General features: G+C 36.7%; 3 protein-coding genes across 6 annotated transcripts; 1 reads left to right on the top strand and 2 right to left on the bottom strand.

The window, feature by feature from the left end:
• Window positions 1-2,328: 2,328 nt before the first annotated feature.
• LOC149943204 (uncharacterized) lies at window positions 2,329-2,946 on the top strand. The gene has a single exon (XM_090179583.1). The coding sequence runs from the start codon at window positions 2,329-2,331 to the stop codon at window positions 2,944-2,946; it is 618 nt and encodes a 205-aa protein (XP_090035709.1).
• Window positions 2,947-29,872: 26,926 nt separating this feature from the next.
• On the bottom strand, window positions 29,873-31,487 carry LOC149943203 (uncharacterized). The gene is made up of 5 exons (XM_090179582.1): window positions 31,160-31,487; window positions 30,575-31,103; window positions 30,372-30,519; window positions 30,235-30,321; window positions 29,873-29,887 (listed from the first exon to the last, which is right to left on the bottom strand). Exons 1-5 carry the CDS (start codon window positions 31,485-31,487, stop codon window positions 29,873-29,875), a joined length of 1,107 nt encoding a protein of 368 aa, XP_090035708.1.
• A 74,758-nt stretch (window positions 31,488-106,245) lies between these two features.
• Proc-R (Proctolin receptor) lies at window positions 106,246-252,158 on the bottom strand. 4 transcript variants are annotated; one of them, XM_090176986.1, is made up of 4 exons: window positions 251,919-252,158; window positions 163,848-163,928; window positions 128,724-128,826; window positions 106,246-108,603 (listed from the first exon to the last, which is right to left on the bottom strand). In XM_090176986.1, the coding sequence occupies exon 4, from the start codon at window positions 108,553-108,555 to the stop codon at window positions 106,981-106,983; it is 1,575 nt and encodes a 524-aa protein (XP_090033112.1). In that variant the 5' UTR covers window positions 108,556-108,603; window positions 128,724-128,826; window positions 163,848-163,928; window positions 251,919-252,158; the 3' UTR covers window positions 106,246-106,980. The 4 variants fall into 4 exon arrangements, with proteins under 4 accessions (XP_090033112.1, XP_090033114.1, XP_090033113.1 ...); XM_090176988.1 differs by lacking the exon at window positions 128,724-128,826; XM_090176987.1 differs by lacking the exon at window positions 163,848-163,928.
• Window positions 252,159-254,637: the final 2,479 nt, after the last annotated feature.

Raw genomic sequence — 254,637 nt, 5'->3', positions numbered from 1 at the left:
TAGGGAGGGGAGGGAGGATATCAAGTCATTTTTTTATTACATTAGATACTCTCCTTATAATCAGAGATAATTTTAAACGAGCAGACAACTTTCATATATTCAATTTAAAACGACGGTAGGCGGCGATATTTATGACCAAAATTTAAACTATGCACGAAGCCTATGCAAGTGCACGTGGGTGGTAGGGGTTTGTATTTAGTAAAGAATACTTGTTTATAATCAATTGCACAGGTTTTATTTATAATAATTACGATTTACACTTAACTTGAATTGAGAATAAGACCGAATGTCGCTCGGGTATTGCTTCGAAAATCGGAATAGACTGTCAAAACACGTGCCGGCCCGCTGGGTAGCTCTTAATATGCAGGATTTTTCCCGCCAAAACCAGGTAGGCATGTAGCGCTACACTGTGGCCAAAGATCCACGTGAAAATAACCCCGTGGAAAAAAAGCGGCGCTGCTTCGTTGCGAGTTGGTCGCAGTTTTTCGCTCTCCGTTTTGTAAGTTTTGTTTTTCGGTTCTTTTGTTTATTTAGCCCCAGTTTTTTTTTGTTCCTTGTCCCTTTGGTTTTCTGTCTCCCTCCCCTTTCCTTCCCTTTTGCATTGCCGTTTTTGTTTAAGTTGGCTACCGCCAAGTCCTTCGAAGTGGCCGGGCCGCGTGTGGACGAGGGGTCGGCCATGTTGATGAGCTCGGGCGAGGAGGATTTCCCAGAATTGGGCTTTACGACGGTAGAGAGAGAGGCAGAAAAAAGGCGCGCACACACGAACGGCAGGAGGGAGCGACTATCCCCCCACTTCGGACGAAGGACTTCCCGTTCAAATTGCGCCCCGCTGTGGGATCAAAAAAATTCCACGAACTTGGGACGAAGGCGTTGCATCGTTTGGTAGAGTCCACTTTCGGGAGGGGGGTGGAAGCGAAAGCACTGAAAAGCGGTGAATTAATCGTCTCCGCTGCCACGGAGGAGCAACGACAAAATATCCTGCAGACTCCCGCTCTCGGTGACGTCACCTACACGGTGGTGACGGGTAACTCCGCTACGTCAACGGTGTTCAAGAAGATTATCGGAGTACCGCAAGATATTACACGGGATGACATTTTGGAGGTTTTACGTGACACTGGTGTGGCGATCTCCAGTATCCGTCGCTTGGGGGGCCGTAGCTTGGCGTTTGTTTTGAGATTTCCTGGACATAAGTATATGTATTTGTACCCCGCTGCTCCGCCTTAAGCACTACAGCGGCCACCTTAAACAACCAGCCCTGGACAAAAGTGCGCTTTGCGAAACAACGTTCGGCCAGTGAGACAGCCATTTTGACCGCCTCACATATAGCAAACAAACGCCCTCATCACGGCCCAACAAAAGGCGACACCATGGGCTGCCCGAGACCCACCCTCGCACAGCTGAGGACTAGAGTGGCTTCCTCTTCCACTGCAAACTACCCTCCTTAGTAGGTCACAGAATGACGAGTGTGGAACACCCATGAGGTTCCAGTGACCCAGCGCCCCGATCACATGACCTTGAGAGCCGGGTATGGAGCCCCCCACAGGCTCCAGTGACCCCATCTCACCACTAGATAGGGACAGTGGGAAACTAGATAGGGACAGGCCCCCCACCGAGTTATGTTCTACAGCGCCTCTTACCGGCTGTTCGATTATGATGCGGGTCCTAGCCAATGTTACAGGTGTCGCCGTTTCAGCCATTTTGCCCGGGAGTGTAAAGCCTCGGTGCAATTCGAAATCTGTGCGCAATGTGGCCAGGACCATGTTTATGACAAAACGACCCCGTGTACGAATCCACCAAAATGCGTTAACTGCAAGAGTGCCCACAACTGCAAGGATGGTCGCTGCCCGAAGTTACGTTTGGAGAAAACGGTGGTCACCTTACAGCGCACGGAGCACCTTCCGTTTCCGGAGGCCCGCGAGTTGGCCAAATCACGGAGCTATGCTCAGGTCTCCCGTCGGACCAGGTCTCGAGCTCCCGGACCCCAGCTTGTCCAGCAACGGACGTCACCTCCCCAAATTACGCCGGCTCGCATTACTTCCTCGGAGAATTCGCAACAGCCGCCCTCCTCCCAGCCCCAGGGGGATAACACCACATACTTGGGCGTGGCGGAATTTCGCGACTTGCTGGAGACCCTTAACCGAGGGGTGGCGCAACTTCTCACGGGGGCACCAGCTATTCCTCAACAATTGGATGCTGCTCTCTCCGTCTTGGTGGATCAAGTTGTGGGCCGTTTTGGCAACTCTTCAGGCGTCACCGTTAGTCCTTAGAGCTATGTCGCTGTCTCCGCCCCCACCGATAGGCGTTCCGCTCCCCCTCCCGCACACCAAGATGGGGCTACATAACTTCGCCCTTCTTCAGTGGAACACGAAAAGCGTTAACGCCCGCTTTGGAGAACTGTTTAATCTCATCCGCATCCATCAGCCGTCCGTTATCGCGCTTCAAGAGACATGGCTTCAACCCCATGACCTTCTTCGTTTAGACTTTGGTATTTACGAGGTCTTCCGTGTTGCCCGTCCGCACCAACCGCTCGGGAGGGGCGGCGGAGTCGCAACTCTAGTTGATCGTCGTCTCAACCCTACCCAGATACCCCCACCCAGGGGTGGCGGGGTCGAAGCGTGCATGGTCTCATTCTCTCTCGATGGTCGACGTGTGACTCTCGCCAATGTCTACGATTCCAAGCGCTCGGTGGATCGGTCTTTTCTGGATCGCCTTTTACGGGTTGCTGGCCGCTCATGTATTCTTTTGGGTGACTTCAATGCGCATCATACGCTTTGGGGCTGTCAGGAGATAAACGCGCAGGGTACCCTCCTTGTAGACTGGCTAGAAGATGAAGATAGAATGGTCCTGCTTAATACGGGCGATATTACTCGTCATACCCGGTCCTCTGCCGATAGTGCGCTGGATCTGGCGTTCGTCACTTCTGACTTGGCGCCCACTCTGTCTTAGCGGACGCTCCAGGGAGGCTCAAGCGATTATCTCCCCATACTACTGGAGTCCGATGCTCTGCTTGCCACCCGCACCAAGAGTGGGACACGATGGCACTACCCGCTAGCAAATTGGAACGGCTTCCGTCGTATGTTGGAGGCTGGTGTGGCCGAACCGGCATTTGAAGCAACGGTGGCCTCCACTACGTCTCTTCTCCAGAGCGCGGCCAAGGCGCATATTCCGAAGAGGGCGGTTGGCCCCGCCTCACAGCCTCGATCTCCACAGTGGTGGGATGCTTCATGCGCTACGCGGGCTAACCTAGTGACGGCTCTGAGTAGGAGGGCTATTCGTAGCAAAGACACAGCAGTATACATCAAATTCCGTAAGGCTTCGGCCGAGTTTCGGCGCCACGTGAAATCGCTTAAGCGGAAAAGCTGGCAAGAGTACTGTCATAGGTTGAATGGTCACTCGTCCCTGACGCAAGTCTGGAACCAAGTAAAATGGTTCACGAAAGGATCCACCTCGCTTCGAGCCATTACGTTGGTTGATGGTGGGCACACCTACAACAATGCGGTTGATGTTGCGATAATTTTGGCCACCTCCGCCCAGGCCTCTGGTCATCTTCCACCAACTCGCCGTTTTTTTGCCGAGCCTTCGGTCGTTGACCCCCCTCAGGGGGCCCAGTATAACGTACCCTTTTCGTTTGCGGAACTTGCTACGGTCTTGTCGTCCCTAAAGAACACAGCTCCAGGCGCCGACGATATTTCCAATCTGATGTTGACGAACACACCCTCGCTCTTCCGTGAATCCCTCCTGAAGCTATTTAACTTCTTGTGGGAAGCGGGCTCCTACCCAAAGGCTTGGAAATACGCTATCTTGCACCCGATCTGCAAGCCGGGCAAAGATCCCCAAAAGGCGTCTTCCTACCGTGAAATTTCCTTACTTCCGACACTTGGCAAGGTCTTCGATAAACTGGGGCTAGGTCGTTTGACTTGGTTCTTGGACGACAACGCTGTCATCCCGGATTCCCAATCCGGCTTTCGTAAGGGCAGGCGGCCAACGGATAACTTCGTTCGCCTCGTGCAGGATACTCAATTGGTCCTTGCCAGGGAACACTCTTGTGTGGCTATCTTTTTGGATCTGAAAGACGCTTTTGGAAGCATTCACCATGATGCGACGGGTTTGTCTGGCTCCCTTTTTCATTGGCTGGCAGATTTTCTACTTGAACGGACGGCGGCGATACGAATTGGGGAGACGGTATCGGACACTTTCGAGGTCAAGCGAGGCGCGCCGCAGGGGAGTTCACTTAGCCCAACGCTTTTCAACGTCATCCTCGGGGCCATCACGGACTCGTGCCCAGTGGGCGTTTTACACGGTGAGCATGCCGATGATCTGGCGCTCTGGGTCACTGGTCTTCATGCCGTCACTCTGCAGGAGCACTTACAGATTGCACTTGACAATATGATGGAGTACTGTAGCGAATGGGGCCTCACTTTTCAACCGTCTAAGTGCAAATACATGGTCTTTTCCCGCAAACGAAGCGCGGCCTTTTACGATGACATCTACTTTTCACTCGGGACCTCTCCTTTGGCGAGGGTCGAACAATTTGTCTACCTCGCATCGTCTATAACTCCGCGGCTGCCACCCACTTACGACGCTTAGACCGTCTCCAAAATGCTGCGCTTCGTGTCATCTTGGGTGTTCCCAAGTCGACGAGTATTCAGTTAATGGAAGCTGAAGCGGCGATCATGTCGCTTTCCCACCGTAGAGATCTGCTGGGTATGCAGTTTGTCAACCTGGCCGCAGCCGCCGATGCTCCCGACTACTACAGGCGCTACATAACTGGCTCGGTGGCCACTCTCAGTCACTTTGAACACTTCTGGACGATACATAATACTCCAACGATCCTCAAATACTGGCGTCAACTTGTCACTCTTAATCTTGACTGGCTTCATGATTTGGTTCCTTCTCCCAGCCTTATTTCCCTTCCTTCTTGGACCCCTGTCCAGGCGGACGTCAACTGTCGCTGGCTGCGCTCCTCAAAGTCAGAGTTCTCGGATGTCGAGTTGCACCAGCTCTTCTTTTACGAACTCCATGCCATGGCCGGCGATTCCGTGGTCATATATACCGACGGCTCCCTCCAGGACGTATCCAGCTGTGCCGGCGCCAGCTTCTGCACCGATTAACACGGTGGAGCTCTTTGCCATTAATCAAGCGGTGGCTTTCGATCGCAGTTAAGGTCTCGGGAACTTTGTCGTATGCTCCGACTCCCAATCGGCCTTGACTATGATTTTGGGGGACGGCCCTGACCCTCAAGTGCTACGTTTCCGTAGCCTCTGTCACGGTTACCCCGGGCGTGTTAAACTATTGTGGTGTCCGGCTCATTCCGGTATCCCAGGGAACGAGATGGCGGACAAATGTGCCACAGTAGCGGCTATCGACCATCCTGCGCGGCCGATGGTTTTTTTGCCTCGCACCAAAAGCTACCTTAAAACACGGGTTTCGGTTCTGGTTACGGACTCTTGGCAGGTTTCATGGAACCACTTTGTTTCGGCTCGGGGCGTCGGGTGGTACAAGTCTGATCCGTCACGGGACTGTATTGCGGGTCTTCGGTTGCCACGTTGGCAAGACTCGTTAGTAGCACGTATTAACTGTGACCGGCTTCCAACTGCTGCGGTGCTTTTCCGTTTTCGCTTAAGAACGTCTTCGGTGTGTCGCTCCGGTCAGTGCGCGGCGATAGAGACGCTTCACCACATTCTTTTTTAATGTCGGGCGGCTAGCGGCACCGCCATTCGTTTTTGGCGTCGCTTACGGCAGGTGACTTTCTCCACTCTGTATCGGGTCTCCGTATGGCCTTTTCTCGAGGTGTACTACCGATTATTTCGGACGTGTGTAATCTGCTCCGCGCCGTTGGCATTCGTTAACTTTGCCGGGTACAATAGTTTTATTTTTGGTTTGTGTATTTATCTTCTTATCGCTGTTTGTATATACTTTAAATTTGTAGTCTAATTCTGTATGATGCACATGGTGTGAAGGCCTCCGCTGCCATATACACCAATAAAGTCTTTCTTATTTTTGAAAAAAAAAATAACCCCGTGGTTTTCCATAGCCAAGGCACCCCCTCCAGAAGCGAAATCTTCCGAACACTCGTGGGGATTCTTGAAGGTCATATGGACATCATTATATCTTACTCTTCTGCGACGTGCGGTACGTAGTCTAGATTATCTTTGGGTGCATTGACATTCTGATCGGTTTCCTTATTTTGTTTTTTGTTTTACTTTGTTTTTGGTGAAATTCTACCATTTGTACAGTATTCTTCGGGTTTTTGTTTTGTTTTGATTTTTTTTGTTCATTTTCAAATTGCCTGGTGTGAAGGCCCCGCTATACAGGGTCTTTTTTTTTGCTCGGAAAAGTGTTTTTTTTTTCAAAAACTATTTATAGTACCGATTTCAAATTTGGAAGGTCAATTCTCTATACCGGGGGACATAAGTTTGAGAAATTTGAGCGTTTTCGGTAATGTTTTTCACCAATTTTGAAAAATTATTTTTCGACCACTAGGTGCGAGATAAAAAATTTCTATTCTAAAATTGTAGGCCGTCATCGAAAACCCTTTAAAATTGTTCACTCGACGAAAAACAATTTATTTATCAGTGAAAATTCGAGCTTGAAAAATTTACAAGTTGGTGAAGCCAAATTACGATTGTTTGAAACGATACTATGGAGAAGCAGCGCAAAACCTTAGAAGAGTGACTGAAATCTTCGCAGAAAGACATCCAAATGGAGCACCATCTGTAAATACAGTAAGACGAGCAATTCACGATTTCAATCAATTTGGTAACTTGCAACCTAGGTTTCGCGGATTGGGTCAACCGGATTTAGACTTCGAGAACAATGTACTCGCGTACTTTGTGGCATATCCTCGTCACAGTTGCGCTTACGCCGCTGCTGATTTGGGTTGTTCTGCAAATCGTGTGTGGAAAATTCTTCGTAAGAATCGCTATCACCCATACAGAGCTACGCTCCACCAAGGACTAATTGACGGAGACCATCAAAGACGTTATGAATTTAGCAACTGGTTACTAAATGCTGTCCAAGAAGATAGACAATTTTTGTGCCATGTTTTGTTCTCCGACGAAGCGTCATTTTCTAGAGCCATCTTTGGTCTGACATCAACCCACATTGGGGTTTTGAATATCATCACCAGGTTCAATTTGAACGGGTCAATGTTTGGGTTGGACTTGTTGGAAACCGTTTGATTGGTCCCTTTTTCCTGCCGACGAACCTCAACGGCCAAAGGTATTTACATTTTCTACAGAACGAACTGAGTGACGCAATCGACGACCTTCCATTGGCTGAAAGACGTCAGTTGTGGTTTCAGCAAGATGGCGCCCCTCCGCATTTTTCCCGGCAAGTAACTGAGCACCTCAACAACGAGTTTCCTGAAAGGTGGATAGGGAGAAATGGTCCAGTGCATTGGCCAGCAAGGTCACCTGACCTAACACCGCTGGATTATTTTCTCTGGGGATTCGTTAAAGCAAAGGTATACGCCACGCCCATTGAAACTAGGGAGGAACTCATTAGATGAATAATCAGTGCTTGCCGAGACGTCACACCAGAAATGGTAGAGAAAGCGTTTGAGAACTTAATTGTCCGCGCACAAACCTGTGTTGCAGCCAATGGTGATATTATTGAAAATGTTTTGTAAAAATTAATGTGAATAAAATATCTGCATTTAAAAACCAAACGTGTAAATTTTTTCAAGTGTGAAAACTCTACTACGTTTGTATTAGACTTGTTCCCTTTTCAATTATCGTTTCAAACAATCGTAATTTGGCTTCACCAACTTGTAAATTTTTCAAGCTCGAATTTTCACTGATAAATAAGTTGTTTTTCGTCGAGTGAACAATTTTTAAGGGTTTTCGATGACGGCCTACAACTTTATAATATAATTTTTTTATCTCGCACCTAGTGGTCGAAAAATGATTTTTCAAAATTGGTGAAAAACATTACCGAAAACGCTCAAATTTCTCAAACAGATGTCCCCCGGTATAGAGAATTGACCTTCCAAATTTGAAATCGGCACTATAAATAGTTTTTGAAAAAAAACACTTTTCCGAGCAAAAAAAAAGACCCTGTATACACCAAAAACTTGTAAGCCTTTATTTCGACCCCGCCAAGGCACCCCATTACATAATGATCATTTGTCCGAATGCCGGAAATCAGGATCGTATGTTGTCCGAAAACGTATTTCATTTGAACGAAAAATTTATCACAACGTTTGTTGGTGATTTAGTCATTCAATTTATGTTAACTTTACTGGCGAATTTCATTTGTTCGAATAATCGTTTTTTCGAACATTAGGAATTGGTTGTTTTTTTTTAAATATTGATAATATAAGAAAATAGTAACATTAACGTGAACCTAACCTAACCTAAAATATCCACAACATTCAACGCAATTCCCACTTACTATATCGGCCAAAGGAAAAATGAACATAATAGCATATGTAACATAATTACTCATATGTATGCCACTAGTTCTATTTCTTCACTAACGGTTTGTTTCACAGATATTGCGTCATCCTTACCCTACGTAATATTTGACGTCATATTTGATGTCATATATGACGTCATCCAATCTCAAATGTCGATTAAGCCGTCGCCCAACTAGCTCTACGTCTGATAAACTGACGGCCATTATTTTAGTAAACAAACCGGTTTGAACAACCAAGGCTTCAGGAGCTAAAATGAACTACAATATATTGTCAAGTTCTGTTAATGTAATAAATTTGCAAATTAATTAATTTCTCGGAGACTCACGTTCTAAACTAAATTTGCATTGTGAAATAAAAGAAGCAGGCTTATTGGAAAAAATAGTTGAAATTCAGGTTGATCTTTTCTGGCGCATCTACAAGGTTGGTTTGCAGATTCTTTTGATCCTAGGCCTAGCTCTTCTAGGCTTGATATGGGTTTTAATAACGCTGGTGGAATATCCCACTTCGACGATTTGTTCCATTTTCGGAAAGCGATCACTTATTGGTCATTTTCCCCAACCTTTTATTTTTCTAAATTACTCATTATTTCATCCGCACAAACCGAGCGAGTTTATAAATTTCAATTAAGACAATGGGCTGACTAAAATTCCGACGCGAAAAATCCTTCTCAATTTAGAGGTTTTCCATTGGCTTAAATACATATGTTAGTAGCCAATAGTGTGACTCCCAAAATTACTAGGATTAATAAAAAGGTTAAAATCTAACGTAGTCCACCTTTTTACTGGTTCGTTGTGAAACAAACCGTTAGTTAAGATTTTTGAATGGAATAAAGGTACAGTGGCATACTTATGAGTAATTATGTTACATATGATAATAGGAAAAAACAGCAATAAGAAATACTAATTTAGCGATAGAATTCGGACAAGTGATGCTACCGATTCGGACGAATGAAACAAACAAGTTGTCCAATTCGAACAATTGAAACATTTGTTATTTCGGCGGTTCGGACGAATGAAATTCGAACATTTGTTCTACCATTCGGACTATGGAAATTCGAACAAATGTACCTACCCCGATTAAGTGCTTTACTGGCACGTGAGCTTCAGATTCCGAAGGATCTCGCGACTGCAGCGCATGCTTTCTACCTTCAAGAGCTACAGCTAAGTGACGTAGACGAAACATTGTGACGTGACCTCCCGTATTTTATTAAGTGTTTTTTTTCGCCTGTCCGAGGACCAAAAGTGTAAACTTTTTACCCTTAAAAGTTTTATTCGCCTGTTCTCGGGGATAGATTTACCCTGTCCCGAATTTTGTTCGCTTGTTCCAGAGCTCAAAGGTTACACTTTTTACTCCTCCTCGAAAGGAGGTGTAGAGGGAGTAATCTAGCTTATATAGAAAATTCGTCTGCTTAATAACGACAATCCAATTGTTAAATGCTATTTAATGACTTTAAAAGTCGCTTGATGACTTAGGCCTAAGGTGGTGCCTTGGGTATTAGCCTAGCTGATTATTATTATTATCAAATAAATGAGAAAAATGAGTCATATATTGATGACCTCACCACCGGTCGCCATCTTAAAACAAAACCACGGTTGCTACGGCAACTAAATAACCTTTAACCTTTAACTACTCCCTACTTACTCCAACTCGTTTTTTTCGTCGAGATATAATTGGAGTAAAATGACGTCATAGGGCTACACTTTGTAACCTGCTCAAAAAACACAGAACAGGCGAATAAAAACCACCTATAGAAACACCTATTGAGATTAAAAACATTAAATGGTTTATTAACAAAGCTAAGCCTGGTCAGGTTTTGGCTTTCAGTTAGCACTTACGTTAAACATTTAACGTGTATAATCATGAAATTCACTAATTATGATCATTTGGATAAATGAAACGTTTAATTATTCGCGACCGAAAACTATCGCTACGCCCCTTTGTTTCGCCATTTAAACCTAGATAGGTATCAAGGTTCGTAGAGAAAAATACAATAATCGGCCGTATTCTGCATGACCCCGCAAGTAAGAAGGGAACCGCCTACTTACTTCGGCGCTACCATTCGATGAGAGCTCACTGATTTCCCTCTTCTTCCCCTCTTGCCTTGCCAATTGAAGGGCTGCAGTGACGTCACTAGTGTGACGTGACTCTTGATGACCCATGTTCCGGAAATAACGTTAAAACGCCCCCTACACCAAAATTAAGCGGACAGTGTCATCTAGTGTTATTTTAGGGAAGATAATTTGCAATGCCATCTATTTTTCATTTTTTATTCAAAACTTTTGTAATGCCATCTTCTTACAAACCAAAAAGTAATAGCCCTAAAACAATGCCATCTACTTTAAATTTCATTAACTTTAGAACAATATCTTTTAGGATAATATTAATAATTAGAAATAGCCTTCCATAGTAATCTGAATCTTGTTTGAAATTAAAACAATATATAATTATTTTTTACAATATTTTTATTACATATTCAGCTTTAGTGTAAAATTTATTGAATAAAATTTACATAAAAGTACAGCCAACTTTGACCACTCAGTTGCGCGGGAAAAACGAAAGAAGAGCTTCGTGAAGTTACCAACAAGTGACGAATATTCTTTAGTTCGTTTACTTTATGTAATTAAATTCTAGCAAGAATTATGAACCTGTAGGCCATAAAAAATTATGCACCTATAAGCCATGTCGAAATAGGAACCTGAGGGAGTAGCGAACTAGCGATTGTATTATCAGTAGCTAGTAAGCGGCTGGATCATTACACCTTTTATGTTGCTGTAATTATTTGTATTCAAATAGGGATGGCTCTTAAATCCACTTATGGAAATAACTGCTCACCTATTCGCCATCCCTACAGGTTTTTTTTCCCAATCACCAAAATAAATAAAGTTTTTTAGTATTGTTTGGAATATGTGTAGAAATTTGTGAAATAAATATTTGACTCAATTCGGTTTTGTGAAATATTTTCGTAAGCACTAAGCAATTGTTTAAAAATGGGTGATGAAGACCCTTCATATACTGCGGAGGAAGTGGAAGCCTCTATTCCCCATCTTAAGGAACCCAAATGTGAAGAGCTTCAGCGCCAAAAAATCAGTGCTCATAACTATAAGCAGAATAATCGATGGAAAACAGTTGCACTCGTGGTTAATCTGCTTTTCTAGCCCCCAAAATTTCCTCATCTGATTTTAAAATAATGGAACATATTATTGCATAAGTGTCGTATGCAATATAAAGAGTGGTAATGATGCGAGGAGATATTAGTTAATTGTTACATTCAGCCTTCTGACTGCATCCAGAGAGAGTGAGACGTTCGGAAGATTAATGAAGCTTCTGGAGAAGGGAAATTTTTTAAGTAAAAAGCAATTGTGTAAAATAAATATTACCTTTAAGTATAATGCTAAGGAATTAACTGAGTTAAGTGCTATTGGTTGAAAAATATTCTTGCCAATTGTAACAGGACTTGGGGAAATTTTCAAAGTTCGAAAAATTATGCAAGAGACAGCAGGATAAAATTATATTCCATCGACACATCAGCCATAACAGTAAATAAAAAAACATTACAGTACATATCATTCGTATTGACGTATTTTTAAAGTAGAGGGAAAGTAAGGTCGACACGCCGATCCCGGGATCGGGATCGTCGGGATCGTCGGGATCCGGGATTTAAGGGGTGAAATGGGGGTAAAATCGTCGAAAAGTCAATGTATTTATGATATTTCTCGCGACGATTTGTTTTTTCGTATATCAACATATTGTGTCCAGGCCAACTTGTTCATTTATCTACGCTTATCTCGAAAGATACTTGAACGTATATCTTATCGAGTTTTATCGTACGGAATAAGTTGAAATGATGTAAAAATTGATAACCTAGGCGGCGCGCGTGCGCCGATTACCCGGGGGACGCGGTTAATTTGAATTTAAGAGTTTTTTTTGACGTCATGGAATATGGGACGCGGTTAACGTGCGCGGATTGGGGCGCGGTTAATTTGAATTTAAAACATGGATTTGCGTGTTTTGACGTCATGGAATATTCGTTGTTAAAATGACGTAGAATGGAAATATTTTTAAACTTCATTTTAATATCATTGTAGTACTTAAATATGCTTGACACTTGAACCTTTCTCACGAGTATTTCAAACGAATATAAGTATGAGAAACGTATCGTTCTCAAGTATTGTAATTGTACACGTGATTCCGTATGAGGACCGGGTAAATTCCTATATACGTAACGCGATACACTTCAAAATGCGTATACGTAGAATGGAATTAATTTTAAACTCCATTTTAATAAATAAGATATCGAAGATAAATAATTTCAGAGTATAAAAAGGGAAAACCGTATAATAGTAAGACCATATTTAGAAAGTTCACCATCTGAATTGTATTGGAAGTGACTCCGAGGAACCTTAAAATGTAAGTAGGAATACTCAGTGATAATTCTTAACTTTGTCTTAATGTATTTATTTTATAGGAATTGTTCATTTCCTGTGTCTGCTGACAAAGGGTTAATCGTTTATGCAGATGAAACCATCTACTGCGGTCTATTAGATTTAACAAAGGGTATCAAACTAAAAGAAGCGGAACTGCAAGAGCTATGGACAAAGAAAGATGCCATTGAAGCTTATTTCAATAACGAAGCTGAAACTTCGTGGGTTTTCACAGGTTCTGAAACCAAACGGTTTTCGGTTCATAGATTTGCCCAACAAAAGGTTTTAGATGTTAGACAAATGTACCATGGTTATGGAGTAAACTATGGAAAACTGTTACCGACTAAAGAGGGGGTAGCTTTCGCTCAATCTTCTTGGTTGAATTTCCTCGACCAGTACGAGTCTATTCAGAAGTGTTTAAAGAAAATCAAGGAAATAAAGGAGGCGATGACTAACGTTGTAATTAAACAATTACACGAAGCTCTTAAGAAAGCGTGCAATGGCTGTCAAATTGATCATCCATCTCAACTCCAGCATGATTGTATCATGACGGATTATTCTAAGCGTGTAGATTTGCATTTTTATGAAATAATTATGTCAGTAGATTGTGAAAATATTATTGAAATGTTTACTATTCGCTGTGAATTGTCGAAAGAAATTTTAAATAATATAATGTCACTAATAATATGCAATGCTAAAAACTTGTTAAAAAACTAATAAAATTGATTGCACTAATGTTCCGATTCTCATTTACCATTATGGATTTAAGCTTACAACATCCAATGAATGGGCTTGTAGCCGGGTCCACCCAATGCGGAAAGTCATTCCTGGTGGGACGGTTGATTCAATATAAGAAGACCTGCATATCCCCTCCTCCGGAGAGGATAATATGGTGTTATACCGAGTATCAGCCGAAACTATTTCAATCAATATTAGAACACACACCTTCAGTCGAGTTTCACGAAGGGTTACTCGATGTTAATATATTAAACCCGCAAATTAAGAATTTAGTTATTTTAGACGATTTATTATGCGAGATATCTAATAATAAAGATGTAACTAATTTATTTATTCGTGGATCTCATCACAGAAACACCTCCGTACTAATTTTAATGCAAAACCTTTATTATCCTGGAAAAGAAATAAGAACTTTAAATTTAAATGCTCATTATCTATTTATTTTTAAATCACCACGAGATAAATCAACAATTTATCATCTCGCGAGGCAGATATCTCCAACCAATAGCAAATACGTTATTGATGCGTTTCAACAAGCTACGTCACGGAAATTTGGGTATTTATTAGTTGACTTGAAACCTCACACCCCAGATCAGTATTTACTACGAACAGGTTTAATACCGGGTGTCTTTATTCCAAAATGAAGTGTATTATAGAAGGGAATTTTTTTAGGGTTAATCGAGAGTGGATTATTAAAGAATTAGCTTACGTAGTATTAGAAACTGAAGAATCGGAAGTGTTTACTTTCAAATCTCCATGCCCTTTCAAAGAGCTTTCAAACGAAGATAAAAGACAATGCAGATGGATATCTCATAACATTTGTCATCTTCGATGGGATGACGGCGAACGTCCTTACAGAACGAGACGTGACATTTGTAATCAGATAGCGGAGAGAGCGACTTCGTTTTTCACCAAAGGTTTAGAAAAAGCTGCAGTATTAACGACACTCCTCGGTGTTTCAGTAACTAACATCGAAGATACTGGTTGTCCTAAATTATCAGAACTAGAAGACGTTGAATTAAACTGTCCTTTTCATTCCGAAACTATTCATTGCGCTTTAAGAAAGGCTAAGAAAATCTGTAAATGGATGTCTCAAAACGAGTAAAGGAAAACCTAGACTTTCTACGTTTCCTGACATCCTGTAATCTAAATCAAAGAAAGACAGCTATTAAATACGCTAGCAAGGAAGCTATATTGGCTCTCGTTGAATGCTGTATAAATGTATTGCACGGAACAATTGAACTGTCAGAACGTCATCGTAAGCGGTTAAAGAAACATAGCGCGGTTATACGAAACGTGTCGAAGAAGAACCCTTTATCAAAACGACGAAAGATTCTGGTACAAAAGGGTGGTTTTCTTCCATTTTTATTAGCGCCACTGCTATCTATCGTTAGCTCAGTCGCCGGAAGTGCAATAAGCCGAGCTATAAACCGATGATGGCTCGGAAAATGCTTCTAGTACCTGAAGATGTAATGGAGAGATTAAAAAACGCTACACATTCCAAAACAGAAGAAACACCTGTACTTCAAAAAGAGAAGACACTCGATGATGAAATGAAATCTATTCTAGATAATCCAGATTTAAACGAATCAGAGAAATTAGCATTATACAATCAAACTCTCCAACGACGGTTAACTTACGTACGTAAAGAACAAATCTCTCCCGTTATTGAAAACTCTGAACGACCTAAAACCTGGTTCGCGCAAATATCTTATTCTCTACCTACAACTTATGTTAGTGACGCCATTTCATTATACCGAGCGACTACGGAAGATCCGAGATATATTAGATGGGCTAACTCAGGAGAGCTTTCTATTCGAGGACAAGTGATTGGAGGATCTAATATAATCGATCTTTTGTATGACGCTGTGAGAAAAACGCCTGGAACAGCGATTGATCCTATAGGAGTTACAGAGTTTTACGAGGGTATTCATAAGTCAAATATTTCAAAACGTTTAATTAAAAATCCTGTAAGATTGACACTGTTAAAAACATTCGCTGTATTTCATACACCACCAAATAGTTCAATGTTATCATCATCTTCACCTAGTCCTCTAAGACCTTGGTTGCATACTAAATAAAATATATTAACCTGATAATTTTGTTCTCATTTCATAGTATAAGCCTACAATGGAAGGTTGTACAGAAACGGTCTCTTTAGGACTTTTAGCCTATTTATCACAATCATTTTCAAAATCACCAAAAATTATCACAGCTGTATTAATTATCATAGTTATTATAATATTAGAATTATTTAACTTCCTTTTTTGGCGTTACATGCCATTACATCAAAATATTACCCGATATGGAGAAAGAACTTGAGAAAATCTATACTAATCCCGCAGACCCAGGGTCATTCGCCGGAGTTCGAGCGCTCTATAATTCAGCTCGACATAAAGGTTTAAAAGTTTCATTGGAAAAAGTAAAACAATTTCTAATAAAGCAGGATACATATACGCTGCATAAACCTGCTAGAAGACGATTCAAACGAAATCGAACTATTGTTTATGGAATTGACGAACAGTGGCAAGCGGACTTGGCAGATTTTCAGAAGCTGTCTAAATATAATTCAGGATCTCGCTATGTATTATGTATTATCGACATATTTAGCAAATACGCTATGGCTGTAGCGGTTAAAAATAAGAAAGGTGTAACAATTTTAGAAGCGTTACGTAACGTTTTTCAAAAAGGTCGTTAACCGAAAAGAATTCAAAGTGATCATGGAAACGAATTTGTCTGTCAAGAAGTGCAGAGTGAATTACAACGAAGGGGTATTAACTTTTTCGCTACTCGATCAGAAATGAAAGCGTCCATTATTGAAAGATTCATTAGAAGTTTTAAATCTCGTTTATATCGCTATTTCACGCAGAATAACACTCTTAAATATGTCGAAGTTTTAGATGATATTATAAACGCTTATAACAATAGTTATCACAGATCAATTAAATGTAAACCCGCGGAAGTTACTCTAGATAACTCTGCTAAAATATGGAAAAATCTTTACGGTTCGGTAAATTTTTCTCCTCCGTTAACATACGCGTTTGAAATTGGAGATATTTGTAGAATAAGTAGAAATTTATCAATTTTCGATAAGAAATATAACCCGAATTTTACTACAGAATTGTTTAAAATAGCTGAGAGACTACCACGTGACCCACCTGTATATAAGCTGTCGGATTTAAATAATAACCTCATTTTAGGAGTATTCTATCGCGAGGAGGTTCAGATTGTTGGTCGAGATTTAAAAGACTGTTACTTCATCATCGAAAAAGTAATAAAAAAGAGGAAAAAATCGGACGGAAGCGTAGAACTGTATGTCAAGTGGCAAGATTACGACCCTACATTTAATTCTTGGATACAAGAAGTGGATTTAAAATGAGTTTTTACGTCACGCTACCTTCAGATTCCTCGTCATTATATTACCAAGATAATAGCGTTGGTAAATTTCGAACGTATTTAGCTGAACCGTTAAGATTTGAGGAACAGTACGAAGTTGGGTTAGCGGAAATAAGCTATCCTCGGACATGGCATAACGTTCGAAAACCTAATCTATTGGTTATTAAAGACCCTCTCGAATATGATAAAATGACTGATAACCCTGTAGTTAAAGACCCTCTCGAATATGATAAAATAATTGAAGTTCCCGCGGGTTTTTATAAAACTCCGGAAGAACTATTACATGTTATGAACGTCCACAACCAAGAAGAACAAGTTACATTCGCTTATTTAAATTATTCTAATCGAATTAAAGTTAAATTGCAACCGAAAATCAGAGCTGTAATTGGTCCCGATCTATCGATTTTACTAGGTTTTAAGGATAGAAGAGATAATGATTTCACCATTTTAAATTCAATGATAACCCCCTACCCAGTTGATATGAACGCTGGGCTACATTCCTTATTCGTTTATTCAGATCTGGTTGAAAATAGCGTTGTTGGGGATAGTTTAGCACCTCTATTAAGAATCATAAGCGTCGAAGAGAAAGCCGAGTCTAATGGGAAAACAGCTACAAAAATATTTTCACAACCTCATTACCTACCAGTCGTGTGTAATAATATTAAGACTATAGAGATTAATATAACAGATGATTTAGGTGAGCCAATACAGTTTCATAGTGGAAAAGCTCACGTTGTATTACATTTTAAACCCCGTAAAATGTGGACTTCACTATAAACCTTTAATCATTCAGGACACACCCTCATTCTAGCTTAAGAGAGCGAACAGTTAACATCATGAGGTCTGAATATTCGCCTTCAAGAACTGATTATGAAAGTTACTATTTAAACCAGGTTGGTTTCGGTGGAATACCTGTATATAGAGGTTTAGCCGTGCAAAGAGGACATGGACTAGGAAATATATTATCTTCAGCGTTTAGATTCGCGGTACCTTTACTGAAGAAAGGCGCTTCTTACTTGGGAAAAAAACTTTTAAGTACCGGAGCGAAAGTAGCGACCGATGTTGTTAGCGGAGTCCCAATTAAAACAGCGCTTAAATCGCATTCTATTAACGCTGGAAGGGAAACTTTAGCTTCAGCAGCTGATGAAGCCATGAGACTAACATCTTCAGCTACGGATCATATTAAAAGAATGACGGGTTCCGGAAATAAAAGGAAACGAACTCAGTCGAAAAGCGCCATTTCAACAGCAGGCAGGATAGCGAAAGGACGGTTCCCTAAACGTTCCGATATATTCTCATAATGTCCCTTCTACACCCGCACTCAGTTGAGTGTATAAATTCCGAGCTAGATTTGTTTCAAGTACCTATGACACAATCTTCGATTATTGGTGGAGAATGGGTTGAGTATAATCCAATATCAAATATAGTTGATAACGCATCAATTACATTTTCTATCAACGGTAACTCTGAAACGTATATAGACCTTTCACAAACTTTGTTGCACGTTCGAGTTAAGGTAACTAAAGATAATGGTCAACTACCGCAACCCGCGGTTCCAGGTGTTGCGGGTGGGGCCGCCGGAACTCCAGCCGACAATATCGCCCCCGAGAATTTGTTTCTTCATTCGCTTTTTAGCGACGTCCACGTATTTCTTAATGAAAGATCAGTAACACCTTCCAGTCAAAATTACGCTTATAAAAGTATGATACAAACTTTATTAACGTTCGGAGATTCTGCGAAAAAAAGTTATTTAACGAGTTCACTTTTCTATCGGGATACACCTGGGAAGTTCGATTCATTTTTCGATAACGATGGTTTCTCTAAACGAGCGAGTTTAGCGCAAAAAGGAGCGATTGACTTGTTAGGCGTAGTCCATACTGATTTATGTCAACAACCACGCTTTTTATTAAATATGGTTGATTTGAAATTTAAATTCGATAAAAATAGAGCAGCTTTTTGCGTTCATTCCGACGTAAAATGTAAAGTGGAGATTTTATCAGCTTCCCTTTATCTGAGGAAAGTTAAAGTGATACCGGAACTATCGCTCGCTCAAGCCAAGGCGTTACAATATGGAACCGCTAAATATCCTGTAACTCGTTCGGAGTGCACCTCATTTTCTATACCCGCTGGTCTTATGGCTAGTGTGCAAGATCATTTATTTACCGGACAAGCACCCAAGAAAGTTGTTATCGGGTTTGTGGAACAAAAAGCGTTTCTAGGAGATTTGAAAAAATCCCCGTACAACTTTCAACATTTCGATTTATCAAGCATTGGATTGTACATTGACGGTAGCAGCGTCCCTCATAAGGCGTTATCTCTAAACTTTGAGGAGAATCAATATATTCAAGCGTATTGCAATCTTTTCATTCAAACTAATCAGTGGAACGTAGATGAAGGGAATCAGATGAGTCGGGAAGATTACCCTAACGGAAATTGTTTATTCGCGTACAATTTAACCTCGGATCTTAATAACAACGCTAATCACTTGCATCTTGTAAAAAACAGTAACCTGAGATTAGAATTAAAATTTGCAAAACCGTTACCGGAGACGATTTCCATTCTAATTTACGCCGAGTTTCAAAATTTGATTGAAATTGATAAAAATCGAACCGTGATTTTCGATTACAGTAATTAATGGATTCGCTACAGATAACTAAAATACTTGAAAAAGATTTAAGTACTAAAAGTATATTTCAAGGCGTGTTCGCGGCTGACAAGCTACCTAAATACGTAAAAATATTCCCTTCTCTATTTATTGTAAATACCGATACGAGTGCTGAACCTGGAGAACACTGGGTTCTAATATATTTTTCTAAACATAAAAATTGTGAATTCATGGATTCCTTTGGAAACCCGCCAGATTATTTTAAATTTAATGACTTTATTGAACGAAACAGTAAAACTGTAACTTTTAATTCTAATCAATTACAGAGTAATTCTAGTAATACGTGTGGAGCATTCTGTATCTATTTTGCTATAAACAGGTGTAAAGGAATAGAAATGTATAACATTGTGTCTAGGTGTAAGAAAGATAAATATGTAAACGATAAAATGATTAAAGAGTTTATATGCAAAATGTATTCAATAAAATAATTTTTTACAATTTATAGCAATGGGGAGGCTGAATAACGTGGAAACTGAATAACGTGCATCCTGAATAACGTGGAAAATGACAGCAACTTGAATAACGTGGAAACTGAAAAACGTGGAAACTGAATAACGTGGAAACTGAATAACGTGGAAACTGAATAACGTGGAAACTGAATAACGTGGAAACTGAATAACGTGGAAACTGAATAACGTGGAAACTGAATAGCGTGGAAACTGAATAACGTGGAAACTGAATAGCGTGGAAACTGAATAACGTGGAAACTGAATAGCGTGGAAACTGAATAACGTAGAAACTGAATAACGTGGAAACTGAATAGCGTGGAAACTGAATAACGTGGAAACTGAATAGCGTGGAAACTGAATAACGTGGAAACTGAATAACGTGGAAACTGAATAGCGTGGAAACTGAATAACGTGGAAACTGAATAACGTGGAAACTGAATAGCGTGGAAACTGAATAGCGTGGAAACTGAATAGCGTGGAAATGTTTCCCCTTGTCGTTGTTAGAAGTCGCCACTGACTGAATTTTAAAGGCGTCGTTTTCCATTTAAACAAGTTGGGCAAAATCGTACAAATAGTTTCACTTGCTGATTTATTTAGTGAAACATTTATTATTGCTTCTTCTCTTTTCTCGAAATTGTTTTTATTTGATAAAAATAGGGCCTAATTATGCATTAAGCTAGAATGGGAATATAGCCCCAGGGCGGTAATCGCTCAATGGTGGCTGTTGTTTCAATATTGCACAGAAAAGAATTACGATTTTGTATAAAAGGGTGGCAAATTTTTGGGCGGCAAAAGTATAAAGACGGCCCTGACTATAGTTTTAAAACAATAATAAATAAATTATATTAAATAGTCAGATTTTCTATAACGAAATTTTCTTAAAAAAAGGTTAATTAACTAAGAAATATAAATTAAATATTATTCTTATATCAATTGTCTAAGAACGAGTGACACTATCTTTAGAAAAGTAAATTTTAGACTAGAAATGAAGTTTATGAGTGGAACAATTTTTACCAAAGAAAATTGCGTTATAGCCAAAAACGTTTCTTTATTCACTATATGAGGTAAAATTTATGAAGTCGCAGATTTTCTTAATGAAATTTGAAGAATTATAGTAAAGTTGCACTTGGAAAATCCACGACTTGAGTTTTGGTCTACAAGTGAGCGGAAGTGATCTGCGAATGACCGGAAGTGGAAGTTTGTCTTCCCCTTATAGATGATTAGGGAAAAAAGGAAAAGTTTTCTTCCGTTAACGATTTTAACAGGCTACTTTGCACATATTGAAACGTTGAATTTATTAGAACTAAATTGAAGTGGTCGTTTATACATAAGAGGTTTATTTAAGGTTTATATCAGTGACGAAAAGTTCGAGGTCGGAAGTTATAGCGTCGTGGCTGGACGGCAACGGCTGCAGATGGAAAAGGAACGATTTGCGGCGGTTGCGGCTCGACGGGAACGGTTGACGGAGGCGGCGGATCGACGGGAATGGCTGGCGGTGGCCGAACGGCGGCGGTTGGGGATCGACGGGAATGGCTGGCGGCGGCCAGACGGGAACGGTTGACGGAGGCGGCGGATCGACGGGAACGGTTGACGGAGGCGGCGGATTGACGGGAATGGCTGGCGGTGGCCGAACGGCGGCGGTTGGGGATCGACGGGAATGGCTGGCGGCGCCTGGACGGGAAAGGCTGGCGGCGTCCGAACTCGTTGTAGAATCAGTTTATTAGACTCGGAGTCGGACTCGTTCTCCCTCCCAAATATATTTTTTTTATAAATGTGATCAGGAATTTGAGGAATAACGTGGAAACTGAATAACGTGGAATGTTTCCCCTGTTCGTAATGGAACTGCTAACGGCGGCTGCGGGTGAACGGAAATGGCTGGCTACGGCTGCGGATGGACAGGAATGGCTGGACGGGAACGGTTGGCTGCGTCCGAACTCGTTGTAGAATCGGTTTATTAGACTCGGAGTCGGACTCGTTCTCCCTCCCAAATATTTTTTTTTATAAATGTGATCAGGAATTTGAGGAATAACGTGGAAACTGAACAGCGTGGAAACTGAATAGCGTGGAAACTGAATATCGTGGAAACTGAACAGCGTGGAAATGTTTCCCATGGTCGTAAGGGAACGGCTAACGGCGGCTGCGGGTGGACGGAAATGGCTGGCTGCGGCTGGACAGGAATGGCTGCACGGGAACGGTTGGCTGCGGCTGCCACTGGACAGGAATGGCTGGCGGCGGCTGACTGCGGCTGCGGCTCGACGGGAATGGCTGGCGGCTCTGAGTCGTACTCGTTCTCCCTCCCAAACAATGGCCCTTAACGGGTCACGGTGTGCAATAATAGCTGGCTTTACGGGTGAGGCGAGGTCCGGCTCTTGTAAACCATAAGGGCGGTGGTGCACCGAGATAAGTAAGCCGTGATATCATGATCCTATCTCTACCTCCGACTAAGATTGGTAGGGGCTGGAAACTGAGCTACGGCTCAGGCTAGCGGAGAGGATCTGGTCAAACCGGCCGCCTCGGAAGTTTGGGTAACCTGCTGAGGGGTGGCGGGTCTCCGTATGAGGAGCTGTTGCCCGGTTTCCTGGTCTTTTGGGTCACACCCGGAACTCTGGTGCCAGCTGTGCCAAGTTATGTGTACCGCTGTGTGCCAGTCGTTCCCCTTTAGGAGCCCTTGATGAAGGGTATGGCTCTCTATCTATGTAGGTAGGGTGTCGGCTGGAGTTGCTATAGCATCAACTCTCTATCCCACAGCTGTAAGCGAAGTGTAAACTGGTCAAGCCATTGCTGCGACTTTGGTCCGTTGAATGGCTTGCGTCGAAAGTGAGACCATCAGTAGTAGGGTACTACTACCCATGCTAGGGTTGTTACCTGTCCGGGCTAGTTGATGCTGGCGTAGGGCATTTTAATGAGACCCCTATCTCAAATCCAATCCAAACTACGAAGAAAATTCGTGTAGGCTCTATAAGCTTTGGCGCATGTCAATATGGTTTAATTTAAAAGTCAATCGGATCCAAAATTATAAGACTGCGTATTTTTTTAAACGTGTTTAAGGGGTTCGGATAAGAGGGGCTAGCGCTTCCAACGGTCAACTGATCTGCTCATTCAGGTTAAATTTCCCCGTTAACTGTTATCCGAACAGTTATCTGACTAATATTTTTAGCATTATATCCTATGGAAACCAAATTAAAAATTATAATTTTGATGAAGTTATTTTTTAGCACTTCATCCTAACCTTGTTTTAAAATCAGATAATCAGATATCGATCTGATTTTTTTCTTATCCTCAGATCAGATATCGCAACTGATATCTGGGAGTCGGTTGGAAGCACTAAGAGGGGCTGAAGAATCACCGCTAACTACGTTTAACCAGCGGGTAGAGAAAGCCCTTTTAAGTATATCCTAAAAATATGGTATTGATGTTTAATGGATGAAAATGTTTACGGTCGACTCCACCCACCTCTGCCAAGGCCGTGTGAGGGGAGGGGGGGATTAAAAGCATGCTGCTTTTTCTTTTTTTTGCCACCGAAAAATAAAGCTAGAGAAAACGAGAGATAAAATTTTTAAGAAGAAAACTTAAATTTAAGAGTGGTAAAAGATGCGCTACATGTGATTTACTTTATAGTAAGAGGAAAAAGAACGATGAAGGATTAAAGTGCGATAATTGTTAGGACTGGATTTGTTTCACTTGTTTGAAACCATGTGAAGGAAACTGTGAATAATTCCCAAATGAAGTGTCAGAGTATTTCTTCGAAAACTGCGTAGCAGAAGAATAAATATTGAATTTAATAAAATATCACTATAAACACTTTTTAAAATTTTTCATATCTAATGATTTAGATTGTGTATTAAATTGATTCTATGATCTGTATAAATTATATTTAATTCTTAGGTTAAAGGTTAATTTTAACCACCGCCAGCAAACCCCGTCCGGCAGCAGCCTACACCAGCTGATGCCATCCAGCCGCCGCCAGCCATGACGCTATAACTTCCTATAAACCTTAAATAAACCTCTTATGTATAAACGTACACTGCAATAAAACCACTTAGAAAAGGTTTCTATTAACCTTAACTCATTCCTCAAATTCCGGATCAGATTTATAAAAAAAATATTTGGGAGGGAGAACGAGTCCGACTCCAAGTCTAATAAACCGCTTCTACAACGAGTTCTGACGCCGCCAGCCTTTGCCGTCCGGCCGCCGCCAGCCATTCCCGTCGAGCCGCAGCCGCAGCCAGCCGCCGCCAGCCATTCCTGTCCAGTCGCAGCCGCAGCCAACCGTTGCCGTCCAGCCATTCCTTTCCAGTCGCAGCCGCAGCCAGCCATTTCCGTCCACCCGCAGCCGCCGTTAGCCGTTCCCTTACGACCATGGGAAACATTTCCACGTTATTCAGTTACCACGTTATTCGGTTTCCACGCTGTTCAGTTTCCACGTTATTCCTCAAATTCCTGATCACATTTATAAAAAAAAAATATATATTTGGGAGGGAGAACGAGTCCGACTCCGAGTCTAATAAACCGATTCTACAACGAGTTCTGACGCCACCAGCCTTTCCTGTCCAGCCGCCGCCAGCCATTTCCGTCCACCCGCAGCCGCCGTTAGCAGTTCCATTACGAACAGGGGAAACATTCCACGTTATTCAGTTTCCACGTTATTCCTCAAATTCCTGATCACATTTATAAAAAAAATATATTTGGGAGGGAGAACGAGTCCGACTCCGAGTCTAATAAACCGATTCTACAACGAGTTCGGACGCAGCCAACCGTTCCCGTCCAGCCATTCCTGTCCATCCGCAGCCGTAGCCAGCCATTTCCGTCCACCCGCAGCCGCCGTTAGCAGTTCCATTACGAACAGGGGAAACATTCCACGTTATTCAGTTTCCACGTTATTCCTCAAATTCCTGATCACATTTATAAAAAAAATATATTTGGGAGGGAGAACGAGTCCGACTCCGAGTCTAATAAACCGATTCTACAACGAGTTCGGACGCCGCCAGCCTTTCCCGTCCAGGCGCCGCCAGCCATTCCCGTCGAGCCGCAGCCGCAGTCAGCCGCCGCCAGCCATTCCTGTCCAGTGGCAGCCGCAGCCAACCGTTCCCGTGCAGCCATTCCTGTCCAGCCGCAGCCAGCCATTTCCGTCCACCCGCAGCCGCCGTTAGCCGTTCCCTTACGACCATGGGAAACATTTCCACGCTGTTCAGTTTCCACGATATTCAGTTTCCACGCTATTCAGTTTCCACGCGGTTCAGTTTCCACGTTATTCCTCAAATTCCTGATCACATTTATAAAAAAAAATATTTGGGAGGGAGAACGAGTCCGACTCCGAGTCTAATAAACCGATTCTACAACGAGTTCGGACGCAGCCAACCGTTCCCGTCAATCCGCCGCCTCCGTCAACCGTTCCCGTCGATCCGCCGCCTCCGTCAACCGTTCCCGTCTGGCCGCCGCCAGCCATTCCCGTCGATCCCCAACCGCCGCCGTTCGGCCACCGCCAGCCATTCCCGTCGATCCGCCGCCTCCGTCAACCGTTCCCGTCTGGCCGCCGCCAGCCATTCCCGTCGATCCCCAACCGCCGCCGTTCGGCCACCGCCAGCCATTCCCGTCAATCCGCCGCCTCCGTCAACCGTTCCCGTCCGGCCGCCGCCAGCCATTCCCGTCGATCCGCCGCCTCCGTCAACCGTTCCCGTCGAGCCGCAACCGCCGCAAATCGTTCCTTTTCCATCTGCAGCCGTTGCCGTCCAGCCACGACGCTATAACTTCCGACCTCGAACTTTTCGTCACTGATATAAACCTTAAATAAACCTCTTATGTATAAACGACCACTTCAATTTAGTTCTAATAAATTCAACGTTTCAATATGTGCAAAGTAGCCTGTTAAAATCGTTAACGGAAGAAAACTTTTCCTTTTTTCCCTAATCATCTATAAGGGGAAGACAAACTTCCACTTCCGGTCATTCGCAGATCACTTCCGCTCACTTGTAGACCAAAACTCAAGTCGTGGATTTTCCAAGTGCAACTTTACTATAATTCTTCAAATTTCATTAAGAAAATCTGCGACTTCATAAATTTTACCTCATATAGTGAATAAAGAAACGTTTTTGGCTATAACGCAATTTTCTTTGGTAAAAATTGTTCCACTCATAAACTTCATTTCTAGTCTAAAATTTACTTTTCTAAAGATAGTGTCACTCGTTCTTAGACAATTGATATAAGAATAATATTTAATTTATATTTCTTAGTTAATTAACCTTTTTTTAAGAAAATTTCGTTATAGAAAATCTGACTATTTAATATAATTTATTTATTATTGTTTTAAAACTATAGTCAGGGCCGTCTTTATACTTTTGCCGCCCAAAAATTTGCCACCCTTTTATACAAAATCGTAATTCTTTTCTGTGCAATATTGAAACAACAGCCACCATTGAGCGATTACCGCCCTGGGGCTATATTCCCATTCTAGCTTAATGCATAATTAGGCCCTATTTTTATCAAATAAAAACAATTTCGAGAAAAGAGAAGAAGCAATAATAAATGTTTCACTAAATAAATCAGCAAGTGAAACTATTTGTACGATTTTGCCCAACTTGTTTAAATGGAAAACGACGCCTTTAAAATTCAGTCAGTGGCGACTTCTAACAACGACAAGGGGAAACATTTCCACGCTATTCAGTTTCCACGCTATTCAGTTTCCACGCTATTCAGTTTCCACGTTATTCAGTTTCCACGTTATTCAGTTTCCACGCTATTCAGTTTCCACGTTATTCAGTTTCCACGTTATTCAGTTTCCACGCTATTCAGTTTCCACGTTATTCAGTTTCCACGCTATTCAGTTTCCACGTTATTCAGTTTCCACGTTATTCAGTTTCCACGCTATTCAGTTTCCACGTTATTCAGTTTCCACGCTATTCAGTTTCCACGTTATTCAGTTTCCACGCTATTCAGTTTCCACGTTATTCAGTTTCCACGTTATTCAGTTTCCACGTTATTCAGTTTCCACGTTATTCAGTTTCCACGTTATTCAGTTTCCACGTTATTCAGTTTCCACGTTATTCAGTTTCCACGTTATTCAGGTTTTACTAACTTTTCCACGTAAATCAGGATGCGCGTTATTCAGTTTCCACGTTATTCAGTCGGTCCATAGCAATAGCAGTTTTTTTTTATATATACATAAATACAAGCATTCATTATAATTTTTCAATATCTTTATGACCGTGCGCTAATGTACGAACCCCGCAGGGTAGAATGTATCTCTTATCATCATTTGGTGATAAACAAAGTTTTCTAGTATTTAAAGTAAATAGTTCATGCTTGAAACTAGCTATACGCATCATCTCGGCTGACATGGTTTCTTGATTAAAAAGACAACGTTCATAGTCTTCGTGGCGGATGACGTTTCTAATAACGTTCATGGCAACGCCCTTACAAACCTTTTTATGGTTTAAAATTGACTCTAAAGATTTCCCCAATCGCAACTCCTTTTCTATCTCTTCAGCGGTCTTAGACTCCCCGTACAATTTAATAGAATAAAGCTTTGGACGAAGTCCTACAAAGCTTTGAATTAACTGCGAATTTGTCTCGTCTTTAAAATAACCGAGAGCTTTTTTATTCTGATTAGAATGAAGGAAATGCGAAGGTGGATAATCAGAGAAGTCAAAGCGGTTTTTATGAACTTCAAAGTCTTTATAAACATCATCTGTCTTAATGTTGTACGTTAGACTGTCTGTAAATATTTTATATATTAGTACTATTTAAATAAAAAATGCATATTAAATTAAATTACCAGTGTCTGTAAATAATAGTGATGCTTTGTCCCCGTACGTATTTTTTATGAATCCATAATGGAACCGATACATGAGCTCCTTAGATAAATCTAGAATGGTGAATCCGGTAAATATAGGCCGGTTAAGAACAATTTTAGCTCTCTTCTTATGAGCGCCGGCTAACTCTTCATTAAAGATGGTAAAGTGTTCAAACTGCGGGGAACTTGTAACTTTTAACATTCTTTCTGGTTTATGAATCAACTCGAAATTTATATGCTTCCGTAAATTTTCCATTGTTTTTCTAAAGAATTAAATGAAGTAAGGGAAAAAACAGCAATAAATTATTTAAATTGATTTACCCGAAAACAGAGTTAACCATTAGTTTCCAGAAATTCTTTTCAAATGAACTCTTGGATAATTTCCTCTGTTCAGTGTTGAATCTAACATATTTTTCTAACCATTTTCCTTGAGTGAAGGTTAGAGCTCGATGAACCTTGGTTATTTTCAAACCTAATTCTACATAATATTTTAAATTGCGGTAATGTACTATGTATTTCTCTTTATTATTTAAATTAGGAAGAAGTTTTGGTAGACTTTGATTCTCCTTAATATTTAATTTTCCTAAGAGATCTTTGGAGTATGGAGATAGCATATCATGTGTAATAACTTTAGATTCCGCCGCTACTGGGAGATCGTTATGTAAGTCATGCAACTCTGGAGGATATTCAAGATCCACCTGCAAAGGAAACAATTCTTTAAAAATATAATTCAATAATTATAACACTTGTTATTTACCTCTAAAATGTATCCGTTTTCAACGTTATTGGGAATACTCAGAATATTTTCACAGAGTGTTTGTAAATCATCCTCCTGAACCCACTGGAAGTCGCCTAGCGGTAGTGGTTCACACATAACAGCACCGTACAAATTATTAGCATCTTCAATTAAGTTAAATTAAGTTAATTAATATAATTAAAATTAAAATAATTAAAAAAAAAAAAAATTTAAAAAATGTAAATTACCTAAATAGCATATATAACTGCTCTCTATAGACGAATCATATGTGTCGGGCATATATTTGTTATTCGCTTCAGAATAACGAGTTGAGATCATTGAAACACCGCCTCGAATCCCTAAAAATTCAATGTAAATACAATAATATTTAAAATATCACAAAAGCGTTACCCTTTTCAATAAATAAGTGTTGATCTATATCAAGTATGAGATCGAGGCGAACATCGGTCATCTTCAAAGCTGCTTGCCAGGCTAAACCTGGTGCGGTGTAAGCGTGAGCGGGATCTAGTTTATAATGAGTTATAGATAATGTTCTAAAATTTTCAAAAACGTCGGCTAAGAGCAACGCATCGCTTTTCACATAGAGGTCGGTGTATTCTCCTACGAAAACCGAGGTTAAGAGATTTGAAATATTTATACTATAGTAATTTTACCTAATGTTTGAATATTAAACGCTGTCCAAACATTTTGGGCGTGTAAATAATCAGATTCTAAAATATTTTGATTTTTTAATGAACTGAAAAACGCTTCTCTAGGTGGCAGCATCGTCTCGTCAAATTTCTTTTCATCGTCCATATACTCGTACGGGTAGACTCCCTTCCGCAAAAGCAGTTGAACTTTCTCACTTTCAAAATATTTCTTAACAATCTGAAATTTACTGGCTCCTTCCAAAACGAGATTAGATACTAGAGCATCGAGGCTATCGCTTAGAAATCGATAAGAGTCTAAAAACCGAAATCTCCCTAAAAATAATAAAATTAATGTTAAGGTTAAATTCATAATTAAATATATTTTACCTAGTTTCAGCGAAATATAATTTTCGCTAGTGGAAGGAATACAGTCAAGTGTCTGTTCCTTAAAATGACCAATCTCCTGACATATAAGATGTAAATCGTATCTATGAAGATTTATTATTATTAGGTTTATTTCCTGGTTAATTAACTTAATAAATTCACCTGCTAAGGTTATGAAGGAAAATAGGGATAAATTCTGGAACTTTCTTTTGAAGATTACAGAGGTTATGCGCTGGCCCACTGTATTTCCCAGTGAAATGACAATGATCTCGAACAGCGGGCATATTTCCCTGATTTAGCTGTTTCTGACAAATGTAGCAATGCGTAGCAGCTTGAAACTGTTCCTCCTCCTCCAGGGTAATAATCATCGGTACATTGGTCTCAATGAGTTCCATCAACTCCTTCTCTAATTCCAGAATAGACTCCAGAAATCTTCGAGTTGCATCTTGACCTCGATAGCAATCGGTTCGAACAGGTACACCTATAAGTCTTCTCTTATAATATATCTAAAAGGGAATTTTGCCAAATAACTTACCGTTGGGCCCAACAAGCACCCACGAATACGCGCAGCTGATGTGCATGTTTACTTTGCTGGTATTTAAATCGGGATCTAGATCACATCCTTGAACTCTCGGTAGGATTGCTTCAAAATCGGCGTAAAATACATACTGCACCTAATAATTTCATTTCATTAAGAGTTAAATTAAATAATTTTTATTTTTACTTTTTCCGTCCACTCATATTTATCAAAATAAAGCGTCTTCTTCTTGGTAGGGAAAACTGTTTTTTGGACGCCGTGGGTGGCGCATTCTTCGATATGCGCATCACGTCGCTGTTCAGCGTTATTACCGCTGAATCGGTGAAGACACATTCTAATACAGAAAATAATTAGTAGATTGCAAACTAATATATTGGAAACTAAATTACCTGCAATAATAACTTGTACTTCTGTTTTTTGTTAGATGCTGTAACAGTTTTCCTAGGTCTCGTATAAGACAGTAATGTCTATTCCCATCGTCAATATCCTTAGTTTCATCGGTGATGTATAGTAAATCAACCTCCCTTTCCTTACCACACTTGTTAGCGCTTACGTAAAGGGGGAATATATCTCCCGAGAAGCCAAACACAGATATTGATAAATTATTCATTAATTCAAATTTTTTAAGTTCCGTAGCGTTTAATTTGAAAGGGAAAGATATATCACTGGTATCAAGTTCATTTTCATAAGGTGTATATTTGGAAACCCTGTTAGAGTGATGAAGCCAAGAAACTGGGTGAAGTTTAGCTAGAATTGACCAGAGAAAACATTTCTCATCATTTTCGTTTCTAATATTAAGAATCGCACGATGTTGAGAGAGTTTTTTAGGTAGTTCCATATACGATGACCCCCGTAGCGGCTGGTAAGATGCTACATTTAATTCTACATACAGAATACGATCAATTACCCAACCCGATCCTGTTAAAAATATAATGTTTTAGTTGAAAATATAACTTATAAATTTTAGTACATACCTGTCGCTTCAAAGTTTTCCGCTGCTGACTGTATTGTTTCAATGCAGTCATTCAGCTGGTTTTCAATGACGTCGAGCGTTAATGTTGTTTGCATAGTGCTCCGGAAATAGGGTCGTACTTCCGCTCTTTGTTCCGCACCTCCTAATGGTCTCATATAAACAGATCTTACGAGTAGGAACCATTTAATTCCACGTTTACTGGCGAGTCTTTCCATTAGAAATTTACTGAAAGCGGCTCGGTAACGTTCAATAAACATCCCCGCATCAATATCATAGTCTTCGGCATTATAACGAATAGATGCTAACGTATCATTCAAGGCCTGGACCATACTTGGAGATGCTGGTGGTGTTTCATCAAGTATTGGTGAGGCGGGAACAGGTGATGGTGTTAGGTTGTTGGGTAAAGCTGATGTAGATGGCTGTGTACGGGTAGATTCCAGTTGAATGTCTTGTAGCAAACTAGGTGATGGTGTACGGGAAGATGCTGGCGAACGTTGCATTGGTGATGGTGTGCGAGACAGGTCCATGGGTTCGGAAGGGCCGGGTGCGTTCAAGTCATGAGTTCGTTGATGGCTCTTAAAATGCTCTAATCTAGCAACATTCTTACCACATACTTCACAGATAAACTTATGTCTATCACCGTGTACTTCTCTAACATGCCGATTTAAATTTGATTTGATAGAAAAACTTTTCGCGCACGTAGGACATGTATACTGAGCTTTAGGCATATTGAATATAGCTACCGCAGTTAACTGTGGAATGACCTCCCACAACGCTATACAACCCCTTTTATAGTATATTCAAGTATCATTTGAGAACGATACGTTTCTCATACTTAAAATATTCGTTTTAAGAAATACTTGTGAGATAGATTCAAGTGCCAAGCATATTTAAGTACCACTTACGTGATAATGTTATTAAAATGAAGTTTAAAAATATTTCCATTCTACTTTAACAACGAATATTCCATGACGTCAAAACACTCTTAAATTCAAATTAACCGCGTCCCCCGGGGTAATCCGCGCACGCGCCGTCTAGGTTATCAATTTTTACATAATTTCAACTTATTCCGTACGATAAAACTCGATAAGATATACGTTCAAGTATCTTTCGAGATAAGCGTAGATAAATGAACAAGTTGGCCTGGACACAATATGTTGATATACGGGAAAACAAATAGTCGCGAGAAATACCCTAAATACATTGACTTTTCGATGATTTTACCCCCATTTCACCCCTTAAATCCCGGATCCCGACGATCCCGACGATCCCGATCCCGGGATCGGCGTGTCGACCTTACTTTCCCTCTACTTTTTAAGCCCCAGCCCTTGTGGGTTAGGACACTAAGCCAAAGATATCACCCAAATATACATGCGAATGTGTATTATTGATGTGCGCAGAGTTCATTCGGTAGTATGCATCTGCAAATAAAAATATTTGTATTTGCGAATGTGTATTATTGATGTGCGCAGAGTTCATTCGGTAGTATGCATCTGCAAATAAAAATATTTGTATTTCCAAATTAATAAGGTAATCATAATTTACAAAGAGTATTGTACCATTGGCTCTCCAATTGTATAATTTTGTACTGGAAAGCCGCATGTGTTGATGAGCGTTACTGAACATAGCCCAGTTTCGTGGTTACTAGAGAAAACACGTTGAGAAGAGCCATAGCTGTAAAAAATAACGCCAATTAATACCTTATGTTCAATGATTGTAACGTACATATTAAATACCTGCTTCTCCAATGATGCGCTTAGCTAAACATTCTCAATTCCATGCTCCCTTCGGTAAGATTTTACTATGAGTGTTAACACCAGTAGAGGGCGCAATTTGGTCATATTAATACATTTTGATATTCCGTAGGGTACAAATATTATATGTAGACAAAACTAATGAGTTTTTTTATTATATTATAGAGTGTTTAAAATTTAAACGGATTTTTCATGTGTTTTTTATAGCATTTTTTAGATTTTAGACCAAAGTAGACGAATATTGGGATATATCGTAGGTTTCATAGGTTATTGACCTACAAAATCGATTTCGACTATGGTGCTTTATCGTTCTGCGGCTTGTTCTCTTTTATATATAACACATTATCCTACGAAATCATGCACCGTCTCTGGGCCAAGAGGACATGTTGGATCTGTTACGCTCTCGAGCGCTTCGACGGCTGTTCTGCTCAGCGGTAAATGTAGTATCTGTCACGTTGCAAAACGCCCCCACAGCCGTTTTGTTAAAGATTACTTCTCTAAGTTAAGCTTATATCAGTTTACTATTGGGTAGATTTTAGCTGGTTAGGTTGGGTTGGGTTGGGGTAGCGCCGCGCGCCCCCAGCGCGCCAGAGGGGGCAATTGAAAACATTATTTTAAATTACTATACTTATATTATATTAGAGATACAAATTTATCTGCAAATATCTTATGATATAGGCGAAAATATCTCCAACTGGAAGCCATTTGCAATCTTGGTTTTTGCCAAACAAGGACAAGTAACAATACTCTGATTAGTATTGTGCCACAAATTTACTATCTTTGGATGAGTTAATATTGGATATTGCCCAGCGATTGTTAATTTCCGCAGAACAAGCCGCAGAACGATAAGGCACCATAGTTGAAATCGATTTTGTAGGTCAAAAACCTATGAAACCTACGATATATCCCAATATTCGTCTACTTTGGCCTAAAATCTAGCAAATGATCAAACAATTGCACCTGCATCACGTGCTCTACGTGCTCAAAACGCCAAAAACCAAATTATTGAGGTACTAATAATATAAATATTAACAAAATCAAGTCTAAAATATTGGTACTCTCGTCAAGTACCCGTTTGTACCCTGAATTTTCTTTACAGGAAATTGAGAAACAAAAACGCCATCTAGGGGGGGGGGGCGACACTCATAGTAAAATCATACCCTACCTTCGTTAAAAATTTCTACTTCTTCCGCTTCAATCCTCACGACAGCAGCAATAACTCCCATTGCAGTTTCGGCAAAATTCACTTTACAAATGATATTAAAAATGTCGGAAAATTTTAACCAGAAGTTGGGAATTCAAAACAAGTAATACGTCACACTAAAGCAGCCCTTCAATTGGCCAAGCAAGAGGGGAAAGAAGAGGGAAATCGGTGAGCTCTCGTCGAATGGTAGGGCTGAAGCAAGTAGGCGTTTCCCTTCTTACTTACGGGGTCATGCAGAATACGGCCGACTATTAGGTTGGAGCATTCCCGCTTGTCTAACACCCGTATTCTGCGCTTAAGGTAAGTTGAACGTCATCTTGACTAAGAGCTTTCATTGGGCGAAACGCTGACGGCCCCCGCGTTTCAACCCTCTTGACTAAGAGACCTGATTAGCGTGATCAGATAGAGTTCGAATGACGTAAATTGCAACTTCCGTCATGTTTTCCATAGACTCTCAACAGTACTCAAAAGATTGAAATTTATTTAGTCTTTGCTATTTTCCCCATTATTTGCCAAAAAGCCTCGTGCTGGAGCTGTTGCTGTTCTAGATGCAGCTGTAGCGGAATTAGGCTTAGCGGATAACGAAATTTATACGAGGCAGCAACGAGATCCGTTTGAACTTCCAAATAGAGTTTTTAACACAATATCGAGTGCCGAAAGACGATGTAAGTAACTTGTGCGAAATATTAAAGAATTGGACAAGCAGTATGTTGAACAGGATGTTCTAGCTGCTCTGATGTTTTATGGCTCTGGTTTGTTTCAACGAGTATTAGCAAGTAGCTACGAAAAAGTGATGAGCCAACCATCTGTCAGTGTGGCAACAGGAAGAGTAAGTGAAGCCATTATAGCTAGAATGTGTGCATTTCCCACACAACCAGAGTACGTTGAAGAAACCAAGGTACGTGCAAATGACTTTATTCAACATATAATACACTAATTCTGAGTTTTACTTTTCAGAGGTAATTCTTGAGTATGTGCGTTGAACTGTACACATGTCAATTATTCCATCAGTGTACAAATAGGCTGCGATAATCATCTGAAAATTATTAACCTTTTTGCTGGCTGGCCAGGCTGCATCCATGACTCATTTATTTGGTGTCACTCGGGTATGTTCTGAGATTTCGTGCATAATAGAATGCCTGTGGGATATCTGCTGGGTGATGTGACCCTGTGTTATGACTCCATTTCTAAACCCTAACACTCCAAACGAGATTGAATTTAACATACGCGACAAGCGAGGTATTCCATAACTTTCGCCAAAATAGTTCCCAAACGTTTATACATTTATTAAAGGGAGGTGTATGCCATCGTAGCAAGCAAATCCTGGATTTCTCCAACATCTCGACAAATATGCTTCTCAACTTCCACGAAGTCGTCCATCACACTGCCCAGCATTTGTTTCAGAGGAAGTTTCTTTGATGGTGGCTCTAGAAGTAGGAAATGGTTAAGAGTCAAGTGGAAGTTTCCCTACCTCCAACTGATGAAGGCCAAACGGCCAGTTCTCAAATCAGTCTTGTAGTGGTTATCAATGTCGTTCATCTTAGCAGGTAGTTCTCATGAACCAATGCTGCCCCCGGATAAAGATGTTTTGTCAATTAAGTGCCTTACATTCGAAGTGCAGGGAAAAATTTCAACTCCCCAAACTGCGCAGGGACAGTGGTACTCCTTTGAAAGACATTCTAATATTACAAGGTGTTCAGATCTTTTGGAGAAAGATATTTCTAGTCATTGCTGTGCGTTATTCATTGAAAGAATGGGTTTTAGGGGGGTATGTGTTAAAAAAAAATTCTATTAATTTCTCGCATGCTTGTTATTTTCTTTAATTTATTCAATTTTATTTTTACTTGGAATTTTATCATATTTTGATTCTGGAATATTGTGCATGTACACTGTTTTTTTTGACATCTGATATGTTTTTGGTTGGCCTTTTCAATGACTTAACCTATTGGTTTTTTTACATATGTTTTAATTTCGGTACTCATTTTTGTTACATTTTGGGCTACCTAAGTAGCTAGCTATTTCTTTGGAACTATGAATTGCTAAGTATGATTTGCATGTTGGTAACCTATTGTTAATTAGTATATTAGATTTTTAATGGTCGTACTCGTTACTTCCAGAAGGAACTGGTGTCTCTTGGGGAAGAGTGGAAACGATACTCCCTGGTATCCCTTAATTTATATGTGACGTTAGTTACGAAAGGGCTAATGCTCTCCTCCGTTGGAGTTAATTCAGGCACATCCGATGAAGATCGTCCATCTGTTTCTCGCAACTTCACAGTAACATTAGCAGCTTTGTCCTATTTTTTTCAGGCTGTCTGTTGTTTCGTCCAACTTAATTATCACAGTTGGTGATGATGTCCCATAATTCAGATTAAGCGGATGTTATAGCCCCTCCATTATGGCTTCTCAATGCAGCAAACCCATCATCCTCCATCTTCGATACAAGCAGGGTCGTGCAGAGGTTTGCTGGGCCCCCGGGGCTAAAGATACTGGTGGGCCCTTTGATTTGCATCCCCTTCGACCCTGGATTTTTTTCCCTAGATCTCTAAATTTATTTTCGCAGGTCTTCCCCCTTGATGTTTTTCAGTGGGCCCCCTTTCTGTACATCATGGGCCCTTTTCAGTTGGGCCCCGGGGATTTCCCCCCTCTGTACGGCCCTAGGTGCAAGTACTTCGATTTCTTCATGATTGTTTTCTTTCTTGACTTAGGCCCCATAGGAAACAGTAACAAAACAAGATTTTTTTATTATCATAGCAAAATTTATTAAAGAAGAAATTTGTATGTCATACTGGCTTTAAATACCAAGTGTTATACCATAAATAGAAAGAAGAATCATTGTTTCATTTTAATATTGTATTTTATGCCTATGATTTCATTGAATTAAATTAATGGTAATTGGATGAATATTAGCACCATTATTATATGTAAATTCTAAATCCTATGAAAATTGCAATTAAACATTAGTCATGCCGGCTGCAGCATCTGAAATTTCATGTGTTTAGAGACTTACGTAACAGGTGGCGGAAAATATTAAAGTTCGAGATGATTTGCATAGATGGCAGTAAAATTACGTTTGTAGGTCACGCTATAGATGGCAGTCAAATTACGTTTGTAGGTCAAGCTGTAGATGGCAGTCAAATCAAGGTCAAATTACGTTTGGCGGTCACGCTGTAGATGGCAGTATTTGTTTTTGGGTTTTTTCTCCAAATAGATGGCACTTTAAGTAGAGAAGGACTAAATATGAACCATTTTTTCCAAGATGGCCGCCAAGATGGCCGCCATAACCCCCCAAGACACCCCCAAAATATTGTCCAAAAACAAAATTTTTGTCCTTGGAAAAATCGAAAAACATATTTTTGTTTTCAATCTCAAATTTCACCTTGAAGATGATCCTTGACCTCGAAGCCTGACACCTGTTCATTAACCCTAAGCCTCGGTCTATCACCCCAAGCAACTAATTATCAAATACGTAAGACAAGAGGCACCAGGTTTCGATTTCCTCAGATTTGCAATTCAATCGGAAAATTTAGAACATTCAATTAACATTAAATTTATTAAAATTGATCAGTTAACTGTTTCTCGAATATTTAACCATATAGCTAGCATTGCTCAATCGAAAAAAGATTTCTTACTAGATGGAGAAATTAAATTTAGTATAATTCTTTTGAAATCCCCACAGAAAATGGGGGAAAAAATTTATCTCTAAAAAACAGAGACATTATCGATCTTGATGCTTTTTTAAAAACTAAAACCAATTTTTACTATATAAACAACATCGATAATTTATGCGTAGCGAGAGCCCTCACAGTCGGAATAAAGCTCTGTGAAATTGCCGAGTACAAAAAGAAAACACTTCCATTAACAAGTGTTCTTAAAGAATATAGAGCCTTAACATTATTTCGTAGTAAATTACAAACTAAAGCCGCTAAGAAATTGCATGATGATGTAGGAATTGCACAAGGAGCTGTAGAAATTGGTGATATAGCTAAATTTCAGACATTTTTAGCCCCAAAGTATCAGATAATAATATTTAACGCCACGGAAAATTTTCAAATTTATTTCAAGGGTTTTCCCCCTGCCGAAAACAAAATTCTACTTGTAAAAATTGGCACGCACGTTCATTTAGCTAAAAATCTACATTCCATTTGGGGCGGAGTAGCTTCGTGCTTAGACTGTGAAATTTTTTTTTATTCAACCGCTCGTAGGAACAAACACCACTGCTTTGACACTAGAAATATTAAATGTAAAAGGTGTTAAGGTCGAGATTTTCACGAAATTTTAGAAATTCCTTTAATTCGTTGTAAACTTTGTAATAGGTATTTAAAACAAGGTGAATGTTACAGTTTTCACCTAAAAAATGAAACTTGCAAGCTTTTCCACAGATGTGAAAAATGCTGTGTTCAATTTGAAACTTTAAAAACTCACAAATGTGAAACAGCTTGCAACTCTTGTAAAATTGAACATCCTCCTAACCAACATTATGTTAAACAGTCGACCTTTAAAAAAAACCACGATCCTATGTATATTTCGATATTGAAACTATAATCGAGAATAATATGCATAAACCTGTTCTGTTAGTGGCACAAAGTGAAATTTTAAATCAGCCTGTGGAAACCACGGTTTTTGAAGGACAATATTGTGTAAATAACTTTCTCAATTTTTTGTTTCAACATGAAACTATTTTACTTACGGATGGGAAACGGAAGAGAAAAACAATTAGACTGAAATTTACCAACCTCATCGTAATGGCTCATAATCTAAGATCTTTCGACGGAATGTTTATTATTTCTAAATTAATTAATCATGTCATTCCCGAGGTTATTTACGATGGAGCCAAAATTCTTACTATTTATATTAAAGGGGTAGACATTCGTTTTGTAGATTCTTTAAACTATATTAATGCACCCCTAAGGCATTTTCCTAAAATGTTTTCTTTGCCTCAATCTAAAGGATATTTTCCCTATATTTTTTGGACGAAAAACACTTTGAATTATTCAGGACCAATTCCGGACGAAAAATATTTTGAAGCCAATAAAATGAAAGAATTGGAATACCGAGAATTTAAAAATTGGTATTCACACAAACAGCTCGAACCGGTATATTGTATTAAATCAGAATCCAGAGCGTATTGTCTTTTAGATTGTAATTTATTACGCTTAGCTATGCAGAAATTTCGCATCTTATATAAAGAACTAATTGAAATTGATATCAGTAATTATGGTGGTATTTCTCTTTCTGGGGCACTTAATAATGTATTTATCGACAAGTTTTTAGAACCATATACACTATGTACTATACCGGCTATCGGTTTGGCAAGTAGACAGAATCAAAGCGAGATTGCATTAAAATATTTATCTTGGTATGAGAAGGAAAATAATTTAATTTTGCAAACGGTCAGATCCGCGGCTGGGGAACAGTCTGTAGGTCCGTATTTCGTAGATGGTTACTGTGAAAATCCACCCATAGTAATTGATGTAATGGGTGATTTCTGGCACGGTTGTCCAAAACATTTTTCTGGCTCGAGCTTTAATTCAATTGTCGGAAAAACATTCAAAGAAATTAGAGAAAGATAATTAGATCGAAAAGAATTTATTGAACAAAATTTACCAAACCACACATATATTCAAATTTTTGAATGTGAAATATTAGACTTGTTGAGAAAAAATGCCGAGGCGAAAGCTTTTTTTAATACCATTAAAATTATTCCTAAAATTAACCCTAGAGATTCTTTAGTTGGAGGGCGTGTAGAAACAATTAAGCTGTACCATGAAATAGACTCCTTAATTGGAGAACAAATCAGATATTTTGACTTTTGTAGTCTGTATGCGTATTGCTTACAAAAAATGGAATACGGTTGTAAAAATGTTAAAGTTATCACACACAGTTTTGATTATGAACCTGGCGCCTATTTTGGAATAATTAGTTGTAGAATCCTCCCCCCCAGAGACCTCTACTTACCCGTTCTTCCCTACCGATTTAATAAAAAACTTTATTATCCTTTATGTGGTAGTTGTGTGATAAATAATGATGAAAAATGTACCCACAGTATTGACGAACGAGCTATAACGGTAGTCTTACCCTCGGTGGAAATCTACTACTCAATAAAAGAGTATAATTATCAGCTGTTAGAAATTTTCGAAGTGTATCACTATAGTATTACAACCAATTTTTTCAAACCATATATTGACATTTTTTTAGAGCAAAAGTTAAAAATTCAGGATTTCCACCCAATATTAAAACATATCAAGAACAAAAAGAGTATTTAGACGCGATATACGAAGCTGATGGAGTAAGGTTAGAGCCTGAGGAAATTGTTGATAACCCATCCTTAAGAACTTCCGCGAAGTTGGCGCAAAATTCGTTATATGGAAGAATGGCCTTAAGAATGGATAAATCATCAACTAAAATTATCCATCGCTACTCCCAATTAACCGAGATTATAGCAGACACAACGAATAAATTAACAGACTTTCATCTAATCAACAACGATGTTGCCATGGTAAGCTATAAAAAAAAGTGAGCTAGCCCCAACATTTTCAAAAGGTAATGTAATAATCGCCGCCTTTGTCATCAGTTACGGTCGTATTCATCTGCATAAGTTAATTAATAAGTTGGGAAAGCGTGTAATTTATTTTGACACTGACAGAGTGAAATTTACACATCTACCACACGATTGGCTACCCCCCCTAGGTGGTAATTTAGGTGAGCTTACGTGCGAGACTCCGAATTCATATATCACAAAATTCGTATCAACTGGACCAAAAAGCTACAGTTTTCAACTTAAAAATAATCAGACAATTATAAAACTAAAAGGAATAACTCTTACCAGGGAAAATTCAGAAATCATACATTTCGATTCTTTTAAACAGATGATTTTTGTGCCAAATACCGAGTTTAAGGTGAAAATTCCCTTTAACGTAATAAAAGATAAGTACAAAATGCTTTTACGCGTTGGCAACTTAAGTAAAACTTTCAAAAAAACATTTTGTAAACGTGTTCTAAAAGAGAATATTTCTAGTGTCCCCTACGGCTATTTAGAATGTGAAAATGGCGAATTGTAAAATAAAGTTGTCTTTTAATTATAAATCTAAAAAACATGTAACAAAAAAACTTGCAAAACATGTTTCATTTAACAACATAGTTATTGTAAATGAAATCTCTTCCGAAAATCGAGTAAATACTTTATTTTTAAATAACCTAAGATTTAAACTTTTAACTTCCAAAATTGAATTTTTACTAAAAAACGGGAATTAATAATTTTTTTGGTGAAGCAGATATTATGATTTTATTTTTTATTCAAAATGTTATTTTTGTATGTTATTTTGAAACTTTATATAACTGGTGAAGGGATAGTTTTGATAAGAAACATATTATACTTTTAATAAAATAATTTTTTAAATTTAAAAATGTGTTTGTTTATTTTTACATATATTCTATAAAACAGTCAATGTACTAACAAAATACGTAGTATGTTGTCTTTGTTTAAACAGTAATGTCTTATATAAAATTTCTTTCACCATTTCGAATGATGGTGTCAGGACCTACCATGTCGGGCAAATCAGCATGGGCGAACTCACTAATTAGATGGAGTAATGAATTAATTGATAAACCTCCAATTAAAATTATTTATTGTTATTCGGTTTGGCAATCAGGTTACCACGATTTATCTCAGTTTTTAACCGATATAGAGTTTATTCAAGGACTTCCTCCAATGGACAGCGAGTTTTGGGAATCAAATAGAAATTCCTTACTTATTATCGATGATCTAGCAGACGAACTTTACAAAAATGATCAAATTGCTAAATTGGTTACCGTAGACAGTCATCATTATGAAATTTCAGTCGTATTAATCTCACAAAACCTATTTCCTCGAGGCAAACAATCTCGTTTAATCTCTCTTAATATGTCATATATAAATCTGTTTAAATCTCCTCGAGATCTAAGTCAAATTCAATATCTGGCCAATCAAATATCTCCAAATAATACAAAAATAATTAAAATGGCCTACGATATGGCTACTAGAGAACCTTACAATTCCCTATTTATAGACACATCTGTCACCACTCCAGATAGCTTACGATTAAGATCGTACACATTTAATCGAAACGGACCACAAATGGTAGTTTTTTCCAATAATAAATAATTTACTATATTATTATCAAGTTCATTAAAGACAATGGATCCAAAAAAGACAGTACGTAAAAAAACGACTCCTATTGCAAATCCCTCTGACAGGTTTAAAACACACTATCCATATTTAAATTTATTGTATAAATCTAAAGGAGGGATACGTAAAAATTTATTAGCTAACAGTTCTCCAACGCAATTAAAAGCCTTACAGACCGTTTGCAAAAACTTGAAAGGGGGTGGAATTATATTATCTAAAGCCAAAAAAAAACAACTTTCTAAATATAAAAAAGCAATACGGTTTTTAGCCAGTCCGAAAATTTCGCAAAAAAGGAAGCGTGCTCTAATAATTCAGAAAGGTACGGGATTCTTCATACCGGCACTCCTAGGATCTATTGTTCCTTTAATTGCCAATTTATTCAATAAAAGATAAAATGAAAAAAAAAATGATTTTAGTTCCCGCATCGAGTGTCGGACAAATATCTCAAGAAAATAAACAGCTTGTTTCTCCCCAGGAAACATATTATAACTTATTAGATAATGAGCTGCAAAATATATTAACTTCTAATTTAAACAGCCGCTCCAAATTACGAGAATTTCTAAAAATACTGAGCGAGGCCAGAGAAATGAGGAAAGCGATACCGGTACCTAAAGTTGAAATTACAAACTTTCAAGCACCCGTACCTGTTGCCCCATTACATTCCCCGTTCACCTCGCAAATTTATTCACCCTTCAAAACGCCCGAGGGAGTTAACGCTGGCGACGCTGCAGAGCTGCGTTTAAATACTATGACACGCAAAATGAAAGACTATCTCAGCGAGAGAGAAAACGAACAGACTAGGGGAGAGGTCAAATTCCCGAGTCTCTTAAAGACTGTAGATTCTTGGAAAAGGAAATCATCTACGCCGATTGTTAAGCAACAAAAGACAATTACTGATGATAGAATGCATAAACGATTAAATCAAGAAAATGAAATATTTGAAGAATACTTAGAAAATACCGATATTGGAAGTCAATTAAGCAAGGAAGATGATTGGGATCGAGAGCTTTCTTTGGAGGAGGGTGCTGTTGGTGGCGTTCCAATATCACCGCAAAAAAAATTAAATTACCATCCCCTAAAAAATCTCCCAGGCCCAAAAGACAGACCCGGCCTCCTTCCCGCTGGCAAGAATAATAAAAATGTGTAAAAATAATTATGTGTAAAATAAATAAACATTTTTTTATTCTAAACAAATTGATTTATTTTGTTTCCACTCTTTCATCAAATGAATACATATATTCAACAACGCTAAACTATCATTTCTTTTTAAATCGAAATTATACAATACGTTAATTATTTTACTGTAAGAAATCCCCATACATCTCGAGGTTAGAAAATAAATCACATGAGGTTTGGCTTTTATTTGTTTGAAATTTATGAGTATTGTGTCGAATACGCTTGCTATATCGTTCTAGCAAAAATCCATAGTCACGATGTGATCTTCCTAGAGAACAAAAAAGTCCAGAGTGTCGCCCGATTTGTAAACAGCCGTCCAATGAGAGCCTGGAAGCGTATCAGGATCGGTGTTGATTACGAATCAATATGATTTTTTTTTAATTGGAACTTTTGGTAATCTATTAGCGGGAAACACTCTCGAGCGGGGGTCACACTTAAGTATAGATTGGATTTGATTAGTGTTCATCTTTCACGTCACTGTCAAAATGCATAATTTATCATATTGTTCTTTTGTAAAGTTGATTCCCCTGATAGATGGCTTCAAACTCCCGTCTTCTTTCTTGAAATGTCGCACGTCGAAAGTCTCGTTACATTTTACGAGGTACGTGTCTCTTCCTAGATCGTATGCTTTGTCACAAACTCCAATATCTAAGCTGTATTCGGGACTTCTTTTTTTAAATTTCATCGCTGATGAGACTATTGTGGCACTAACACCAAATATTACAATCGCGAGACCCAGGAGAATGTGTACTTAACCCATGGTTAACAAAATGTTGAATAAAGACTGTAGCGCTCTACACTTGAATTTTAACTATTTCTTGAGCGTAAAACGCCCCTTTAATTATATTGCCGGTCAAATCTTTCACAATATACATACAGGGATCTCTCGTAATTAATCTATGAATTTCAAATATTTCGGCTGTAAACGTTCCCCTATATGCTTTATCAAATGTTGATTTTGCAACGGCTAATCGAATTTTATCCCCAATTTTTAATGTTGGCTTTCCAATCATACTAAGGTTGCCATAGTTTTTTTCCAAATTGCCGATTCATTGTTTTTATTGACATCTTTAGGGGCGATTCCTGTTGTAGAATGTTTTCGAGCGTTATAAGATTTTGCAATTAATGGTAGTTTATTAAGATAATGTAAATCGCCGGTCTTGGTAATTATTTTAAAAAATTTAGATTTTACCGTACGAACGAGTCTCTCAACCATAGAGGCCTTTTTCTCGGAGTATGTGAGGTAATGTTGGATGTTATAACGCTTTAAGAGAGCGCGAAATGGGGCGTTTCGAAATTCTGACCCTGCGTCGGTACATAAATTAAGGGGTACCCATTTTTTGAAAATATCTCTAAAAGCCTTCACAATCTCGCTCGAGGTTTTATTTTTAATTGGCAGAATAAAAATGAATTTGCTTATGATATCATGAACTAATAACGTATAACGGTAATTTTTATTAAAAGTTTGTAAAATAGGGAGGTCTAATAAATCGGCCATAAATGTCTCATCAATAGTTGTTACGTATAATTTGTTACGTTTAAAATTTAACCTCCTAGCTCTGTGTTGTGTGTAAGTTGGTTGTTTGCTGAGAAAATTTTTAATTTCTTTTTCCGAAATTTTGGGAAAATGTTTTCTTAAAGTAACACTGTCAGAATAACTGTATGGGTTTTCAACATCGTAATAAACTTTACTTAATTGTTTCTCTGTTTTTGACACCACCATCTTTAAATGTATGAATAGAAATAATAAAAACAGATTATAGTAAAAGTTTTTATTTTAATAAATTAAATCACATTTTAAGTTTGACACATTTTGAACAATATAAAAATATAATTGACTTTCTACTAATAAGGGGTCAAGACCAAATTCCTTTTGGAATCTAACAACAATATGATCAAAATTTAGTTGGGGAATAGCTAATAATATCATATTTTCCACTCGGTCTTCAAAATTTGTGCTAAATCCTAGTTTACAAGAGAGATCGTGAGTAATCGAAGATATACAATGTGGATTCTCACAATTTTCGGTAATTTCAAGCATTTTATCCGTGAGCTCATGTACAATTATGTCACGCATAATATTTTTTGCCGACAAAATTAAATTAATCTCCTGATCGATTGTATGTTTACAATGCTTCAATCCTTTCCACCCTGCTTGGTTGAGAGTAAAACCATAATTTGTTAAATAAAAAAGATGATACAAATGGTTTTTTCCTCTTGCGCAAGATCGTACATCAACGAGTTTTTCCTTTTGTCCCTTGAAACACTCGATTTTTATCTTTGAACCTTCAAGAGGCAGCCAGGTGTGAAAACTAGCAACTTGGTCTTCAAAAAATCAGTTATTTCCTTTTCGAATGTGAATAGAGATTGCCAGGCTTCCAAATTCAGTTCAAATTCGGCGCAAGTGTCTAGTCGGTAAATTTTGATGGATGGATTAACATAACCTATCACCGATACTTCTTGTTTAGGCGAGAGACTGTGAGTTCGAGACATCTTTACCACTACGATTTCACGAAGCAACTAAGCAATCTTTGTCCTCGTTAATTATTTTTATTCCGTAATATATGTAACTTGACGCTCTTGGTTAATTACAAATCGGTTTTCGTATTCTCCAATAATAATTATGTTTTGAATATTAGTTAAGGGGGAAGAAAACTTCATTACCATTCGTAAACTACCATTTCGTTGAATTGAGAGATTGTTAGAGTTTGCCGAGGAATCGCAAGTTAAATCAAACGCGAATAATGTATTACCGTTTTTATAATTTTCGTAATCAATACAATTACCAGAGTTATTTCCGATTAAATCCATTGCCGAGAATAGTGAATAATATGACCTAGTGTAGAGATTTTTTATTAAAATCTGGAGTTAGAGCAGTTTCTGGGACATTCTGGTCATCTAATGAAAGTGTAAGAACGAGAGATTATTATGGTTAAATTGAAAGGGATTTTCTCGACTAGACCCATTGTAAGCAGAATTGTTTACCATTCCGATTATTACCCGATTTGGAATTTTACCTAAAAAAATATTTGACTTCACGAAATCGCTAGCGCCTGTTGAGATTGTCAGCGTTTTAACAACAGTTTGTGTTAAATCGTACAAAGCTCTCTGTTTCTGCAATATCGCATTATGTGCCAGCTGGAGATCTGGATTAACGAGAATATGCTTAGCAGTGAGCACAGCGTCCTCGATACATAGTTTATATTTCTTATTAACATCTTCATGGGAAATAATTATAAATTCATCGGAATTTTTCAAGAGTCGAATTCTTAAATTCACTTTGTTTAAAAGAAATTTGTCTATTTTACAAGAGTCTACATGAAGTCTACCCATATATTCACAAAGTTTCGATCCCGCAATATCTTTACTTCTTTTTAAAATTCCATTATTTTTTTTATCCTTATTAACATCATCAAACGCTAGCGTTGGGTCGCAAAACCCGTCTTCGTAATAGCCCTCGGCGGTTTTGTAAGATTGTTTGGCTCCCTTATCAAAATTTAAAACTGTTGCTAAATATGCTAAGTATGGGTAGCAGTTGTTGCTAGATTGTACTAAAGTCTCATTCATAAACACGTCTATTTGGCTAAAAATAGAATGCAATGGAAGATTACATAGGGATCCTTTTTTTTCGGCTGCAGGTATATCTATTAAAACACCGTTTGGTTCTTTTTTAACACGAATTCGAATTTTAAGCATCAAGTTTGACATGTCAATATAATAATCTCCCCGGGGATAGAAAAATCAATCTGTGTAGCATTAGACAAGGGAGCTATAGGGAAATAATCTACAAATTTATTCCCCTCAATATTCCCATTAATCAGGGGTTCGTTAAAAAGCTCTAACTCTGAACACATAGATTCAAATTGAGGCATAATGCTGTAGTCAAGAAAATCGGTTTTTGTTCTCTTGCGTTTTCTTTGATTATTGCGTAATTTTGATTTGCGCTTCTTTACTCTCCGAACTCCAGAGCCTTTCTGTGTATTTAATATGGTATCACCGAGACTATTTAAAAGATTTGTTCCGGCAATTTTACTATTTTTTTTAATGACTCCTTAAAATTTTTACCCGCAACAACATCATCCATTATTCTTTTCCCATAACCAAACCTTGGATACCGAGTGATTTAGCTACGGGTCGAAAAAGAGGAGTTACGAATCTTGCTAAACTTTTAAAAATTGACCCAAATCCACGACCAGTTTGATATTGGCTTCCTCGAAATACGTTATATCCGCGTCCTGTTTGTACATAATGATGATAATATCTTTCCATGATGAGCTTGTTTTAAGTGTACTTTAGACTAAGAATCCAGTCTTTTAAATATTAATTTAATAATAGTCTTGCCTGTTTTATATGGCAGGAGTTCACCGTAATCCGACCTTAAAGAAATTTCTATAGTTTGTATTTGATCGTAGAGAACTGGAAAAAAGTCTAAAAAATGAAATCTTTCAACTTGTGCTCGATTTTTATTTTCGTTTAATTTGATAATTCTCAGCAGGGGCGTATTAGTGTGGCCTGTAATTACAGGTTGTATAATATTTGTATAGACATAAATTCCAGATATTCCGTGGTTGAGATCTGCGGGGTACATACCTATTTCGTTAAAAAGAGGTCTTTCAATTTGATTGTTTGAAAAACCTAACATTTGCCCGAGTTTGGGGTTATCTATTGGAAAGGTTAAAAAACTGTTTCCGCCCAATCCTTTAACTGAAACTGTCGAATCTGAATTAAAATTAAACTCGAATTTAGCCCAACTCTGATGTGGTAATGAATGTTTCATCGCAATTAAAACATCATCAATAGTGTGGTAAACACCAGTTGGAATTCGACAATGAAATTTGTCTACAACATTTAGTTTATTATTTTTACCTTGTTCGTAATTGTGGAAATCAATATCACGTTTTTGTCGTCGACTATTCTCAACTCTGTTTAAATCGTTTCGAAAAATTATAAAATTAACCGTGTTATCTAATTCTAATCTAATTTGAAGTGGGTCTAATGCTTTGCTTTTATAAACTGAGGAGATATAATCTACTTTGTACTCAATTTGCAAGAGGTCTGCTAGAGGTCCAAATATTTTAATTTCCAACCCACTCATTAACTCAATTTGAAAATAATAATTTCCATTTTCTTTGAAAATAAAAAATCCAGCCTTAAGTGAGATATGCGAATCAAAATATCTTTGAAGTTCATTTAAAATTTTGAAATGAAGAGATAATGGTTTAAAATTCCCGCTTGAATCTTTATCAGACTCGTAATAATTACGTTCAAACGTATAACTGTCACTTTCCCAGTTAGGGGCTTCAATTGGAAAATTTTTATTATACCTAAAATCTATAACCGATTCCTCATCTGACATAAATTTTTCCTCATACACTTTTAAAGGATTTTGACTGCTAATTACACCATTTTGAAATTCTGGCGCGTTTATATTAAAAATACTTGCTAAGTTCCCGGTGAAGGCTTTCTGTAGATCTTGAGGGAATGAAATTCTTAAGTAATGACCTCGATTTATTTCTTCTATTGCGTAACTAATTTCGTACCGATTCCAAGGGGGTAGTTTGTAGCTTGTTGAATCTCGTTTTTTAATTGCCTATGCAAAGATAATGGAATAATATTTCCAAAATCATCTCTCTGACCTTCAAATAAAAAAGGTTGTATAATTGATACAGAGTAGAAAGCCCAATCTTCCTGCTCAAATTGCGGTAGTTTTGTAGTCTCAATACGTATGTCGATAAAATTGTTGCGCGAATTAAAAGTAATATTATTTAAATTATTTAACGGTCCAAATTTTTGAATACCCGTAAAATAAATGCCTGGTGGTATTTTAAAAAGATCTGCTAATGGATTTTGAAATTTAATTTCCATCCCTACTGGTATTTCTAAATTAAAATATAAATTATCTTCATCATCGGACGATATCGCGGTTTTTAATCCATCAAACTGTCTCGTTTACATCGTTCTAATAAATCGCGTATAATTAAGTGTAATGTGAACGGTTGAATTTCATTATTATATTGTCTTTCTCCCTCATATCTGGCCGCCTCAAACACAATTGCGTAATTATTCCATTGTATTTGTTTAATAACAGGTTGAGATGGTAGATTAACGGGTATTGGAAGAGAACTTGGTAAATTATTTTCTTCGGAAGGATTTAAAACTTTTGGTTGGTTGACGTCTCCATTAATATTTGGAATTAAAGGTTCTGTTGGTAAAATGTTGTTTAGATTTTCTTCTGGTTTCAAATTTGGCTTTTCTTCTAAATTTGTTTTTGGTTCAAGTTTTGGTTTTTCTTCTTGTTTCACTTTTAGTTTTAGTTTCGGTTTCTTGTTAATTTTCTGTTTTTTCCTCCTGGGTTGTGATTGGATTTCTTCCACGGGAATTTGTCGTGGTAAATATTTTTGTTGATATTTATTCACAACTAACGCTTTTTTAATTCGTACTTCGATAAAATTTGTTGCGTAAGTTAAAGAAATAGTTTTGGCGTGATTCGAGAGTGGATAATTAGAAAGATAATCACTGTCGACAAAATCATTTTCTCGAAATTCCAAAACAGAAGCTAGGGGCGATGCTTGAGGTATTCTTAATTGCACATCTTTTTGTAACTGTATTTTTAATTTTGAACTGTCTTCGTTTTTATCTACTTTTACCGTATTCATATGTATTTTTCCTTTAAATGTTTGATTGTCCTCAATAGCTTTAGCAAACTCATTAAGTATATTATTTTGAAGAGATGTTGGAATAGTATTCTTATTTCGGTCTAGATCACCCTCGTAACGTTTGGGTGGAATTTCAATTTTAATATAATCCCATTGATTATCTTCGAGTGAAATAGCATTGGACACGTGCCCTACTTGGAAATGCGAATACTCATTTGTTATATTCGAATAAGTTTCAGGAAGAATTATCTCTGCTAATGCACAAACCCATTTTTCATTGTTAAAATTTAAAGGTTTTGATAACTGTACTTTAAAGTTAGAAGGCGTATTTTCCGGGTAAATATCGGGTGATGCGTTCGAAGGTAGAAATACTACGAAACTTGACATCTTTATAATGACAGTTTTAGTTGGGCGACATCTCGTTTTATATTAATAAAAGATTTAGCGTGATAGATCGAAAGTATTGGGAGTTGAACTTGAGACTGTTTGAATAACGTCCTGCAACGCTACCGATCTACCACGCTAAACCTTAACACGAAAGAGTTAAATTATCTATTTTTACGTAGGAAAAATAAGAACAATATATTTATTAGAAAACATATTTATTCACATATTTTCAATCATTTGACAAGTTTGTTTAAGATTTTCCAAAACCTCAATAGGTGTTTCAACTTGATTAAATGTTAAAATTTGATTATTTTTACAATATTCTTGAAAAAAAAATAATAGCTTCCATCTGCTCATCAGATGGCATGACAAAGTCCGGTGGAAATACAACATTTGATTTCATTGTTGAATTTAAAGTTTCTTCGGACTTAATAACAGTTGTCTTTTTTTACGATGAATTTTCTTTGGAGCTCCATTATCATTAACAAACCCGTCGAGCCATTCTTGATTTTTTACGTTAAACTCGTTCAAATAATCAATAATTTGGTCGTCTAATATTTCTTCTTCGCTTGTGTATTTCGGTTGATTTGAATGAAGACAATCGCAAACATCAATATTAAGAAGTGTTTTATTAGAAAAACTAGATGTCAAATGATTCAGCAGATGCATCTTAAAAACTCATCGTTCCAGAAATAAAGCTTGACAAACCCAACATTTAACACTAAATTTAAAACTATTTATAAAATCAAACGCGACATGGTTCCTCGTAATAACAAGGATTCTCGGTAGGAGATTTGCATTTAATTTCTGGTTTCCCCATAAATAACTTCATTTTTTTAACCTTTAAAGAGCTCGATTTTTGAGACGTCTTACGCTTACACATATCCTTTGACTTTTAAATGTAAAAACAATTATCGTTTATAGAAATAGTTTTTATCGACATTTTAGATTTGTTTATTAATTGTTTAAAGTATTTTGGGTGGGGCCAAAACCGCCAAGGGTATAAAACGAAGGTCGCGAATTCGTTTCCCCATCTCGCAAATAACTAATTATCATTTTAAATGGCGAAAAAACAAAAAAACGAAAAAAGTGACATCAAAAGTAAATAAGTTGACGTAATCGGGGGGGTTACATATTACCGCCCATATCTCGGGCCGACCTTGTCCGATCGTGATAGACCGAGGCTTAGGGTTAATGGACAGGTGCCAGGCGTCGAGGTCAAGGATCATCTTCAAGGTGAAATTTGAGATTGAAAACAAAAATATGTTTTTCGATTTTTCCAAGGACAAACATTTTGTTTTTGGACAATATTTTGGGGGTGTTTTGGGGGGGGGGTTATGGCGGCCATCTTGGCGGCCATCTTGGGAAAAATGGTTCATAGTTAGTCCTTCTCTACTACTTTATTATGAGCTTTGAGTTATGCTCAAATAGATGGCAATGAAATATTTCTTCCGGCAAACGCGTAACATGTGACTTTGACTCACTCAGATCCCGCTAATCAGGTCTCTTAGTCAAGAGGGGTGAAACGCCGGGGTCGTCAGCGTTCCGCCCAATGAAAGCTCTTAGTCAAGATGACGTTCAACTTACCTTAAGCGCAGAATACGGGTGTAAAAACGCCAGAAGCCGGGTTTTCGAAGTGGGCGGTAGAAAGTATTTTTTTCTTGAATTCTGACCAGGAAACTATATAGGTATACACTTGGAATGTCTAAGGAAGATTTTTTACGGCCGTGATGAAGCTCGTAGAAACGGGCGTGTCTTAAAGCGGGAAAACTCACGAGAAAAACTCTCGCGCCTCGCTACCCTAATTCGACGAAAACTCGTCATTAGCCTAGTCATGGTTTTTATATTATCAGCTTACCTGATTATCTCTTTTATAACCATAAAACTACCTGAAATTAGGTATCACTACACTTCTTTCGCGAAGAACATTATAATTACTTCAAAATATCAAGTACGATAACAAATTGAGGTTTTTAAATCAATTGTTTTATAAGCCTTTTTTTGCGCGGGAAGATCACCTATTTGTTACCATGACGACGCATTCTTTTCGCGTCAAACCTTGAGCCAATGAATTTGAAATGTCGTGTTACGTCTTACATTTGACGTAATTAAGCCCCGGTTTTTTCTCGACGTGCTTTCGTATCACCGTCCCAATGAAACCTTATACATTCCAAGTGTATACCTCTAAAGTTTCCTGGTAACACTGATGGTGACCAGAAAATTTCTTTAGAAGAGAGAATAGAAAAGATTCGAACCGGTAGGTCGCACTCCGAAACCAAAGAGAGTTCGAGTTGTCCTGCGTCCCGACTTCCCTGGAGAAGAAAGCCCGAAAAGAAATATTGGCGGACTCACTGTGGTGCAATAGTAAGCGTCACCGGTAACTTTATCCCGCTCTTAACCCTTCGGGTCAGAGGTCGCCACTTTCGGTGAGTTCCGAAGTGGACGATGCGAGTGAGGATGAGTCTTCCCTACCTTCCCCAGCAGCGATGGCCCAAAACATCGAGAGAATTCTCTGAAGTAAAGGGAAAGGCTGTTAGGGACAAAGCCTACATTTGTGAATGCCAATGTGGGTTTTACAGGGTAGAGGCTTTGTTCCATAAGGCTGATCGTCCACTTTTCCCAGCGGTGGAGCCGATCGTTTCTTATCTGGGATATGTCATTCTGGATGTGGATTTTCCCGAGGACATAGGGTCTGTTCCGGTTACCTTTTGGGTAGTGGAGGGCCTGTGTTTTAGCCTTGTCCTGGGGTTGGACTTCGTAGACATGATGATGGGTGTACGTATAGATTAGGTAAAAAATATATTTTATTGTAAAAATGGCCCTTACCCTTGTGTTTTATTGGAACTAGCCTTAGCGCGTTAAGGAGCCGGGAGAATACGGGAATTGGGGATTTCGGAGAGTTAGATGTGGGCCAACTGGGTGGCGATCAGAAAGCGGAGTTGTTAAATCTGTGTCAGTAGTTTTCTTCCCTGTTCTCCTCGGAAGCAGGTCGTACGAGTGTCTTGCGACATCGAATCAAGCTCAAACCTGGGACTGTTCCGTCTCAGAGACAACCGTTTCCCGTTTCCCGTTTCCCCGTAGTCCGCTGAGATGCTTAAAAGGGGTTCATTCGGTCTTCAAAAAGTCCCTGAGCTTCCCAAGTTTTGTTAAAGGGTAAGAAGATATGGGAGGTACGACCCTGTATAGATCGGTGATCCCTTTCATATTCCCCAGATCGATGAGGTTTTGGATAGGGCGGCAAACCTAAATTTATCACTCGTTTGGACCTTAAGTCTGTGTTTTGGCATTCATTACTAGGGAAGGGAAATTTTAGTTTCTGGGGATGTCTTTTAGGTTAACTGGGGCTCCGGCCTCGTTTCAGCGCCTAATGAATAGAGTCCTGCGGTATGCGAAACGCTTCGGTATTTCAGTTTACTAAGACGACATTGTGATCGCCTCTCAGGCCTAGGAAGAGTATGTGGCTGTGTGTTTTCTAAGTGGTGGAATGCTGGATTGACCCTGCGACTCCATAAATGTAGCTTCACTCAATCAAGGGCTGAGTTTTTGACGGGGTTCAGTTAGATCCTGGTAAAGTGAAGACTGTAAGTGAGTTTCCTCGCCCTAGGAGTCTCCAGTAGGTCTCGCGGTTCCTGGGAATGTGTGGGTGGAATTCCAGGTTTATTCCGCCTCTGAATAAGTAATAACATCTTGGATGGCGTTATGGAGGTGGATGAAATTCCCATTCTCAATAATCTAGGTAGGGTGCATTCCTTGGCCTGTATAGGGGGCGGTATGACGGTTCATGTGGCGGTGATTTCTTTACACGAGATACGGGAGGCTCAACGAGTTGTCTCTTTGTGGATGACAGTCTGGTTCGCGATTATGTAAAAACCTGTGGAGTATGTCAGCGATATAAACCTTTGAATACCAAGAGAACGGGCCTATGCTATCTTCCACTAAGCTGTATCCCGGGGATCTGGTGGGAATCGACATGATGGGACCTTCCTGTGTCGAAGAATCAGTCCAGTCTGACCGAACGGGTTAACAGGGTCCTGGGGGAAATGATCAGCATGTATGTGCGGAATTTTCATGCAGCGTGGGAAGGGAATTTGCCCCTGAATCGATTGGCCATTAACAGTGCGGTTCACCAATCCACGGGTTTTTTGCCATTTTATCTACACCATGGCTATGAACCCGTGCTCCCTTGGGATGGCGGTAGTACTCCTGGGGTTCCTGACTTTTCAGGAGTGGACGTTGTCAAATACGAGCGGGGTCCTTTGCGGGAACTTCAGATGTCCTTGGGTTTGGCTCAGGAGATGAATTATCTAGCGAGTGAACGTCAAAAACTGTATTATGACGAGATCTAACGGGAGGGGACTTTGTAAGTAGGTATGCTGGTGTGACGCGTGAACCATTGCGTTTCCAAGGCGGCAGAATGTCTGACCAAGAAGTTTCTTCCTGCATGTAGGTGGCTGGGTCCGTTCCACATTGTCGAACGCCTAACTGCGGTTTTTTGTGTGTTAATGGACATGGTTCTTGAGGGGTTAGCTGCTACTTGATATATTAATCAGCTAAAGTTATATCTTTCTTCTGATTACTAAGATTCTGAGATGCAGATGGAGGACGTCCCTGATCCGTCTTTACCTCTCGAACCCCTTCCGGCGGGGCTGGGTGTCGAGGCGCCTGTCAGTGTTCTGGTTGATCTGGGGACCCAAGATGGTGACCCCATGGGGGAAGATTATGTAGCGGGTGTCCAGGAAGGGGTAGAGAAGCCTGTCGGTGTTCTAATTAATTTAGTGCCCCAGAACGATGGCCTTATGAGTAAGGTTCCTGTGCATGGGGTTCTGTCGTTTATCCCAGAATGTAATCCTTTGGTTAAACCAGGGTTATTTGGGTGGAATCGCCTGCTGGTTCGTCGTAAGACGGGTCGAGTGGGTGATGTGTATTATTTTTCTTCCGAACCAAATCCTGTAACATTACGTGCAAGTTTTTTGTGTCGCTACCCGGAGCTAAGGCCGGGTACCCACAAACGCTTGTTGCTTGTAAAATTCAACTTGAGTGAGAAATATTTTAAAATGCACGCTCCCGCTACAATCATTTTAGTTTCCTGGATTGCTTGAACTTCAGCTTGTAGCTTGCGTTTGCGAAACTGGATTGGTAAAAGTTTCTAGCGCCGATCAAATGCAACTAGATATTTCCACGCTTAAGCCAAAGTTTCGCGCGCTGGGTCTACCCACCTGACTGCAGTAAGCCAATGTAATGCAGTACCTCAATCCTAGATGTCACCATGGGTCCAGTAGAGGGTTTATTTACACGCAATGATGATTAAAAATGTAAACCAAAATATATTCTTAAAATCTCTGAAGCCGAAACGAAACATTTCGAAAATATTAAATAAAATTAATTTCACGAAAATATAAATATCTCAAGCTATTCATTTTCATGCTACAAGCGTCCATGGAAACGGGCATTTAGTAACGATAATTTTATTTTTTCTCCTCGGGCTGTAGGGGGTCCTCCGTTTGAGGAATTGTGAGCTAAGCACCGTCCTTGGGTAGGGCGAGCGGGGCAGCGGCCCAGGGCGCAAAAATTGTAGGAGCGGAAAATTGAAGATTTTTATTTAAATAAGATATTGAAAAATTAAAAATTTTATTAGAATTAAATTGAAAATATTTCACTAAAACTCGAAAATAATGAAACATAAATATATCTGTATTAGAATTGTCCAAATACGAATTTTGCTTTCCTTGGTCCGGCGGCTACACTGCCGTCAATTCGCCGAAAAAGGTTTTACAAAAGATATTTTTGTGATACACTAGAACTCACAAAACTCAAAAAACCTTATCGAAATGTTAGACTATACTAAGGCGCCAGTTTCAACATTTTAAAAAACAAATTAAATGATAAAATCAAAGCTTGAAAAATTGTGAAATTAACTAATTAATTATTCATAAATTAATTAACAATTAGGTAATTATTATTTGTTAATTATTCATACGGGAAAAACCGATAAAACCTACAAGTTGGTTACGTAATTTCGCATTTCTCCATAACCACCAAGTAGAGCTCTTTCATATTAATATACTAGCCAAGAAGCCCGCCTTACAGGCAGGCCCTCAGCTAGTTGTGTGTTTCGAGGCACTCCACCCCAGTAAGCCTCCCCAACCACTTTTTCCCATGGGATAATTTCCGTTCCACTCTTTTCCCCATAGTCTAACCACCGCAGTAAGGCTTCCTCCCTTTTTTCCCATGTGATAATTACCGTGGTGCCCACCTCCCCCTTTTTCCCATGTGATAATTACCGTGGTACACTTTTCCCCATAGTAGAACCACCCCAATAAGGCCCTTCCTCCCCCTGCTGCATAAAGGCCACGGGACTAACGTACGCCGAGAGAGCCACGGGAATTTAAAATCGGAACGACCCCGAAACCCCCCGCCCCTCCTCGTTTCCGAAACTCGCAGGCCTTCTGAAACTACCCCATACGAGAGAGTGACCGAAAAAAAAACAAGTTGGTTTCATTCGATAGAACTCTTTGACGCGCACGCAGTGCCGTTAATTTCCGCCCCCTCCGACCAAGTTAATAAATTCATGGGTATTTTTTGTGAATTTGCGAATTTACATGACTTTTGGTGCCTAAACTACCCGAATGTTTGATATAAATTTCCTAAAATAAACCCATTTGAATCCCAGTTTAAGAATTTCTTTAAATCATATTTCCACAAATTTCAATAATTTAAAAGAATTATGTTCGTCGTGTTTTGCTTACCTGTTTCACCTTTGATACTGTCCGTCTATCTAACGATAAGAAATCACATGGCCTCAACAGCTTTTCTATTGGTTAATTTGGTTTCCTGAGGGTGGGCGGGGGCCTCTCTTTAACATAGGATGGTAAATTACATATCAAACGATAGGAAATCACATGGCCTCAACAGCTTTTGTATTGCTTTGTCCACCCACGTATCCTGAGGGTGGGTGGCGCCCAAGCTTTAATCCTTCAACTTAGGATGGAATTTTATAAATCTAACGATAGGAAATCACATGGCCTCAACAGCTTTTGTATTGGTTTGCCCACCCGCGTATCCAGAGGGTGGGCGGTGTGCACTCTTTAACATAGATTGGTAAATTATATATCAAACAATAGGAAATCACATGGGCTCAACAGCTTTTGTATTGGTTTGCCCACCCGCGTATCCTGAGGGTGGGTGGCGCCCAAGTTTTAATCCTTCAACTTAGGATGGTATTTTATATATCAAACAATAGGAAATCACATGGGCTCAACAGCTTTTATATCAGTTTTCCCACCCAGATCTCCTGATGGTGGGCGGCATCCACTCTTAAACTTAGGATGACAATTTATATATCAAACGATAAGAAATCACGTAGCCTCAACAGCTTTTGTATTAGTTTGCCTACCTGTGTCTACTAAGGGTGTATGGGTTTGCCCACTCGAATACACTGATGTGGAACTAATATTACGGCCTGGGCCAACTTGTTATAATATAGATGCTACTCTACGCTATTTAACCTTTTGATTAAAAGAAAAACTGGACTGGTAACTCCTATAGTTTTCATAAAATATCGTGAAGCAAAAAATATCTCGAGCGATATTATTTTAAATACAACTTTCACGCTTGCTTTGTTTCACTTAAAAATTAAATTAGAGTTAATTTTCATGTTTACCGTCATTACTATTTCCAGAATTAGATTAGAGGAAATTATCATAGAGCCATAGAGCCCACTGTGGGCGCATTTGACTTACCAGAGAGAGAGAGAGAGAGAGAGAGAGAGGGGAAGACTAGGTGTGATGACAATTTTGAACAAAGTAATGTATTTTCTGAAATCAAATTTAAAGTATTCTCTGAGACGTTTTGGAATTATACAAATACTTTCGATGGGGTTAATTAGATTGGTTCGTACTTTTAGTCTAGGGGATTGTTAAATTAAAAGTTTAAATAAAACGTGTCTCATTAATATGCTTAATGTTAAAATAGGTGAACACAGACGTTTTAGGAATTAGGTATATCAAACAAGGGGAATTTATTTACAATGAATTACAATAGGGGAAACACTTACACATACTATAATCTAACGTTAAATCAAATATATAAAACTAAATCACTTATAGCTTATGGTACACCTTAGGTTTAATTACGCGTTCGGCTGAGAATACCCTTTACACGATAAACGAAGTTACTCACAATGAGCGATGCGTTGGTGCGCATCGTCGGAACAAGAATTTTCGATTCTTTGGAGGCGCTGGTTGGATCGACGCTCATGGGCTCCTTGGCGGTGAGTCCTGGTCACTTGGACGGCACTGCGGCTTTCGCCTTTCGGAGTTGCGAATATTCAAGTTCTTTCTGGAACGTGATGGGATCTTTCGTCCTTTACTCACTTAGCACCACTTCTTGAAAACAGCATATCGCGGTAAACTTATATCGTTCGCCGGTTCATTCTTTTATTTTAAATCTAGAATGTCTTTTTTTTTTACTTCTCGTCCACAACAGCTTTTGTATTGGTTTGCCCACCCGCGTATCCAGAGGGTGGGCGGTGTGCACTCTTTAACATAGATTGGTAAATTATATATCAAACAATAGGAAATCACATGGCCTCAACAGCTTTTGTATTGCTTTGCCCACCCGCGAATCCTCACCGGATATTGGCCTGACGTCAATCGAGTCCGACCGCTCTTTCGGTGAAAAGCCATGACGTAGGTCGCAGGTGTGAAAGTGTGAAATAGTTTCTCGTGAAAGACGCTTGAAACATACGGTATTCTCAGCCTAGGGCAACCCAGCCTTTTTTTCTTTTCTTAAAATACGCGTACAATAGTTTAAAATAGGTTTTTACAACCATAAAATATAAAAAACTTTACATCTCATCTTTGTAAATACAAAAAAATGTCTAATACTTTAATTTGCAAGTAGTTGGTTCAAATATTATACGCCCATATAAGCATATTTAAAAATTTAGAGCATGGATAAAGTAACTAGGATGGCCGACTTCGGGGTTTTAGACCAGACTGGATCGACGACAGCGCCACGTGTCCGTCATAGTCGGAACTATGTTTTTTTTTAATACGCACATGGCCTATGCCCCGGTATTGACCGGTATATTATACTCGTTGCTATGAGCTCGTAGGGATGTGTTGAAATGGCCGGTAAATCAGGGAAATCTTTGACTGGTTGGGCAAGTTGTGCTGCTGTAAAGTGTGACAATAAAAGAAGCCAAAATAAAGATCTTTCGTTTTTCGCTTTTCCAAAAGATAAAGAAAGGTAATAATACCTTTTTGCATATTAGAAAAACTTTTTGTTGCTAAGCCTTGGGTTGCTACTGCTCTGTAGGTGTTTGGTATGGCTCCAAAATTGTGGAAGATTAGATTTAATTGATGAAGTAAACCATCTGAGAGATAAAGGATTTCACTTGTGCGAACGTCACTTCGAAAGAAATCAAATTCTAAGCAGGAAACCTCGGTAGGTGTAATAAAACGTTATTGATTGTTATAAATGGTTTCTCATGTTTGTTTCTCTTATAATGAAAATAGCTCACTGCTTATTAAGAATAGTACTCCAAAAAACATTACAAACCAAGAAAACATATATGAATCACAGATAACCAAAGAAGTCACTCAACTGGTCCCATTGAAAAATCTCACCAAGCTATCTCTAACTAAAGATACATCTGAAGTACATGAGGTTGCTCGTATAAGTCAGTCAGAGTCAACAGTGGAAGCTTGCCATTTAGAAGTAACTACAAATTTGCCCAAATGCAGGGCCACATCACTGGAACTATCATTGATGAAGACACCATGCAAACATTCCGCACATCTGCAATGCAATTTTCCTGAAACATCGACGTTTAATATCACACAATTATCTGCATCTACATCTCATAGTTCACCTAGAAGAATATCAACTAAAATACCACAAAGAATGTCTAAAACCAAATCTCCAAATATAAATACGAAAACACCAAGGAAGTCCCAAAGAACTCTGCCTAAAATAAAATCACTATTTCCAAAAATAACTAGTATCAAGAACACCCAAAAATATTCTATTGCCACAGGCATTGCATCTCCAAGAAAAAGAAAACTGCGAGTGCTTCTAAAAAGACAATATAATGTGAACAGCAAGTTGCATAAGAAACTTAAACAGAAAGTCAAAATAAGTGAAGAGCAGTTAATATCGAAATTTGAAAAGTTTCTCCCCGAAAAGGGTATTCAATTTTTGAAAATGCAGATTAATGTATCTAAGAAAAATAACAGAGGACACCGTTGGAATAACCAGGAGAAAGAGTTATGTTTAGCAATACATTATCAAGGACCAAAAGCCTATCGTATGTTCCGAAGCATGTTCCATTTACCTGCTCCAAGTACACTAAAGAGATGGCTACGATATGTTCATTGCCAACCTGGAATTCAACAACAGCTTATGAAGGTGTTAGCTAAAAAGGTAGAAAACATGAGTAATGAAGAGAAACTCTGCATACTGACCTTCGATGAACTCTCCTTAAAAGAAGGTGTTAAGTACAACGAAAAAATTGATACAATCGAGGGGTTCGTTGATTTAGGCAAAGAAAGGCAGAAGGACCTGGCAAATCATGCTTTGGTGTTCATGATTTCTGGAATCAAATATAAGTGGAAACAACAATAGCTTATTATCTTACCAAAAATGCAATGGATAAGAATAATCTGCACAACACAATTTTTGAAGTACTTTCAAATGTTTTAAAAAATGGCTTTAATGTGAAAGGAGTTGTCTGTGATCAATGTGCAACTAATCAAAGTGTTTACAAGAGGTTGAATATTACTGTGGAAACACCATTTATTTTGTATGAACAGAGGAAAATTTATTTCCTGCATGATACTCCACATTTGCTAAAAAATCTTCGTAACAATCTCGTTAAGTATCTGCTGGTTTATGGGGATGGTTCTACTGCATGGTCAATGGTCGTTAAGTTTTTTTACTTAGACCAGGAAAAGAAATTGAAGTACGCTCCTAAATTAACTCTGAACCATATTGAGCTATCTGGATTTTCAAACATGAAAGTAAAATTGGCATCGCAGATTTTCAGTCATAGTGTGACAGTGGGGATTATGTTTTTGCACTGGCTGGAAAATTTAATGGAGACCCCACAGAAAACAAAAAAGCATTAGAAACTGCCAATTTCATTCAAGCAATTGATGATTTATTTGACTGTTTAAATTCGAAGGGTCTTTCAGACACAAAGGTATTAAGGAGAGCAATGATGCCTAAATCAAAGCATTTACAATTTCTAAAAGAAAACTTAGACTGGTTTTCAACTTTGATGTTTAGTTCGGCCAAACAACCTCCGTGTTTGCTTGGATGGAGAGTAATTATTTCTGGACTAATTGGTCTTAGTGAGGATCTATTCAAAAACGGACTGAAATATTTATGTACCAATAGAATTAATCAAGATGTACTCGAGAATATGTTTGCAAAGATACGTTCAATTGGAGGCTGTTCAGACAATCCCACTCCCCAACATTTTCGATTTGCACTACGCAAGGTAATGAGTTCCTCTCTTTTCAAGGTTCCAGAATCATCGAATTGTGAGGAAGATCATGATATGTTTCTTTCAACATTGTTTAGTAATAAGGGAAACATATTCGAGGATACTGAAACAAAAATAGCAGAGGGAGCTACTGGTTTAAATCAACAACCAATTGAACAAGAACTACCTGTTGGAAATGATATTCTACAGAAATTAGTTTCTGAAATAGGCCTATGCGAAGAATCCGTTGTAACTAACGAATCTGTGATTGATCTAGAACTATACGCAATAGCTCAAGAAATGGGAATCCAAATATATGGTGATTCAGAGGTAACTGAAGTTCCTGCAACAAACTGTAATGATAAAATCGACATGAATGTTGTTACATATATTGCTGGTTTTATCGGAGTTAAAGTTCTAAAATTTCCTAAAGAATGTGACATATGCAAATCCATTTTGCTGAAACCACACAAAAGATTGACACTATCAACTGAACATTTCACTGTATTGAAGGGGTATTGCTCCATTGAAGGAAGTGATTGTGGGGGTCTTTCTTTCCCGACTCAAAATTTCGCAAATGTCATTTGTCAGTACGAAATAATTTTTCAGCAATATTTTCCCGATATAATGTATAAACATGAAATTTTTAACCATATGATCAGCAAATTTTCAGAAATTCATGTACAAGGTTTATGCAAGAACATTGAAATAAAAATACACAAAACTATTCCTTAAGATTAGAGTTCATCATGAAATCAAATTATTGAATGGAAAAATTGCCCAAGATAGAGCAGTGAAACGAAAAGAAAATGCAGAGAAAAGAGCATTAAAACGTGAATTGGAAACAGAAAAGATTAGATTCGAAGAGAAAGAAGTTATCTAAATTTTTACATAAATAGTGTACAAATATTATTTTGGAAAGATATCTTTACATAAAAGTTGTATTATTAAATTCAAAATGGTGCCTCATTTATTTAGGCTTCATTATTTGCTATGAATATAGGAAACCTTAAAATATATTGGCATAAGTAACATTTTTCCCAATGTCATACGTAAGGATATTTTGTTACTTATGATATTGGTGTTATTGGCAAAAAAAAGGATCATAATGTCCTTAATTATAAGACGGGCGCCATATCATTGTGACCTATTTCAAAAGGTTAAAATGAGACGGACGCCATCTCATTGTGACCTATTTCAAAAGGTTAAAATGAGACGGACGCCATCTCATGGTGACCTATTTCAAAAGGTTAAAATGAGACGGGCGCCATCTCATGGTGACCTATTTCAAAAGGTTAAAATGAGACGGGCGCCATCTCATGGTGACCTATTTCAAAAGGTTAAAATGAGACGGGCGCCATCTCATTCTGACCTATTGAAAAAGGTTAAAATGAGACCGCACGTGATGTGTATTTCAGACTACGACAACTAGGAGTCGCTCAAACCAAAAAAAAACAGGCTATATACCTCAAAGGCTGAGTGGACCATCCTAGTTACTTTATCCATGATTTAGAGGCCCCCAAAGTAGACCAAATTTTTTCAACGTGTCTACTAGTGCCTACCGCTGATTTGGCTACAGGTCTTCACCGAACAATTTTAACCAAGAAGAGCTCTATGGTCTTGAATACTATATCCCGATTCACTGTTACCCAGTATAGCAATTAATCGCTAAGAGTTTGGCCAATCGCCAATTCAAGCTATTGATTGAGATTCTTGCGCCCCCTCATAAAATAAAGCGAATGAGCAAAAATTGCTCTCTACACCTACTATAATTACTATTACATTCATTGGACATTGCGAGCTTAACTGACATCTCCACTGGTATCAGTGATGATCCCACTTGTAGAACCTGCATGTCTGAGGTTTAAGCCTATTCTCTGTGGCTATGATTATTATGCTGCTCAGAGATTCAAACAACTTGGTATGCACTACATTTGAGAACGAATTGGCAAAATTTCAGCGATGTCGGAAGGTTCCGTAACTAAATACAGGGTTATATTCCTTTTAGTGTTTAAATATGACCAAAAGGTTTTGGAGTCTTTCTGGACTGAGTCTATGGTTTGTGATAGGTGAGCAATTTATCTCTTTTTATTTATTGTTTAATTAAGGAACGTTCAACGTTAAACATAACCCTGTTTATCTGTGTTGGTATCCGTTTAAACTTTTTATGTAGGCAACGTTTCTTTTTAGCGCCTTTGTTAGCTTAGGAGAATACTAAACGGGGAAGGAGGGTCACTTGCTAGAGTAAACTTTAAGGGTCGCAGGCTTTCTCGGAACAAAGTTTGCTAGAGCGCTGGTGAGAAGGTGAGCACAGTTGTTGAAGAAACCACGTCATTTACGTCATCGAGATGAAAAACTATTATAGAGTGAAAGATAGTCACCTTTTTTATAGAGATAACTAGACTGAGAGTTGATTTGTGGCGTCATGATATTGCCATGGTAAGTTACATACAATACAATTTTTTCTTTATTTAATATTCACAGTCGTAGTTATCAAACGTAAGGGTGAAACCGTAAAGGGGTAGAGGAGGGAGCCGCCCCGACCAACTTCTTTCCAGAGTTAGCAAACTAGGCATTTCAATGTTAAAGTTGGCAAACTTAGAATTTCTACATTTCGAAGTAATATGATATTTGCTTTGTTATTTAAAGAAACTTCAATTCGTTAAAATATATTTAAAACGATAGGTGTCGTTCCTCCAGATGCATTGGTCCCAAAATCCCAATACTTATTTAGCCTTTTCATGACTAAATTCCCAACGCTGTTTTTTATTTAATTTCCATAGACCAAATAGTGCCATTTTTGAAACAGTTTTTGGTCGTAAGTAAATTTGAGCCCATAATTAGATTAATTAAAAAATGCTTTTATCAAAGCAGTTGATAGGTTGAATTAAGGGGGAGTATATAGTTGAGATCTATGAAGGCGCAGAAATTGAAAATGTTTTAGGTTTAAAGAGTTTTGTTTTTGGAATTTTCAAAAGCGAAATATATTTCTAAAATAATTTCCATCGATTTTCCTCACCTTTTATATATTTTAAACCCTTCCCTTAAATTTGAGCCTTAAAACTGTAACAGTAACTGCTACGTTGTTGTAACTAGCCGTGCAGATTTATTTTGCAAATTAGTACTCGTAATGTGTTATAACTTAATTAATTTGCTTTTTTATGTTAAATTAAAAATGTTGTATGAATATAAAATAAATTAAATGGTTAAATGAGTTGGCAACCTTCTATGTAATCTAATTATCTTGATGAATTTAATTGATGTTATATAAGTCATATACTAAATTTTATCTATCTAACTTTTCGTTTATAGAAGAATCATGAATTAATTAACCTTATTAATCCATGGTAGAATTACACATAACAATACGGAGCTTTATACAGTTTTTGCATGCCTAATGAAAATCTGAAGCTCCACACAAGTCGAGTAAGCGCTGGTAGTAAAAAAAACTTAAGATTTACATTAAAACGCCATGTTTCTTTCTAGAAAGGCCTAGTAGAATTTATTGTTATTGGAAGAAAAACCATAACTTATCTTTTCTAAGCCACAGGGCAAGACACACGGCTCTCTTTGCACTTGCAGGCTCTCTATAGGAAGAGAATGTCATCTGTTGATTGTGAAAATAGAAGCTATAATTACATCCAAATTTTCTCTGTTAACTTTAACACAGTCTTGATTAAAATTATTTTTCTAGTTCAGTTTCTGTTATATATGTATTTATACCGTGATTTCAGTGTCACGTGATACGACGTCACCCATGCTTTTTGAGTGAAACTACTCTATATGTGTTAGAAGTTAAATGCTGTCATTTTACAAGTAATCCTTTACAATTAAAAAATTTCTCAGTTTACTGTTAGAGTTTCAAGGCTCAAATTTAAGGGAAGGGTTTTAAAATATATAAAAGGTGAGGAAAATCGATGGAAATTATTTTAGAAATATATTTCGCTTTTGAAAATTCCAAAAACAAAACTCTTTAAACCTAAAACATTTTCAATATCTGCGCCTTCATAGGTCTCAACTACTCCCCCTTAATTCAACCTTTCAACTGCTTTGATAAAAGCATTTTTATTTAATAGCTGTCCCTTTGCTCTGCCCCACAGGGCATATTTTGCCTAAAATTTATGTTTGTAAAAGAAAGCCATAAGTTGGAAAATAAAAAGGTTTATTTTTTAAAATATTTTAAAAAGAACAGGTCAATACTTTGCTGTAGGTTATTTTACTATATTATTGGATGTAATTAACGGTATTTAAAATAGTTTTAAATATGTTAGGCCTATACTAAATAATGTATAATTGTTTTATGGCAAATTGACTTCTAATTGTCCATTAGGGTTTAGATAACAAGCTATAGATGTATAACTGGCTCTAGTCAGTAAGTTAAATATGCTAAGTTTTTCAGACAACTAGTTCACTTTTGAAAAAAGTTATTGGAATCTGTTGATTCGTTGAGTACCAGTGAAAGACACAAATCTCAGAGAAAACTGCTCTTGATTTCCCAGTGGAAGATTTTATTAAATCTAACGCGAAACTTTTTATTTTACATCCCCATTAAAAGTGACCCAGCATTAGATCATCTGGAATCGCCAATTGTAGAATTTCACAGATTTAATCCTCGGAATGTAGTGGTTATTTTTGCATAAGGTCATTAATATTGAAATTGAAAGACAAAGCTACTTGGATAGGTTTTTGTTTTATTAAATAGGCAATATTTTGACTTTTACATTTTGTATTTATAGCATTTTGGTATTTGATGGATGTGATTATGTAATATGAAAACTGAACAAGGGAAAACATTGTTACAGATCAGTTTCGTAATGTAATATTGATTAAAAATAGAGAAAGAATACCCTCGCAAGGACGTTTATCTAATAATTACCAGTGAAGAGAAGCACATGGTGAAAAACTAAATGAAAAGAGACTTAAAACGGTTTTAAAATTCACAATTTATTTATTTAAAAATCCTACGTTTCGGAGGAACTGTTCCTCCTTCTTCAGGGATTTTTACAAGTCTCTTGAAAAAAGCTTGTAAAAATAATTCATCCAAGATACAAGCGGGCCAGCGAAATATTTCTTAACAGTGTTGCCAGACGTACGATAATTATCCGACAGTGCGATAATTTAATAAAAAATTTTAGGGCGTACTATAATTTTCATGGCGTACGACATCGTACCATTATTTCGATAATTCTGCCTCAACGTACTATAATCTTTAATTATTTTTAATTTATATAACTTTTCTACTTAAAAATGAATGATATACATTTTCTGGACGCGTAGTCCTGAGTGTGAGTTTATTACTCCTAGCTATTACCGCATTAATACATTTTTAAACATACTAAGTTCAGTTAATAATGATAATAGACATTTTGTTTATTTCCCGGAAATAAAACTCCTGTAGTGCTTTAAAAAAAATCCTCTAAATTCAACGCATTTATGTATGAATTAAAATTTAGCGCTAAAAAGAAATGTACGATAATTTTCCAGGAAAATCGATAATTTTTTGGCCTAGATACGATAATTTCAGATTTTCGATCTGGCACCGCTGTTTCTTAAACCCACATCTCTACCCAGCAGCAGCAAATACAAAATCATCCTTTGGACATCCGATTGACGTCACACTGGGATCTTTCCTTCGTCCGTAGGACCATAGACAGTATACAGGGTGTCTGAATTTGCTCGATCAGGCCATTTTTCTCAAAAATGTATTTATGCTAGGGTTCAGGGTTTATTTGTTAGGTATGGAAGGCTTTGGTTACTAAATTTCAGAAAAATCGAACGATTTTGTGCCGTTTTGGAAAATTTATTTTTTCACCGGTAGGTGTCACGCAAAATGTTTCAATAGAAAAGTTGTAGGGCATAGTCGAAAGTGTAAAAATAATTTTGGTTTGGTTGAAAAAGACCTATTTTTCACTGAGTTTGGAGGTCGGGGGAAAAACAAGTTGTACTAGCAGGCAATAGCCTTTAAAGTAAACAATCGTACATAATCACAACACACACGTATATTTATTTTAGGGAACTTATGCTTTCAGCTATGTAGTTAATAATCAGATCTGCAAAAAGTTATTGTTAAAGAAAATTATTACGTTCAACACCTAATTAGACAAAGACCGCGTCTTCCATTTCGACGTGGTTACGAGTAAGATCATCAAACGAAGATTTATAGACCAAAAATTACACTTATTTTTCTTTTGTTGTTTTTTAACGTGAAATATCAATTGTCCGAGTAGTATTTAAAGCGTTTACATTTCAAAGTTAAAACATTATCTCAGCTTGGCCGATTGTTGTCCAGTATGCCTCTTTACACTCGAGATCAGCGCGCTCATATGCTAGAATTATTTTACGGAGAAGGTCGTCGTAATGCTACTCTGGTAAGTCAGTTATTTAGACGATAGAATACGCGAAAAAGTAGATAAGTCCATAATTAAAAGGGATAATATAGCTAAATCCTAAACAAATTTGAAGAAAATTAAAAACTTACTAATAACTCGTACCGATAGGTCTTCGAGCAACGCGAAACTCGGATCAAATAGATCTTCGAGTAATAAACTAAATTAAAAATAAATAAAATAAATAAAATAGCCAGAAATTCCAACGGTAGACCGGTTTCGTTCTATTTGGAACTCATCAGTACCGTGCGGGAAATCTGGCTGGCGACTATCAAATCGAAAAGAGAAACTAAGCCTAAACATTAAAAATTTCAAAACGCGTTGCGTATAGCAACGGAAAGCCGAGAAGGGGGGAGTGTGGTGGAGAATAGTATATACGATAAGTTAAGTTAGAAGAAACCACCTATGGACTATGAGAAGGATGATAAAATACGCGAAAAAGTAGATAAGTCCATAATTAAAAGGGATAATATAGCTAAATCCTAAACAAATTTGAAGAAAATTAAAAACTTATTAATAACTCGTACCGATAGGTCTTCGAGCAACGCGAAACTCAGATCAAATAGATCTTCGAGTAATAAACTAAATTAAAAATAAATAAAATAAATAAAATAGCCAGAAATTCCAACGGTAGACCGGTTATTTAGACGACGGTTTCCCAATTTCAGACCAAGTCATACGACGGTTTTTAGAGTGGTCCGCGACTTCGACAACTGGGATAATATCAATCCGAGGTTTCGTGGTCGTGGTCTCCAGGACATCGACATGGAAAACACCATACTTGCCTACTTCGTCGCCTATCCTCGAGCGAGCGTCAGGACTGCCAGCTTTGACTTAGGGTTGGATCGAAACTACGTTTGGAGAACACTCAAAAGACACCATTTTCATCCTCATCGAGCGACACTTCACCAAGGACTGCATGACGGTGATAGACAGCGCCGACTCGACTTCTGCAATTGGTTTTGCCTCATGGCAGACGCACACCAGGATTTTCACGATCAACTACTGATGTCCGACGAATGTTCATTGGGAAGAGATGGGCCTTTCAACCGTCAAAACCAACATATGTGGGACTACGAGAATCCACACTGGGGATTTCCTCACCGCCACCAAGTGCAGTTTCGCTTAAATGTGTGGGCTGGTCTGTTAGGTGACAGAATTATTGGCCCGTTCTTCCTGCCAAATCGTCTGAACGGTCAAAACTACTTGGAGTTCCTTCAAAATGAAATATCCAACGTGTTGGACGACATTCCTCTGGCCGAGTACAGACGCATCTGGTTCCAGCAAGATGAGGCACCACCTCACCAATATCGTGACGTGGTTGCATATCTAAACGACGAGTTTCCTGGAAGATGAATCGGAAGAACTGGTCCTGTTTGTTGGCCTGCAAGATCCACTGATCTAACACCACTCGACTTTTTCTTTGGGGATTCGTAAAGGACTATGTATACCAAACACCTGTGACGAGCGTTGAAGATTTACGACAAAGAATCATCGAAGCATGTCGCCGGGTGACTCCAGAAATGGTTCGGGGAGCATTTCGCAATATGCAACATCGTGCATATTTGTGCATTGCATCAGAAGGTGGAATTTTTGAAAACATTTTGTAGAAGTCTTTAAAAAACATTTGTCAATTGGGCTAATTATTATTTGTTTATTTTTCGAAATCTTATAACTGAAATGCATGTTACCTACAATTCGTTAAAGGCTATTGCCTGCTACTACAACTTGTTTTCCCCCGACCTCTAAACTCAGTGAAAAATGGGTCTTTTTCAACCGAACCAAAATTATTTTTACACTTTCGACTACGCCCTACAACTTTTCTATTGAAACATTTTGCGTGACACCTACCGGTGAAAAAATAAATTTTCCAAAACGGCACAAAATCGTTCGATTTTTCTGAAATTTAGTAACCAAAGCCTTCCATACCTAACAAATAAACCCTGAAAATTTCAGAACCCTAGCATAAATACATTTTTGAGAAAAATGGCCTGATCGAGCAAATTAAGACACCCTGTATATTAATATACCGCTCCAATTGAAAATTCCATTTTCGGCCGAAACGACTGTTATTAACCTCCTAACGGCGAAACTCGGCGAATAGTGGATCAGATTCAAAAAATAGTTTAGCGCTACCGGTGACAAAATTTTTAATTTTTTTGTTAAACTTGCTATCTGCTTTATCGGTTTAAATTAAAGTTTAGTTTATTTCTATACATTTTAGTTTGTTTTAAAACAATTTAAAATTTTACTTTAAACGGTAATGTTTACCTGGTTTTGATGAGATATTTTATTAGTACAAAGGCTAAATTTAAAATCAAAATGACTCGTATAAAGAGATGTGTTAAATCCAAATGTAACAGTGACTCGAGATTTTCTCATAAGGATTATATGCAAGGTGTTACGTTTTTTCCCTTTCCAAAACCGATGTCTGACTTGCCGAAATGTAAAAAATGGATTAACTGGCTGAATAGGCCAGATTTCCCAGTATCACGCGTTAACAGGGATACTTATGTCTGTTCGAAACACTTTGTTGGTGAAAAGGGACCCACTGCAAATTTCCCTGATCCAATAAATGATCAAAAGGTAAATATATTTAGTGTCTTGGTGATGGAAATAAATGATAATAATTGTAACTCCATTTAAAAGGAAAATGTTTCTATACTGAAACAAGTATGGCATCCCCCACAAGAATCGGTGAAACCTGTATATGTCTTCAATGAACAAAATCGCAGTTTAAACCAGCTGGACTCGATGAAATCACCGACTATAGATTCAAAAAAAAATACAACTTTGCCTTCCCAAAAAGAAAATACAGCTTGTGAATCTTTACTGCCGATCCTAGATTCTAGTATGGAAGTTTCAGAAAGTGTTTTATTGCTTAGTTTTCCATTGATGTTTGAAGAAGCGAAGACAGCTTGCGAATTTTTAACATCCACTATAGACACCACTATGGAAACTGGTAGCCAAGTAATTGCAAATCGTAAGGAACAGGCAGTGGAAATAGAAACTGTTCTGAGTTTGAAGGACACGTTTGATAGACTTTCTGTGCCAATGAATTGGTCAGCTTCATTTGCTAAAGGATGTTACAAAATGAGAAAATTAGAAGAAGATAAAGGAGGGATTTTATTTGGTCTTTCCATAACCGAAACATTTGAAGTTGAATATGAATCGCTAGGGAAACCAATTACAAATGGGTATATTTTGTCAAAATTGCCAAAATTCATTAATAGTCAAGAAAAACTATTGTTGTTAATTGAACAAATAAGTAAATGGGAAACGTGTTGTGGTAATACTGAAGAAAAGTTTAAAACAATCTTTAGAGATGGAGGCAAAGTACATGGCTTTTTAAGTGTGGTATCTGGTGCAGTCCATAGCCATTCTTGCTCATTATTATTATTAGATGAAGAGAGAACCCGATGCTTCTTTTGCTTAAAGCAAAGAGCTTGTTTCCAATCAACTTTGAGTCGTAATCGACGAAAAGGAGAAAAAAGTATTCATCGATTTCGAAATATGAGTAAAACCAATCTTGTAACTTGTCTAAAAGAAACCAAGTATGAGAGTGCAAAACTGAAAGAGAAGCTGAGAAGAATTAAAAAAAGGTCAACAAAAGATATAGCTAATAAAGCAGTATCAGTGTCAGATGATAACCACGAATCTTTAATAAAAATTCTCCAAGATAAAGTTATCCAAATAAATGAAAAACCTGATACCAAAGATATGGTTCTCAATGCTGGCAACAAAGAGTTTAGAACACTTTTTCTCAAAACACAATTGGGCATGCTAAGGACACAAAAAATAGGCGACGATGGCATCCACTAATAATCAAGTGGTGCATGTACATGCATGGAAAATCTTCTCCACTTTACCGAATTATCTGTCATTCTGGCATTATGGCACTCCCCTCTAAAAACACCTTGGATCGACGCTCGGAAAAGATTCTTACCAGACCTGGATTCAACCCAGATTCATTCCGAAAAATACAAAATGATACTCAAAAACTAGATCAACCTCATCAAGAATATTTTTGTTTGCTCTTGGATGAAATTAGCATTGAAAAAGACTTGGTATACCGAGTAGGTTCTGGCGATATAGTAGGGTATACACATCTTAACTCGGTTCAGGAAGATTTGAATGATTTGGAGGTGGAAAATAATAAAGAAAAGTCAGTGGCGACACACGTACTTCAATTCATGATACGGGGTATCACATGAGGATGTAAATACCCTTTTGCTCATTTTGCAACCCATGCTCTTTCAGCTGAAAAGTTAGATTCGCTAATATGGGAAGCCATTATGAAATTAGAAATATGCGGTATTAAAGTTTTGTGCGTAGTTGGAGACGGTGCCGCAACGAATAGAAAATGTTTCGCGATGAATGCTGGAGAAGCTTCCTTTAAGTGTAAAAATCCCTATTTTGGAAATGAAGAGAGAGATTTCTTTTTCCTTTTTGACGCACCTCTTATCTTGAAAACTGTTCGTAACTGCCTTGCCAATAGTTCGGTAGGTTGCAAGTATCGCTTAATGCAGCTGAATGACGAATACCTAGTTTGGGACACTATACGGTTGTTATATAACAAAGACATGGATGAGAGTGGAAATCTGAAAAAATTATACAAATTAAAATCGAGTCACATTAATCTGCAAAATCGTATGAATGTTAAACTGGCCACACAAGTGCTAAGCCAATTTGCAGCAAATGCTCTCAGATCTGAGTTCGGAGACTCCTACCCTGAAACTGTGCGGTTCATTGAAATTTTTAATCGATGGTTTGACATTTTCAATGTTGGCCACCCATTTACTGGATTTTTTACTTCTAATTCAAATGTGGAACCTTTTCGTTCAACAGATGATTGGCGACTAACTGTAAGCTTAATGTATTACTCATTCTAACTTGAAAATAATGTTTGTTTTCTTTCATAAGTGGCTAAAGGATGTTTTTTTCAAGTATTTGGATGAATGGGACAGTCAAGTAAGAATCTCTTTAGATATTAAATTTCCAGGCAGCCCAGTGGTAATAAAGTTCCTATAATGTCTGTAATTTCATGAAATGTCCTATTATGTCCTGTAAATTTTCCACACGCATACATCTGGTTCATGAAAATATCAAGGGCCATTTTTTTTCTACCATTCTAAGTAAATAGATATCATATTAATAACGTAGAAAATCTTTATATGCAAAGAATATTTACATCAATTTCTTGGAGAGCTTCAACCATTCCTTTAGATTCTTTGTGAAACTTTAATGAGCTCTTGAATTTGAGATACAAAGCATCGCTGCTGGTTTTACTAAAAATTTCTTTGAAAAAATCTTTTATCTGGTAGAACAGATTAGACCCTTTCTGAAAGTTTTCCATCCATTTTAATACTTTTCCACCATTCCCAACAGCAGGATATATTTTCAAGTCTTCATTTTTAACCGCCTTGCACCAGACATCAGAAAAAACTTTATCGTACTCAACCTTTAAAGAGAATTCCAGTTAGTTATAGACAGTGCCGTAACTAGGGCAGTGCCAGCGGTAGGGCGCAGACCTTGGAGGGGCGCAGAAATGACCAGGCCAGGACCAAGGTTTGGGCCATCCTTGAAAGGGGCCCTCTAGTGACCGTAATTACCGTAAACGAAAGCATGAATCTATATAGCAATCGTAATTTAAATTAACCAATTTTCTACATGGCAGTTAACGGTCGTAGCCTTAAATCGGAATATTGCAAAACTATCGCATATTTAATCCGCGTTTGTTAAGAGCTTTTATTTAGTAATAAAACCGCAGAGCTCCGACTTCTATACTGAATTAGGGAAATTCAGGCACAGCCTAGTTCCAGCTTGTGAAAAAACGGTAGCTCGGTATTCGTCGCTAATTTAATCGGAAGCCTCTCTTTATTTCTTGATTTAGAAGGTATATAAAAACTATTAGTTTTTGCGCAGTACGGTTTGCTAATCCAAGGAGGATAGGAAGGGGGGCGAAGTAGGAGGGATGAACGCGCGTTCATCCCTCCTACTTCGCCTCCCTTCCTATCCTGCTTGGCTAATCGCTAGTGATTAGTGGGTGCAAGAAATCGAAAGTAAGTTAATTTTTATCTAATAAAATTAAAATATACGCTTGTGAGTGACTGGGTGTTAGTAGTAAACATCCCAATGTCTTCTAAGCTCTACCCTAGTCGCTATTAGCATGACTGGTTATAGTCACTAATTTATTATAAAAGATTTGTATAATTAATTATTGTGTTATCCGAAATTCTAATAACTAAATTCACACGTTTTTGATGATATATATATATAACCTTAGGTTAGGTGTAAAATATACTCACAAATAAAAATTAAAAGTTTTTTGCAAAGTCAATTTGGGTACGCGAAGGGTGAAAATTAGAGCAATTTTAGGGTTAAACTTCACTAAAATACGTAGGTTAAAAGTAATAATTTTCACTCAACCCGTTTCGATTTGTTTCTAAACGGCTCGAAACGTTTTCTATCTTTTAGTGTAACCGTAGCTATGAGAGTTGTGTTGTGTAGGTGTCACCTACTAGGTTAATTTTAAAGGCTTGGGCTAGTGGGCTCCTATAAAGGATTATGTCGGTTGGGTTTGTACGCTAATCAATGAACATAATTTATATAAATAATATTTTTACATCAGGAAGTTTGCTATTTCAGTTTATATAATAATATAGAGCCACGTAGCGGCAAACGTGAGAAGCTCATAAACTGCTGGACTTTTATCTGCTTAGCAGACGCTTTGTATTTTTTTATGGCATATCGTCCGCTTAGCAGACAAAATTCCAGCAGTCTATGAACTACACGCGTTTGCCACTACGTGACTATACTATACTACTACTATACTATATTTCTAAAGGGGGGCCAAGCATTTTGCCCCCCAAAACAACGCTCCTGATTCCGAAGATATAATACCAAATGATATCAACCTAAGTTCCATTTTTAAAAGTTGTTCCAAAATACGTTCCTTTGACCTTACAAAAAATTTGGAGCTATTAAATAGCGAGCCAACTCATGAACCACTCACGAAAAAACTCGACTCATAACAATTTTCAAGCGAGCTAAGGTTATATATATTTCATCAAAAACGTGTGAATTTAGTTATTAGAATTTCGGATAACACAATAATTAATTATACAAATCTTTTATAATAAATTAGTGACTATAACCAGTCATGCTAATAGCGACTACGGTAGAGCTTAGAAGACATTGGGATGTTTACTTCTAACACCCAGTCACTCACAAGCGTATATTTTAATTTTATTAGATAAAAATTAACTTACTTTCGATTTCTTGCACCCACTAATCACTAGCGATTAGCCAAGCAGGATAGGAAGGGAGGCGAAGTAGGAGGGATGAACGCGCCAGCATCCTTGTAAGAAGCTTAGCACGCGCTCGGCGGCAAATTTCGGAAAAATGGCGGCAAGATTGCGGCCGCTACGCCAAGTGTTGCCGCCATTTTTCCGAAATTTTCCCGCCGAGCTCGCACTTAGCTTCTTACAAGGATGCTGGCGCGTTCATTCCTCCTACTTCGCCCCCCTTCCTATCCTCCTTGGATCTTGGAGGAATAAAACAAGTATACAGGAGTTGCGGAGAGCTGCGAAATCGGTTTCGTCAGTGACCGTGAATTCGCGCGAGACGGAGGGGTTCAAACGCGACTAGCGCCAACTGCATACGGAATTTTGCAACTATTATCGTTTTATATCATTGTTTTCGCGTCGTCTGGTTTGTTTTATTCCTCCAAACAAATACGAGTCATTTTGGAAAAAGGCGCAAAGAATTTAGAAATGTTTCAAAACAAACCAGACGACGTGAAAACAATGCTATAAAATGATAATAGTTGCAAAATTCCGTATGCAGTTGGCGCTAGTCGCGTTTGAACCCCTCCGTCTCGCTCGAGTTCACGGTCACTGACGTAACCGATTTCGCAGCTCTCCGCAACTCCTGTATACTTGTTTTATTCCTCCAAGCTTGGATTAGCGAACCGTACTGCGCAAAAACTAATAGTTTTTATATACCCTCTAAATCCAGAAATAAAGAGAGGCTTCCGTTTAAATTAGCGACGAATACCGGGCTACCGTTTTTTCACAAGCTGCAGTTACTCTGATCCCTGGAACTAGGCTGTGCCTGAATTTCCCTAATTCAGTATAGAAGTCGGAGGTCTGCGGTTTTATTACTAAATAAAAGCTCTTAACAAACGCGGACTAAATATGCGATAGTTTTGCAATATTGTGATTTAAGGCTACGACCGTTAACTACCATGTAGAAAATTGGTTAATTTAAATTACGATTGCTATATAGATTCATGCTTTCGTTTACGGTAATTACGGTCACTAGAGGGCCCCTTCCAAGGATGGCCCAAACCTTGGTCCTGGCCTGGTCATTTCTGCGCCCCTCCAAGGTCTGCGCCCTGTGCCTGGGCACCGCTGGCACTGCCCTAGTTACGGCACTGTATCCGCTTTATTCTTCTGTTGTTTTGATTTTTTTCTTGCTGGGTTTTCCTTATTCAATCTGCAATTTCAACATAAATTTCATCAGGAAATACTATTACATAAATTATTATTTAAAATACTTATTTCACGAAATTAGATTGGTTACTAACGTTTTTCCAGGTTCTTCATTCTTTGTTTTTTCCTTAACCTTATTACATCTTCCACCACTTGTTGAGCCTAGGCTTATTATCACAGGTTTTTTTTTCATCTTAATGTTTTGGTAAAATTTTAATTAATATCATTTTAAAGTATAAATTTCTTTTTATTAAGTTCTTACCTTTGACTAGATTGCTTGGTTCCAACGGTTCATTACCCAACAACTCAAATGATCACTGAACATTTTAATTTTAACGTGGAGAAAATTAAGCAAACTATTTAGTCGGTAGTGAGCAAACAGACGAACGCGAAGTTCCCCTGAGAATTTTCACTCCTCCCAAACTTTCCAACTGATACACTTTTCGCGCATGCCCGTTTGCCATTTCCGGCCGGTAGCCGATTTTCACCGATAGAGGGTTAACAGCAATCGTTTCTGCGTTTTTGCTTCTGTGGGATATCCCTGTGTTTAGTTAATCCAAGATATATCCCTAAGGGGACGAGAATACGCTCTGATTTTTAGACCCCATCACATTCGCTTTGCGGCCAGCTGCAAGATTTCGTATCGATGCTAGGGCCCCAACTGAATAAAGACGGCCGTACTTTAAAAAGGGAACTTTAAAAACGGGAACTTTCAAGGTCATTTGAAGCGCTTAGAAGCTTACGTGTTTTCCCCCCTCTTTCAATAACAGAGCGTCAGTGAGAGAAACAGCGACGTTAATGCAGTGGAAGGTAGGCGATTTCTCGTCCCCTTAGGCCTTAGGGATATATACTGTCTATGGTAGGATCCCCCAAAATCCGCGGTTGACGTCGGTCGGACGTTAACAGACGCCCAATTGTCCGGTTTGTCCAAGGTTCCTAGAAAAAAGCTACGCGGTTTGTCTAGAGCCTATGTTCATCCGTAGCCTCTAGGACGATCCTAGGGATGTCAGCTGGATTTTTAATAGTTCATCTGGGGTTTTATTTTGGTATAATTTTGCGCCAGCAACGACGTCTTAGGGACGTTAATAACTATTTAATATTAATTAAAAATAATTTATTCACAGTAAATTTAAAATTTTCAGTGAAACTTTATTTAATAATTTAAAATATGAAATACATACAATTGTGAATTACAAAAAAATATGGCAAACCATACATATTTTCTGCTATTTTAATTTTGAAAGCTATATATTAATTTATTAATGCATTTCAATACATTTGAGCTTTAAGTGAACCCTTGACAGAGAGTAAAAAATAATAAAATGTAATGGGCCAAAGTGAACTTTGAAAACAGTGATCGTTCCGCTATACTTTTCAAAGAGACTACCTCAAAACTTACTTTTGGAGTTACAATTTCACTAAATAAACTACTGCTTTATAAATTAGGGCTTTAAGTGAACCCTTGAATGAGAGTGAACAATAATACAACCTAAAAGCAAAATAATAATCAGTTATTGGCCAAAATGTACTTTGAAAACAGCGAATCATCCGTTCCTTTCTAAGACACCACCCCAAAACATACTTTTGGAGTTACAATTTGACTAAATAAACTACTGCTTTATAAATTAGGGCTTTAAGTGAACCCTTGAATGAGAGTGAAAAATTATACACCATAGAAGCAAAATAATAATAAGTTGTTGGCCAAAATGAACTTTGAAAACTGATCGTTTCGCTACTTTTCAAAGAGACCACCTCAAAACTTACTTTTGGAGTTACAATTTCACTAAATAAACTACTGCTTTATAAATTAGGGCTTTAAGTGAACCGTTGACTGAGAGTGAACAATAATACAACCTAAAAGCAAAATAATAAAAAGTTATTGGCCAAAATGTACTTTGAAACAGCGAATCATCCGTTCCTTTCTAAGACACCACCCCCAAACTTACTTTTGGAGTTACAATTTCAGTAAATAAACTACTGCTTTATAAATTAGGGCTTTACGTGAACCCTTGAATGAGAGTGAAAAATTATTCACCCTAGAAGCAAAATAATAAATAAGTTGTTGCTGTTTGCTGGGTACTGATCAAGTGATTATTTTTCCCAAAGACCATGAGAGATGTCATACTAATTTTTATCTTTGAGGCACCAATTTCAAAATTTTATTAAACGGTCAAGCTCTTAATAATTGACAATAGTTAACAATGATTAAAATAATAATTGATACTATATAATTAATTTACTGGGAATTTTTGATATTGCAGCTCTTATCGTGTTACATTCATGCGTGCGTAGGCATAAATTTTTAAAAGTGAAATAAAATGAATTTAAAAAGATTATGGTTATTTTAATATTTTAATAAACCATGTACACATTTTTAAAAGCAGCTCAACCAAATAAACCACTAACTTTAATAAAAATGTAATAGTTAGTACTATGTGATAGCTAACATTAAATATGTAAAAACTAATCGATCCAGAATGATTAATTATGATATAAGAAAGTTGTATAATTTAGCTATTGCCATATACGTACATGGGTGCAAAGGCCTAAGTTTTTAAATGTTGATTACAATTAATTTACACAAGATTATGGTTATTTTATTTTTTTAAATAACTCTTTATGTATAATAGGTGGTTCTACAAAAGATTTTCGCTATAGAGGCTCATGGGAATTCAGTATGTTTGAGCAAGGCATCGTCTGCTAAGATCCGGCTGCTGATACTAAGGCCCGCGTATAGACAATTTTAGTTTTAAATATTAACAGCGTTACAAATAGATAATAAAGGCTAGGGTTGTATTAAAAATATATTTTTATGTGTTATGTATATTATAAGGTAGTCTGGTTTTAGTTATTTTTTATTTACTAACCTTGAAAGATATAAAATACTCAGCAAAAATAAATAATCTTCTATACCAGTTAGAACTACTAAACGACAGGTAAGCCTTGTCTTAAATAGCGGACGACACTAAATTATCGGCCAACTTAGAGATTTAATTTTGACCGTAGTGACGCAAACTTACTGAAAACACGTGACCACCGATCTTTTGTAAAAACACCTATTAAATTCACCACAACCAAAGTTATTTACAAATAATACGTTTATTAACACTGAGAAGATTTAAAACTTTTAAGGCGGTACCGAACTACCGACCAAAAATTTTATTTTCAAACTTTGGATAAGTAAAGCCATCATGTCAAAAATGTTTCAATAAAGCAAAGCCTTCGGTAGAATTTTACCTTCTGTCGAGTAAACCATGTAAAGTATTGCCATTATGAAGTTTTTTTTAAGTTGACAGTAATAACTAAGCCGTGTAGCTATCACTAGCCTCCCTAATATTGAATCTTGGGCATGAAAATCGCTAAAAATTTAAAAGTGAACAAAAAAGCTTACGTTTTTGATAGCATTAATAGTGCTTTCAAAGTCTATGGAGAAGCATGTTGGCCCCTTATAAAGATTCCACTATCGTGGAATCTCAATAATAGAACTGATGTAGGCCTACCGTGTATGGCTACTTCGACTACATAAAAGACACACGATCATACGAGACACTAAATTCAATGGCTTGAAATGGGTTTAAGACTAGCTATTAAAACAATAGAAATATTACTTATTTGAAAGTAGTCGCACGACTGCATTGTTGCCAATGTTCGAAAGTTGAAATTTTCATTGCTGGAAAGTAAATTTCCCATAAATTCACACACTTCTATTTAGCCCAACACCCAAAGAAAACTTAACGGAAAACATGCCATAGTTTTAAAAATTTTGCGAAAATGACTTTTTTTAAATTAATTTTTATTGAAATTACAATTTTTGAACAATTTTGTTTTTAGGCCTATACATTGGTTGATTGAAGTATTAGGAGGTTCCTCCTTTATATTATTTATAAAATCGTAAGATTCACGAAATACACAGCCTTAGAAAATTTTTAGCTTTCTATTGATAGTCAAATTTAAAAACCCCAGGATAAATACCCGCAGACATGAAAATTCCCAAAAAATCTACATTATAAAACTCTAAGACCCTTTCGTCGCATTTTTTTCTGACTCTCATTCGCGACTCTAACGTGGCATCGCCGCAGGTACACGGAGGTACAGACCGAAGGTATGCCTAGTGCTTCGCCTTAATACTAGGTCATTAAGTATATTTCAGAAATCGGGTCTAACGTGACATCGCCGAAGGTATACATTTGGTCATTAAGTTTGTTTTTGGAATGTCGGATCGGATTTCGCAGTGGCTCGAATTTCGCACTGTCAATCGGGACTCAAGGACGAGCGTATTTTAATTTGTTCGTCATGAGAGTAAATCAGCCATTGGATACAGGGGGTTTCAAGGAGTACCGATGGGTTTTTCGACGCCTGCAAGTTTTGAGTTATTTTTTTCGGGGAAAAGAGTATCACGGAAACTCTCGCATGGGAAAAGGGGAGGGGGTACCACGGTAACTATCACATGGGAAAGGGGGAGGGGGTACCACGGTAATTATCGCATGGGAAAAGGGGGAGGGGTACCACGATAATTATCACATTTGAAAAGGGGGGAGGGTGTACCACGGTAATTATCACATGGGGAAAAAGGAGTGGAAGGGCCTTACTGGGGTGGTTCTACTATGGGGAAAAGAGTACTATGGAAATTATCCCCTAGGGAAAAGGGGGGAGGCCTTATTGTGGGGGGGGAGGTTCGACGATGGGGTAAAGGATACCACGGAAATTATCGCGTAAAAAAAGGGTCGGGGGCCTTACTACGGTGGTTCGACTATGGGCAAAGGGTGCCTCGAAACACACCACTAGCTGAGGGCCCGCCTGTATAAATTTGGAATATTCTTATATCTTATAACAATATGACGAAGAGATAAGAAAGATCTATATAAATAAAATACATGAAATATCTTCATCGCTTTTTTATCTTCGACACTCGTCCTCGATGAAGAGTTGTAGAGACTCAGCTTCTGGAGATGGCGCTTGAAGGTCACATCTGGGAATGGTTTCGTAAAGATGTCTGCTCACTGATCTTCGCTCGGCACGTAGACAACGTCCAACCAGGGGGCAGAAACGTACGCGAAATGCGTTGTCTCATGTGATTCCCTAGTGGTAGAGGTGGGGGTGGAAGTTTAGTCTGAAAAGTTTCAGCGGGTTCGTCTGCTTCGGTATCTGGACCTCGGGCTAAAAATTGATCACGCTTATTGTCAAAAGAAACAACCCAAATCTAAAAAGCCGAATGGTTAGTATTACAATTTTAATTATCATCGATGTAGTCATAAATTGTTGGTTTTAAATATAATTTCAGGAGTGAACTTTAAAAAACGCTTCAAAATTAATATCTTAATGAATCTCCTGATTTACCTTTCGTAAAAATAAGTTTTAAGTGCTTAATTTCAAATGTTTTTCTATATTTTTATTCTTTTTAAACAGCTTTGCTTAGAAACAATTAAGGCTAGAGGTCGGCGGAACGAATAAATTAACCGGCAAAATTTCAACCATAAAAAGTTTGGTTACTTTTTTTATGAACATTTTATACGACTAAACAACGATTTAACATGCAAAAATAATCGGTTTTTTCGTATATGTTTTTGGATAATTTGCGGTTATGAATAAAAATAAATAATAATAATATAATAAACGCCGATCTCTAATTAAGGCAAATCCAATAAAAAATTATGACAAATGAAGCATTCCATTAGGCCTACTTGTCCATATTTACAATTGAAGGCACCAAAGTTATTAATAAACTTCGCTACAATTTCAATTTAACCCAACTTATGATTAAAGATGATTTGTGATGATTTGGTAAAATAAAATTCCAATCAGTAAAATAAAGAAAATTTATGCTTCAAATCAAACTTGGTCGAAACCTCGGGCCTCGTCCTCCAGTCCCGATTTTTTTTGTTTAGACTGCCAGCAGCGAGCACCGACCTCGGATCAGGGGCGTAATTCTACTCTTATCGTTAGCTACTTAACGAAAATAATTTTTCGTTAGCTAATATAATTTCAATGGAGCCAACGAAAATTTTCTTTCGTTAACTCCTAACGATAAGAGTAGAATGACGCCCCAGAGATGGGCAAAAATTGCGAGCGCTCAAATTTGAAAATAACCTAGTAATGAAAGAGCACTTAAAATTCGAAAGTCGGCTGATCTTGTTCAGAGAGAGAGATAAACTGAGCAAGCTCAGGGCGAACGCACAATAATTTTTTTCACTGGCTGATAAATCACGGCGCGGTGAGCGAGATCGGCCGATCAACGGGCTCATCTTTTCACTTTTGAGCGATAATCCCTCTAGCGGCGCGGCAGTTTTTCAGTTGAAAGCGAATAGCGGGGCGTCGAGAAATATCTTCCCGATTGACGGAATTGGATGTTCAATTTTGAAAACTAGTAGAGGGCGAATCTTGATCACGCTGAGCAATGGCGTGGTTTTTTCCTCGAATATCTCTCACCGGGAGGCGAACCTTCATTGAAAATATTTGGATTTCTCATCGATTTGTCTATTATTTTTTTAATAAGTGGCCGTTTGAAAAATTGTTTACACAACGATTTGTCTATTACTGTTATACTTTAAATATTCCACACTTTATAATTATTAAGCCTAGTTCACACTGTATAATTAATTGGGCCACTTAATTGTTTCCAACTATATGTAAGCCTCTTAATTGTATAGTGTGAACGGAAAAAGTGGGAACAATTGTTACAATTGTCCTGTTCATGGTATACAATTTTCTTCCTTACAATTAAGCCCAGTTCACACTATACAATTAATTGGGCCACTTAATTGAAACAAACTAATTGTAAGCAAGAAAATTGTACAGTGTGAACAGAAAAATGGTAACCATTGTTCCAACTTTTTCTGTTCACACTGTACAAATTTCTTGCTTACAATTAGTTGGTTTCAATTAAGTGGCCCAATTAATTGAATAGTGTGAACTAAGCTTTAGTTTGATACAATTAAGTGGGCCAATTAATTGTATAGTGCGAACTGAGCTTAGAATACAGTGGCATATATATTGGTTCTTTTTGTGATTGTTGTCGCCCCCCCCCCAATTCGTCCCGGAAACGTTACAATGGTTAACTTGTTCTTTATCATTGTTCGGAATGAATCGGAACCAAGCTTTAACAATGCAATAAAAAAATTCTGGAAACAAAAATGTAATGTACACAAAAATAAAGTAGCCCATGGACATGATTTTTAAAGTGCTTAATAACGCAATTACGGGCTATCAAATGCCACCTAACGAAACCTTGAACTCCCAAAGGGAAACTAATTTTGCTGCTAGAGGGCACAGCTGACAAATTTTTGTTATCGGTTAATCACTGTTAATTTTTATTCCAAATATGCAAACATTACTTAAATGATAGCGGTTTTTTTTCATTTCGCCGATTATTCGGCGTTTGGATAAACTGTACCCTTTTCAGGGGCGGACTGACCCGGTAGGCAGGTGGGCGCTATACCACGGGATGATAAAATACGCGAAAAAGTAGATTAGTCCCTAATTAAAAGGGATAATATTGCTAAATCCTAAACAAATTTGAAGATATTAAAAAACTTACTAATAACTCGTACCCAATAGGTCTTCGAGCAAAAAACGCGAAACTCGGATCAAATAGATCTTCGAGTAATAAACTAATTTAAAATTAAATAAAATAGCCAGAAATTCCAACGGTAGACCGGTTTCGTTCTATTTGGAACTCATCAGTACCGTGCGGGAAATCTGGCTGGCGACTATCAAATCGAAAAGAGAAACTAAGCCTAAACATTAAAAATTTCAAAACGCGTTGCGTATAGCAACGGAAAGCCGAAAAGGGGGGAGTGTGGTGGAGAATAGTATATACGATAAGTTAAGTTAGAAGAAACCACCTATGGACTGTGAGAAGGATGATAAAATACGCGAAAAAGTAGATTAGTCCCTAATTACCTTTTAGTTCGACATGGGGCCGCTTGAAAAGCGATTTGGGGGCCGCAAGTCAACAGTGCCCACCCCACAAAAAAGGCGCCAGTCCGCCCCTGACCCTGCTTGTAATGCTTTTTACCAGTGGCGGCTTATTTAATAATAATTAGCTAGGCTAATACCCTAGGCGCCACCACAGTCCCAAGTCAGCTAGCGACTTTTAATGCCTTACTTACAGGACTGGTGGCCGTGTAAAATTGTGTAAGAGTGTCTTTGCCAACTAATCAACCATATATTTTATATATAAAATCAATTTTAATTTAAAGTTTTACGAGGGTTCAGTTCCAGGTTACTCAATATCTACGGGGGGGGGAGGGAACTAATCGTCATTTTAGTATCGTGTTATACACTATTGCGAAAACGTGATACACACCGATGAAGTGGACAAGCATTATGCTTTGTAAACACTTCTGTCGGTTAAGATGTGTGGCAATTTTCTATGAAATAGTGGAATATAATTAATTACAATCGATACTATAATTTGTTTTTAAAATATATTTACAGCGTTTATAAATCATAACTTATGTAACTTATGAGTTTAATAACCTGTAATATGTTTAAAAAAATGCTTGTACCATTTCTTTAGCAAGTTGTGCTCCAAGATGTAATGATTGGTTTTATCGCACTTAATAATATCCTATTGGTAGAAATAATCCAATAAAAAGTCATCAATGGCGATGTCATCCGTGGGTTTATCTATTTGAATGAAAATAGACCTTCGTATTATCTACCAATTCAGATAAAAGAAAGCTTAATCGGAACATTTAATTTTATACGTTTCACCTTTGACCCCTCTTATCTGTATGACGTTCAAACCATATAAATAAACCGTCGCGTATGATCAGAATTCAATTATCAAGTTTATCTAATTAGTAGGTCTATCTGAAAAAAAAACAATTTTTCGTTGGGTAAATTATCCTATAAATAAAGTAGACATTCTTTCAGATAAAAACAACATAACCTTTATCTCATTCGTTTTCGTAATATACTTGGTTTTCGCAAATGAACATTGCATCGGTTTATCTAATTTTTTTATCCGATTATCCGTTACGAGGTAGGCTACATAGTTTGGTAAAATTCACAGGTGACTTGTAAACTCAGTTCCCGGATAAACGTATTTTCAAACAGAAGCGTGGCAGGCACCTCTAAACTGCGAAGTGACGTAAATGGAGACACAATAAAGTGTCGTTTGGACCGTCTGAAGACGGAAGTACAAAATACAAAGTGGCCAAATGCCTTTACTGCGCGTAGTATAAGCAAAAGCAGAATTATATATTTCTTATGAGAAAAGTATACATCGCTCTATATTGTGACCATAGACTAATTAAAATGCTTCGTACACGCGAGCAGTTTCAGTGATACAGGGGGTCCACTAAAAAACGAACCAGGGCGAATTACTCAAAATCGGTTTTAGCTAGGATTTTGAATTTTTCAGGTCACATAGCACATTGGACGATGAAAATTTCAAGGTCATTCAAAATCTATCTCGAGACTTGTAAAAATCCCTGAAGAAGGAGGAACAGTTCCTCCGAAACGTATGATTTTTAAATAAATAAATTGTGAATTTTAAAACCGTTTTAAGTCTCTTTTCATTTAGTTTTTCACAATGTGCTTCTCTTCACTTCTGTCTCGAGAATCATTGGGTTTAGAGATTTTGTTCCAATTAGAAAAGTGTGCGCTACCACATTCTACGTCTAATACGCTTTGATCCGATGTAAATTGACCAATAAGAAGCCGAGAAAACGAAGAAGTAAACCTGGGTGGTCATCAAGCTAAAAATAACAAAGATTCCAACCAACCTGTTTTCGGCGTTCAATTTTTAAGCTCCCAATTGATGAAATTAAGTCAGTTCAAATTAGGGATGCACCGATATATCGGCTAATTTTTCAAATATCGGTATCGGCCAATATCGGCTTAAGCGAGGCCGATATTAGCCGATACTTCTGGTATTAGAAAAATATTTTCAGGAAAAACTTTAAAAAAAGGCGATACTCAACTAACTAATTAATGGAAAACATTTATTGCCACAACCTTACATTTCCTTTTAAAAAGGCCAGTTGATCGCTGTTGTAGGAAATAATTATTCGCGTCCAAAACGGTCAGGAATCATAAGTGGTTTTTCGACTCCAAAAGCCATAGATCATATCATTTTTTAACAGGTGGTTACGAGAGTAAACAAAAAAGCATAATATTGTGATAGGTAACTTTGTTAATATCGGCCGATATATCGGCCGGCCGATATATCGGCTGTACCCATATCGGTGCATCACTAGTTCAAATTTATTTAGACATAAAATTTGATAAGTAAAACTTTCACTACTCTACTTTGTCCCCTCTTGCTAAGTGGGTTCTGAAACTTTTGTTACCCTAGCAAAAGTAGTCTGGAGTTTATTAACGAACCTGCGTGGAATCTTTGTTATTTTTAGCTTGATGACCACCCAGTTTTCTTTCTTCGTTTTCTCATCTTCTTATTGGTCAGTTTACATCGGGTCAAAGCTTATTAGAGGTAAAATGTGGTAGCACAAAATCTCTAAACCAAGTGGTTCTGAACTGAGATTTTGAATGACCTTGAAGACATGGTTCAAGGACATTGAAATTTTCATCGTCCAATGGCCCCCTATGTGACATGAAAAATTCAAAATCATAGCTAAAACCGATTTTGAATTATTCGCCCTGGATCGTTTTAAGTGGACCTGTAACAGGCCTGTATAACAGCCCCCTCCGCCCTCCCCTAGGTACGCCACTGCACTTGACGGAAAATTAACAACGTAAATTTGAGCGTTAACGGTATATCGAATGTGAAACAAAATTCCGCACGGCGTTTATCGTAGACACTCCGTCGAGTGTGAAACCAGCTTAAGTCGTATGCCTCGGTTTCAACGTATGACCAGAATTAACAAATAAGTGTAACACTTTTCGGAGCAGTACACGTTGCTTCCAACGTATGATCCGACATAAAAAATATAAGTGTGCCACTTATCGGCGCAGTACGCACGTCGCTCTCAACGTGTGACGAAAAGTAACAAATAAGTGTGACACTGATTTTAATCGGGTTTTCGACAGGAAATATCAGCCTGCATAATCAATTAAGGAGTCGGCCTTATTCGGCCCGCGGGCTTTGACGGATTTCGGGTGACCAAACCCACTCATCTCTAAAAAATCGGAAGAAAAGTACTTCGGTACTATTATGTTGAAATACGCTTACGTGATATATTTAGTTATATAGCAAAGAACAAAAACCGTATGTGACGGTACCATGGTCACATTAGGACAACACGAACATTTAGGACAAATAGTGGTTTCCCTAAGAGATGTAGACTGGCGTTGTTTAATTTATTTTAGTTACTTGCCAAATGCTATTTCTTCAATTGTCTGATTTTGTCTTTTCGTGGAATAAAGAATTGATATGAACTTGGTTCCCGATTCTATATCATTAGTCCTAAACAATTTCGTCTATATTTCCTTAAATAATAAAACTAGCTTTCTAGAGCATTGTGGGAGTGCCTAATAAGGCTCCCTACACCGACAAAAAAATGTAAACAGAGCCACGCGAGTCCGTCCGTGTAAAGGTTTGATATACGTTTACGTTAAATTTCGCAAAAACAAAATTTACCAAATGACAATAAATTTTGAATTTAATTTTGCATATATATATTGCGATATCATTATTAATCTGGCTACAGGCCTGGTGTCTACACCATCCGCCCACTCTTTATTTAGGTCGCGCTCGCGATAGCCGTTGCCCAACCCACAACGTACGATGATTTATTCTTGAAGTGACGACATGGATATTGGTCCAGCTGATTATTATTAATTAATTTATTTAATATTAATAATAAATATAAATTATTTATAATAAAATATATTTTTTTAAACTTATATATATTTGTTAATGTTATATATCATTTAATCTTTATTATTACATTTTATATGGATAAGTTTAATTCCATCTTTGCAGGTGACCTGCGCAAATGTATTATAGTTCTTCAAACATTGTATTTTGTTAGGCAGTTAGTGTGCTGTTACGCACTTTAAAAATTATGACCGTGGCCCATGGACTACTTTATTTTTGTGTACATTACATTTTTGTTTCCAGAAATTTTTTATCGTATATTTTGCATTGTTGAAGCTTGGTTGAACAAGTTAACCATTGTAACGTTTCCGGGACGAATGGGGGGGGGGGGGCACGACGACAACAATCACAAAAAGAACCAATGATGCTACTGTGTTCTAAGCCCAGTTCGCACTAAACAATTATTTGGCCCACTTAATTGTATCAAACTAATTGTAAGGAAGAAAATTGTATACAATGAACAGGACCATTGTAACAATTGTTCCCACTTTTTCCGTTCACAGTATAGAATTATCAGGCTTACAAATAGTTGGATACAATTAAGTGGCCCAATTAATTGTACAGTGTGAACTAGGCTTAATAATTATAAAGTGTGGAATATTTAAAGTATCAAGCCCAGTTCACACTATACAATTAATTGGGCCACTTAATTGAAACCAACTAATTGTAAGCAAGAAAATTGAATAGTGTGAACAGAAAAATTGTACGCACGCACGCACGCACGCACGCACGCACGCACGCACGCACGCACGCACGCACGCACGCACGCACGCACGCACGCACGCACGCACGCACGCACGCACGCACGCACGCACGCACGCACGCACGCACACACACACATATAACCCCTCCTAGGAATACTGTAAAAGATGGTAAGACAGAATGCAAAGACACGTTAAACGGTATAAGCGGATATATATATACTAGGTTAAAAAATAGTAAGCAAGATTAGCAATAATTAAAAAAGAATCTCTTATTTACATTTAACATTTTAACCTGTTAAAAAAACGAAACGGAAAAAGCGGATATCGTTTCTTATCATCAACACTCGCCCTCAATGAAGACTTTTTCAAGGTAACGTAGGTTGAGTTTTGGACGAAGACGAAAGAAGACTACTGCGGACAGAGACTTGGTGAATATGTCCCAAGTTGCACTTGGGACATACATGACGTTGATGATGCCCTCTTCAACCAGTTCACGAACGTAGTATTGACGAATACTAATATGTTTCGTTCGGCGGTGAAACTCTGGATTTTTTATGAGTTTGATGGCTCCTGCGTTGTCGACCCGTAATGTCGGGACATTATCGTCACGACACCCAGGAATGACTTAACCCGTTCAATCCAGACGACATCCTTCACTGCTTCGGTGGCAGCTACCAGCTCGTCTTTTCGCAGCCAGCATAGTCAGCGTCGCTACAAGGGTTTGTCGTCTTGGAGTTGCCTGCCTTGAATAGGAGACCAAGTGTTGTGGTCCCTCAGAGATATCGAAAGATTCTTATAACCCAGTTCCAATCAGCCACTGTGGGATTGGCCATGGCTTGAGATGCTCGATTGACAGCGTATTCTATGTCAGGTCGTGTTCCTGTGGCGGCGTATCTGAGACTTCCAATGGCTGAGGCGTACATGACCGTTGACTTGAAACTCTTGATTCTGATCGGTCGTGTCTGGACTGCCGGTGGGAGTTTTTACTGGTTTGCAGTCTTGCATGTTGAGCCTCTCTAAGACATGAAATTTAGGAGGAACTCGTCTACCGCTTCGATTGTACTTCCAGCGATCAGACCATCATCAACGTAGACGATGAGGACCAAGAAAGCGTCGTTGGTTGACAGGATATATAGGCATCGATCTTCATCAGCGCTTTTGAATTCACGGTTACATACGAACTTGTCGATTCGCTCGTTCCAGCATCGTGGAGACTGCTTGAGACCGTAAAGACTCTTCCGTAACTTCCAGACTCGTCCGCTACCGTCGTCGAAACCTTCGGGTTGGCGCAGGTAGATTTCTTCGAATAGTTTTCCATGAAGAAATGCAGTCTTTACGTCAAATTGTCTTAGAATAAGATTTTCCTTGGCGACCAGACTGAGAAAAATTCGCAGCGTCTCAAAGCGAGCAACTGGTGCGGAAGTCTCGTCGTAGTCGATACTTTCTCGTTGCGTGTAGCCTTTTGCTACGAGCCGGGCTTTATATTTGATGACAGTACCATCTTCATCATTCTTCGTACGAAAAATCCTACGATTTCCGACGATTTTCTGACCAGGTGGAGGATCGACCATCTCGTAGACATCGTGTTTCTTCATTGTTGAAAGCTCATCTGTCATTGCCTTCTGCCATTCTATGGATTCGCTGCTTGAACGTGCTTCTCTTGCAGTCTGTGGTAAAGTATCACAGATCAGGAAAGCTTTATTTCCTGGATGACAGGTATGGCATAGCTGAACTCTCTTGAGTGTTGAACGATCTCGGAGTACCGAACCACTCTTCTCAGAGCGGTTGTCTGACATTTCGTCAGAGACTGTTGCCTCATTGTGTCCGGCAGCCACGTCTTCCGACGGATTTGGTTGTCTCGTCGTTTGAGTAGTCGGCAGCATTGGTTGGCCGGTTATCGCAAACCAAATCGTTGGTCAATTGCTCGCCCTGGCTGGACAACTCCTCAGAGACAGGAATCCAGGAATCAGGAACGCACGTCTCGGGATTGAATTTAATATCTCGAGATCTTAAGACATCGTTCAGCTCTGGAACAAAATCTCAATATCCGTCTGCATTGTCTTCATAGCCAACCAGGAAACCTTTATACGCCTTCCGAGACAGCTTTTTTCGCTTCTCTTTTGGTATGTGGACAAAGCACTCAGTGCCAAAACTCGCAGATGCTGGATCGATGGATTTGTCTTCCCTGTCCACAATTCGAATGGTGTCTTCCCAGCAATGCATGTAGGTGCTGTTCGGTTCAGGATATAGATGACCGTGTTCACCGCTTCAGCCCAGAGTTTCGGTGGTAGGTCCGATCTGGAATGCAACATGGCCCTTACAGACTCTATGATCGTACGATTTTCTCGTTCAGCGACCCCGTTCTGTTCGGGCGTGTATGGCATGGATTTGCGGTATGTAGACCTTCTTGAGAAGTCCATTTACGGAATTCTTCGTTCACATATTCAGTTCCATTGTCCGTGACCAGCTCTTGTACTGTGTGATTGCGGGTTCGGCAAAAACCAAGGAAATCTTTGAAACAGTTAACGACTTCGGATTTCTTCGTTAGGAAATATACGGCTAGGATGTAGTATTTCTTCCCCTTCGTGGACGGTGTCGGTGATGGTCCCCTGAGATCTGAATGGATCCTTTCACCTGGTTTCGTAGCCTTCTCCAAACGAGTGCCGAAACTGTGCCTAGTCAACTTGCCGTAGATGCACCCTTCACAGAGCTTGTCAGACGTCTGGTTTAGAACTTCGTATCCCAGTCTCCATAACGTCGCTGCTATATGCGATGTGAGCGGAGCTTGATGGCTGCTCGACTTTGATATCCAGACGATACAGACTCTCGACCTTGCCGGGTACACAAAGGTTCCTTTTGCCTCCGACAACTTCATAGAGACCGCAAGAATTTGTTGTGAACTTGAACTCCAGATTCTTGTTCCTCTTCATTGCGCTTTTCAGCGAGAAAACATTGCAGGCAAAGTCACGGATGTGCCAGACATTGTGGACGACCTCTTGATATAGTTTCTTTCCGATCCGGAACTGAATCCTTATGTCTCCTTCACCATCCGCTGTGATCTGCGTCTTCTTTCCAATCTGAAGAGTCGCTGGAGTAGCGAACTTGCGGAAATTTAGGAACTTTGTGGCGTCGTTCGTGATATGCTGTGTAGCACCAGAGTCAAAGTACCATGCTGCTTCAGATGATGAGCAAGCAACGAGACCGTTTGCTGCAATCAGACCCCAATGCTGCGACCGTCTGTTTTTCTGTTGGCAGCGTGTCCCAGAGAATACCGAATTATCGATACTCATCCTGACTCGAAGATGCAGGCAATGATTATGCAGTCGTCGAATGTTACGTTCTTCTCTGTCTGTGCCGTTGACAAGATGTCTGTCCATAGAGAACACATCTGGGCAATGTGGGTGGCCATGTCGACGTCTGGTGACTTCGTAGTTCGCATAAGTTGAGCCAGAAGCTTACGCAGACGGTTGGACGACTTCTGCTTGAAAATTTCAAGTAGTTTGTCCCACATCTAGTTTGGTGTCTCGCAATTTGTAATCATGTTTTGGACCTTTTTGGACAAGGCTGACCAGATGATACCCCGGACTGTACTGAATGCCACTCGGTATTTTTTCTTGTTTAAGGTGTATTCCGACTTCTCTTCTGCTGTTGCTGATAATAACGGCCCCATGGGTTCAACCCATTCACCAGTCAGTATCTCGTAAACGTCTCATTCGGTGAGGATGTCGACTATTTGTCGTTTCCAACTCCTTCAATTCTCCGGACCAGATAGCTTTTCAACGTCTTCGCGAAGTAGACTATCCATGGTTTCTTTCGGGAACTATTGACCAGGATAAGGAATACGGTGTAGTAACTGGGATCAGGATACCGGACACAGCAGGCAGTAGACTAGTCCATCAGTTTTGTTGTGGCGCAGTGGGAGCGTGCTGGGCCCATAACCTATTGGAGTTTTTAAACACCAATGATAACAGCAAAGCCTACACTACACTAGACTAACGAACTAGTAAGAAGTCATAATATATTAATTAAAATAACAAACGTTTAATAATTAAAACATATTAATAATGAATACTGTACAAGATGGTATGACAGAATACAAAGACACGTTAAACGCTATAAGCGGATATATATATATATATATATATAGGTTAAAAATAGTAAACAAGATTAGCAATAATTAAAAAGAATATCTTATTTACATTTAACATTTTAACCTGTTAAAAAAACGAAACGGAAAAAGCCGATATCGTTTTTTATCTTCAACAGAGAAAATCCTTGAGGCTGTCGACAACGTCAGACTTTTTGACAAGAAAATATGTTATACGGATATTCAAGTACTCGTCCTTGAAGAGGAGAAAATAACGCTGTCCGCTCATAGAACCCGAGGAGCCGAACCCCAGAGGTAGAAATGGACCCTTCCTCCCGGTTTTGTAGCTTTCTCCACACTTGTGTCGAAGCTGTGACGAGTCATCTAGCCATAGATGCAACCTTCAAAGAGCTTGTCAATTTTCAGATCGGTGACTTTGTAGCCCAGTTTCTTCAGCGTGGCTGCTACGTGGGTCTTCTCTAGGTGACCCATACGTTCGTGCCACACTTGTACGTTCGCTCGTTTATCATTCTTTGGATCTCCGGCTAGGTACACCGGACCTGACGAGTGTTCTATTTGGATATCCAAACGGAATAGAGATTCCATCTTCCACGGAAGACGTAGACGATGCTTGCTTTACCCTTCTCGTACAAACCAAAAGACGTCGCAGTGGCTTGAAACTCCCGCTTGGTGTTTCGCTTCATGGCACTATTCAGAGAAAAGACATTGCAGGTAAAATCGCTTATATGCCACACTGAGAGAAAAAAAGTACTTTCAATAGCAATCAATAATGTAAAATATACAAATCCTTTCGTATTATATAGTTTACTCCACATTACTGTGGTTTTTACAAGTCCATCCCTTACTTCTTCAAACAAGCAGTTGTAATTGGTTTTTAACTTTTACTAACTGTAAATAAAAAATGAGCATTCGTTTTTTTCATGTAATTACTAGTAATTTTTACATGGGCATGGTTAGTCAGTTAACACAACCAAAGACTAAATCTTACAACTTTCATTTTGATTTTACATAAGATCTGTAATATTATTACTGTTTTTTTCTACGACTAATTCTTGTTTTTGTAACTGGGCTAGCATTATTTAGGAATTAAAGTATATTCACTCTAAATATTACCTCATAGTAAGTATTTTATACTAACTGAATACTAGTAAAATGGGTATATTACTTTTTAAAAAACAAACCAAATAATATTTTTAAATTTTTACACGGTAAACTCATTTTACATTAAGTATGTAGACAGTCGTGTAACAAAGGACCCGCAGAGCCCGCGACCGCCCGGGGGCCCCTGACAAATAGCAGGCCCTTTCGTTTTAAGGGCCCACCGAAGAAGGTCAAGGGGGGGGGGGCGTGCAAATCTAAACGATAGAAAACGCTTTGAATAGGCTCGAGGGGAAGGGGGTGCAAATGCTTTATAACAAATAAAAGGGCCCTGAATGAATGAATGAATGAATATTTATGAATTCTTTGCAAGAAACAAATCCCTTTTGTAACAGGGTAGAGGTCGGCGGAACAAATAAATTAACCTCAAAAATTTCAATTAATCATTAAAATTAGTATTATTTGTTTTATACGAATAAATTCTACGATTAAACAACGATTTAACATGCAAAATTAATATTTTTTTTATATTTCTGAATAATTCTCGGTTATGGATAAATAGAAACAATCGTATAATTTCTTATTCAAACGCCGACCTCTATAACAGGGAGTAATTCACATTACAATGAATCCGCAAGTTTTAGACCAAAAATCATCAAAATAAACAGGAAGTAAATCATATGTTTAGAATTAAAATATACATAATAATACACAGAATTAAAAATTAATATCTTGATATCTTGTGGGGTGGGGGGAATTTAAAAAATACGTTTTGTACTTCCTTATAACATTTTCAGAAAATCTTATGATATAAATTTTCAGCGTAAATTTTACGCGAGGAAACGTTAAAATTATTTTCTTTTAACATTATTTTTACTGATCCTCTTGTAAAAATTACTTCAAGATAATTTAAAATTTTAATAAATGGTATTTGATAAATTTTACCGCCAACCTGTATATTTTATATTATATAGATTGTTATATTAACAGGGTTTATATTTAAAAGTACAAGCAAGTTCTTGTTAAATCGACAAAAAATATACACTGAGGAAAAAAATTGTTTAAACAGTAATCAATAATGTAAAATATAGGATACATATCCTTTGATTTTAAATATTTTACTCTACATTATTGTGGTTTTTACAAGTCCATCCCTTACTTTTTAAAACAAGCTGTTGTATTTGGTTTTTAACTTTTAATAACTGTAAATAAAAAATGAGCATTCGTTTTTTTTACAATTAATTACTAGTAATGTTTATATCAGTATGGTTAGTAAGTTAACACAGCAAACGACTAAATTTTACAACTTAAATTTTGTTCTGTAATGCATATTATTACAGATTATTATTTCTTTATTTTCATTGATTAATTCTTGTTTATGTAACTGGGCTAGCATTATATATAAAGATACTACACTTTGGTCTTAGCCAAAAGACCGAGTTTCTTCATTTTTTGGCCATATACACGAAAAATGCTAAAATTAAAGCAATTTTTAAAAAGCCTTCTTCTATAGACACTAAGCCGTATAATAAAAGACAAATTATAATGTAAGCAACGTATAATTGGTTAAAATTGTCATTAATCTGTTGGTAATGTAGGGTACGCTACCATGCGTAGAGAGTTATCTCAGCGTTCTATTAACACGTTTAACGTGTTGGGAATTCGTCCTTAGCGCTTTACTTCTGAATTCGCTTCGGTATATAGTTCTTATAAGAACGCACTTATTTAACAAAGGTGATTTCCCAGGAAATAAATGCACATTTCGGTAATGCACATATTTCCCTTTGGAAACCTGCCCTTACCTGAAATAGGCGTATTTCCTCGGGAAATAATTGCCTTTTACTGTAATAGGCTTGTCTCCCCGGGTTTTTTTTTGCGAGCAGACACTAATGGTATCGGATCTTAGGGGATCCTTAGATGCCCAGTAACGAGAGGTACACGGGAACACTAATTTATGGAGGCGTTAAGGAGCTTGCGTGAAGCTTAACGAACAGTATAACAAGGAGTCGCAGAAGCGGCATGCGCAGACGAGACGGGAGCGAGTTGTATGCCAGAGCGTGAGCCAGTGAGTGAGCCAGTGAGTGATGTGCGGGTGGAAGACGGCGCAGTAGTGCTGTCTGAAGGAGACTATACTGAGGACTGTGGAAGACATAGTGATCGAGATCCCCAAGAGTAGCGCAGCTCCGACATAGAGGAGTTTGCGATCGGTGAAAACGATACAAAACCGCTGGGGTGTGAAAACGGTCGAGGAGAGCCAAAAATAGGGGGCGTTCCATGCGCCGGCAAAGCCGAAGTCCCCAGATAGCCGGGTAGCAAGGGGACGGATGAACGGAATGCAAGAAGCGACCCACCGAGAGCGAATCCCAGTGAAGGTGCCAGGAGACAAGCAAGGCGTTGCGGAGGACCCTTTTACTTTGGAGGCCATCGGCTGGGGAAAAGACATAAGGGGCAATTGGAGATTCGGCGGCAGTCCGAGCAGCACGATCCGCCAATTCATTACCCAGGACCCCGACATGGGCCGGAACCCAGAGGAGAGAATAATGGGCATGTGGGTAGTCACGGAGGTGCCCCAGAAGCGGAAGCAAAAGCGGGTCGGTGATATCCGGTCGGCTCAGAATTGCCAGAGCGGAACGGGAGTCAGAACAGACCATGGCCTCAAAGATTTGATGGTCAAGAAGCCAGAGAAGTGCTTGGACGATAGCACCGAGTTCGACGCGACAAATAGACACCATCGATGAAGTGCGGAAGGAGCACGTGATATCCAGACTAGTGACATGGAATGCCAGGCCCGAGTAGGGAGCATGGGGCTGACGGGACCCATCGGTGTAGATCACACACAAATCCCGGGCAAGGGACATTAACCGGGTCATAAAGGTAGCACCCAACTCATTGGGTAAACAATCTGCCTTTGGTCCCTGGCACCAATCGGCATCTATCGCAAATGGGGCAGGGAGCAACGGAGCGACCGGGGACGCCAGTGGTTGCCATCGACCTTGTGGATGATACGCAAATGGGCTAAGGCACCACGGAGCGAAGCAGACGTGGCATTGGTAGGAGACATCCATTCCGCAAGAAAGTGAGTAATAGTGCTTGTCAGACAGTGGACTCCATAACGAAGAACTAACATATCACGGTGAATAGAGAGGGGTGGAACAAAGGATACTATCTCCATCGCCCCCTTAGCCGCAGACCAAGGAGCCCCAGTCACAACTCGGAGACAGGCATTCTGGAGAGTATCCAGAAGGGCAAGAGAGGTAAAGGAGGCCAAGCGATATACCACCGCAGCATAGTCGATACGGGAGCGAACAAGGCTGAGGTATAAGAAACGGAGAAACTTGCTCGAAATACCCCACTTCGAGCCAGTCATGGAGCGGAGAGGGTTGAGAAGGTGGAGACAACGAGTCCGCAGCTGCACAATATGCGGCCTCCAGGTGAGACGGCTATCGAAAACCACACCAAGGTAGCGCGCCGTACGAGGAAGCGGCAAGGCATGACCCTCCACAGTGAGCGTGAAGAATTCAGCCGGATTGCGCTTGCGGGTAAAGCATAACGAAGTGCATTTGGCCGGGGACAGGGGAAGGCCACGGTGCTTGAGATAGTGAGATGTCGCATGGAGCGCCTCTTGCATATGTAGATTTAAGAGGCCCAGTGACAAGCCGGTGAGGAATAAGACAATGTCATCGGCAAACATGGCCACTTGGGTACCAGGAGGCAGGACAGAGGGCAGGTCATCAAGAAGAAGGCTAAACAGCAACGGGCTTAGAACAGCACCCTGCGGAACGCCTCGAAGCAGAGGAAAAGAGGCCGAAAGTGCGGAACGGATGCGCACACAAGCTGACCTCCCTGACAAGTACGACCGGAAAAAGCCGATTACTCCCGCATCGAGACCCAACTTCGTTAATTTGCGGATGAGGAAGTCATGGTTGGCATTACCAAAAGCATCCTTAATATCCAGGAAAACTGCAATACAGGAGTGCTTGGATAACAGCGCATGGTGAGCAACACCACTCAGAAACACCGCATTGTCAATACTGCGGCGAGCCCGGCGAAAGCCACTCTGGTAAGGCGAGCGCTTCCCCGTCGATTCGAGCCACCAGTCAAGGCGACGATGGATCAGCCGCTCGAAGAGCTTGCCAAGAACTGACAAGAGGGTACACTGCAAAAAAAACGTTCACTAGTAAATCACTAAAAGCACGCTAAAAGTGCGCAACAAAATCGGATCACTATACACCAAGAGATCACATTTGGAACATAGTACTTCGTGTGTGTGTAACTAGTGTACTGTAGTGATCTACAAGCGTGAATAATACGTTCTTTAAGCAATTCAAAAGTGTGTACAGGTGGATCACTATAAGATCACCAGTGCAACAAAATTGGCTCACTTGCTCACTTAAAGCACACTTAGGAAACACATAAGAGAACACTACTGTTTAAATGTTTTTTTGGTGTGTTTTTAGTGTTCCTGAGTGATCTTGTAGTGTTTTTTGGCATTCTGAAAGTGTTTCAAAAACAGTTCAAAATAGAGCACTAAAAGATCACCTGCGCAACAAAATTGGCTCACTTGTACAATTAAAGAACACACCGGAAACACAGTAGAACACTTAAACAGTAGTGTTCCCTTATTTCTTTAAGTGAACAGATGAGCCAATTTTGTTGCGCAGGTGATCATTTAGTGCTCTAATATTGAACGGCATTATTTTTGTTTGCAATTTATTAACGTGAATGATATAAGTATCTTTTTCTGCTACTACAGATATATCTAAAAAAATAGTTTAGACCCCGTGCGTTAAAAATCTTGGTTTTACCGATATGGGTAGGAAATAAATATGTAAGGCAATTGGCCCCTAGCGTAGATTAGATATTTGGCAGCATTAAAGCTATCCGCAATGAGGAAAAATACCACATGTGGCTCTCATTTTCGTCTGCTTTATTAAGTTTACACTATGGTCCTTGGATAAATTAAAAGTTAAGCAGACGATTTTGAATTTACTTGTATCTTCTCTTTTCATGCACGGGGCCTATAGACGCCGTGCGTAGAAAAACAGGAATAAGAGACGGCGCCTACTGTCCGTGTTTGAAAACAAGTGTGTTAGCCATACTGAAACGAATCTAGGTGGCGCCAGCGACGCAGAAGCTTTTGCTTAGCTTCTGCTAAGTGGGATCACCGTGTATCAAACGTCTGTTAAGCCCCCTGTTCTCGTAGCTTTGACTTCATTACGTATTTGTATCCTCTACATGTCATGGATGGCCGCCGAAAGGGGGCATAACGAAAGTTTTCAGTAGCTAATGGGGATAAAACAAAAGTATGGAATTTCAATTCGCTACCGAAATTAGACTAGGTGGCGCAGCGACGCTCAAGCTTTAGTGTCTGCTAAGAGGATATATATAAACAATTAGATGTTACGCTTAGTGTACCAATTGGCACTATAAATTTAAAGTGTTCGAAAAGAGATTATGTGGTGTACCAAATTTTACAACGTGGTGTCCTCAAAGTGATAATTTAGTGTACCAAACCATTGATACAAGTGTTCTAAATGTGTTATGCGTTCTTTAAGGGCACCCTGATCACTTTAAGATCACTGATAGGTGAAACGAGATCACTTATAAGCGATATTTTCAAAAGAGTGAACACTCAGAGATCGTAAAAGCACACATGGGATCACTTTGTAGAACATATACAGATCACATGTATGTGCTACCAATGTGTACAATAGTGATCTTAAGGTGAACGATTTATTTGCAGTGTAATGGGACGATAGGAGGATGGATCACCGGGACTTTTCCCGGGTTTCAGGAAAGCGAGGATGATGCCCGATTTCCAAGTGGACGGCATGTACCCACCCGACCAACAGTCGTTGTAAATTTCAAGTAGAATGGAGTCTCTCCGGGTTAAACCTGGTACCCCGGCTAGTTGAGCCCAATTGTTATTAATATAATTTCTCGGTGAAAATATTAAGCGAGGAATCGTAGAATTATTTTCTTTCAACATTAGTTGTACTGATCCTCTCGTAAAAAGTACTTGAATATAGTTTTAAATTGTAATATATGGTATTTGATAAATTTTACCGCCAACCTGTATATTTTACAATATCTAGATTATTATAATTAAACATACAAGCGAGGTCTTGTTAAATCGACAAATATATTGTCAGTAAAATTTACTTTTTCAACGATAATTTAAATTGTTTCGCAAGACCTATTTTATAAAGCGTAAATGTCAATTATATCATTTTACCGTGTAAATTTAACCATAATACCTAATGTACATTTTACATGGGGAACCGTAAAAAATTACTGATCCACTTGTAAAAACTACTTCAAGATAGTTGAAATTTTAATAAATGTATATTTTACAATATCTAGATTGTTATATTAACAGGATTTATAATTAAAAATACAAGCAAGGTCTTGTTAAATTGACAAATATATTGTCAGTTAAATTTACACCTACGAATTTGTATTATCAGATAACATCATAACTTGTAAAATTTAGGGGACCCTCTTGGCTTCACCGGAGTCCAAGAGTTTCCTGTAAATTTAACAAGACTTTTTTTCTCAGTGCAGACTTTATGTTTAACTTTGTGTCGTACGGTATTCCCAACTTTGAAACTTATGCGCATGTCACCTTCTCCATCAGCAATCATCTGCGCTTTATTTCCAACTTGTATCGTAGCTGGACTATCGAATTTTCTGAAGCTGATGAACTTTGAAGATCATCATGGCATGCTGTGTAGCGCCGAAATTGAAATACCAGAAAGCCTCTATCAATGAACGAGCAACCACACCGTTTGCAGCGAAGAGTTGGGGTTGATGTTGGTACTCCTTCTGCTTCCGCCTGTTCCGTTGCTTCCCGTCAATTTCTTCGGCTTCGTACAATTCTTTGCCAAATTCCCATGCTAGCCGCGGTGGAAGCATTTCGGACGATATCTTCGGGGATTCTGTCTTGAAGGATGTCCCGTGCTACTGCTGTGATATCTTCAGCTATTAGCCCGGATGAGTCTGCAAAGGCATCTATGTCTCGTATTGCGCGGTTGATCAGAAGTGATTCAAGCTCAGTGACAGTTTGCTTTGTTTCCGGCAATGCGTTCCATAGCATTCCGAATTCTCGGTATGCATCATTTAGCAAGGACTCAAAGATGCGATGATGATACAGTCATCGAAGGATATATTATTATCCCTCTTTGCAGTAATAATAATAATAATAATACTATTTTCTGGGCCAGCATCGGAGGCCGTTCACCGCCGTTTCTTACGACACTGATTACCGAACTTGGTATAAGGGGATATTTCTGCGCTTTACCACACCTTGCGCAATAGCTCTGGTCGGTGATAATGTTTCGCTCATCGTCATACTTTTAATAATAATAATCAGCCAGGCTATTACCCAACGCACCATCTTAGGCCTAAATCATCAAGCGACTTCTAAAGCCATTAATCCAGGTCAGTTGGGTAGCCAGGATTTTGTTTCGGGGGGGGGCACACCATTGAAAAAAAGTAAAAAAATAAAAATATTTGTACGTACGACCATACGCCACTGATCCAGGTGGCCAGGTTACAATGCGTAGGAGAGTGGTGGCAAGCCCTTCATGCCACGCGAGCCAACACTTACTATTACCGTTAACCTCGACAAGTTTTTATGGAATGGGAAACCGAAGAACTCTGGGGGAAAACCCCTTAAACCAGTGGGGAGAGAACTTGAAGGAGTAGTTCCGAGTTTACAGATAACGTAATTGAGCGAGATGGGTGGCCATGTCGAAATCGGGATGTTTTGTGGCCCGCATAAGCTGTGAGAGAAGCTTTCGAAGCCGGTTCGACAACTTTGTTCAAAAATCTCCTGAATAATAATTCGGCGTCTCGCAATCTGCAATCATGTTCTGTACCTTGTGGGATAGTGCTGACCAAATGACCGTGCGGGCTACTTGAAACTACATGAGGGCAAGCGGGTCCTTACTAGTCCCGTCATTTCTCCGGTGACAACGTCGAATACATCTCGTATTGTCAAGAAATCGCTGACTTATCTTTTCCAGCTTCAACAAGTCTCCGGACCGGACTGTTTTTCAATATCATAGCGAAAAAAGCCACCCATCTAAAGAGAAGTCAGGACACAGTAGTTCAGGATACAGTTGAGACGAAGAACCTCAGATGATCAACTTAACGGCGGTGGGGCAACGAAAGCGTGGTGGCCCTATAACCTGTTGAAGTTTACAACACAATAAGCAGAACGCAACCGGAAAAATGATCAAACCCACGGTTTAAAACAGTTAAAAAGGACCACTTGTTTAATTTAATATAAATAATTCGCAGTTAACATAGCTAATAAGACTGAAGCTTGACCGACAGTACTGATATCAAGCTATGTTCAGATTTTATATAGTTGAAATATTATTTTATCTTATTATAAGATAAGATATATCTATATATATTTAAAACAAGATGTCACGGACATTTAAGTACACAATCTCCCCGATGTTATAAATATATTTGAAATATTAAAATTAAATTTGAACAAATTTTCAATCAACCATGAGGAATTTTATGGAAAATTAATTTTTCGAGTTATCTGGTTTTGGAATAAGGTAATGAAAAGCGAACAAGTTCAGTTAAATAAATTTTTAGACAAACCGAATTTTTCAAGTTATCTGTTTTTTTTTAGAGTCACACGATATGGTGTCGGCTAGAGCCTTAGACACCAACAGTTATCTGGTTTTGGAATTAAGGTAGCGAAACGCGAACGCATTTAACGCGTTAACTTAAATTAATTTCACTCAAGTCGGATGTATTTTAGAGTTAGATGGCGCCTGTATCAAAGATGACAATAGTGCGTAAAATAGCTCAAAATAACCAAATTGTATTCACTAAAATGGGGCAAATAACCAAATGAAAATAGTACACACAAATCCGTAGGGATTGTGTGTAAGAACCGTATACATGAATTATCTCCATCGCTTTTCTATCTTCAACAGCTATGCATATCTTGAAGTTATCGGTTACAGCCCAGTTTCCCGCGGAAGGCTTCTGTCTCTCGAGATAAATAATATCGAAGTAAAAATATTTACGGTTGCCAATCTTTGAAGTCTAAAAATAGACCTAATGGTTAGGTACAAAAGCAACCTAGACACTGAAACCTTTGGCACCAAATTGACCTAGACAACGCAATGACTGGCACCCAAGTGACGTAGACACCGAAATGACTGACATCCAAGTGACCTAGACATTAGAATGGCTGGCACCAAGACATCGTAGAGGTTTATACGCTTGACAACAGTTTTGAAGACGAGAACGCTTGGCACAAAAGCAACCTAGACACTGAAACCTTTGGCACTGGAGTGACCTACAAACCGACATGACTAGCATCCTAGTGACCTAGACACCGAGGAGCAACAAACACAAGGAGAACGCAGCAAGTCTTTGAACACGGTAACGCAGTGTTGTGTACAAATTTCATTGGACGAACCTTTACGCTGAAAGTTTTACGGAAAGGGGTAAGACAATTTCCGAATTTTCCCCTTCCGATGGTAGCAGGCGCTAAAGCGTCTAACCAATGAAAAATGTACCCAAGAAAATGCACGACTTTTGACGGGTTGCGTTCTCCATGTGTTGGTGGTGCTGTGTTTGTTGCTCCTAGCTGGCACCCAAGTGAACTAGATACTACGATATTGTTATGATCAAAATGTTATTTTACTCGATTGATATTTATCCTTTTATTTCATGTTGACGTGTATTTCAATTAACTTAAACTTGAACCAACACGTGGGGAACAACAACAAACAACGGAATGCATTTGGTTTCGCTATTCCAGGGGATCATACCACCAGAAAAAGTTGTTTCCTTTAAAGCATTTATTTCATGCTGAACCCAAGGCTGAAATATCGGCCACCCAAATGAAATCTGTGAAACCTTTTCATCCTTTTTTTCCATTAAATAAGGCTTCAGTTAAGCTGCGCTCATACCTCAATTTGCTTGAATTCGGTGCTTGCTTATTGCGTCGTAGGCATACGTAGTAGCTAAGCCCCGCCTTAAAACAGCCGTCATGACATTATTCTGCAACATAGATCACGAGGTTAAATACCATACGATCCTCTTTGGGAATCTTAATAACATGGCCGACACAAACTTGTTATCATGGCAACGAACAAAGGTCACATACAGGAGCAAGCTACGAATAACAAAGGAATTCATTTGTGCATACTTGTGTTTTTTACTTATTTTCACAGCAAAAGTAAATTCGCGTTATTCCATACTTAAAGGGCCACATAATTATTCCAATTTCAATAGTTTCTAGCGCTATTGTCCGGTATTTGGGCATGGAAATTGTCAAACAATGATTGGTCACATTCTGGCTGAATTTTCCAAATATTCTGAGGCCCTTTAAGAAGCATGTTATCAGCGACTTTGAATGAAATTCCTAATATAAAAAGTTTTAAAAACCGCCAATTTTAATACTAAATAATTGGCAAACTTAAAATGTACTTTACAGGTAATATAAATATATATACTTACGTATTTTTTTGGACGTTTTCGGTGCTACGAGGTGGCGAGTCAATGCTCGAGTCAGAATTTAAAAAGATCCGGCAATGGTGAGGTGATCTCCTTGTGGGAGTGTCATTCCCCCTATGGCGTCAAATATCTTAACCAAACCACCTCTAAGAAGAAATACCATGAAATTATATCTCTCGAGATAAATTATATACAGGGTGTCCACAAAAAAATGAACCAGGGTGAATATCTCACAATCTGTTTTAGGGACGAATTTGAAATTTTCAGGTCGCATAGAGCGTGTAGGGGGAACACCTACTTTGAAAAGGTCGATGACCTTGAACCATGTCTTCAAGGTCATCCAAAAATTATCTCGTGAACCGTAAGTGTTTGAAAGTTGGTTCCAATTAGAAAGGTATTTCACGTCACGTAATATGTCTAAATAGCTTTGACCCGATCGAGAAAAGTTTTACTAAAATCACAAAGGTCGTAAAAGGGAAAATTGCAAGAAAGCGCTATTAACTCGAAAACAATTCGTGTTACATTATTGAAATTTTCTAGACGAACTCATCATGGTGGGAGTCTTTAAAGTTTGTAAAATTTTATGACCTTGAAAACGCGGTTCAAGGTCGTGAAAAATTATCTCGCGATCCATTGGGTTTCTATTAGAAAAATGCGTATCACCACATTCTCGTCCAATTAGCTTTGAACCATGTCTTCAAGGACATTCGAAAATGACCTTGAGAAATAACTTATAATAATGTAACACGACTTGTTTTCGAGGTATTAGCGCTTTCTTTCAATTTTCTATTTTACGACCTTTGTGATTTTAGTAACAATTTTCTCGGCTTCCTATTGGTTAAATCTGATCGGGTCCAAGCTAGTTAGACCTAATACGCGACGTGGAATACTTTTCTAATTGGAACCAACTTTCTAACACTTACAGTTATCGAGATAATTTTTGGATGACCTTGAAGACATGGCTCAAGCTCATCAACATTTTCATAGTAGGTGTTCCCCCTACACACTCTATGTGACCTGGAAATTTCAAATTCGTAAATAAAACCGATTTGCAGATATTCGCAATGGAATCCGGAACTACCTTCAAATTGATTGTAACCTCATCTTACTATCTTGAGATTAGTTTGCTTAGAATACTTCAGTGACGTAAGCTTAGAATTCTATTTTAATAATGAAATCGACATTTATTTTAATTCAATTTAATTCACTGATTGACCACTTTTCCAACAGAACCCTCCCTCGCCGCCTCTGGCTCCGAAAATGCAATTTCTTAAATAAGCGTTTCGAGTTTAGCTCGTGATTGGCCGGCTTAGGAAATCACATTTTTAAGCCTACTAATAGATTTTCTCACCTCGATTTCTTTTGATAAATAGTTTTAACGATTTGATTACATATTCTAGTTTTTAACGAACATCTTAATACGCTTCTATAATAATAAACCTATTCACAACAAAGGGGTTTTTTTTAAATGTTTTGAAATACTTCCCAGAATGAGGACGTTGAGCTTAAATGATATGCGCGGGCCACCACCACGAACCAGAAACGAACGCTTGAAACCTAAAATCCCACGGCTGCTAAATTAAGCGTGGCTATACATTGTGCCGGAAGTCTATTATTTTATTCTTTAAAATATCCATCCGTAACGCGTTGAGTACGAACGGGAGGGGACGAAAAAGTTTTCAAATTGGTTGTGTCCCCTACCCGTCGTTCCATCGCTGACGACTCGTATTGCCATAGCCACTTCAATGTTTTCACGGTAATGGGCGCCAAATTCAGCCAAACGTATCGCTCCTCGAAGAAGGGCAGTAGAAGATGGGATACTTCAAAGGTGATAGAGTCGCGATTGTACGCTATAATCTTTATTCGTAACGGTATGGTGGGTGTGACGTTTACAAAGAAGAAGAGAGACGAGAGTGTTTTAGTCAAAGTTAAAATGGGTTCCTCCTTTATTGGTGGGCCACTTTTCCGACACGGACCGAACCAAGCTCTTCTCCCTGTTTAAGTTTGACCAGTTTTGGGAAGATTCGTTTTCCGAACACGATTTGCGTCGCAACTTGTCCAGGATGACGCTGACGAGTCGCTTTTTCCTGGGCAAACTGTTCGTCGATGGCGAGCAATTGGTTTTACTGGAATTCTGCGAATAGAGCGCGCGTTCTTTTTCGACGGGAAGTGGTTTGTCGCAGTCACCGCCCTTCGGCGGAATCGAAGAGCAGTCGTTCATCGACGCTTTTCGGTAGTCCGTCGCGGTTAAGTTGTCCAGATTGATCTTCTCGACGCTGTTGCGCGTAGCGGATCTTCTGTGTACCGTAGGACTGCTGTTTTCAACGTTGGTGTAGACGGTATGCTGGTACACCGAGTGAAGTCTCGTTATTTTTCCTTTCAGACACGGGCAGAATGTTTGTAAAAAAGTACGTCGATACTTTTGACTAAGCAAGCAGTACAAGAGGAAATTGCCAGCGGCGTTGACGGCCATTAAAAAGTTGGCCACGTTGCCCAGGCCCAAGATGATGATGCCCATGTTGGTGTCGGCGTCGACCTCGGCGAAGACGTGGTACAGTAAGATGACGGCCGTCGGCAGTTGACAGACGAAGAAGAGGATCACCACCGCTATCAACATGACGGTGATTTTGTTCTCTTGGGTCGAAGAATCCCTGGCGGAATCACGACGACTCGTCATGGTTTTGCGAGTTTTTTTCGAGATGTGAACGGAGCGAATGAGGAAAGAGTTGAAAATGGCGAGCAGGACGAGCGGAATGAAAATAAACATGACGACGGTGAACCAGTAGAAAATGGTCTTGTACAAGTTATTTTTGCCGAGATCGGAGAAATCCAGACGAAAGAACGTGTCGTTAGTTTGCTGGTTGACGTCTTCAATGATGACCCACTCGAAGGGAGTCGGCAGCGTGCACGTGAAACAAAAGAGAGCCACGAAGAGAATGGCTTTTTTGGCCCTTGATTCCGTGCAGAGGACTTTGCCCCGGATCGGGTGCGTGACCACGATGAAGCGCTCGAAGGTGAACGTCACCGTCAACCAGACGGACGTGTTGCTGCACGCGTCCGTCAACATTAAAGCGAATGGACGAAGCTTCCAGTAAATGTAATAGTCCGAGGTTTTCGCTCTGGGATAATGAGCGATGGACAACACGAACGTGAACACTAGGTACAACATATCGAAGATGGCCAGGGCGGCCAAGTAAATGTTCGTCGAGGAGCGCATGCGTCTTCTCGTCATGATGAAAATGGTGACAGAGTTTCCGATCACGCCGATGATCATGACTAGAGGAACGAGAATTCTTTGAATCCAGAACCTACTCTGATCGCGAAACTCCAACAGTCTTTGGTCGATCGCCTTGACCGTTTCGTTTGACACGCCGCCGGTAGCGTTGCTGTCGTTGGCGCACAAAATGTTCATTAACAGTCCAGAAATGTTCGAGCCAAGAATGCAGTCCGCCACTTCCATCGCGAGTACACCCACTTCGGACGTAGACGCCATCTTGCGATTTCTTTTATACTATCAGCCACCAGAGTATCAGTGTTTCATCTGCGAAAAGTAAAGAAAACTGAAGTCAATTAATTTCGGAATACATCAGAAGGAACCTCATTAATTTGAGAAGAATGACGCGGTCAGCTATTTTTGACCCTTTTTGAAGAGAAGAGGTCATTCTCGAGAAGAACTACAGCCCTTATTTCAAGGATGTTTTTCATTCTTGGCGAGCACTCTTATTATTATTTTTTCAGGAAAGTGGCTACCTCTTTCTAAATTAAATAAAAATAGCGTTCTAAAAGGGGAAGCTATAACAAATTTCTACTTCTTTGCGTTTTAAAACTTCAACAAGACACTAATTGATAAAAAAACATTTACAAAAACGTAAAATATCTGTTAATGCTAAAAAATAGTTATCTATATTATAAAAACCACTTCGTCGTCGTCGTCGTTCGAGCTTTGGTTAGTCAGTAAGGAAGGCCAAGGCGGGCCGGCGAGGAAAAAGCGACCCGCGGAACAGAGGGAAACCGAGACTGCCATTCGCTTCGTTACTGAGGTGGTTCGACTATCTATTTTCTCAAAATCTGTCGCCCCTGAGAGTTGGGCCGTGTTTGTCCCAACACGCAATACATCCGAAATTTTCTCTCTTTCCGCCGCGAATTTCGGAGGGGGTGGGGGAATCGTATGGGGTAGTTTCAGAAGGCCTGCGAGTTTCGGAAACGAGGAGGAGCGGGGGATTTCGGGGTCGTTCCGATTTGAAAGTCCCGTGGCTCTCTCGGGGGTTTAAAGGGGTACAGGGGGGTTTGGTACGACTGCGAGTTTGAGTTATTTTTGCGGGCAAAAGGATACCACGGAAATTCTCGCAATGGTAAGGGGGAGGGGAGTACTACGGAAATTCTCGCATGGAGAAAAGGGGGAGAGGGTACCACGGTAATTATCACATGGGAAAAGCCGAGTGGGGGTACCACGGTAATTATCACATGGGCAAAAGGGGGGGGGGGGAAGGGCCTTACTGGGGTGGTTCTACTATGGGGAAAAGTGTACCACGGTAATTATCACATGGGGAAAATGGGGAGGTGGGTACCACGGTAATTATCACATGGGAAAAAAGAGAGGAAGCCTTACTGTGGTGGTTCGACTATGGGGAAAAGGGTGCCATGGAAATTCTCGCATGGGTAAAGGGGGGAGGGTGCCTTACTGCGGTGGTTCGACTATGGGGAAAAGGGTGCCACGGAAATTCTCGCATGGGCAAAAGGGGGAGGGTGCCTTACTGCGGTGGTTCGACTATGGAGAAAAGGGTGACACGAAAATTATTCCATGGGAAAATGTGGTTTGGGAGGCTTACTGGGGTGGAGTAGCTCGGAACACACAACTAGCTGAGGGCCTGCCTGTAAGGCGGGCTTCTTGGCTAGTTTTGTTATAAAATCAGCGCCTACCCACTCGGCGGAAGACGCAAAAACTAATTACTTGTAAACGGGCGCGCTGCTTCGCACGAGCTTTTTCGGGATTTTTAAAAGATCTAGTCGTTGTTCGTCAAAGTTTCTGAAGATGGCACAGTTATCGCCCATAAGTGAAGAAATCGAACTTTAAAAAAACAATATGAAACAACCGCTGAATTTATCTTACGTGATTAAAATTAAGTTTTAATTCGCGACCGAAACGAGTCTAGGTGGCGTAACGACGCAAGCTTCTCTCAAGTTCTGTCGAAAAAATACACTACTGGCTTATCTGCTACTGACAAATTAAAAAGTCATAAGAACGTTTTTTCTGAAATAAACTTATAAGCAAACGATGCAAAAATTATATTGAAATGCAAGTATCATTATTTATAAAACGAATTTACGAATAGCGATGAGGAAAAACTAATAGCGTCTGCTTTAGCCGTTACCTATCTAGGTTTTAATGGCGAACCAAAGAGGGCGCATCGATAGTTTTCGGTCGTAAATTAATAATTAATTAGTAATGAATAATAATTACGTAGAGATTTCAAAACCATCCTCACAGCCAGCGTGAGAGATGAAGCGTTGGCAATGCACGAATGTTCATCTGCTTCTTAGTAAGTGAGTAACTGAGTATCACCCATCTCTGATTAATTGGGAGTAAATAGCAGACGAACTTTCTCTAAAAGAGCTGCGATGATGGTACCAGCGTAAAAACATTTTTTAAATGTTTTTCCACTTATCAAACTAATATTTAATTTAATCAAATAGATTCATGATCAATACTGCAAAAAAGAGAACCTAACCATAACGCACCATTTTAGGAACTAAATCTTCGACTGCTTATAGATAACAGTGGAGGTCTTCTTCCACTACGTCACTATAAATTGGCTCCGCCCCACGCGTCGACGGAGGTGACCTAGGGTATTCCAGTTGAATATTCATGGGTTAAACTAATTCATGGTGAGAACGAGTGTGCGTCAAGCCCTGTATTAAAGAGAACCGGGAAAGCCCAATTCTGCTGCATACCGCCATCTTCAGTATAGTCGTAATAAACGATTTGGGGCCAAATGATCGAACGCCATTTGATCGACACCTTTTATTAGTGTTATAAAAAATGGATGAAAAGACCAAGTGATCGACACATTTTCTGTTTGTTAAGTATTTTCCGTTTGTCGGGTTCCAGCCAAATTGTGCGCTTTTTGGGGATTTTATCGTTAAAACTTTCAAACAACTTTTGTATACAATTAGTGTCTTATTTAGGAAAAATATTTAAATATTGGAAATACTAAATTATCAGGTAACGTCGAAATTTAATCTACCGGTCTGAAGATTATAGTGCTTTATCGTTCTAAAGCATGATTTGTTACGCATATAAGATTCTTTTCCATGGTGATTAATAGTTTCTATCGGCCTTTCGGCTAAGATTCGTGGTCATATCTACAATCAACAATGTTGCAGAACATGATTTAAGCCTAACCTAATCTAACCTAACCTTAACCTAATCTAACCTTACCCAACCATAACCTAACCTAACCTAATCCAACTTGACCTAAATTAACCTAACCTAACCTCAGCCTAAACCTAACCTCAGCCTAAACCTAACCCCAACCTAACCCAATCTAAGACTAACCGTAACCTAACCTAACCCGCCCTGCCCTAACCTTACCTAACATAACCTTAACCTAAACTAACCTACACCTAACCTGACCTAACCTGATCTCAACTTAATCCTAACCTAACCTAACCTAACACGTAGGAACACCTTATTATTTGAGCAGAGCCAGTATACTAAAATTTCACCTGTAATCGTACCTACAGGGCCGGATTAAGACTTTATGGGGCCCTAGGCCCAAGTTAATTTTGGTGCCCCCCTTGGCGCTTCCTCAATTTATAATTGAGAAATAGAAGGAAAATTCATTTTGCTGCCATATTTAGTATGTCGTCAGGGGCTAAACGGCAGTCCGTCAGAGAATGTGACAATCAAACGTTTTTGGTTCATAGGGGTGGACGCATTTACTAAAATTATTCCGGAAGATATTTTGTGAAAAGCAAATGATTCAAGTTTTGTACTTTTATTTTTTTCGAACCCTCTTGGTGCCCCTTGTAGGCTTGGTGCCCTAGGCCCAGGCCTATTCGGCCTATTGGTTAATCCGGCCCTGCGTACCTGGTGACATCGTATTCCACTGACCTCGTAACTAGTACAGCAAATTGGGCTATCAATGGAAGTGGTTTACAAGCAAAATCTTTAGCTTGCATTTCTAATGAGGCAATATAAAAATTCCACGAAAAAACTGAAAAAGTGTCGATCAACTGGCGTTCGATCATTCGGGCTTTTACCGTAACGAACATTTTCCTTTTTATTCGGTTATTCGAATTAAAAAACGATAAATCAACGGAATGGAATTATATTCGTTTAATTTCAATGTCCATTGTTCGATACCATTCAAACAAGAATTCGGATCTTGAGGCTCTAAGATTAAGATTTGATGTAATTTCATATTTGTAATAAGACGCAAAAATTCAATTTTTGACCCCCTAAAAGGTCGCCTGTCGTCATGGACGTCAAAATATATTTTTTATCGAGATTGACAGAAAAATGTTTTGCAAAGTAATGACTTGAGACCCACCACGCAACAAAATGCAAATTGAAAGTTAGAGGGACTAGTATGAACCATCACCTTTCTGGTGGATCAATGAATTTGACATTTCCGCCAGCAGGTTTAACGGAAGCTAAAGGTGATTGGCGCTAGTTACGTTAAAAACAAACCGTATAGTGCGTTATAGCGGACGATTTTTCGATTTATTTCATACTCCCTTTAAGAAACCAGATAGTAGTAGGGCAATTAGGAGGCCAAGATATATCCTCAATTTAAAAAGGACAGATAGGGAAAGAAAAATAGTCCTTTATCTCTGAAAAAGTCTTCGAAACTTTGCTTCCATCAATTAACAGCAAAGGTCTAATTTTCCACGACACCTCTTTTATTCCCCTCGGGCTCACCCCTAATTGTTCCCCGGAATTAAAAATAGACCTTTCTCGTTCCGCTCCTACATTCGCGGCGAACTGTCTTTCTCAACCCGTTGTGGCATCTCTTAAATCCGACGCTTTCCGGGGGTGGGGAGGTCCCCTTTTAAAACCTCGAAAGATGGACGGGATGTATTTCTATAATTATCTGCCAAGTTTAATAAACGACCTTGATTAAGACGTACGTGGAGCATTTACTGTCAAAACGCGAGAGAGCGCCCGCGTGCGCCGAAGGAACGAGAAACAGGCTCAGGCGTTTGTTGCGAAAGACACGTTAGGACTTGTCAAAAGGATATGAAAAATTAAGGAATCAATCTCGCGCCAACGTCGTGGACAATAGATTTATCTATTGGCTATTTTATATTGTAACGAAGGATTTTACTCGCAAATTATTCAAGGCTGCTTTTCACTGGGCCCAAACAAATAGTGACTGTCGACTTTTGAGTCTTCATTAGGCCTAATATTTGTTTGTTTGCGTCGGCGCCAAAACCAGTCCTAAATTTTAAAATGGCAATAAAATGATGATTCTATAAAACGAATAAAAATTAGAAAATAAAATTTTTTACTCTTACGTCACAAGACAGCTTTATTTTAGTCTTAGCACGTCAGGTAAGAGAGAGTGAAGTAAAAGCTACATTTAAAACCAGAAGGCCCTTTAAGAGTAAGGGTGTGTAGAAGGGTAGAAGTATAGCTTTAATAAGCGCAGTCATATTACATTATATATTTACTCTGTGCGTTTTCTAGCGTGGGCTTAATCTGTCTGGGATTCTTACCAGATTATCCGACCTGGTTTATTAGGAATTAAATGCGACACGCACATTTAAGTACACACAATCCCCCGATGTAATAAATATATTTTAAATATTAAATTTAAATTTGAACAAATTTTTAATCATCTTGTATATTAACTTAACAAAGCAAAGAGGAATTTTATCGAAAACGAATTTCGGAAATAATGTAGTGAAACGCGAACGCGTTAATTTCATTTAATTTTTAGACAAAACTAATTTTTCGATTTACCTGGTTAGCGAATGCGAACGAGTTAATAAAATGGTACGAAATTCAAATATGACAATAGTGCGTACGCTGGTTGTGAGGTCCCGCTAATTGGCCAAAAATCTCACTTCAAATTAAAATTTCTGAATGCAACCGAAAACGTATAATTTTCAACCAAGTCGGTCTTAATTTAAAAAAGTAGCTAGATTTAAAGTAAAATACAGGGGCGTAGGAAAGTTTTTGAATTTGGGGGGTACATTGCGAGCGAAGCGAGCCTCACATGCCGAACGAGCGAAGCGAGCGAGGCGCTCCACAATATATGATATTATAAAAGTGGACAAATATTTGGAAATTTTATTTCAATTTGACCAAAAATCGAAAGCATATTCCAAAATTTGAAATGTGGACTCTCATGACATAATCGCTGTAAATACAAATTAACAATATTTTAGGGGGGGGGGGGGGTGACCAACACAGGTTGTCCCCTAGTAGAAAATTTAGGAGGGAACATTGTCCCCTTGTCCCCCTGGTTGCTACGCCGCTGGTCGAATATCGCCAAGAGCACTAAAATGGGCAAATGACCCCCCTATCTCAAACATTTGGGCTACCGAGGGCATGCTATCTCCTTTCGATTTAGATATCCCTGGTCCTTCTAAGCCTAATTATTGGAGAGTTGTGTGGAAAACGGCAGCGGTGGCATCGGCTACACTGTACGTGTATCAAAATTGGTAATTTCAGAGATTTTTTTCTATCATTTATGGATTGGGCTAATTTACCAATACAATATTTTCATATTGATAGACAAGGTAAGCCAGCCCTCAAAAGCGTGTAGAGAAACTTTATTATGTCAATTTTTTAACAAAAAGCCGATAAAATGAAAAATAAAGAGTAGTTTAACGACTAAGTTTTACAAGATTAGACTGAAAAAATTTCAGAATGTGATTGTCCGGATCACGAGGTACGAAAGAGGAGGAGCTACTATATTTTCACCCACATATTTCAAACGGTGTTGTGGCCCTTTAAGTGTCAAATTTATTTTTCAACTTTATTTTTGGGGTGTATAAAATATTTGGTTACTCCGAATAATTCGATCAAATATCCAAAGTAAATAATTCGATTCGTCTAAAATGTTTGCGAATATTTGTTTTCTCTATCAAATAGTCGAATATTCGAAAAGAAGGTAGAAAATATTTGGTATTTGAAACAGTTTGCAAAACTGGTCGAATAACTGTGGGCTTTTCGTTGAATGTTTATTTTCAAAGCCAACAAACGAGCTGGTTTTTAATATTTTTCTTATTTGCTAAATTATTAACCCTTGTTGTGTTTGGGAATACTTTGGAACAGCAAAGTAAAACTACAACTAAATCAGTTAACTGGCCAGCACTGTTTTTTTACAGATAATCCCCAAGGGATTTGTGTGTACTACTTTCACTTGGCACGTATCCGCCCCCACCGTTCGGGCATAACTTTCTTTGTAGTAAAATGGTAAATAATAATAATAATAATAATCAGTTAGGCTACCAAGGGAAGCCTAGTTATTTTTATTTCATATTGGAGCCCAAGAAGTTGGTCATTTGCATATTTTAGTGCTTTTTGTCGATTTTCATTTTGAAATTTGAATTAAAAATATATATAATACATCGGCGGAATTGTGTGTACTTAATTTTATATGTCCGTGACATCTTGTTCATTTAAAAATATTCAACCAAACTATTCGAAGTTTTAAATATTCGACGTGGCTAGAAAACAAATATTTGATAAGTAAATGGGGTTTTGAATGATTTCATGAAAACTTGATCTCTGGAAGTTTGGCCCGAGCCAACTTGAGAATTTTAATGCCTTATTAATTCAAATGATCGGGTTGTATCGCGTAGGAGGGTAGTGGCGAGTCCTTCAAGTCACCCAACACTTTTACCACTACTATTACCGTTCATCTCAACAGGTTTTTTGGTAAAGGGGAAACCGAAGAACTCGGGGAAAAACCGCTTTCACTTGCAAACTCAAGGCGGGCGGAATTGTTCCTGGATAGAACCTGGCTCCTCTTTCCGCGAGGCGAAAGTGATAACCACTCCGCCACCCCGCCAATATTTTCTAAATAAAGAAAGTTAGAGAGTGGGAAATACGATATTGGGTATTTATCGTGTCTAGAAAAATAAACACACCTTCGAGTAGGTAAGAAAATAGGGACGACGAGCCTCGGCGTATCTGTCTTCAGAGATTCGTCTCTGCGGCAGGATATACATCAATAAAGGGGTCCATTTCTGATCTTTGTAGCGCGATGAAACTCTCTGGGAGCGGAAAGACAAAAAATGTAAGCTTGGCCTCTTTGATCAGAAGAGATCTTTCGCGGAAGAGGCCCCGCCGACGAAGATCCTTTTATCTCCGTTTCGCGTCTTGGAGCGATGCCCGCCACAAAGATGCTCCATTTACTCGGTCCACGGTGTCTTTTTCGAGGGTATAATGGCACCGAAAGCTTCAAATATCTCCCGAAAATCCCCTTTTAGACCCATTTGCTTTCTTCTTTCGTACCTTATAATGTACGATGAAAATGCTAAATTGTAACCAAAATAATTTATATAACCATAAGCGACGTAATGCCAATAAGTATGACACTTCCTATTGTTTCAATGCTTATGTTTTTACCCGAACCTTTTTTCGACACTGACCTTCTCGTAGTGTCGTAACTTAAAGTCTCTGGGGCCCTCCCGCTCAAGCTTTTACGGGGGCTCTTCTTTTCACGGAGACTATTTTCTGGGACTCCTTATCTTCGGGGCCCTGCGCCGCCGTTATTTACGACACTGATTATCGGCCTTGATATAAGTAGCATATTTCGCCATGGCCATAGACGCTAAGGGACTCTGCGCTTTACCCTGTTCGGTGATAATTTTTCGCTCATCGTCATACTTTTAATAATAATAATAATTATCAACTAGGCTAATACCCAAGTCACCACCTTAGCCCTAAGTCATCTAGCGACTTATAATGCCTATAAACAGGTGGCCGGGTTACAATGCAAGTCCTTCATGCCACGCGAGTCAACAGCTCCTTACACTCACTATTACCGTTAACCTCGACAAGTTTTTATGGGAAGGGGAAAACCGAAGAACTCGGGAGAAAACCCCTTTAAATAGTGGGGAGAGAACTTGCAAACTCAACGCGGAAGCAGTAGATCCGAGTTTTCACCCAGTGCTACCAATTGGGATCAAACCCGGCTCTTCTTGCTGCGAGGTGAAAGCGCTAACGACTCTGCCACCCCATTTATTAGCGTTATGTTACTTACGATATTACTGATAATGATATATGTAAAAAAATATTTATGTTACGGTTATTTCAAGTGTCACAGCAATGACTTGTGGGATAGTTTAGTCTAGACCATAAAATATACTAATATCTTTTATTGTACCTGACTAATTTAAAATCTCTTATTAGACAAGAACCCATCCAGGCAAAGGACGCGAATTTCCTGCCGAACCGCGGAAGCATACGCAGCATCAAATTGTCGACTTATGATTAAATCATGTACGAGAGTCTAACTGTAAAATACTCTCATTTATAATAATATCCATTTACCAATTTATACAAGGCACAGTGGCTACAAAAGAAGTTCTCTAGAAGAGATAATCAAACGACTTTCTGTGTCGCTCTTTGGAACCACAAATATTGACGTCCAGTGTGACAGTGTCTCGACGCCCTTAATATACTTGGATGACGCTAGCTTTCTCCAGCCTAATTGGCTGGAGAAGGAAGCCCGCGGACTCACTGTGGGGCAATAGTAAGCCTCGCCGGTGATTTTACCCCGCGCTTAACCCTTCGGGTCAGAGGTCGCCACTTTCGGAGAATTCGGAAAACGCGAGAGAGGAAGACCCATCCCTACCTTCCCCAGCAGCGATGGCCCAAGACAACGAGATAACTCTCAGAAGCATGGAAAAATTTAATTTTGAAATCGGTCAATTAATTTTAACGTAGTTTGAAATCGGTCAATTAATTTAACCGTCATTTGAAATCAGTTAATTAATTTTAACGTAGTTTGAAATCGGTCAATTAATTTTAACGCAGTTTGAAATCGGTCAATTAATTTTAACGTAATTTGAAATCAGTTAATAATTTTAACGTAATTTGAAATCGGTCAATTAATTTTAACGTAATTTGAAATCGGTCAATTAATTTTAACGTAGTTTGAAATCGGTCAATTAATTTTAACGTAATTTGAAATAGGTCAATTAATTTAAACGTCATTTGAAATCGGTCAATTAATTTAACCGTCATTTGAAATTGGTCAATTAATTTAACCGTCATTTGAAATTGGTCAATTAATTTAACCGTCATTTGAAATCGGTCAATTAATTTAACCGTCATTGGAAATCGTTCAATTCATTTTAACGTAATTTGAAATCGGTCAATTAATTTTAACGTAGTTTGAAATCGGTCAATTAATTTAACCGTCATTTGAAATCAGTTAATTAATTTTAACGTAATTTGAAATCGGTCAATTAATTTTAACGTAGTTTGAAATCGGTCAATTAATTTTAACGTAATTTGAAATAGGTCAATTAATTTAACCGTCATTTGAAATCAGTTAATTAATTTTAACGTAATTTGAAATCGGTCAATTAATTTTAACGTAGTTTGAAATCGGTCAATTAATTTTAACGTAATTTGAAATAGGTCAATTAATTTAAACGTCATTGGAAATCGTTCAATTAATTTTCACTTAATTTGAAATCGGTCAATTAATTTTAACGTAATTTGAAATCGTAAAAATATTGCGTCCGAAAATACGTGTCACTAACGATTTGAAAAGATGCGAGATTTAAAAAACGCGAACACCTATTGACTGATTAGGAGCGTAAAATATTTTACGGTGGAAAAAGTTAAAAACTTTTCAGTTCGCTAAAAAATACGTTTACGTTTCCGTGATATTTTTACGTATGTGTGTTCCACGCTTTAGTGATAAATAAATCCAGTCTTAGTTATATACCGCTTATAGTTCAAAGGTTTTTGACACGAGCGTCCACTAGATGTCGGTAGTACCGGGAAAAAACAGTTTTGAAGGGTAACGCAATATTGAAGCCAATAGATCAAAATGAATAGAGTGAGCAAACAAAAAAGCGCCTCATGTGACATTTATCTTCGCTGTATGTCGCTCCCAAAACATTAACAGCGCGCGCGGGTCTAATAACCGCCATCTAGCGGACGAAGGAATCAAGGCGTTTGTTTTCACAAACTAAATACGCGTATGTATATTTTATGGCCTTGGACGACAACGTAAAAGTGAAAGACTGGGTTCTCTATCTTGTAATTCCGGAAGAAGGTCGGAAACATGAGTCCCAGTTTCTAGCCGCCACTATAAAAGTATGCCCAGATCCGGATTTTTGGGGGGTTTTAGTAATAGTACGTCTACGTTTCAAAGGTGTCATGAATAATCGAGGGGCTAGCCCTGCTCGAGAAATTTGATGAACATTTACAAAAAAAAATATTAATATCTAAAATTTTTTTTAAATATTTCTAAATCATAGGAAATCCTTGAAATTAGAGTTGTTAATTTGCCGGAAAAATTAAATGTATTACTTTTTAAGGGTTTTTATTTTAGGCTTGATCAGACTCTAGAGGTTTAGTTTTACTTTCGAATTCGACAAAAGGAGGCGAAAATGCCGCAAAATTTCAATATGCGAATAATAATAATAATAATAATAATAATCATCATCATGGAATGAAAACCTATTTTTTCTTTTTCTTAAAAATACGAAACCTTTTGCGAAAAAAAGGCCTCGATAATTTTCCGGAAAATTATCCGACTTACAACTCTACTTGAAATTAAAACTTATAGAAAATAATCTTCCATAAAATCGGTAAATCTTAAAAATAAAATATTACTATTTATTATTTGGTAACCAGCATAAAATACTGGAAATAATGGCTTTGACAAAAAAGGGTAGATTTTTGATAAGCAATAAAAATTACCGGAAATGATTTCTTCGACAAAAGAAATCTGGAAATTTTTAATTGAAGTCTTTTAAATTGAAGATTATTTTCGAATCAGTAAAAAAACCTGGAAGTCATTGCTTCGAAAAAAAATCGGGAATATATTAAATAATGTATAACATGTAACTGCGTTCCGAATTTTGTATTTCCAAAATAAAAATTTTGTACCGTGCTCAATCGAGTAAAGAAAGTCACAACTTTGTACAAAACATAAATATTTAATTTCAGATGAACCATTAAAAGATAAAGAAATATTTTCTAACCAATTACAAAAATGTAATTATCCTAAAAATTTGATTGATGACATTTTTAATTCGCATATTGTAAAACGTGAATTTTTAGAACGTAAAAATGAAAAAATTGTGAATAATTTAAGTCTACCATATAAAAAAGGCATAACTGAAAAAACAAATAGACAATTAAAAAATATTAACATTAACTTAAAAAGCAAAAGGTCGGAAACTCTAGCTTCCACCTTAATTAAAAATAGACCTAAAATTGATAAAAACAATGAAACCTGTGTTGTCTACAAAATATCATGTGATTGTAATATGTCATACATAGGCGAAACGAAACGAAAATTAGCAGTAAGAATAAAAGACCATAAAAAATGTATAAAATTAGGAGAACAACACAACGGAATCGCGAACCACGTTTGGAAAACAAAAGGACACGACATAAAGTTTGACGAAGTGGAAATTATAACTAAAGAACCACAATATTATAAAAGACAATTTAAAGAAGCAATAGCTATAAAAAACCTAGGACAATTAAATTTAGATAAAGGAAAAATTAGTATAAACAATTGGGGTGTTTTAAAATAAAAAATTTAAAAAAAAAAAATTAAAATTTTTTTTTTTAAAAAAATACTAAATTTTAAAAAACTAAATGTTTTTAAAAATTAAAAATTAAAATTAAAAATTAAAAAATATACACTGATAAGAGAAATGTAAATTGAATTTAGATTTTAGAATCATTGTAAACAGAACGCCTGAAGAGGGGTTTCGACCCGAAAGCTAGCGTAAACCTTTAATTTTAATAAAATATTGAACCATGAAGTATCCGTCGTGCAATAATTTTGTAAATTTAGTATTGTACAAAACAGTTTTTCAAATATAAAAATAAGCTTCTTCAACTTTTCTCTAAGACCAAACAAAATTCGTTTAAAATTTGGTTCTGCATTTCGTACAAAGCTTTTTCGTCGTATGACTAAGATCAAAGAGCAGCGATTAAACATATTTTGTTGCGGCTACCATTGGATGGATTTATATGAGACATAGTTTTAAGAACAGATTGAAGCAAGAGAGAACGAACAATCAATTGATTCCACGATATTCTCTTTTTCGAATTGCTTAGTTGAGCAATATAAGTCATATTGTCATAATCACCATATACTGCAAACCGTCATATGAGTTATATCATAAGTAACACAATAACTATAAGTATGACAATTAACGAAATTTACAACCAAACTGATTTTCTTAGTTATTGCGTAATCAAGATGTTTTCTCAGCACAGAGCCTTCTAGTGTCTAAAATATGCGAGACTTCCGCTAAGCCGAAATGTCTGGTTTCCGATAGATAGACGGAATATTAGGTTAAAATGATAAAAATTAAAAACGTTTTTCTCGGCGCCACGAGCTCATGTTTTTTTATCACGCGTAAGCCAAAGCCCCTCGCGACTCCAGAACGTGCTCTGGCTTAAATTTTTATCAAAACGTAGTCATCCAAAACGATAAGTCGCGAGTCCAAGTCACAGCTTGAAGATAGTATCAGTGCCGAAAAAGGTTCGGTTAGAAAATTAGCATTAAAGCAATAGGAAGTGTCATACTTATTGTTATTATGTTACTTATGGTTATATTATAAAATACTCGAAATTTACCATTTTTAATAATAAATATTTAATGTTTATATATAAAAATTATAATATTAATATAATTTATATAATTTTTTAATATTTAACGCATTGTTATCAATGTGTATTATTTATATTAAACATTTTAACATTGAATGCATTTAATAGTATGTTGAGGTTAACGGTAATAGTTAGTGTAGGGAGCTGTTGGCTCACGTGGCATGCAGGGCTTGCCACCACCCTCCTACGCATTATAACCCAAACAGCTGAATTAATGGCTTTAAAAGTCGCTTGATGACTTAGACCTACGGTGGTGCCTTGGGTATTAGCCTAGCTGATTATTATTGTTATTATTCATATTTTAGTGGATCACGCCAGCACACGCCCAACTCAACGTTTGTTTGTTCTCAAATGCATCGATAGGTTCTTGGTAATTGGGGAAATCGCAGAGAAAGTTTTTTATATTACAATATATTTAAAATTTAAAAGACACGCATCAATACAAAGAAAGTTTAAAAAAATAAAGGATGATTTTTTATTGGGAACAAAGGCAATCTTTCCGCTATTAAAGGAGAGCCGTTTGAAATCAAAATATCGCGAAACCCAATTGAAAACTATTTAAACCGCTCTTTATTTCGCGTGCTAGCTGAATCAGCTGAAAAAGAAAGATTGAGATCCTCAGTCTTGGATTACTGGGACGCCAGAAAATGTACTCGAGAAAACGATTTACGAATCAACGAAGCGGGTTGGGGCTCTCGAAACCGAACAGACGGAACAGACGTAACTTCAAATTAATTCAAACGTCGTCTCGTTTTATCGCGGGTCACCTTGTCAAAACTACCTCTTCAATTGCCAGCAAAACAAAACAAAAATATTTTACAGCCACTTTCGACATCGCGAATGAGAATACATTTTATTTCCAAAGAAAATGGAGAGGTTTTTTCTTTTGAGATTTTACCAATAAGCCCTTATGGAAATGGTTGTTCCAAAATTGTTTAATCAATTATTATTTGATCTGATAGTGGTAAAATGTTACTGGATCAAATAAAATTTAATCTGAATGTGATAAGTGGTATTTAATGAAATGAAGTTAGCTCAGTATGTCATATAAGTGTTATTTAAACAAAAAAGTTTGATTGGTATGCCATATAAGTGTTATTTAAACAAAAAAGCTTGATTGGTATACCATATAAGTGTTATTTAAACAAAAAGTTTGATCGGTATGCCATATAAGTGTTATTTAAACAAAAAAGTTTGATCGGTATGCCATATAAGTGTTATTTAAACAAAAAAGTTTGATTGGTATGCCATATAAGTGTTATTTAAACAAAAAAGCTTGATTGGTATGCCATATAAGTGTTATTTAAACAAAAACGTTTGATCGGTATGCCATATAAGTGTTATTTAAACAAAAAAGTTTGATCGGTATGCCATATAAGTGTTATTTAAACAAAAAAGTTTGATCGGTATGCCATATAAGTGTTATTTAAACAAAAAAGTTTGATCGGTATGCCATATAAGTGTTATTTAAACAAAATAGTTTGATTGGTAATTTAAATTCAATCAAATAAAGATTGATCGGTAATTTAAATTCAATCAAATAAAGATTGATCGGTAAGTTAAATTCAATCAAATAAGATTGATCGGTAAGTTAAATTCAATCAAATAAAGATTGATCGGTAAGTTAAATTTAATCAAAATAAGATAAGTGTGATATAAGTGGTATTCAAATAAAGTCTGGTCAGAATGTTAAGTGAGTTAAATTTAATCCAAATAAGATTATGATGTGATATAACTTATATAAGTGATATTTAATCAAATTAAGTTTGGTCAGAATGTTATGTAAGTTAAATTTAATTTAATAAAATCAAATTTGATCATAATGTGATTTAATACTATTTCACAATTTCATAAAGTGGTATTTGATCAAATGAAATTTAAAGAAAATATAATGATGTGGTATTTGATCGAATACAATTTAAAGACAATATAATGATGTGGTATTTGATCAAATGAAATAAAATTAAAGTGCAGCTAACTGCTCATATTGTTCTTATCAATTGTTATTTGATCAGAATTTGATAAAATAATACTGAATGAAATAAAATTGGATCAGAATGTGATTTCAGTGGTATTTGATTTAGTAATATTTTAGCACAATTTGATAAAGGGCTATGTTAAAAAATCATTGATCACAATTTGATAAAGTGCTATTTTATAAAATCATTGATCACAATTTGATAAAGTGCTATTTTATAAAATCATTGATCACAATTTGATAAAGTGCTATTTTATAAAATCACTTATCACAATTTGATAAAGTGCTATTTTATCAAATAACATTTTATCACTATTTGTTAAAGCGCAATTTTGTCAAAAAATATTTGATCACAATTTGATAGAGTGCTATTTTATAAAATATTATATGAGAAGACTGTGATTTCAGTGATATTTTATCTAATAATATTTGATCAGAATGTTATTTCCGTGCTATTCTAGCAAATAAAATTTGATAACAATTGTATAAAATGTACCTAATTTAATCAAATCAAATTTGAGCACAATTGTTTAAAATGTACCTAATTGAATCCAATCAATTTTGATCACAATTGTATAAAGTGTACCTAATTGAATCAAGTAATATTTGATCACTAGTCTCAATTTCAAAACGTAAGATTTTAGGACAAACTTGTTATACGAAAGGTGATAATTTCGAAGTGTATGTGTTGGAAATGGTGGGCAATCGCGGACACTTTCGCCAAAAGTCAGTGCGAACGCGTCGGGCCCATTTTTCACAATTCCCCGTTGGCGCTGAAATAAATTGAGCACTCCATTCTCTCGTCTCGCAATGGCCATTTATCCCCAAAATAAAAATAAGGAACTAAAGGCAGACTACGGGGCTAACTATAGCGCCGCGCACCATCATAGAAACCCTTCCAAGAATGGATCTGAAAGATGCCATCTATACACTACATCTAGCTTATTTCGATGATATCAGGTTTTGTTTTCATCACGAAGCTTCCATTCTATAAGTTAGATAACTTTAATTAGAACCGCGAGAATGACTTCGGGAGAGTGACTATTCGCCACCGAAAACTACAGCTGCGCCACCTAGTCACACTGCCTAGAACTATATTTGGGTGATACGGGTAATGGCGTTATGCGAAAATGCGCGTTTTATAACATCAATTAAAACATTTTACTAACGATTTTAGCATATTTTTTAAAGCGTGTTCGAATGTTTCGTATTAACAAAGGTGTATATACCATTTACTCGAATTGTAATATTTTTAAGGGCAGTATTACTACAAAGGTACCTCTGCGCCTACAATCCGCCATATTAATCGTTGATCAACAAAGTACGCAGACAAATCAAGCTGCAGGGGTAGCGACTGCGGCGCCGCCTATACCCGTTTCGCTAGCGAATATCGAGACAGTTTTTAGCGTTGCTCCCAATCCACACCTCACGCTCGAACAGTAAGCTCCTTCCGACGCGATTGATGCGCGCAATGGTGACGTTTTTCCTCCCCCCACCACTCGTGACGTAATTGCTCTGTGTTACCCAGTAGAACACTAAAACCGTGTAAAAATCTTTTTCTTTTCTCACTTCTATTTCATCCACCGTGACCCACTAACACGCGTAATTGCGTACCAATAACAGTGCTTAAGCTATTGACTGCAAAATTGCTATCTATCTAGTTTTCGACGGTAACCAGAAGAGGGCGCGGCTTTCGATCGCGAATACTTCGGGAGAATGACTATGTCGAGACGATTTTTAGCATGGCTTGAAAAATAAGCTCCTTTGCCCTAAAATAAATCTAAATCCGGCAGTCCTCTCATTGGGCCCCTAAAACGTACATCTGAAGATTGAAGGAAAATTCGACAAAGATCGTCTCAATAGGCATTCTCTCGAAGTATAAATGAATACTAAGTGAAGAGGAACCACGGCTATGGACTGCATTGCAAAGAGTGATGAAATACGCGAATGAGTAGAATAGTCCATTATGAAAACCTAAACCCTAAACTTTGAAGAAATTTTAAAACTTACAAATAGCTCGTACCAATAGGCCTTCGAGCCAACAAAAAGACGCGAATCTCGGACCGAATAGATCTTCCACCACTCTCCCACATTTCGGCTTTCCGTTGTTACGCAAAGCTTTTTGAAATTTTTAATGTTGAGGCACGGCCAACTTTGATCACGCGCTGTTCGCGCTATAGCGGCCAACCCATTCGTTGAAGTTCCTATTTTAACCTACGAGCCAAAGATATCTGTATGAGTTGAGCGCCACTATCGGAATATTTGGTTTAGAATAGTTTTTTTTACAGAACAAAGGCGGGGAATTCAAACTTATTCATTTAAAAATTGTATTATAGTCATATTTACGCAATTACCTTGGACAAATATTAATAAAGTAACATGTATGATTACCATTTAATTGCAAAGGTTGCCGATATATATGTGATATTTTAAGGTAAGCGTATAAGACGCGCTAATAACACCCGTTTTGCATTGATACCAATATAAAAAACTGTATGAGTTCAGCGCCACGCTCATTATAGCGGGAAAATCCTTGCTCAGGGAATTTCGGCGAATGGGTTGGCCGCTATAGCGCGAACAGCGCGTGATCACAGTTGGCCGTGGTTGAGGCTTAGTTTCTCTTTTCGGTGTAGTAGCGTGGAAGAATGGTATGGCATAATTATAGGAAGGGAAATTTAATAGAAAAAGTGGAAGACTAGGCCACCTGTTATTAAGATCTGGTACTACAAAATCATATACAATAATTGTAATTTTTTGATTGGACGGAGACAGATTTAGGTTTTAAAATGGGGGAAATCCATATCCCCGACGAAATTGAATACGCAAAGGTACTCATTCTTGAGTAAATTCTAGAATTAATAATCACCAATTATCCTTTTTTCGCTTTCCTTAAGATTTACAAAAGTAATTATTGCCAGTTTTGTTCTTAATTCATTTACCGACACAATTTATCCAACTGAAAACACTAAGCCTATGCCACTTTAGATGCTAAAAATGGATAGAAAATTTTGGGCGGCCAGATTTGTTAGAGCGTTCTTCACATTTATTCAAAACATGTCTCGCTTTGTGTGCTATTCATTTTGAGGAGCATTGTCTTATGAATTTAAATGATATGTTAGTTTTATATGAACTTTCCAATAAAAATATTAAAATTTAAATCTTTTAAAGGGACAGTTTGGTGAGAACTGCTACACCTACCATATTTAAAAAACTACCTAATATTGAGCTGTTCGATGATGAATTTCAAAGTGGATCTGGAAAATCTAATGAAAGTGGCGAAGATTTAATAGATGATAAAATAAAGTTCTATAGAAAACATTCCAAGTTGCAGCATTGACACCACACAAACAACTCATGAGTTATATGAAAGAAAATTATTGAAAGCTAGACTTCTAGGTGAAGTAGCTCTTTTTTCAACAGATGTCGCTAGCGTCGAAATCAAAACAAGATGCTGAAGCTACATTTTGACCCAAAAGGCGGTACATAAAAGTATGCTTCGCGTTGACTGGCTCGTTTTTAAATTTGTCAATAACTTCAATTGTAGTAATTGTTTACAATATATTTTATATGGGATATATAATTTAGGTTAAAGTTCACTAAGTAGAGTAAAAGTAGTCTAAATATAATACTCTATAATGGCTCTCGTTATTGTTTCGCTATTTTGAACTTTAGCTTCCGTTCCCATTAATAGATGGCTCCACGCTCTCCACGAAAGTCCTTTTTTTCATGGCCATCTCTAATAACAGGGGCCTTTTAATAATACAGGTGGCAATGATAGAGCCGACAGTTACTTTAAACTCCAATATAGAAAAAATTAAACACAAATTTAATATAAAAACTAAGGCACGCAAATTTTTCATCAAATGCCAAATTCTTCGCACTCTTACGGTTCACAATGAAGAAGCATCTGAAACCAAACCTGCCATGAGGAAAAACGACTCTACAAAAAACCAAGATGATAGGAAAAATCGTAAACTAGACAAGGTGCTACACTTGTAACCAGTGGCAAAATAACCATCAGCCTAAAGTAGTTAATCCGCTACGACTCAAATACTATTGGATGCTTTACGGTGCTTGCTCGTCGTATAGTATGCATACGTCGTATCTAAACCCCGCCTTGAAGCGGCCGCCAGGACATTATTTCACGTGACAGATCACGAGGCAAAATGCCGCATGATTCTACGAAATAAGCACGTGACTACCATGGGCGTCGTAGTGTAATGGCCGAACTAAAAGCGTTTCCATGGCAACGAACACAGGCCACACCCAAGAGCAAGCTACGAATTCCCTAAATTCAAATCATATTCATTTTATCAGTTCAATTTAAAACATTTTCAAAAAAAATTATTGACTTGTTTTATGAGAATTGTGGGATGATCCCTTTTTTAAAATCAAAATTTCAGATTTAATGGCAATTACTATTACCATAATAAATTATGAAAAATTTCAGTATGCGCTGCTTAATAATTGTTCACTGTTCAAATAAAACTAATGCAATCTCCCGTGTTTTACAGAAATCGCTATTCATGTTGATTTAAATTTTTCTACAGCTAGCGGGTCGGTGTTATACGTAATTGTAAAAACTACCAAAATAATATAGTCTCCCTTCAGGGCTTCTACTATCCCCCTTCAAATACGAAACATTGCTAAAATTTATTTTGCCCGGAGTGAAAAAGTATTTTTTTAAGTAAAAAATATCATTTTAAAAATATCTTTGTTCCATCTTTTTAGATTTTGAAATACTTTCCGAATCGATGTACAGCAGTGGGGTTTCGCAATGGAATATGGAAATTCATTAGAGCTTCTTACGGAATTTTCAAGATTTCGTATTGACGAGACTTACTTGTCGGTCATCGGAAGATATTCGGCAGCAGGCGACCAGCTTCGCTTCGTGTTCCCCGAATGCAGACGGAAGTGCCATCGTCGCGATCCAATTAACAAGAACACTGTGGAATAAAAATACATATTGTCGTCGTCAGTGCTGGCTCAAATTGAAATGAGAATAGGGCGTGTGCTCGCAGCAACTGGCTTGGACGACAGCTATTGGCCCGTTCGTGGCTCGATTCTTGGACGCTATTTTATTTTTAATTGAAAATCCTATAATCCGCTACAAATGATGTCAGAAGGAAATGAGCGAAGGGAAATTGTTCTTTCAAATGTCACGCGCTACCAGACAGCCCAAGTATTTATTGTGGCGTCATCTACGGTAGTTTTCCGAAAGCATAGACTATTTACGTTTGGAAGAAATGGGAGTAAAGAATATTACCAGGTAAAAATTTATCTTTTCCGATAGTAGATGGCGCTCAAGTCACTGCATTGGCTTTGACCGGATTGATAGCGGTATAAATCCTCAAAATTAGGTAATTCCCAGAAATCTGCTTCCCAGGTCAGTACCCGTTCATACCGTACCCAACCTTCAAGCAGCCGAGGCAGACTGATCACTTGGGCAAAATGCCACAGGGCCGTCACCAAATTTTGCTTTCTGGGTGAATCTATTTGGGAGGGTAGGTGTAGTGATTTCAAACTCCGTAAAGTACCAAAAGTAAACCCCCTTTGGTTAGAGTGGGCGAAAGGTAGGGCCGAAAGGGTTCTTCTGTGCCCAGCTGAATAAAACGTCACCAGGCCACCTCGGAGCAGTCCACGTGGAATATTGCAGTTAGAAGGGCCATCGATGACATAATTTGCGCCGGGACACGAAATGTCTTTACACGGGCCTGAGTATATTTAGCGTAAACGAATAAGGGGTGTTTCACCGTTTTTGACTTCGTCTATGGCTTTTCAAATGAAATCTTCCGCATAGTAAGAATATGTACTCAGGAGACGTGAAAGGAGGTGGCTATATTTCATCGAACAACTTAGTTTCCAATTTCCTCAATACATTGTTGCGTTCTAGGTAATGAGATTTAAATATCAGACACGTGGAGAAGCGGAATATTTTTTTTCTACTCGCGTCGTTCATTTTGTCCCGTTGGAAGTCTTTCATCCTAATCGCCGGATGGACTTGGTCGCTACCAGCAACTGCCCGAAAATATCTTACCAGAAGCGCGCCAGCGTCTCAAAACATCACTTAACTTAATGGTTAATGGGCTAGAGACTTATTCCCAAATGGCCGACCAAAAACATTTCAATCCCATCTTCGAACGAGAGCACTTAAGGGGGAAGACACGAACGCCGAGAAAGATGGAAACTTCACTGTTTATATTTGTCCCGTGACGTTCGAGCCTCTTTTCGATGGAAATAATTCCGGAATCATTTACAAACAATACGGGTAATTAGAGTTCGGAAAGCAACTCCGTTTCAATATTTACGGAGAGTTTCTGAATAGAAGGACATTTTAATTGACGGAACTGACGACTCGTCTTGTATACTTTCTTAATTATGGTCATAATAAGGAGCAAAAATTCGAACTAGGTTTTCCTAATTATTCTCCTCAACTTGAAGCTTATTCTACGGGTTTCTGCTTGAAAAGTTACACCCGGACCAATAAACTCTGCCTTCAACTAGTTCGCTTCTAGGGGAGGGAAAATATCACTGCGTCGCGCCGTGCCATCTAATTACCGCTAGTGGAACTAATATTATTTGTTGCGCGTAAATTATGGTAGATTGACTTAAGGCTGTACGTTATGATGAACCATCTAGTGAATCTTAATAATATTAATGTTACATAATTTCTGATTAAATATAAGGAAATAAGGAAAATAATTAAGTTAAAATAAAAATAATTTTATAATTAAATATTTTTTTTACATAATTAAATAATTTATTTATATAACTAAATGTTTTTATATAATTAAATAATAAGTTTTATTATTAAATAATTGGTTCTTATATTTAAATAATTGTTTCTTATAATTAAATAATAGGTTCTTATAATTAAATAATTGGTTTTTATATTTAAATTATTAGTTTCATAATTAAATAATTGGTTTTAATAATTAAATAATTAGTTGTTATAATTAAATAATTGGTTTTAATAATTAAATAATTAGTTGTTATAATTAAATAATTAGTTGTTATAATTAAATAATTCGTTGTTATAACTAATTAATTTGTTTTTATAATTAATTAATTAATTGGTTTCATAATTCAATAATTGGTTTTTATAATTGAATAATTGGTTTTTATAATTAAATAATTTGTTTCATAATTAAATTATTTGTTTCATAATTAAATAATCGGTTTTATAATTGAATAATTTATTTTTTTAATTAAATAATATGACATCCAAATTTATATCGCACATAAGATATTGATAAATATTAAGAAAAAAATGGTTTTCCATCATGTACGGCAAGGACGTCTCTATTAGCTGGGAGTGCCGTTTACAGCATTTTAGCAACCTTGGGCTTACAGCCAGTGGCGTAGCTAGCATGGGTGACACCCGGGGCGGATATCATGGTGTGCTACTTACTAGACTCTAGTTTGTGTAAGTTTTTATTTTTTTCACGGTTGGGTGTCACCCCCAAATAACGCCCAAACGGGTGGCACCCGGGGCGGACCGCCCCCACCGCCCCCCCTAGCTACGCCACTGCTTACAGCTCCAGTGCTACGCTGTTTTCCCGACGCTCCGCCCCATTTCATGCTTCATCTTGGTCTTAGGTTTAGAGCGCCCTCGCTTGAACGGAATGCGAAGAATAGAAAGTATTACTAGGACGTTGCAAAAACCGAAAACGGAATTTTCAACAAATACTTGAGCGGAGCGAGATGCAAATCCGGTGGTTAATTAGGCTTAGATTAATTAAACTCTCGTAGAGAAAGGAAAGCGAGATAAATCATTTAGTTTTTAAAGATTACTCTTTATTTCAATTCGTTTGCATTAATGAGTGGAGAAACAGTTAGAAGATGCGGGGAACGACTTGCCGGTGTGGAATCTGAGGTCGACGTCGACGTGGCCCATTGTTTAAATGTTCTTTTACGTAAAATTTCAAAATAAATTTTTAAACGTGTTTTTTTTTTAAATAAAAATATAAATTTCAAAACTCATTTAAGCGTTTTGTTTTTTTCGGTCAATAAAAATATAAATTTAAAAATTCATTTAAACGTTTTGTGTTTTTCGGTCATTGTCAGCTGTTGAGTCTTTTTAGTTTTACACGAGCCTAGTATAGGCTAGAGTAAAACTCCCGTAGCCGCTACGGTCCCCGCCGCCGCCGTTCGCAAACACGCCGTTTTCGAACGCCACGGTAGGATTCTCACCGTCCGCAATAACGTCGTTCTCTTACGCCACGGTAGAATCCTCCTACGCTCGCGCTTTAAACCAGAGAGGGAAAGGCCGTAGAAAGCTAGCCATATGCTGCTATAGTTAAACCAGCTTTTCATCCCTAAAATTCACGCGGTTTAGACAACCAACAACCTAGCAAGTCGGGCAATCGGGATTCGGCGATCTTCTGGCGTTTCCGTCTCTGGCGTTTTGGCGTTTTCGTTCGCACACGGTTTCCGCAACAGCGCTTGCCTCTCGCTTCCATTCGGGTGGGGGAGGGTAAGATATGGCGACTCTCCCACCGAGCGCTCCTATGTATTGTTGGCGACTCTTCGGAGCCCAGCCATTCTGTGGAATTTGGGAACTATGCTATCACCTTCCCTGAGCCCCTAGGTGTGAAGGGAGGGGAGGGGGCGGCATGGGTTTTCGTAAGTGCATCTCTAAACGTGGTGAAATCGCTTCTGTTGGTTTTTTAACCCTTTAGCCCAACCACTCTGGGTAATTTTTGAAATTGTCACCCCTATATTTCCCACAAACCTATTTCGAGCGGTTCCCATATTACCCACAAAAATATTTCGAGCGGTTTTTCTCGACCGTTTATTTTATTTGTTCATGTTTCCGTTACCGGTTATACTACTATTCGTGTGTTCGTAAAGCTTGGCTCGTGTGAAACTATTATTTGGGACTGCCGGGCCCACTTGTTTCCCCTCTCGTGGCTCCGTCAGACAGCAATTTTCTGGCGCCGGCTCTTCTGGAGTCGTTTTTCCCCCCAACACGACCGATTAACCACTCTTTCCCTTTCGACTCGTTTTCCGAAACCCCACTTTTTTTCCCCCCAATTCATCGCAGTGAGAGAATACCATTTTTTTTTAAAGCGCGGAACAATCACCCGTTTTTCCCTCTCGAGTCGTTTTCCGAAACGCCCCTTTTCGTTTCATCCAATAGCTTCTCTAGGACCGGACAGCCACTTTTTCTGCCAGTTTCCACAGTGAGAGCTACGCTCGCTCGCTTCGCTCACTCGCTCCGCTCAATTATATTAATAATTACATAAATATATTATTATATTATATTATTATAATAATATATAAATTCGTATTATATAGCATTATAATTAAATATAATTCTTATTATTTTGTTTCGGTGTTATATTCAAAATGTAATGTGGCTTATTAATAATTTATTTTATAGAAAGTGCACATTCGAAATTGAATATCATAGTTACACCATCGACAAACTACTAGGATGTAGTTTGTCGATTATATACACAGTATTTTCCAAAAGTATATTTAGAAGTAGTTCGATAATTAGAAAATTTTGTATTTGTGAAAGTCGCCATTATCAGATGTTTGGATTTCGTTCAATAGATTGTGACATCTAACAAAAATAAATAAATAAATTGGGTAGAGTTACAGGTTCTTCATTTCCTAAATCTGTTCTTGGCACCGCAAATAGAATCTGAAATATCCTTTAGTAACGCAACACATCTAGACTTCACCGTCTTATCTGTGTTTTTCATAGAGCCTTATAAACAGAAGATTGTAAAACCAGCTCAGCGTTTACGTGGCCTTCTGTAAATATTAGAGAGGTTAAGAATGAGAAAAACGTACGAATGATAAGGCTTTTCGAAGAATTTCCTGAACACGTTTAAGGCTTAAGAAATACCCCGAATTAGCCTGGCCCTCTAGACGGAATCTCTAAGCGTATTTCGCGCTCTTAACTCCTTCTAAGATTTCCCGAACGTGGAAAGTGGGCGATAAGAGCCAAAATAACCGAAGCGATTAAACTCGTGGAAAAAACACTATAAGACGCTCATTCAACCCACTCTCGAAATCGTAGAACCCCAGAAAAGAACGCTCTGAAAACGCCAACTTTTCCGATATTGACGCTCTTAACATTGCGCGGTGGATGCCCAAGAAAATTGAACGTATTCTCCAGCTTTCAGTTAGTTTAGAGTATGAAATCAATGTGGTACTTGTGGGTATATTATCATTGGGTAAATTATCGTCGAACCTAATTCCGATTGAAGCAACTAAAAATAAATAAATATCATTTGAAAGAATCAATCATAACCACCAAATATGTGTGAATCCAATTTTTTATAGAAAAAAATCAATATATACATGTTAAGACCTAATAGCTGCTGAATGTTCTCAGCGTCACAAACTCCAATCTAAATGTCCCCGGGGTCTAAATCTCTAGCATTAAAATGTCCCCGGTGTCAAAATCTCTAGCATTAAAATGTCCCCGGGGTCTAAATCTCGAGCATTAAAATGTCCCCGGGGTCTACATCTCCAGCATTAAAATGTCCCCGGGGTCTACATCTCCAGCTTTAAAATGTCCCGGGGTCTAAATCTCCAAGATTTAAATGTCCCCGGGGTCTAAATCTCTAGCATTAAAATGTCCCCGGGGTCTACATCTCCAGCATTAAAATGTCCCCGGGGTCTAAATCTCGAGCATTAAAATGTCCCCGGGGTCTAAATCTCCAAGATTTAAATGTCCCCGGGGTCTAAATCTCTAGCATTAATATATCCCCGGGGTCTACATCTCCAGCATTAAAATGTCCCCGGGGTCTAAATCTCGAGCATTAAAATGTCCCCGGGGTCTAAATCTCCAGCATTAAAATGTCCCCGGGGTCTAAATCTCTAGCATTTAAATGTCCCCGGGGTCTAAATCTCCAAGATTTAAATGTCCCCGGGGTCTAAATCTCCGGCATTAAAATGTCCCTGGGGTCTAAATCTCTAGCATTAAAATGTCCCCGGGGTCTACATCTCCAGCATTAAAATGTCCCCGGGGTCTAAATCTCTAGCATTAAAATGTCCCCGGGGTCTACATCTCCAGCTTTAAAATGTCCCCGGGGTCTACATCTCCAGCATTAAAATGTCCCGGGGTCTAAATCTCCAAGATTTAAATGTCCCCGGGGTCTAAATCTCTAGCATTAAAATGTCCCCGGGGTCTACATCTCCAGCATTAAAATGTCCCCGGGGTCTAAATCTCGAGCATTAAAATGTCCCCGGGGTCTAAATCTTCAAGATTTAAATGTCCCCGGGGTCTAAATCTCTAGCATTAATATGTCCCCGGGGTCTACATCTCCAGCATTAAAATGTCCCCGGGGTCTAAATCTCGAGCATTAAAATGTCCCCGGGGTCTAAATCTCCAGCATTAAAATGTCCCCGGGGTCTAAATCTCTAGCATTTAAATGTCCCCGGGGTCTAAATCTCTAGCATTTAAATGTCCCCGGGGTCTAAATCTCCAAGATTTAAATGTCCCCGGGGTCTAAATCTCCAGCATTAAAATGTCCCTGGGGTCTAAATCTCTAGCATTAAAATGTCCCCGGGGTCTACATCTCCAGCATTAAAATGTCCCTGGGGTCTAAATCTCGAGCATTAAAATGTCCCCGGGGTCTAAATCTCGAGCATTAAAATGTCCCCGGGGTCTAAATCTCGAGAATTAAAATGTCCCCGGGGTCTAAATCTCCAGCATTAAAATGTCCCGGGGGTCTAAATCTCGAGCATTAAAATGTCCCCGGGGTCTAAATCTCCAGCATTAAAATGTCCCCGGGGTCTAAATCTCTAGCATTAAAATGTCCCCGGGGTCATTTTAATGCTCGAGAATTAAAATGTCCCCGGGGTCTAAATCTCCAGCATTAAAATGTCCCCGGGGTCTAAATCTCGAGCATTAAAATGTCCCCGGGGTCTAAATCTCCAGCATTAAAATGTCCCCGGGGTCTAAATCTCTAGCATTAAAATGTCCCCGGGGTCTAAATCTCGAGCATTAAAATGTCCCCGGGGTCTAAATCTCGAGCATTAAAATGACCCCGGGCAATAAATCTCTAGCATTAAAATGTCCCCGGGGTCTAAATCTCGAGCATTACAATGTCCCCGGGGTCTAAATCTCGAGCATTAAAATGTCCCCGGGCAATAAATCTCTAGCATTAAAATGTCCTCGGGGTCTAAATCTCGAGCATTAAAATGTCCCCGGGGTCTAAATCTCGAGCATTAAAATGTCCCCGGGCAATAAATCTCTAGCATTAAAATGTCCCCGGGGTCTAAATCTCCAAGATTTAAATGTCCCCGGGGTCTAAATCTCGAGCATTAAAATGTCCCCGGGGTCTAAATCTCCAGCATTAAAATGTCCCCGGGGTCTAAATCTCCAAGATTTAAATGTCCCCGGGGTCTAAATCTCTAGCATTAAAATGTCCCAGGGGTCTAAATCTCTAGCATTAAAATGTCCCCGGGGTCTAAATCTCCAGCATTAAAATGTTCCCGGGGTCTAAATCTCGAGCATTAAAATGTCCCCGGGGTCTAAATCTCGAGCATTAAAATGTCCCCGGGCAATAAATCTCTAGCATTAAAATGTCCTCGGGGTCTAAATCTCGAGCATTAAAATGTCCCCGGGGTCTAAATCTCGAGCATTAAAATGTCCCCGGGCAATAAATCTCTAGCATTAAAATGTCCCCGGGGTCTAAATCTCGAGCATTAAAATGTCCCCGGGCAATAAATCTCTAGCATTAAAATGTCCCCGGGGTCTAAATCTCGAGCATTAAAATGTCCCCGGGGTCTAAATCTCCAAGATTTAAATGTCCCCGGGGTCTAAATCTCCAGCATTAAAATGTCCCTGTCTTGCTATAGAAATTGCGAACAGACGAGCGAATGTGATTACGTGACAAATATAAGTCACAAAGTGGCGTCATTGTGAAAACATTATGTAGTAAAATTAACCCAAATGTCATAATTATGGCTATTATTTTTTATACGAATACGCAAATTGTCCGGTGTGACTCGTTTTGCACCAAAGCTAAGAGATTTAGAAATTACATTTGATTATACGAACTTTACTGAAAGAAGCTCAAAACACACATTATTGCACCAGGAAACTGTATACGTATGCACTTGGAATGCCTAAGGAAGATTAGGGTGGCACTGTTGATTCTCATAAAAACGAGCGTGGTTGACATTAGAGATTTTCACTCGGGATTTGCTAAGCCAAACTCGGCTCCAAGTTGACAGTAAGCCTTGTCTCGAATAGAGGTTCACTAATCTCCATTGATCATTTTTAAAGCATCTAAATTAGAGACTTTAAGCGGAACTACATCAGTTGCGTGAAGAACGTGACAAATTCTCCGCAATCTTCAATGGGAGAATAAATCAGGGCTTGTTAAATTCATCTTCTCGTAAACCAATTTATTGGCGCGTCTTCTTAGCGACGGCAGCCAGCCAATGAATTTGAGAAATGCGCAACGTCTTACATTAGACGTAGTTTAAACCCCGCCCGTTTCTCGAGACGCTTACGGAGCACGGTACCAATGAATCCTTAGACAATACAAGCGCACACATGTACATTTTTCTGATTACACGTAATTAATAGTATTTTAAGGTTTAATAAATGCTACTCTGCTAGGGGGAAAGAAAATATTTCTTGGTCTTTCGAATAAATGTTTTCGATGTACTAAAAGCAAACTTCCGTAAAGCCTCTCTTCTGAGAGGTGGGAAATCTAATTCCAAAGATCGCATTTGAAGCCAGTAATAAACCTTATAGCACCAAAAAACGTATAGTTTTGGCTTTAGACATTGAGAGGATTAAGGGCATTATAGCCTATCTCCACGACAAGGCAAGGTTCTTGCCACTTCTTGACGCTTAGATACTCAGAATGAAGTTTTTAGTGGGAGAAAAGCGTAACAAATGTCCGGAAAATTCCTTATCGAAGAGCGTAGGTTAAAAATATAATATTATTTCTTGTATCGTCGTAACCATCGCCGCTTGGAAAATAATCCCGTGACCATCGTGGTCGTCTTAATTTCATGGCTGACAAAAACTAGTTACCATGTTAATGAAAATAAGTCACACCCACGAGTAACTTGTCGATTTTATTTAATTTAAAAAAATTTATATCGATATCATTGCTTTGTAACTATATTCTACGTTAATCGGAGTAATTACTGATAAGGAATTAACGTCATACCTAAGCAGATAATCGCGTCTATCAAAAAAACTACCCAACTTACAAGGAGACATCCCGAAGTGTAACCCACCGATGTTGTTCAAACTCGGGGGATGTAACTTGAAAAATCCTAAAGGGAATTTATTCAATGGGCAACCGTTTTGCCATGGCAACGAAAAATGTTTTTGACAACAACAAATGGAAATTTTCCCATTGAAAATAACATGGGATTCTGACCGATTCCTAGGACCACCCTGTGAAAAATTTGAACAAATTTAAAAAATTTCGAAAATGCCAAACATAGAAAAAATAGATAAAAAAAAACAAAATAAAAACAAAAAAAAACATCAAAATTGATCAAATATATTTACCAGGTATCTCAAAAATATATTATTTAGAAATATGAAATTTTCAGGGTATATTTTTCAATAGGGAACTCGCTAATTGGAAAATTTCAGAGAAATTGAAAAATAATTCTTCGTTTTGGAAAAATTATTATTACCGATAGGTCGCAGACAAAAATTTACAATCAGAAAGTTGTAGAGCATACGGGAAAATATTCCTCATTGAAATGTTTTACATACCACCTACAATTAAAAAAACAAAATTTCAATATTGAAACAATATACCCCGAAAAAGTTCTGGATATATATACTTTTTGAGAATAACGTCATTACACCCTGTATGTAGTGAGTGGTCAACGAAAGACTTGATCCACGATACCTGGACCTGATATAAGACCACCATTAACTGAACGGATGCATTCCAGTAGGGCCTTTGGACATTGTTCAAGAATTACGCGCCAATTTATCCGTAAAGTGTTTTTGCGGTCAATGGGCCATTTAATAAAGATAAAGACTTTTTTAATATTGAAGAAGTGACGCTGAAAACGAGTAGGAGAGTGGTCTGTCGTACGCGTAGCCTCGATAAAGGAATTCTGATCGCGTCTATCGACCCAAACCTTAAACGACGCTTAGATGCGATATGAATAAAATCTCGACTTAACCGAGAACGCGTCAAACTTATAGCTGGTCATCAAGCCACCCCATCCGCCTCTTAAAAGTGACCGGGGCCGCCGGGCTTCTTATTTTAACAGCCCGTTTTATTCCATACTCACGCACACCTTCGTGTCAAGATATAACTCTTCTCGCGGGTAAGTGGCTTTCGGGGGTTCCGTTTGACGTTTGTATACCACGACACGCGGCAACTTCTCAAGACACTCTAACGGCCCCTTTTGTAAACTTACACGAGTTATGAATCATATCACATTCGCCCCGCTCCCAACCAAACATTACGGCTTAGCCTGTCTTATTTTTGTTGCTAAAGAGGTAATTTTCATAGGATCTAAAATTTATAGGTGTTTTCTCAAAGTATATACGAGGCAGGTGAGAGCTAAGAATTAATCTACGAATCTCAGTTTAATAATTGCTCTATTACTATATTCATAAGTAACGTAATAAAATAGCTATTAAAATGAGGAAAACGTTATCACCGAACTGATTTTCAGGGTTATTACGTAAATCAAATTGTGGCTCAGTCCACTAGCGTCTAAATATGGCCGAGGCGAAATATACTACTACCAAGGACGATAATATACTACTACCAAGGACGATAATATACTACTCAGTTCGGTTGCGAGTCCAAGCCGGAGCTGGGCGAGAGTTTCAGGGTCCAAAAGGTTTGGTGACACAATAGGAATTGTCGTGCTTATTGTTGTTACGTTACATATTTTCAATTTGGGTAAGAAAAGATTAAAAACCTCTCCTCGGAAGAGTTTCTAATTTTCAGTGAAGCGTAACGTGTATCCGTGGGTCTGTGGTAAAACGCTCGTACAACGGTACAGGAGGGCTCGGGTTCAAATCCCGCCCGATACTAACGCGAATTGAAGACGATTTATACTACACCCAAAGACAAAAAGAGGGCTCTTTTGGAGAAAGCTTTTCCCTAATTCCAAGAAACTGCAAACCCAGTGATTACACTTTGCCCCGAAAATGCGTACGCGTTCGCAGCCCAGACGGCAAGACCCACAGACAGACACTGTGATTGTAAAACCCCTCCGAGAGTCCCCTCAGAGAGGTAACAATTAAAACGGTTCTAGTGTAGTAACTCGATGGCTCAATGGATGTCGTTATCGGCAGTGAAACCGACTTATTATCTTAGATTCCATTGGTTGAGAGTTCTAAAGCAAAAGTGGACTAAACACAGCCAGACTGTTTAACTTAAAAGTCGTTTTCTATTGTATGTTTCAATTTTTTTATAATTTCCCCATCTTATGACCTAGGCTTATCAAATAATTTTATTTCGAAAACTAAATTATAATAAAGATTTTGTTAGTAGAAAAATTAAGTTAAAAATAAAATACGAAATTGAAAGTGTTTTTTTCTCAAGAATGAAAAGGATTTTGCTTCGTCGGTTAAGCTCGGAAATCAGCAGCCATTCGAACTGCGGCTACGGTAGAGGGCGATTTTTTATGGGCCGATTTTATCTAATAAGGGAAGACATCTAAGTGCTTTTTGGAGCCGCCATTTGCATTAAATAGTAATATGTTCATAATTAATTTAATCGTCTAGGCAGCGTTTTTAGTTTGAATTTTTTTGGCAACAAATAGGGTGGGAGAAAGCGTGTTTCTTCCAAGTCACGCACTACGTCATTTGGAAAGTGCCGTAAATTGTACGAGATTCTTAATAATTTTCAAAGCAGATTTCACAATTTCCGCAGTTGTGGAGATATCATTAAGAGCTAATAATAATAATAATATTATGAACAGGTACAGCCAGATTACTAGCCTAGGCTTAACTAGTTCGACGGAAATAAGGTTAACAACACTTGAATAATTTGTAAGAGATTTAAACCAATAATTTACATTCAATTGGTAGTTACAGGTTTACAGCTTCTAACTAATGGCTTCGTAAAATACTAAGGGGAAAAAAGTTATTAGTATAGAAGGATATGACGTAGAAGTGACGTTTCATTGTGGTTAAATTGCAAGAGCCATGTTAAACAAGTTAGGTAAATATAGCTTTTAATTTTTTTTCTAAAATGTTTCTGCTCCAGTAATATTTGTAGATTGTTATTTAATAATTTTTGTGTTATCAAATTATCTTGATAAGGTTTTATTCGATTTTTATTATTTATTTTAAGTTATTTTACTATTTTATTAATATTTTAAAACATAATTTAAAAGGAATATAACCTTCAAAGTGTACTTTATAGAAGAACCCAACAGTCTTAGGAATAACAAAGCAACTCTTTGAGGCCTACAGAATCTATGACGGCTCGATCTATGATCAGTTTTTAGCCGTAAATAAATATGTATTTTTAAATACAGAATTTAGTGTCCATGGTAATGATATTTAATTCAATTTTATCAAAAGTAAATGAACCGAAGTTATCAGACTGCTATACTCCCCATGTTGGAGGCGTTTTCCTTATGAAGTTACATTTTAACCTCGAATTTGAAATTCTGAGCACTATTTCAATAACAAACATGGACTAAAAATAAATCATAGTTTTATGTAATAAATCATTATTTTCTGTATAATTTGGTTTAATTCTGTAACGTACCTTTGGAAAAATGAAAATAAAACCTTTGTGGTTTTTTATAATTGTTTAAAGAAATTTTTAAATTAAAAATAGGATATAAATCGCTTTGGGATGAAAAAATAGCGCTGAGCAAAGTACGTCATATATTGATTTTCTAATTTCATTTCATCGGTCAAGAATGTATTTATTTATAATACTAATAATACTAATAATCAGCTAGGCTAATACCCAAGGCACCACTAGGGAGAATGTCTATGTCGAGACGGTTTTTAGCCTCTCTCTCAATCCACCCGTTGGTCCCCCCAGTACGCTCCTCCGCTTAAAATAAAACGAATAGTCCTGGTATTTCATTGGCTGCTTAAAATTTACGTCACCTAACGCGATGGAAATCAAACGCCGGTGACGTTTTGTCTTTTCCCCCGCGCGAGAAGGGGGAAAGGCGTTCAACGTGCCCGGCGATTGTCCTAAATATAAATAAATACATTCTTGATCGATAAAACATGGTTTTATTAATTGGGTAAATATCCCACGGCAGTGTACGGTTTACATTTTACATCTTAGGGCGACATGGCCAAGAGGGACACTTATCTCCTAGGAGATGAAATAAACTTCTGATTGAACTAACTTTGGTGAGCGATGTGGAAAAAATCGGTGGAGCTTATTGAAATTTCGCCTTACAATGATGTAGACGACTTTTCGTTTTGTTCGAGGAAATGTCACCGAAAGCGAACCAACACTAACAGTTGAAAAGGGCCACCTAATGACAAATCAATACGGAGTTGAACTACGCCAGATAACCATAACCCGCAGTCTCCGTTCTGTTCAAAACACGCCCTTTCTTGAAATTGCCCTGAAAGGGGACACCTCGCGTTTCCAAAGCAGGAAACTTCTTCTTCGAGGCCTCACCAATGTCACAAAAGAATTGAAATATTTGGTTTTCCGATGCCATCTAACCGTATATTTATTTATCTATAGAAAGAGATATTACTATATAGCTCTCGCGTGTAGAGGTCGGGGATGGTTAACTTTTATTCAATAGATAAAGCTCTCAAAATTATTCGAAAAATGTTTTGATCAAGTAATTTATATTTCTGTATTATACGATTAATTTTTTGATAAATTTGTAAAATTAATCGGAAAAACGACTTTTTTTTCGATAAAAAGCTCAAATTTTACGAATAATACATGTTTTTTAATCATTTTCCGAAATATTAACCGGTAAATTTCTTTGTTTACATTTTTTTCCCGAAAATAATCAATTTAAACATGGATAATGATTAACCGTCCCCGACCTCTACTCGCGTGGGCACTCGCTACCGCATTTTACGTTTGAAAAAACGTACCCAAATACTTCGTTATTGCTGATGTATTTTTGACGTCATCTCGATTGAACTCCACGATACTGGATTTGGTTCTTCATCAAGAAGTTTATTTTGGGAATTTACTAAATCGATTTTCATTGATGTCTTTATAAATTAAAAAAATAGCATTTTCAACTCCATCCTGATAACTTAGATAATGAATCTCACATATATAAGTTATGGCTCATTTACAGCTATAATTCATACCATCATAAAATTATTTAATTGAATTTTGCTTATAAAAAAACTTTGACCTCCGTTTATGATTAGAAGATTAGTTTTCTTGTGGTAAAACAATAAATAAATAGGTTTAGTTTGAAAGACATTTATTTAAGGTTCATGATGCTATTATAATTAGTTACGTTATTTAGGTGGTGTTTATTTTTGCTTTACGTAGACGGTTTATATAAACATTTATTTTATATTAATATCATTATTGAACCTCACATTCTGATCAATTTAGTATCTATAAGTTAGATTTTAAAAGATTGGTCAGCTAATAAATAAATAAATTTGGCTTGGTCAGCAGAGAATGGTAAATAATCAGCTAAGCTAATAACCAAGGCACCAAGGTAAATCTATGGAGCATAAATTGAAACATCACCGAGCTAGAGGTGCTTAAAGCAGTCATCGCCTGATTATTCCTTTGTTAGTCTTGACGATGCCACTCTCCTCTGACCAGAAACAACCATTTTGGTCCAATATATTTATCTAAAAATAATTTCGTTTTCGAACATGGCCTTCCGTCCCATTACAGCTTTACATATCTCTACGAAATATAAATTTTTATTAGAAAAATTACATTGGTCCAGACTCTAGGTTGAAACAATCATTTCGATGCAGTTTACTTAACTATTTTATTTTAAAATTCTTTATTTACACAAATGATCATGATCATGTTCTGCGGGATATGATGGGATAGTTACGGATAAAAATGAACGATGCCATCTTTCGAAATTCATTTACAGCTTTGGAATTGTATGAAATATTATTAGTATTTTCCCTGAAGGAACGCTGACGCCAAACTCAGAATTTGGGCTTTGCCTATGACACCAAAACCCCGTGTCTTTTATGTTTTCAAAAATGGCGCTTCTGGCGAAGCAAACAAAAGAAATTCCGGCCTTTGATTAAAACAGAATAGCCCGAGAGAACCTCGTCGCACCAAATGAATTCGATCTGTCAAGTGGAAAACCCGAGTCACCTTTGACCTTATTCTATTCTCCGGCCATGTCAGCCCTAAGTAGAACATTCATTTTACGATTGCCGTCTAGGACCTTCAATTTAATCCGGTACTTAAGGTATTTGCGGTACCAGGTTAGCTATCGGGTCGTATTTCACGTGAAACAATCTGAGTAAATAGCCCCGCGTAAAATTTAAATAATTTAAATAAAATTAAATAAATCATTTAGCCCATTACACTTAAATAAGTCAATAAAACTATTTTGGTCACCGTTGTACCTGTAGCACAATTTGAAACTGTAGGAAATAAATACCTTATAGTTACACGGGGTTAGTTAAAACGAATGGTTTGTAGTTTGAAAGGTTTTGGATAGAATTTCGTGATCACGTAGATTGATAATGCTATTATAATTATAATATTGAGCATAGAGTAAGTTGTAAAGTGCAATTTAATTATGTTTATTATATTGTTGACAGTTTAAAATTATTTTCGATACAACTAATGGGGGCCAGAGCTTTAAGTTATTCAGAAACGAACACATACGACAAACAGACAAGTGTTTTGCTCGCGTTTATCCAACAAGTCGATAGAATTTAAATATTATTTACAAAAATTAATTTATAGATTTTAAGATTATATTTTAGCAGCCGATAAGAGCTTTATCTGCCGAAATTGTTAGAAATGTTTAAAAAATATATAAAGAACACGGTTGAAGAGGTAAAAAAGACCAACAACGTTTGAGGAAACTAAAATATATTTATTTAATATGTTAAACGGATACGCGATACTTCGCCCTGAAGGCCTATCGGCTGAAGTACCACGTATCGGTTTCACTTATTAAATAAAGATATTTTAGTTTCCCCAAACGTTGTTGGTCTTTTTTACCTCTTCAACCGTGTTCAATGTTACATTTAGACCAACGGTGGTTCTCGTTTTCTTAAAAAAAATATAGTTTTTGTGGGCCATTGCTGCTATTTCCCTAACTATGTCCGCCATTTTCCATCACGTAGCCGTCACTGTTGGTGGTGGTGCTTTTGAAAATTTCCCCCATGTGCTAAAGGCCTATTTTTGGTATAAAGGGGCGAAGGTTGGGTTAAATGTTTAGACAAACAATCGTATTAAAGTAAAATAAAATCTAATTGATTGTTCAATATACCATTTATAATATTACACACGACCTTATAGCTGAGGATTTAGAGAATATCGCAAATTAAATTAAATGGTATTTCTTATTACATTAAACGGTATTTCTTATTATATTAAATGGTATTTCTTATTACATTAAACGGTATTTCTTATTACATTAAATGGTATTTCTTTTTACATTAAATGGTATTTCTTATTACATTAAATGGTATTTCTTATTACATTAAATGGTATTTCTTACTACATTAAATGGTATTTCTTATTACATTAAACGGTATTTCTTATTACATTAAATGGTATTTCTTATTACATTAAATGGTATTTCTTATTACATTAAACGGTATTTCTTATTACATTAAATGGTATTTCTTTTTACATTAAATGGTATTTCTTATTACATTAAATGGTATTTCTTATTACATTAAATGGTATTTCTTATTACATTAAATGGTATTTCTTATTACATTAAATGGTATTTCTTATTACATTAAATGGTATTTCTTATTACATTAAACGGTATTTCTTATTACATTAAATGGTATTTCTTTTTACATTAAATGGTATTTCTTATTACATTAAATGGTATTTCTTACTACATTAAATGGTATTTCTTATTACATTAAACGGTATTTCTTATTACATTAAATGGTATTTCTTATTACATTAAATGGTATTTCTTATTACATTAAACGGTATTTCTTATTACATTAAATGGTATTTCTAATTACATTAAATGGTATTTCTTATTACATGAAATGGTATTTCTTATTACATTAAATGGTATTTCTAATTACATTAAATGGTATTTCTTTTTACATTAAATGGTATTTCTTATTACATTAAATGGTATTTCTTATTACATTAAACGGTATTTCTTATTACATTAAATGGTATTTCTAATTACATTAAATGGTATTTCTTATTACATTAAATGGTATTTCTTTTTACATTAAATGGTATTTCTTATTACATTAAATGGTATTTCTTATTACATTAAATGGTATTTCTTTTTACATTAAATGGTATTTCTTATTACATTAAACGGTATTTCTTATTACATTAAATGGTATTTCTTATTACATTAAATGGTATTTCTTATAACATTATACGGTATTTCTTATTACATTAAATGGTATTTATTTTTACATTAAATGGTATTTCTTATTACATTAAATGGTATTTCTTATTACATTAAATGGTATTTCTTATTACATTAAATGGTATTTCTTATTACATTAAATGGTATTTCTTATTACATTAAATGGTATTTCTTATTACATTAAATGGTATTTCTTATTACATTAAACGGTATTTCTTATTACATTAAATGGTATTTCTAATTACATTAAATGGTATTTCTTATTACATGAAATGGTATTTCTTATTACATTAAATGGTATTTCTAATTACATTAAATGGTATTTCTTTTTACATTAAATGGTATTTCTTATTACATTAAATGGTATTTCTTACTACATTAAATGGTATTTCTTATTACATTAAACGGTATTTCTTATTACATTAAATGGTATTTCTTATTACATTAAATGGTATTTCTTATTACATTAAACGGTATTTCTTATTACATTAAATGGTATTTCTAATTACATTAAATGGTATTTCTTATTACATGAAATGGTATTTCTTATTACATTAAATGGTATTTCTAATTACATTAAATGGTATTTCTTTTTACATTAAATGGTATTTCTTATTACATTAAATGGTATTTCTTATTACATTAAACGGTATTTCTTATTACATTAAATGGTATTTCTAATTACATTAAATGGTATTTCTTATTACATTAAATGGTATTTCTTATTGCATTAAATGGTATTTCTTTTTACATTAAATGGTATTTCTTATTACATTAAATGGTATTTCTTATTACATTAAATGGTATTTCTTTTTACATTCAATGGTATTTCTTATTACATTAAACGGTATTTCTTATTACATTAAATGGTATTTCTTATTACATTAAATGGTATTTCTTATAACATTATACGGTATTTCTTATTACATTAAATGGTATTTATTTTTATATTAAATGGTATTTCTTATTACATTAAATGGTATTTCTTATTACATTAAATGGTATTTCTTATTACATTAAATGGTATTTCTTATTACATTAAATGGTATTTCTTATTACATTAAATGGTATTTCTTATTACATTAAACGGTATTTCTTATTACATTAAATGGTATTTCTAATTACATTAAATGGTATTTCTTATTACATGAAATGGTATTTCTTATTACATTAAATGGTATTTCTAATTACATTAAATGGTATTTCTTTTTACATTAAATGGTATTTCTTATTACATTAAATGGTATTTCTTATTACATTAAACGGTATTTCTTATTACATTAAATGGTATTTCTAATTACATTAAATGGTATTTCTTATTACATTAAATGGTATTTCTTATTGCATTAAATGGTATTTCTTTTTACATTAAATGGTATTTCTTAGTACATTAAATGGTATTTCTTATTACATTAAATGGTATTTCTTTTTACATTCAATGGTATTTCTTATTACATTAAACGGTATTTCTTATTACATTAAATGGTATTTCTTATTACATTAAATGGTATTTCTTATTACATTAATAGGCATTTCTTATTACATTAAATGGTATTTCTTATTACATTAATAGGAATTTCTTATTACATTAAATGGTATTTCTTATTACATTAAATGGTATTTCTTATTACATTAAATGGTATTTCTTATTACATTAAATGGTATTTCTTATTACATTAAATGGTATTTCTTATTACATTAAATAATATTTCTTATTACATTAAATGGTATTTCTTATAACATTAAATGGTATTTCTTATAACATTAAACGGTATTTCTTATTACATTAAATGGTATTTCTTATTACATTAAATGGTATTTCTTATTACATTAAATGGTATTTCTTATTACATTAAATGGTATTTCTTATTACATTAAACGGTATTTCTTAATACATTAAATGGTATTTCTTATTACATTAAATGGTATTTCTTATTACATTAAATGGTATTTCTTATTACATTAAATGGTATTTCTTATTACATTAAACGGTATTTCTTATTACATTAAATGGTATTTCTAATTACATTAAATGGTATTTCTTATTACATGAAATGGTATTTCTTATTACATTAAATGGTATTTCTTACTACATTAAATGGTATTTCTTATTACATTAAATGGTATTTCTTATTACATTAAATGGTATTTCTTATTACATTAAACGGTATTTCTTATTACATTAAATGGTATTTCTAATTACATTAAATGGTATTTCTTATTACATTAAATGGTATTTCTTATTGCATTAAATGGTATTTCTTTTTACATTAAATGGTATTTCTTATTACATTAAATGGTATTTCTTATTACATTAAATAATATTTCTTATTACATTAAATGGTATTTCTTATAACATTAAATGGTATTTCTTATAACATTAAACGGTATTTCTTATTACATTAAATGGTATTTATTTTTACATTAAATGGTATTTCTTATTACATTAAATGGTATTTCTTATTACAATAAACGGTATTTCTTATTACATTAAATGGTATTTCTTTTTACATTAAATGGTATTTCTTATTACATTAAATGGTATTTCTTATTACATTAAATGGTATTTCTTATTACATTAAATGGTATTTCTTATTACATTAAATGGTATTTCTTATTACATTAAATGGTATTTCTTATTACATTAAACGGTATTTCTTATTACATTAAATGGTATTTCTTATTACATTAAATGGTATTTCTTATTACATTAAATGGTATTTCTTATTACATTAAATGGTATTTCTTATTACATTAAATGGTATTTCTTATTACATGAAATGGTATTTCTTATTACATTAAATGGTATTTCTAATTACATTAAATGGTATTTCTTTTTACATTAAATGGTATTTCTTATTACATTAAATGGTATTTCTTATTACATTAAACGGTATTTCTTATTACATTAAATGGTATTTCTTATTACATTAAATGGTATTTCTTATTACATTAATAGGTATTTCTAATTACATTAAATGGTATTTCTTATTACATGAAATGGTATTTATTTTTACATTAAATGGTATTTCTTATTACATTAAATGGTATTTCTTATTACAATAAACGGTATTTCTTATTACATTAAATGGTATTTCTTTTTACATTAAATGGTATTTCTTATTACATTAAATGGTATTTCTTATTACATTAAATGGTATTTCTTATTACATTAAATGGTATTTCTTATTACATTAAATGGTATTTCTTATTACATTAAATGGTATTTCTTATTACATTAAATGGTATTTCTTATTACATTAAATGGTATTTCTTATTACATTAATAGGCATTTCTTATTACATTAAATGGTATTTCTTATTACATTAAATGGTATTTCTTATTACATTAAATGGTATTTCTTATTACATTAAATGGTATTTCTTATTACATTAAATAATATTTCTTATTACATTAAATAATATTTCTTATTACATTAAATGGTATTTCTTATAACATTAAATGGTATTTCTTATAACATTAAATGGTATTTCTTATAACATTAAATGGTATTTCTTATTACATTAAATGGTATTTCTTATTACATTAAATGGTATTTCTTTTTACATTAAATGGTATTTCTTTTTACATTAAATGGTATTTCTTATAACATTAAATGGTATTTCTTATAACATTAAATGGTATTTCTTATAATATTAAATGGTATTTCTTATTACATTAAATGGTATTTCTTATAACATTAAACGGTATTTCTTATAACATTAAACGGTATTTCTTATTACATTAAATGGTATTTATTTTTACATTAAATGGTATTTCTTATTACATTAAACGGTATTTCTTATTACAATAAACGGTATTTCTTATTACATTAAATGGTATTTCTTTTTACATTAAATGGTATTTCTTATTACATTAAATGGTATTTCTTATTACATTAAACGGTATTACTTATTACATTAAATGGTATTTCTTATTACATTAAATGGTATTTCTTATTACATTAAATGGTATTTCTTTTTACATTCAATGGTATTTCTTATTACATTAAACGGTATTTCTTATTACATTAAATGGTATTTCTTATTACATTAAATGGTATTTCTTATTACATTAATAGGCATTTCTTATTACATTAAATGGTATTTCTTATTAAATTAATAGGAATTTCTTATTACATTAAATGGTATTTCTTATTACATTAAATGGTATTTCTTATTACATTAAATGGTATTTCTTATAACATTAAATGGTATTTCTTATAATATTAAATGGTATTTCTTATTACATTAAATGGTATTTCTTATAACATTAAATGGTATTTCTTATAACATTAAACGGTATTTCTTATTACATTAAATGGTATTTATTTTTACATTAAATGGTATTTCTTATTACATTAAATGGTATTTCTTATTACAATAAACGGTATTTCTTATTACATTAAATGGTATTTCTTTTTACATTAAATGGTATTTCTTATTACATTAAATGGTATTTCTTATTACATTAAATGGTATTTCTTATTACATTAAATGGTATTTCTTATTACATTAAACGGTATTACTTATTACATTAAATGGTATTTCTTATTACATTAAATGGTATTTCTTATTACATTAAATGGTATTTCTTTTTACATTCAATGGTATTTCTTATTACATTAAACGGTATTTCTTATTACATTAAATGGTATTTCTTATTACATTAAATGGTATTTCTTATTACATTAATAGGCATTTCTTATTACATTAAATGGTATTTCTTATTAAATTAATAGGAATTTCTTATTACATTAAATGGTATTTCTTATTACATTAAATGGTATTTCTTATTACATTAAATGGTATTTCTTATTACATTAAATGGTATTTCTTATTACATTAAATAATATTTCTTATTACATTAAATGGTATTTCTTATAACCTTAAATGGTATTTCTTATAACATTAAATGGTATTTCTTATTACATTAAATGGTATTTCTTATTACATTAAATGGTATTTCTTATTACATTAAATCGTATTTTTATCAATTTTATTTGTATTTCTATTAATAAAATATGGAATTTTTATTAATTTAAATGGTATTCTTATTAATTTAAATGGTATTTGTATTAATTTAAATGGTATTTGTATTTATTAAAATGTAATTTTTATTAATTTAAATGGTATTGGTATTAATTTAAGAGGTATAACTATTAATTTAAATGGTATTACTATTAATTTAAATGGTATTTTTGTCAATTTTAATTGTATTTTTATTAATAAAAAATGGAATTTTTATTAATTTAAATGGTATTTTTATTAATTTAAAATGTATTTTTATTAATTTAAATGGTATTTTTATTAATTTAAAATGTATTTTTATTAATTTAAATGGTATTTGGATTAATTTAAATGTAATTTTTATTAATTTAAATGTAATTTTTATTAATTTAAATGGTATTGGTATTAATTTAAATGGTATTTTTATTAATTTAAATGGTATTTTTATTAATTTAAATGGTTATACTATTAATTTAAATGGCATTTTTATCAATTTTAATTGTATTTCTATGAATGAAAATGGAATTTTTATTAATTTTAATTGTATTTTTATTAATTTTAATTGTATTTTTATTAATTTTAATTGTATTTTTATTAATTTTAATTGTATTTTTATTAATTTAAATGGTATTTGTATTAATTTAAATGGTATTTGTATTAATTTAAATGGTATTATTTTTAATTTAAATGGTATTATTTTTAATTTAAATGTAATTTTTATAATTTAAATTGTATTTTTATTAATTTAAAAGGTATTTTAATTAATTTAAATGGAATTTGTATCAATTAAAATGGAATTTGTATAAATTAAAATGGAATTTCTATTTATTTAAATGGTATTTTTATCAATTTTAATTGTATTTCTATTAATTTAAATGGTATTTTTATTAATTTAAATGGTATTTTTATTAATTTAAATGGTATTTGTATTAATTTCAATGGTATTTTTATTAATTTAAATGTAATTTTTATTAATTTAAATTGTATTTTTTATCAATTTAAATGGAATTTTTTCAATTTTAATTGTATTTCTATTAAAGAAAATGGAATTTTTAATAATTTAAATGGTATATTTATGGAATAAAATGCTTATTTTATGAAATTCAAGTTAATGATATTTTTATGAAATTAAATTAAATGCTTTTTTTATGAAATTCAATTAAATGCTTTTAATGAAATTAACTTAAATGATATTTTTATGAAATTAAATACTCTTTTTATGAAATTCAATTAAATGCTTTTAATGAAATTAAATTAAATGATATTTTTATGAAATTAAATACTCTTTTTATTAAATTAAATTAAATGTTATTTTCCTTTTGGTACTTGGTGATCAAATTAATATGCAGTCTACCAACAAAGAACATTAGCAGTGTTGCCAATCGTAGTTTGTTAAAAATAGTGACGCCCACAATTTGGCGCGAAACAAAGTCTGTAGAAATAGATCACATGCACACTATACACTCTTTTTCGCGGTCTTTTCGACCCCTCTTTTTGGCCACCCGCTAGTCGGCCATTACCTGGAACCACCGGTGGGGGGTCCCAGGATATGGAGAATGGGGGTTAAGGGGGGTGAACTCAACATGAACGCGCCCAGCAAAATTCCCAAAAAAAGAGTGTATAGGTGGTTTCTTTTCGCCTGTTCTCGGACTAAAAGTGCACTCTTTTTACCCCAAAACGTTTTATTCGCCTGTTCCGGGGATGAGAATTACTCCGCCCCATAAACTATTCGCTTGGTCCGGAGCATAGACAAAATACATACATAGACTGGAAGGCTATCAATGAAGGTTGTTAACAGTTTTTGTACGCGACGTCTTGTTTTCGAGGCGTGAAATGAACAAGCTGACCACTAAGTACTATATAATTTCGGAACCAATTAAGGAGGGCTAACAAGAAAAGGGTTTTCTTAGTGTGTCAGTCAAGTCTTCCGATGAAAAAAATACTAAAATTATTTAATACTAAAACTAATTTCAATCATTAAGTAATTTCAAAAATCACATGTTCTAAAAAGGTTTATTGGTAGGTATAAATAATGTTATACAAAGCTAGCAACTTTTATGTTGAAGTTTCATTAGTTTTAAAAATGTGTTGTCCTTTTTAATTTTAATACTAAAATCATTTTTCTTCTTATTTCTCTTCTTTTCTTTCTCTTCTGCCATTTTTTCGTTCATATATTTTACTGCATAGTAAATTCGTATCCGTAAATAATTTCTAACGAGTTTTTTTTTTAAACCATCGCATATTTGCGTATTGTTAATGTTTTTTCCATGATTTAACAATCTAGCGAGCACTTGGTTTTTATGCATAATAGGGAAAAATTCTTTCAAGAATAACTTTTCTATATCAGTCATAAAATCTAAAACTAATTTAGTGGGTGAAATCAGCCCGCCAAAATCTCCTTTCTTAGTTGAAAATGCTTTTAAATGCGTGAAAACTTGAGTATGTTCTTCTAAGCTTTCTGCCTGGGTTATAAATTTGCATAACTCTTTTTCACAATTGTGCTGGTCCCTAACTTTGCGCATTACACTTCCAACCACATAAGAAAGCCCGTTTAAATCTGAAACAGTTCCAAATTCATTTGAAACTTTAATTAAATCCACTTCAACTAATCCGCTTACTCGAGGCTTTTTAGGATTTGTTACCAAAGTCGCTGATGGGATGTTTTGTGCAGTGTTTTCATCATTAAACAAAAATCTTTAAATTTCAATCCATTTTGTCTATGGTCCGGAGTATTAGGGCTACTCTTTTTACTCTTTCTGAAAAGGAGGTGTTAAAGACTAAATCGGATTTTGTCGTCTGCTAGCCAGAATTTATCTGTTAAAAATGTGTTTTTCCTCTAAGTTTGGTTAAAACGCCGTCATCCATACGTGGACAGCGCTGTAAATCCGTTCATTTTGCCCCTTTATAAATCTTAAGTCTTTATCTTGGCCTCTCTCATTATTAAAAATGTTACAGATGCTTGATAATTAAAACAGGAAACTAGCAATTTCGGGATAAACGCAAATCGAGAAGAGCAATTAGCATTTTCGTTTGATATATAGCCCCCTAGCAGTCAACACGAGAAGCTCATAAAATGCTGAATTTTTTGCTGCTATGCAGACGATTTGTCCTTATAAAACACAAAGCGTCTGCTAAACCTAGACTAAAATCCAGCAGCTTAGGAGCTTCTGGCTTTGGCCACTAGGTGACTATGTAAAATGAAAAAGCTATACGCGAAGCAACAAATTTTAAATTAAGGTGATATTCACGTGTCAATGGTCATATAACTAGGTCGTCGCAAAATGCGAAAACGGCATTTTCAACGCTGACTTGAGCGGAGCGAGCTGCAAATCCAGTGGTTAATTAGGCTTAGATTAATTAAACCCAAGTAGAGAAAGAAAAGCGAGATAAATAATTTAGTTTACCAAAGGTAACTATTTATTTGGTAAAGATAAATAAAAATCGAAAATATCTGTCCACAGCTATTGCTTATCTTATTTGAAACTTGGCCTATGTGGTAATACCGCAAAGGATCTTAAGCCTTTCAAGTTCTGTTTTTTTTTGGCAGATAATTGTTAATTTTTAAAACCCGGGTTCCGACGGACAGCAATCTTTTATATAGAGTCGCTTTCCGAAGCTCACCTTTTCCTTTCCCCTAAATGCGCGACGAGCAGCCAACTTTCCTGGAAAGTTTCCACAGTGAGAGCTACGCTCAAAAATAAATAATAAATCAACATACATAACGAAACCCTAATTGGGATTTGCAACTTGAGAGAACTGTACATTAACTACCCTCTCTGAACCCGACGTTCAGCTTCCACAATGCAATCAGGGCCCCCGCAGCGCACAATGACAGCCATTAGTACCGAAACAAAATGATATTTTTGAAGAAGAATGCCTTGCTTGACCAGCTCTGGATATACAATATGTTTCACGTGCCACTGTAATTCGCAATTAAAAAAACCCTTCACGAAATTCACCCGAAAGTAATATGTCCGAGAGCCATGACCGGCAAGTTACTGTTTATTTGGTGCTTGTTGGAATAAAGGAAACTGTTCACCTGTAAACAGAACATCGTGTTTTTGCTAAGACATAATACGTCGAAATAACTACCTGATTAAAAGTAAATACTTGTTGCAAACCGTACAAGTGAAAAGTTTCATTTATTTCAACAAGCACTAAATAAACGGTAACTTGCAGGTCCTGGCTCTCGGAAATATTACTTGTTGGCAATTTCCTTGAAGATGTTTTATTGAAGCGTCTATTTCTACCGGCTCTAGGAGTCTAGTAGAGCCTGAATGTCATACTCTACCGGCGATTCTTCAAACTAACTAGTGGCAAGGTCCGCAAGGCTGTCAAAGCGTCTTGAACTTCCTGAAGCTCGTGCTAAGCCTTTTATAGGGCTTCGCCTAACAAGCTTTAAAACAAGAACTCTCAATTAAGGTACCTTTCATTGGGTTAATAAAGTTCGCAATTTCGAAACTTAGATCGACACTGGCCGGCTTTCGCAACTTCACTTGACCTTTCTCTTCGTATCGTATTCGTATTTAGAAGGTCTTAAAAATATCTCCGGCCACTTTAATGGAATCATTTGCATATCTGAATTTGGCCTCGTAAATACGTTTGCCGATGGAGCGCGCTAACTTGTGTATAATATTCAGTTACAATAATAGCCGCGTATAAGTTTATTACAGGCGGAATTTAAGTCAAGCGCGAACCGAGAAAACAAGGACGCGAAATTTCGCTGAAAGCTTCCGCGATAGAAATTCAGCCCGTCGAGTTCCATTTGGATAGGTTCCCCCTTTGATCTGAAGACGCGATCAAGTCATTGATTAATTACGAACAGAGAGATATGAAATATTCTGTGCCAAGGCCCGTCAGTCCGAAGGCCGAACTCTCCAGCGAGCCAAATATTCAAACCTCGGCCCGTCTCCGTCCTCCACTCCGGGAATTTCTCGCATCGTGGCTTCAACGACAAACTTTACGCGTTCAAGTCCCATTCGTATTTCCGAGCTTACGAGTGTTTCCGGTTTAAAACGGAATCCGAGATTTGGAGAGTTCTAATGGTTTTACGTATATAAATATAGTCACAGTTTGAGAAACAATAATTAATCTTATTATGGTTGGTAATAATAAATGAGAATGAATTTGTTTATTCGGTAGATTGCGCGGGCTTTCGGTTTATTCATCGCGTCAGGTATTAGATATTCACATAAATTCAATTCACATGAGGACCAGGATGTTTGCAAAGTTGATAATATGATTATTTTAACCCCTTTATTGACTTAGATTGCAGCCGCGAAACACTTAACATATAATATTAGATTATGGATAAATCTGAATTTTTATAAGGTAAAAACCAAATATCATATTTCTACTAAATAATTGATTTAAATTAACCCGGCCACCTGAATTAATGGCTTTAATAGTCGCTTGATGACTTAGGCCTAAGGTGGTGCCTAGCTGATTTATTATTATTAAAAAAACACTTCGCTTTAAAATCATTGTTGAAATTATTTAACGTATTTCTGAAAATATACGAGAGTAGCAATACCAGTTTAATTATAAATGATGTAAATTTCAGTTTAATTTATTCCTTTGTTAATTTCTGAAAAACTACGGGAACAGTTTCTAGAGCTATTCCAGTTTAAACCGGAAAAATGCTTTTATAAAATAATAAAATTTGAAAAATTATTTAATTTAAAAATCAGCTTTATATTTAAATCCCAGTGAGATTCCTTTAGTCAAGACTTGCCTTTTTAGTTAGAATTGCACTGTCTGTTGCGCAATTTACATAGTCGTTCAAGAATTTAAGGCGCCATTTGATACTCGATATAACGAAACAAAAAAAGGGTTGTAAATTGTATATCACAGTTGTTATAATGTTATTGCAGTGCGGGTATAAAAAATAACGTTACTGGTATGAATTTGAATAATTTCAATATAAAAAAAAAACAAAAAAACTGATGGTTGTTCAGTTTCAAAAAGCAAGGCGGCCATGAAAAAAGTATCGCGCATCAAGTGAAAATTCTTTCGTCGGCCGTTAACTGCGAGAAGCCTTTGTTGGACGAAATAAACGAGCTTTGCCGCCTGCATATATAAAACAAAGCGCCAAAAGCGATTGCACCGAAACGCAGGTGGCGCCCCCCGGGGAAATCTTCGTGGAAAACTTCAAATTGGCGATCATTTAGACTAGGGATAATTTTTTAGAGTTAGACGATGCCAAATCGATCTCGGAAGCTTAAAGACGTCTGCCTAATTCAGTAGAATAACATTTCTCTTCAAGGTGGACTCGTTTCTACACTTTTTAAAATTTTACAATCTTTTGATCACTACCTAAGCTTCAAGTAAAAAGGTTTTCCAAGAAGATTTCAACCTTGTTTTCAACCAAGAATGTATTCATTTATAGTTAAAGAGAATGACTAGAAGCTTCGTACTTTGGTCAGAAGTATCGCCGCCTACCGACTGAGTTTTAAATGGAATGTGTGAAAGCTGTCTGCTCATTCAATATTATCTCGATATTCAAGCTGAATGTTTCAGTTAAAGAACATTATTTTTCAAAGGTCGTCTGCTATTTCTTTACACATTTAGTTGACAGGTATTAAAGTAGATGGCGCTATCTTTTCTAAGCTCGAACGATTTAATATAAATCAGCCACAGTATCGTATTGGTTCCCTAAAAGTTGCGTAATACCATTTTTTTTTAAATTTAAATTTTACTATTTATCAAATTCAATTTCTTGAGATACCTTGTTACCAATATAACCTAAGGAAGTGGTCTTGCTTGGGTCCCACAAATTAATTTGAGTCTTTAGCCTGCTGGTCCCTTTAAATCGGTACGCCCTCTTTTGGTTACCGTCGAAAATTAATTAGGTAGTGTATCGATAATAGCGCATATTCATTGATGAAATAGAAATTGTAAAAGGTTAATATTTGCATTTTATTATAATTTTACGCTGTTTGTGTTTAATTTATGATAACACAGAGCAATTACAACGCCCTGATTTAGGCATTTTCTCTAATTTGACGACAGCAGGTAGAGACGCTAGACCATAGGCACTACCCCGGAAGAGCGTGGGGTCACAGCACCACCGTAGACTCATTTTGGTCGCGAATAGAAGGCAGAAATGGTAAAACAAAACATTTCTTCTCGTGTGTTGTTACATTGTTTCTCTTTATACGGCCGTAGTTACTGCCTATTAGATTACACGGGCGGCTGCTTATGTTGTTTCGATGGCCAACTTCGCGTAGGAAAAAACTTCGGTTAAAGCCGTAGAAACGGTGGAAGCTGCGTGCTCACGAGCGGAAATGGCGCGTGACTTCAGATTGGTTTACTCCATCAAGACTGGGTCGTCCCGTTTCAGTGTACATCTTTTAGAAAACCACGTTTGCTGCTTTGTTAAAGATAATATAGAACTCCGTACCCTAGATTCGAATTCTGAGAGCTTTCTGATTCGCGGTTTTGTAACGGAGCGTTTACCCACTTCCGGCACGTGACCTCCGAAACATCAGCCTCCATCGGTGGCTACCATAGACCTATCACGGCCAACTTTGATGACGGGCTGTTGCGCGAACAGCCCGTCATCAAAGTTAGCCGTGGTCGTATCTGTAGTTGGTTACCATGGTGACTACGGAACTAGTATTTTCGGAGTTCCGATAGGAAGTGAGTAAACGCTCTTGACTACGCGCGAGGCAGTTATTTCGAATCTAGGGTACGAGGTTGGTATTATCTTTGGTTAAAGTTAATGGGAAAATTACATAAGCTTCCTGTTCCCACTTGTTCGATCTAAATTCGTTTATCACTAACAATCTAAGATCGAATACGACTTAATCGAACTTGTATTTTTACTGTTAAATCAGGGATGGATTAACCATTAAACGAGAGAAGCAATTGCTTAGGGCAACAAGAGAATTGGGGGCCACAAAAAAGTTTAAACGACATTCCCAAACTTACATAGTCTACTCTCTAATATTGGCAACACTGTCTTCGAGGTTGAAGTTCGATTAGTGGAAAGTAATCACTGTGTTTTCTAGCTTCGTGTTCCGTCACTCGTTTTCGCTCGTCCCACGGTAGGTTTTCTCATTTTTTTTCTATTTATGGCAGTTCAGATGGCTGCATTTTGAGTGCGTATTACCATAAGTGTATAATAGTGGTACATAAGTGTGACACTTCCAATTCTTCACATGCAAAAGCTTTACTGAGAGCCATTCACCAGACAGACTGCATTACTGGCTTTGTCGCCGTTATGCGTCCGCTTGCTAACGCTTCACACGTAGCCTTTGCTAGCGCCTCGCTAGGGGGAGATTTTCTTCTTGTGATGACGTCACTCCGTTACTAGCTCTCAGTAAAATATTCACCAAAGTGACAAACTTATCGAACATTATTATAGACTTATGATACTACCATGTTTCGTTTTTTCGTTGTTTGGGGCTAAAAAATACTTAGGTACTTTTTCTTTCCTTTGTTTAAATATTTTATGATTTAGTTATCAACTTTTGTGAGAGACTGACAAAAATTCAATACAGGGACTTGAGTAATTTGATCATAGTTGAGGCTATAGCAGAAGTCATATGTATGTTTTTTATTGTTTAGACAATACTAAAGTAATGGGTTTTTAAAAAAAATTGTTTTTGATAATACAAAAGGTACGGGGTACATCAAATGCCTGATATTCATTTCAAATATGATTATATGAAACGTGTTCAGCAAAGTGGTGCACTACATAGAAAACTTTTAAAGAAGAAACACGAAGAGGATTTGTATTTAGTTGAACTAGGAGTTTGTTATGACAAATGTTTGCGGGTATACGGTTTTCTAAAGTTCCGAGTGTTATTTGGTTTGAGTCTATTTGATCGATTCCCAAATGATCGAACGGGTCCCATTTGATCAAATTTCCATTTTATCGAATTGCATTTGATCGAATGGCATTTGATCGAACGAAATTTGATCGAAAGCTACTGTAGGGTAAAACTACTAGTTTTTGGGAGTAAATCGAAAAGGCAACATCTAGTCAGAATGAGATACAGTAGACTCTATGAATAATAATTATTTCTTTAAACTGTACTAACAGATTCAAACTATTCTCCGCTATATTTATAATACAACTAAAAAACAACAAAAATTCAAAAAATAATATACAGAAAAAAACCTGAGCGCAGTGACGTAGAAAACAAAATATTCTCTCGGACACAATTAATAGAAAGACCTATTAAAAAAACGAACTCTGTACCTAATTTTTAGCAATAGAAGGGCCGTGAACGTGGTCAGACCCCTCCTATACAACGGTGCATACGCGCCTACGGCGCGCGTACATCACCCTAACCTAACCTAACCTAACCTGACCCTATTTATATTGAAGTATAGCGGGAAATGTACTGTATTTCAGAAATCGAATATATCCGTGCTATAGTGGGGTGGTGGAGTGGTTAGCACTTTCGCCTCGCAGCAAGAGGAGCCGAGTTCGATCCCAGCTTGTGGCACTGGGTGAAAACTCGGAACAACTCCTTCTGCGTTGAGTTTGCAAGTTCTCTCCCAACTGGTTTAAGGGGTTTTCCCCCGAGTTCTTCGGTTTCCCCTTCCATAAAAACTTGTCTAGGTTAACGGTAATAGTTAGTGTAGGGAGCTGTTGGCTCGATCTCGTGGCATGCAGGGCTTGCCACCACCCTCCTACGCATTGTAACCCGGCCACCTGATTTAAGGGCTTCAAAAGTCGCATACTGACTTAGGCCTAAAGTGGTGCCTTGGGTATTAGCCTAGCTGATTATTAACAACGGGCCGTTATCGTCGATATCATAAAAAATTCCATCATATAGTGTATAAAGTAAAAATCTCTTCATCTTTGTGGCTTAATACAGTTAAAGCAATGAATTATTCCATCATTATTCCTTCTGCACTTAAGCAATGAATTATTCCATCATTATTCCTTCTGCACTTCATATTGACATTCGGTAAAATAAAAACATACCAACTGGTACTATAAATACTTTTGAATTCGATCAAATAGTATTCGATCATTTGAAGGTTCGATCTTATGAAACAAATGACAAAAGGGATTCGATCAAATGGAATTTCGATCAATTGCAACGTATAATGATCGACTGTCGATCACATATTTTTCGATCAAATGGACCAACACCTGTTATTTAGTCATTTCCAAAATTAAAATATATTTTACTTTTTATTAGGGCAGCCAAAGGGGTTAATCCGCCCCTGTATTAAATACTTAAATTATCTGGCGATTAAGACTATAATCTTCTGATCGATTAGCACAAAAATTATCTAGTCGATTAAGATTAAAACATTCCTATCGATTAACACAAAAATTATTTGATCGGTTAAGATAAAAATATTCCTGTCGATTAACACTAAAATTATCTGATCGTTTAAGACTAAAACATTCCAGTCAATTGACACTAAAATTATCTAGACGGTTTAGACTAAAATGTTTGGGTCGATTAACACTAAAATCATCTGGACGGTTTAGACTAAAACGTTTGGGTCGATTAACATTAAAATTATCTGGTTTATTAAGACAAAGCGTTCCAGTCGATTACCACTAATATTATCTGATCGATTAAGATTGAAACGCTCCTGTTGATTAGCACTAAAATTATCTGGTAAATTAAGAATAAAACCTAGGAGCAACAAACACAGTACCCCACACCAGGAGAACGCAACCCGTCAATAGTCGTGCATTTTCTTGTGTACAATTTTCATTGGTCAGACGCTTTAGCGCCTGCTGCCGTCGGAAGGGGAAAATTCGGAAATTGTCTTCCCCCTTTCCGTAAAACTTTCAGCTTTAAGGTTCATCCAATGAAATTTGTACACAACACTGCGTTAGCGTGTTTACAGGCTAGCTGCTTTCTTCTTGTGTGGGGCTGTTGTGTTTGTTGCTCTTAGCTAAAACGTTCCTGTCGATTTACACTAAAATTATCTGGTCGATTATCACTAAAATTATCTGGTCGATTATCACTAAAATTATCTGGTCGATTATCACTAAAATTATCTGGTCGATTATCACTAAAATTATCTGGTCGATTATCACTAAAATTATCTGGTCGATTATCACTAAAATTATCTGGTCGATTATCACTAAACTTCTCTGGTCGATTAAGACTAAACGTTAATGTCGATTACCACTAAAATTCTCTAGTCGATTACGACTAAAAATTTCAGATGGATTAATGCAAAAAATATCAGGTTGATTAAAGGCCTATTCACACAAGTCAACATTATTGCTCAAGGTGGTTTTGTAACACAGTTGTTCAGTAAACAAAACCCGTTCACCGGCTCCACAAAACGTTCCCCCTATTTCGCGCGTTATAGATAACATAGTTTCCCCAAAAGGTTTCAATATTAGTTTTATCATCGTTTAAACTAGTGGTTATTTGCAGAGGTAGTCGCTAAAATTGTAGAGTTCTAAAAAATATTTATATTACCACCAAATATGTAAATTTTACATTAAAAATGTGAGCAAGATTAAGATCTGCATTTAGTATTTTCAAACCAAACGATGTGTACGAAAGGTATTTCATTTAAATATGTGCGAGGGGCTAACCACTTCCTTAAATTATGTACACCGATTACAGCGAGTACAGCCTTTGGTTGCGCTAAATCTGTAATCGATTACGTAATCACTTTATTACAGTCAAAGCTACGGGCTTGTACACCGATTACGGATAGTGGTCAGCCCCTCGAATATGTGTCAGATCTAAGATTTGGTCGTAAAAACGGAAGTCCTTCAAAACTTAACAGACAAAGCAATTGCGTGGCACACACGGTTTTAAAATATTTTCTCCATTCACACGGAACAACTCGATTTGCCAACTTTTGGATTTGACGAAATTTGACAAATAATTGTTTTCCAATTATAAAAATTAGGAAAAATCTTAACAAGATAGTATCAGAATTATCATGCCTGATGGCATAAAATGAATAATGTTCTAAATCGATAAAATGTGTGTTCATACGCCCTACTTTTACCGAAAAAATCGTATGAAACGTTGTACACCAAAACAAGCTACTGACTTGCTTAATTCAAAACTGAAAAATTCCCACATAGCAAAAAAAAAATGTTTTTAAAGGAAAACATTTTGCGGAATCAATTTTCAAAGGCTCTTGAAATACCAAAAAAAAACCCAAAAAACTGAGCATCTGCTGATGCTTTTCTTTGATCCGTTGGATGAAAATCTCCATAGACCCTTCCATTTTTGTTTTGCCCGAGAAAATCAGCCTAAGGAAATTATAGGGTTCCATCAGCTCCGTAACTCGAGACTTCTCTCAGACAACCTGGGAATTTGTTTCGATAGCTACCACTGACGGGGAATGGCGCTGCAGTCTAGACGATTTTATCCTCGTCATGATTTTGGACAGGTTCGGGTGAAGGCGCGTTTTTCTCCCCTCACGGAGCTGATGAAATCCTTTAAAACGCAGGTAAATCTAAAAAAGCTGGGTTCAAAGTCATAAATGATACGAAATTCGCTGTAATCTACAAAGCAGTATTAAAATAAACGTACTTTAAAACTCCCTTTGTAATGATATGGAAACAAAGCTTTTCCGGCAATGTCCTCGACAAAGAAGGAAGTAGTCTATAGAGCCTGAAAATAAATGAAATAGGAAAGTTTGAGTCCCTGGTGGATGACCGGCGAAACGTTCTCTTTAAGCGCTTATTGTGTAAGAGCAAATAGTTTGGAACTAAGCGCATTTATTTCGCTGGCCGGGGTATCGCTTTATCGTGAATGCTCAAACTGAAAGAGAGGGGCTCAAAGAGAGGGCTCAACGGAGAGACGCGGAAAGAGATCGACTTCAAACTTAAAAGAGAAAAGCGTTTAATATTGTTCTCTTCTTCACAGCCACGAGGAAGCGAGAGTTGTATCGCCGCGTTGCTTTGGTTATAGTCGCCATTTTAGGCGGCCTATGGGAACCTGGCATGATAAAACATATCCTCTTTACGTGGAATAGCCAATTATGAAACTAACCCAAGTTAAAATCACTTAACTTATATTTGAATTTTTCTTTTTCTGAGACCCCGATCTCTTGTTCTCTATTTATTTTTGCATTAATGTAATCATATTGTATTTTTGTTTTCTCCATTTTTATTTTATTTTGTATACTGTGCTGCGCTCCTTCTAGGAGCCGCCCTGTTTCAAAAGGGTGTACCTCTGTACGGCAAAATAAGCCTATAAACCTATAAACCTTTATTATTTCATCTTCGTGAAAAAGCTTGGTTGCATGACTTCGTGTCACGTGAGACTGAAATTAATCCATCTTAATTTTAATTTTAATTATAGGTATTTTATTATTAAGATTATTTGCCCTTTGTTTTAAAAAGTCTGCGAGATTCAATCTAGCCCTTGGTCAGGGTAGAGCGAGATTGTGCAAATTAATTTTCTCCGCGGCGGCTCCGCCGTCTGCCACGCCGCCCCGCGCCTCTCAAAGGAATTTTGGCGCCCCTTTCCACCTGGCGCCTATAGCGACCGCTCCGCTTGCTCTACCCTAGGGCCGGCGCGGGCAGATTGGTTCAAACTCTTAATAATAGGAGTCGCCCTAGATCAACGTTACAGCTTTTGACTGTACAACGTCGCGAGACTCTACGTGAAACCACTCTGGTGGTGGCTCACGCATTTTTTAAAGCGTAATGCCCTCTGGCGATTACTCGTCTGGAATATTTGTTTCTAGAGTTCATAGAAAAAAGAAGTTATTTAAGTTCCCTCTGAAAACTTAAGACAATGGCCATTTCCGGTTGCGCGTTTAATAATTTTTCTAAAAAAGGTTTACTAAATTTTGATTCATATCCTAGATAGGTATTTTAAGGAACCCGAACGTTTGTACACATTTAGTTGGAATCTTTTTGCTTGTTTCGGGATTTTGGAGTAGGGTAAGAAGAGTAACGCTATGATGTCATTTTACTCCGATTCTGTGGTGCCCAATAGTTAGAATTGGAGTAAAAACGTTATTCCAAAATGGCTGCCTGTGGCCTTTTAGCAGATAAATTCTGGCTAGCAGACGACAAAATCCGATTTACTGCATTACACCTCCTATTCAGAAGGAGTAAAATTAGTTGCCCTAATACTCCGGAACAAGCGATTAGTTTATGGGGTGGGGTACTTCCCATCCCCGGAACAGGCAAATAAAACGTTTTAGGGTAAAAACTTAGCAGGAAAATTTTCCGGAAAATGACCGAGACCTTTTTATTATATTGTTTGCAAATTTAAATAAGCGGCATTTTCGCCTCATTTTTCTTAATCTAAAAGTAAAACTAAACCTCTAGAGTAGTTTAATCTGATTAACAATTTAACACTATTAATGTTTGTAGTATGTTTATTGTTATTAGACATTTTATATAGATAAAAACTTAAAAAGTTAAAAAAATTAAAAACCCTTAAAAAGTAATTTATGTTTCAATTTTTTAATTTTTTAAATTTTTCCGCATTTTATTTTCCGGAAAATTAACAACTCTACCTTTAATCGACATTCACGTCAAATTGAGTTTAGCAACCAAGTTCGTATTTAAAGCTATTTCACGTGTCAAAAAGACAAAACATTGGAAGTTTACAACACTTGAACCAATATGGAGGCTCTCAATGTATCTAAATAATGATATTGGTTTCACAATGATAAGAAAATATTGCTCATGTCCAAAAGTAAACTTCTTCCCCTAAAAAAATTAAAGTATCATTGGTTTGATTGATAGATTGAAGCAGACGCCGGTGACGTTTTAGCCCCCCCTCTCAATATAATCCTTCTTCGTGACGAGCTTCGCGAGTGTTAGTAGGTCTCTAACATCCCGACGAAAATATGACGGCTCTTATATATAGCGAGGCTCATTCTTCTTTAAGGGAGTATAACCTTTTCAGGAATTTGGGGCAATACATTATTCCCCCCCTTATTTTTCTAACCACGTGTCATACCTAGTGTGAAATACAGGGGTTTTTGAGGAATTATCCCACTAAAAGTATCCCCGATTTGATAGTGCTTTAATTTATCATATCTACTAGAAAGCCTTTCGTGTACCTAAAACCACGTACCTCATTATTAAGAAATAATATTTGAATAAATATCCAAACTATAATGAAAATAATTAATTGATAGCTCGGATATTGTTGTTTATATGTTAATGAAGGGTGCATTGAAAAAAAACCCACTAAATATGAAACAAAAAAGGTTTCAAGTGGGAAAACCTCTTCAGGGCGGGCACGCTTCCTCTAATAGAAGAATTATGTGTTTCTAGTATCGCCATGAGTGAGAAAAAAGAGAAGCTATGGCGCACCCTACCAAACAAGGAGGGTTCTACTCCCTTTAAAAATCACTTTAAAAAAAAATAGAAAAGAAAAATGTAAGTGTCTAACTCCCATTTCAAAGAGGATTTTCCTCTCGAAATCTCTCTTTGGGCTCTAGAGGCACCTGAGAGTCTTAAGTGGAATAAGGATCTTATTCTCAAGTTTTGATGCCAATGAACGGTTCTAAATACTCTTTCATGGCCGCGGGATAGTTGCCATGGTGACTTAGAAGGGTGTCATCGCGTTCCTCTTTTGGGTTTTAATTCTACTCTTTCGAAATTAGTCTCGTCCTTGTCTCGCTGTTCTTCCTATTGGGCAAGGCCCCGCGCCATCTCTCGAGATTAATTCCAATATTTAAATGGCGAAATATTGATTCCAGAGAAAATCACGTTTCCGGTAGCGTTCTCTAATTGGTTCGGGCGTTTGACATTGACGATTTCAACTTTTATCTCCGTTTTACGGAACTTATAGACGCTTAAATAAAACCCATTCGGTGATTCGCTAGGAATTATGAATACGTATAGAGCCTGGGCGAGCAAGTTACTCTTTATATGGTCCTTGTAAGGGCTGGTTTTTAAAATGACAAAAACACCGCGATGGTGAGAGGTCGACGACAAAAATTTCTGTAAGCCTCGGTTTCCACTATAGCGACGTACAATCGTTTTAACGCGCGGAAAAAAAATACATTATGACGCGCGTTAATATAACCCAAGCTTTAGGCCTAACCGAGATTTTTCAAATTCGAAATTGTTTACTGAGTAAGGTTCCCAGATCTTTTAAAGGAACTAAAAATATATGCATTTATACGCAAATTTTAAAAAGTACCAGTATTGAAAACTAAATTCATATTTTTCTCAAATAAATATAATACCATGAATTTATTCATATACATCCATGAATATAAATCATACGTATATTGCCTTACTCGGATGTGGCACTGGCTGTCGTAGAGGACGGACTAACAAATGTAGGTTTATCGATTTTTTATGACGCTCTAAATGCCGCTCTCCAATTGATCGGAGAACAGCCAATGAGGAATCGGGTTTGTTACGCCATCATCGGCTCTCACAGCTTAGCCGAGTTGTCATTGGTTATTCCAGGGCCAATTAGAAAGCCGCTCTTCCTCTACATGCCATATAATTTACGCTATGCAATAGTGTCCAAGCAGTGGGGCCTTCGACAGGATGATGTTGTCCAGGGTATAGCCAGATTAAGGACTGGGCCTACTACGCACAGGCCTATGGGCCCCCACCAACAGAAGCCCTCCCCCCACTGATGATTCGGGCTGCGTTCAACAACTATCAACGGAGAAAAACCGTTGAGTTATCGTTGAGTTCTTTTAATCAACGCTACGTCACAAAAATCTAAAAGCTGTTGTACGATTTATAGTTCGCAGACTTAACGAACAAAATATCGTCTGCTACCCCTCCTTTAACTTTGTCGAATGACGTCACGACACCGATGAGCAACGGAAAAACCATCTCGCTCAGCCGATGTTTCCACTGAGTCTCCGATGATCAACGTGACGTCAAAACCGGAAGTCAAAAAACCCATTCAGCAAAAAAAACCGGTTACCGTTGAGCTCAGCGCTGAGCTTTTTTAGAGTTGTTGAACGCAGCCATGGTTAAAAAGAAAAACATATCAGGCTTGTTGCTTTATTATTTGAAAAATCATTATTCTCGTGACATAAACTCAGCTTCGGGACACGCGAGCTTTGCGTTTTTATGCTTTCCTTACATAGGCCCCACCAAAATCTGCCTAGGGCCCCACCTTCAGTAAATCCGGTACTGTTCATGGGTATACATGAATATATGAATGGTAATACATGTAAAACATTTCATCACGCGTAAAATTTACTTAATCCGAGAGGTGAGATCAGTTTCGGAGGATGTCAAAAAAACTACAAAAGCTTTATGCCTAATTCTAATTTTTTTTGGCGTCGATGCTCGCCGTATATATTAGCCAATTTTCAGAATTGAAAACTAGCCTGAAAACATTTTTACCTCATAGTCCCATACTTTTTAAAATTAATGCTAATTATTAAGAAACTAAATAACAGTTATTCTATACCCTTAATAGGCTTCGTGCGTAGTTTAAATTTTGGTCGTAAGCATCGCCTACCGACGGAGCTTTAAATGATGTATATGAAAGCTGTGTGCTCGTTCAAAATTATCTCTGCACAACCGCTGAAAGTTCAATCGGAAAAGTCGTCTGCTTCATGTAGTAGAGGGATATTAAGGTAGATGGTGCTAAATTTCCTAAGCTCGAAGCCTATTTGGATTGAGTTTTAATCCAGTTCAAAATTATTTCTGCACAACAGCTGAAAGTTCAATCGGAAAAGTCGTCTGCTCCATGTAGTAGATGGATATTAAGGTAGATGGTGCTAAATTTCCTAAGCTCGAAGCCTATTTGGTTTGAGTTTTAATCCAGTTCAAAATTATTTCTGCACAACAGCTGAAAGTTCAATCGGAAAAGTCGTCTGCTTCATGTAGTAGATGGATATTAAGGTAGATGGTGCTAAATTTCCTAAGCTCGAAGCCTATTTGGTTTGATGTTTAATCCAGTTTATGGATATTAAAAATGTATTAGAAAGTATAGTTTTATCACAGGAGAATCATTGCGGGCTTAAATTACGTAAAATAAAGATTTAAGAGGTATTTTCCCATTCAGTGTGTGAGAAAATAAAGTTATCAGAAAATGGATTTTAAGAAACCCTGATTTGGTTCAGCTTTCAACTATTTCTTGAAAACGTTCAACGGAAATAACCATTTATCTCTTTCTAGCAAATGAAATCAACAAACCGATAAAGGGTTTAAATGGATTTTTTAAAAGAATTTCTTAGAGAAAAAGATCGAAACCAATAAAGGGCTTTCGCTATTAAAAAAGGTGCTAAGACCCAATTTTTTGACGTACTTCATAAATCAAGACCAATTTATTTGATTTTTTCTAGGTTTGGCAGGAGAGTGAGTGTGATTTGCGAATCAATAAAATAAAACTAACTTAATAATTAAAAAATTGGTAGTCGTTAAACAAAATAACGCGTAAGGAGAGCAACGGAAACAAATCTAGGTGGAGCTGCGGTACACCGTTCTTCCACGGTAGCGCCTTTAATCTGGCTTCTGCTATTGTCAAATTAGATAGAAATCTCTAAATTTATGCGTTACATTTGTTCCGTGTTACTATGAAGTAAAAATAAAACATCGTTAATTTATTATAAAATGCAAAATTCAACCTTTTATAGCTGATATTTCATCCATCATAGCCCTCTGACACGCAAATAGCGTCTGCTATTACCTATCTAGGTTTCGACGACAATCGAAAGAGGGCGTAGTGATAGGTTTTGGATGCCCATAGGCTACGTCTTCACGAGTACTCTTGAATACACGTCTTCGGTTTTATAAAAGAATATTTATTGGAGTGCCAAATCCACTTGCTCGAATAAGAAGGGCTTATTGGCAGTTTTCCAAGCGTTAAAAACGTTCGTCTTTAATCTCTGGATTCCGCCGGTTCTTCCGTCGATACAACGCTACGGGTCAATTTGCACGCGCGGTCTCTCATTTACTCGGATGTATAATGGAAAAGCGCAAAAAGTCGAAGAGAAAAAGAGGGCTAAGTAGTTATTTTGCCGGCTAATCATTTTCTATGTTGGGTAACGTACACCCCAGGGTCCGTCTTAGCTTCAGTCGAGCGCAGCGCCAACATCGCAGTCTCCAGCGGGGCATCCGCCCGCCTTATTCCTAATTATTGACCAGCTGAGCGTGGCATTTAATAAACTCACGGGCCATACCGGTAATGGACCGAGACAATATACGGAAACCCGGCCGCACGCTGGAATATGTTAAGCATCTCCGGCAACATTTTTTTCTTTATTTTTCCGCTTTAAAGGATTTCGGGGCCCGCTTTTGTTTCTGTCTCCGCCGCGAGGGTGCGCCCCACCGCATTAATCGCCGCCCACCCAAGCATTCATCATCAACTAAGTGATAGTTGACGCTTACTTTATAAATGACGCCACTCTTCACTCACTCACATCGTCAGTCTCGACCAACGACGGAGGAAGACTTCCGCAAATTGGTGGCCCCGAAACAACGACTCGTCCGAAATTGCCGATGGCGAAATGCATCGGGTCTCTAGTACAGACTAGCTAGCTCCATAGTGTCGTTTCCTTGTCATTGTGTCCTCGTCCATTTTGAAAAGGGCATTGATTTTAATGCATAGATTTCTATATTGACAAGTATACGCTATATTTACCGCTGTCCAGTACTCGCGCCGATCACTCATTGGAGATATTTAAAGCCCCCACACGATGAAACGTGTAGCGAGACAAGCGTTAACGTCAACTAATTTATCGGAATTACGCGTTTAAGGTGAAATTTCTTCAAAATAACCTTCTCTGACCTTTTCAGATTACACGAGCCACGTATTCGCCAAAGCCAGAAGCTCACTTACCGCTAGATTTTCGTCCGTTAAGCAGACGCGTAGACGAAAATACAGTTTTGACCGATACATAGCTTTAACACCAAAATAATCTGTATAAAGTAATAATAATAAATAATAATTATTATTATTAAGTAGAAGGTGTAGGCTTGTAATGTTTTGGCTAATAATATTTCAGATTAGGATTAATAGCTAAAACGCTGGCTAGAAAAGTATAACAACTTAATAATGAACTGATTTAATGAAGATATCAAAATCCACGAGAGAACTGCTGGAGTGGCAGCGTAGAATATTTTTACAAAGAGATTTAAATTTAATCTTCAAATGTATGAGTAACTGAATATGTGTGTTAAAACTGACAGATAAATGGTGAGGATAAGTATACTTGATACTCACTCCTAGTGTTTGATACGAATTCCAGGCGCGAGAAATTCGACTTTTCAGAAGTTAATAAAAGTACTTACTATACCACTAAAGATTGGTGAGTAAATGATACAGTGATCCAATAACGATAAGCCAACACGCGACCACTGGGAGTTCGTTTAAGCAACGTAACACTTTGACTATACACGAACCTACATCACAGTGTGAGGTAAGGCTTAAGCGACTGTCATTCCATTATAAACCCACGCTTATTTTTGGTGCCGATGTGACAATTACAGTGTTCGCGAATCAATATTGGCTCGCATTAAAGAGATCGATTAATGTACGCTATTTTTAGTGTTTCACACCAAGAATGTATTACGGTTCGAGGATAATATGTGGCTGCGACTATAACCTTGTTTTAGTACCAGAGTGTCGGCTCCTCGTACACGAAGAAAGTGGGACAGCGAACAGAGTGCTGCCCGAGTATTATCTGTTATTTTGAAGACCTTCTTGTTTAAACTGATAGGAGATATCACGCGATTTTATTATTCATCCCGATATAATTCGCTCGTAACTGTACGGAAAAGTCGTAACCAACTATTGATTTTCAAATAAAACTTTCCTTATAAAGTAAATAGAGGCATTATTAGAGTTTTCCGGGAAATGGGCTCGTAAAGCTGTCAAACTGTTCGGACTCCAGCTATAGCTATAAATCCCACATTCAGGCCGAACTAATTCAAATACACTCGCTCATCTGGCACCAGAACCACAAGCTCCTAAAGCCTTCTTCCTCCTTCCCCGACCATGCTTTAGCCTCATAAGCTACGTAGTCCTAGGCTTAGCTACTAAGCTTCTTCATCACTGCTTTTAAGAAATGGAACTCAAAAGAAAATAAAGCTTTCCAAAAAATCTTACAAAATCTTTCATTAAATCTTGAAATAAAAAGGTATTTTTATGATTTTTGTAGTAAACTTTTCCGCCGTAAAACAGTCAGTTGTGTTTCGACCAATGAGGTAAAATAAATAGAGATCCAAATCCGCCTTCCAGGACCTACCGTTTCGCGGGACAGTATTGTTGAGTTGGAGAGTTAGGCCTAGTAAATTAACTTAATCAAATCGTGTTGGCGCCATCTATCGTGTTATTGGAAAACTAAACCTTAATATATTTTGCAAAAGTGTCTGTATAGAAACAGATGGCGCCAACGCGATTGGATAAAGTTAAAAACTTTAGTTTAAACTTAAGCCTAATTCTCCTACTCAAATAAAACGTGTCCCGCTAATCCCAGATTTGTTTGGATCTCTATTTATTCTACCACATTGGTTTCGACCCCAAGTTGAGTTGACCAACTAGGATTTTCCAACTCATAACATGTCAGTTGACTGATTGTAACACAGTAACTGTTAAATGCCAGTTGGACGACTACGATACGCCGACTCGTAACATTCTAGTTGGTCGACTAGGAAAATGGTAGTGTGATTGAAAATCAGAATTCGAAAATGAGGTCGAACTTCCGCGGATAATTCTTCGAAACAACAAACTGCGTTTTTGCGTTAAGAAGCCTTCGTGTTTGTAAAAGCAATATATGATAGCAGCTGCGTTAAATTAGTAAATATATATTCTTTATAAATTCCGCTGTTCGAGGTTTCGAGAAAATTTTCAATTTAGTGGAAGCTTAGACTGACGAGCCAATTCACAAAATGATGGCGTCGCAATATATTGCATGGGCCCGCCTCCAGTTATAATTAAGTCGCGTGGTCTTCATGTTGATGGAGAAAATATCCAGAAAGGATGTAATTACGGGCTCTTGTCACTCATTTTGGAGTTTCCATAACTCAGAAACGTCTGAAGAGAGAGCGAGCGTTTGGTCGATCAATAATCGGGTTTCGGCTGTGGCTCGAAGTCTTCTTTGGCCGTAAAGCGAATTCCTCGCGCCGACTGTTACGGGCTTTTTGCGGACGGAAAGGGCCCTTAACGGAAACCCACTTTAATTACGAAAGAGGCTCGTGTTAATTGGAAATTTCACGGTGACGTTGCCTAGGGCCGTACTCTCGCCAAACTCGGCTCTTTCCATTTCCTCCGGGTTTGATATGGTTAATGATACAAGACCAGCGAAGAAGATCGCTGCGGATCTGGTTTTATCGAAGCGCTTCAGTCTCGGCTGACTCGGCTCGACAGCCCTGCAAGAAATGCCTTTTAGATCGCAAAATAATATCGAGATGGAAGTAGGATGACACAAAGGAATCGATGACGACATTAGTTTGCTGGACGGAAGCGCTTTTGGCGATACGCGAAAGAACCACCTCCATTAAGCAATCCCGGAAACTTATCGCGTGGAAAAAATCTGCCACCAGGTCATCATTTAAAAGCATTTTGAAAGACACGCTATTTAGGCTTGGATATTACGTACCAAAAAATTAGCTTAATAAATAGCGCGATCAGCTTAATTGTAGAGAGCCTTAGGACAGCCGACACTAGACGAAAGTGGATTATTCAAGTTAAATTGACTGTTTTGAGACAAAGTGAATTGATATTTAAAGAGCGACAAAAGTGGCGCGGGGAAAACTACGGGGCAGAACCTCCTCAAACTGCACCGTGACACGGGAGCGTTGAATGTACAAACTTATGAAAGCTAATGTTTAGGAAATATCATACCAAATTCATCATCGAAGTGATCGAACACGCCTATTATCAAATTGATAATCAATTCTGTTTGCGTAAAATAATTGTCATTCTAGATATAATTTTATAATCAAATTTGAGCCACCATTTTTGTCAGGACAGTACATCTTCACAGCGTTTGTACGCTATTGATGTGCCTAATTTTATAGAAACGCAAGACCATATTTTTAAGTATCTAATATTCGGGGAAATTTCATTATTAAAATATTTATTTTAGCTTAATAAAACATTTATTTTTAATTCCCAACTTTCCTCTCAAATTTTACGTCAAGTGTCAATAAATCTTGTTGCAGTTACCTCGTGGGTGGCTGTCACTTTAAAAATCTATCCCTAACACCTTTTGTTTTTGCGTCGATGCAAACACCGTGACAGCTAGGAGCAGCAGACACGCAGCAGCCCACACAAGGAGAACGCAAACCATCAAAAGTAGTGCATTTTTCTGTGCACAGTTTTCATTGGTTAGACGATTTAGCGCCTGCTGTCGTCGGAAGGAGAAAATCGCAAATGGTCTTCGTCTTTCCGTAAAACGTTTAGCGTAAAGGTTAGTTCAATGAAATTTGTACACAAAACTTCGTTACCGTGTTTAAAGGCAGAGATTTTTGAAATCCACACTCACAGTTGATAAAAATCGACCGATAAATACTTCTGCGGTTTTATTGCCGCTATTTCAAACTGCCGCAATTTACATTCTAGTCAAGAGAACCAAGTTACTCGTAACGCCTCAAATTTTAGGATCGGGGAATTACTATCACGAGAAACGTACTACGCAGAATGTAAAACCTTCTACATGTATAAGATACTGAATTGAGCCCGTTTCGCCACCCAAAAGTCCGGTTTCGCCGCAGAAAAGGTCTCATTTAGCGACAAATTAATTTTTGCCGCCCCTAAATAACGAAACCATCGAATAACCTTGTCGAACGACAACCGCAGATATTCGAAATTGAGATGAAATATATTCAAAACTGCGTCTTTTCGAGAGTATTTTTTAATTTGGGGGCTTTCTTCTTTCTAGAGTTCCTCCTTAGTGCTATAGTATTTAGTGATACCGTCTTAGTGACATCGTAGCTAGTGACCACCCATACTCATAAGTAAATCGTATAGTGAAATCCCATCCCCATAAGTACATCGTATACTGAAAAATAACTAGTGACATCAACCTTAGTGACGTCGTACCTAGTGACATTCCCCTTTAGTGACATCGTATTTAGTGATACCCCCTTAGTGACATCGTATTAATTGATACCCCCTCTGTGACGTCCGCCTTAGTGACATCAAATTGAGTGAAACCCCATTAGTGGCATCAAATTGAGTTATACCCCATTTCTAACATCAAATTGAGTGAAACCCCATTAGTGGCATCAAATTGAGTGATACCCCATTTGTTAAATCAAATTGAGTGATATCCCATTTGTTACATCAATTTGAGTGATACCCCATTTGTTACATCAAATTAAGTGATACCCCATTTGTTACATCAAATTGAGTGATACCCCATTTGTGACATCAAATTGAGTGATACCCCAGTTGTGACATCAAATTGAGTGAAACCCCATTTGTTACATCAATTTGAGTGATACCCCATTTGTTACATCAAATTGAGTAATACCCCATTTGTTACATCAAATTAAGTGATACCCCATTTGTTACATCAAATTGAGTGATACCCCATTTGTTACATCAAATTGAGTGATACCCCATTTGTTACATCAAATTGAGTGATACCCCATTTGTTACATCAAATTGAGTGATACCCCATTAGTGACATCAAATTGAGTGATACCCCATTAGTGACATCAAATTGAGTGATACCCCATTAGTGACATCAAATTGAGTGATACCACATTAGTGACATCGATCCTATAGTGACATCCCCCTTGGTGACTACCTTCTTGGGGACATCGTACATAATGACATTCCCCTTAGAGACATCGTGTTTATTGATACCCCTCTGGGACATCGTATTTATTGATACCCCCTCTGGGACATTGTATTTATTGATACCCCCTTTGGGACATCGTATTTATTGATACCCCCTTGGGACATCGTATTTATTGATACCCCCTTGGGACATCGTATTTATTGATACCCCCTTTGGGACATCGTATTTATTGATACCCCCTTTGGGACATCGTATTTATTGATACCCCCACTGGGACCTCCCCCTCAGTGACATCCTACTTGGGGACATCGTAGCTAGGGAAATCGAAGATATAGTGACATACCCCTTGGTGACATCGTACCTAGGGACATCGAAGATATAGTGACATCCCCCTTGGTGACATCGTACCTAGTGACATCAACCTTAGGGACATCAACCTTAGTGACATCAACCTTAGTGACATCAACCTTAGTGACATACCCCTTAGTGACATACCCCTTATTGACATACCTCTTAGTGACATACCCCTAATTAGTGACATGCCCCTTAGTGACATGCCCCTTAGTGTCATGCCCCTTAGTGTCATGCCCCTTAGTGTCATGCCCCTTAGTGACATGCCCCTTAGTGACATACCCCTTAGTGGCATCCCCCTTAGTGGCATCCCCCTTAGTGGCATCCCCCTTAGTGACATCCCCCTTAGTGGCATCCCCCTTAGTGGCATCATACATACTGCTACTTGATTGTCCTCACCTACCCAATCTTGGGAATTTCGAAATGAGAGTGAAAGGCAGGCGGTGAAATGCAAAGACGGCCGTATGCATTGGGATATTTTTGCCGTTGCGAAAAAATAGCAGTAATCATAAAATCCCCATCAAAGACAAAAAAAAAGAGTTTGTACAAGATTTTTTTTCACACTACCAAAGCTGTTATCAGAGTTTTGGTAGCAATTTTTAGCAGGGGCAAAACAGTCAGAAATATTTTATGGAAAGAGGTATCTTGCGCGTGGTCAGAGTGATCACCCAGGTCGGTGAAACCCAACTTTTAAACGGAAAATCAAACGTAAAACAACGCCACGAGCCAGCCGGATTCTCCTTTAGATAATATTTCGCAACTGGTGTTGACCTTTAAGTTTTAGCGTGACTTTTTATCCCTACTTTCGTGTCCTGGAAAAGTTACAAGGTTCCGAATCCGGGAAGAGACGAACTGGTAAACATTCCAAACGGGACTGTGTCGCGAGCCGTGAGTGTGTTGAGATACGTTACGCGCGGATAAAAATACACCCGTCTTATTTCCATTTCGTTTGAAGAACTTCCATCACGGACGGACATTCACACTCGTGTCCGAAGAAATATATGGGATTCGCCCAGTCTCATTTTACATTCCGACCTAGATTCTTAAAATGGAAACCACCGAGATCTATAATAGTAGGACAGGGCCGCGAAGACCCGAACATCAACCCGAGCCTTCAAAAAGAAAAATTTACATTTTGCGGAAAACAAGGTGCCAGTCCCCGATCGATACACGTACGGACATCGTCATTTTTGCAGATTCAGTAATTTTTGTTGCGGGCAAATGTGACGTGTTCGTCCTTTCGCGCGTACGTGTCGAGGAAAAATCGGTGTTACCTTCGGCTTTCATCTAGTGAATGGACCGAATGAACACGGAATATTTCGAGATAGACGCGTTTTGAAGTTTGGAAATGATTTGCTGGCATGGGCGAATAAAATTGAATAGAGAACGTTGCGTCTTCGATTTTGCCGCCAAATTCAGTGTACGTTGGCAACTCCAAGTATTGTTGGGTGTTGCGTGTGCTTTATTAGAGTTTTAAATTCAATGCTAATTATTAATAATTATTTCAAAAAACTAGCAAGCTACTTGGGTATTTTTAATCAAGCGATTTCCACAGAATTATCATAATTTAAAAATTGAAACTAGTCCGTGTGTAATTCACGCGTGCAAATGATAGTTAAGACCAAACTCGAGTTCGTGACGCTGACTACGTCTTTCTATTAAGTAACTGGGTTTTCTTGTTTTAATGTTTCTTTTACTTCACTGTCTCTTACTTTTACAAGCCTAAGAGCGCGTAATAAAATCGCGAGGAATTTTATATTTCTAGTAGGCGTGCAAATCGCGGGCGCTACGATTATACTAATAAAGCTCTGCCTTATGACGTAAGAGCAGCAATTTATATTTATACTTCTTATTAAAATATTTTACACAAACATATTTATTCATTTATTTTTTAATTTTATTTAAAGCAAGAACGCGCGGTGCAATATGAACCACTATGTATGTACGGTTTCAGGAGTTTAATCAGGTACCTTAGAATATGGTAGAATAAAATTAGCCTCTCATATAATCGTCGCGTAATTCGTAGCGTAGGCTCGTCCGATTTTTAATCACAAAACGTAAACATCGACCGAGCGAAAGAGTGCCACTTAAAATCTAAAGCCGATAAGTTTCACTATAATTAAATGTTACGTTTTCGACGCTTGATGTTGTTAAAATAGGAGTTTATTTTACACGAAATACAAAGTGTATACACTTATTGGGCCCTGCGACTCGTGCAACAATAAATTAAAAACAATAAAGTCAAGAGAGAATTGCGAGGATATTCTTAAAATAACTCCCATTAATGAAAGAACTGAGTTTCATTTTTAGATAGAAAATCCATTTTCAGAATAGTTACGTTCGCATTTCAGAAGAACTACGTTCGAATTTCAGAAGAACTACGTTTGAATTTCAGAATAATCACGTTTGAATTTCAGAATAATCACGTTTGAATTTCAGAATAATCACATTTGAATTTCAGAATAATTACATTTAAATATCAGAATAATTGCATTTGAATTTCAGAATATTTACATTTGAATTTCAGAATATTTACATTTGAATTTCACAATAATTGCATTTGAATTTCAAAATAATTGCATTTGAATTTCACAATAATTGCATTTTAATTTCAAAATCTTGCATTTGAATTTCAGAATAATTACGTTTGAATTTCAGAATAATCTCATTATAATTTAAGAATAATTGCATTTGAATTTCAGAATAATTACATTTGAATTTCAGAATAATTACATTTGAATTTCAGAATAATTACATTTGAATTTCAGAATAATTACATTTAAATTTCATAGTAATTACATTTGAATTTCATAATAGTTACAATTGAAATTCATAATAGTTACAATTGAAATTCATAATAAATTGATTTGAAATTCATAATAATTACATTTGAAATTCATAATAATTACATTTGAAATTCATAATAATTACATTCGAGTTTCAACATGTGAAAACCCTAGAGCAATTTAATTTAACTTTCAAAACCACTGTGTTGTTGTTCCAACTCCTAGAGCTCTTTTCTTCATTCTTGTTATTTCATAATTTCGCAATTTTTTGTTCACTTCTTTTCTAACGAGGCGGGCTCCGCTCAAGATTGTGTCAGAAATGTCCACACTAAGATGGTTCTGACGTTCTATTTATTATATTTTTTTATCGCAAAGTATCTTAGACATGTCTATTAGAAACGCGTGACAAATGATGCTCTAACGCGCTTGCTGGAAACCATACTTGCTAACACCTAGGAGCAGGGTTGGCAAAAAAGCCGGCTTTTTTTGAAAAATACAGACCAGTGGTTTTAATTGGCTATAACCGGTTTTTTTTCGGTTATAACCGGCTAAAATATAAACAGTACCTTTTACTTATGTAAGTAGAAATTGTCAGCAGTTATTGTCGTAAATAATAAACTAAACAAGTAAAGCGAAATAACACTATATAAAATAACTGAATTATTTTGATTTCCTCGGGAAATTCCCCCTAGTTTTTGTGTATGACGCACCGACAGAAGCGAGGCAGCGAACTTTGGAACTTTAAACATACCGAAAAACTGGTAAAAGTAAACCGGTTTCTAAATATGAAACAAAAAATAAACTAAATTTCTAAATAGAAACTATTAATTTACCAAAATATTCATATTGTTATTTTTTTTTTAAAAAAGCCACAAAAATCTGGATTTTTTCAAGTGGCTATATCCGGTTTTAACCAGGTGGCTATAGCCGGTATGGCTGGTTCTATGCCAACCCTGCCTAGGAGCAAAAAACACAGCACCCCACACCAGGAGAACGCAACCCGCCAAAAGTCGTGCACTTTCTTGTGTACGGTTTTCATTGGTTAGACGCTTTAGCACCTGCTGCCGTCGGAAGGCGAAAATTCAAAAATTGTCTTCCCCCTTTCCGTGAAACGTTCGGCATAAAGATTCGTACAATGACATTTGTACACAACACTGCGTTGGCGTGTTTAAAGCCTAGCTGCGTTCTCCTTGCGTTTGTTGCTCCTAGCTAACACTACTAAATGCTCTCAGGGTCAAGTACCATTCGACGTGTTATTTTAACTCATAGATTGAATTTGGAAATAGAATAGCATAGTTCTAGTTATGTTGCAAAATTCGTTGAATTCTCAAGAAACGCAAGTTGCGTTATTTAAAAAAAAACCCCTTACCTATATACTACGAAATATGTCATATTTCCTTTTTGTGTAATCCAAATGAAGCGTGAGAAAATTAATACATTTAAATGTTTGGAGCTACTCCTCGGTGAGAAAACCCGTCCGTTCTTTAAGACTTGGCCAACAAAGGCGTTTGTGTGACCAACACGTTCTAAAAATATTTACTCCATTCGCATGTAGCAACTTGGGGTGCGTCTAGTTTGTCATATTGTGTTCTGGCAAAATTCTTAGCGTAAGATTCGAAACAGACGCGTTTCTTTTACTAAGAATTCTTTGCCGCATCAACTTCATCTAAAAAATCCAAATAAAAAGGCACTGGTTTCGGTTTGGCCTTGGCTCTAAAGCACAATTTTAAATGAGCAGGTACTAAAATAACTGCTAGATATTAAATATCAATGACCAATAATGATTTTTACTTACCATTTACCATTTTTTCGTATTCCCACTGTTTACACCTTAAATATAATTTATATCTGTTTCGGGATAGTATAGTGTCACATCAATATCAGCAGCACTACACTCCGCCATTTTGATTTCTGTCGGGAAGGTAACTCGAAACTATTCTGGATATTTGGCCCTTAATGTCCGAAAATCAGAAAAAGTGTTTAGTTTCTCAGAATGAAAAATGTCTGAGCTTCGGAGTTAGAATTCTGACAAACTAGACGTATCCCTGATTTACAAGCCGTGTCCACCAACTATGTTTTGAAGAAATGTTGACTCGTGTGAATAGGTCTTAGCTCTGGGAATCGAAGGTACTGGCAATTATATGACTATAGGTGTATAGGCCATTAACAAAGGTGGCTTCAAGGAAGAATTATTAGGACATCCAACTCCGCCAGATTCTCTAAGGTAGCGTATTACAATTTTGTCCGTAAGATAACGAGATGGCGCTAGTTCTTTTCCGCCTGCTCTTCCAATTACAGGCGATTCGTCGATGAGCACCATCAAAAAAGTCGTCCGTAACGGGAGTCTATTCGCGATACGGAAATACGGTGATGGTCTCGGGTAACTCGAAGACAGAGTCGTACATCCTTATCTTTCCTGAGCCATGAGGTAGTACTCATTATCTCCATTGATTGGTTACGCGTTTGAAACACAAACTACGCGTGGAAAGTACACGAATTTTTCTTTTATTATTTACTTCTTATCATAGGCAATTTAATCCTGGCAATACCACCGCTACTTTCACCTTCTGTACGATATTCCATGACTTTATTTCGCCTCTTGGTTTAAGTAATAGCATATAAGTCTTCTTATTTTGTTAATATTACTTTTTGAGAAATTGACGTCAATATTTCCAACCCCTTCTCGCCGAATTGAGGCGTGGCCCATGTGCTCTCGTACCATTCATCGCGTAATGTTATTTTTATAAGAAGGGGCGACTTGCCGTCTTTTCCGCGCGTCTTCGAGAGACATTTCGGGTAATTGATACACCGCTTACGACCCCGTGAAAAGCTAAATTCAATAACATGTATAGATAGTACTCTATCCTGAGCTATATAAATAACTGATTGCCTCTGGCCCGGAAAGGATCTGGAAGCTGCCACCGCCTCGAGCACGTATGCCACCAGAGAACCGCGCCTTCTTCCATCGAGGCAGAGAGCCATTACTTCGAGTCCGAGTCCATTTTCCAGTTCTAAGACTAGTTCCATCAAGTTGCGTCGTACACAATATTCGGATAGTTTTACCTCTCTATCGGCAAGAGCCCACTCTTCTTCTACTTGGTTTCTTTCGAAACATGTATTTGCGCGGTTGCCGCGCGTCTCGGATGAATGTGTCATTACGCCACCTTGGCCCTTGGCCAATTCCAAAGCAAACTTCTAGAATGACGGTTATTTTATATCTATTATTGCGTTAGGAAGAGAGCGTATAATTTAACCTCGCGCTCGGATATCCGGAGCTTTCCTTCTTTTCCGGGTAAATACGAAAAGACAAAACTAAAGCCGCGGTTTGGAAAATACATTTCGGATCTTGAATTTAGACGGTTAGAGGTCGGTAAAGAAGTTTGAATTTTACTCGATTTACGTCAACGTAGTGCTCCTGATATAAGCTACACTTAGGGTCTATTCACACGAGCCAACATTTTTGCAAAATATCGTTGGCCAACACGAGTAGCAAACCGAGTTGCTCCGTGTAAATGGATAAAATATTTCAACAACGCGTTGACCACACGAAAGTTTTTGTTAGTTCATTTTTGACAAACGGTAGGTTTTTGTGATCGAGGCTTAAAGTGTTGGTTGCACGAAAATTCGATAGTAATAAATTTAAACGAATGAGGGCTTGTTTTGAAGCCCTGGAAGTTCTCTTTTCATAAAAGTAATTGTCGAAACAAATTTACAATCCTTAGTGTACTAATTTAGGGTCCGAAACTGACCTTTTTCGTTCCCCAAAATCAAAAAAGTTTGCCTGAATTTTTCTCCTCCGTAGCACGAGCAAATCGAAGCTGTTGTTTTATTCCTCAAGTAGAAGAACTGAATTGGAGGGTTGCTGTTTATTTGTAGAAGTTTTTAAACCAGAGATTTTTAATCATAATTTTAGCCTTATTATCGAAATACATATTTTTTTACGCGTGCAACACGACGTTTTTATGCGCGAGGAGCCTTCGGTTTCAAATATTTTTTTTCCTTCGTATGCCTATTTCAATTACTATTGCGTAGGATTTTTTCCTGGGTGTTAAATCAAATTCAAATTCAAGTTCAACCTGCTTTTAATCCTTAATGTAAAGAAATGTATTACAGACAATTAGCCAATGATACGCTTCGCATTTTCTGACGTCACGGGTGCCGAAAATAATTTTAGAAGTCTGGATATTCAAAGACCACTTAACCGATTTTGATGAAATTTTTACCTCTCCGAGGGTACTTTGTACCCTGGAGGGGTTATACAATCACCGTGTCTCTGTGTGTGTGTCCTGCGAACGCGTACGCATTTTCGGGGCAAAGTGTAATCACTGCGTACGCTTTGTGTTGAAATCACCGCGTTCGCAGTTGCTAGGGCTCTTTGCGTTCGCAGTTGCTAGGAATTAGATAACGAAGTCTAACGGATGGCAAAACCACCGTTTGACGGTGAGCGTTAGCGGATTACAATGCGGTTGGGTTTGGTTTTGATGGTTTTACGCTCACCGTCGCGACCGTGTGGATGCAGTTTGATTGGATGTTACGTTATTTTAATGTTTATGTGTAGGGTGTGAATGTTTAGTTTGTGTTATGACCGTTGTGGGTGTTGAGTGTGTTATGTTAGTGTTGGTTATGTTAGTGTTGGTTATGTTAGTGTTGGTTGTGTTAGTGTTGGTTGTGTTAGTGTTGGTTGTGATAGTGTTGGTTGTGATAGTGTTGGTTGTGATAGTGTTGGTTGTGATAGTGTTGGTTGTGATAGTGTTGGTTGTGTGTACGTGCATGTTATCTCCAACTTTTTCTTGTTGACTTTTAGGACGGACCGAATGCTGAGTGTTTAACAACCTCTCAACTTCCAATGGCAGGGTTCCCACCAATTGTTCACGGTATTCCTCTTAGTGTCTATTTGCGATTCATTGGCACCGGCCGGGAATCGAACCCGGGTCTGCTGCGAGTAGAGATTTACTCTAACACCTCAGCCACCGACGCTTGTTAAGCTTCGGTGTTTTTCAAAAACAGCTAAGCGATAGTCCTTTACGCTGTTATAAAGTTATTGACGTCAATTTTTTTCCTACAACATTTTGCACTTTTGTAAATTTTTTTTCAACAACATTTTACACTTTTGTGAATTATATTTTACGTATGCAATTTTAAAGGTCAAATCTTGTTTTATCGCAGTCAGCCGAGATAAGAGGGTTAAAGGGTAGACCCTGTGGGTGGTCTACTTTGTTAGTTTTTTGTTATTTATTTACGGGTTTTATTATCGACCTATATATAGTTGTGTTAATGCGAAGTCGATAATTTGACGTTTATTGCTTTAAGGGCTGTCGGTTAGTAAAGTGGCTCTCTGTGCTTTGTTGATGGTAAGGTTTTTGCTTCTTGTAAATATATTTGGTGTGGATATTTGGATATCTACGATTTCTAACGCAGTCATTATATGATATTGGAAATTGGATGGTATTGGTCTTTTTCATGCGGTACGTGTCACAACGTCAACTGGAAGTCTACGAGTGTTGAAATAAAATGAGCGTTAGAGATGCGGCAAGTATTTCGTAAGTGAGAAAAATACAAATACCATCTGTAGATATTTCTTTCATTAAAATTTGCTTCGTATTATATTCAACTGATAAACATGTACTGTAAAAAGGGTTAAATTCAATTGTGCATTGTTTTAGTAAGTCTAACTCGTTGTTGTAACTACTTAATTTATAATATTCTGAATAAATCAAACTCGTCTCAATTATTTAAATTAAAATTAAAATTTTATACCGGGCAGGGATTGAACCGAGAATACGTTTTTCGTAAATAACTCTGAATTGCGGAGATATCTTTGAGGGTCGTCTCGAGAAATTAATACCACTAGGGACCATTCTTCCGAGGAGAGGTATATTTTGGCTTGCCAACTTGTTTGTACTTGCTATAAAATGTTTGCTCTTTTAATGAATCATTAATTATACACAGCAAATATTTCGTGCAACCAACACTTTAACTGCAAATATTTAAATTTGATAATTTTCGTACACATCCTTATGATTACACAAAACTCAACGATAATAATATTATTAAATACCTTTATTAATATAAATTTATATATTTTGTATTATAAGAGGTATTTTTTAAGAATTATGAGTAATTGTCTTTGTCGATTAACTCGTGAAGTCTCAAACGTTTCGCGTGCGAACCAGAGTAGAAATCTACGTTGACCAAACTTGGGTAAAGTATTTTTCTGCCTTTAGTGCTCGAAAAGATTTTGAGATTCGACTGCTCATATTCAATAGCTCATTTTACGAGTTACCAAAATAATCAAACGTTAATAAGGACCTTAATTATGGCCACATTATATCTAGAAAAAATGCTTGAAAAGTTGCGGGACATGATTGATTATCACGTGGTTCGGAAGGGATGAGCTTAAAATGTAGTCTGCATTTTTCAAATGATTTGTTGGCTTTTTAAAGTTAGGTGTATAACGTCTCAGAAAATTCCGCAAGTGGGATTTTGAAGAATGCCTTATATAAAACCCATATAATAGAAGAGCACTACGTCCGGCTTTTGTCAGCTTTCAAGCGCCTTTGGAAACTTAAATCTTATGTATTTTTCAGAGTGAAAAACTTTGTCGTATCTCTCTTATCTTTTATGGAACTTTCGGATGTCACCGCGAGCTATTTCAATAGGTAGGCGAATGGATCACCCAAGGCGCCTATAGTGACTTACAAGCTGCGTTACATATTATCAACGTAGTACCGATTCGATATCAGGACCATAATATTCTAAGGGGTGTGTACGGCTGCAATTATTTGGAGGCGATAGTGCTAAAGCGACCCAACAAAAGCTCTAGCTATGCCCTAGTTTCAATTTACAACCAAAGTTCTCGTACCCTAGATTCGAAATCACGGCCAACAACGAAATAATAGAGCCATAATTTCCATGGTAACCAACTATAGAAATCGCCTTATAGCAACCCGCTACCTTAGAGCAAGAGTCAAGCAAGTCTGAAAACCCCTATTTGAGAAAAACCAGTTTTAAGTTCGAAATCTAGCATAATAACAATGATAATCTAATAATGAAAATTGATAAAAATAGAGTGAAAATATATATTGAAAATTTTGTACTGAGTCACCTTAAAATCGGCCCAAAACCGGCCAAACGTTTCATACAGACTAGTTCAGCAGGACTAACAACGTTTGTTATTCTTTGGTTTAAGAGAATTCGGCTTATGTCCTGTCTTTATATGATTATTTTAGAGACGTACCTTTTAGGAGTTGTAGGAGGGGCCCTAGGTGTTGAAGTATGTTTAAGGTCAAGAATATTTTCATGATATAAGTTTATTTTTAAACCCGTGGATTTGGGACTAGTATTTTGCTTATTTACCATCAGACATTTATTACAAAAATCATTTAAAATAAGAAAAACGGCGCGGAAAGCCGGAAATTAGGGAAGCCTATAGGCTAGCAACTACCCTACACCTAAAAATCGACTGCTCTCAATTTCTTACGGGTTTGCCAGATAAATATTTTTTGTCACACGAAAACCCGGCCAAACCTTCACCTCCACCACACCGATTTTATAGAACGCTCTATTTAAAAACACTCAAGGATTCTTATATTGAATTTATTTCAATAGTCACGTATCTCGACTTACTTGACCTTTGCTCTCAGGTAGCGAACCGATAGAGGCTGATTTTCTTAGGTCACGTGCCGGAAGTGCGTAATCACTTCGTTATAAAACTAGCCATCGGAAAGCTTTCTGAATTGGAATCTAAGGTACGGAGCTATCTTTGTTACGACTAAAAGCTTCACCCGAGCCAATATTTTTGTAAAACATTGTTGGCCAACAGGAGTCGCAAAATAATATTATCGGTGTGAATGGCAAAAAAATTCCCTCAGCGTGTTGGTCACACAAACTCTTTGGAGCGGCACGGTTTTGTGCGAGGCTTAGCTTCAAATATTTAAATCTAATAAGATAGACCAAGTAAAAATTAAAGCACTTATTGAACAAAAAATATTTTGTAATTAAAAACAGACGACTAGTTCGGGAGCTTCTTCAAGTCTTATAATTTAAAATAATTGGGTTTCACATCATTTTAATTGCACAAAACTAAACAATAATATTAATATATTTTGCATTTATTAGTTTAAATTGACATATTTTGAAGTAAGCAAGGTGTTTTTCTAAGAATTACGAGTAATTTTCTTGGCGGTTTTTTTAAGCACTTTGAGTTCGACCAATCAGCGAGCGCTATGCCGTCAAGTGATAGACGCAAAAATTCGTAAGCCAACTTTTAAAGACTATCAAAGTCACTTCTTATATCACGTGATAGCGGTACGCTCGCTGATTGGTCGAACTCAAAGTGCTTAAAAAACCGGGAAAATTAAGTAGAGACACTTAAAAAAAATTCTCCGTTTACTCGTTTACCGGTACCGCTGGCATAGGTAAAATGCGGCAAAATTTGTCCGTGTGTACAGTAGTTTTTCCTTGCTTCAGAACAACGGAAAAAGCGGTAAAATAAAGAAAATCAGGAAAACACTGCCCGTGTGAACCAGCCTTTGCCATGGGCCTAATTGCAATGTAATCTAATCCCAAAAAATATCGCGGAATCAATTATAATGGTAATTCTTTACTGGTTAGACGCGAATACCTGATTAATTTTCACATGATCCACTCTTCAATATATTTTTTTGGTCAACGATAATGAAATTTGTTCCTCGACTGTGGAGCACTTTCTTTAATAGAGTTATTTCCCTTTTAAAAGTGCTGCCTCGAAACGAGGAAGGATATGGCGTTCGACTTGTCAGGCGGAGGGCCGACGCGCCGGATCCTGAAATAGTGCCAAGACTATTGATTTTCATTCAGCTGTCAGCTAGTCATTGAAATTTCTTCATAGACGGTATAGCCGAAGCCGGCCAATTGCGGTTCTAATCAATGGCGTGTCACGGAAGTCATCAAGACAATTTCCCAAGATCGTTCTTACTTTGAATTCAATTAATAGAGTTACAAAGTAATAGTTGGATAGTGATTGGCTGGATGGGTGGTCAGCGGTTTTTCCATTTTCATGCTCGCTTCACTCGCTACAAAGTAATTACTAATGGACAATTTAACTGAACACCTCAATGTCCATCAAGGGCACCTGTAGCGTAGTACCCAAAACGTAAGCGACGCTTTTTAAAGGATTCCAGAACACTCTACTATAGGGAACGCGTAGAATAGGTTTATATCATAACACGAATGTTTTTATTGAAATTACTTCTCCGCTTAACAAGTAGTCATGACCTTATTAGACTAGTTAGAAACTTGTAGGTTTGTAGACGTAGCTTAATGGTGTACAATCTACACTAGTTACAACAAGTTTCCGCTACACGTTTAACAAGTCATCATAATCCAATTAAGATTATTTGTCTCGTCATTAAAATCAATATGTTCAAACCTTGCAGGTTTGTAGACGTAGCTTTTTTGTGTATAATCTACACTCTTACAAGTTCGCGCTACACTTTTTCGAGGGGTGGCTTTTAATCTAAAGATATAAAAGTTTCTAGTTCTACATGTATCTACGAAATATTTTTTAAGAAAATGTATATTTTGAAAACCAGAAGAAATTTGGTGATCAAAGTTTATTATGTCTTGCTCAACATATTCGAAATCCCCGATATTATAGAGAGGAATTAATACACGGCCAAATGGATTTAGGACTTACGATGCAATGGGCCATGTAATCGTTATTTCCAATTATCGAGGGTAAAAGCGAAATACGGATCTCATCGCCTAATCAAGTGTACTTATCATCATATGGGAAGTTTAAATATATACTTAACATTGAGTGTAAAATGGTAAGACGTTCATCTATATTTATCTACATTTACTGGGATAGAGTGACGCAAGACGTCATTAGTGTTTCATACTTGATGTGTTATTTCACCCGTCTTGACCTCAAGAGTTTAAAAATTACTGAATTAGCCTTTACAGTTAATATAGAGCATCCTAGTGGCCAATGCTTGAAGCTCATTTAATTGGTGGGTTTTAATAGGAATTAGTATTGAAATGGTTAATCACTTGCTTAGCAGACGAAATTACAACACTTAATGAATATAATAATATATATTATATATAATATAATATAATATACGTGACTATATGTAAACTGAAAAGGCTTTTTAGTTACAGAGATTTATGTTGCAATAAGCATTTATTTCTGCTTAGGAACTATTGTTAGCGTTGTTGCCAATATTCCTCATGTTCGAAAGGTAAACTCCTTCCCCCTAATCAAATAAACCAGGTATCGCGTTGGAATTCCAAAGCTATTGAAGAGCACGACGGTGACGTTTTCTCGCTTAGTAGAAATAAAGCCATTGTTGGATCTACAAACAAAGTGTTTTGTTTAAAATTTTCCGTTAAATTCAGCCGCCCACCCCCCAGTCGCCGCCCAGCGAAAGTCATGACTACGACACTGATGTTCAGCGGTCAAAATGCTGCAAAATAGTTCGGAATTTAATGGGAAAATGTTAAAAAAAATTGCGCTATGTAATACGGTATAATCCTCATTTTAAATTATAGCTCTCATAATTCGGTTTCCAAACCGTTAAAAAATATCGGGCCTCCAATTTAGAAAAGCCCTCATATATTGGATTAAGGAAAGTTTTCTCTTCTCAATTTAGTTGTTGTACCGAGTCGACTCATGTTGAATACACGATCGTATACCTAGCTCGATATCGGTTGAAACGTGCCGGGAAAATTTATTTTTATTACGGTATTCAAAGAACGTCGGCCTTTTTTTGGTCCAAAGCGTGTAATATTTCTGGGAAGGAAACGGAATCCGCGCGTGCAATCTAAATTACGCGTAAATGAGATTAAAACTTAACTCCGGGATACCCTCGTTTTAGATATAATATTAATTTAATAGCAGCGTCGCAATTCTCCAATCAAATCCACAGTCTGACCGAGGAAAAGAGCGAATGGTTTTAGGGGGTGCATTTAGGGGCGTAACCTTGGCAATTGCCCCTTCCGCATTGAAAGGACGTTATATTCTCGGGTTAATTAAATTGCGTATTAATTATTCGTAGCAGTGGCGTAGACAAGGGGGTGTCAATATCCTCCCTTGGGCCTTAATCGTGTAGTTTTTACTATCACTAAATTGAAACCCCCTTTTATCCAAACTCTATACTAGGTGGTTTCTTTTCGCTTGTTCCGGGATTTCGTAGTAGTGTAAGAAGAGTAACGCCTAGACGTCATTTTACTCCGATTCTGTGGTGGCGAAGAGTTTGAGTCGGAGTAAAAACGTTTTTCCAAAATGGCTGCCTGTGGCCTTTTCAGCAGATAAATTCTGGCTAGCAGATGACAAAATCCGATTTACTCCTTTAAACCTCCTTTTCAGAAGGAGTAAAAAGAGTAGCCCTAATACTTCAGAAAAAGCTAATAGATTATGGGGTGGAGTACTTCCCATCCCCGGAACAGGCGAATGAAACGTTTTAGTCCGAGAACAGGCGAAAATAAACCATCTAATATTACAAAAATGCCGCCTTGAATAATTTATGGCTACGATACCGATAAGGGGAGTTTAATGGGAAAGTCAAACTTTCATCAATACTAACATGTGGCGCGTCATTCTAGACCGTAGTAGGAAATCCTATTGTGAACGTATACCTCCCAACGATACTTCTATAAACCTCGTAACAGAATGGGAATTTGGAATTTTCTATCACGTTCTAGTAGACTATAGCGCTATGAGTGAGTATGGGCAAAATATTGACCTTTCCTGCTTATGTAATACCCCTTTAAGTGCATTAATCTAATGCGGGAAGAGGTATAAGCGAATCGTGCCAAATTCGTGTTATGGCACAAAGCTGAGGAGCTATATTACTCTATACCCACTTCATTTCTGCCTTCTTTTGAAGTCAGGGCCGGATATATTTCCCAAAAGCGGCCGGCTCGTAATTGATAAAACGCCAACGTTGAAAGCCAACCGTCGCGTCGTTGATGAGTCAATTCAAACAAAAGCCTGTCTTCATGGCCAAACAATAATGAGATATACGATGACGACTTCTGCCGGATGTTGTTAAGGAAACAATGGAGCTATAGCCTACTTCCTCGGTTTTGCTTTGATTTACCAATCCTTCTCCGTACACAGTCATGAGAAAATTTCACAATTTCGGAACTATAATTTTGACACGGTACAAAATTTAATATTTGATTGACTTAATTTGAATATCATTCTATATGCTGGTATAATTGAAATAAGATAAAAATACTTTGTTATATTTGCATCAGAGAATCATCTGCAAGGTGGTTTGAAACATGTCTGACCCATAGTATCCTACTAGGTTATTTATATTAAATATATCAAATTTAAAGAAGGTTTTTGGTCCTATTTCAACCATATAAGGGTGTTTCAAAAGGTTATGCAAAAATTTTAAGGAGTTGTAGGGGGTGATTTGAGAAGTATGCCTGTTTTTTCCCCATTTTCCTACGATGAGTTAAAAGAGCGCCAGAGAGCTTCAAAGTGTCCCCTACTAGCTACTGGAAGTAGGCTGCAACAAGCGCAAAACCAAGCAGAAGGGAAATGCGAACATTAAGGTTCGGGTTCGTGTGATAGCGAAGACTATACATCCGCTCCAATCTTTGGTGTGATAGGTAAAAAAGGATTTTGTAAACAAATCGAGGTAACCAGCGTACAAAAGTAAACTTAAACAGTCCCTCTATACTTCTCAACTCACCCCCTACAACTCATTAAAATTTTTTCATAACCTTTTGAAACCCCTTGTATAATAAGAACGTTATTATAACTCACGTGGAATTATTTCGAGAGCTTCTGGATACGAGTCACAGATTAAAAGGGAATATAAGACCCACGCAATATTAGGGATTATGTCAGCAACAAACCACTAAGCAGCGTCGAAAATGTCAAAAGTCATATGGAAGGGAGCGGTCAATATTGGAACCCTTTGGAGGCCACATACATACTAAAGCTTATATTCTTTTTCATATTGAATTCTTAAGCCAAAGCTATGTTAACCCAATAATGATACTAATCCATCCGGAAAATTTCAATAAGGTAGTCTAATATCACCCTCACAAGCGAAAGTATCATTGCGCAATAAGGAATTGAGAATAAAAAGCGAAGATTGAAGAGAAACTCTTCCGTGACGTTGAATTTTTGAAGAGTTTTATTGTGATTATTAAAGGGGAACGGCCAAGTTTTCCAAATATGGCCCTATTTCCGTATCAAAAGATTAACAAGACGTTCAATATACTAACACGTGCTTTTTTTGTCTTGAAAAATAGCTTTTGGCCCAAAAAGTTGAAATGAAAAATAACGCCAGCGCCAGATGTTTGGGTTTGAATTTTTGCCGCCATCTTAGGGGCTGCCGCCAGCGCCCCTAACCCCGTATGAGCGATTTGCGAACTATCTTAACTTTTAAAATCGCGCAATTTAGGCTTAGGTCTCTTATAACTGGAACGCGCCGCGCGTGCAAAACATATTTTTCGCGTCTTCAGCAGCTCGCGCTCTTACGTTGTTTTTCTGTCTCACCGACTTCTCACCAGGTGTCATGGCGGACGCGCGCTTTTCGATTTCCCGAAATTTCTTTAGTTTATTAAAAATTAACCACTCAATATTTGTTTATGCGGTTTTAGCCATAAATTTTAGTTTTTAATGGGCTATAGGGTTATCTAACTGGTTAAAGCTTGACCGTTCCCCTTTAAGTAAAAAAAAATTTTTAGAAATAGAAAATAGTAAATTACGATTTCAACCTCTTTATCACGGTAAAAATATGGTGGCTAACATTGTAATTTTAGAATGTACATAGTTAATTGCTTAGCATAATCCACAAAACAAGGAGAAATACCACAGGAAAATTCGCATTGATACGAATATGGAAACATTGAAAACTGTTCTATATAAACTTCTTCTTTTATTAGCGTAGGTAATTTTGGATGTTTCAAAACCGCTTCCATGGTAACGAAATAAAGTCAGACTTCAAAATTCATTTCTATCTCTAATACTGGGTTTCCAAAGACGCTCAAAAACTGAAAAAATATTCGTCGAACTTGGTTTATGGAGATTTTCAACAGGTCCACTATAGGCGTATACAAAAGCTTCGCATTTTTTGGTATTCCAAGCGCCTTTGGAAACTTAGCCTAAACGACAGAACTACGCGAGTACCAAGGAAGGAGGTAGGATAGCATACGAATTCAATACAAGCGGCATTTATAGATCGCGGATATTTTCAAGCGTAATATATATTTTCATTTTCAGAAAACCGTAGTAGTACATCATGCTTTACGATTTCTTGGTTTCTTAGTTTGTTCCCGCGGGGCGGGTTGTTAAATAAATTAGATCATCAAATAATTTAACCATGATTCATTCAAATTATTATCAAAACAACATTTGCTTTGCCTGTATGAACTTTAAATCGTTATTAATTAAAAATTAAATCGTTATTCATTGACAAATTAAATCGTTTTTAATTTACTAATTAAATCGTTATTCACTTACTAATTGAATCGTTATTCACTTACTAATTAAATCAATATTCATTTACTAATTAAATCATTATTCATTTACTAATTAAATCGTTATTCATTTATGAATTAAATCGTTATTCATTGACAAATTAAATCGTTATTCATTGACAAATTAAATCGTTATTCATTGACAAATTAAATCGTTATTCATTTACTAATTAAATCGTTATTCATTGACTAATTAAATCGTTATTCATTTAAGAATTAAATCGTTATTCGTTTACTAATTAAATCGTTATTCATTTACTAATTAAATCGTTATTCATTACTAATTAAATCGTTATTCATTTATGAATTAAATCGTTATTCATTACGAATTAAATCGTTAGTCATTTATGAATTAAATCGTTATTCATTACGAATTAAATCGTTAGTCATTTATGAATTAAATCGTTAGTCATTTATGAATTAAATCGTTAGTCATTTATGAATTAAATCGTTATTCATTACGAATTAAATCGTTAGTCATTTATGAATTAAATCGTTAGTCATTTATGAATTAAATCGTTATTCATTTACCAATTAAATACTCATTAATTCATTAATTTGTTTTTTTAATCATTATTGGGATACCCTATAGTAAAAGCATTAAAACAATAATGATTTCGCTCTAAATGTGTGCTTCCCCTTAGAAATTTTCCATCAATAAAATCTGGTAAACATTTTAAAATTTTGAAAAGTACTTGATTTCCTGAAATTAAAAAAATTATGAAATTTCTACAAAGATTTCGAAATCTTAAGAAATTGGTGATATTTATAAAGCGATCAAAAATGATCAATAAAAATCGGGAATTTTTAATCCTTATCTTAAAAAATTAAATTATTTTCGTAATCATAAAATCATTTGGAATCGAAAGAAATCTTCGCAATCATGGCTTCGACAAAAATACGCGCAAATCTTTCATCGAAATCCAAGACTTTTTCCGAAATCGTAAAACATCACTGGGAATCAAAATTTTTTTTAAAAATCGGGGAAATCTTAGGTGATCACTAAAAAAATCGGGGAAATCTTAGGTGATCACTAAAAAAATCGGGAAATATTTCATGGTAATCGTAACATCATTGACAATCGACGGAAAGCTTTGGCAATCAGAAATATGGTGCCAAACTATTTCAGCAAAAATCTAGCATCTTTGATTAAGGTGATGAAATTTTACAGTCTATCCCTCGAAACAGCCACTTTGATACTATCAGCTGGTAATTTTGTTGTCTCATTATTTATTTATATAAAGCTTAATATTTAAAATAATTTAATGTAGTAAATCCACGTTATGCAACACAGATTTCGTCGGGAATTCAAATTACATTCTTGTTCCTAAATAAAAAAAATTCGTGTAAGAAAATTTATATTAACGAAAATTTTAATATTTGGAATTTCTTTTCGTCTGGGAAAATGGTGTAGAGTTCTTAATCGGGTAGATGGCGTGGAGGGATTAGGAACACGCTCGCGGCTGTCAAGAACTCGTGGCCCGCGTGGGTTTGCCACATTTTTTGGCATTTCAACGTCCTTCTTCGTCGCGGAAGCATTTGTTTGCATATAGAAAGGGTCAGACGCCGCTCTGCCGCTCAACAGCCGAAGGAAAGAACTGAAACCCGACGTTTCTCGAAACACCACCGAAAGATTTATTTTCCGCATCAAAAAAGTTTTCGGACACTTTTTCTGACGACAAATTTCACTTGGAAATCGAAATATATCATAAACTCTTTCGTCAACCGAATATTCTGACTTTTCAGTTTAAGAGAAATTTGCAAGTCCAAATATTATAAGCCGTAACCGTTCAATATTGTAGATGGTTTACAAATATGAATGTAAATTGTTTAGAATTTGAAACGTATAAAATCGTTTTACAATTTTTATTATTAAGTCGCTTTCGAAATATTCGAATTTCACTCATTAAATCTTGTGGCTATTATTAGAATTTCAATCATTAAATCGTGTTTAAATATTCGAATTTCACTCATTAAATCTTGTGGCTGTTATTAGAATTTCAGTCATTAAATCTTGTGGCTATTATTAGAATTTCAGTCATTAAATCGAGTTTCAAATATTCGATTTTCAATCATTAAATCGTATTTCAAATATTCTAATGGAAATGATTAAATTGCGTTTCTAATTTCGGAATTTCAATTATTAAATAGTGTAGCTAATTTTTGGATTTCGATTATTAAATATGGCTTCAAATATTCTAATTGCAATAATTAAATCGTGTTTCAAATGTTGGAATTTCTATCAAAAAATTGTTTTGCTAATTTCGGAATTTCAATCATTAAATAGTGTTTCAAATTGAAATCATCATTAATTCGTATTGCGAAAATATTATAATTTTAATCATTAATTCGTATTGCGAAAATATTTGAATTTTAATCATTAAATCGTATTGCGAAAATATTATAATTTTAATCATTAAATCGTATTGCGAAAATATTTGAATTTCAATCACTAAATCGTATTGCGAAAATATTTGAATTTTAATCATTAAATCGTATTGCGTAAATATTATAATTTTAATCATTAAATCGTATTGCGAAAATATTTGAATTTCAATCATTAAATCGTATTGCGAAAATATTTGAATTTTAATCATTAAATCGTATTGCGAAAATATTATAATTTCAATCATTAAATCGTATTGCGAAAATATTTGAATTTCAATCATTAAACCGTATTGCGAAAATATTTGAATTTCAATCATTAAATCGTATTGCGAAAATATTTGAATTTTAATCATTAAATCGTATTGCGTAAATATTATAATTTTAATCATTAAACCGTATTGCGAAAATATTTGAATTTCAATCATTAAATCGTATTGCGAAAATATTTGAATTTCAATCATTAAATCGTATTGCGAAAATATTTGAATTTTAATCATTAAATCGTATTTTAATGTCATATATCGGAATTTCTAACCTATTGGTCGCATTGGTAGAAAGTCATTTTCAAGCTCGAACCAATCACGGCGTGAAATCGCTTTGTTTACCATTGTGCCAAACTTAACGGTGCTAAATTATGTTCTAGTGCGAAAAGAGTCAGTAGAACATCCGTCTGCGATAGATTTGGATTTTAGTTGGTTGGCTAAGATATAAATAGGGCTGTATTATAAATAAACATTTCTTTTATTGTGTCAGTGATACTTTGATGGAAGTGTTTATTTAAAAAGCAGACGGCAGATTGATGTTTCCGCGTAAGAGATGGAAAGAGAATGATATACCCGGATGTCAACACTCGACAGTAAACATTTACGCTGGCGGCTAGTGTTCCTTGGCCCCGTGAGGAATGCAATCATGGAAAGAATTATGGACCTCAACCCGTTGCTCAATGAGTAGAAGAAATTTAGCGCAAATATTTCAATATATAAACTAGTTTGAGACCCCAATAGATTTTGCTTTAGACATATTTTGTTATCAAGATAGCAATTTAAAAAGCTGCACGTTGTAAATATATGTTGTGGTGTTGACACGTGTGACTGAACGTAGCAACAGTTACCGAATTTCATGGATCAAAAACCCCTAGTAAACAAAAGAAATTTTGCTACCAAAAGACCTTATAGTATCCATAAATTGACCTTATTTAAACTCAGCTTACCTAAACCAACCTTTAACGTTAACCTAAGCTAAATTAAACGCGACCTACACTCTTAGACATTACCGTAGTAAGTACGGTGACATTAATTTCACCGTTAAATAAAATGTACAATTGGTAATTAAAATTAATAGCGACATTAAAATAAAATTTACGACAAGCATACATTCAAAAAGACAAAATTACTACTAAATATTTAACGGTCTATCGAATGTTGATTTTACGGTAAAATAACATTACATTTTACAGTGATCATAGTGTTAGTTTTACGTTATCCTACAAAATTAAATCAACTCGTAATATTAAAATGGATAAAACAGTTATTTATTTCAATCCTTGAATATCATTCTAGAAAAGTACTTAACTCTCGTGGAAAAAATTACGATTTCAATAATCCACTGTAGGTTTTTGTAAATATCCGAATTGTCCTATAACAACACAACACAATATTTTGTTTGTCAAATGTCAACCAATAGGGTTGTTTTACACCACCGGATGAATTACAATATTTGAGCAATACACGCAATCAACTTCGAACAAAGACAAACTCTCACATTAAGAGCCCAGAGATGGACTTATAATGGCTTGAATGGCGTGTCAGCGTCTGCAGCCGACCGAGGGGCTAACCACGGTCAAATGACCTGTCAACCGACTACGAATACTCAACACTGATTTAGGTATACAGACTCTGAAGATTATGCGTAATCTAATTAGTACAGTCAAACGAACGGGCTTTAACACCGATGACTCGGAGTGACTAGCCCCTCGCAACCGACAAACATATTTAAATTAAAATAAACTAAAAACCGACCAAACACGATTTTGCATTCTAATTCTTAAACAAAAAGCAAATCTTGTGTATCACGTAGTTAAAATTATACGTCTACTATAGGATTTACACAATATTTCTCATTTATTAGGCAGTTTTATATAAATATTAGGTTAAGAAAAATGGTACACTAAATATGTTTTTACAACCTCTTCTGTTGAACTCGCAAATTAGTACTTGTTTGTCTACGTGAAAATCAATCCAGATGACTTGACGCTATCGGATGGAACTGTGTGATAATATTTATGTCGATATGAATAATTTGGTGGCGGATTAACTACCAAACGGGTCCTTAGACTTGAACATTATTAGACGCCACTCTGACCTCGCTCTAGCTTGGTCTCGGGGCCAGTTCCGGGACCTAGGCTTAAGCTTACCCAGCCTATTGGTTAATCCGCCACTGCGTGTATTAAACCAAAATTTTAAATGGAAACTAGCTTTTCAACGGTAATTAATTTAATTTATGTATCAGCTTTTCGTTAAATAAAAAACTAAAGTTTGACTGCTGATTTTACGGCGATATTTGAAACGTTCGTATTACTTTTAATTTTACAGTGATATTATTGTCTTATAGTAATTTCTTAACAGTGAAGCCATCATTTCATAGACCCAGGAATGTAATATGGTGGTTAATGATTTAAATTTAATATAAATTCTGTGATAAATTTTGATACCAGTACAAATATTTGTATACTTTCACTACACCTGTCTTTCCAAAATATTTAAATAAATATTTTTCAAAATGCGCGCCATACGTGGTTTTTGCTTCTTTTTACTCAATCAAAATATGGGGTGTATACAGAAATATAACTCTTCATATTGTTAATAAAAATTAACCAGTTTTACTAAAATATTAGTTTTCTAACTGTTGACTACCAACGTCGAGAAAATAAACCGAGCAGGACAACAGCGATTTTGTTTCAAATTTGACGCGTCAGTTGTACACAAAAGCTCGCCATTATGGGGATATTTATAAACATATGTACTCTTAATACCCTGTTTAAATTGAAGACGTCAATTTATCATTAAATTAACTCGTCAATTTAAAGTTTTGGACCGAACAGAAGTTGGAGAGTGTTATTTCACTAGGGTGTATTTTTATCCGTTTCCTTAAAAAGTGAACCTTGTTTTCTGTTCACGAACTGCGATTGTTATAAAGTTTCACATTCTTCGTCGTGACCTTATTAAGGTTACGTGCTAGAAATTGAAGGTTTACAAAATATGGATAAATTAACCACCATTTTTTGAAAAATTCCCAATATAATCCGAAATCTACACTATTTCCGATTAGAATTGTCTTGTCTCTATACGTATATTCTCGAATAGCAAATATGTTTTCGGAGAAACAAATTGGGATTTAATTGGCAGCTGCGTAACTAAGAACATTTTCCCAGAATTTGGGAAAATATGACTAATGACTGTTTAATGGCCTTTTTATAGGAAAAGGAAAAATACAATTTAAAATGGTTCTCTTTAAAAATAGGTGACGAAGGAAGTAAAAGCTACTGCAAAACTGCATAAAACCGCGCGCTAGCTCCGAGTAAAACGCTGGTTTGGCTTCCTTATTTTGTCTGAAACAAAAGTAGCTCGGGTACTTCGTCAAAGACACGTGTCCTCCTCATTCTCGGCACCCCGCGAGCTTCCTCCTTTTTGGCCTTCTGCCACGCGACCATTTCGTCGAAAATAAAGTCACCCTCGCATCTACCGCAATATCTAGAAAACCTATGTTCTATTTCCAGGCATTTCGCCGTAATTGACCTTTTTAAAATGGAATTTGCTTCATTCATAAATTCAAACAAAGTTTTCGCTTTCGACTGCTTTGCCAGATCCTGAAAAAAAACAATTATCGTACCACGGACAAATATTATCGATTTTAGAAAAAATATCGTATCATGGTCAAAAGTAGTGTGGTTAATTTTTTGGAAAAATAACACGCGGAAAATATTTCGCAAATCAGAAAACAAAAAATGAAACGTAAATTACTTTTTGTTTTTAGCTTTAATAATAATAATAATCAGCCAGGGTTGGCAAAAAATCGGATTTTTTCGGAAAAAATAAAAAAATCCGATTTATACGATAATTATCGGATTTTTTGATACTTATCCGACCATTTGATAATAATCCGATTATTTGGATAATTATCGGATTATTTGGATAAATATCTGATTTTTTTTGATAATTATGAATATTTGGAATTTAAATTGAAAAATTTTACGATGATTCCGATGAATTAACAACATTGCCTTTTCAAGTTTCAAAACAATTTCAAATTTTAAAGTTTAAAATTTGATAAAATTCATTTTGGATAGTTGTAAACATTACATAAATGCGAGCATAAATGTCATAAATACTTAATACTGCTGTATATTGCTTTCAAAATTATTAAATTTAACTTTAAAAACTGTTTTCAGATATTTTAATTTAATTCGATAATTATCATGATTTTTTCATCGGATAAATATCGATAATTATCATGATAATTATCATTGATAATTATCCATCGATAATTATCGACCAACCCTGTAATCAGCTAGGCTAATACCCAAGGCACCACCTTAGGCCCAAGTCATCTAGCGACTTATAATGCCTTTAAACAGGTGGCCGGGTTACAATGCGTAGGAGGGTGGTGGCAAGCCCTTCATGCCACGCGAGCCAACAGCTCCCTACACTAACTATTACCGTTAACCTCGACAAGTTATATCTTATCAGTATTCGTACTACAATTAATAGTGTTACATTTGTAATCAGTTTAAACTAGTCTAGAGGTTTAGTTTTACTTTTAGCTTCCAAAAAATGAGGCGAAAATGCCGCTTTATTTAAATTTGCAAACAATATATTAGACTAATCATGGAATGAAAACTTTTTTTAATTTTTTTCGGAAAAATACGGAAAATTTTCCGACTTACAACACTATCCAAAAGGTTTAGATTTCCGAAAAATTAATTTTGTGGGATTATTGAAATTAACCTTGATAAATAATTTTTTTCAATGAAGCTTAAATTAAGTTCGACCTATGGAAAAATCTTGACTTAAACAAAAAATTAATGTTTAAATTTTTTAAACGATTTCTACCAAAATTAAAAATAGCGTACTTTATAGTACGCCGTTGAAATCATCGTACGGCGCAAATATTTTTTTTTTAAATTATCGATATCTAAAAAACAATATTGTACGTCTGGTAAAGCTGCTTTCGCTTATCAGATCGAACTTTTCGAAACGTCTTCCTGTGACGATGAACTCTGGAAAGCAACTATATGTAAACCTCGTTCCATCCTGGTTCTTTTACGTTGCACTCGATATGTTTACTAGGCACTTGCTAAGAAAGATAGGACTCTAGTAGTGTTAACAAGTCAAACAAAGCGGTTATAATACGATATATAAATATTTTATCTAGATAACAGTAAATGAAGGTGTCAATATTAAGTCGAAGCTTACGATAATTCAATGCCTAACTTCATCTACAAGAACAATTTGATTTCAAGTAAATTGCGTTTAACCTCTATAACCATTTTATTTTATTTGGTGGATCCATCGGTTGGAAATCTGTATTCGCGTAAGAGCGGGTAATTGTTGAAAGTCTGCTTAAAGTATTAAGATTTTTCACGTATATTTACATATAATCGGATTTCAATAAACAATAGTATAACAACTAACAGTGAGAAAATATTTCAATTAATATATTGATATATTTTCAAACATACCGTTTGGTCTGTCACGTGGGTTACCTTATCAATCAATTTTCAATACCCATTAAGTGAGTGGGTCACCAAATCTTTTACCGGATATTCTAAACCGGAAATAGAAAATAACCATGACGACCACGCTCTTACATCTGAACTTTGCCCTTCGATACATTTCAGCATTTAATCCATCCATTTATAAATCCCCCATCATAGTATCATAGCACGTAATTCTGAAACCTTCAGCAATCACATTTCGAATCCAAATGCGTGTTAGGGTTAATGGGACTTTGCGCAAATTTTGATTAGGTTTTTATAATGAAAGCGCGCTGTTTTTCAAAGTTGTAATTGGACTAGGCAGGAAAGCTTGTTTCCGTTTTATCAAAAGTAAATGAACCGAAGTTATCAGACTGCTATACTCACTATGTTGGAGGCGTTTTCCTTATGAAGTTACATTTTGAACTCGAATTTGAATTTTTGCGCGCTCCTAGGCCGAAAAAAACGTTTTGTTTTTATGAAGCCATATTTTATACATAGAAATAGCTATACCCACAATTCCCAAGTGCAATTTATCGGGTCAAAAGACGGGGATAAAAATTAGCTTTTGTTTGACTCGATTTTCTCATCACTTTCATAAGGAAAACGCCCTCCGATTCTGAGCGCTATTTCGATAACTTCGGTTCATTTACTTGTGGTTTTATTTCATCGTCATTCTCACTTTCATTAAAACGGTAGTGTCTAATCTCGAGTAGGAGTAGAAGACTGTGTTATTGTATCTCGCATCGGAAGCTTAAAGGACAAAGTTCATTCCCATCACTAGCTCGCAGCTTCTGGCGTTGTAATTAAAGGCCAGAACTCGAGGATAACGACATCTTACACGCGTACAGCTTCAATTCAGAAACACTAGATTACGTTATAAGTACCTTTGAAAAAATAAATGTTATTACAAGTATATAATATAAAGTTAATAAGAACCATGGCTATGGACTGCATTGCAAAGAGTGACAAAAAAGCGAATAAGTAGATTAGTCCATGATGAAAAAGGATAAAAAAGCTAGTCCATAATGAAAAAGCTAAACCCTCAACAAATTTGAAGAAATTTAAAAACTTAAAATAGCTCGTACCAATAGGTCTTCGAGCAAACAAAAAGACGCGAATCTAGGACCGAATAAATCTTCGAGTGAAAAACTATATTAAATTAAATAGCCCGATATTCCAACGGTAGACCGATTTCGTCCTATTTGGGACTCATCAGTACCGTGCGGTTAATCTGGCTGGCGACTATTACACCGAAAAGAGAAACTAAGCCTAAACATAAAATTTCAAAACGCGTTGCGTAGCAACGGAAAGCTGAAATTGGGGAGAGTGGTGGATAACAATATATGTCTTACGCTGGAAATGTTCATATACCTATCTTTCTAAATGTACCTATGCCGGCTCCCGTTCATTTTTCAAAAAACTGATTAGGACGAAAATACAGTGTGGAACAAACATCACCATATATTGTTTTTCTGATATTATTTCATCAGAAAAATATGGCTTATCAATAGGTAATTATGTAATTTGGATATTTTTAAACTAAGAATCTTGAGACGCGTTCACATCCACGATTTGGTGGGAAATTCGAGCGCAATAGAATGCGCGTCCAGCTTGCAAAGGTACATTTTTCCTTTAAATGACTGAGATGGATATATTATTATTAATTCCTGCTTATAAGGGGCCAGAAAAAACGTTTCAAAGCACAAAAAGCTATACATGGAAGAAGGCTGTAATGTTCTTAAAGAAGGTTTGTATTATGATGCCGATAGCTAGCGATATATGGTTTTTGGATTAGCTAATGCGTCCAATTCACAGATTTTATATATTGAATACGTAGAATATCCAAAGGGTCGTGACAATTTCTCTGGTTAAGTTCAAATCTGAAGTTAAAGGAGTTTTTCAATTTGAGTTAAGATTCAGTTTAAAAGCGCGTTTCTTCCGTGGTTTAGCTCGTACAGTCTCCAAACTAAAGCCAACTAATGGACGAACAAAACGTCTTCGGGAAACAGGATTTAGAGTTTGGAATCAACTTCGCTGTTATCACGCGTGCACAACACTTGCACGATAAATCCCTTATTTTTGAAAAGCCTTCTCGGGAAAGCCACTTTGTCAAATTGAATGAAATTAAATTAATCCGCATTTTTGGGCGGTTTACTTTCCCAAAAATCGGATGAGCGTATTTCAGACGTTGGACACAGTGGCGCCTTTCGTTTTATTTGTTGTCTTCAAATAAATGTCCTATTAAAAGACTTATTTACTTGGCCATATATTGAAACTTGAGAAACGGCCGTATTTAGTATTATTTATTCACGGTAGCTTCTAAATTATCAAGAATTAATCTTTGCTAATTGGAATAATTGAAAACTGAGAATCTTTAAAGACTAAGAAATATGGTAAAACGTAAACTTTATTAAGGAAAATACTCGTTATTTCGGTGGCTAATGAACACAAATTGACGCACCCTATTTCCTGGAAACCTGCTTTTGGTTAATACAAGTTCTGATAGGCAGAACAGATTTTAGTTCTTTAGAATTTTTGATGAGAGGTAAAGAATTTTCTTTCCTAATTTTTTATGACATTTTATGTTATTAGCGGAGGTTCAAACCGATTTCCGCATTACATATTAAGTTAGCGAAAACTTCGGTATTCAGAATTTTGCTTTCATGAAACAACAAATGTTTCCAATTTCCGGGAAAATGACAAGGCGTTAGATTAAAAATTGATTTAACTGGTTGACTGCTATGTATAGGCTGTCAATAGACCACTTCACATTTTAGCCACGCGTGTTAGAATATATAACATTCCAAACTTCGTAAGTATTGATTAAAGGGCAACAAAAGTGGCATGATGAAAACTAAATCGCCGAATCTCCTGCACCGTGGCAAGGGGAAAAAGTTCGCACGATCAAGTTCCAATAAGGACTACCCGTGGCGCTGGCTTACAACGCCAAAGGAAATAGCTGCACGGTGCAGTTCGAGTAGGTCTTGCCACTTACAAGGAGACGACCCGAGGTGTTACACACCGATTTTGTTCAAACTCGGGGGATTGGTAGACCTTCATGTAACTTGAAAAATCCTAAACGGAATTTATTCAATGGGCAATGGTTTTACTATGGCAACGAAAAATGTTTTGACAACATAAAATGGAAACTTTCCCATTGAAAATAACATGGTATTTGGACCGATTCCCTGTGAAAGATTTAAAAAAATTGTAGTTTTAAAATACCAAAATTATAATTTTTTTTTTAAATTGACGAAAAAAATCAAAAAAGATAACATTTTGATCAATTTGAACAAATGGGTGAAAATGAACCGATATGGCTTAAATAGGAAAAATTTCAATTTTATGTTGTCAAAAACATTTTTCGTTGCCATGGCAAAACCGTTACCCATTGAATAAATTCCCTTTAGGATTTTTCAAGTTAAATGAAGGTCTACCAATCGGTGTGTAACACCTCGGGTCGTCTCCTTGTTAGTTTTCCCCGCGCCACTTTTGTTACCTTTTAATAATAATAATAATAATTTTTACTATGCCAGATGATAATTTGAATTTGTAGTAACTGCTCTTTTTAGATAGTGGATATTTGGCCGTTTAGGTTTCACCCTAAATGAAATGGTTCGTAAAGGTGCTACCGATTTAGGTACTGCATCCGATGTCGTATTAATTTGAACTTCACATGCATATCCACGGTTCATACTATTGGCAAACCGATTTCCCTGATATCACCCGGTTTTCCCACTGACATTTCCCTTGTCTTTCCCGGTGCAAGATAGCCTAAATAAAAACTAAGGTTTTATCTTAGTAAAGAAAACCGCTTTCCATTTAAAATATTTTTTACGAACCTCCGAGGGAATTGTGGGTAGGAAAGGAGAACCTGATTGGCTATTACGGGAGTCTGCGCAGAACCTATATTACCTACTTGTACACTTTTATAAAATTGTTCCGTCGAAGTGGCGGTTCAGTTTATAATTAAGTTTTAATGATTAAATCGGTTTTGAAATAAGAAAAACGTATTTCCTGAAGATGAACTTTACAACTAGAAAAAAGGTATGATCATATTAAAATCTATCTTTAAATATGTTCTTCGGACAAGGCTTAATGCATCTTCCAATGTAGGTCTGCTTTGCAAGTGATTTTAAATGAAGATTTAAGTTTACCAATATGAAAGCTTCTACAACCTTTAATGCAACACTTTGCACCACCCTGGACACTCATTTCACAAAATTAATTTAAACTAATTATATTTAATATTAGTAAAACGATAAGAGATCTTTTATCTATATCGTAAATTAAAAATGACAACATAAGCAGCCGAGGGTCAAAAACCAATGAAAAAAGGTTTATAGTTGTAAAACTCAGCCGTAAGATGTCGCTACCATCACAAATATCATGTGACTAGGCTGGCTAACCCCATTTTCTTCCCCCTTTTTCAAAATACCATTCAAAAATAAAGACAAACTGGCAACAATTTCTTTAATCCTCTATGACGTCGCAAAACTTTGGTGTAACTCACCGTGTCATTTCATCAAAAGGTTTAGGGTTACTAAATTGGTTCCCTGTTATTATATATAAGATAAGAAATAAAGTTAAATGTTTAATAAGAAAAACGTATTGATGCAAATTTATGCTCTTAGGACAAACGTTCTAGACCCTCATAAATAACCCTGATTTCCCTGATATTTCCTTGACTTTTTCTTCGATAATTGAATTATCTGATACTTCCAGATTTACTGGTTTTACAGGACTGTATGAACCCTGATATCAGCTTAGATATAAAGTAGTTTAATTTTCATGTTTTGTTTTCTCTATACAGTACAAATATTATACTTTTAAAGGTGTGATTTAATACGCAATTACACAGACTCATTGTTGAATTTGATAAATTAACATTTTAGGTTTTTCAAAAATAGTTTCACCTGGATGGTAATCAATCCAAAAATAATTTCGCATGGATGGTAATTAACCAAAAAATAGTTTCGCATGGATATTAATTTACCCAAAAATAGTATCGCCTGGATGGTAATCAACCAAAAAATTGTTTCGCCTGGATGGTAATTAACCCAAAAATAGTATCGCTTGGATGGTTATTAACCCAAAAATAGTATCGCCTGGATGGTAATTAACCCAAAAATAGTATCGCTTGGATGGTAATCAACCCAAAAATTGTTTTGTCTGGATGGTAATTAACCCAAAAATAGTTTCGCCTGGATGGTAATTAACCCAAAAACAGTTTCGCCTGGATGGTAATTAACCCAAAAACAGTTTCGCCTGGATGGTAATTAACCCAAAAATAGTATCGCTTGGATGGTAATTAACCCAAAAATAGTATCGCTTGGATGGTAATCAACCCAAAAATTGTTTTGTCTGGATGGTAATTAACCCAAAAATAGTTTCGCCTGGATGGTAATTAACCCAAAAACAGTTTCGCCTGGATGGTAATTAACCCAAAAACAGTTTCGCCTGGATGGTAATTAACCAAAAAAATTGTTTCGCCTGGATGGTAATTAACCAAAAAATAGTTTCGCCTGGATGGTAATTAACCCAAAAATAGTTTTGCCTTAATAGTAATCAATACAATAAGATTCTTCCCAACGATACACAAGCTCTAATAAGAACGACGTTTTATATAATACCACGTTGTTAACAGAGCTTGTGTATCACTGGATATTGAACCGAAAATTAATATGGTATTTGTTTATCTAATTTGCTTTATTGAACACTTCATCAAATGCGTGGTCGATGTTAAGAGCAATAAGTGACGAAGCGAAATAGGCTGGAAAATAGAAGTCGCCTTTTAATTTTTAAGGCGAGAAGGTTAATTGTAAAATAAGATTGATTATTTAACGCATTTGGACGACGAATAAATGGCAATTTTTGAGCGTGATCCTCTTTTCCGAATGGGCATTTCGATACAAATGGATACGGCGGCACTCGCGGTATCAGCAGGTGACTATGGTTATTAAGCGGAGAGTATTTCAATTGAGTCATTAAGTAATTAGAGCGCGTGCCGGAAATGGAAATGGGCCGAGCCACTAATTACTCGGCCGAGTAATCTTCAACGGAACAAAGGCCTCGCACACACCCACACTGACACCGTGATGCGATGCCAGTGTCTTCGAAGCTTGGCCGCTATATAAAGCGCTACAGATTCTTAAGCCTCGTGCCTGGTATCGTTAGCCAAAGTCAAAACACCCGCCTCCCTCGTTTAATGTGGAAAACGGATTTCGCGGCAGTCTCCGTTAGGCCTAGGACCGCCAAGGCCCAGAATGGTCTCGCTATCTCGGTCCTTTATGCCCGCGCACCTTAAATTCCCGAAATATGTTTTAATTTTTACACCGTGGGAATATAATAAGCTTAAGTAAATTCCAAAGCCATCCCTGATATATCAAAGTTACGAGCTAAGCCATTACCCCGACACCCGCGCTTCGTAATCTATTATAAATCATCGCGTAAACGTAAGAATACCGGTGCCATAATTTGTAAATAAATGCGTTTCGTTTTCCACTAATTTGATTTTCGGACGTCTTTCATTTTAATAAACGCTAAGCCTAAATTGGGGTCGACAACTAAAACGGTGAGCTGAATTGTACCAGACTGCATTTCGAGTCGTTTTTAAAGGAACCATATTCGAAGAAGTTATTTAGTTTATTGGCTATTGGATAGTTTTACATAAGCAAATGGGTATAGTGTCTTGTACTGTCTGCATATTCTAACTTCCACCTGTGGCCGACATACTTGTAAATGGGCACCAGAAACACGTGACTCAAAGAGCCAATAGAGTCGCTCCAAACACGCGCCCTTAAATAACGTGGGGGCAGTTTCGATAATAATTACTCAAAGAAGTAACTGTATGAAACAAATAATGTATTTTTTAAACACAAATTGGTTTTCCAAGAGGGTTGAACTTCTGTATAGCCTCCAGTTAACGATGCCCGAGAAATCTACGCCACTAGCTTTTTAACGAAGTAGCCAAGACTTATTACAAATCAATGTTAAAAAAAACCATCGGTAAAATAATTATGAATTAGTTAATCCATCGATTCCAAAAGTCGGTAAGTGAACCGTACGCTGCCTCCATCTAGTGAAGAATCACTTCCTCTACGTCATAAGACGTCTGTTCCGTCGTTTTTTCTCCCACTGTCCCAAGCTTGAAGGGCAAAAAAACTACTCAAATTGCACTGTCATTCTCTAACACGAATTTTATGTGCCGATGTAACTTATGTCACCTATTAAGATAAATAATTAGGAACTACACACAATTAGTTAGATTAATTAAAATTAGTCTTAGTAAAAAATGAAACCGTGAAGTACAGCGCTTTTGAATTAATCAAATATTATTGTAATTAAGCATAGTTAAAAAGGAAAACAGTTTTAAGAAGCTAATATATTAAAGCAATTTAATAAACCTTTGTACGGTACGCTCTTACTGTTAAAATAAAATTACCGGTGTGTATTTTATATAAATTAAAGGCTTAAGACAGAAAGAGCGTGAGATAGAGTAAAGTTTAAAAAGTTTGAATTATTAATTCGGCTAAATGGGATTAGTCGCACCCTCTCTGGGGAAATATATTCGTCGTGGCCACGTTGCTAAAAGCCCTAATTCGCTAAGCCTTCTCGTAAAACGCTATAATGCGACAGTGCAGTTCGCCGCGCTCAAGAGCTAAGTGATTATCCAGGTGAGAAATGCACGCTTGTAGTCGCCTAAAAGGATTCGTACGGAATCGGGACATCCCACAGCGCCATCTGGTAATAAACGAGTGCGTAACGGTTGCAATTCGAATTCAAACCGTCTGATGAGCTTGATAATAATCAAATGAGCTCATAATGTATTATACGCGTGATCCAAAAGCTATAATATTTAGTAGGAAAGTCTAAACAAACTAAATTTAAAGGGTGAACTTCTCTTTCGCGCAAGTGGACCAGCAAATTGATTTTTTCAAACTATAATAATAATCAGCTAGGCTAATACCCAAAGCACCACCTTAGGCCTAAGTCATCATGCGACTTTTGAAGCCCTTAATTCATGTGGCCGGGTTACAATGCGTAGGAGGGTGGTGGCAAGCCCTGCATGCCACGAGATCGAGCCAACAGCTCCCTACACTAACTATTACCGTTAACCTCTACAAGTTTTTATGGGAAGGGGAAACCGAAGAACTCGGGGGAAAACCCCTTAAACCAGTGGGGAGAGAACTTGCAAACTCAACGCAGAAGGAGTTGTTCCGAGTTTTCACCCAGTGCCACAAGCTGGGATCGAAACCGGCTCCTCTTGCTGCGAGGCGAAAGTGCTAACCACTCCGCCACCCCATTATAGCACGGATATATTCGATTTCTGAAATACAGTACATTGCCCGCTATAATTCAAAGCTTTCCTTGATAACTCGTTTAATTCAAGCCAAACTGATTTAGTAAAATTGAAATTATTGTTTTTCGAACAATATTTACAGAATCCCCAAGTTTTCGATTTTCACGTGAAATTCCACAAACATTTCTTAAAGCATCAGATTGGTTTAATGAGATTCTGAGAAGTTGTTTCCCGAATCGGTCTGTCTGTTTAGCCGCTGGGCGAGCAAGGAAACAGGTATAACATACGTCAGAAGAAATATACACTTCTGCTTTCATGTATAAGCCCGCAAGCGTACATTTTACGAGCCTGTTTTACGGTTTATAGTCAAATTGGTAATGGTACCTTCTTTTTAACCATAAGAATATACTGACTTTCTTAATTTTTATGTTCCCGACTTCCTCATATAATATGCCATTAGATTTTAACTGGGTAAATAAAAGTTCTTATAAATATTCAAACTCAGAACCAAAAATTCGGATTATTTTAATTTCATTAACATGTAACCGGAATGCTACCACAAGTAGTTTAGAGAAGAAATTCTGATCCCCTTTGAAAAAATGCCCTGACTTGGACTGAACTAACTTTTTACGGTATCAAATTCGCCTGGACCTGTAGCAGGATGATATGTAAAGTCACAAGAATTCCATAACTATTTTAATATCTGTCCCTTAGCAGGTTTTTTAGTTTCGTTTTTAATCAATTTGGCTACAGAATCAATATCCCATCCTTTATAGAAACAATAAGCCTTTCTATAAAAACGCTACGCTTGCTGAACTGGTTTTTATGTAGCTCATTCGTCTCGAAATACGTAAAAGTTCAGTTCAGTTTATGCTTCAAAACTCGTCGAATTTACTCTTATGTCCAGGGATTTTCGTAGTAAAAGTTCTTTGATACGTCACCCGTGACGCAGCAGCAACATAAAAAATAAGGTTTACTTAATAGAGAAAAGGTTAATATAATTAGAAAAAAAATACACATAACGATAATATAGGACGTTTTTTTAATAATAATCAGCTAGGCTAATTCCCAAGGCACCACCTTAGGTCTAAGTCATCAAGCGACTTTTGAAGCCATTGATTCATGTGACCGGGTTACAATGCGTAGGAGGGTGGTAGCAAGCCCTGCATGCCACGTGATCGAGCCAACAGCTCCCTACACTAACTATTACCGTTAACCTTAACAAGTTTTTATGGAAGAGGAAATTGAAGAGCTCGGGGGAAAACCCCTTAAACCAGTGGGGAAAGAACTTGCAAACTCAACGCAGAAGGAGTTGTTCCGAGTTCACTCCCAGTGTCACAAGCTGGGTTCGAACCCGGCTCCTCTTGCTGCGAGGCGAAAGTGCTATCCACTCCTCCACCCCACCAATTGGCTAATTGTTTTGAAAATGGCAATCTTGACCTTCAAAATGATGATCTCCACCTAAAAAAATGTGATCTTGACCTTCAAAATTTTTTATCTATAAAATATTTTAAAAGCTTATAATTAAAAATAAGGCTAAAAAGTTTGAACGTTCGGCACACTTGGTCTAGATCTCTCTACAGAAATTAGTCTTATACCTCTGACAATATTTATTTCATAATCGGTCTGGTGTATATGGCAAATTAAAAATCGTAAATCGTCATCAGTAACTGGAATCTGAATATATCGCGTAGAAGTGTGGCGATTTTCGAGCCGTCGGCGCTGAGGTGATTAGAAGCTCGACGCTCTTTAAGACTTTAAGATTTATTTTTAAAAACCTTCCACTTAACACACCCTTTTAACTAGAGAAGCACCTCGGGACCAGTGATCAATAATCATTTAATCGATCAGCGGAAAATGCAAAATAAAGCTAGGGTGATTAGCCAGGGCGTTCCGTTCGTCCAAACTTTGCCGAACGCGTTTCCCCGAAGGACTAGAATCATTGTTTGCATTAGCCCACGTGCTGCTCGTATATTCTATTGTATAAAGTAGCTACAACATAGGCCTCGGCGCGACGTACAAAAATCAAAAGACTCGTTAATAATTAAAATTATTTTAATTATAAAGCGGTACCAATCAGTTTGGGAAATGCGTTGTCACTCCATTTATATTTCCCAATTTCAAAGACTAAAAATGGTATTGTCGTTAATTATACGCATTAAAGTGTCAATACTGGCGTAGACTTTGCAAATAAGAAGACCTTTTATTAGTGGGAGGGTTTGCGGTTGCTATGGTGATAGACAGCGAATTAAAGGGTGGGGGGGATTGTTAAAAGGCCACACTAGGGTTTTGTAAAAATCTGGGGGAAATTCCAGTAGCTCCTCCTCATCCGTACACCTCGTTCATAGCCGGTGTGGCCATTAGGATTCTGTGATTTTTTCAGTTTTATTTCGGAGCGTACGTGGGAAACTATTAAATTTCAAACGTTAATGTGGCTCTTTAAGCATATCATTTAGCATTTTGCGATACTTTATATTGTTTATATTTGTAATGGACTTAATGACTTAGATACCGCGAAGGTGTTAATTATAAACTTGAACTAAACTAACTATTTTATTGCACTTTTTTAGTTGCAAACGTCCATTATGCCATAATTAAGGTAATATAAAAGGTATTTCGCAATAAAATATGAAATTATCCATCACCCGCACGTTCTCTTTTCCGGAAAGGTTCACGATGTATCGGAACAACGTTGACGAGATGCTGCGCAGATTGCCTTAGTTACTTTAATGTATTCTTGCGTGAAACGAGAACGCCGTTATAGGTATTCCTAGAGATTGAAGGGGACATATTCCCAGTATAGTCATTCCGTTCCATACCGTCTGTATTCTCTCGGAGAGGAAAGGGTAACATCGGCCCAGGAGTCTACACTGGGAGGTCAATCAATGAAATAGGTTCTTCCACGACTAACGGCAACTTCCGTCAGCTCCAAGCGAAAGCTTTTAGTCGTAGCAGTATAGTAAAGAAATAACCTTTGTACTGTTTTTTTTTGTAAATGCATGGCTGAAGGCAATTGAAGTTCACCTTTTTTCGATGTGACATAATGTCAGCTTCCAAAAAGCAACTTTCCAAGGAAACCCCAACAGGTTTTACTCCTTCCCCCTTTTCAAGGAATTCAGTCTGTATTCGTACATTCTTACTTACTTTCCATAGTATTCCGTTGCTTCTTCAATTAAAATTTTACCAAAGTAAAATCCTAACACGTTAAAGGTGCGCCGAATCGTTTATAGAATTTAGGCCTCAGTTTAGGTAGTTCTGTAATGTTATTTAGAGGCCCCACCCTCAAAATTTAAACAATTCTTTAAAGAATAGCTGAATCTATTAATAAAATAACGATGTTGTAGCTTTGCTTTGTTTGTGATTTATAACGTTTTATACCCGGAATAAATAGGTGAATCAATGACTAACTAAAGACATTTTGGGAAGCACATTATTAATTGTCCAAGATCGTAAGGGAATAAATTAATAGATGGTTTTGAAAGTCCATTTTACTTTCTTAATGATGATTTCCTTTATACTTTTTCTAATTGCACCAAAATAAATGATCTTGGATTGGGCTCCTATATACTTTGACAACTAGCCAGGGGGGCGGGGGGAGGAGTTAAAAGTAGGTTGAAATCTGTCTTTCCTTTGCTGGATGTAAATATACTTTATGCAGTTTAACATAAATGTCAAACTGAAATCAATAGAGGGACTGTGGATTTGAGGCTGGACGCTGACCAGCCATAAATCAAATGAAACTTTCTTTCTTAAAAATACAAATAGACACATCGAATCTCTGTATATTCAAACAACGTTTAATGTGTTTTAGAGTTTACTTTTACGAAAAATGTGTTGAGTCGATTCGGCACTGGCATCATGGGCTCCTAGATTAAACGGGCATACTTATTTCGATTTGTTTCTAGTATTTCTGTTTATTGTCGATTAGACTAAGGATTATTTTTGCACTTTGGCCGGAACCGTCAAAATCGATTACTATAACAAACGAACTTTTTCAAATTGTACTGCAAGGTCAGACAGGCAGCAATTTTGAAATTTTCACAGAAGGTGAACTTTGTTCCGCGTACGTCAGGAAAAATTGTTATTGATTATATTTACGGATGACAAAGCGACGTCAGAAAAACGAACTTGAACCTTTTCTATTCTATCGAATTAAGTCAACACTTTTAAAAAAAAATAATGTTCGCGTTACAAATACGTCAAAACATAACATCGTTCGACTTATAGGCGAATACAGAAATATTTGGAATTATTTTTCTTCTTAGGAAGCTGAAATATGACCACAACGATCTGAACAAGCTGGCCTTAAATATTCCCGAACAAAATTGTTCTATATTACTTGTGCTATAAATTACAATTTTAACAAATCATATTTAAATCGTGATCATAAAGTTCCAAAACAAATAACAAATAATTGATATGTTTAAGTTAAGAGGAACCTTATTGATATTATTAAGCTAAAAGGAACATAATTGATATGTTTAAGCTAAAAGGAACATAATTGATATGTTTAAGTTATGAGGAACCTAATTGATATGCTTAAGTTAAGAGGAACGTAATTGGCTCATTTTTTCGAATCTCAAAGTAAAACTAAACCTCTAGACTAGTTTAAACTGATTAACAATGTAATGCTATTAATGTTTTGTAGTATGTTTACTGATATTAGACATTTTATATCGATAAAAAGTTAAAAACATTAAAAACCCTTAAAAAGTAAATTATGTTTCAATTTTTCATTTTTCCGATTTGCGGAAAATTTCCGCATTTTAATTTTCCTGAAATTAACAGCACTAATGGATATGTTATATTTAGTAAGAATTCCTATAATGCTAGCAAAGTTTCTTTCGTTCACGGCCACTTAACGCTCTTAGAAAACCGCACTTGAAGAAATGCCTCAGAAGGTGTTTAGAACCAAAATCAAAATGGCCGCTCACTTAAAAACATTCACGTAAATTACTATAACAATTAAAATAAAATAAATTTTTTGATTACGTAGATGACGTTTCATCGGAATATAAGTTTTATTTTCTACAATATTTAGGTTTTACTTATCGAACTTGCTTAAATAATCTATTATAAACGGGCAGCCAGGCTAGTGGCAATAAGCACCCTCCCCTATATAGTCTGCATTATTCAGGATCGAACTACAAAGTTTGTTGTTCGTAAAAGCGATATTTTATTCAGAAAGTACTTCCAAACCCAATCATAAATTCAATTCGGCTATTGACAGACATTGTGTATACTGGCCATTTTCTGTAGGGTCTAGGCCTCTTTAAATTGACCAATTCTAGATTTAAAATATTCGAAAGCATTCCTTTGTGTTTTGATACCGTTACTAGCCGCACCGCGATAATGCTTGTGTTTTTACCAAAATACAAGCATTCAATTGACGTCGACGTTGCGCGCGGCTTTAAGTTTTCAGTCGAACTAACATTATCCGAAAACCAGGTCGGTGTCTCGAATATCCATTTTAATAGAGAGATTAAGTATCCAACTTCTGAAGTCGTCCAGCCTTCTGCAGAGCTTCGCAGACGTTTGGTCGCTCTAGCCCGGTCGAAGTAAGTTTCTCTCTAAATAGGACTTGGCTTCAACTCTCTATTATAGGACAAGGAGGACAAAGTACTCGGTCATAATAGCCGATTTATTTTATTGAACAACTCACTTGAAGAACTCAATTCTATCCAAAGCTTCGCTATTTTCCGCATGGGACTATTGTTCTCCCTCTGGAGACGAAGATTATATGGATATGTCAAAGCGAAATAAGTTCCACCATTGAAAACGCCATTGAACTTACAAATTGAAAATAAAAGTTTAGGCAAATTGCATTAAAAAATCTACATCGAAAACACTTTTATTGCATAGCGAAGTAGCTCGTGTACAATCACTCCCACGCGAGACGACGTCCACATTTGTTTCCTGTAGAGAAAACAATAGCCCCCAAGATGGCTGCTGTGGCCATCGTACGATCTAGAAAACGGGTTTGCGGCTTTCGAAAGTGGTTTTCATTTTATTGACTAAACGAAGTTAATAGAATAGAACTATGAACTTGGATCGATTTTTTTCGTTTGATTGATGAATGGTTTAATTCGTAATTATGAAATTGGGTCGATATTTTAAATTTTGAATGTCCAATTTCTATAACACCAAATTACAAATTCCAGTGTAAAAGTTAAAACGATAATTTCCCAAAAATAATGTAATTTTCAATTGACAAAACAAAATTTGATTCTGGTTTTCCATTAATTTAGCATTTAACTAATTAGGAGATTAATGCGTAGTCATAGGAACATTAAACACAGCTCGATGTGTATTTAGTGAAGTCACCCATAGAGATAAGTAAAATCTAAAAAGTAAGTTTATAGACAATATTAAAATAGCGTTTTTATTTAAGCTGCGTCGAAACTGCTCTCAATCTCCTCTTGGATCAAATAATGTTCACGTGTAATCTTTCCCTAACGAACATTATCTCGGATATTACATCTGCATAAGAACGTGAACTAAATTTATTAATAATCCATCGTTTTAATAACCGAACTCTCAGAATGATGATGAAGATTATAATGTTGAAAAAAACTAAACATTTGCAACTCTTCTTTTTTAATTTAGTTTTTCACTCGAAGATCTATTGGTCCGAGTTTCGCGTTTTTTGTTTGCTAAAAGACCTATCAGTACGAGCCATGTTAGTTTTTAAATTATCTTCAAATTTGTTTAGGGTTTAGCTTTCTATCCCTTTTTATAATAGACTAATCTACTAATTCGCTAATTTTATTATCCTTTGCATTACAGTCCATAGGTGGTTCCTTTTGACGTTGCAACTCTTCTTGGTTGACCCCCTCCAATTTTTCCTTAAAGCTTTTTAGGTATAAAGCAACTCTCTGCCTCGGAGCCGGCCATGGTTTAAGCAACGACTTTCGGAGCAGTTGGAGTATCCCAAAGAAACACGACCCTTCTCCACGGACCTTGGGTTGGGGCGTTGCAGAGGAGCGGGGCACTAGGGTATGCGCTACTAGTTGAAAACTCGGAGCAATTACTTGCACGTTAAGTTTGCAAATCTTCAAATCGAGGGGTTTTTCCACCGAGTTCATCAGTTTCCCTTTCCCATAAAAAACTTGTAGAGGTTAACGGTAATATAGTGAGCTGTTGCGACCACCACCCAGGGCCGCCTTATCCATAAGGCAGACTAGGCAAAGTGCCTAGGGCCTACGATTCCTATGCCTACGAAGGTCCGAAAAGTCGGTAAATGAGATATTTTTGCCTAAGGCCTACGGAAAGGTTAAAAAGGCCCTGCCACCACCCTCCTTAGCAATTTAACCCAGTCTCCTAAAATAATTACATTGAAGCTAGTAAGTTATAGTTAAACTATTTAGTTATTTATAAATAAATTTTTCCCAGTTCAAATAATATTATTATTATTTTAAATGAAAATAACCATGAAGTAGCAGATCTTTTGTTTTAAATAATTATTAAATTTAGTCAACCATGGTAATAAAAGAAAATATTTATATATATTATCAAGGTTCGTGATGTTTTTAATTAAACGCTGGTTTTCCATTATTTTATTGTATTTTTTTCTGATTTCTCTTTTTCCATTTTTACCTGGGCCTAAAAAACGAACTCTACTTATCATCACCGAGTACTATACGCTACAGCAATGGTAAGACTAAGACCCAGCGTAAGAAGAGAAACCCAATTATGAGATGGCCCCAAACTTGTCTCGAGGAAATTTCATCGAGTGAGACCTTGCGTGAATCCCGAAAATGTATACTTTGGCTAAAGAACAATCTCGCCGAGTTTGTTGGCGTTTTATACGACCGTAAAACCACCGCGAAATTGAAAATTTGACATACGCGAGTCGCAACCGCGAAACATTTTACGAGACTTATATGGAGGATTTAAAAGTGGAGGATTTTGGTCGCTAGAAAATGAAGCCGATTCCTCATTGCCAACAGCGAAAGTAATCCCAGGACTCTCTTCAAGATTTCGGTCTTTATGATTGTCTAGTTAGTCAGTGCCTCGCTGTAGAGGTTTGAGCTGACAACATTGCCAATTTAGCTTGACTAAATGTTTCCAAAACATAGAGAGAGCCTGGAAGTTTCTCGTTCTCTAAAGGGATTATTATAAATTTATGGTGGATCCCCTGATTCCACATTCCTAACACCAAGTTTAACAGAACAGTGGGCAAACTGGCGCTAGTTACATTAAACAATAAGCTGAAGCGCGTGTTAACACTGTTTTGAATTATAATATTATAATATTATTCATTTAATGGAATCAGGGAACATAATTCTGATACTATTTGTTAATGTTCCAATTTTCCAATTTTTCAATTGGAGGAATAATTGTTCGATCAAAGTTCGACCCTTATTATATTTTACAAAAGTTCTCATAGTTAATGCATTTCTGATATAAAAATCTTATTAACACGACCAACATTTTTGAAAAACATTGTTGGCAAACCGAGTGGCTCCGTGTGAATGAAGAAAATATTTTAACAACGTGTTGACTTTTGTTAGCAAAGTTTTGAAGAACGGCCAATTGTTTTGACCTAGGCTTAGTTCCAAATATTTTAATTTCATAATTTCGTACACACACTTTTGATTAAACAAAAATTAAATGATAATATTAATAATTGTTACCTTTATTAATATAAATTTAGTTATAATTTAGTAGAAGAGGTATTTTTTCAAGAATTACGAGCTCACGAGTGAAATCTCAGTAACGTTTCATGGAGCTTGTAAACGAAAACTCAACAGACAAAGTTTGACAAAAATGTTGGCAAGTATGAATAAATTAATTAATTATTATTTTATATCCAATTTGATGCAGTGGTTTGTAACGTTATTAATAAGCCTAATTCTGAATTATCCATTATGACAGGTAGTTGATATATATTTAAACGCGCTCCAGAGCATGTGGCCTACTTTGATAATGCCCAATTATTGCATTTTCATTAATTTAAATTGCAGAATTACTTCTCCGGCTGAACGAAAAAAAAACCTGCTTAACCGAATTTTTTAAACCTTATTACGGCGCTTCACGTGGGATGGGGCCTTATCCGTTCCACTGAATTCTGCCAGATCGGGGAAAATCGTTGAGGAAAATAATTCCTAGTAACGGGTATGAGTTCCAGGCACCACGGACAGCGTGGGCGTGTTTACTCGAACATCACGTCTCTGGAAGCTGCCGTTCTTTAATTTCGCTTCGATTACAAGAAGGCCTCAGGCACTGGGCACCCCCTTAAAATAACCCGCCATCTACAGCCAGCGCCATCGGGCGAGAGTGTTAAGGAAATATTGATCCTCGCACGGTTTCATTCAATTTTTAAATATCGAGCTTGGCCTGCCATAGTCTCTCGACCTCATCGCCGGCCGCGTCGACAAAACAAATATTTGATACTCTCACTTCAAACATAAATTTAATAATGCCATCACTATCTTTCTATCGGTCCTCTATGCTACGCGATATAGAGATGAGCCACCCAACTCGGCAGCCACCCAAAGGTAGCGGGGAGGATTTTACTGTGGTACTTTCGCGTTTCGTAATCTTTAGTTAAACGGATTTCTAATCATGTACAGAACTGGCTCTATTTATATTGTCCCGCGGATCCAACACCGGATGTATTTAGCCGGCTCTCGCTCCACATCCGAGATAAAGGGTTCTTTGCTTCATTATCTTCGAGAGACGGGAAAAGCCGAGTGACGCAAATTCATGCACCGGTATACGGGTAATCTTTAAGGGTAAAAGCCGTTTTGGTCATTCAGTTGTACGAGCAACGAAAGCTGGAATAACGGAAACCTATAAGAGAAATAAGCGGATTCCGAAAGGTCTATTTTGGAAATTAGAGACCAAATTTAAATAAAATTATTTGATTAGATTTGTTTTGTCCAGACCTGATCCAATTTTACGGAATTGCGTGCAATTTAAATTTAATGAAAACGCGATTTACATATGAACCTTAATTTTTATTAAATCTTGAATTAAATTGTTATCCCATTTTTACCCAAATTTAAGTCTAATTCCGAACAATTTTAAATAAAATGTAAAAAAAAGTTAAATCAAATTCTAGTTTGATTTATGATCAAAGTCAGAATAATTATGTAATGGTGAAAATATCTGCTCGCAATCTTGACTGCTACCTTTCATAGTGTGTCTACTGCTATCCACTCTTGATAACAGTACAGGCTGTTGCAGATTAGAAATGTAAGTATAAAACTATCATCAAAACTTGTGCACGAACTAAATCTGCGAAATAAGAGTACAATGATGTGCAAAAATATGATTGATAATACTTATTGTGTCCTGAATCTGCGATGTGAATTACAGAGAGGTAGTTAAATATAATTAATAATATACATCACGCGATATAAATATTTACAACAGTTACGTAACAACCATACAGCTAACTAGACAGTTAATTGAGTATTAAATTGCTATAGAAACTGATAATAAAAGTAATCAATAAAATGAAAAAAAAATAATGTAATCTAACGTCAGCCACAAAACCTGTCTAATCGAGCCCGAAAAGCAGAAACTGAAACGTTAACTTTCACCACTCAAGGGAGACGATTTCGGTGGTAAACAACGATTCGGTTAAAAACACACGTAGTGAGGTAAATATTGACACGTCTCGTTGAAGATACTTTGAGCTTTACGCCCTTTGTACCGAACACTAAAAAATGGTTCAGCCTAAATCGCATAACGGGCATATTTGACTTTTAACTTTTCAACAAGATCAGTACGCACTACGCAAAGTACGCAGTCGCTTATCCTCCAGAGACATACGAGCCAAACGCTTTAGGCGATCAGGATGTGAAGACTTGACCCAAATGTCAAGGCACGCCTTTGTATACCGTTTCTAATTTCTCAATATCCTTCATGAGAGTATTCTGATGAATGTATACATTTCAAACACTTTACTCTGAAGTATGAGACAGAACAAGACATCAAGGAACTTAACTGAGAGTGACACCCAGTATATATACGGTCTGTTATCACCACCCGAAGGTCCCTTACAAAGGTTAAGCAGATATTTTCTCCACTACGCAATACCATTGATTTTGTGGTATTGAAACTCAAGCCATTACCCACAAATCGAGATTGTCAATATCTCTCTGAAGCAGCCATGGATGAAAATGCACGACTAATCTTCATCAGAAAAAGTTTCAGAAAAAAAATCCTAAACTACAATAGGTAAGTCATTGATAAATGTATTACAAAAGGAGGGTCCCAACAACGAACACTGAGGTGCACCACAAGTCACCCTACACTATGATGCAAAGTCAACAAGCTCTGAGATATACCACTCAAAAGGTGAGCGATCCTGTTTACTTCTTTGCTTATTGATACACGATTGTTTCAAGCTATGTTGATCATTAAGAAAAATAAGTGACTTGATAGGAAGGAAACCATTGAACACGTGCCTAGAAGACAAGCAAAACAGCATACAGACTGCTACAGAGAAATAACTGCTAGTCAAGGGGCTAGCCACTTCGGAAATAAATCCACTAGATTTCTGATTTCCCAATATTTCCACGTTATTTCTGGATTAACAGTGAAAACAGTTCGTTGTATTTAGCGAGATTTCTATTTCTGGTAGATTTTTCGATTTCCAGAAATATTTCTTTTCATTTCTAGATATTTCCAATATTCCTATTAATTTCCCGATTTTTCGAAATTAATTCTCATATTTCCGATATTTCTAGTGTATTTATAGGATTCCATATATATTATTTTGGATTTATCGCTACTTCTACAGCACATTTCTGAAGTGGTTAGCCCCTCCGCCGGTGAAGATTATCAGGGCCTGAAGACTTGTAGAGGTTAATGGTTGTAACTGTAGGGAGCTGTTGGCTCGCGTGGCATTTAGGGCTTGACACCACCCTCCTACGCATTCTAACCCGGCCACCGGTTTAACGGCATTAAAAAGTCGCAAGATGACTTGAGCTTTAGGTGGTGCCTTGGGTATTTGCCTTGCTGATTATTATTACTTATTAATCGGCGAACCAAAGTAGCTCGGGATCTAACATTCGTGAAAAGTTCTCCTTGATACACCGCTTTCACGCTTGACTCATTAGTAAAGACCGAACGAAAGAAATGCCTCCCCTATGCTTAAAGGATCCAGAGTGTAGGCTTCATAATATGTTCCCTCGATTTATAAAGAAACCTATATTAAGGAGATTAAAAGTTGGTGGCCTAACCAAACACTGTATTCCAAGCATTTTAATGTATTTGCGGTTAGTAAGGAAAGGATGTTAGTGGCTAACGGTGGAGCGAGAGTTGAGGCTAGTCGAAGTGAGTTCGAGGTGGGAATGAGTGCAGTTTCAAGGTAAATTATTTGACAAGGGAAGTAATATTAAGCTAGTTATCAGTGTGCAAAGTGGTGGTAGGGGAAGGCTTATGGCGTAAAAGAGTTTTTTGATGAAATGAATGCCGCTGAGTTGGGCCAGACTGTTGTTGGGGTGGGCCGGAATGGCGTAAGAGCGGTTTAAATATCGCAATCAATGTATAGGGGAGCATGGTCCCATCGTAGACGGCGTAGGCTGATACGGGAAGACCAAAGTGGGGTTTCGCTGGAGGGTAGAACACACAGCGTCGAATTTCAATAAGGCCAAGGAAGACGGGCCACGTGGGTTACTCTCTGAATGGAACAGTTTGCAGAGGCCAAGTTTAGACTTAATTTATTTGACTTTGGCATCCTCGCGTTTGGATTTTGAAATCGGATATTGGGTTTTTAACCGACTTGTGACAATCCGAAGGTTGACGAAGAAATCTTGAAGTTTTTTTACCTTGAATTGAATTGAATAAACGAGTGATGATGAAAGGGCAGATAAAAAGATAACACTCCTCGCAATCCTCCACACTGAACGCCGCTCGATGCCTCCGCAAACGATTTTCAGGGTTAAGAGGGTCTTAAAGATTTTGTTGAAATTTCTGGAAGATGACAATTAATAACTGGAGTTCTAACCACAGACATGTTAGACAAAATAAAATAAAAACGTAGTTGTAATGCTTTAAGCTTGTTTTCCACTGGCGCGCGCTAGGACGCGTTTCTAAGTTTTGAAAAGTTCAAACGTTTTTACGCGCGTAAAGAAAATAACATTATGAAATAAAATTATGTCGCGCGCTAGTGGAAAACAAGCTTTAGAACTGTTAAGCTTGTTTTCCACTGGCGCGCGCCACGACGCGTTTCTCAGCTTTGAAACGTTCAAACGTTTTTACGCGCGTAAAGAAAATAACATTATGACGCGCGCTAGTGGAAAACAAGCTTAAGAATAAATAATGTAAACTTGACGCGATTGAAATCGATGAATTCAACCGCTGTCAAAAGTTTCGCCGTGAAGCAACTATGTCATTTTCATCTTGAAAAGTTTGAAGCGCCGACCGCTAGCGGCCACTGAACTGATCTATTATACATAATGTTTTAAACTCATTTTTTTCGAAACGTTATAAATTTTTAATTCAAAATTTTGAAACGCCTCTCGCGTTACGAAATACGTTGAAAACAAATCGTTCTGAGTGCTTGAAAAACTGGGTGATTTATCACCCAAAAACAACTCAACGCGGAAGGGCCCGTTACGGATCTGATACGTCCCCTAAAATATTTCATCAATCTATGGGCTTTGCCTCTTCAATGCGCCGGAAAAGGCTCTTTCAAGAATAAACAGATATTTCGAGGATCAAAGTTTCAACCAAATAAGTTATAGTTGGAAAGTTATATTACGGGTTTTTGTTACTGCCGACATCTCGAGATGTTTTTAAAGTTTTAAAATCTTTATTGAAAGAGAGGTTAGGATAGTTTCTTAATATAGTGGTACAAGAGCGAGACTTTTCATACAGTACTGTTTTTACAGTTTCAATAGACGAAGCTTAAAGCCATACTAATCCAGGAAGTTAGTAATATATAAATTTATGAACACATGAATGTGTTTCGAACATTCAGGAAAAGTTTAACCAATTTGAAAATCCATTGATGGTTTCCCCTGTTTTTCTGGATTTTTCACAACTCATTTGAATTTTAAAAAATCCAGGATATTTCTATTTTTGGGTGAATATGTGGATTTTTTATGCATCAGAAATTTAGCTTAATTGTCGAAAAATCAACGGATTTGTATATTTTAAGCGAAATGTGAATTTTTATGTTGGATTTTTGTGAATTTTTTCTTTGGATTTCATGAACTTTTTAAAAAAAAATCAATATTTTTTAAATAGATGATAATTGCGGGATTTTGTCGTGGTGTGCGGGATATTTCTGTATGCACGATCACAATATTTAATTGAGCGCTATACACGAAGTGACGTCATAAGAGTTAGAAAACCGTACCCTAGCGAGACGCCAGAGCAAGCGGACGCAAAATGGCTTCGAAGCTCCAAATACAGTCTTGTGCCGCGAATAGCTTTTTTTAATTGGAAAGAATAGCTTGTGTCATACTTAGGGAATGATATTATACACTTATTCTTTAACGAGATGAATGATATTATACACTTACGCTTAAACGAGTCAAATGATATTATACACTTATGCTTTAACGAGACGAATGATATTATACACTTATGCTTTAACGAGACGAATGATATTATACATTTATGCTTTAACGAGACGAATGATATTATACACTTATGCTTTAACGAGACCAATGATATTATACACTTGTGCTTTAAAGAGTCGAATGATATTATACACTTATGCTTTAACGAGACGAATGATATTATACACTTATGCTTTAACGAGACCAATGATATTATACACTTATGCTTTAACGAGACCAATGATAGTATACACTTATGCTTTAACGAGACGAATGATATTATACACTAATGCTTTAACGAGACCAATGATATTATACACTTATGCTTTAACGAGACCAATGATATTATACACTTGTGCTTTAAAGAGTCGAATGATATTATACACTTATGCTTTAACGAGACGAATTATATTATACACTTATGCTTTAACGAGACCAATGATATTATACACTTATCCTTTAACGAGACCAATGATATTATACACTTATGCTTTAACGAGACCAGTGATATTATACACTTATGCTTTAACGAGACCAGTGATATTATACACTTATGCTTTAACGAGACCAATGATAGTTTACACTTGTGCTTTAACGAGACGAATGATATTATACACTTACGCTTAAACGAGTCGAATTATATTATACACTTATGCTTTAACGAGACCAATGATATTATACAATTATGCTTTAACGAGACCAATGATATTATACACTTATGCTTTAACGAGACCAATTATATTATATACTTATGCTTTATCGAGACCAATGATAGTTTACACTTGTGCTTTAACGAGACGAATGATATTATACACTTACGCTTAAACGAGTCGAATTATATTATACACTTATGCTTTAACGAGACCAAAGAAATTATACACTTATGCTTTAACGATACCAATGATATTATACACTTATGCTTTAACGAGACCAATGATATTATACACTAATGCTTTATCGAGACCAATGATAGTTTACACTTGTGCTTTAACGAGACGAATGATATTATACACTTACGCTTAAACGAGTCGAATTATATTATACACTTATGCTTTAACGAGACCAAAGATATTATACACTTATGCTTTAACGATACCAATGATATTATACACTTACGCTTAAACGAGACCAAAGATATTATACACTTATGCTTTAACGATACCAATGATATTATACACTTACGCTTAAACTAGACCAAAGATATTATACACTTATGCTTTAACGATACCAATGATATTATACACTTACGCTTAAACGAGTCGAATTATATAATACAATTATGCTTTAAAGAGACCAAAGATATTATACACTTATGCTTTAACGAGACCCATGATATTATACACTTAAGCTTAAACGAGTCGAATTATATTATACACTTATGCTTTAACGAGACCAATGATATTTCACACTTATGCTTTAACGAGACCAATGATATTATATACTTATGCTTGATCGAGACCAATGATATTATACACTTATGCTTTAACGAGACGAATGATATTATACACTAATGCTTTAACGAGACCAATGATATTATACACTTATGCTTTAACGAGACCAATGATATTATACACTTGTGCTTTAAAGAGTCGAATGATATTATACACTTATGCTTTAACGAGACGAATTATATTATACACTTATGCTTTAACGAGACCAATGATATTATACACTTATCCTTTAACGAGACCAATGATATTATACACTTATGCTTTAACGAGACCAGTGATATTATACACTTATGCTTTAACGAGACCAATGATAGTTTACACTTGTGCTTTAACGAGACGAATGATATTATACACTTACGCTTAAACGAGTCGAATTATATTATACACTTATGCTTTAACGAGACCAATGATATTATACAATTATGCTTTAACGAGACCAATGATATTATACACTTATGCTTTAACGAGACCAATTATATTATATACTTATGCTTTATCGAGACCAATGATAGTTTACACTTGTGCTTTAACGAGACGAATGATATTATACACTTACGCTTAAACGAGTCGAATTATATTATACACTTATGCTTTAACGAGACCAAAGAAATTATACACTTATGCTTTAACGATACCAATGATATTATACACTTATGCTTTAACGAGACCAATGATATTATACACTAATGCTTTATCGAGACCAATGATAGTTTACACTTGTGCTTTAACGAGACGAATGATATTATACACTTACGCTTAAACGAGTCGAATTATATTATACACTTATGCTTTAACGAGACCAAAGATATTATACACTTATGCTTTAACGATACCAATGATATTATACACTTACGCTTAAACGAGACCAAAGATATTATACACTTATGCTTTAACGATACCAATGATATTATACACTTACGCTTAAACTAGACCAAAGATATTATACACTTATGCTTTAACGATACCAATGATATTATACACTTACGCTTAAACGAGTCGAATTATATAATACAATTATGCTTTAAAGAGACCAAAGATATTATACACTTATGCTTTAACGAGACCCATGATATTATACACTTACGCTTAAACGAGTCGAATTATATTATACACTTATGCTTTAACGAGACCAATGATATTTCACACTTATGCTTTAACGAGACCAATGATATTATATACTTATGCTTGATCGAGACCAATGATATTATACACTTGTGCTTTAACGAGACCAATGATATTATAAACTTGTGCTTTAACGAGTCGAATGATATTATACACTTATGCTTTAACGAGACGAATTATATTATACACTTACGCTTAAACGAGTCGAATTATATTATACACTTATGCGTTAACGAGACCAATGATATTTTACACTTATGCTTAAACGAGACCGATGATATTATACACTTACGCTTAAACGAGGCGAATTATATTATACACTTACGCTTAAACGAGTCGAATTATATTATACACTTATGCTTTAACGAGACCAATGATATTATACAATTATGCTTTAACGAGACCAATGATATTATACACTTATGCTTTAACGAGACCAAAGAAATTATACACTTATGCTTTAACGATACCAATGATATTATACACTTACGCTTAAACGAGACCAAAGATATTATACACTTATGCTTTATCGAGACCAATGATAGTTTACACTTGTGCTTTAACGAGACGAATGATATTATACACTTACGCTTAAACGAGTCGAATTTTACTATACACTTATGCTTTAACGAGACCAATGATATTTCACACTTATGCTTTAACGAGACCAATGATATTATACACTTGTGCTTTAACGAGACGAGCTCTAAAATCATATTCTTGTTTTCCGTAACTTAAAAAGTCACCGTTAGCACACTTCCTTAAAAATAAAATACGCCAAACATATGAACATGTACCATGCTAAACATCTCATCAAAGTTATTTGTAAAATCTCGAAATAAATCATTCATTTAAAGAAGTATCACATTTCAGAAAGAGACTTGCATTTCAATCAGCCGGTTTTACGAATGAAGTCTGTAATAGCTCTAGCACCACACGAAAATCTCCAAACTCGTACTTCAGAGCTATATTAAATCTTAGTTAATTTTTTTTTAATCCAGACGACAGAATTGAAATAGCTGATAGTTACTTTAGACACTTGGTTTTCTAGGCATTGTTTTCATAAATTGTATTGAGCCTTATAAATATGAGATACCAGCCACCTAAGTTACAACTGTACACCAGAATTCTGATTGACAAAGATATCCTTAGATTTCAAATAATTTTATGATTCCCAAAATTATTTAGAATTTTTAAGATTTACATTAAAAATTTTCCAATTTTCTTGTCACAGAAATAATTTCCTCATTTTTTACTAATTACTAAAGATTTCCCGATATTTTTGTCCAAGAAATTATTTCCAGAATACTTTTACTAATAACTAAAGATTGCCCGATAATTTTGTTTAAGAAATTATTTCCAGAATATTTTTACTAATAACTAAAGATTTCCCGATATTTTGGTCCAAGAAATTATTTCCAGAATATTTGGACTAATAACCAAAGATTTCTAGATATTTTTGTCAAAGAAATTATTTCCAGAACTGTTTTACTAATATTGCATTTTTAAGATTTCCAAGAAATTAATTCTAAGATTTTGTTACTGATTACTAAAGACAAGAATAAAAATTTCTTTTGATTCCAAATGATTTTATGATTTCAAAACAGTCTTAGATTTTTAAGATTCCCATTAAAGCTTTCCGACCTTGTTGTCGAATTTCCTGGATATTTTTACTGATTATCAAAGATTTCTTTTGATTCCAAATCATAAATGATTCTATGATGATCAAAATCTTTGATTTTTAAAATAACACAATTTTGATGGATTTTCCTGATTATTTTCGGTTCTTTTGGTTCTATAAGATTATTTTCGATTATTTGTTAATTTCACGGATTTCTTTTCATTTTTAGAAGCGTGTCTGATAGTGTTTGGAAATATCAATTTTATTTAACAGGTTTGTAATTGAATTACTTTAAATGTATCATAAAGAAAAAAGTCTTTCCTTTGTAAAAAATGATAGAAACGAGTGCAGTTTCTTTTTGCGGTCGACTGATCGGTCAAATAATGTGCCTCTTATCAACTTTAAATCGGTTTCTTTTGGAATGAAATGTACGAAAAATTGAACATCGATTTTTTTTCCTTTCCCAAAAAACCCTCAATGGAGGAATTTAAACAAAGCCTTATTCCGCTCTGTGAAACTCCCCCTAAAAAGCTCCGAACACATACGTTATCTAATACATTTTTATATCTGCCAACGCAATGCACTATTTGCTACTACAGACTTATTATGGCTTGTATTTTTTGCCGATTCGACCTATATTATATAAAAACGTTGCGCGTAGACAACTTACTATAATTTATCTTTGCAAATAAATCAGTCAAAAACCCGGTCCGAAAGAGCAGGAATTTTACGGTTAGTTTCCACAGTTCCGTATAACAGAAAAATGCTGCCAATGTGAACTTAAACGTAAATCTAAACAAAAAGACCACGATAATTTATAAAACGACGATTGCGTTGTTCTTCAAGCCTCATAAAATGAAAAAAAAATACAAGACAATCCTTGAAAACGTTGGTGGAAAATTGAATGCTTAACGTTAATTAAAAGCTTTAAAAGCAACTACGTCGTATATTAAAAATTTCGAAATTGACTTTACATCGATAATTTCACCCGGAAATAATTTGTACGGGTATATTTATAGTACATTCACCGCGCATAATTTGATCAAAGTACACTTTGAAAGGTCCATGGGTAAGTGGTACGCGTAACCTCTTTAATATCCTTGGTTAAACGCATTATCATTGAAGTAGAGAAAGAGATTTAATTTTGAGCGAGAAAAATGGCGAATAATTTAGTGCTAAAGCGAAAGACGCCAAATTAAAATTTGACGTGAGCGCAGCCAGCAAACCAGATACAAAAGATAAAACATACCTTCGAAAATCTCATTAATTATTATTCAAAAACTCGGCCAAGACCTTCAAGTGGAGAAATCAGAAGCCCCTTTATTTATCAAAATATCGCTATTAAAATCATGCCATTACCGGTTTTTTGAAATTGTTTATCGTTTTATCAAAGTTTTACGATATTTTGAGTTTTTACTTTTAATTAACGTTCGTTTTTTCAAAATGAAAATATCACTCTTCATATAAAAATATTCAATTGTCTTGAATTGTCATTTTCATCTCATTTGGGCTATTTCGTGTATACAGCTCCTATTAATAATGTTGACAAGATTCAATTCTGATAATGTAACTTTTAATATTGACATCTTTATTAGCGAAATTAAGAATTGACTTATGTTCTGAATATTACGTCAATTTTAATCAACCATATATACAGTGTTTACAAGCTGTGAGGAGTTAAATGAATGTAGACAGGTTGAGAGCTCAAAACGTCTGATTAGCAAAGCCTACAATAGGGTGGCGTAATGGTTCGCACTTTCGCCACACAGCGAGATCAGCCGGGTTCAATTACAGCTTGTGGCGCTGGGTTCAAATTTGGAACTACTCCTTCCGGGTTGAGTTTTTTTAAGTTATCTCCAGGCCCGTAACCAAACGCCAAAACTCGGGGGCGCTCAATTTTTTTGATACTGAAAATCGTTATTTTTAATTCCCATTCCTGAAATTAGTAAATGTACCGAAATTGGCTTTATTTTGTCATTTTTTAAATTATGAATTTCGACTTCGTTGAAAGCAGAATATTTTATTAAAAATACAGGTAACCGATGTTATATGATATTAGTTGGTAGTTGAGCAATCGACTTTTTTTGGTTCGGTCGGGTTGTGGATGCTCAAATATTCATTTGGAGATGCTGAGCATCCAATGGCACCCCCCCCCCATATAAGGGCGTGGTTCTCTAACCACTGTAAAAAAAATGTAACCCGGTCACCTGAATTAATCGCTTCAAAAGTCGCATGATGACTTAGGCCTAAGGTGATGCCTTGGGTATTAGCCTAGCTGATTAATATTATTTTTCTTCATAATCATTTTTTCCTTACTACAAAAACATATTATTCTATTTCAACTATTTATTTTACTAAATTAGCGCTTTATCTACAATCTACGCATCATAGAATTGCTGCTTTTAAAAACGTTACTGAACTAATTATTAATTATAGCGAGTAAATAACGCGGCTGAATTTATTCAACCTCATTCAATCACTTTTCTTTGACGTCGTTTTCGACTGTTATTGAAAGACTCCAGAAATACTTCGCTTTGCTAAGAAAGAAAAAATGGGGAGCCACGGGAGACATTTTATGTCAAAGTTGGGTCTGAGCTGAGGCTCGCCTTTAATAAAACTTCAGTTGGTCCCTTAAGGCTTTGGGCAAACGAATTCTCAAAACGATTTTCGACTCAGCGTTACGCTTCGCTATTTCGCAAACTTGCGAGATTATAAACTCGACGGGTTTATTCCGAAAGTATCGACCGCAGCCAGTGAAATAAGCGCGAAGGGAATTAAATGTTTTTTGGAATCACTAAGACGGTCTTGAAAAATTTTAAACGTTTCTTCCGTAATTCAACTTCATATCGTTTGAGATGAGCGACAGAGTGACCCCGATTCGCGATGACCAGTTTATCGCGATAGGCCCTACCTATCAAACCGTCCGGGCTGTCGAGAGCGGGCCTGGGCCCCGGTAAAATATCAATTACGGGCCCCAAGAGAGCCGTTACTACTGGAAATTTCGAAACTTTTTCGGAGCGAAACCCGTGAGAAGTACACCTTTTTAATTTAAACTCGGGCCCCCAGGCTGCACGGGCCCCCAGGATGCAAGGGACCCAGTAATTGCTTGAAAACCCGCAATTCGTTTCAAACAAACAGCTAATGAAACGAAAAATCTGGCGAATTTAGGAACTTCACTTTTATAGAACCGGCCTGATTTACTAATTTTATTGAATCGAAAAAAGGTCTCCAGAACTTTTGGACGTCTTCATTTGGTTGACAGTAGCCCGGGCATGTCGAGTTTCCCGTTACGCTCAAAAGGAAATTAGGATCGTATGTTAGGTTTTCATCTCATTTAGGGTCCACCCACATTTTTAAAACTACGGAAAAGATGCAATTTGGAAACTCGGTGGTTCCTCTCGGATAATGACAATATTATTCTTAAATTGCCCCGCTATGATTGCGGATTTTCTGATTAGACACGGTTCATTTTGAAAAATATACTTTAATTTTATTTTGTTTAGGCCCGCAGCTGGGGGAGCTCTACCACCGTTTCTATTTTCAGCGCAAGGACGTGAAAGGAATATATTAGCTATCACGTTGATGTATTATATCATAAGTCCATCACGTAACGTCCCCATAAGTTGGAAATGGCTCTTAGTTTTAATATTACCACGCCACCTCTACACATGGGGAAGAAACGGCACTCATTCCTCCGCCTTGACGCGCAAAGCCAATTGTGTCCTCCACATCGTCTACCCACGACGCTAACACGATTATAGAAAGATTGGGCTCGTGCTAGAAAACGAGAAAAAAATCGCTGTAGAATCCCATTTGCCTAAAACCGTTTGTACTTATACGAAAACTGTAATAAGCTTATGCTGATATAACTTAGAAGCGCAGACAAGGCTCGAAGCTACAGCGCTTTGGCGAGATGAAACTGAAATTTATAACGAAAAGAAACTCAGACATCCACAGATTCCACACAGCGATTTTCAAATACGGCGTTACGTCTATAAATCATTTTTGGCTAGCTGGCGAAGGCGGTTATACATTTTTGATATACGAGGAGACCTGACTGTACTAAGAAAAGCCAATATCAGAAAATATTTTAGCCGTCTCCGATATCGCGAGCCATTTAATATTACGATTGAGCTCACGCGTGATTGGTTACGTGCCGTTCTAAATATTACTTTGCGCCCGTGAAGATAACAATCACGCTTTGATGCTTCAAATAATTGAGAGTCCAATCAACGATTATAAATTGGCTAGGTCCAAGTGTCCTCGCGAGTCATTCAGCCAGATCAAAGTCAAGGGCCATTATATTGGATAAGACGAACGTACATGCATTTCTTTGAAGGGGTCAATTATTAAGCACGTTAATTAAGTATCAAATAATGTTAGTCAATTTTATAAGCCCTTCGGGCTCGGGGATTGTTGATTTGCCAATAATAGAATGATCAAATAAATATTTTTCACGGGGCCACATTGAGTTTTCAAGTTGTAAAGTCTTAGAATATTTCCTCCTGTCGAAATACGTTTTGACGTGTTGACAGATCCAATACTCCAAACTTTTCGTTACAAACGCAAAAGTGGAATTCTTTTACATCTTTCCATAGACATTTTCCTTCGAGTGTGGAAAAAGGCTGACTCTATCGATAATTTTACTCTTACATCCGAAATCACATAAAGCACGTGCTAGAAAACGCGTTGGGGGAAACGCTACTACGTTTACACACCTACACGTTTTCTCCATACTGGTTAAATGGGTTTTCCAACGAGTTCTTCGGTTTCCCCTTCCATAAAACCTTGTTGAGGGTAACGGTAATAGTAAGTGTAGGGAACTGTAGGCTCGAGTGGCATGAAGGGCTTGCCACCACCCTCCTACACTGTATAGCCGGCCACCTTAATTAATGGCATTAAAAGTCGCCAGATGACTTGGACCTAAGGTGGTGCCAAGGGTACTAGCTTAGCTTATTATTATTGTTAGTACTATCTCTATTCACAAATTATACTTTTTGGCAGTGAGAGCATTCAAATCCCGCTGACAGACCACAAAGAAATTAAAATTACCAGTTAAATATAAATCGTTGAAGAAAGCCAGAAATAGATTAATTGACTTTTAAATGAACCATGAAAAAAATTAACAAACGATCCAGCCAGCTATTCTTGGTACGGCTAGAGCTTTTGATCTCAAAAGTGAAAAAGCATTGCTTTGAAACTATAAATTTAAGAAAATCACAGCCGTTTATTTTATGACTTAACAATCTCCTTATTGTTTTTAGTAGAATTATATTTCTTAATTATAACATCGCTTTACTATTGTGACACTAATCCGATTTTTTAAGAAAATATAATTTTATAATATTTGTTTTCTGAAATTCTGATATTTTTCATTGTTCTCTTAAAACGTTTGTATTGCAGAATTGTGGGCTTAAAATTACATAAAAATCGCGGGTTTTTCGAAAACTATATATTGTAGCAGAAAGTAAAGTATAATTATTTGAAACGGTCGTTTATAAGAACTCACGAACTCTTAAAAAATTATGTAATTTAAATTAAAAAATATATAAGGGGGGGGGGGTCAAAATCAAATAGTAGCAACCCGGAAAAAAATCCTGGTGGCGCTACTGGTGATTTGCCAAAAGTATTCGTATAATTAAATTTTTTTAATAGGATTTGGGATACTCTTTTAACTTTAAAGGTAGGCCAAGTAATAACCCGGGTGCCGTCACTGCAAACTCAAGAATATAATCTTTAAAATAAACCTCTTTCGTTGTTTATTTGAAAAAAATAATATAACCGTTCGTGTAGTGAAATATTCCCGTTCTTGTAGCGGGCTTCAACTCTTCAGTAATGAACAAACCGCTTTGAGCGATTTCACTTCGTCTTTTTCTCCGCAACACGAGGTATTGAACGGGGCGAAGTTTCTTGTCCTAAACTATCCAAATAAATGGCGTACTTCGACGCGAAAAGTAACAACGATATACCGCTACCTAGCGTTCCAACTAGACCGTTGAGTATTTAAGAATGCCAGAGCTCGGACGTTTTGCTATTCCAAGTGGCCCGCGGGGTTTCCACCAGCAGCGAGACTCGTGTTTGCAAGTTCGCCCGTACGCCTTTTGAAAACTAAGCGTTCTCTCGATAACTAAAGCCTCGTGGATCAGACTTTTGCAAAAATGTAAGCCGACATTCGACGCTAACCTGTTGCACGCCACAATTTTTTTTTGTTATAATAATATTTCGAGGCGTAATTAAAATGTACCATTTCCTAAGTATAGCGTATTATATTGGAAAAATTATTTATTGGCCGACAAAGAATGACAAGGCCAAAAATATAAATACGCGAAAAAGTTTTCAACAAATTAAAAGTCTTCAACATTCATTGTTACCAAAAATTAATATATTCATTTCTACCACGAATATCAATATCTAACTGCATTAGGTAGGTCAAACATGGGTGGAGCTTCATTGTTGTAACGATGGTAACGAACCACGACCTAAAGCGATTTCGTTAGGCAACGTTTTGAAACTTTAATGGCCAAGGCTTAGTTCCGAAGTTCATTTTGCAAACGTTTCATACGCGGCTAGCCTCTTTTCGATAGAACTAATTGAATATATTAATATTGCACACCTTTGTTAGAGATTATTGACAAATTTCGTACTTGTAAAGGAATTATTCAAAGAACTACCTACAAGTCATTTTCTTCGCCGGCTAGCCCGTGAAATCCAGGAAACCTTTTGAGAGTGTTTTTCTACACCTCATTGGCTCAAAAAACGACTAGAAAGTTACCGCCCTTTTTTGACACAGAGTTTAAAAAGATTATGGTTAAAGTTAGATATTCATGGTAGAAATTAATACATTCATATTACCAGAAGTTTATAATATGAAGTAACCATCTATAAAATGAAGCAAGTATAGATTCCGTCCAATCGCAAATGTGCGCACCAGGCTTTTTCAATATGCCTTTTTTTTTCAATATGCAAAATACTTTATTTATAACTCCAAATGCAAAATATAAAATGGCAAATACTTTCTTCGTAACTCAAAATGCAAAATGCAAAATACTTTCTTTATAACTCAAATGCAAAATGTAAAATGCCAAATACTTTCTTCGTAACTCAAAATGCAAAATGCAAAATACTGCCTTTATAACTCAAAATGCAAAATGTAAAATGGCAAATACTTTCTTCGTAACTCAAAATGCAAAATGCAAAATACTTTCTTTATAACTCAAAATGCAAAATGTAAAATGCCAAATACTTTCTTCGTAACTTAAAATGCAAAATACTAAATGCATTTTGAAAATTGGTTTTTCTAAATGAAAAATGTGAAATGTGAAATGGTTTTTGCAGCTCAAATTAAAAATACAAAATGCATTTTAAAAATGGTTTTTCAATACGTAAAATGTTTTTACAAATGCAAAGTTAGTACTCCCCATGTTGGAGGCGTTTTAATTATGAAGTTACATTTTGACCTCGAATTTGAAATTTTGCGCGGTCGTAGGCCGAAAAAAATATTTTGTTTTTTATGAAACTATTTTTTATACGTAGAAATAGCTATACCCACAATTCCCAAGTGCAATTTATCACGTCAAAAGACGGGGATGGAAATTAGCTTTTATTTGACACGATTTTCTCATCATTTTAATATAAAACGCCCCCCGATTCTGAGCGCTATTTCGATAACTTCGGTTCATTTACTTCTGACATGACTGTATCATCTCTAATATCACGAAAATTTCTTGTATAAAACCTTAATTAAAGTCACCCATTCAGGGAGGCCGAATTTTTAAATTTAATGCACCCTTATTCAAAAGATAAAATTAATTGAAATTATAATTTGGCAAAAACGTTTCGTAATTATAAATATTAAAATGTAGTTTCGTCTAACACGCGGTAACCGAATTCACCGCCAAATAAATTGTTTTGAGCCTAGAACGTGCAGCTACTCCTTACATTAAATGAATTAATAACGGCCCTTATTAAGAGAGTTTAAGAGTAATGTTTTATTCAATACGCATTATAATCCAGTCCCATTTGAAGGACAGTTAAAACAGTTTATCTAACATGAATGAATGGTAAATTATTTCTAATTGTTTAAGTACGAATGATTTATTCATATTTGCTATATAAATAGATTCTGGATGTAATAATGGTTTACATTTCGGTCACCATGCGTCAAAGGGGAAGTAGAACATATAGAAAAGAATATCATTTCATCGAAACATGTTGTTCAAAATGTAATATTTTCCGAGTTTAGTTTATTTTTGAACTTGTTGGTACCTTATTAGAACAATTGGGAAACCCTTAATTTCAATGTCGTTATCCCCAAAGGGCCACCTGCTCAAAGGCATCAACGCTGAAGGTGGTGCCTTGGGTACTAACCTAACTTATTATTATTAGTAAAACAGAATCCATAAACTAACATTCAGCTCCAAAATTAAAACATTGTCCCAAATGAAAACAAAACAGTAATTTTCGATACATAATGATAAATTAGTGAAGGAGAACGTACTTATCAACGATTATTGTTTGTTGAAGGAAAATCAATTCGAAAAAAAAAAAACATTTTGCGCTATTGAAATGAAACAAAATATAAACGGTTATTATAAACAGTATAAATGTAAAATCGAAGATAATACATCATTATCGTAAAGTCGTCGGCAGCCACATGTTGCTACGCAACTTTTAAGATGACTAGTTATGAACGCTAAGAGAGCGAAATATTAACTACGATAGTTAATGTTTTTATCTTTGGAAAAAATAATTAATAAAAATTGAAAAAAATAAAATATAAAATTAGTTAATAAAAATTGAAAAAATAAAATATAAAATTAATTAATAAAAATTGATAAAATAAAATATAAAATTAATTAATAAAAATTGAAAAAAAAAATATAAAGTTAATTAATAAAAAATTAAAAAATTAAATATAAAATTAATTAATAAAAATTGAAAAAAATAAAATATAAAATTAATTAATAAAAATTGAAAAAAAAATATAAAATTAATTAATAAAAATATAAAAATAAAATATAAAATTAATTATAAAAAATTTAAAAAACAAAATATAAAATTAATTAATAAAAATATTTAATATATTAAAATATATAAATTTATATTACTAAAATATTCTAGATATGTCGAACTAATAAGCAAGTTTTTAATAATTTCAGACATTTGCAATTATAGTACAGCGATTATGGGATACGTTTTTGGTCGGTTCGTTAAAATACTTGTAAAAATTGTCTTTTAGGGTTACACTAACGAAGTAAATGTTCCGTTTAATTGTATAATTACTCAATTACGCGAAAAATAATAAGGGCTTCCGAATGGAAGACGTGTTAGTTCTTGCTAGGGATAACTCATTAGGCCTTGGTTGTTGAGGCGGAGGGTAAAATTGGCCAGGCAAATTTCCAGTTGTATTTTTATTCATTTAGAATTAATTACAATTTTAGTGGAGTCGAATATAATTCAGTTTAATCAAAATTAAAATGCTATGAATTCAAAAATAAAATAAAATAATATTTCAGTACCAAAAATAAATATACAAATCTATTATTTCAAAATAAAATATAAAAAATCACCAAACACAGCACGAAACTTAAGTAAACAAACAATTTAAACAAACAAGTCCCTGACACAAAATCACAATGTGTTTTTGCATATTAGCCCGATTTAACTTAAAAACGATTTTCAGCGAGAATATTTTAAATATTTCTCGTAAAACATTCGTAAATCCGTATTGACCCTGAGAACTCGGCTAGCAGTGAAAGATTTCTTTCTAAATGGTTGGTGGCCTTAAACTAATTTGAGTGTGTAAGTTTGATGAAATGAGCCAACTTGAGCCCTTTTCTCTTCAGCTACCGCGTAAATATTTTGGAATATTTTTAGCCCCTGGCTGCGGGCCAAAGGTTGATACGCATCGCGCTCCCGTACGCCGATGCTAGAATATATGAATATATTGATCAACGCTATTGTCGATATCATTAGCCGTGGACCGCCGCTATAACGTATACATTCGTATAAGTGATAAATGATATCAATATTACATACGGAGAGATAAAGGGCTTTGTCTGAACCAACATTTCGCTTATGGCAATTCCCCTTTGGCCACAAATATACACGAAGAATATCGGCTTTTTTTAAGCCTTTCCCTAAGCCTACCCACTTCTGCTTCCTACAAGTGTTAAGGCTGAAGGTTTAGGGAGATTGAGCCGGTGTAATACAACCAATACGAAAAACCAACAAAGATTTCAAATATATTAAATTCTTGTACGAAAATTTTTGAATTTTATAATGAATTATTTTCCCCAAAGAGTATTTGCCATTTTGAATTATATACTGAAAGTTTTCAAAGTTTAAGAGGTTTTCCCCTTCCATAAAAACTTGTTGAGGTTAACGGTAATAGTGAGTGTAGGGAGCTGTTAGCTCGCGTGGCAGGAAGGGCTTGCCACCTGAATTAATGGCTTTAAAAGTCGCTGGATGACTTAGGCCTAAGGTAGTGCCTTTTGTATTAGCCTAGCTGATTATTATTATTATTTATTGTTATTATTATTATTATTAATTTAATTTTTCACCTCAAATTTTAAAGTGAGTTAGTAATTTATAAATAGACAATAATAGACTAGTTAATGAAGGTTCTGCTTGGGAACATTCATCTGGAAATTTTATGCGATTATCATTTATTTATTATTAGATTGAAATGTAACTAGTGTTGATAAGCAAGCGATTGGTTTTACGTTTGGCGCTTCAAAAAGTGCTGCCAAAACTATCAAGATAAAATCTATCAGTCTTCTAAAAATAAAAATGACATTTCATATCTTGAATTTTACTGTAGGGATTAAAACTTCGATTCTGAAAGTGTGTGGGTAACATTTTATGTTACCTCAAAATAGAAAACATTATGATGTAGGGGAAGTCTATCTTTACAAGATAAAGGGAAGAAATTTTTAAACATCGAATTGATATTGTATTTGATATAAATCATATGTTTGTTAATGTAGAAAAAATTAATAAATCCTTTTTCCAATGAATATTTTCTATTTTATTTCATACTTTGAGAAGGAAATATTTTACCAATCACTGAGGGATTGACAAAGAAAAAATAATTCGTATACTCAAACTTACAAACTCAACGCGAAATAGGCGTTGTTTCTTAGCCTCTGCATTGTTTGCGCCAATATTTATTGCTACTGTTTTAGCGGGCCATCTGAAAGGATTGTCAATATGGAATAAGAACCACGATGTACATAGATCTATTTCCGTCACAGAATAGAAGTAGTTGACGTACGTATCCTAAATATACACAACGCCCCCACATCGTGGACATTTCAGAAGTTTACGGCATTCTTTTTTGATGGTGCTGGACATTACGGCCGAATACGCCAGCGAGGAAAGCCAACTTTATCGATAAAACTGGCAAGCGTTTTTTTTTGCATTTGCCGCGACTTTACGAACTAAATTACGCGGAATATGGCGGTGGCTATGGCGCGCTGGGAAAAAAGCAGTCAACAGCTGCATCCATTCGGTCCTGTTAGGCAAAGTGCCGGCACCCGCTGGTTTACCTGTAAGGGCTCGCGTGCTGCCATTCTGTCGCGAAAATCTGATCAAAAAGACGAAAAAGTCTTTTGCATATTGGCAATATTTCAACGCGAAGCTGCCCCTTTTTTGTTTTTCTTACTGAGATTTAGATGACTTTCGAAGTGTCTAAAGCCTCTTCAACCACTGCAAGATTTTCCTTAATCCGAAAAAAATAATAAAAATGACACTTTTAGACGTTAAAGTTTTAAAGCGAACAGCGGTATCGAAAACGGAAGCCTTACCATTCCCGCCAATTCCCGTTGAAATAATATCCTTTCACTCATATTTCCGTTTAATTATTCAAATTCCATTCCCAAACCCAATTCAAAATTTTGCCACAATGGGGAAATCCATTCCCGACTTTTCCCGAACTTAAAATAACCTTATCCAATCCCTAACCGAAAGCAACATATCAATATCCATAACCGATGAATTCCCAGAGTTACCGTTTTTTATCATATATTCTTATATCTTATCGCAATCTTCCTATATCTTATCGCAATCTTCCTATATCTTAGCGCAATCTTCCTATATCTTATCGCAATCTTCCTATATCTTAGCGCACTCTTCCTATATCTTAGCGCACTCTTCCTATATCTTAGCGCACTCTTCCTATATCTTAGCGCACTCTTCCTATATCTTAGCGCACTCTTCCTATATCTTAGCGCACTCTTCCTATATCTTAGCGCACTCTTCCTATATCTTAGCGCACTCTTCCTATATCTTAGCGCACTCTTCCTATATCTTAGCGCACTCTTCCTATATCTTAGCGCACTCTTCCTATATCTTAGCGCACTCTTCCTATATCTTAGCGCACTCTTCCTATATCTTAGCGCACTCTTCCTATATCTTAGCGCAATCTTCCTATATCTTAGCGCACTCTTCTTATATCTTAGCGCACTCTTCCTATATCTTATCGCAATCTTCCTATATCTTAGCGCACTCTTCCTATATCTTAGCGCACTCTTCCTATATCTTAGCGCACTCTTCCTATATCTTAGCGCACTCTTCCTATATCTTAGCGCACTCTTCCTATATCTTAGCGCACTCTTCCTATATCTTAGCGCACTCTTCCTATATCTTAGCGCAATCTTCCTATATCTTAGCGCAATCTTCCTATATCTTAGCGCACTCTTCCTATATCTTAGCGCTCTCTTCCTATATCTTAGCGCTCTCTTCCTATATCTTAGCGCACTCTTCCTATATCTTAGCGCAATCTTCCTATATCTTAGCGCAATCTTCCTATATCTTAGCGCACTCTTCCTATATCTTAGCGCACTCTTCCTATATCTTAGCGCACTCTTCCTATATCTTAGCGCACTCTTCCTATATCTTAGCGCAATCTTCCTATATCTTAGCGCAATCTTCCTATATCTTAGCGCAATCTTCCTATATCTTAGCGCAATCTTCCTATATCTTAGCGCAATCTTCCTATATCTTAGCGCACTCTTCCTATATCTTAGCGCACTCTTCCTATATCTTAGCGCACTCTTCCTATATCTTAGCGCACTCTTCCTATATCTTAGCGCACTCTTCCTATATCTTAGCGCACTCTTCCTATATCTTAGCGCACTCTTCCTATATCTTAGCGCACTCTTCCTATATCTTAGCGCACTCTTCCTATATCTTAGCGCAATCTTCCTATATCTTAGCGCACTCTTCTTATATCTTAGCGCACTCTTCCTATATCTTATCGCAATCTTCCTATATCTTAGCGCAATCTTCCTATATCTTAGCGCAATCTTCCTATATCTTAGCGCACTCTTCCTATATCTTAGCGCACTCTTCCTATATCTTAGCGCAATCTTCCTATATCTTAGCGCAATCTTCCTATATCTTAGCGCAATCTTCCTATATCTTAGCGCACTCTTCTTATATCTTAGCGCACTCTTCTTATATCTTAGCGCACTCTTCCTATATCTTATCGCAATCTTCCTATATCTTAGCGCAATCTTCCTATATCTTAGCGCAATCTTCCTATATCTTAGCGCACTCTTCCTATATCTTAGCGCACTCTTCCTATATCTTAGCGCACTCTTCCTATATCTTAGCGCAATCTTCCTATATCTTAGCGCAATCTTCCTATATCTTAGCGCAATCTTCCTATATCTTAGCGCAATCTTCCTATATCTTAGCGCACTCTTCCTATATCTTAGCGCTCTCTTCCTATATCTTAGCGCTCTCTTCCTATATCTTAGCGCACTCTTCCTATATCTTAGCGCACTCTTCCTATATCTTAGCGCAATCTTCCTATATCTTAGCGCAATCTTCCTATATCTTAGCGCACTCTTCCTATATCTTAGCGCACTCTTCCTATATCTTAGCGCACTCTTCCTATATCTTAGCGCACTCTTCCTATATCTTAGCGCAATCTTCCTATATCTTAGCGCAATCTTCCTATATCTTAGCGCAATCTTCCTATATCTTAGCGCAATCTTCCTATATATTAATGCAATCTTCCTATATCTTAGCACACTCTTCCTATATCTTAGCACACTCTTCCTATATCTTAGCACACTCTTCCTATATCTTAGCGCACTCTTCCTATATATAAGAGCAATCTTCCTATATCTTTGAGCAATCTTCCTATATATTAGAGCAATCTTCTTATATCTTAGAGCAATCTTCTTATATCTTAGAGCAATCTTCCTATATCTTAGAGCAATCTTGTTATATATTAGAGCAATCTTGTTATATATTAGAGCAATCTTGTTATATATTAGAGCAATCTTCTTATATCTCAGAGCAATCTTCTTATATATTAGAGCAATCTTCTTATATCTTAGACCCATAAGCAACTAAGTTCTTATGTAGGTGTTGAACTTTTTATTTATTTAAGAAGAAATGATGACGAAGGGGAAACTAATGGCGTTTTCCTTTCGTACTCTGATTGCTCACAGATCACTTCGATTCCAGTGACATGTTCCATTTATGGGAGAAATTCGAGGGTTCCTTATTTCTGCCTCAGCTCGAGATACGCTTCTATCTGATCTTTTTTCGAAGACAGATTTCGGATACGGCTTTCGAAATACGAGGTAGTCATTGGCTAAAGAAATGGTATTGATCAAATATGGCCACCGCAGCGTGATCGAACTGTCGCGAAACAATAATAATAATAAAAATAATCAGCTAGGCTAATACCCAAGGCACCACCTTAGGCCTAAGTCATCAAGCTACTTTTTAAAGCCATTAATTCAGGTGGCTGGTTAACAATGCGTAGGAGGGTGGCGGCAAGCCCTACATGCCACGCGAGCCAACAGCTCCCTACACTTACTATTGCCGTTAACTTGAGACATTGATGTGTTCTAAATCAAAACGCCACAAGAAATCGAATGCGGGAATTTGTCCTCAGTGTGATAAAATAGTTAAGGGAAATGAAGTTACAGATATTATTATCACTCGACGGTTTCCGCCTGACGAAATGTTTTTTTGTAGCCGCCACAATTTTCTGAAATACAATATTACCTAAGAGGGATCTTTTCTGTTGGCTCGCGTGACACGACAAGCTTTCCACCACCGCTCACGCACTATAACCCAGCCAGCTGGAATAATGTCATTAAGTCGTTTAGAGACTATGGCCTGTCACGGTGTATTGGGTATTATCCAAGCTCATTACTATGATTCTGATGATAAGGAATGGCGAATCCCACACTGTTAGAAATAAAGGTCTCATTTTAGACCTCTAACGTGCTTAAAGAAAATTCCAATATTTAAGACCATTCAGGGTATTGCCGCAGAACATATTTAAACCTTCTGCTCTTCAAATTGAGTCCTTTCGTGGAGTGTTTAAGTACTTACTTATTTTACACTTGTTTATATGTTTTACTTATTTTACACTTGTTTATATGTTTTACTTATTTTACACTTGTTTATATGTTTTACTTATTTTACACTTGTTTATATGTTTTACTTATTTTACACCTGTTTATATGTTTTACTTATTTTACACTTGTTTATATGTTTTACTTATTTTACACTTGTTTATATGTTTTACTTATTTTACACTTGTTTATATGTTTTACTTATTTTACACTTGTTTATATGCTTTACTTCATAAACAGTAAGATGTTTTACTTCATAAACAGTAAGATGTTAGACCTATAAAACTATTTTCATTCCTTTATAGGCCCTTATTTATTTAAAATTTTAGTTTAATTATTCAATACGACTCAATATATTAACCATTAACATGGCCAGATTAATCTGGTTTTCGGCCGGGGCAATAGCCCCATAAGCGTCCCTAAATTCGCCGCACCCCGGGGAGGGGAAGGTGCAAAACGCTAAATATAATTTGAGTATTTCATTATCTGATACAGATATAACAAATATTCCTCAGTGCCCCTATTTGGGTACGGATAGTTGGCCGACTTAATCAATATCCCCTCTATTTAAAATCTGTAATCAAACATTTACAGATTTAAATTTTACTAAATATTCCAGGTAATTGGAAGTTCTTCGCTTTGTATTATTTTAAAGAAAATATTCAAAAAGAAAATAACGTATTATTCAAATACTAGTCTCGAAATTGACTCGTATTTTTTTCTTCGTTTAAGGGAATTAAATTTGTATACAAAATGACTAAATGTAAGAACATAACTTTATTTTTTCCCATTCAATACCCCAAAATGAATTGTATTAAACATGAAAGAGTAAAATGGGTCTAAAATTAATTATTAGACCATTTTTAGTACCTAAATGGTTCGAAATAAATTATAAGTCCAATTTTAGTCGTTTTATAAACCTTTATTTTTAACAGTGTACTATGGGTTCATTGGTAGGCTGAAGGTGTTATAATAGAATATTAATTTATCTTAAAACAATCTAAAAGTTTTTGTTTAATCGTAATTATGGTTCTCACGCAATTCTGTGTGCTTACTACATTTCCGAAAATCAGTGAAACGTCAAATTTGACGAACTGTAAAGAGAAACTGGAGAAAGGTCACGCCCCTTGCGATTAGGCCGGGGAAAGTATGAGTCTCGTGGAAGCGAAGACCTTTGGGTAAGCCCGTGGGGCTAAATCTCTCTTATTTGTCCCGGGTTCGGATAGTTTGCTTTATCTATCCTAATTGAAACAATGGCAGCTGGCGCCCAAAAATCACCAACGCACTTTCGTTATAAAGAAAATAAAACCAGGCGAACAGTTTACGCCTTATATACACCAACGAAAGTTGTATAAACGAAGTTTAATTTTTGTTATTTTTTTCAACCTCAAGGGACCAAGGTTGAAAGATCTACGGAACGTTTCAATGAGATGCAATATCCTACACGACCAACAATTACTTTCCTTAGATTTAAATTTACAAATGGAAGGGTCGTCTTGCACTCGAAAGTAGGCTGAATTCAAAGCATCCTCCATTTTTTTCAAAATTGTCGTTGTTTTAATTTTTTCGTTACAGCTTCACAGAAAGGTTTAAGTTCAATTCGTTTCACCAAAAATAAATAGCATTTATACGAAACGTATCTGACTAAGCCCCGCGGTTTGGCTTTTACAATGGCGGATGTGATATTACCCATGAAATGTACTATGAATAATTATGAATGAAAAAGTTAGAAATCGTTCCTTTAGTAAAATAATATACAATAGATTCACGCTGCTAACCTACCCATAATTAACGTTGCTCTATAGACAAATTTTATTAATTTCAAATCGATTTAGACCCAATTTTGGTACTAAACGGTTAGTAATTTTTCATTGATAAAAAATTCTATAACAACCCAAAGTAATTTTGAAACCAAAATTCTGTAGCAACCCATAGTAATTTTGAAACCAAAATTCTGTAGCAACCCAAAGTAATTTTGAAACCAAAAATTCTATAGGAACCCAAAGTAATTTTGAAACCAAAATTCTGTAGCAACCCAAAGTAATTTTTAAACCAAAACTCTATACCAACCCAAAGTAATTTTAAAACCAAAAATTCTATAGTAACCCAAAGTAATTTTTAAACCAAAAGTTCTATAGCTACCCAAAGAAATTTTTAAACCAAAATTCTATAGCAACCCAAAGTAATTTCGAAACCAAAAATTCTATAGCAACCCAAAGTAATTTTGAAACCAATAATTCTATAGCAACCCAATATAATTTTGAAACCAAAACTTCTTTCATAGAGAAATTTAATTTAACCTAACCTTAAGGCTGGTTTTCACTAGGGCCAAAACGCCACAACGGTGAGAGTCGACCCAAAAATATTGCATTAAGCCTAACGGAAATTTTTCGCGTCGACGTTCAGCCTCGTGGCGTTTTTCCCCTAATGAAACCCAGCCTTTAACCAAATTTAAATTAATCTACAAAACATTAAAAACTAGGCCTTTGCAAGCCTGACCTCCAACTGTAATTTAACCAATCAGCAGTCTTTAAAAAAATTAATAAGAAACGATGGAATGACAACATATGGAGCTATAGCTGTAACGAACTGTTTCTTAAGCTTGTTTTCCACTAGCGCGCTTCATATTGTTATTTTCTTTACATAATAACATTATGACGCGCGCTAGTGGAAAACAAGCTTCACGCGCTGTAATCTTGCGCAACGGATTATTTCTAGCTTTATCGACTGGGAAAATATTACACATTAACGTATCCTATTTTCGCAGTGACGCCTACCAAATATCGAAACAGCGCCCCTCCGTAGCGACATTGTGAACTATACTTCCCGGAATGTAATACCTTTTGTAGCTTATTTGGCATTTGAAGTCAAGGCTTAGCGAAATTAAATTTAAAAAAATTAAAATAGTTTCTTTTGGAATTAATAATGCATTATTGATAAATTACTCGCTAAATGTGTTTCGCGCAGAATTTATCAAGATCATCTCCTGAGTTTAATGAATAAAAATGCAAAAAGTGTCATACTTGTGGGCATTATGTGATTTATGATCATACGCGTGTCTCATGGTGAAAGTCAGTCTCCGTCTTAAATCTTTGGACACGGTACCGAGAATAAAATTGAAGAGGTCTGACTAGAAAATCGACGAAAAGAGCAAAGGTCGCCTTGCCGAGTAGCCGAGCTGCGGGGGATTTGGGGCTATCCATTGACCAGTTATCCAGAGTCTTCGGCGATGTGGTAGGTCTGATGGGAGGGAACCAATAATACGGAAACCGCTCTATAGTTAATTTTAAAATAACGGAAAAATCTCGATTTTAGACAAACGTTAATGCTAGTCGTCCTAAGTTCCATAAAATTTCCTTTTTCAAATACTTAATTTACTTCTTTAAGTAAATTAAATCTTAAATAAAATTAAATCTCTATATGCACTGAACAATTGATCCAATAGGCTCTGTCTTAAGCTTGTTTTCCACTAGCGCGCGTCACAATGTTATTTCATAATGTTATTTTCTTTACGCGCGTACAAAACGTTTGAACGTTTCAAAGCTGAGAAACGCGTCGTTGCGCGCGCCAGTGGAAAACAAGCATTAGTCTCAAATGTACATATCCAAGTTCATATTTAAGCTCGATATCAGTCCCAAAGCAAAGCCATTTCGGTCATGGTAAAAATAGCAAGGTTTCAAAAAATCCGAGATAAGCTGTAGTAAAATCGATCAAGCATAGTACGGAAATTCTGTTTTAAATAATATTCTTTTTTTTAAGGAAGTTCGTGTAAGGGAAAAGTCCAGAAAGTTATAATTAACAAAAAAAACTGTACTAAAAATTAGCCTTTAAACTGGCTCTGTTCGAGAACTGATATCAACGTTTTGCATTTAACAGTTTATGGCTCAATAACTCGTGGAGATGTTCGGCGAGCAGGTCTGACTTGTGACCTTTGGCGTCATTTTTGAAAGGTTCGTTCATCTTGGTTTCACAGTTTTGCGCTAAATATTGAAGATACTCTTCTCAATAACGAAATTTCTATATTTGCTTATTATTATTATTTTATGATCAACACGAAATCGAAGTGTAAAATCCACCGAAACTATTCGTCCTTGTTTTGAAAAGTACCACATCGATTAGATTTCTTGGACGCAAAATGGCAGATTTTAGCATTTCGCCTTTACCAAAGTTTGTTCGCTTTTTATACGCGTTCAAAATAATAGTTTGAGCTATTTCAAAACCACTAAAGGTTAAGAAAGATTGTTAATTTTAATTTAAGCCCGAATTTCTTTACCTGAATTTTCTCAAACGGAAACTATACCAAAATTAACGTTAAGCCTTGCCTGTAATTACACTGACATTTTGTAAAAATGAAATGTACCGAGTGTTCTTGATACAACGTGTAACAAGAGCGTTCACTAATTAATTCTGTTGGCAGAAGAGCGGTGGGCCGAAATAAAGAATAATATATCCGGTATAGTAGTTGGCGGCCATATTTTAGCGTAATTTTTAATTAAAGCAGAAAATGTAAAACAAATGCATATAAATATACTACATTATTTTTTAAATATTTACTTAATGAAGTCAATTGATGATTATAAATTATAAAGGAGTCTTATTATCTCAATAATCGACCAAGTGCTCGAACACCTCAATTTCGAGGCTGCTTATTTATTTGGCAAAATCAAGTATAGCTTTTATATTTATCTGGATAAACGAAATCCGGATGATTGCCAACCCGAGTATTGGCGTCGTCGGAAGTGTCAAGTGATTAGATTGGAAATTCTGTTTTAGATGAGAGATAATTGGTCCATGAAAGTTCTATGCCGTATGAATTACTGATTATATTTTTTCTTTCGTTAATAACGAAGGTTACATATTTTTGAACGGCGATGCCAAATGAATTATTGATTAGATTTCGTGGTAGAGCTATAACGAAGGCTAAAGATTTGAAAGTGTTGATAAATCTTCCCTCATTTTCAAGAATCACCTGCACTTTATATTATAAACGGTACAGGAACTTTTACGTTAGCACTTGGATCATATTAAAAACGGAAAAGTAATTGCCATTGTTAATTGTGGAAATTGGGCGCGTTTAAAGAGAGCGTGTTTTTAGTATAAGTAACGTTTTTACTCCGTCTTTGACGTCCAGTTTGATTAGTACAATCTTCTCTAGGCGAAATATCACGAATTTACGACAAACATTCACGATGAAAAAGCCGATTGTATTTTTAACGACTCTGAAACATTCAAAGAAATTTAATGTATCGGTCCACCCACCAAATAATTACATTACAATCAATTTAAACATTTGTTATCTCTGTAAGATTGAAATAAAGAGTAAAATGTTCAATGCGTACATGTAGAAGTAATATCAGAAACATGAACACATAAATGAAGAAACCTCATTATGACCAATATGAATTTCGACGCGATCATACAAATTCCTTACGAGCAGAAAAGCTCAACACATAAATACATATGCCTTATGACGATAAAATGATTAAACCAAATTATGATAAATATACATTTCAACTCTTTAATTCAAATTCCTTATGAGCAGTCAAGTTAAACAGGTACATGCAAATGCCTTATGCGCGGTATGAAGTTCAAATCGTAGGTTTTGGAAGCCTTACGCTCACTCTTAAGTTTGTAAATAAACCTTTATTTAAATATTTACGCGCATCACTATAAATAATTATAAGAATATTTTTTTAAATAACGTAATTTGGAAATATTTAAAACGTCTCGAAACGTCAGTTCAAGCCATTTATTGTATTATTTCCGAACGCAATTAGAAACGAATTTATTGTCCGCACGTTTTGAACATTGTCTTAAATTCCTCAGCGTAGAAACTAATTGCAAAATGACGACGGAAATAATTCCCCGCGCCATCTCACGGAAAGCAGGCGCGTTACCAGCTCCATTAAGAAGGGCCTTCTATTCGGGCCATCCCCTAATTTAGGCATTTGGCGGGATTCCGATGGCTCTGCCACGAATGAAATTCAGATAAGCGAATCCATTTATCAATTATTGGACGCGCTTCTGGGGAATCTACTTTCCTCAACAAAACTATTTGAGACGCTTTCGAAATGTCCGAACTTCGCCGGAGAACGGGACCAAAGTCGGAACGACGCCAGACGAACACACATTTTCACCTAATTTCCACGGATAAATACGCAATTAATATTTTCTTAAATGAACACCGATGTGTTGGTTATTTAATATAGATCATTTATTTTCGCTTATATTTATAGCGATAATGTATTTTTTCTACTTAAGGAATATGGCTATCTTGACCACCTTGGAATTCGTAAATAATTTAAATAGGTTAAGCCAGGTTTGGAATTAATTACTTGATTATATTACTATATTTCAAAATTATGATTTTTTTTTCATATTTGATTAAGTTTTAAAATGTAAATCGAAAGCAAGATTATATATATCGTAGAAAAGACTAAATTATTTTAGCTTAAAATTTTAATTTTTAAAATGATCATTTTTCGTATTATTACTCGTTTGGAAATTAATCTAAAATTTATTAAATTTTAAAATTTCTGAAATTCGGAGCTGTAAGCCATATTTTATAGGATAATCGTTTTTAACTTTCATCAAATAACATTGATGGCGTTACACTAAGCGTAATAATTAGATATCAGTCTCAAGAAAATATATATCAGTCTCAAGAAAATATATATCAGTCTCAAGAAAATATATATCAGTCTCAAGAAAAAAGATATCAGTCTCAAGAAAATAGATATCAGTCTCAAGAAAATAGATATCAGTCTCAAGAAAATATATATCAGTCTCAAGAAAATAGATATCAGTCTCAAGAAAATAGATATCAGTCTCAAGAAAATAGATATCAGTCTCAAGAAAATAGATATCAGTCTCAAGAAAATAGATATCAGTCTCAAAAAGTCATTGTTTGCGCTTTCCATTTAAAGTTAATAACGTTATAATTTTATTTAAAAATTATCATTCAATTTTTTTGATTTATTATATGACGGAATCACGTAGCAATATTATTTTCACATTGTATTTTTCTGACTTTATTGCTAATTTATGAAAATTTACGATACAAATTGATCGCCTAAAATTTGCATTTTTAATAATTTAAAATTTTAACGAAATAATAAATTGGTATGATAAATTTTAATTTTACGGAATTAATTTTGAAATTAGGATTATGTCTTTGATATAACTTTTTTTTGGCCATGATAATAGTCCTTAAACAGAAATCCTAGTTTGCAAAATTGGGCAAGAGTAACATGACATAAATGCAAAGTGGACTCCGCGGTGGGACAATTTATATTAAAATATTCGACCAACAGGGGGCTCTACTCTTTGTTAATATTCACCCCAACAGGCGACGGCTCCCCCTTAAGACTCTATATTATTAGATCTAATCTACGCGACTGGCAAGTTGATTGATGGTCGAGGTGGCTCGATTCCGGCCGTTGTTGCATTTTGAGCCAAAGGATTATTCAATTTTCAACGTTTAACGCACCAGCACAAAAAAAAACCACGCGAATCATTTGAGAAAACAAAAATATGGATTTTTTCGTGTAACGCGTCGAAAACGAATTCTCAATAGTACGTGAAAACTTAAAAGAAGTTCAAACCAGTAGTGGCGGAGTTTAAATATAGATCTATCAACGGTTTTCACCCCCAAAACAGTGACGCGCTAATACAAAAGCCTGCCAAAAGGTCGCGAGACGAAACAATCCGCGACGTACGGTGAAAAAAACTTCGAGAAAAGTTATTTAGTTAAAGTGGAAAAGTTTTTAGCCTTACCTGATTGCGAGGATAATTCGAAGAAGATACTTAATAATTGGCACAATCTTGTCGATTTTTGGCGGTATTCGGTCGACTCAACTTTCGCGGCGAGAAACTTTTAAAGAGTTCGGAAAGATATATAAATGTCGCGAGGCGCCGCGTCCCTCGCTCAATAGAAGATATTTTTAGGATTTAATCCAAACCCGACTCCAAAAATTCAACAAGCGCTGGAGGAGTCGCACTTGATCCCAGCTCACGGAATGTCTGCCCAGAATATCCAGCTATTCTTCAGTCAGAAGAACTCTCTCTCTCTCTGGCTGGCTGGCTCTCTTAAGTTACGTTCGCAGCGCCCTCCGAAGGAAACGAGCGCGAACGCTTTCCACAGACATTTATAGATCCGGCAGCGCGGGCCCGCGCGAGGATCCGCGGATCCGAAATAGGTTGGCGAAGGTATATAATCTCGGGGCCATATATCGGCGGTGAATAAATCTCGCTTGGCTAGACTAATAGGTTTAAAATTGACCAGGGAGGCTGGTCATCTGTTGGTAAAAAGGTTCGTCCACTAGTAGTCCCCTATTAGCGTACGTCGCCTCTACGCGCGATTTTCAACGCGACGCGATATAGCTTTCGTCGGTAATCAATGGTACACCGCGCGGGATTTGATTACACTCGTCTTCGTCTCCTCGACACCAAGAAGGTGTTATTACAGGGGTATTGGCTCGCTCGGTCAGAACGATTGTATTCGTTACCGTCAGCAAGGATTCAGAGCGGACGGGGTTCGCAAGGAAGAGAAAAACGTTCTGAGCTGTTTGGAGCGAATAGTTGGATGAATCCGATATTCTCGCAAAAAGACTCGAAAAAACCACTCTTATATTTAACCGAAAAAATGCGCGGCTAGTTACCGTTCGTTGCTTAACGAAAAAGAACAGAACCGAAAAAATAAAAACAAATGTTGGTGTTAACGACTTAATACGAATGGAAGTATAGATTTTCGCCACTAGGGGCCACGGCTAACGGTCTTCTAAGCAGACGACGACTTTGTGGGGGTTTGTGTTTATTTTGAGGGCTATAAGTTATAGAGCCGCGTGTACTAGAAACGTTAGTTCAAAGTTCACGAAAAACACTTGCACTTAGGTCCTATTAAAATCGTACTTCTTTAAAGGAATAAATAAAACACTATTGCACAGTAAAAGATTTTTGTTTATTAAAACGCTACGGCCGTTTCGGCGCACTAATTCCTTTAAAGTTTTAAATATACAGGACAGTTCTACAATATTTGTAAAATCGTACTTAAATATTTATAAAGATATTAGCGAGCTTTTTCTAGGGATCAAAGGTTATTTGTAGCTTTTTACGCGATGTTTCAATTTTAAATATGTTGAAAACCCATCATTGGATATTAAAAATTTACATTTGTTTTTATAAGATTACCGGGATTTTTTTAGGTGAAAAAGGGTCATTTGTACTTTTACACGCGAATTTTCCATGTGAATTATCGTGAAAACCAATCATTGAACGTTAAAAATAATTTGGAATCCAAAAGTCTCATTAATAATTTTTGAATAAACTCTAAGGCTGACTTTTCGCGGAAAACCATTCAATTATAATTGTTGTTATGAGGATCATTCGTGATTGATGACCGAGGATGCCATTTTTCCACGCATACATTCCTCGAATGTTTCGATAAAGTTTAACCACACTTTAGATATGTTTTCCCTTTTTCGTTGTATTTTAGCTTTCAATATTTGGCAATTGTTTGTGGTTAAACTTCGTAAAGTTTCACTTAACCACAGTTATACGCGAATCAATCAAATTTTCAGTAGAGCTTGAGATTCAAACTGAAGCTTAATTTGTTTTTCGGGTTTTCTAATATTAACACACCCTTTTATTCGTCCCGCCAGTTATTCAAAACTAGCGTGTATATAGCAACCAAAGATATGTTTGGCAATTAATTAAAAAGGCCAGCAGACCAAAGAACAGATGTCCAAGTCAAAAGCTAGTGACTGCCACCGCTTATACGCTACAGATCGATGTGGATGACCGAACTATCCAGAGACATGGAAGAGCGTTTAATACAGATCCTTATTGATAAACAAAAATATGCAGAGACGTGGAAATATTCAGATATATTTGGACGACTTAAATATCCAGATATATTTGGACGACTTAAATATCCAGATATATTTGGACGACTTAAATATCCAGATATATTTGGACGACTTAAATATCCAGATATATTTGGACGACTTAAATATCCAGATATATTTGGATGACTTAAATATCCAGATATATTTGGACGACTTAAATATCCAGATATATTTGGACGACTTAAATATCCAGATATATTTGGACGACTTAAATATCCAGATATATTTGGACGACTTAAATATCCAGATATATTTGGACGACTTAAATATCCAGATATATTTGGACGACTTAAATATCCAGATATATTTGGACGACTTAAATATCCAGATATATTTGGACGACTTAAATATCCAGATATATTTGGACGACTTAAATATCCAGATATATTTGGACGACTTAAATATCCTGATATATTTGGATGACTTAAATATCCAGATATATTTGGACGACTTAAATATCCAGATATATGTCAACGACTTAAATATCCAGATATATTTGGACGACTTAAATATCCAGATATATGTCGACGACTTAAATATCCAGATATATTTGGACGACTTAAATATCCAGATATATTTGGACGACTTAA

Source organism: Leiobunum rupestre, chromosome 6, assembly GCF_980474605.1.
Source record: "Leiobunum rupestre chromosome 6, qqLeiRupe1.1.hap1, whole genome shotgun sequence".
NCBI classification, from domain to species: domain Eukaryota; kingdom Metazoa; phylum Arthropoda; class Arachnida; order Opiliones; family Sclerosomatidae; genus Leiobunum; species Leiobunum rupestre.
This window is presented reverse-complemented; position numbering and strand designations above follow the sequence as displayed.

Coding starts and splice junctions, on each gene's coding strand:
- LOC149943204 (XM_090179583.1), top strand. CDS start 2,329: ATGGGGCTACATAACTTCGCCCTTCTTCAGTGGAACACGAAAAGCGTT.
- LOC149943203 (XM_090179582.1), bottom strand. CDS start 31,487: ATGGTCCAGGCCTTGAATGATACGTTAGCATCTATTCGTTATAATGCC. Junction 30,520..30,574: donor AGTACAAGTTATTATTGCAG/GTAATTTAGTTT, acceptor TTTCTGTATTAG/AATGTGTCTTCACCGATTCA. Junction 30,322..30,371: donor AATATGAGTGGACGGAAAAA/GTAAAAATAAAA, acceptor TGAAATTATTAG/GTGCAGTATGTATTTTACGC.
- Proc-R (XM_090176986.1), bottom strand. CDS start 108,555: ATGGCGTCTACGTCCGAAGTGGGTGTACTCGCGATGGAAGTGGCGGAC.